The sequence below is a fragment of the Thermobia domestica genome, chromosome 12, assembly GCF_964235325.1.
Source record: "Thermobia domestica chromosome 12, izTheDome1.hap1.1, whole genome shotgun sequence".
Taxonomy (NCBI): domain Eukaryota; kingdom Metazoa; phylum Arthropoda; class Insecta; order Zygentoma; family Lepismatidae; genus Thermobia; species Thermobia domestica.
Window position 1 is genome coordinate 228,608,853 of NC_137465.1, and position 208,995 is coordinate 228,817,847.

The following is a 208,995-nucleotide window of genomic DNA, read 5'->3' on the forward strand; positions in this document are numbered from 1 at the left end:
GGCCTAAAACTCAAATATTTCATTTCATTTCATTTCATTTTTCGAATGTGTGTGTTTTCTCGAAGTTGTCTAGTATCCTACCACTTTCTTCATTCCACTAATTTTCCCATCATCATCCATTCGGGGTGGGCCAAAGTTGCCTAAAGGTCTTAAAAATAAATTCAAATAAGCTCACAAGGCAAGGACAAATAATTTACAAGATAATATATCTCTGCTGTTAGTTGTCTAGGCTTCTCGACCCTGGCTTTTTTTTTTTTTTTTTTTTTTTTTACATTCTGAAACTGAAATTTGTTTCACCAGTTTCAATACATGAATATACAGTAAATTGCTCATAGGTACGTTGAAGATGAAGACAGTAATGTCAAATAATGTTTACACGATAAGCAAAGTTCGATGTAAAGGTGTCACCATCCCCGACACTATCGTGTACTATCAGCCCACTTGCTTTATAGTGTCTGTATATATATATATATATATATATATATATATATATATATATATAGAGAGAGAGAGAGAGAGAGAGAGAGAGAGAGAGAGAGACAGACAGACAGACAGACAGACAGAGAGAGAGACAAAGAGATGGAAAGATATATAGATAAATAGAGAGATAGAGAGATAGATATGTGTGTACACTTTGATTTCATATATTCCAGCCTTTAGGTTTCCATACCAATCCAAAAACTACTTTTCATTTTAGCATGTTTAGATTTGTTGCAATTATTTTTTTTTTTTAAAAAAAGCTCGGAACCAAATAATTTTATTGAGTAATGGAAAGTATTTGATTGAAATTTTATATGTTACTGCACAGTAAGCTCTACTTAAAGTGCCATAGTAATGGGAGCTGAACGACACATCAGACCAAAGAATGCTTGGGGCCAGTCTTCACCTCCATGGTACAAATCTGTTCCCATAACCGCAGGGTGTGTGCCACTATATGGTGGTTGCCCCGTTTGTGTAACAAACTCATGACAGTACACCCAGATTAGCTAGTGGTCTAAAAAAAAGTTGATTTTTGGGTGGCCATTTTGGATTAAAGTTTCTTATATTGTCGTGATCTATTCGCAATCATACAACGTCGAAATGTTGACACATTGGGTACGGGGATTCGAACTTGTAACCGCAGATGATTGTATAATTTATCAATGAGGCATGCTGTGTTAATGCACGAATGATATCTTAAACAATCCATCTTAGTTTTTTCTTGCCATTCATTAGCATATTTACTTGGTCCTGTATAAAACTTTTTCGTAATATATCCACCACCGGTTATTAACCACTTTATTGAAACGATCACAATATTATATTTTAGAACTGGCCTTTGAAATTAATTCTTTATTATATTTGCTTTCCAATTCTTTTAACTTCGTTTATAAACATATTATTTTGGCTTTGTACATACTGTTAGACTTCAGTTTTTTGTTCTCTTTACGCAAAAAGGAGAGCTCTTTCTTTGGTTTATGCCCCTCGCTTTCCACGAAACAAACGAAAAATAACATAAACAAAGAGTTATTTTTTTAATTTCAGTCACAATAGTTATTTCATCTGGCTGCACCCCAATGTCTGATTTGTTTTTTCTTTAAACACCTAACTTCCGTACATTTAATTCTTTCATTATTTACATCAACACGGTTCCGTATAGAAAAGGTAAGTTTAGTGAAGGCACGTCTTGTTTAAACTTTTTCTTGGGTAGAATATTTAGAAGCTCACATTTTAAATTATGTCCATAAGCTTCGGGAATAAAATGATCGGAATAGACGCTGGCGTTTTCAACTTTAAAGATATCTTTCCGACAGCATTTCTTTCGCCAAACTTTCCGCAAAGGAACCGAGGGAAATATATGATAAATAACTTTGGAACCCGTATTATTTCTACTATAATAGCGACAAATACTTAGTGTAGAATTCGACATGCTTATAGGCTAACACGAGCACTACAGTAATTAATGTTTTCTTAATACAGGAAAGCAAGAATCACTCACTTTCCTGCAAAAATCAAAGGAACAAACAAGGGTGAATGACAAGGACCTTGGGCAAAAGCTGTTTCTGCTCCCGCCGTGACGTCACAATTTTACTGCATCTTCGGTTTTCAAAGAAGGGTAGTTATGACGCGACCTTAAAAGAGGAAAGGAACAGTAGGGTCGGCAAACCTTGGAAGCAGAGGGCAATTTCGCACACTGGTCAGATCAAACATTTCCGCGTAACAAAACGAAGGTCCCCCTGTAAAACCTCTTCATTTAAAGTGTTATTGTTAGTATCATAAATTTGCTGAAAGCAAACAATTTGAAGGGTTCGTCGATAATATCTGCTTTTTTTGTCCTGCGCCCGCCTTCCAAACGAAGAGGTGAATTTAACAACATGACTGCTGTATAATAAGCGAGTGATTGGTAAAATGGTAAAAGTGTTTTTTATGTGTATGTGTGTGTGTGTGTGTGTGTGTGTGTGTGTGTGAGAGAGAGAGAGAGAGAGAGAGAGAGAGAGAGAGAGAGAGAGAACGAGAGAGAAGACAAAATATTAGTTGCAAGATGACATACTTCAATTGCCGTTTTCGGTTAATTTCGGTTCATATAGCAAAAAGAATACCGCCACCAGAGAATCCGCCATCTCAACCAGAACTTTCAACTACAGCCTGTAATGAGTGTAGACCTTATCCAGTTTTCAAATTGAATAGATGGGGTGGTAGTTCGGTTTCTTGACCTTGTAAAAATCTTCCCTGTCTTTGATTTTGTTTGTCATCATTCCAGCCAGAAATGAAAAAAAAAGAAAAAAGAAATGAGAATTCCTCAGTTTACAGCAAGGGGAATTGGGGACAAGACATTAAGGATGATATTCCTGGAAGCTCATGTATCACGATTGATTCATTCAATAGACAGAGGACACTTTTCTATGATGGCTTTTCAACATGTTTTCTCACAAAGGGGATTTTCCTTTTGCAATCTATATGACCACTGGCAATTTCAATCTTGGCCATTCCCGCCAGCGTTTGCATTTTCGAGACACGAGACGGGACGAGACATTTCACGAGACGTCCCGTCTCGTCTCGTGTCTCGTCTCGTTTTCGAGACGGGACAAGTAGTCTGTCCCGTCTCGTGTCTCGTCTAAAAGGGTTCCGTCTCGTCTCGTGTCTCGTCTCGTTTACGAGACGAGACGAGACGGGACACGAGAAATGTCTCGTCTCGTGGCAACACTAAACTTAACCTTTAGTAAGACAATAATGGAAAAATATGCTTCAAGAAACCAGCAAATTGTAGGCCTACAATAATACTAAATGTGGATTACACATAATACAGTTCTTAGAAGGACAAATAATGCGTATTAGAATTTAAAAAGAAACTTGTTATTACCAGAATCATAGACCTACTAACGTAACTGAAATATAAGTATAAAGAAGAATTAAATACTGTAATTTACCCGATTAGTCAGGCTCTGCGCAAGAAATAGACTCACAGTTATGATAAACATAAGAACTGGATTTTGAATCAGGGATACACTGGTTGTGCGACCATTCTTTACATTCAATACATTGTAGCCAATCTTCTTTGGGCAAACTATTTGAAAATGATTCTAGACAAGTTAAACAATAACATTCTTCTCCCGCACTTTCAGAATCACTGTCATTGTCATATACGGATTTTGTCCTAGACCTACCTCTTTTGCCTGAAGTGGCTGTGAATTTATATGAACCTTCGTTTTCAGAAAACAACTGTTCGCAAAGACACCTAGCTGATTTTATGTTTGAATGTAAGAATAATGCGCATTCAGTAGTTGCACATATCCGAGTTTCTTCCTGCCGCCTCACAAACAATGCAGCAGTTTTTTTATTTCTCCTTTAAAATTTTAAATTTTACACATAGACCTAAGTCTGATACATAAATTTGCCAAACGCTACCGTACAGGATAAAATAATATTTGTCTGTAATGTTAGTTGAGTTTTTCATTTCTAGAATCAGTGGGTTATTTACGATTTTGTTTCGGGTGCTTTGCTTGTCTCAGTAAGGACGTTGCTAACTTTATTTCTGGAAATATGAAAATTCTGCAATATACCTAGGTACAGTATATAAAACAATAAAAAGTTGGGATAAAATTTTGGTGAATGCTAAGCCCGAAAGCCATCCCCTTAAATATGCCACTGCGTAGAATACAATATTAAACATCTTGCTTTGATTCAAATGAAGTTCCTTCTGAGCATTAACATTTTAGAGAAGTCATTATCACGTGATACATTAATTAAATGCAGTATTGTACTTACTTTAAAGTGTGAGATGCAAGTAACAAAGACTTAACCAAGAAATTTGACAGCTAACTGTAAGAATGTTCTCTCTGTTTCTTTCTCTCCATTTTCTAATATACAGGAAAAAAAAAAACAGCAAGTTAGGAGGAAACTCCCCTCATCCCTCCTGCGAATCCCAGACAAGAAAATATGAAGTACACTTCAAAATATTTATAGTGAAGTTAAATGGGATTAATCCATTAATACACTCTGACTATAATTTTAATCATTTTATGATACGTAAAATGTTGTCGGCCCTACCCTACTTGTGGTATTAGTACGCTTCGCCACTGGATATAGCCTCGCTGCTGAAAGGAACGTCTCAGAATCAACTCATCAACTCAACTCATAAAATACTCTTTACTGCATTGTGGAGAAATACTCTGCCAGCGAAATTAGTATCTAATATTGTTTTCTTTCATATGGAGTTACTTATTTTAGCTGTAAATTACCACTTCCATGACGGACTATTCTTGACCTAGGCCAGTTTCATATTTCATATTTTATATTTTGAAAATTTTCTGATTATTATTGTGTGGGAAATTGAAGAGCAAAATGGGAATTACTGCATCACGAGATGGGATTTTATACTGCTTCAGTTGGCATTACTGAAATCATAGCTGGTTTTGGCGCGATCTTGTGAAAGTAATTTGGTTGTTTTCATGGTTAGTTTTTAAATATTTAGATTGGTACTAGTGGAAGTATGCAGATTGTAAAACTGTTTTAAAGTATAGCATGATTATGGAAGTAAATTAAGGTAAGTGTAATACAGTAAGGCATGGCAAGCGCTTTTTGAGTGACAAGTTCTATTGATGTTTCAACTCAAAACAAAAGACAATCGCGGGAGGCATCTGGTACAAGATACAATTTCGAGATGCTAATGGGGAAGGCAGGGCAGGTATGTGTGTGATAAGAAGCTTAAGTTTGAATTTTTTGAATTCCGAAGAGGAGCAGTTAATGGCAAATTAGTCACCATAGCATGACTTAGCGAAATAGCAAAATCTATATAAGTAAATAATATGAAGTGCTCAGGTCAAAGCTTTACATTGGTTACAGTGTATATTGACGAGCTCTTCTGTATTTCGTGCAGATTAAAAATATAGGGCTCATCGATACAACACTTTACCATCTCGTTTTTTGGTTAGAATAGTATCGTAATTCCTCCTGCATTTTTTGTTGACATCTGCCAACATAATGTATACTCAATGTAAACATGAAAAGTACAGGAATGTTAAACGGCATCTTCTCCATTATTCTAAACTAATAGCTTGGTATTAAGTACGACAAAAGCAGAAATTCATTTCTTTTACCTAAATAAATCATCGGGGCCGTGTTTCGTTAAGAGGGGTCCAAAACTAACTTTGCCTAATATAACGTTATATTTTGTAATCAATGGAGAGAAGTGGAGAAATTGCAATTTTCGTGTGGAAGAAATTACTGGACCCCCTTAACGGAACATTGACCAAACCACCGTCTATCTTGAACAACCGGAATCATGTAAAGTTAATAACTGTATAGGATGGCATTTAGTATCTCCCCCAACTCGTTTCATGGTTCCAGAACCGAGTACCTTGTTTGTGTCTAAATTGTGATAAATGTACAAGTACAAGGGCCCTGAGGGCTTCTAACTCCTTTCGCTAGCTGTCCCTAGCTAAGCTATATTTTGTAAAGTAACACGCTATAAATCATATATGTGCAAGATTAGGGGAGATACTAAATATCAGCCGCCTTGTATTTAGATACGAAATTAAGCAGGACTGTACATACGCACCAACTATGCAATATATATATATATGGCGGAATTTTTTTAAAAAAAGGTAACCGAAAATGGTTATAGTTAAGGAGCCGTACTTCCCATTTAGGGAAGGACGAGAAACGCCATACTTTCAGGAATTATTCAATGAATATCTAGGATGTTAAAAAGTAGGTAATAGACTGAGTTCTTGCCCTTGTACTTAGGGTGTTTAGGTAGTGCAACAGTAAGATGTATCCTCGTGCACGGGAGATGAGAAGTAGCTGTTCTTAACTATTACCGTCTAGTGCAAAGGACGTATTCAGATGGCAAAAGAAGACATTACGTTGTATTGAAGGTGTACCTGATACTGAGTTCTGCAGGGATGTTTTCAAATAATACCGAATCATGACAGTGCCATCATTAAATATGTAGTTTAATGCATATTAAGGGAAAGCAGATTAGGTTTAATTTACAATCTAACGTATATGATTATGATACAAGGTACAAAGAGAATTTAGAAACGCCGTCTGTCATATTATACAAGACGCAGCTAACTTGAAATATAAGGGAAAAAAGCTGCTCAGTTTATTACCAGTATATGTACGCAATCTGAAAAAAAAAAGAAAAAAAAAAAAAACAGTTTGCCAATCACATTAGTGATATGTTACGTAATAGGTAATTGTGTATATAGTGTTATCCAATCTGAGGAATACATTTGTAATCTATAAAACGTAAACGTTTACTGGTAAAATTTTTAGGTTAAAGTTCCGTAGACGGCATACGTCCTTAAATGAATCAGAACATTGAGGTTGTCTCAACTGAACATATCCTTACCTAAGCTACTAAATGGCGTGACAAACATCTTGGCATTTGAAGGCAGCGCTCGCAGTTCCCTTTAAATGCTGCTAGCAAATGAGAGGCCAGCGATATTGCCACGTTTACTTTGTACACATCCACGTCTAACCCCTGCCACCTGATCGCGCTGTAGTTCGTTTGCTTAGCCATAGTCACACCCTTCTTTACTACTCGGCAACGTCGCGTCAGAACTTGCCTTTTATTCGTTTAGCTGAAATGCCAAGATGTTTGTCACAGGCTTTAATACTATTTGTATTGCTACTACGGAACTTCACCCGAAACTAGGAGATGTAACAATGGGCTTAACTCTATAATAATGGTAATAATTAGTTCTTGCTTATTGCTATATGGTAGTGTTTTTAATGTATATGTGGGGTATAAATTGAAGGTTGTATTTCCTAAGAGTACTAGTTTCACTATTGGTAATAGTTTTAATTAGTTATTAACTATCAGTTGGTAATTTTACTATTCTTGACGATGTCTATTGCAACTATGGTGTCTAATGACTAATAAAGTATTCTATTTTATTCTGGCTACCAATGGTACACAGGTTTGCGATATCTGCAGATTTATATGCCATAAAAACTGTTAGTTCTATGTAAATTATTCGCTGTAACTAGGTAAGCTTGTATAAGGGGACATGTTTCTTGACATAGTGGTGAGAAGGAGGGGGAGGAGTGAACGGATGCAGGCGAGTAACACTGATGAGGTGGAGGAGCAGGTAGCCTACTATTCTTACTCACTGTATCCATACAAATCTATACAGTACATTTATGCTTCTAATTTTCACCATGCGTACTATGTGATTCTAGGTAATCACATTCTGAATGATTTTTCTCCGTTGACACATTACGTAAGTTACATATTTGGTGCCTACATGAACAAATTCCTTGTAGTTCCCTCATATTTTTAATCGTCGGGCCTCATTTGGCGGATTTTCTCCGCCCTTGCATTTTTAGTAATTATTGCAACTCAACAAGGTGAGAAAAAATCATTTTTGTTGATTTTTTTAAAAAAATTTAAATCTATTTTTTCATTTAAATCAAATCTTTCTCCTCGTATAATACAAGTCGCGAACTGAAGAAGAAACATTATTAATTATCACTAAATGTTAATTATGCCATTTGAATGAAAGTACTGCGGTTGAATTTTGAATTAATCTCAAATCTAATATATTTCAATCCCAAACAGGGTTTCTTAAGCATTAAGGAAAAAGCACAGCAACGTTTATTAACAAGACTTTTACAAAAGCTACTGATATTTGGCAGGGGCATATTAAAAAAAAAAAAAAAAAAAAACGGAACTTGCTTGCGGCACGAAATACATATAAAATACATAAATTTCGCCTAAAGTTATAAAATTAAAAAAAAGAAAAAAAATTGGAAAGTATATCGGACCTTTCTAAATACGTCCCTATTATATGGAAACAAAGAAACAGACGAGTACACAAAACAATTTTCATCTTAACCCATTATGTCCCCTTAGCAACTTAAGCTGCCACGGCAATTTTTCGTTATAGCGCAGAAATTCATGGATTGACGTTGCAGGTTTTAACCATGAAGTTACTTTGGAGTCTGTTTCGTCATAGCATCGTTGCTTTTTTTTTTCTTTCTTTCTTTCTTTCTTTTTTTTTTTTTTAAATGATATATTGACGTAAGGTTAGCACTGGTTTTAGCTACAATGTGTTTTGAGGAGAAAGACTCAACTGGGTTGATTTCGAAGACTCCAGAAGGAAGAATTGAAGGTCTGTAAAGGAAGGATTAACTTGATTTTAATAGTAATGTTTTCGCAGTGTATTTTCTCCCTCAAAATTGTACCTTTCCAAAATGTTTCCTTTTTTGAATATGTATGTGCCATTTGGCAACTTAAGTTGCCGGCCTAAAAACAAGAAAAAAATAAATATTTTTCAAAAATATTCTAATTTCTATTTTAGAGTACTATTAAGACCAAATAGGCGAAAAGAAACTTTTCAAAATACCACTGGGAAATTCTCGGCACTAATGGGTTAATGGTCATGCTGATTTCCCCGTTGGAATAGGTAACGATTTATAAACCCTATGTTACGAAAAGAAGAAAGCAGGATTGCCCCTCTACCGTTCAGAACGAGATTTTCCCTAATCATCCGCTGCGTGACATTCGTTTTCATACTGTGCTATAAATACATTTGAGTCTCATTCTATTATGATTATTATCTTCTATAATCGAAATAACTAAACAGAAACGAGATTTTACTTATTTTCACATTAAATTAATTTATTTCGGAATTTGATTTAAGTCAACGATTTTTATTTAAAAAATCAAGTGATTTAAATCAATCCACCCTGCAACTCAATGTCAATGAATCACTAGTGTTTCGATCAAAATTGTATATACTCGTACATTTTAACTAAGCTAACATTATATAATCTTCGTTGTATCAGCTAAGAAACGAAGAACTATTGTTTAGGTTTTCTGAGAATATGATGTAAATCCCGCCCTTGCGAGCACCTGACATTTAATTTGCCAAAATTTTACATGAGCATTATTGTGAGTAAAGTACTATGTAAACGAGTCCTATCAAACCAAACTTCGATGTATCACTGAGAACGAGTGACAGCGGAACGGCTCCGCTCGTAGCTTGCAGTTTAAGTTTAGTCATAAGGAATAATTGTTACCCACCTGTGATGTGCCATGGGAATTATAAAAGCAAGGCGCGAAACTTCGGGCCGCCGTTGACATATACATTTGGCCCTGGAAAACAGCGATCAGGCGCCTTGTTCTCGCTACTAGATTCAAACCTGAAATTTTGTACCCTGGTAAATCATCATCATCATCATAGCTATTCAGTCATTATTGACCGATCACTTGGTGCAACTGAGAAGCTTCCATGCTCAACGGTCTTCGGCTAACCTCTTCTTCTTGACGTAATATTTTTGTTTTGATATCGTCAATCAGCTTATAATATAACGAATATAAACGTACACATAACACTAATAACAAAACAATGTAAAGGCACAGCAGCACAATACGGGGGCCAAATAACAAGAATGTAAACAACCGGTAAACAGGTTGTTACAAGCTCTAGTCTTCTACGCTCCCTCTCTCTTTCTCTATCCTGCCACCATGCCCTCTAGCACATCTCTCATAAAACTGTTTCTTCTCAGCTAATGTCCTAATCAGTTTCTCATCCTCTTTTCCCAATTGCATCTAAAATTATTCTTTTCTTTCCTATTATTTCTAACATCATCATTTGTTTTCCGCTCGACACAGTTATTCTCTCTATTCTCCACACCCATATTTCAAAATTTGTAGTCTTTTTTTCAGTATTTTTCGCGTTATAGCCATGTATCTGTCCCGTGCAGTACAATACTTCTCACGCGTTTTAAGTTTTCGTTGTTGTGCTTTAAAGTAAAGTTTGAAAACTGTTTTAAAAGGAGTTTCGTTAATACATATACTTAAATTATTATCAGTCAGGTGTTGGACTTTCTCAACCAGAATTGTACTTTTCGAGAGTGGATAGTCACCAATAAGTTCCGATTTTATACGGAAATCAGAAGTTGACAGGCCCCCCCCTTCTGATTCATATGCTTCCTGTTTTTTTGTAAGTTTTTGGTTACTTTAAAGAGCCTCTAGCTCTCGAGATCTTTGCCCACTTAAACCAAAGACGAAATATTCCACTGAATAAATGAATGAATATGCAGGCGTGTGTTAAAGATCAAAGTTAGTTGTTGATTTATTTGTTGTTTCGTTTTTTATTTCATTCGAAATAAAATAAACTAGGCAAAAATAGTTCAAGAACAACCAATGAACGCAGTTCAAAATAAATGAAGCAATTTAACGAATGTGGTTTAAAAAAAATGTGATTTCAGTATTGTCTACATTAAGAAATGAAATACATTTCAAAAGTAATGCAAGATAAACGAATAAAGCGACTGATGAACAAACCTCTGGAACAATTAGATTAAAACTTTTCTTACTTAAAGAACTAAGTGTCAAATCAAAAATTTCAGATAGTCTGCAAGATACGATAGATGTGGACCACGGCAAGATGTAACCGATAAAATGCTTGGTAACCAATTTCGTTATTGTGCTGCCAAAATGTCTTGAGCCGTGGCAAAAATGCGAACTAACGCTCACACCCTTACACACCCACGCGTTGAGCCAATAAGGGTTCAGCTGTTGCTAAGCGAGATAAAGCGAGTGGAATTCCTTCAGCCGATAGCAGCGCTTGCAACGGAAGACTAGGGATCAAGTCAGTGAGGTATATCTATAACTGCAGTGCGCATACGACACATCTGGATTGTCAGAATTCACGCCGAGTACAGACATCTTTCACGCCATATATCACAAATTGAAAAAAATGTTTAAGGCAAATGATTGGTAGTGTTTATTGCAGGTCTGTTCTGAAGTGTAACATTATAGAGTTACCGATTGAAGAAGCTTTAGTAAAATTAGTTTTCACTGATTACGGTGCCATCTGTCACAAATCGGAAAAAAATCGAATGAATTTTACTTATTTTTTCTAGGAGAATCTGAATCTGCAATAGAAAATGGGGATCCAGATTTAAGTTTTCAAAGTTGCTTCCACTCAGTTTCCACCTTTAGCCATTCCATGTCAAATCAACATAGGGTTTCGGATCGCTCTGCGTAGATAGGAGTGATATTTTATATTCTAATTGCTACCACCAGTGTGAGGAACAAGCGGAAAGCTCAAGTTGATTTGTGAAACGGTTTCGAAATTACGGACCCTCAGTTCTCAGATTTTACAAACATTTGTTTGATTGTCATTTGCAACTGGCCTAAAGGACCTAGGACATTTGATAAGATGTTATTTTAAAGCTTATGAAAAAAGCTTTCAAATGATGTGTAACAATACAGATTTTTTTTTCGAAATTTTGAATTTGATTTTCTCCAAAAGCGTTATTTTAAAAATTTTCAAAACAATGTTCGGACTGTTATAAATGTATCCACAGAATTTTATTTTGGGATCAGCATGGAATCATTTGTTGTAAGAGTTTCCACTTTTAATTGTAGAGTTGGAAATCGCGTTAATTTAGGTTAATTAATAATAATAAAAAAAAGCACGAAAGAAATAAGAATGTATTAAGATCAAATTAAAAACATGCCATTGTGTCAGAAATGTTTGTTCATATTTGAAAGTTCAAGACTTCTTTGGATACTATTTACATTTTATTTTGAAGTAAACTTGAAAGACGCTTTCGGTTATCACTAAATCTTTGTCAAGCAAGGTGTATAATCGACCTGTAAGGGTCACAGGATTCTCCTTACACAGTACATCTACTGGACGAATCCAGAGAATATCTAGCTTCCCAAGATATGTGCGGGATGGGGCAGCTGAGTAGAGAAACATCACTTTCACTTCATTCTTCCCCAATACACATCAGCCACGATTTGTTATAGATTGCACTTATGTATCCATTTATGTTTGCCACTTGTCGAATTTGCTGTGTCTGTTCCAATGAACTTTGGCAATACGAAAATACCGTGACATAAAGTTTGGAAGTATCTGAAGCTCCGGGAATAAACGTGTGAAATATCCATGCCCCAGGAATCGTTTGTGCTTGCTCACTCAGTGAACTCTTCTTGACTGACAAATGAAAAATGCACTCCAGTAAAGTTTGCCGCTGCCCAGTCAAAAACTGCCGGAGTGAAGAATTGGACGCTGCAGACTTGCTAGGGCTTGCAGACCTCTTGACTCACTATCAACCCCCATTACAAGGCCCCTTTTCGTGACTTGTTGCAGCTAAATTCCTCTCCGCCTGTAAGCCGAAATCAACTTTATGTAAATTTAAAAAAGTATTTTTTGTTCTTGCACTAAACATTAGATCCATCAGAATAGTAATATATCTTTTTCGGACTAAAGTAGTTTCTCAAGAACACAATAAGTTTCTGCTGGAAGCAGTACGCAGCCATAGTGTTGTGTTCGAGACATTCCAAGTTACAACATAACTGATATGCTCTATTTTTGTTTGTCGTAGGGGCCGCGGTGGCTCAGTGGTAGAGCGTTCACCTCTGGTGCTTGGGGTCCTGGGTTCGATCCCGGCCCCCGCCAAGTGAGTTTTGTGGTGGCAAACACCGTGTGCGTGGGTTTTCTCGGGGTTCTCCCGTTTCCTCCCACTTTCTTCATTCCACCATTTTATTCATTACTCATCACCGTCTCCTTTAGCCTAACCGGCATAACCGTGGGACGTAAAACTCAAAAGATTTTATTTCATTTTTTTTTGTTTGTCCTATGTAGTACACTACAAACAATGACAACGCTAGCTTTAATTTCCTGGGAAGACAAAGAAAATATTTAGGGGGCAGTTATTTTTTTGTATACCGAGGTTAGTTTAATATTAATTGACGTACATTACACTAACACATGTATGAAGGGCAGACGTAGTTACCAGGGGGTTCTCACCCCATTGGTCCCTCTGGCGTAGTCGCTGACTGTACTGGATGAACAGTGGTTTGCTCACTGTCCGGTAATAGCTTTGAACCTCATTCTGTGGCACAATATTATTTCCATCCATTTCTCAAGAACCTAAATTGAAGCGATTTTCAATTCCACATTTGGAAGCGGAAACTCTCGTAACACGTGATCCCATGCCAATCCTAAAATAAGACATCGGGAATGCCTTCATAATAGTTCAAATACTTTTTTGCAAAATTTAAAAAAAATGTGGCTTTTGGAGAAAATCAGATTCAAAATTTTCAATGTTTCGAAAAAAAATTGTATTGTTATATACTATCTGAGAGCTCTTTTCATAAACTTTTTAAAGTGACACTTTAACCAACTTCCTTAGGCCATATATATATATATATATATATATATATATATATAAGGGATGGCCAATTCCGGAATTTTTACTTTCCGGAATCCGGAAAGTAAAATCGGAAAATTCCGGATTTCGGAAAAATTCCGGAATTCGGAAAAATTCCGGAATTCGGAAAAATTCCGGATTTCGGAAAAATTCCGGAATTCGGGAAAATTATTTTTTCTTTTTGTAATCCTGAGAATTTTGTTCAAATGCAAACGAACAAATTTCCTTTTTGTAATCCTAAGAATGTATGATGCAAGTTAAGCTGAAACTTACATCCTAAAGTATACACTACTCAATCTTCCCATGGTTAATGAGATGTAGTCCAAAAGTACGATGTACTCCTAATATTTAATTTTTGTTTTACTGTGATATTGTCCAGAGGTAAGACATATATCACACTGAGATAAACAACTTGACATAATGAAGATGTTATCATACGTAGTTTTCCAGAAAATCGTGAGAAACGGTTTTTTATGAAGTTAAAATATGCGTCGCTTGTTGCCAGTGTGATGCAATTGATAACTTTTATGCTGGAATAGTCTTATTATTATTATTATTATTATTATTATTATTATTATTATTATTATTATTATTATTATTATTATTATTATTAATCGTTTATGTACTGTAAAAGAAAAATATGAACCGTTAAGTAGTAGATTTTATCTGTTGTTTTTTGATATCTTCTAACAGTAATAACAAATTGCTTGTAAATACGCAATGATTATCAAGGACAATGGCATATTAATGTAAGGACTACTCTGCAGACTAGCAATAAACAATAAACAATAACAGATAAACAATAGTCCCCCCCCCAAAAAAAAAGTAACTAACTTGGGCACGTCAGAATGTTCGCGAGAATATAGGGACGCATTGAGACTAGCAAAAATCGTGGTGTTATTATTACTCAAAGGGCCGTACGATGGAGGCTTTAACGTTAATGTTAATGGCACCAATGAGTACTTACTTGCTCTAACGGTTAACCTCATTTTTGAGATGATTCTTAGAAGTGAGCGTGTTGGCATGCAGTTGGAGTACTAACGATTTGCGTCACTATCGAACACTAACGTAGCACTAGCGACGTTTAAAGTCGAAATTGGAGTCTGACATAAGTGGCTTGTCAACTTCACGGACATTATATTTTCATTGAATGCGAGAATTTTGCGCCCTACCACAAAAATAGGAAAAAATGCGCTCGCAATATATTTGCACTGGGATGTTTGCGCCCTACCCCAAAAAGAGGGGAAAATGCGCCGGCTATATATTTGCACTGGGATGTTAGCGCCCTGCAATTCAACTTATTATTGTATTGTGTAAAGTAACTTCCACTCGCACTTGAACTAGGCTTGCCTCTCATCGTCTCAGTGAGTTACTCCATCCGTTATAATATTCCGAACAAATGAAAAAAATACAATTTTATTTCACTAAAGGGCAATCCATACAAATACATTTTTTCATTATACTACAAAATTTACAATAAACGTATAAATGACTGATATATAATTATTTATTAATATAATCAAAGAGTATAATTTAATCTACAAAAGGCTGTTTGGCTCTACCCAGATATCTCTGTTCACAATCCTTGCGAGTTGTTTGGCTTTTCAGGACACAAAATATAGAAAAGAAAATGTAAAGTGAATGTAAAATCAGTTCACTAATATTATCAAGAAAACTATGTACAGTGTGTTTACTTGCTGGAATTACACTTCAAACACACAATTGCGTTCAGTCGTTCTTTCAGGAAAAATGTTCCGGGAGGCACATTTAGTATTCCGGAGGGGGGTCACTGTTGGTACTATTCTATTTATTATTATATTATAGACGTATTATTTTGGTCTCCTCCGAGGGGGCACTCTGAGAGCTCTGGGGAGGCCAGTGTTCCCCCAAAATCATCTCTGGAAGAAGCAGTGATTGCGTTGATCCGTTGTGTTCTTTTGGCTTATATTGAAGTTTATTCTCCCCTTATATAGCCACAATGAAAATAAATCACAAATGGCATGGTTGTGGGGGGAGGATTGTTTATGCTGTAATGTCAGCCCCTCCGAGGAAATGCGTAAGCTCCAATAGTTTCTTTTATTTCGCAGGGCTCAAACTTCCCGATGGAGGTACATTCACGCGCAATTTTCCCTGTTCTTGAGGTAGGGCGCAAATTTCCCAGACGCAAAATTCTCGACACCGTTCGAATGACCTCGGAAGACGATATCTTTTTCAATACTTTTTTTATATTCTTTTACTCGAGATTTCTTCATAGCTTCTTATTAAAATACTTACTAATATATCCTCATTTTATTGTCCTAACCAATCAATATGGGTATGTTGTCAGTAAAATATGTAGATTGATCGAGCCTCTGGTGTGTAACCACAGTGTTTCATATCATGCCCCCATTAGAAATCTTGGCTAAACGAACCAATATATGTTGCCAATAAAATAGTTTAGAATGATTGAGCCCCTGGTAAATAACCACAGTATTTCGTGACAGATCCCCCCCCCCTTCCTATTACCATATTCTAGCTACGTGCCTGACTCAGCTAATTCTCTACATTCTTTACCAAGCACACATTTTCTAAAGCGGAAAATGCTCTCTAAATACCTAAGCTCATTATTTTCAGCAGATACACAAACTGGGTAACATTCTATCTACATGAATGTTATATATGTCGATTACTGGAAACCGCTTCTCGCTATCTATTACCATATTTACTATATAATGATTAACGTTAAAACCGGAAATGGTTGATTTGTACCGCTTCCGGTTTGAATATTACATTCATCAGGGAACTCGATTCTTAACTATTGACTCTGTACATCATGGCCAAAATTGATTGGTAATCCATCAGATAGTTCTTGAGACTGTTTGTTTCACTGACGGACAGAATGAATATATGGCTATAGAGTTTTGATAAACTAAATTCGTTAATGAGTGATGATGGAACAAATATAAGAAAGGGAACCAAGAGTACCACCGGGAAAATTTTCGAACACAAAATTAGCCATCGAAAACCCACATGTCCTGGGTTAGAATGCCATAGATGAAAACTCTACCACTGAGTCATCAATCACCCGCTTATTAGTTTTGTTAACTATTATATTAATATAAATTAATGAATGACTGCTTATGTTAATTATTGAACAATTACATTGTATACTTCGTAAAGTCAAAAATTATAAATTTGTATTTACTGTACATACAGTGAGCGCAGAAAGTGTTCGTACACCTATGCTATTGAAACGAGAATGCCTGCGAAAAAGAAACAGAAAATTTAAGAAGTGTAATAACACACACAATATGAATAATGAAAACTAAGCTTTATGAATATATCAATAAAGAACCACAAAGACAAGTTTAATGGTCAGAAAGTAAATAAATTCCGTAGAAAATGTATAGAGTAGACGCAAAAAGTGATCGTACACCTGACGTACGAATACGAAACAAAGATACCACAACTGGGGTTCACTAGTATTCACCTGAGTATACACCTCTGTATAGCATGACGAGTAACAGAATTAGTTTGGTTGTGAATAGGAGTGAAAAAACTGCACGGTAGGTTGTCGAAATGGGAAGCAACCGAACAGAAACAAATGAGGAGACAAGAAAAGTAATTATTAAAGTGCATAAGAAGGGTAAGTCTTTGAGAAAGATAGCAAACCTCAGGGGCAGATCCAGAGGGGGGCGATCGGGGCCATCGCCCCCCCCCCCCACAAGAGGAAACCTTCTTATTTTATATATAAATAAACCCATCCATAACAAGTTTGGAGCTCTTAAAAGTAGCAGTATTACTGCCGACCGCCCCTTCCCCAGAAGTCCGTCCTGGATCCGCCCCTGTGTAGAGTAGCCACAACCGAGTATTTTCCGCTGTATGTTTGGAGTCGTTGTCTTGCTGAACAATAAATTGTTTTCAAGAACCATCTTCTGGCACTAGTATGGAGATATTCCTTTAATATGTTAATATACACTTTGTGGATCATCACTCCATCGATAAGGTGGAGACGACCCACTCCTGAGGCACTCATACAACCCCAGACGAGCACGGACCCTCCTCCGTGTCTTACTTTAGGGACGAGATTTTGAGTATTCATCTCTGTATTCACCTTGCGCCATACCATACGCCTCCCATTGGACTCGATAAAATTAATTTATTTTCGTCCGAAAATATGACCCTATTCCAGAAAGAAGCCTGATCCTTTATCTTTATACTCTTTTTCAAACTTTAGTCTCTTTATACGATTTGTCTTGTTCACCCAGAACATTTTCCTGGCTATCCGACCATGATACCCTGCAAATATTCCGCACTGTACTGGCTGATACTTTAACACCGCGTGTTTCCAGATCCGTTGCCAATTGCACAGCACTACTTTTTGGAACCTTTTTTCTTTCCCTCATAATGTAACGTTTAACTTGTTCACTCAACACTCTTGGTCTTTCAGTTCTTTTTATTATTATTATTATTATTATTATTATTATTTTTTTTTATGGTTTCGCACAGTGATAGAAACATTATACATCGCAATTATTGTTTGTACTGTTGAACAAGCCCTGTCTGCAAGGTTTGCCAGGGGCGGATCCAGGACGGACTTCTGGGGGGGGCGGTCGGCGGTAATACTGCTACTTTTAAGAGCTCCAAACTTGTTATGGATGGGTTTATTTATATATAAAATAAGAAAGTTTCCTCTTGTGGGGGGGCCGATCGCCCCGATCGCCCCCCTCTTTATCCGCCCTTGACTCTATAATACCTTGAAACAGCTTCGCACACCTCCCCAATCCCCAGACATGAACCCCATAGAACATCTATGATCTGTTCTGAAGACAAGAATCAGAAGGCACAGCTTGTCTACTAAAGAAGGCCTAAGAAAAGCTATTCAAGAAGAATGGGACATAATCAGTCCCGAAGCTACAGAACTACGAACTACTACAGGTGAAATCAATGCCACGAACACTACAGACAATCATTAACGCACAGGATAATCCCACAGAATATTAAATAACATAATATACTTTATAAGCATTAATTCAAGCATAAGTGTACGGTGACTTTTTGCGTTTACAAATAAGGAATTCTCTCTTTTCTTCTGAACAAAACAGTGATTGTGTTTGTTTGGCCTTTCTCTTGTATATAGAAATAAAATGTATGAATGTGTAGTCTTAATTCTGTTTATATATATATTTTCCACCTCCTGTTCTCATGCTAGCTGTTTTCAGTATAAAGTATGCACGGTGTACACGAACACTTTCTGCGCTCACTGTAGGTATGTTGACAATAAGCGAATGTTATTAGAATATTTGTTGAGATTTATTTTCCTTCACTGCCTTTCGTCTGTAGTTTGCAGTGCTTTGGAGCAGCTGCAGGTGGGAACGCGATAATGTTTGAGACATACCGGCGACTTTTTTGTGTGTGAAAATAAGACCTTTCTCATAAAGTAGTAAATAACTGCAGTAGCAATTGCCTACGTAAATGATAAAGACATATCCAACTACAAGAAATTAATACAGTATATATAGCCTATTCATTATTGTGTTTCTCTTTTAACAGCTACTAGCTAAGGATGGCCAATTCCAGAATTTTTACTTTCCGGAATCCGGAAAGTAAAATCGGAAAAATTCCGATTTTTTCTAAATTCCGGATTTTTTCCGAATGTCGGAATTTTTCCGAAATCCGGAATTTTTCCGAATTCCGGAATTTTTCCGAAATCCGGATTTTTCTGAATTCCGGAATTTTTCCGAATTCCGGATTTTTTCCGAATTCCGTTCAGTAAATTTTCCGATTCCGGAAAACAAAATTTCCGGAATCCGGATTCCGGAAAAATTTGGCCATCCCTAATATATATATATATATATATATATATATATATATATATATATATATATATATATATATATATATATGGGTGATTCCACGAAAAAGGGAAATTTTCACTTGGAAAATTTTTGTTCCGTTGATGGTCGCCTATTTCAATAAAAATATCACATGCACTTACTACTACTAAGTACATGTTAATTAGGTGTTCAGCAGAGCTGAATCGTTATTGGTGTAGTAAATAAAAAATAATAAACTTTTCAGCACCCACGGAGTTGAGACCATAGGTCACGGAGTTGAGATTAGTTAACACGGAGTTGAAAATTGCTGTGGAGTTGAGAAACGTGATACATCTGGGTGATAAGTTTTGGTTTATAAGTGATTAAGCTTATAATTTACATAAAAATTGAAATAATTTTCCAATAGTTTTTGTAAGTTAGAATTATTCTCCTTATGTTGAATAAAATTCTAACAAACTAGATGACACGTAATTTGTTATACAAAAATACTCCAGAAAATACTGCAAGCATATGAAAATATATCTAATGAAGGTTCCAAAATTGAGTATATATATATATATATATATATATATATATATATATATATATATATATATGAATATGTAACGTAAATAAGAAAAAAAGAAATACACGTACACTTATCGAATATTGAAAAATTATTGCGCTTTCAATATGTTGACTATCATATGGAGAGGACAAACTTTTTACATAAGCTTACGAAACAGACGAAGTAGTCACTAAACCTGTCTATTGTCTACTTCATTTGTTTTCTGAGCTTATGTAAACCGTTTGTCTTCTCTGTGTGATCAAGTCCACACGTCGAAAGTGCAATACTTTTTCAACATTTGGTAAGTGTATTTGTACCGTATGTTTGGTATATATACAAGGTGTTTCAAAACAATACACACATCGTTTGGGAGCTGATTTCTGACACCAAGATAAGACGAAAAGTATAGACAACTGGGTGCACAAATGCTTCCTTTCGGAGTTATAGGCTGCCGAAAACATGAAAAAAATGAACTTTAAAGGTCCATAGCTCCAAAACTATGAGATCTGCCGTAGTCGGGTCACGACTTCACTCAAGAACTAATATGTGCACTATCCAAAAATATGTTTCAGAATCCTGAGGTACTCACGAAGCAATTTTTATAGAGGGAGTTTGGTTACGGGCGTATAATCTGAAGTACTCACCAACTACTTTTATAAAAGTTGTTGTGGAAGTACCGCAAGATTCTGAAACATGGATATTTGGATAGCGCACATACTAATTCCTAAGTGAAGTCTGACCCGACTACGTTAGGTCCCATAGTTTTATGCAATGGACCTTCACCTTAAAAGTTAATTTTTTTTCATGTTTTCGGCAGCCTATAACTGCGAAAGGAAGCATTTGTGCACCCAGATTGGTCTATACTTTTTATCTTATCTTGGTGTTAGGAATCACCTTCCAAACGTTGTCGGTATTGTTTGAAACGCCCTGTATAATGCACACTAAATGACAGTGTAAGGCACTCATCATTTCTGTTTTCTTTGGATAATTCGATGTTCTTTGTTAAGTAGCCCTCATTTTCCACTCCAATGAAGGAAATGTCTTGAGGAAACAGGGAAGGGCTGTTCTAGTCTACACAGAATGACAACTGCCAACGCTTTTTAAACGTCAGGTTTAGTAGGCCAGGAGAAATTCCTCCCGATCCGCGTCATAAAATTGACTGTCCGCATATTGCCCTCAGACTCTTCGACAATCTCTGAAAAGAAAACAATTAGTTGATCATAAGATTCAGACGTCAATAGGTTAAAAACAGATACCATCCATCTTGACTTGACTGAAGTTTTACCTCCGGCTACCTGACAGCCCCAAATCTGAACTTCTGCGAAACACTCCTTAAAAGGGCTAGGACCCTCCAGCCGGTCTTTGAGTGTGAATGACACGTGGTCAGCGTGTCGGCTCCTACGACCGTTGCGATGGTCTGCGCGATCAGGTTTCAGTACATCTCTACTCAAATGATTTTTTTAATTGCCTTACTGTGCGAAGTAAACACCATTAATTTTTGAGCTTCCACCGGGAAACAAACCCAGAACCACGCACGAAAGGCGAGCATACCAGTCACTAGACCATAAACGAGCTTTATTTCTATCAATATATTGAAAGAACAAATATTTGGAAGAGCATGAGCATAACAAACACTACAGGATTATCAACTCCGTGACTTGTCTCAACACCGTGGATTCCTTAGTTTTCAGATGGACATGGAGTTGAGAACCATGGAGTTGAGAACCATGGAGTTGAGAAAATCGAATATAATTTATTTTTACCGGCCCACTTTTTAACCAGTACATGCGAGTAATTGTGTACGAATTTTCTACGTTAAGGCGTAGGTTTCTCAAGGGAAAGAAGGTATATACCATACAAATACATTCAGTAATAAATACCATGGTGTTGAGAATCAATTAATATACGCACCTGCTTTCCACACACAAAAATATTTTTCCTATAGCTTTTAACACATGCACACAACTTTTTCTGTTCTTCAGTCAAACATGTCTGCCTTGTCTTCTTGTGGGTGTTGCCAATGTGGACGACCATGCTATCTGTTGAGAGCAATGATAATTTTTTCTATTGCCATGGAGTTGAGACGAAATAGAGGTGACAGAAACGAAGCATAGTCAGGCTTTCCAAAATAATCGTTATAAAGATTTACTTTCCACAAAACCGAAACATTGAAGTGTTCTCTTCCATTTAATTACCATTAAATGATGTTTGATTTGCGACTTCAGTTGTAATTTATTGATTAAAATCAGTCAACTGTAGTCTGTGACAGCCCACGGTGTTGAGAAATTGGGTAATAATTAATTTTTTACGTATGTTTCGTGTTATATTTGCAAACTGTTATACATGGCATACCTACTTTGTGACGGTTACTACCAAACAAAATAAAAATGAGGTGATTCTTTCTATTGTGCTGCCAAAATGTCTTGAGCCGTGGCAAAAATGTGAACTAAAGCTCACACCCTCACACACCCACGCGTTGAGCCAATAAGGGTTCAGCTGTTGCTAAGCGAGAGAAAGCGAGTGGAATTCCTTCAGCCGATAGCAGCGCTTGCATCGGAAGACTAGGGATCAAGTCAATGTGGCATTAGAATAGTAGTAGTTTGAAGAAATGCCCGTGACAGAAAATTTCCCTTTTTCGTGGAATCACCCATATATATATATATATATATATATATATATATATATATATATATATATTAGGGATGGCCAATTCCGGAATTTTTACTTTCCGGAATCCGGAAAGTAAAATCGGAAAATTCCGGAATTCGGAAAAAATCCGGATTTCGGAAAAAATCCGGAATTCGGAAAAAATCCGGAAAAATTCTGGATTTCGGAAAAAATCCGGAATTCAGAAAAAATCCGGAATTCGGAAAAAATCCGGAATTCGGAAAAATTCCGGATTTCGGAAACCTCCGGAATTCGGAAAAATTATTTTTTTCTTTTTGTAATCCTAAGAATTTTGTTCAAATGCAAACGAACAAATTTCCTTTTTGTAATCCTAAGAATGTATGATGCAAGTTAAGCTGAAACTTACATCCTAAAGTATACACTACTCAATCTTCCCATGGTTAATGAGATGTAGTCCAAAAGTACGATGTACTCCTAATATTTAATTTTTGTTTTACTGTGATATTGTCCAGAGGTAAGACATATATCACACTGAGATAAACAACTTGACATAATGAAGATGTTATCATACGTAGTTTTCCAGAAAATCGTGAGAAACGATTTTTTATGAAGTTAAAATATGCGTCGCTTGTTGCTAGTGTGATGCAATTGATAACTTTTATGCTGGAATAGTCTTATTATTATTATTATTAATAATAATAGTAATAATAATAATAATAATAATAATAATAATAATCGTTTATGTACTGTAAAAGAAAAATATGAACCGTTAAGTAGTAGATTTTGTCTGTTGTTTTTTGATATTTTCTAACAGTAATAACAAATTGCTTGTAAATACGCAATGATTATCAAGGACAATGGCATGTTAATGTAAGGACTACTCTGCAGACTAGCAATAAACAATAAACAATAACAGATAAACAATAGTCCCCCCCCAAAAAAAGTAACTAACTTGGGCACGTCAGAATGTTCGCGAGAATATAGGGACGCATTGAGACTAGCAAAAAACGTGGTGTTATTATTACTCAAAGGGCCGTACGATGGAGGCATTAACGTTAATGTTAATGGCACCAATGAGCACTTACTTGCTCTAACGGTTAACCTCATTTTTGAGATGATTCTTAGAAGTGGGCGTGTTGGCATGCAGTTGGAGTACTAACGATTTGCGTCACTATCGAACACTAACGTAGCACTAGCGACGTTTAAAGTCGAAATTGGAGTCTGGCATAAGTGGCTTGTCAACTTCACGGACATTATATTTTCCTTGAATGCGAGAATTTTGCGCCCGGGAAATTTGCGCCCTACCACAAAAATAGGAAAAAATGCGCTCGCAATATATTTGCACTGGGATGTTTGTGCCCTACCCCAAAAAGAGGGGAAAATGCGCCGGCTATATATTTGCACTGAGATGTTAGCGCCCTACAATTCAACTTATTTTTGTATTGTGTAAAGTAACTTCCACTCACACTTGAACTAGGCTTGCCTGTCATCGTCTCAGTGAGTTACTCCATCCGTTATAATATTCCGAACAAATGAAAAAAAAATACAATTTTAGTTCACTAAAGGGCAATCCATACAAATACAATTTTTCATTATACTACAAAATTTACAGTAAAAGTATAAATGACTGATATATAATTATTTATTAAGATAATCAAAGAGTATAATTTAATCTACAAAAGACTGTTTGGCTCTACCCAGATATCTCTGTTCACAATCCTTGCGAGTTGTTTGGCTTTTCAGGACACAAAATATAGAAAAGAAAATGTAAAGTGAATGTAAAATCAGTTCAGTAATATTATCAAGAAAACTATGTACAGTGTGTTTACTTGCTGGAATTACACTTCAAACTCACAATTGCGTTCAGTCGTTCTTTCAGGAAAAATGTTCCGGGGGGCACATTTAGTATTCCGGAGGGGGGTCACTGCTGGTACTATTCTATTTATTATTATATTATAGACGTATTATTTTGGCCTCCTCCGAGGGGGCACTCTGAGAGCTCTGGGGAGGCCAGTGTTCCCCCAAAATCATCTCTGGAAGAAGCAGTGATTGCGTTGATCCGTTATGTTCTTTTGGCTTATATTGAAGTTTATTCTCCCCTTATATAGCCACACTGAAAATAAATCACAAATGGCATGGTTGTGGGGGGAGGATTGTTTATGCTGTAATGTCAGCCCCTCCGAGCAAATGCGTAAGCTCCAATAGGTTCTTTTATTTCGCAGGGCTCAAACTTCCCGGTGGAGGTACATTGCAGGCGCAATTTTCCCTGTTCTTGAGGTAGGGCGCAAATTTCCCAGACGCAAAATTCTCGACACCGTTCGAATGACCTCGGAAGACGATATCTTTTTCAATACTTTTTTTATATTCTTTTACTCGAGATTTCTTCATAGCTTCTTATTAAAATACTTACTAATATATCCTCATTTTATTGTCCTAACCAATCAATATGGGTATGTTGTCAGTAAAATATGTAGATTGATCGAGCCTCTGGTGTGTAACCACAGTGTTTCATATCATGCCCCCATTAGAAATCTTGGCTAAACGAACCAATATATGTTGCCAATAAAATAGTTTAGAATGATTGAGCCCCTGGTAAATAACCACAGTATTTCGTGACAGATCCCCCCCCCCCCCCTTCCTATTACCATATTCTAGCTACGTGCCTGACTCAGCTAATTCTCTACATTCTTTACCAAGCACACATTTTCTAAAGCGGAAAATGCTCTCTAAATACCTAAGCTCATTATTTTCAGCAGATGCACAAACTAGGTAACATTCTATCTACATGAATGTTATATATGTCGATTACTGGAATCCGCTTCTCGCTATCTATTACCATATTTACTATATAATGATTAACGTTAAAACCGGAAATGGTTGATTTGTACCGCTTCCGGTTTGAATATTACATTCATCAGGGAACTTGATTCTTAACTATTGACTCTGTACATCATGGCCAAAATTGATTGGTAATCCATCAGATAGTTCTTGAGACTGTTTGTTTCACTGACGGACAGAATGAATATATGGCTATAGAGTTTTGATAAACTGAATTCGTTAATGAGTGATGATGGAACAAATATAAGAAAGGGAACCAAGAGTACCACCGGGAAAATTTTCGAACACAAAATTAGCCATCGAAAACCCACATGTCCTCGGTTAGAATACCATAGATGAAAACTCTACCACTGAGTCATCAATCACCCGCTTATTAGTTTTGTTAATTATTATATTAATATAAATTAATGAATGCCTGCTTATAAGGGATCTGCGACAGTTGCGATCCCTCAGCTCACATACGTTAGCTACACCAACGTCAAGCCACACCACACAGAAGGCAGGGGCAACAGCCCGAAACTTCGAACACAACACAACCGTCAAGAACAAGCCAACCTGCTTATGTTAATTATTGAACAATTACATTGTATACTTCGTAAAGTCAAAAATTATAAATTTGTATTTACTGTACATACAGTGAGCGCAGAAAGTGTTCGTATACCTATGCTATTGAAACGAGAATGCCTGCGAAAAAGAAACAGAAAATTTAAGAAGTGTAATAACACACACAATATGAATAATGAAAACTAAGCTTTATGGATATATCAATAAAGAACCACAAAAACAAGTTTAATGGTCAGAAAGTAAATAAATTTCGTAGAAAATGTATAGAGTAGACGCAAAAAGTGATCGTACACCTGACGTACGAATACGAAACAAAGATACCACAACTGGGGTTCACTAGTATTCACCTGAGTATACACCTCTGTATAGCATGACGAGTAACAGAATGAGTTTAGTTGTGAATAGGAGTGAAAAAACTGCACGGTAGTCTGTCGAAATGGGAAGCAACCGAACAGAAATAAATGAGGAGACAAGAAAAGTAATTATTAAAGTGCATAAGAAGGGTAAGTCTTTGAGAAAGATAGCAAACCTCAGGGGCAGATCCAGAGGGGGGCGATCGGGGCCATCGCCCCCCCCCACAAGAGGAAACTTTCTTATTTTATATATAAATAAACCCATCCATAACAAGTTTGGAGCTCTTAAAAGTAGCAGTATTACTGCCGACCGCCCCTTCCCCAGAAGTCCGTCCTGGATCCGCCCCTGTATAGAGTAGCCACAATCGAGTATTTTCCGCTGTATGTTTGGAGTCGTTGTCTTGCTGAACAATAAATTGTTTTCAAGAACCATCTTCTGCGCACTAGTATGGAGATATTCCTTTAATATGTTAATATACACTTTGTGGATCATCACTCCATCGATAAGGTGGAGACGACCCACTCCTGAGGCACTCATACACCCTCCTCCGTGTCTTACTTTAGGGACGAGATTTTGAGGATTCATCTCTGTATTCACCTTGCGCTATACCATACGCCTCCCATTGGACTCGATAAAATTAAATTTACTTTCGTCCGAAAATATGACCCTATTCCAGAAAGAAGCCTGATCCTTTATCTTTATACTCTTTTTCAAACTTTAGTCTCTTTATATGATTTGTCTTGTTCACCCAGAACATTTTCCTGGCTATCCGACCATGATACCCTGCAAATATTCCGCACTGTACTGGCTGATACTTTAATACCGCGTGTTTCCAGATCCGTTGCCAATTGCACAGCACTACTTTTTGGAACCTTTTTTCTTTCCCTAATAATGTAACGTTTAACTTGTTCACTCAACACCCTTGGTCTTCCAGTTCTTTTTATTATTATTATTATTATTTTATTATTTTTTTTATGGTTTCGCACAGTGATAGAAACATTATACATCGCAATTATTGTTTGTACTGTTGAACGAGGCCTGTCTGCAAGGTTTGCCAGGGGCGGATCCAGGACGGACTTCTGGGGGGGGGGCCGGTCGGCGGTAATACTGCTACTTTTAAGAGCTCCAAACTTGTTATGGATGGGTTTATTTATATATAAAATAAGAAAGTTTCCTCTTGTGGGGGGGGGGCGATCGCCCCCCTCTTTATCCGCCCTTGACTCTATAATACCTTGAAACAGCTTCGCACACCTCCCCAATCCCCAGACATGAACCCCATAGAACATCTATGATCTGTTCTGGAGACAAGAATCAGAAGGCACAGCTTGTCTACTAAAGAAGGCCTAAGAAAAGCTATTCAAGAAGAATGGGACATAATCAGTCCCGAAGCTACAGAACTACGAACTACTACAGGTGAAATCAATGCCACGAACACTACAGACAATCATTAACGCACAGGGTAATCCCACAAAATATTAAATAACGTAATATACTTTATAAGCATTAATTCAAGCATAAGTGTACGGTGACTTTTTGCGTTTACAAAAAAGGAATTCTCTCTTTCCTTCTGAACAAAACAGTGATTGTGTTTGTTTGGCCTTTCTCTTGTATATAGAAATAAAATGTATGAATGTGTAGTCTTAATTCTGTTTATATATATATTTTCCACCTCCTGTTCTCATGCTAGCTGTTTTCAGTATAAAGTATGCACGGTGTACACGAACACTTTCTGCGCTCACTGTAGGTATGTTGACAATAAGCGAATGTTATTAGAATATTTGTTGAGATTTATTTTCCTTCACTGCCTTTCGTCTGTAGTTTGCAGTGCTTTGGAGCAGCTGCAGGTGGGAACGCGATAATGTTTGAGACATACCGGCGACTTTTTTGTGTGTGAAAATAAGACCTTTCTCATAAAGTAGTAAATAACTGCAGTAGCAATTATTTACGTAAGTGATAAAGACATATCCAACTACAAAAAATTAATACAGTATATATAGCCTATTCATTATTGTGTTTCTCTTTTAACAGCTACTAGCTAAGGATGGCCAATTCCAGAATTTTTACTTTCCGGAATCCGGAAAGAAAAATCGGAAAAATTCCGGATCTCGGAAAAATTCCGATTTTTTCTAAATTCCGGATTTTTTCCGAATGTCGGAATTTTTCCGAAATCCGGAATTTTTCCGAATTCCGGATTTTTTCTGAATTCCGGATTTTTCCGAAATCCGGAATTTTCCCGAAATCCGGAATTTTTCCGAATTCCGGATTTTTTTGAATTCCGGAATTTTTCTGAATTCCGGATTTTTTCCGAAATCCGGAATTTTTCTGAATTCCGGATTTTTTCCGAAATCCGGAATTTTTCTGAATTCCGAAATTTTTCCGAAATCCGGAATTTTTCTTAATTCCGGAATTTTTCCGAATTCCGGAATTTTTCCGAAATCCGGAATTTTTCCGAATTTCGGAAAGTAAATTTTCCGATTCCGGAAAACAAAATTTCCGGAATCCGGATTCCGGAAAATTTTGGCCATCCCTAATATATATATATATATATATATATATATATATATATATTGTCTATTTGTTGAGATATTTTGCCGTCTCAAGTTAAAAGACTCACCCTGTTTATATATTCCTTTGTAAGACCACAACCGAATATTCTTAGATTGTTAATATTTCTTCTAATTTTCCTGAATAATAAAAACAAAACACCATATTATGTATTAAGGTTAGTTACCAACAGTATAACACTCAACCTAATCTGCCAAATGTAGCTCTTCCTCTTTTTATTCTGGCACACACCTTAGGATATCCTTACATCACTTCTACTTCTGCTAATGATTGAGCCAAGTAAGTTCGTCACTTCCACTGTGAACCTAAGTGCAAGATTCCGAAAGTCACATTTTCGGTTCCAAACAATACATCTGTTAGGCGAAGGAGGCATAGGTCATATGTCCTTCACTATATTTTTATGTAAATACATTTCCTTATCTCCCTGAGCTTTGATCCATTTGATCAAGTTCCTCCTTCCGGTAATTTAAAGAAAGATCTCAATTTTTATGTTCATTAAGATACAAATCAATCCAAAACATGACCATTATAAATTCCGTATGTAGCTCACGTCTTTGGAACCAACTGAAAACAAATACTGGGAGAAATGCATCGTACTTGACCCATCCATTCACTTCCCTTTATTTTTACTTCGCACCACTTGTGATTCTGGAAGAAACACTAAAGAAATAGTCTATTGATGTGAACCGACATCTTAATATTCACTAGCATATTTTAAATTCTGTTGTGAGATTCGTCTGAATTATCCCCTAAACAACTTAGTCTGCCTTCCCAGCTGATTTAGTGGCTAGCACGTACGTCTTTGCACAAAGTCCGGGTTCGGTGGAAAAGCTTTAAAATTTGGCATTACGGTGATTAGGATCACTTTATATTATGTCCATGTTTCGTAAAGCTCCGGGGCTGAAACGGAACACTAAACTACACAACGAAAAATCTGTAACTGGTTCTCTACCTTTGCCTTGTGTTCATCGCAGTTCTTCTACGGATCTACTTGAATTGGTTCGGTTAACTGTAAAGCTATCTCTGGTTTGATTATAGTCGAGGCTTGTGTATTGACTGAGATGATTGAATCAGCAGTATGAATTTATTTAAATAAATAAGCTGCTAACGAAGATGAGGGTTCTCATCGAAGATTTCGACATTATTAAATACCTAGACGCATTCCTGAGCTTAATTTACTTGAACAAACTTCTGTACCCTGTATACTGAAGTAGAGATGAAATACTTTCTTTAAACTATATTATTAGTATTATAGAAAAGATATTCTACACTTAGTGTTGACACTGAATTATGCTATAAAATGATATATATATTGTGTCAGTTACAGGTATCCTCTCTCTATATGCGATTAATCAGTTCTGAGAAATAATGCTAATATGGATAAGATAGTGGTTAGAGCCATCTTTATTTCCTGATATTTCTAAGCATGTAATGATACTTTTATTTATCTTGCAGTACAAATATCAGAAGTTAGTTGTATATAGAAACATTAAAGTTACGCAGAAACATTAAAGTAGGCTCAGTGTAACATTTTCAGACGCAGTGTCAGGCGAAGTTGAATCATGTTCTTACTCTTGTAAAGGCTCTGGAACGTCAGGCTAATTTTCTGCTTTTATAGTGAAATTACTCTACACCTTCAGTTAGACAAAAGAAGTGTCATGTTTCTGTGCCAGTACCAGGGCTTCCAGCTCAGTCACGTGTAATAAAAGGAAATCAATAACAAATCAGTATAATTCACTGTGTCGTCATTTATTTAGATGGTTGTTTATTATTATCATTATTATTTCAGGTCTTAAGTTGGATTCCACCATTGAAACGAAAACTAGAAGCTGATGTTATAAAAGATGATTCAATTGCTCCACCACCAAATAAAATACGACTATTGAAAAGCCACTCCTGCAAAGGCTTGGGAGCTGCATCGCCAGAAGAGAGTTGTGAAATAGTAAGTGAGAACACTTCTGTTTCATCTGATAAAAGTGCTAATAAAGTGAAGACTGAAGAGATTTTTGGGACTTGTAAAAGTTCTAGGAAACGATATTATGAATCAGACAACAGTGAGTGTTTTCGTAGCAAGGTTCCAAAATTAGACAGTAATATTACTAGTGTTGCTGATATTAAAATAAGTGAAGAGACTCCGTCAGCAGAATTTAATTGCTACCAGTTCTGGAGAGATCCAATTCCGGAAATAAAAATCGAGGAACTTACCGAGGTTGTATCGGATGAATTTAATTCGTATCAGTACTGGAGGGACCCAATTCCAGATATAAGTGACTTAGATTTGGCAGGAGAGAGTTTAATGTTAATTGATAATTGAGGTGAGAATTTGAATGTAATGACAATTTGTTTTTAGATTGGATGTGCATGCATTAATTAGTACAATGTGTATTTATTACTATAGTTTAGTTCGTTACAAAAAATTTTAGAATGTTGCCTATCTTAATATTATTGTAAAATGAAATATAACACTTAATTTAGTATTCTATGATTATAGCACTTGTTGTAAGGGAGGGTAAGCCGTGCACACCAAAGGTGAGCGCTCTACTACTGATTTATCGCCCTTCCTTCCCAACGTGAAAGTGAAAACTAGAATTTTAAATTTAGTGTTTCCTTTTTAACTGTTTCATTGGCAACATTACTTGAAGCGTGGTGCAATAAATTCAGTTATTACTAGTTGTTAATGTGCGATTACAGGGTGTTTCAAAAAGAATTACTGATTTTTAAAGTCTATATGTATTGATAAAAACGTTCTACAAAAATGGAATAAACTGCAAAATACTTATTGAATCTTTTAAGTTTTAGCTATGCTATTACAAATGCTCTATGTGTCTACCAGCAACAGCGCGAACAACATTTAGATGATAGCTAAATTCGTCATAAGCTTTAAACAATGTATCTGCATTTACAGCAGTCATGGCGGCTGTTATCCTGTTCTTCACGTCATAAACTGCAACACACAAAACGAATTATGTTGAGCGGACACTCTCTTACTTCTGACTGCAAACTGAGAAGACGCATTGACTGACATCTAACGACGATTTTCTGAAACTAGCCACGCCCATTAAAAGAACACTCATTTCTTTGCTGGCACGTCCCATTTTCCGTAATTATTACCGTCCAAAATCAGGTCATTCTTTTTGAAACACGGTGTATTTTGAGTTTTGAAATTTGCAATCATCTTGTTTGAACAGTCAACTAAACGGTAACTCTTTGACCTTATTTTTGAGAGGCCCCAAGCACTACATGGCTAAAAGTGAATCGAGAGGAAGATTAAGATTTCATTTTATTTTAATAATTCGGAAGTTCTCAACCTCGATCATAATCTCAGTTAATAGTTATAGAAAAGAACTGGAAAATGTATTTGCGATTTAACTATTTTAGTTTGAGTAACTTAAAATAAATATATATGCCTCTGTTGTACAGGAGATGGTCTTGGAAAGGGTTCATACTCGAGCTGCAGTTTTCTTTTTCAAATTTCCTGATTATCCGCTTTAAAACGCACAAAGTAAATGTGAGCTATATCAAAATAACCCAAAAGTAAAAGAAAGTGGAGGTCGGATGGGACACAGTTATGGTTTTGAGTTTAGACAAACATCACCGAAATAAAAAATTGTTATATATATATGTATATATGGAGGAGAGAGAGAGAGAGACAGAGGCTGACTTACCAGACAGACAAATGTCAATCTGTTGTGGAAAAAATGAAAAACATGAAACTGCTGGCATGTGCAATACATCATTAACTAACTAACTAACTGTATGGCCTATGGAACCCGCAGGTTCAATTCCGCGTTCACAAAAGCTCTCCACTGACTTCTATCCTTAGCTAATTGCATCCAGTTTCTACTTTGTATTCCTATCTCTGCGAGATCCATCTTAATATTGTCCTCCCATCTGCGCCTAGGTCTTCCTAATGTTCGTTTTCCGATGGGTCTTCCATTCAAGACTTTGAAAGAGTTCCTACTTTCATCATTTAAAAACTAATTTCATATAGAATCCAGATCAAAACAGATTAATTAGATACAATTTGTATTTCACTGTCAAATAATGCTAATTAAATAATAGATTATTTAAGTGATTAAAACAGACAAATTGTATATTGAGTTATAAACTGATATACAGAGAGAAATTGACAGCAAGATTTCGACCAAAAGAATGAGTTATTTCAGGTTGAAATTAAGGTTGCAAAACTGTCAGTCTGGAACAAGAACTACACTAATATTTTCTATTTAAGTACTGTCATTGTAGAAATTGTATTCTAGTCAAAATGAAGGTCTTGGAATGCTTGATAGCTAAACAATGTTACAACATCCTGGAGCTTTTATTCCAGCGAAGAGATTAATTGGAAGTGCTATATGTGTTCCGAACTGTCAACCCGGAACACCTGAAAAAGTGCCCTTTAGCGGTGTGCATCCTCACGAGTCACTACCATCGTATGAAATAATGACACCAAATATGTCAGAGTACGATTTGGGAGCAATCTTCAGATCATGCTCACTAATAGACAGGTTTACTTTCATTTTTCACAACTAGGTAAATCTATTTAGTATGAGACTGGGATTCAAGATATGAGGTAAATACTTTTGTGTTAAAATAATATCTCCAAATTGAGAACCACAAGTTCAGTAAACATTCTTTTTTACATTCACACAATAAAGAACGTTATTAAATAATTGGTGCTTACTTTTGTTATTGGAAGCACAGGTACAAATGTTCTTGCCCACAATTATCAGTAATTATTAGTCATGTTACATGATTAGTACTGTCCAATGAGATGTAATAATTAAGTAAAATTCCTTGTGAATAGTGCGGTTTCATACGAAAGATGTTAGTTGCGGTTTACCTGCACTCGGAGATTGATTACTACCTTGTACAAACAAGACTACGAATCCCTTATGTGATCGTCTCTCTTCTTCAACTGTAAGCAGTGCAATAGTGATAAAATACAGTGAAGTTGTATCGAATGTCGGGGACAATTAAATGCATACATAAATTGTACATTATACAGGAATAATAGTCCTTGTTTTGAAGGAGTTAGGCATATAATTTTTTCAGTAGCTATCATTGCTTCCATTGAATTCTTGCAATTATCTATTTTTTTTTTTTTTCAAAGGGATATTAATTGTGCAATAGCCCGAAGAATGGAAACGAGTTCTAACTATATAAAGTAATAGTGTTAGCTGCAGTAAAGTATCTTCTGAAATTTTCACTATATGTTAATGTTCCTTATTCTTGATGTAAAGTTTTCCAAAGACTATAATTAAGTTTAAAAACTATGGAATGTTGTAGAAGAGATCTCTGATGACAATATATGTAGCGACTATCTATGTTTACTGCATTAGTAAATAGATTTTATGTAAATTTGAAGTTAAAAGAACATGTGCATTTTCGGTTATTTTAACAGCAAAATGTACGATTGAATAGTAATCTGTTCTTAAGTATACGTTCCTTTGGTAGTACAGATTGTAGAACTTTGAAAACTTTTATATACCTAGTTATATCATAAATACTGTCACAAAGTTTGGAATGACACAGTGCTGCCATCTGTGTACAAAGCGGAAGATGCATGTAGTGTGTTTGACTGTTCATGACATACGTTGATATTGTACTGAGTTCTGATGGAGTGGGGTGATTACGAAAATCGTTGAGCAGTAATTGCACTACACAAGGTCGGAAAGACAGCAGGGGAGATTTCCAACCTCCTAAAACCCCTACAAATCAGCAAGAGATTCGTGCATCGCGCCATACAGCGATACCGGAACCGAGACTGGAACAGCAGCTGACCGCGCAAGGAGTGGCAGACCACGAACGGTACGAACCCCGCAGGTCCAGAAAGCAGTCGCAGCAAGAATTCGAAGAAATCCTGTTCGAACACAAAGTGTGATGGCTGCTGAGATTAACATCAGCAGCAATTCCATGTCTCGTGTGCTCAGGAGTGACCTACATTTACGAGCGTATAAAAGGCGGACTTGGTCACTTTCTGACCCAAAATTAATGTCGCAGAGGGTCCTTAAATCAAAGAGACTGTTGCGGCGGTACGCCAACAATCTGCACAGAAAGATTCTGTTCACTGACGAAAAGGTGTTCTCAATTGAGCAGGCCTACAACATCCAAAATGACCGTGTGTATGCCACGTCATCTACTGCAGCTGCTGAGGCAGCTCCAAGGGTTCAGAGGGCACATCATCCTGCCTCAGTGATGGTTTGGTGGGGAATGAGCTACTCAGGCACAACCCAGCTGCATTTTTGCGAACAAGGTGTTAAAACATCTACCAAGGTGTACCACGACACAGTGCTAACACCTATAGTGAAACCACTGTCTGCTACCATGTTCCCTGGAGAAAGGTGGACCTTCCAGCAGGATTCCGCTCCAGGTCAAAAGCGAAAACAACTAAGGAGTGGCTGGCACAGAACGTCCCCGACTCATTTCTACCGCAGATTGGCCTTCTAGCAGTCCGGACCTTAACCCGTTGGACTACAAACTTTGGGCAGACCTTTAGGCAAAGGTCTGCCATAAACGGCATCCATCTGTTGACAGTCTGAAACAATCCTTGACCCGAGCATTGAACAATTTTCCCATGGACGTGGTGCGTAATGCCATTGACCAGTGGCCGGATAGACTTCGTGCCTGCATCAAGGCCAAGGGGGGACATTTCGAAAAATGATTCGTGCATCAGGTGTACAACATATCAATGTAAAACATGACCAAAATAAATTGCCTTAGGTGTTATTCACATTCAAACTTGTAACAGTATTTATGATATAACTAGGTATATATAATTCATTTCAGTAAAGCTTGATCTATGTATTAACCAAAGGAAGGCAAAGGGTCAAAGGTGCAAGTGTTTGTCTAAAATGTTTAATGTAGATTAAATATTATTTCAGAACTGTTTGAATTGTATTGCCCCCCATTTTTTTTCTAAATAGTGATAGTATATCGGGTTCTTCGATATTAAAGACTTTTTATGATAAGATTTTACTCTTCTTTCTTCAGTGCTGTGTATGTAAATTAAAATGGCACATACAACTCGCAAGGTGATGCTTACTCCAAAGGAGATTTTTAAACAATCTCAGCACAACAGTACTTCACATAATGGACTACTGAAGAAACTTGACGAATATTATAAGGAGGTAAGTAGTAAGCTATTGATCATTATGTATGTGAAATAACATAGTTTTAACTCTTCAATATATTCCAAGACCATATGTAATGGGGTGCGTTGGGTCAGATCTAACATCATTTCAGATGGTAAAATCGTTTAAGACAAGGGACATATATTTCATATCATATATATATATATATATATATATATATATATATATATATATTCGCACTTTTGCATATTTCTATTTTTGGAATCAATATAATTTCAGTACCTCATACAAACCTGCTATCGTCATCTGAGCAGACATCATGATTTGAGTAGTAAATCGAGTGGAATAATTACATGTTACATTTTTAATACCTTCATCACATCACAGTTAAATTTGAAAACTTAACACAAAAAACATGACCACAGACGTTACAGAGCGGCTTTAAAACAAAAATCAAATATCTCATTAATGCAGGAAGAATATAGAAAATTACGAAACCGTTGTAATCAAGAAGTTCGTAAGGCGAAAATCGAATTTGCTAGAAGTCTCCTGAGCCATACGACCCAACCACGAGAGCTATGGCAAAAACTGAAATTCCTTGGTATTGGTGTCAAAGCCAAAATCGATAAACTTCCAGAATTTCATGTAGACACCATAAATGAGCAGCTATGTTATACACCAGATAAAATCAATACTTTGAAGAATATTAAAAAAACGAGCCCTGTAAAAAATATATTTAACCTTCACCTCGTCACTGCTCCGGAAGTTATGAAGGCAATAAACAAAATCAAATCACCTGCTTCAGGAGCTGACGACTTGCCAATCATTCTTATTAAAAAAATATTACCGTTCATTGTAGATGTCATTGTGCATATTTTTAATAGTTCCATCATAACCGGAGAATTTCCATCAATTTGGAAACTCTCTTACGTTCGCCCATTGCCTAAAACCAAAAATCCAACAAAAGCGGAAGATCTTCGCCCTATTAGTATACTCCCTGCACTCTCCAAAGCAATAGAGCATATAATACATGACCAATTAACTAAGTTCCTCGAAAAAAATAACATCTTAAATCCGTTTCAGTCAGGTTTCAGATCTCAGCATAGCACTTGCACTGCTCTAGTAAATATTCACTGATGATATTCGTGCCGCTATGGATGGACGCCAGGTTACACTGTTATCCCTACTAGATTTTTCTAAAGCTTTCCAAACTATAGACCATGACATACTGATTGCCAAACTGTCTTCCTTCTACAACTTTTCCCAGTCAACTTTATCTTGGTTTAGCTCCTATTTATCAAATAGAAAACAAAAAGTTGTCACTAATAACATATGTTCCAATACGAAACTTGTTCCATGTGGAGTCTCGCAGGGCAGCGTCCTAGGACCTCTTCTGTTTTCCTTATACATCAACGATTTACCTGAGCACATCACCCATTGTAAATATCACTTATATGCAGATGATATACAATGCTATTTAACCACTAATCCCCTAAATTTAACCACTGCGATTGACCACTTAAACAGTGACATTGAAAGTATCTGCACATGGGCATGTAAAAATGGACTGCAAGTAAACCCAACCAAATCAAAATATATCATGCTTGGTTCTCGTAAACTACTCTCCACAATCAATATTACAAGCCTACCGAATGTTCTTGTAAACAATGTAGCCATTCCTGTAAGCGATAGCGTCAATAGCCTCGGACTCCAGATCGATAAATTCCTAAATTGGACAGACCATATTAATAGAGTATGCAAGAAAGCTTACGGCTCCCTCCATTCTCTTCAGCGTTTAAAAAACCTTCTTCCGGAATCCATTAAAGCGTCCCTGGTTCAGTCATTAGTAATCTCTCATTTAGATTATTGTGATGCAGCATATGTTGATTTAATCGAAGATTTGGCAAAACGTTTGCAGCGCATTCAGAATGCCTGCGTTCGATTCATATTTAATAAAAAGCGCTTCGACCACATCTCCCATTGTTATCAGAAACTAGGATGGTGCAATCTAAATACCCGCCGCCGCTTTCATTCTCTAACACTTTTATATAAAATAATTAATAGTAAGAAACCTACTTATCTATCCTCTAAATTTAAATTTCTCGGCGATACTCACCCACTAAATACCCGTTCTAAAGGAAATACAACACTCGCCGTTCAAACGCACAAATCTAATTTCTTTTCCAAATCTTTCACACTATTTGTCACCAAAGCTTGGAATGACACCCCTGAAAGCATCAGAAATTCTGGTTCAGTGTTGACTTTTAAACGACGGCTTAAAGAATATCTTTCTAATGTAGGTCTTCAGTAAGAAAGAAAAAAAAAATGTTACACACAAAACTATCCCTGGCGTTACCATGCAGTCGTTTTTTTTCTCCTCTCCCTTTCTATTTCTTCTCATTTTCTTTTCTATTCCCTTCTGATACATGTGTATGAATGTATACATTATAGACAATCACTTAAGTAGGTGCATCATTTTATCTTTAGATAGTGAATCATAGGAATATATTTTATGTTATATATAATTAAGATTGACGTATTTGTTTCTCCTTGTATAGTTTAACATGTCTTTAGCATGTCTCTTGTTTGTTTTAGTGTTTATTTTATATGTAATAAGTTTCATTTTCATTTTTCATGTTTTATTTTCTGTATTATGTATGTCGGTAACTCTTCAACGTGCCTAACTGTATGTCATTTTTATTCTCGTCGTAAAAAAAAAAAAAAGACTGTAAAGAAAAATGTAAATGGTTGAGTGGAAGAAAAGGTTATGCCTTAACTCCGCCATTTTAAATAAGAGATAAATAAATAAATAAAAAAAGAAAGAAAAAATCTCAAGGACTCACTAGAAAAAACACACTGGTTAATTGACCAAGAGAAAGTTTTCAAAATATCCGCTCAATAATGGGATGCAGAACATTGTTTAAGACAACAATAATATACTTTGAGATACTATATATATGACAATAAAATGCCTGTATATGAAGATTAAGTTATTGTTTTATATTATACTAGCTGAACCGGCGCTCTACACAGCGCATCATTCACATAAGTGCATGAATCTCCTTGTCATTCCTCACAACATCTGTACATGTCCCTTTACAGACACAAATGAAAGGCGTCTTGATAAAAATGGGCAAGAGGTACCATAAAGGGAAGATTTTTAATTTTTTTTAAATACAGTTCACTGGGTAAAACACCCCAGATTCATCTTAGAGTGGAGAAATGATTATCCTTCATTTTTTATTTTTCTTTGGCCATATAACAAACGCCTGAGAGATATACAACCCATATATACAAGTGTGGTGTTGGAATATATAACTCTTAGGATATGCTGCTTTTTTTAAAAAAAATCAACACTTCTAGTGTACCGCTAAAACATGTAATAAAGAAATAACGGTCATGTTTTTTTTTTAATATTCAATTAGAATTGAACAATCTATATAAAATTTGCAATCGATCAGTGAAAACGGCATCTTTCTGTAGCCTATAGTTCTCGAGAACTCACTGTCGCAAGGATTGACCACAAACATATAAACCTAGCATTTTAATATATAGATAGCAAGTATACAGTTCCGAAATATCACCATAACTAAGGATGAGAACTGGACTTGAAATGTACGTATGCTAAGCCTGTTCATGGTTACGATGAAACTGATAATATATATATATATATATTTTTAGCAGTTTCCTTATTTGCCCTTAGCTGTTATTATTAGTTTATTCTTTTCCAACGCATTGCTCTTCTCTGATATGTATGGACTCAGATCTTCAGATTGTTTTTAGGATTATGAATTATATTTCTGGGTATAACCAGCATCTATAGCCTTTTAAGACCGTCCTTGAGGAAGGCATTTACATATTTTCTATTGATAGTTCTCACCAGGGTTGGCTGGTTTAAACCACCTGGTTTCTTTTTTTTTTTAAAAAAATCCACATATCAGACCATCTCCATTAGTTTTATCTCATTTTCACCTTTCAATCAAGGCGTCCCATGTTCAATTTTTGGTCGAATCATAACACTTCTTTCAAATGTAAACCAAATGTCGGTTCGGATGTCACTTTAAGCAAAAATCTTGATAACCTCGGTATTACATAAGGATGTTTAGCCTAACCATACCAAACGAAACTAATGAGTATATATCTGCTTACCTCAATGCCTGTTGTTTTATAAAGAAGCCAAGGTTGCTTAAATATATTGGTAGAAGTTGGCAAAATTTATCGACTGCCTATATAGCTTCCAACATTAGCTTTGATTGTACTTTCAGTTTTAATTTAAGTGAATGATATCTACACACTAAATTTGTAATTTAATACCTCAGTTTTAGCGTACTGATTATGATACGTTGAGCTTGAAATTTTACATGCCAAGCAATAACGGGATGTTCCCGTTATTGCTTTGTATTTAAAATAATAATAGGATTTTCCTAATGGCTAAGGCGGGAGTTTCCCGATTAATATACAAGTCTTTATAATGGTATCAGTTGCGCAACTGTTTGTTTTTGCCCTTCTGAAATGACTGTTGACAATTATATTAACAAGTACGTAAAGATCAGTACAACGTATTTTTATCAGGAGTGCTTCGTGAGTGAGTCGGCAGACTCATCGCATTTGTGGCCAATTAGTTCCGGTTTCGAGTCCAAATGGAAGACAATTTCTCTCGGATGTAAGCCGAGAGGTGGTTTGGATTCTGCTTTAAGCTCATGTGATCCCTTCCAACATAACCCCGTTGTTGCATAATAACATCAAGGCGAAACAAACTTATTTCTGTCCATACGTAATATAGATATATAGAGCAAATTATTTAAACTAAACTAAACTAAAAAAAAAAAAAGGTTTAAACCCAAAAAATCGGGTTTAAACAAAAAACATTTTTTAAAAAAATGGTTTTTGTCAACCCTGGTTCTCACCGGGAATCGATTCCGAGACCTCTTATCTTAATGGAGCTTGTGTCCTGCCTACATATCTTACAACTAAAAAGTAGTCTGGTCAGCCGTGTACCTTTGTGAACTGTAGGGCCATGAAAAGGTTCTGTGCGAGTATATGTACTTAACAGTCTTGTTTTCTTTATAGTAAAATAATTTGCTAGAAAATAATAACCCACGACTCTCCAATATTTAAAATAATGTTAATTTACTATAATGCTTGTTGGCAAATATACGAGAGTTAGTACATAGATAATGCACACTGCGGAGTGGGTGAAGAAATCGAAGTAAACATTTCGTCAGTTGAAGCTGAGGTCTTGAGGTAGTAGGATGTATGCATGTGCGCTCTCTAGTAAACACAGTGTGACTGTGACAAGTGTTGGGAGTAGAAGCGACAGGTGGTCTCTATTGAAGATCAAAGGTCGTACATAAAGATTGAAACTTTACGTGGCAAACACCCCACAGAAATTCACAATGCCTTACGTGAAGTTCGTGGTGGGACAACAATGGACCGTTGTACAGTTTCTTATTGGGCTGTTCGTTTCCGTAGTGGTCGTGCGAGCATAAAGGATGATGCAAGACCAGGAAGGCCGAAATCATCAACCGAGGATTGAAGTGTGCAGTTTATGATAGATGCACTTGAACAAGATCGTCCTATGACATGTGAAGAACTTTTTGACATTACAGGGATTCCATTTGCGTCAGTATACCGAATTCTGACAAGTGATTTGCAGAAGAGGAAAAATTCTGCCCGATGAGTCCCCCACTTCTTGACTGCTGAACAGAAGCAGACACATCTGGACAAGGCAACGGTGCTGGAACAAAGATTCAGCGTTGAAGGTTAAGTCTTTCTGCGTCGTATTATTGCTATTGCTGAAACGTGGATCAGAGACTTTGAGGCTGAGTTGAATTCACAATCAACGAGTGGAGGGCTCCATCTCCTGCAAGACCAAAAAAGTCGCCGATTTCAGTTAAGATCTTTGCTTACGATAACCAAGGCATTATCATAACGGACAGAGTCCCATGTGGACAATAGCGTATTATTGTGAGTTCCTGCTGAAACTGCGCAGAAAAGTACACAAACCCGACCACAGTTGCTCAGGGCGGGTCCACTGATTCTCCACAATAACCTCGCCCACATACCACTAATGCTGTGCATAAAATGCTTCGCAATTACGGTTGGGAAGTGGTACTTCATGCTCCCTTCAATTCGGAAAGGAGTCCACCAGACTACAGCCTGTTTCCAAAGTTGAAACTTTGTATAGGACATCGATTTCCATGTCTGGAAAAGCTTTCTGCATCCGTTACCCGAACCATTCGACAGTTCCACAAAGATGATGTCTTTGATGGAATACAGAAGCTACCCGGACGTTGGGATGCCGTCATTGCGAAACAGGGAGATTATATTGAAGGTCTATAAAGAGATCCTCTGCAAACAATAAACGTGTAAGTCACAAAACATTAGTGTGCATTATTTATGAAACTATTATTATTATTATTATTATTGACAGTATTAAATTTTTATTACCTTGTATTTGTGTGAATTTTAAATGGTCCCTATATATTTTAACCGTCTATTTTCCTGAGGCTATCTTCAAAGTTACATCTATTTATAGGTAAGTGTTAAACTAGATCTTGTTTAATTCCATCTTCTTATTATTGTGTTCCACGATTTATACTTTAATTTATGAGAGAAACTCTGAATGTATAATCATTATTCCTTGAATATGCTGGGCAATCGTATTCCAAAGATTCATTGAAGATTCTTGCAAATACAAGGTAACAAAGATTTAATTTATTTCATAATACAATTTGCGTAAAATGAAATCGTTACATTTGACTATATTAATATGGGGAAACAGGCCATTTCAATAATATGAGTAGATGAGATGTTTTGCTTATTGCTTTATTTGGATTAATTTTACTAGGATAGCTCCTGTAAACAATAAAGCTTGATACGTCTAGTTCATTTATATTTTCAGGTTGGCGAGAGGCGTTTCTTTGATGAATTTGTCTTCTGCCTGAAATGTGTGATGATCATAGCAGAAAGAGTGCCACCTGTGGAAAGGACCCTTGAATTTGCTGCTAAATTTTGTATTCTTTTGGAGAATAACGTTCGAGCAGAAGTAAATGACAATGAAGATATAGAAATGCATCCATTTGTGAAAAGATTGTTCGATTTCCTTTTTAAGGTACGTAACGAAAGGAGGTTCGGTATTTGAAGTTGATTCTAGTTATAAAGTAGAAAATTAGCGAGCGATATTCCATTCATTGAATAATTGTAAGTATCAGCATTTTTACGACATTGACTAAATTCTCACTAGCTTTTGAACTTTGTAAAATCATGGAATTTATTCTTCAAGAAGGAAAAAAAAAATTGGAAAACTTGATAAATCATTTAGCTCATTAGGATTCCTACTGGTCAGGGAAGTCAGGGGGAAAAGACTGGAAATTAGGGAAAGTCAGGGAAATTTTATAAAATATATTTTCCTAACATTAATTGTACACCAATATCAGCTTAGCCAACCATCAATGACCACAGTATGGAACGTTGCTCAGATTTTTATGGATGGTAAGTGGAATGTACGTATGAGCAACTGATTATTATTTGTCTCTATAGAATAAATGTTCTTATATATAAATGTTCACCTTTATTTATTCCTTATTTATGTCAACGTCATCCGACATCTGTCATGGAAATCAGGGAATTTCCTGCCAAAGGTCAGGGAGAAGTCAGGGAAATAAATTTCTCCAGATCAGTAGGAACCCTGAAACTATAGGTGATACAACTTGCATTGACAATGATGTTTTTCCATGAAAGAGGTTTAAACTGTTATAGTATTTTGGAAGAATTTCTGTATTTCTATAGTTACCATTGACATTATCCAAAAGATCTTCATAACCTTCCGAAGCACAGTGGGCTTCTTCGACAAGTAACAGAAATAAATAAAATTTCTGTTATCTTCCGAAGGCGTCTCTAACCTCCGAAACATGAAGTTATTTTGGATAATATGAATGGTAAATTCAAAAGTTCTTCAATCCATTGTGATCAATTTTCAGCACATTATGATGTATGAAGGTAACCAAGAAAGTTATGTCGCTTTTGGTGGAGGTCTCTTCCATTTTCCCTCACACCGTGAGTTCAATGCAAAGGAGATAAGGCGAAGGTCAGTTGTTGGTGTGGGTATATTCAACATACTATTTAGTTGTGGCAGTTCAGTTACACTGTGAACTTGCGTAAGGACAGAGTAAACATGGGAGCTCCACAGAGCTTCATAAGAGCGTGTACGCTGTACGAGTTCAAACAGGTCAAACGCCGCTGCAGCGGGGCAGAAGATACTCCAGGCCTTTGGTGAGGATGTCGTGACTACGTGGACAGTGCAGCAGTAGTTTAACAAGTTTAAGGACGTTGACGAAACACTCGAAGACGCATCACGTGCCGAAAGACGCAACACATGTACAAAATAAAGATCTTCAGATAGCAATTGAGGCGAACGGTTTCCAGATATGTGAGGAACTGGAACTACAATCCAGTGCGAGTGGAGATTTCTTCGGCAGCACCTCCATCAACTTGACAAGCACTACAAGTTGGGTCAGTCCCACATAATTTGACTCTGGGCCAGAAGGCAACGCGAGCAGACACCTGTGTTTCTTTGCTATCTCGTCTCAGGAATGAGCCCTTTCTGGACAGGGTGTTAACATTTGATGAGAAATGGGTCCCGTACGAAGCTCTACGGCGCCGTCATCATTGATTATCATCCCATGAACCGGTTGCAAAACAGCCGAAACCAGCACTGCACCACAATAAGGTCCTTCTGTGTGTTTGGTGGACTGCTCGCGGCATCGTGCATTGGAAACTGTTACCGGCTGGTCAGAGCATCAATGCAACTGTGTACAGCCAGCAGTTGAGCCATCTTCAAGAAAAACTTAAAACTCTGGAGCGAGCATTTCTGAATCGAAAATGGGTCCTCCTGTTACAGAACAACGTTAAGCTCCACGTAGCTAGGATGATCCAGCACACCATTCTACACCTTGGATGGGAAACACTATTGCATCCGCCATACTCCCCGTCCATTGCACCGTCCGATTATCACCTGCTCCATTCCTTGGACAATCACCGTAGAGGACTCCTGTTCAAATGCCTAGTAGAGGGGAAAAATGCAGTGATACCTTTTCCGCTTCATGGCCCATGAAGTTCTATCGTGATGGAATTCATGGATTTCCAGAACGTTGGCAGAAGGTCGTCGATGCTGATGGGGACTACTTTTTGTATCTTCCAGGTATGTTTTAGGTGACATATCGATGTTGGAGAATGTTGGGTGAAAAAGCGACATAACTTTCTTGGTTACCGTATAATTTCGGATATTTTCTTGTTTTCGGTCAAACTAGTTCAATACGAACTTGAAGTAAAGCCTTGCAAAGAAACCGAATGTTCCTTATAAACAAATTGAAAATAGGAATTGAATGGTTAAGGGCTATAGCTGCATGTAGGTGATGGGTAAAGCGAATGTCTAATGGAAAATCATAAAGGAAATCATAATAAATAAAGTTATTAATGACACATAAGAATATTAGTTGAAATGAGTGTTTCGATATTAATGTTCTGTATATTATTAATGTGATTTTATGTTGTAGTTGAGCACAGCGAAAGACCAGACAGTTCGATTCCGTTCGTGCCAATTAATAAGCAAGATTTTGAACGGTTTGGGTGAAAATGCAGCCATTGATGATGACTTATATGGATCCATTACGAGTGCCATGTTGGAAAGATTGCAGGTAAATCAAGTAACGAACAATTTTACTTTGTTTTTAAAGTTTACTTTGAGATCAATATGTCTTAGCTTTGTTGCTGAAAAACTTCTTCAATCATATAAATATTACCTAGTCTGCAAAAAGGATCGGAAAAACTTCCCCTTCAATGCAGCTCCAAATATGTGATTGCTATCATTATGTTGTTAGTTTATATAACAAGAGTAGAAGCACTATTAATTAAAACTACAATTTTGTTACTGTTCGGATGTAGAATTACTTTGATTAAGAATCCGTAATTAGGAACAACAATTTTAAGACCATTAATTGTGGTAGTGATAATTCTGTTGTTGTTGGTTTTCAGTGTAATTGATATGACTAACCTTACAGTAAGAAGAATGTGCTAAACAGTAACGATGATTTCATTTCAGTGTGGTAGCTTTCCATTTTATAGATTAATTAACTGATTTTATTATATGAGAAAAGAGTGAGAAATCGACCTATTTTCATTTCATCATATTGTCTAAATATGTATGGCCGCTGTGCTCAGTGGTAGAGCATTCACCTCCGGTGTGTGGGGTGTGGTTCGATCCCAGCTCACTCCAAGTCAGCTTTATGGTGGACAAACACTGTGTATGTGGGTTTTCTTGGGGTTTTCCCGTTTCCTCCCACTTTCTTCATTCCACCATTTCATTCATTTCTCATCATCACCGACTCCTTTAGCCTAACAGTGGGACGTAAAACTCAAAGGTTTCATTTCATTTATTTTGCCTAAAAATGTGAATTCAATTCAAATTTAAAAAGTGCTCGAAAGTTGTGGTAGAGTCCATGTAGTTTGCAAGTATAAGCTCCGTTTCCACGAGTGAACGGTAAGTAGCAGTTCAGAAAAGTAAACTGGGTAGTAAAATAGTTAATATGTGTTAAGAATAACTTGTTCTCTTATATTAGGATCAGGCAGTAAGATTGTGTTCATAGTACATCCGTCCATCCTCCCGTTACTCCTCACGATAACTCTTGAACGGATGCGAATGCTTTAATTTTGTTTCTTGCAATAGATAGCTATTATGATTATCTCGGCTCAGTTCGTTAATGGTGTCAAACCGTTAAGATAATAACGGGTCGTACGACTTTAACGGCTACTGTCTGTAACCCATATAATATACATGTAAGTGATTTTTTGAGTTTCTTTTTTGGGGGGAGGCAATAGTTACAGCATTTATCTCGGACTAATTCGTTAATTTCTCAACGAATGAAGGGATAGCTGACGACTTTTATTGTGGCTATCTATAGCCCATATCCTATACATATAAACGATTTTTTTTTAAAATTCTGTTTCTTGATATAACAGGGTTTCTATCGGTCACGAAAGTCACGAAAAAGTCACGAAATCAGAAAATGGTCATGAAAGTCACGAAATTTAGCTTTTGGGACACGAATTTTTTAACTGTTCAAATGTAAATATAGGTTGAAAAATTTTGTTCTATAAAAAGTCAAAGTTCACCACCAAGAATGTCTATGGTCGACTTTAGACGCTACCAAAGTACGTTTCTATCGCATGGATGAAAATTCGGCCTAATTCGCAGCCAAATTTGCTCTTGAAAATATTAGGAAATTTTATGATTTGATAAAGAAAAGGTCACGAAAAAGTCACGAAAATTCGTTTTGGGATTTTAGTAGACACCCTGTATAAGTAGCTAGAACGATTACCTCGGCCCAGTTCGTTTTAACAGGGTGTCTAGCAGTCGGGAAAATCGGGAAAGTCGGGAATTTGTCTTAAATTTAAAAAATGGTCGGGAATTCGGGGGTTTGTCTGGAATTTGCGAAAAAAAGTCGGGAAAAATGGAATTAAATTCCACATGTTGGAAATGATGCTGACGCTTGTCGGAGCGACTCCGATAAACCTCACGTTCCTAAATGCATCGCGATGTAGTACGTTTACATCGTATTTTTCCACTTCCATTTTGCCATATTCGTTGGGTAGAAAATGCGAAGGTAGCAAAGCGAAGCCAAGAAATATTACCGCATGTGAGAAAGTATGTTGAAACGGTTAAGGGAACAGACAAAGAACCCAACTGTAACAGTTTCAGAATAGTAGCTAGAAATTTGAACGACAAGTTGCTCTATGCAAAATTAGCGTTTTTTTCAATCTCTTGCTGAGGACTGTGAGCCTTTCCTGGCTGAATATCAGTCAGACACTCATATGACTCCATTTTTGCGTGGTAGTCTTACTCAGTTATTGAAAGTATTGATGTCTCGCTTTGTTAAAAAAGAAATAATGGTCGCTTCGTTAAAAAAGAAATAATGGACAGGAAGAGTATCAATGCTATTGATGTTATGGAGAAAAGTGAAAACTTATATATTAATTTAATTCGTATCAAGGAAATTGACCTTGGATATGCAACTAGGTCAGCACTGAGGAGATGTACAGAAGTTAGTGAAAAGGAAATGTTGTGTTTCCGAAAGCAAGTACGTGAATGCTATCAACATTTAGTGTCCAAGCTGCAGGAAAGGTCCCCGCTAAAATATTCCCTTACAAAAGCGCTGACGTTTCTTAATCCCTTAACCGTTGGTCATTCACAGGAAGAAGCTGTTAAACAAATGAGAGCAACGTTCGAAATTTTAGTGCAGAGTAATTGTCTTAGCGTCTGATGCAGAAAAGGCAGACAGAGAATACAATGCTCTAGTAGATCAGACACATGTGCGGGAGATATTGGAGTCGTACGAAAGAAATGAACATAGACTTGATGACTTCTGGATGAGTGTGTTACCACCAAATGATGTATATCTGTGCAAAATAGTAAAGATATGCCTAGCTCTTTCCCACGGTAATGCAGCATTAGAAAGGGGTTTTTCGGTAAACAGGGAAATAGTAGTTGAAAATTTGTCAGAGGATTCTTTAGTGGCGCAGCTTGTAGTGTATGATGCTGTCAATGAGGCTGGCGGCATACAAGCCCTTCCTGTCCCAAAGCAGATGATTCTATCAATGAGAAACGCATACGCGAGATTCAAGGAAGCCGAAGAACACCGCAGAAAAGTGATGTCAGAAAAAGATCGCAGGGCCACTGAAAAAAGAAGAGCAGAACAGAGACGAAAGGAGCTTGAAGCAAAGAAACAGAAAGTTGTAAATCAGTTGTCAGAACAGGTTGCTACCATAAAGGAGAAGATCAAAAAATTGCGTGATTAGATTGTTTCATTGTATATATGAAGAAGGAGACATTCTATGATCAGGTAAGAACTTGTACATTTTTTCATTACATTCAACTTTTCCTAATTTTACGAAAACATTTTTTTTTTTTAGAATGAGTCGGGAAAAATTTGGAAATGGTCGGGAAAAGTCTGGAAAAAGTCGGGAAATTGCTGAGAGAAATTTGCTAGACACCATGTTTTAATGAAGTCAATCAGGGACTTGAAGTATGGCTATCTATAGGTCATGTCGTTTAAAATGTAATACCTGGTAGGTCCGATTTTTGCAATTTCGAGATTTTAGCATAAACCTGATGGAAAAAATTTAAGTCACGTCCTAGTAAATACTCGTACGTTACAAGACATGGATAATTGAGAAACAGTTGATTATAGTGTTGGCTTGCATGTTGATTGTTGGAAACTTCAGGTGATACCTTGTATGTCAGTGAGTTGAATCAATATATTATAGCCATTTGTGTTGTGATGAGAGCAGCGGTTAAAAAAAAAAAAAAAAAATTAATTAAAAAAAAAAAATAAAAAGGTCTGGAAATATTAATATTGTAAGTAGACATAATGTTTTTTGTCCTGAAGAATTAATAGATTGGGCATACGAGGTTTCACATCTTAAACGACGATATCTCATACATGCAAGCAAAGTTTTTTATTCCGTTTATTGCAATATATATTTAGTGGACCTCCCTCGTGGCAAAGAGGTTAACTAACGCGTGGGAGACGCGGGTTCGATTCCCAGCAGTAGCTCATATGGTTTGGATTCCACGTAAAGCTGTAAGTCCACGTCTCATATAGCCTTGCTGCTGAAAGGTATGCTAAACTCAAAATCAGATCAATATTTAGAAGTTATCTGTGCCTGGTTAGTCCGTTAACATCTTAGTGGGCAACGGCGAAAATCCATGGCTATCCATAGCCCATATCTCATGCATATAAGCGAATTTTTTAATTCTATTTTTTGTAGTAGATATCTAGAGCGAGTATATCGGTCGAGTTCATTAATCGAGGCAATCTATTAATATCTTAATACGGTGAATTTAGCAGTGGAAATATTTCGCCATTATCCTGGATGCTTACTACTAGAATTACCAGAATTTATCTTATTTATAATTCGAAAAATGTAAACACGAATCTTCTATTTATGACTTTTTTTTTTCGTATTGAATGAACTCTGTTTACGACTTCTGTGTTGATTTTCACACACTAATGCAATTTTCTAACAAACATAATTAGGTTTCAATGTCACTTTTTCTTCTTTCTTCAGTTGGAGGTAATTTACTAGTTTGGTAATTATTTTGATAAATGTACAATGTGAGTGAGTTTATACATAATTTTGGTATTTGCAGGATAAGGCTGCCATAGTGAGAATCCAGGCCGTCCACGCACTTCAAAGATTGCAAGAGCCGCAGAACAAGAAGTGTCCCGTAATTAAAGGTTTGGAATTTTTTATTGTGTCGAAAGCAATTTTGATTGTTTACAGTACTTTTTATTTATTTATTTTATTATTATTATTATTATTATTATTATTATTATACTATTCAGTGTTCATTTCTGTGTCTCTCTCCCCACAAAATATATTCGATTTTATTGAAAGTTGGCGGCGCCCTCTGCTAACCCTAAGAAATAAGCTTATTGTTTGAAGTTGACATATATCATCTGAAAGGAGTACAATCATCTCCATATTGCAAGTTTGAATATATACTAATTACGTGATACGAGCAATTTCACGGTATAACTTCTGAAAGATTATTCGATTTCAATACAAGTGATATATATTTTCTTTAGGGCTATCCGCTCCTCATTGCGTAGGTTAAAATCGGTCAAGGACTGATAAATTCACCTCTAATTAAAAGGTACTTCATGTACGTAGTATGATTAGGAATTACTTTTACATGGTACGGGAATACCAGGTACCTGGAAAAGTCAGGGAATTAGTTAGTAATAGTACAAAAAATCAGTAACGTTTATTATTTTTACTTTGCTTTTGACCATGCAAAGCGTTGTAAGTATACTTTTCTTTTGCGACTAAATACCCTATCATGAAGGACTCAAATAACTTAAGCAGGGTGTCTATCGGCCACGAATGTCACGAAAAAATCAAGAAATCAGAAAACGGTCATGAAAGTCACGAAATTTAGCTTTTGGGTCACGATTTTTTTAAACTGTACAAGTGTAAGTACAGATTGGAAAATTTTGTTCTATAAAACGTTAAAATTCACCACCAAAAATGTCTATGGTCGGGTTTAGACGCTACGAAATCGCAAGCAAAGCACGTTTCTATCGCATGGATGAAAATTCGGCTTAATTTGCAACCAAATCCGTTCTTCAATATGTTAGAAAATTTTATGATTTGGTAAAGAAAAGGTTACGAAAAAGTCACGAAATTCCATTTTGGAAGTTTAGTAGACACCCTGTTAAGGCGACCAACTGAACTTGGTTGTACAAGTCTGACTTTTTGTGGACTTAATGAGAATGTTAATGCTAATTCCCTGTCCTATGAATATTCTCCCACTCTAATGGATTGTATGAGTGAAGGAGGAGGAAGATTGGATAGATAGAGGGAGAGCTGATATGAGAGAAGTTTAGAAAGTTTTTTTTTTCCCTCAGATACAACTTTCGGCTAACAAAGATTTCCTAATCGTCGAAGCTTAAGGGGGCAGACTACTGAATATTTTTCAAAAGCTAACAATTTTTCTTTTGCCTGCTTTCGTAAATGAAGAGAGATAATGAAATGTTACTTACCTCAGTAAAAGATAATGTTATTCTACACCCGAAAATACGAATCGGAAGAATTTTCAGTCTTGCCATCCATAGAAATTAAAGGGTGACCAGAATTTGAATTACTCAAAAATCTAGATTAAGGCAGCGACTAAAAAAATGAACTCAACGGTAATTGATGACTTATCATGTTATCTGTGTTCCTTGTTACCTACTTTTTAAATAATATTTGTATTTATTTTGTAATAACTTATTTATTTTGTAAAAACTTATGTAAGTTATTACAAAATAAATAAAAATATTACTTAAAAATAATAGTTAACAAGGAACACAGATAGCATGATAAGTCATCATTTACCGTTGATTTCAGAGCTCTCCGTGGCTAAGCGGTTAGCGTACGCGCCTTTGTCGTGGAAGACCCGGGTTCGATTCCCGGCGGGAGCTCATGTGGTTCGGATTCCACGTTAATCAGTAGGTCCACGTCTCATATAGCCTCGCTGCTGAAAGAGACGCTAAACTAAAATCAACTCAACCGTTGATTTCATTATTCAAGTATTAGCAACTAGGCAAGTTTCATCAAACAATTCTATTGCGCCTATAAATTTCAATGAATTTCATTAGTGTATGATGTCGGAGCTCACTTTTATGCTTCCAATAGCGACTGGAAAACTTCAAAGGAAAAGTGTGTGTGTGTGTGGCACTATAAACTATACTTTAATAAAGGTAACCAAGAAAGCTCTGTCGCTGCTTCTAGAAGTCTGTGTTCAATTGGATCTCACACCGTGAGTTGAATACGAATGGAGAAAAAGCGGTCAGTTGTTGGTGTGGGTATATACACATACTACCTGGTTGTGACAGTTCAGTTACACCGTGAACGTGCGTAAGGACAGAACTGGAGTCAAGTGCCGCTGCAGCGGGGCGGAAGATATGCCAGGCCTTTGGTGAGGATGTTGTGACTACACGGACAGTGCAGCGGTGGTTTAACAAGTTTAAGGACTGTGACGGAACACTCGGAAGACGCATCACGTGCCAAAGGACCCAACACATGTACAAAATAAAGATCTTCAGACATGTGAGGAACTGGGACTATAATTCAGTGTGAGTGGAGAAACCATTCGACAGCACTTCCATCAACTTGGAAAGCACTACAATTTGGGTCGATGTGTCCCACATGATTTGAGTCCTGGCCAGAGGGCAACGTGAGCAGACACCTATGTTTCTTTGCTGTCTCGTCTGAGGAAGGAGCCATATCTGGACAGGGTGTTGACATGTGATGAGAAGTGGGTCCCGTACGAAGTTCTACGGCGCCGTTATCATCGGTTAGAATCCCATGAACTGGTTCCGAAACTAGCACTGCACCAGAAGAAGGTCCTCCTGTGTGTTTGGTGGACTACTCGCAGCCTCATGCATCGGGAACTGCTACGAGCTGTCAGAGCATTAATGCAACTGTGTACTGTTAGCGGTTGAACCGTGTTTAAGAAAAACTCAAACCTCTGGAGCCAGCACTTCTGTATCGCAAAGGGGTCCTCCTGTTGCAGGACAATGCGAAGCCCACGTGGCTAGGATGACCTGGCACACCATTCTGCGCATTGGATAGGAAACTCTATTTTATCCGCCATATTTCCTGGATATTAGACCGAACGATTATCACTTGTTCCATTCCTTGGACAGTCACCTTAGAGGACTCCAGTTCAACTGCCTAGTAGAGGTGCAAAATGCACTTGATACCTTCTTCGCTTCACGGCCCACCAAGTTCTACCGCGATGGAATTCATGATCTTCCAGAACGTTGGCAGAAGGTCGTCGATGCTGATGGGACTATTCGAGGTACGTTTTAGGTGACATATCGATGTTAGAGAGTGGTGGATAAAAAAGCGACAGAACTTTTTTGATTACCTTTAAAGCAGTCCCCTTGCTATCATGTGAAAGAATTAATTATTCAGTTGACGGTTATTTGTGGAATTTCACTTGTCCTTTATTTGGAGCTATGATGAAGTTCTTTATCACTCAAATTTACTTATTGCGACTGTTGTATGCACTGCAATCCACTAATAGACATTTTAAATATATATATACGACTTTTGATGGGTGAATACTTAAACTGAAATAATTATTTTTGTGACTTTGTCCTTAAACTGTTTGAAAAGGAGAAAACTTAGGGATATCTATAGCTTTAATTAATCAGTAGGTATAAATATAGAAGTGTTGACAGTGTACAAATGATATTACTGCAAAACTGTTGAATACGAAGTCTGTTTTCTTGTTTGTTCGTGTAGTTTATTGTAAAGTGAGTTGCAACCGTAGATTATCGAGTTTGCGTAATATAAGCCTTTGTTTTATATTAAGGTAATATGTCTTTGATGAACTTGTGGATTACAATTTTATTTATTTTTTCAGCATTTCTGTTTCATATGTCTCGTGATCCTCATTATGGTGTGCGGCAAGCAATATTGTCATGTATTGGAGGGTCAAATATAACATTGGATTATATTTTGGGTCGGATTAGAGATGTGAAGGATGTGGTGCGACGACAGGCCTACCTTTACCTAGCAAACCGTGTAAACATACGCTCTCTAAGCATTACACAAAGGGAACAACTTCTGCAGGAAGGTCTCAATGATCGTTCAGGTAAAGTTTCGTAAGTTGTTAAGGGAAAAAGAAGGTAACATTACTGCAGTATCTCTTGTTAAAATTTAAAATGTTTGTAATTGATTTAAAAAGTTAAAAAATAAGAAAATGGAAAAAAAAGTGTTACTGTTCATATATGCATGAATTAATCCTCGTCATATACTGTATCTCTGCATGACACATTGTAATAGAGAAATCGGAATTTGTTAGAAAATGGCCAAGTTGAATCATATAAGTTCATGTCTAAATATTCACAATAACTATATATGGAAATCATTTACAAATTTTCTTATGCCGTTTCCCACCGCTAGACCAAACAGTCATAGATTAAAATAAAAGAATACAAAAGGGTTAGCACTTAACTTGCATCGAGATAGAAGACTATTTTTTCTTGTAATATGAGGAGACACGATGGCTCAGTGGTAGAGTGCTTACCTCTGGTGCTTTGGTCCCTGGTTCGGTCCCCGGCCAAGTAAGTTTGTGATGGACAATATCGTGTCCGTAGGTTTTCTCGGGGACTTCCGTTTCCTCCCTTTTCAATCCACCAATTCTTCCATCATCATTCACTCGTTGTAATCATTTGTCTCCCGTAGCCTAAAGTGCATAGTCGTGTGATAGACGGAAAGATTTTTTCTTGTAATATTTCGATCCTCTCTGAGGCCTTCTTGAATAACTTGTCTCGTATTGTTATTTTTTCCTTCAATTATTCATCCACGTAGAGGACAGTTTTAAAATAGCAGAGCACAAAATCAGCTGAAAATCGTATAAATTTTGTAGCATTGCTTGTAGAACCTCACACATTCTCACTTAGTAACATATGTTCTTGAAAAATAGCCAGAATACATATATTGTTACATAATGCCTTCCTCCAGATATGTATATCCTGTTCGTCTTATTCTTTCACGCTGTCATCTTTCAAACCTTATTTTACGTGTGCCAAGCGATACCTGAATATCTGGCATTCACTTCACTTTATGCTTTTTGTGTTACTGTGTATAGTCTCCCCGCCTCGTAAAAGTTAATGTCTGATATCTATTTTCAAACTCCCATCATCTACTCCTGAATCGCTTGTAGACTCCGTACTTGAATTCTCGTTGCAATAATTTGCTTTAGTAATATGTCTTCATTTTCTATATCTCCGAAGTATATTTCATCATATCAGACTCTTCGCTTCATATTTTGGAATTCTGCAAGGATTTCATCCTTAGAAAGGAAAGACATAATGTAAATAACGGTCAACAAGAATACTGTAGTCTCTGTGAATATAAGGCGAGAATTATTGTAGTGGGCTCTGTAATGAACACCACCTGCTTGCATGGTACTTCAGTTTATTCATTATGTATCCTATACCTATGATTAACAATATGGTCAGTAAAATCGTGGAAAACATGTTTAAGGTAAGACATTGGCTACTTTCCCTTATGAATTAATAATAATAATAATAATAATAATAATAATAATAATAATAATAATAATAATAATAATAATAATAATAATAATAATAAACTTCTATAAGTTATTGATGTTAACAGGTCGCAAGTCGAAAGTTCCAACTGCTGAAAGTACAATGCTTCAAATAAATACCAGAGTAGAATCTGCGGTCCTACTATGTAGTGGGCCCCTTTTTTAACGGTCTTGGTGTTAAAGACGTAATGCAAACTCAAACACAATATTACATCATCAGAATTTGAGAAGTGTATTTTACAAATTTCACTTTATTATGCTTCGGCATCATTATGCAAATTTCGTTAATTTCTTTTTGTGTGTTCGCAAAGTAATGTTACCAATTTCTGTTTTTTATATATCAGTGTTTTCTTGTATTATAGAAAGAGTCCAGGCTGTAGTCAAGAACAAACTGATACCTTGGTGGCTTGAACAGTTAAATGGAAACATAGTGGATCTACTACATGCGTTAGATGTAGAAAATTCAACCGAAATTTGTGACCGGTTACTTCAAGAATTGTTCAAGTGAGTATATGATTAAAATAGAAATAATAATAATAATAAAAATAAAAATTGATTATGCATGGTTGAAGAAATACTGACTTTAAAAGTATAAAATATGGAACTTTCATCGTCCTGTTAATTAGTCTGAACTGATATTAAGTTATTAACTTTAATAGTTTCCATTATTGTTCTAAGCATTTTGGACAGGTTGTGTGTCATTATTCTAAATATGTAGTTGAGCAATATTACAAGGGAGTTTTGGATTATAATTCAGTATCTGTACCGTGCTGGCCGACATTGTAATAAGTAGGATGTTGCAGTCGTCCATTCCGGTATATTTTGTCTTTCACATTTCTTCGTGCATAGCAAACTATACCGATCCACGTTTAGAATAGAAAACAATTCAAATCAAAGGATTTAATGTAGTCCTCAACGTCTTGTTACAATTGGGCGTTACTTTAACAACCATACACGGTGCGGACGCATCCTATCAACATCAATTTATTGTAGAACTTGCTCTCTTATGTAGACATACGAGGCGCATAAAAAACGGAAGTGGGGGGAGGGTAGTAATACTGATGAAGTTGAGCATGTGCAGGATGCAACAGAGATAAAAATCGTTCGAGTCGAGCTGCCTACATGCGAGCAGCAGTAAGGTGAAATGACAGCCGTAATACAATATCCTGCCAAATGTGAAGTTAGATCTGTCATACGATTTCTGAACACCAAAGGAGAGAATGCAGCTATCAATCCATCGGAAATGGTGTGCTATTTATAGACTGACAGTAATGAGTGAAGGCAAGGTCAGGCAATGGTGAAGAGTGTTTCGGGGAGGGCATTCAGATGTTCATGACGATGAGCGTAGCAAAAGGCTTAGTTTAGACGATGTAGTGGAACGCACTAACAAGAAAGTGCGATCCAATCGCCGGTTTACAATAATTGAACTCGCGAAAGAGTTTCCAGAAGTGTTTGCGAAAACAATGCATCGAATTGTGACTGACAAGTTGGGTTATCACAAACTGCGTGCGAATTGGGTGCCACAAATGTTGACAGACGTTCATAAAGAGCAAAGAAGGAGTTCTGCATGTGTTTTTTTGGCCCGCTGGAGGGAGGATGTGAATGACCTCTTGTCTCATAAAGACGGGGGAAGAAATCTGACTGTCGGACGTCATTGGGAAATCGGAGCAGCAGTTAGTGCAATGCCGTCATTGTGATTCAAACAAACACCACCGGTTTACAAAATAATGCCAACCGTGTTTCAGAACCGGAAGGGTTTAGTCTTGTGGAATTCTTGGAACCAAGGCGAACAATTACAGCAATTAGGTATTGCCAAACACTGAATAATCTGTAACAGGCCATCCAGAATCAATGGAGAGGAATGCTACGCTATGGAATTATGATTCATAACAACGCATGCCCACACATAGCTACTCGTATTGTTGAGACAATTCAGAGATTTCGATGTGAACCATTTAATCATCCCCCGTACAGCCCCGGCCTTGCTCCCAGCGATTTGTTTCTTTCTCTTCAGTTCTGGACTGGCTGCACTCTCAGGCGGCAAATTTTTAAATGGATGGTATACAGAAGCTTGTGCCACGCTGCAGGTATGTCTGTAGGTTCATGTGACTACACTGAAAAATAGCCAAGATATGTACTTGTTTATCAATCACAATAAATTTCTTTCTTTCCTTTCAGCAGCAAAGCTGTGTGGCTTAACGTGGAATCCGAACCACATGAGCTCCCATACCACTCTCTATAGACGATCAGTTAGTAGGGAAAGGACTGGAGTTTAAGTTAGTTAAATGGCCCCAAAATAGAAATAACAGTTTACTATTTATCTAGTGATTTAATCGTCCTTATGACTTAAAGACTGGATGAACACAACATAGCACTGACTCTTATGACAAAAGTATAATATGCCTATAACTTCGCCTAGCTAACCGGAGATGTTTTACATCCACACACTTGGGAGTCCCACTCACTAATAATTGTCCGCCAGCCGAGCAACTGTATATTGTACAGGGTGAGTACAAAGCCGCTTTCCTCAAAATGTGAAGAAATAAAATAAAAGAAGCTAAGTGACTTCACGACCTTTATTGTACTTACATCAAACTGTCTCTCAGTATGTTCATTGCGCAAGTACCTCTCTTTAGCACTGATTTACCTCGTGTGTGGAATAAAGCACTAGCGATGGTTCACAACACAAAACTGCTATGGAACAAACATATATCTTTTCCAAATTACAAATTAGGCTGAAACAACTGTTACAAGTTGTCTGCTTTTTCAACATACATCTTCGTTCTATCCCGCCCGATATACCACAGACTGTCACCTAACACAGCACTTATACAGGGTGTCTACTGGTCATGAAAGTCATGAAAAAGTCATATATTTTGCTTAGTGGTCATGAAAGCCATGAAAAAGTCCTTTATTTACCCAACTGGTCATGAAAATCTGAAATCTCAGAGTATATTTTTATACTTCATACTTTTATACCTCATACTGCATGTACTGAAACAGTTGTATCAGGTCAGTAATTGTGAGAATTTCCCCCACCAGTTAGTGCTGGCTAACTGGTACTTTACTGTCTTCCTAGCTGCTCCCCATTTCATCTTCTAGTCTCTGTAATATAGTAACAACTTTTTACTGTCCAACTTTCTGATCTGCTATTTCTTTACTTCTAAGAAATGTAAATTGTGTATTTTTGGGCCTTTAGACTTATGCAAATAATATTATTCGTTTGAGTTTGCAGATTTTAAATTTGATGATCTATTTTTTTAAAACTAATTTCTTTTATAATTTGTATTGATTTGGACAGTTCTCTGAGTGCTTAATTTCAGACAAATTTCTGCTAGATGGATAATTATACTCAGAATTAAAACTTCAAATACAGTATAGAGTGATCCACTGGTAAGAGCAGGCCCGTATTTAGGTAAGTGTTATTCTGTGCTCGAGCACAAGGCGGTAGAATTTTAGATTCTTTCTTTTAAGATTCACAATAAGTGATATTTAAGACTAGCAACCCGCATAGTTCCGATGCACCACTGATGGTAGGGGTTTATTATTACTAATGGTAAATTTTTATCGCCATGGTCATGAAAATTTGAACAAAAAGGTCATGGAAAGTCATGAAAAAGTCATGAATTTACTTTCTGGTATTCCAGTAGACACCCTGTTATAAAGGCCAGGTGCTGTATACACATTTTCATTGTTACCACCATACATATCTTACGTAATAAAAATCACTGGTGTTTCGTGATATTGTAATTTATTCATCTGCAACAAGTTCTTATAGTCACCATAAATTCTGGTATGAATTATATTTTTCTTCTGATGAACTACATATACACACATTGAAGAAATTCAGTTATTGAAAGACCTAGAATAAAAACCTTAAAGGATATTGATGTATTTAGTGTTTCGTTTAAGATATACCTTCAAATATAGATAGATATTGATATATAGATATAGATAGATAATGTACAGGATGGGTACAAATTCATTTTCCTCAAAATGTGAAGAAACAAAAGAAGCTAAGTGACTTTACAACCTTTATTGTACTTACATCAAACTGTCTCTCAGTATGTTCAGTACGCAAGTACATCTCTTCAGCACTGATTTACAAATATGACACAACGCATGGTTCTCAGGATTAATGGTCATTCGATTATCTGTATCGACTGATCTAAATCCTATGGTTGCTCGGAAACACCTCGTCTTTGACAATAGCCTACATACAGAAGTCGCATGGTGTGAGGTCACGTGATCAGGTGGCTAATCTGTCGCACGACGACCAATATATTCATCGAAATGTTGATCGAAGAAATCGATTACAACAACAAAATGAGGTGGTGCTTCATCGGGTTGCCAAATGAACTGAATGTTTTCGTAATGAGGGTTATTTTCAAGTTCCGGAATAACAACTTCTGTAATCTGAAGATATTGTCTCTGGTAACAATTCTTTTAAAAAAGAATGGGCCTATGACATCACTATTCCAAATACCATCCCTAACAGTGACACCATAGACTTTTAGCTATTCTGTAACATATTTTGGGAGAATTGGGGTAGCACTCCAATAAACACAATTGTGTTTGTTTACTCGACCGTACATCTTGAATGAGGACTTGTTTGTCCACAAAATTCGTTTCCAGAAGTTTCTGTCAGCTACGTTCCGATTGAGAAAACTCAAAACTCAACATGCCCGTCCGGATCACATTCGTGCAGCGCGTGTTAAAGCTTTGGCCGGTAATGTTTCATCTTCAAATCCTTTAAGATGTTCCTTAAAAGGCACCTGTCATTTCACGTGCACACCTTCTAGTAGACTTCTTCGGGCTAGATACACAACTCTGAGGAACAGGTTCAGTGTTTCCTTCATTTCGTACACTTCGGGGTCGTCCGCTTTGCGGTATATCATACACAGATCTATAGCTTCGAATCGTTGGTTCAGATTTCTCATGGCTTGACGTGATGGTGGTTGCACACCTGGAAATCTTCTCTTGAAGTCTGCTGTCACCACATTTCTGTTTTTGTTGTGTTTCCACTAAGCTTGTATTACGAAAACACGTTGTTTCTTTGTTAATTTGCGATTCATCTCATCATCTCTACTACTCGACACAACTTCACTCAGTAAACAAAACACATACGAAAACATGGTTACCAGTACCAGCCATACTAAAAGACACCGTAGTGCCAATTCTAGTAAAATAATAATAATAATAATAATAATAATAATAATAATAATAATAATAATAATAATTAATAATAAATAAATAAATAAAAAATCCATAATAACTCATTTCTCTTCTTTCCTTACTTGTTTTGGGGAAAGTGACTTCTTGCGCATCCTGTATCTTGAGTGTTGATACGTAATCTTTGCTTACCGTTACTAGAAGAGTTTTTATTATTACTGTTATATAGTAGCATCGTGTTATCTTAGTTTTTTTTTTTTAATTTAATTATTTCCAATGTAGTTACAGCGTGACCAACTTGTCTTCATAATCTTATATATAAAAGAGAACGTACAAATCCTTTGTTAGCTCATCACGCTAATACGGCTGAACCAATTTCTTTCATTTTTGGGGGGTTATTAAGATTTGGACCCTAGATGGTTTTTATCATATCACTTTAATTTTCAATTACCAGTGTCTTGAGATAATTGACCATTCAAGTGTCCATAACGTACAAATCCTTTGTTAGCTCATCATAGCTAAATCTAACCGTATTTATATGCAACCCACATGACCGTGTCACTCGGCGGGTTAACATAAATGACAGGCGATATAATGTTAACATTTACTGCAATCTTCTATGGTTTTTATCATATCACTTGAAAGCGAAAAAGTAAAAATTATCTAAGTAACAAAGTTTATTGCGTTCCGGGGTGACCCCAGCGAAGCGGGGTGAACGCTGCTAGTATATAATAAATCTACCTACTACTGACGAAAGGTAGTCATGAATTCTATCCAAAATATATATAGTTCATAGCAGAATTTATGGAGCTTAGAGGAGAAATATGTTGCAGATAACATAAACAAATATTCCTTACGAGCTTTGAGCTATTACAAATGTTTCCATTATTTTGATAACCATCTGTACATATTAATATGCTGTTCATTAAGTTCTCATTTCATTGTAGGGGAAAAGAATACGAGGAATTGGTGGAGAAATTTAACTTCTGTAATTCAGACAAATTGATTCCAGCAGAGAAGTTGACACCAGAGAGTGCTTTGTATTGGCGATGTCTAGCACTGTTTCTGCGCAAAGAGGGAGGAGATGCCGAAGAAGTTTTGGAGAAGTTCCTTCCAGATCTTTCACCTTTCTGTGCCTATATTAGAGAGTATGACATCTTTCTCTTAATAGTTTTCGTTTATGGTTCAAGAAAAGCAAATTAACTAGTATGATTAAGAAATCTAGCAAGGTTTACGTCATAAAACATTAAACGGAATTCACCATTATCTAGTAATTGAGAATGGTTGCGCTCTAATTTTACAATACAAAATTGTTTAATTTGAAACTATTTTACCGTGGAGTTGCTTTTCCTTTTCCTATTTGGAGGAATTGTTGCTGCCTATATACAACAACAGAACCTGGGAGTTTCAAAGTACTTTGGATGATTTACAATTGCCCAAATTTCTTCCAGTGTTTTTAGTTTGTGTTGTAATGAATTGAAACTTGTGGAAGATGGTAATTTAAGTATTAGTACATATTGATGGTATGTGGAACTAACAGTATTATTGAATTACTACCTACATTGTCTCGAAGCTACGCCTGTGTATCAGTGGCTCAGTGGTAGTGCGTTCACCTCTGGTGCATAGGGTCCCTGGTTTGATTCCAGCTCGCAACAAATAGACTTTGTGGTGGACAAACACCGTGTCTGTGGGTTTTTCTGGGGATTTTCCCGTTTCCTCTCACTTTATTCATTCTACCAATTCATTAGTTCTCATTATCACCGTCTCCTTTAGCCTAGCCAGCATGGGACGTAAAACTAAAAGATTTTATTTCATCTATACCTGTGTATTAGTATACAAGCTCAGTGATTGTACTAAAAATTATATCCATCAGTAAAAGTCGATACCTTCGGTGAATTCACAATAAACGTGAAAAACTAAGCACTTTCTAGTTAAAGGTTAAACAAATAATTCTTATGTTTTCACAACTTTGGTGTGGACTTTAAATATTTGATAGAGAAAGGACGAAACAAGATGTAGAAATCTTGTAACCACTTGCTACAGGAAGTTGTAAGCCCAAAGAATTTCGCAGAAAATTTAACTAGTGAAATACAGGCGACGAAAATTGTTTCTGATAATAATAGAAAACACACCACTGAGGTAAAATAGTTTCAATTTATACGAGTATAAGTTGTATAAACAACGAAATCACTGACGTTTAAACAAAGTTGAATTAATTTATTTATAGTGAGATTTTCAGAAATTAACACATAGTGGCATCTGACATCTTAAAGAATACATATTTTGCAGCCGTGATAATTTGTGCATGCTAGTATTTATACATTAATGAGAATTGTTCTACAATGCTAGGCGTAGAAAACTAGGAACATTTATCAAATTACTATGTAAGAAAGTAATTGAAATATTTCTGTTTGTATAATGAATTAATTACCAAAGTAGTGAAATTTATACTTATAACAACACATTAAAAAAAGGAGTACTCTAAGCCACTTCGCCAAACGTATCAGATTCAGAGAGGAAGAAGGAAAAAGGATAAAGTGGAGAAGAGAAAAAGCTAAAAAGCATCCACAGGTGGCTACGATGTTGGAATACAGGACCACGTAATGGTGTTATCAGGTTGTAAGTAGCTGAAGTTAAATGGAGGAAGGTAGTATTAATGTGACTGATGGGTCGATAACGACGGGGTGGAATGAATAATAAATTAAGAGAAAAAGAAACATAGATTAAAAGGATTGAGGAATAAAAATATGTAAATAAATGAAGGAATTAACAGAAAATAATAAATAATTTTAAAAGCAATAAAAAGGAGAGAGAATGCAGAATCACATGTAATTCAAATAATTAAATATGGAAATTAGCAAAGATAAATAAATGAATAAAAGCATTTAGACAACACTCAGGCAGATTTTTTTTTTGTACATTGTTAAGAGCAAGTAGGTGGTTCGCAGGTTGGACGGTAATGTGACACACATCTCTTTCTCGGGGGAGTTCGATCCCAGCTCGCGCCAAGTGAGCTTTGTGGTGGACAAACAACGTGTGCGTGGGTTCTCTCGGGGTTCACCCGTTTTTCCCCATTTCCTTCATTTCACCATTTCATTCATTTCTCATTATCACCGTCTTCTTTAGCGTAGCCAGCATTGACCATTGGACATAAACTTAAAAATTTCATTTAATTTGTTTTTGGGGGACATAGAAAAAAATATGCGGAAATAATTTTGAGGATATTTATGTGAAAGGTATATTGGGACGGATCAGTAAGCGTATTTGAACATTGTTGATGCGAATCGAAAATTAGAATTTCACCAATATAGGAGGCTGGATAGTGCGATTCTTCGGCGGCGGGAGTTTTCAAGAATCAACTCTCCAAATGGGAGTGTGGAGATTGGGAGATGTTAGGTATACTAGTTTAGGTCGGGTTCAGCAAGAGTCTACAGTTTCAGATGAGATGATCAGCTTGAGATCAGTAAAATTCATCAGTTTCTGGGTTGAATGGAGGCTGACAGGTATTCTGTTTTTGATCGGATTTTTTTGTACGATTGAATTACTTGCTGTTAATGTTGTGGAGGAGTATCCTTGCTTGGAAAGTGCTGACGAAAGAACCTTCTAGTAGTTGGTGGAGAAAGATACGGGTTTCCCAATACCTTAAGATCAAGGGCACTCACATGGCCTCTTCATAGATGAAATTTTCGTATATGGATTCGAACCGACTAACACTGGGAGTACTAATAAGTTAAGCAATTTCATTACTTCCATTCTCACCCTAAGTGTAAGGTATCAAAAAATCACATTTTTGTTGCAAACAATATGACTGCTAGATTAAAAAAAAAGAAAGAAAAGAAAAATGTAGACAGGTATAATTTACTTTTTCATGTAAGTAGTATCCTTATCTATTTTCTCTCGTTAGTTTTCACCTTTCGGAGATTTAAACAGAAGGCGGTTCTTTCATTATAATATTTGTAAGTCAACGCAAAACATAACCATTGTAAGTTCCATGTGTAGCCTACGTCTTTGGAACGTAGCGGAAACAAATTATGTCCTAAGAACATAAGTATTGGCAGAAATACATCACGCTTGAACCGTCTATTCCTACAGTATAAATGTGGAGCCTTACCTTCCCTAATCATTTAGTCACCTTCCTTGAAGTGAATGTCACATTTGAAAATAGACACGTCAGAGACACTCAAGACAGTGTGCACGTGACTGATACTTTGTATAAAGTATGTTCCAATAGTTGTGATTCTCCCAACCTCATTTACACCCCCTTCCCCCCAAATGCAACTGCTATTCAGCTTCCTTTATTGGCCAAACTTTTCTTTCAATTCAGATTAACAAACGTTTTCAACATTCAAATTTTACTTTTACCTGTCCATTACATCTTTCGCGTAAGTTTCATCAAAATCTCCTCTCTCTTCCCCCTTCCTCCTCAGACTCCTCTATGTCCTTCAGAAACAGATATGCATTCACAGTACAATCTTGTCTGCGAAGAGCCTCCTTGGTCTTAACCGTCTATAACCTACACTCATTCAGTTTCCTATAAACTTCTTTATATATTTTTTCTCTTTTAAATATTAGAATCACTCTTCATTTACACTGTTTCCAACTTATATATGTTTATTATCTATTTTTTAATATCTTTTATAAAATTATATATTTTTCAACTTCTTTTTCAATAAAATACATAGTTTTCGCTTTATTTATTATTCCATTTCATTCTTACAGACCCTCTGATCCTTTTAATTTACTTTCCGACTGATAACACTACCTCTTTTCTCGTGATGTTGTATTTCAAAATCCCTCCCACCTGAACACTTCGCAGCTACTTCCCTGTTCTTGAATTTTTTTCACTTCTTCCTCTCTTTATACGCGTATGTTAAAGTTTTTAATGGAAGGTCTTACAGTAATTCATATGCTTGAACGATATTATTATGTTTATTTGGTTTTTGTTACATCGTTTCACTTTCTTCCAGATTGTACTTAAAAAATCGAACTCCTGGTGAACAGTTAGATCCATTGTTAGAATTGCGGCAGGAATTTATTGTGAAACAACTTCTAGAAATAACAAGTGTTTATGATTTGGCAGATGAAGTTGGAAGGTAAGATATAAGTAGTTTAACTTTTTACAGAAGTAATTAAATCAGAAACATTTCAGTTCTAAATCGGAATATAATTTTACTCAGTATAAGATAAAATATCTTGTTAATCGCACGTTGATTTCTTGCTCAGTAATTTCAAAGTTGTTTTAAATGTTCTTTGAACCATGTCTCTAGCATATCAACGTTTCAATGGTGGAACAGGATATGGGTTACAAAGATATTTAAAGTTGGTTTTACTTATTGTCTTTATTGTCTAGTACTTATAAAACTTCAAACGGTTGAGAAATAAAATTGAGACAAAGGTGAGATAGAAAAATGTCAGAGGACGCATCGAATGGAACGTTCTGCTTAGTCCAAAGGACCATGTGTTGTGGAGTTCTGGAAGGTCACCCAAATATTTTAAATGGCAAAATTAGTGTTAATAAAAATATTTCTTTTCCTGATAAGTTTCCCTTCAGATTAGAGTCTAGCCTATACACACTATTCGATGGTTTTTGGACAAATAGAAAAGTACTGTCCTAACTTTATAATTTACAGTAATTTCCATTGTATCCTATGGAAGTCAACAGTTGAACGGGTGCTCTGGAGTTTCTTGGACAAGTCTCCTATTGATGTGATGCGGACTTCCTTCAGCAGCTCTCTCGGTGCATTGCTATCCAGCTGCACATTCCATCCATCTGGGAGAAAAGATCTCAAAAACTACCTGATGGAGCAACATCAAATTTTGAACAGGATACAGAGGGTCAAAACTTAGGAATCAACTTCGTTGATGGTGCTACTCAAACCGGAAGTATTCGAAATCAAGGACTTTCGGTTCTTACGTTGATCTCTATAAAGCAAATATGTAGTAGATAGCGAGAAGTAGTTTCCTATAATCGATTAAGTGTTTCAAGAATGCAGTTCTTCTCCATCGTTTAACTATCTACTGAAACCAGAAGTGAACGAAATTGATTATTCCTGTTTCAATTTTCATCTACACTGAAACTTGTAAGAAAAAAAAGCCACTTCCGGTTTTAATATTAATTGAGATAATATCACGCCATAGAAACCAAACTCCTTCGTGTGGTACATGACAATGCTATTTATTTATTAAATTGGTTACACGAAATATAATGGGCGTTGACTCAAATTTCGTTGCTGTTTTCTCTGTGTATAAATCTACATTAGAAATATCCTCGGCACATTCTAAGCACCACTTTGTTTTTTGTTTGTTATGGAATTAGGTTTACCAAAACCACTTCTTTTAATATTTACCATGTCCGTGTGTCCGTCCGACCGGGAGACAAGTAAAATCTCAAGAGCTACTTGATGAATCACCACCAAATTTGATTAGGACGTGAAAGGTCAATATTTAGGAATCGAGTTGGTTGATGGAAGCTATTTTCATACCTTAGATGATAGAAATCAACCATTTCCGGTTTTTATGTTGATCACTATAGAGCAAAAAACGGTAATAGATACCGACATGCGGCTTTCTGTAATCGATTAAACTTCCCAGGAATAAATTTCATTTCCATCCTTATCTATACCAAAGCCGGAAGTGATAGATAGTTAAAACTGGGACCTAGAGTATTGATGTACATAGAGCAAAATCGATGAGAGATAGTAAAAAGCTGTTTTCTGCAAACAACCAAACGCCCCAAAAATGTATTCCATCTTCACTCTTGTCCCCCTACTAAAGACGGAAGTGGTAGAAATTTACTGGTTTCAATATTAATTGATAAAGTATCACCCCATACAAACCAAATACCTTCATGTTATATAGACGTGACACTGCCGCTTGCTTTTACATACATTATTTCACATTTGTCTGAGAGAGAAAAAACTGATTTTATAATTGAAACGCCGACTCGTGTATTTTTCTTAGAAAAAAAGGGTTCATCTTTTTTTTTTTTTTTTTTTTAAAAAAAAACATCTTTATTTTCTATTTACAACTTACAGCAAGATATATCTCATCTGATACGTAATTGAAAAGATAGTGAAGAAAAAAAAAGAATACTTTTGTAGGGAAAAATTATTCGTGCGAGGTACCGTTTACGAAATGGCCACTATTTAACAGCGAATTGTTGCACAGCTGCTATGGAAGAACTCCACATAATTGAGGTGGAAGTAATGGAATAATAAAGGAGAAAGAGTAACAAAATGCAGACTATCAATTTCATTGAGAATGATGGACTTCCAAGGGGAACAACGTGGGGGACAATCACGCATAGGCGTTGTGTAAAGGTAAGTGCAGTAGCCATCGCACTAAAGCGTAAAAGGGTCCCTTAAGTTCAGGGGTGCCCACAGACAGGTTTTAGGGCGTAGGTTATTATTTGTATTCAGTTTCTCCCGTCCAAACCATTCGGGCAACGAGTCACCACTTAGAACACATCTGCTGCGTACAGCCCAGCATCCTGGGTTTTAGGTATTATCCTTGCACTAAATCAGTAAAACTGCCAGGCCTCAGCAGAACAACAGACGACGGTGCGACAATGTCACACAAAGAAAATGTGGGCTGCAGAAAGATTGGCTAACCTCTAAATAAAAATTACTGCCTCCAGAAAGATGTCTACTCTAAATAAAAATTACAGTTTACAGAGAGATTTTCTTCTCCGCAAATAAAACACGATTCAGAACAATTCAACATTTCATAGTCGTGAAAATATGACAATAAACTTCAGAGGCACGAAAGGGAAGAGTAAGCGATACGTACAGTCACCAATATGAGTCGCCAGTGCTACAGCGCATGCAGCCAAGTCGAGACCCTAGTAGACAGCTGTTTGGTAGCGGGATGCCTGCTGAGCCTAAATAAAATATAAAGTAACCTGAAATTCTTTTTGAGTAAATATATATATGGGAATTTCTTGATTTGTTCTTATTCAGTTATACAATCCTATAAGCTCAATATGTATATATTTCTCCATAAGTAAAAGCCCTTTAAGCAAATAAAGTTTAGAAAAATTGAAATATAAAAACCTTTTGCTTTTATGCGTTTGAAAATTTTTTGTTATAATTTTACTACACCATTACTGAAATGCTTGCAGAAAGTTCTTGGATTTTTGTAAGTCGTCGCTAGAAACTTAAAAAACGTTCTGTTTTGGGGCTGCCAGGATTTGTTAATTCACTTCGAGGGGATCCTCACCATGTGATGAGGTCTTTAGGAGTCAAACCAACACGCTAATGCCAAGATTCAGGAGACTACAACCGTTTTACGGCGTAGTGGTGAGTTAAATTGTGACAAGCATAGTAGACGCTTATTCTAATCTATCGACACTATCCTCGTCAGTTCCATACAAACCTTTGAGGAAGTCAACATCTACAAAATGTTGCAAATGGAAAACACTGCTTCCATCTATTTTATTGTAATAATAAAATACCTGGATAATACACACAAAATATTAACAACTTCCATACAAACTCGACAGGTAACGCATTGCCCCATGGTTTAGCACGCGGACACGATCGCGAACGACCGTTTATGAGACGAACAGTTCACTTTTCCAGCACTTCATCAGAGTTCTGTGATTATTTGTGAGTAAACTAAAGTGTTAGTTAAAGTATCCAGAGTTCATTAACTTACCGATGGACGCCGATTAGGACAAGGATTGTCATGATTGCTTGCAAAGTCTTTGGTGTTGCAGAACGTCGTGTGATGCGTGACTTACTCTTGTCCTTGCTTACTGCACAATAGTCTTCAAGTCCGCCAGTAATCTTGTCTTCCTACACTCTTTCCTGATAAGACGTGGGCGTGACAACAACACATTGACTAGGTTTCACAGTTTTACTAATTACTTGTTTTTCTTAAAAAGTAATTTCACATGAGTAATTGTTAATAACTTAAACTTGACAACAGAGTTTAAACAGGTGAAGTACTGGGTACGAGGATTGAGTTGCTAAGGCACATCATTTTTAAAATTTTACTGTGTCACGTCTTGCTTTTATTTACCAGTACACTTACATCTCAACACACGCTTTTCAGAGAGGTTACAACTACTTCTCTTTTCCTTCTTTGTTTGACTTTGTTACCAGATGGCAGGATTACAGAAACAAAACTACTAAAAAGCTATGCATACAAAGATATCATAGAAATTCAGTAAGGATTACAGAATTTTCACCTCAGTAAACGAAATAAATCTTTGCTTAAAATCAGAGTAGTTACAAGGTTGTGTCCCTGAGATTTTGGAAGGGACAAATTTTCGTTGAAAATGATATACGATCAAACTTCCATAATGATGCTTTTAAGAATGCTAAATTGAATAAAATTTAGTCTAAGCAAGTTATCTTGGTTTGGTTGAATGGAATTTGGTGGTATTGAGCCCACGCACGTGGGCCAATGAGCACCTCTCCATACGTGTACTATTGTAGTATACTATGGGTGAGACAAAAATAGTTGTATCATGACGGACTATACAGATGTTTGCATTAACCATTTACTTGATGCACTAGATCGTGTATGTACAAACTGGATACATGGCTTTCATGCGTTGTCCAAAACGTTCAAGTGTTGTCTGCGAGCGGCAATACAATGTGCGAATCTGCTGCTATATGTTCGAACCCTGTGCCAATACTTCGAGAAAGATGTTGTATATCTGCTATAGTTGTTGACATAAATATGTACATAATAGGCGTAATCTGTTCCCAGAAGAGAACCATACAGAGATCTAGGGATCAATTCATCATGTGGAAACATTTGTGTTCTGTAGTTCTCTGCAAATGCTTACATATTGAGCAGAACACACAAATGGTCGTCTTAAATGGTGCCCACTCGAGTATCTTGTTTGTTTATGAGGTAAGTTGTTTGTTTTTCCATGATCTTTTCGATGATTTCAGATTACATGTCATGCTATTTAAAATTTTCGAGTGATCACGTGACTTTTAATACAGGCCACTGTAGGGAAGGTAGAACGCTCTATTCAATGTTTCCTCTAATATTTTTCTCATAAATTATTACAAAAGGTAAAATGGTGATGAGAGGCTTGATCACGTGTTGAGTGACTTCATTTGTTGTAAATGATAAAAGGAGAACAAAGAAAATTGGATTCACTTAAGAAATCTATGTATAACTTTCAGCAAAAAGCGTTTGTAAACTCAGGTAGAATAATATTTTAGGACGCACGTATGTGTAACTTAATTAATGTAAAAACGTTGGGAGGTGATTCTTGTCACTGAGATTAAAAAAAAAGTACATATAGCGTATTGGCAAAGTTAACGAGGGCCGAATGCGTGCAAATAGTAAAGTCGAAGCGGTAGATATCGACGGGCAGAGAGACACAAACATACGTTCGTCGAGACATCACAGGAAATGTTCAAAATATCTGCCATGGACAGCAGTTCATCCATGACGACACCGGTTCATGGATTGGCGAAGCCGTTCAAAGATATCTGTATCATGGCGAATAGTTGCAAGGCGTTATGGATACGCTATTCCAAGTTGACATCTTGATAGGAGTAGCATACACCATACTTGTCATGTGTCCCCACAGATAAAAATCAAGTTAAGTCAGGTCCTGAGACCGGATAGGTCAATGCACTGGACCGCCACGCCCGATCCAACGTCTTGAGAAGTTGTTCAACCACCGGCGAACATTCACATTGATGTGCGCGGGAGCCCCATAATGGATGTACCACATTGTGTGGGGATCACTAGGGGAACATTATCTAGTAATTCGGGTAGTGTATTTTGCAGGAAAGTCAAACATTGTACTCCCTTTAATGTATGGGCCGATCAGTTAATGGACAATACCATACCATACATTTGAATTCAGATTGGTGTTGATGATGAGCGACAACCATACCATGTTGATGTGCATCTGCCCACGTGTGTGTGTTATGTATGTTGACGATACCATATCTTCCAAACGTGCCTCGTCAGTGAACAGTACTGATGTTTGAAACAACATAATGGTAATGATCTGTTAAATGAACCACTGGCAGAATGCTTCACGTAGTTGGAAATCCGCTTCTGTCAGTCCTTATACCATTTGCAATTGGTATGGGTATAAAGCCTTTTCATGTAACGCATGCCACACAGTCATGTGATTAACATGCATATCACGGCTAAGTTCCCCCGTACTCATACCTGGTTTATTGTCTACAGCTTCTAACATACGTTCATCCATAACAGATGTTCGTACACGATGGGGTCGACCAGCATCCACATAGGCAGCCCCTGTTTCACACATGCGCCGATAAATTGCTGTAAACATCCTGTATGATGGTTGGCATCTGTTAGGAAAATGCTCCTGATAGAGTCGTTCTGCGTCACGACCGTAAATGAATAGCATGTCGGTCTCTTCGCGGTTTGAATAATGCACCATATTTTAGTCGAGCGCTGCCACTTGTCCTATTCAACAGTCGCAGCACAATGATCCCAGTCCTGTACTGTAGCGTCTTGAACACAAGCGTCACCTGTGTGTGAACCGAGCAACTACGTATTGAATATCAGCGCCACCTCTAGACTTTCTAGACGACCATATCTAAGCTTATTGCTCTACCAATAAGATCAATATGCTATATGTTCATAGAACTTCTTTAATTTACTTCGGTTATCAAGAATCACCTCGCGAGATTTGTTCCATTAATTAAGTTACATCCTATATAGCCTATACAATGGTAATTTTTGTTTTAATGATGTAGGCGTTCCCTAAGCACATTGATTCAAGATATCCTGCATTCTGAAGTTGTTACGTTGGGTGCTATACCAGTGTTGGTAGAGAGATTAATACCAGTTATTCCCAATGTGGATGCTAGGCTTCAAATGTTAGCGGAGCTTATTTCTGAAATAAGGGAGCCATTGAGCCATATGGAAGTAGACGAGTCAAATGACATATCACCAGAAGCTGCTCGAAAGAGAGAAATCAATGTAAGTGACAGTACTGTTATAATTATTCAAAACATCGTTCATAAATTTTAGTTTGTTACATATTTCCACTTCTTTAGCTGCATGTAGGGACAGAAAATTCTTTAGAAAAACATACTGCTAAGTTCGTAAAGTTCTCACTTTTTTCTAATACATACGGAGAAGCAAAGAATATTCACGCTGATTTACTAACACCAATGCTTTATCTTTATTAGTTTCGAAATCATGGAAGAGGATTACTAATCTCATCATTAAACAAGTGGGGCGTGTGGCCAGTAGATATGAAAATTTTTGGAAAGATACACCCAAGGGATGTTCGTAAAGTCTTGTTTCGTAATGAAACGAGGTGGAAACAACAAACATAAGTTCGTCTGATATTTAGTGCATTGAGCATTCAAAATCCGACCAGCTGAATCATTTTAATCCTGACGGCGTCAAAAATTGATTTTTTAGAAGGTTGGTGTGGAGATTTAAATCCCCTCTACCTATTAAATTATATGAGCGGAGAGAGTAGGTTACGCCGTGATATGGTTACTTTAATTCAGCGTAGGATCTGAGGTACTGGAAGATGACAGGCAAAAACCCAGTCATGTCACTATACAACGGAGTTGCATCGCAGTGAATCAGAATGAAATATGAGACGTACTTCTTTTTTATCGCGCACACCTAGAAAGTCACAGTCTCCAAAGTACTGTAAAAATTATAATTAAATAGTACATATATACAAAAATGCTTGACCTGATAGTAGTAATTTGACGTTCGTTAATTCTCATATACATAAATTTCATTGCAAAATAAGAAGAGAGGGTCTCGGTGGTTCAGTCATTGAGCGCTCGCTTCAGGTGAATGGGTCCCTGGTTCGATCCCAGTTCGCACTAAGTATTTATTGTGCTGGACAAATACCATGTGCGTGGGAATGTCAGGACTCCCTCGTTTCATTCCACTTTTTTTGAGCCCTCCCATAGCTATGTGGATAGCATACGCGCTTTTGGGCTGGGAGATCGAATTTATGTGGTTCGGATCCCACGTTAAGTTGTAGGTTCACGTCTCATATAGCGTCGCTGCTGAACAGGACGCTAAACTCAAATCCACTTTCTTCATTCCACTATTTTCTTCATTGTTATCATCATCGTCTTCATCTCCGTTAGCATAAACTCGTTAAAAAAATATGTATTATCTGATTGTATAGTAGGGCACTAATAAACATTAGATTTATCCTACTCTTCCTAAATAATGCACTATTCTTTCATTAGGACAAAATACAAAAGTCCGAGTTCAATTTTGTTAGTGAAAAATGCCCTAATGTTGCACGAAAACTGGAAACAGACACATGATTTTTTTGAAGTAGATAAGACGGTAACAAGTATGTATTACTAACAAATCGTGAATACCACAGTTGTTGCTTCAGTTGCTCTTTATTCAAGCACATTACAGAGTTTTTCTTAACCGTGGCTGCTCTTACGTTGTTGTTTAATTTTAAGTAAAGTTTAAGGCAGTAATTTTTGACTGTCAACACACAGTTATAATTGTAAGCGGAGAACTAAACGATTTTATCCTCTGCTTCTGCTGATATCATGGAGAGCGGGAAAGAGCAGGTAGTTACCACAGATACGCCTAAGTCGTCGTCTAGATGTATCCGTTTTCTGTAACCTACATAATTCTTATGCAAGTGCAAAACAAAAGCTCTCGTTGTAACAAATATGCACATGGAACCAGTCTACATCATAAACACGAAATTACTGCTGCACTCAAATACTTTTCTAAAGAAGTAATAAAATAAGTGCTTCTATTATATCAGCCTGCTAAAACATTCTTTTTTCTTTTCATCCACCGCATGAGCAACGTGGCTGAATTTGAAATTGAAACAAAAGTGGTTTATTTCTTGCTTTTAGTGCTCACTTTTTGCTCTCAAAACACCCCATTTACATCACTTAAGTGGTAAAATGTCCGGCTGAAACAATCTATTATTTTATATGTCCTACAGCAACACTACATAGGGAATATAAAGGACGAGAGTGGTAATTGATAAATAAAATAAAGCTATTTTATGACAAAAGAACTCAAGTCATGTTTTATTTTGTTTAGGATATCTTATGTTTATGTTATGAAAATCACATCTGTGAGATAACTACCGTCCTTTGTGATACACTGACGAAGTCGAGGAACGAAACTGTCCATTACTTTCACCAACGTTGCTGGTGGAATTACCCTGACCTCTTCCCTGATGAGACGCTTCAGATCCTTTAAGTTGGGGACACGTAATGCAAATACGGCTCTTGAGGTGCCCCCGCAGAAAGAAATCCCAAGCACTCAGATCGGGGGATCTGGCTGGCCATGGTATGTCCCCAAAACATGAGATGATTGCGCCCGCGAATACTGTACGTAACGTTGCCATCATGTCTCGAGCAGTATACGGAGTTGCTTCATCTTGTTGGAAATAAGCTGATGACAAATCAACGCCCTGTCTCTGTAATTCCGGAAGGAAGTCGTCAATAGGCCTCTGTAACGTTCCGAAGTGACTGTGACTGCGTTTACGTAATGATCTTAAGAAGAGTAGGGTTTAATAATCCTAGAAACCGAAACATCGCACCAAACCGTGACCTTTGCACTATGGAGTGATTTTTCGTGGAGTTCCTGTGGATTCACATTACTCCGGTGTCGCATATTTTTTTGTTTATTGACAAGGTCTGTCAGTTCAGATGTGTGCCTCATCCGACATAATCAGGTTGGAAAGAATCTCCCTATTCTCGCCCAAAAGGTCGATGAACTCTGTATTGAATTGTTTTCGGGAAACATTGCGCTCGGATAAGTACAACTAGGCAACAAAGCATAACACGCAAACATGAAGTTGCTAAAAAGTAAAAACATAAGTAGAGGAACAAAAATGAGAATATATAAAACGTTAATAAGACTTGTAGTAACATATGGTTCGGAAACATGGTCACTGACAAAAGAAAGTGAGAAAGATCTTAGAACCTTCGAAAAAAGAATAGTAAGGAAAATTTACGGACCAATTAAAGAACAAGAAATCTGGAAAATCAGAACTAACGAAGAGATAAACGACATAATAAAGAATCAGGATATAGTTCGAAAGATACAAAGGGCTATAAATTTATCTCTTGATTACCCCCTCCGCAAATAATGAGATAAAAATGAATCTACAAAAAATACATACCACCTAATTTTAATTGGGCTGTTCGAATTAGCTCCTGGTACCACCCAATGTTCAAAGACACTCCGATAGTCAGGCAGTTCTTTGGAGCTATGAAGAAAAGACTAAAACAATGCATTTTCAAGAAGCTGGAAGTCCGTATTCGATTTGCTTTTACACGATGGTAAAATTTCATATGTTCAAGAATGAACATTTTCGATAATGAGAGTGGAGTCGAGCACCAGCTTTCACTGGTACTCTAAGAGCACTACGCAATGATGAAAGTTCCGATGGAACAAGGCATTCAGAAAATGTAAGGAAAAATAAATCCTAATCCCCTTTAGTACGCCCCCTAATACTGAGGAAAAGTAAAACCGCATAATTCTCAGTGTGTTATTGATGGAACATGTCAAAACCCTGTCAGCTAAATCAACTTAATTCCGACGGCGTCAGAAATTAAATTTTTGACGTGGGTGTTCTAGCTAACCGTCCCACTAGAACTTGTAGGAAGCTGTGAGTACTACCGAATAACGAAATTCTCATTCCGATGGGTTTGTCTCCTATGTTTTAAGACTTCTTTTCTTGGGCAAATGTCAACCGTCCTATTTACCAGCCAACGACGGAAACAGCAATAGGTCTCAACGCAGTACAGACTGAGTTTTGTGTACATAAATTATGTTTGTAATCTGTGTGATTGAACATTTGTCAGGTATGCATGTCATGGGTTCGAGGAAGGTACAGCAAATAGCGGTTAAGTTCTTTGTTAAAGCCAGTAATACGTCGGTAGAAACACTCGATATGGTAAATGGGATCATGGTGGCTCAGTGGTAGGGGTCCCTGGTGTATGGGGTGCTTACCTCTGGTGCATAGAGTACCTGGCTCGATCCCGGCTAAATAAGTTTGTGGTGGACAACATCGGTCTCGTGGTTTTTCTCGGGTACTCCCGCTTCCTCTCACATTTTCATTCCACCAAATCTTCCATCACTTGCTTTAAGCATCGTCTCCCTTAGCCGAACTAGCATAATCGTGGACGTTAAACTGATAATTTCATTTCATTTCATTACGGTAAATGTGGCTCATAGGGATCAAGCATTTTCGTTCTCGAATGGTTTCGGATAGTATGGATGATTTCGTAATGAGTGAGACGACATTCAAGACAATTCCAGGAGCGGCCTGCCAATTGAGTGTCAAAAATAGAAAGACCATCGATGCAGTTCGACAAGTGTTGCTTCATAATAGCCATCTTGCACTTAAAGTGATAACGAATGAAGTAAATGTTAGCAAGGAAGATCATTGTGCAAGATTTTCAAAAACGGAAGATTTGTTCGCGGTTCGTCCTACACAGTCTGACTCAAAGAGCAGGAAGACCAAACGGTTGCGGCTTGTCAAGATTTGATCGCCAGATTTCTCCTCCAAAAAAATTATAACTGGTGATGAAACTTGGTGCTAAAAGTATGACCCTGCCACTAAGCGTCAATTGGTTGTATAGGCTGGAGAAAATTCTTCATGGGTGAAGAAAGTTCGACTTGAGAAGTCTCTTGTGAAGACAAGGTTTTTTTTTTTTGGGGGGGGGGGAGGTTGTTATCTACAAGGAATCCACACCAGAAGATCAAACCGTGAGTCTGTAATATTACAAAGGCGAAATAGAAAGGTTTCTTCAAAGGACTCAAGTGTGTCAAACCCGACATGGCTGAATCCAACGTCGGGTTTGTTCTCCATGACAGTACCTTCCTTCGTAACGTGATTACAGTGAAGCAGTTTTTTAAATAAATAAAATAAAAATAAAACTATTCGAAACAACCCTCTTAGCCCGACTTAGCAGTTGCAGACTATTTTGTTCTCGCAAAATTAAAGTGCAAATTGATTAGTTGTATTTACGACTCAGTTCTCCCAAAAGGGATTTCTACCAAGATATTCAGAGACTGTAAGATTGTGAAAACAAGTGTGTGAGCATAGGAGTGATGTATATTGAAGTGTAAACAATAAAATTAATCATTTCGTTCCTGTGTGTGTGTTTTTTTCATGCCAGTCCTGAAACGTAGTAGACGTATTGTATTATACTCATTTGGTAGACCCCATGTAATGAGGCAAATTTTTTTTTAAAAATAAGATCGCTTAATTTTTACTGGAGTATCGATTAGGCATCTCAGAAACAAAATAAAAGGTAATTTTCGTCTAGACTGAGTTCTAATATAGTTAATAGCATTAAACAATATCTTAAAAACTTATCTCCATTCACAGCTATTTCTAAGTACTGTGTCGCTTTATAGTCAAAATGGTATTCTCTGCTTTCCCGTTAAGTAAAATCGAAAAGGAAGTACATATAAGAAGTAATTTGCACTTGCATTTTCATTTTTCGAGTTTTTCTTAAAACTGTGTACAAGTTAGTTTTGCTTTTATGAGAAGCTGGTTGAGACTTACGTGGGAAATACTAGTGCGATGGGCTGAAACATGTAGTATTAAAAATTTATTCTTACACTCAATTATTGTGTAGTAGTTTAACTAGTTTTCCAGAGACATGAATAATAAACAGAATGACAGGTGAATTTCGGATATGTCGCTTTCCTAGTTAGTATTTTATTTGTGCTACTAGTAATTTACCTTTTTTTTTTTTTTTCGTTTTGTGACGTAGTTTCGTGGAATGTAGTGGTTGATTTGTTTGTGGTAGTTGTCGCCAATATTCAAATTGAATGTTTATGTTGGTTTGTTTTAATGAATTGCTTGCAGTGCGCAAAGCTTCGTGTTGAAATCAATACGTTGAGAGAGGATATGGATATGGCGGTGCAGATCAAAGATTTTCTTCAAGCGCAGAGTCTTAAAGAAAAGATCAAGCAACTTGAGGAAGAAATGGCCAAATTATCAACTGAACCTACGAAACCCGTTCAGGAAGAAGTAAGAGAAAGTAATATTAGTTTCTTTATGTAGTTACTTCATGATGTTCTTGGTGGTTATCCCATTGTGAGCTCTACTATTGCCTTAACTTGTTTCTAACATTCTTACAGTTCGGCTTGCGTAAAATGTGATTTGCAGAAGGAAGCTAAGAGAATTTGTCATGTTTATAACCCGGCTGTTATTCCCCGTTTTATCATTCTTGGAAGGAAACTCACTTGTGGAGTTTTGTTAACAGCATGAGACATGTAATCCAAGAATAAATCTGTGACAGTCAAGTAAACAAAATAGGAGCAAAAAAAAAACTTCGTAATTCAGATGTAACGTAAGAGGACTTTCGTTGATTCGTGGCCAAGATGACCTGACGACGTTACAAAAGAACAAGTTTAAAACATTAAATATTTTTGCCATAAATCCTTCGCGTAGTTTTAGATATGTAATATATTTGCTGTGTGTCTTTAGGTTGTCTTGTGCAGCCATCTAAAAGAATAATAATTGTGCTAAATTTCTGTAATATAAGGTATGTGTGATTAATACATGTAAGATTTACTTTACTATCATCTCACGTTATTACGTTATTTCATTTCTCTCCTTGCAACACACTCAGAATGTGCACGGCTATTTAATAAAATTTCAGACTTCCCTCCATAGCAAATGAGTTACTCGAATCAAGTGACTTACGGAAGGAACGATATATATATACAATAGAATGGGGAAATTGGCCAGTTGCATATTTTATTTTGGTGAAAATTGCATAGAGAAGAACAACGCGTGCTAATTTAAATTTATTCCAAGAACAAAGTAGTAGTAGTAGTGTATTAATTGTCGACTTTAAAATGTCAACGCAAACAATTGTTATAATTAGAAAGTATATTTCTATGCTAATATGCTCATAACTCTGTTTACACTCCATGTATATGAAAGCTTATGTTAACACAACATATTTATGAAAATTGCCAAATCTTGTTTGTATCATTGGAGGAGAGTGAATGGATTAATCAGCAAAATCAGATAGAAATGGAAACATTAAATATACAGACATATAAAGCATTATAAGACGAGCAGGAAATTGAATTATGTATATTCTCTCAGCCATGCAAAATATTAATAATTAGTCTGATCCATTCATATTTCCTAGAATAATTCGTTTCACAGAATACTATATTTCCAAATTGTTAATCTAGTGGTTCTCAACCTTTCTGAACCTAGCACCCCCTTGGGTAAATGCGATTATCTTGAGCATACTTCGTCATCTTAATCCAATCCGCTCATCCACAAGCCTGAACGTAAGACTAGGGCGAAGCAGTCTAAGAAATAGAAAAGGTCTTCAATTCTTAAAATCAACCTAAAGACTCTACATTATTATTATTATTAAAACTACTGTTAGTTTGTGAAATACATGACTTTCGTCTAATATTAAGAAAAAGGTATAACAGGTCATGAAATCTCAGACAGCCCCTAAATAGTCTACTGCATCTACCTCTCCCCCCAGTCTCTCCTTTGGAAGCGAGAACACCCCTTGGGGACTTTAACGCCCATGTTGAGAACTACTGCATTAACTTTACTCCTTCTTAACTCTCAATACTAACAATACATATTATCTTTGTCGCAGTAATTAAAATAATTTAATCCGTTACTCATTTTAAACAGGATCATTCATAAATATTGCTTAGAAATTATGTTGAATAATTATCAGCTGAGATGTTTTGATAACTCTGCTTACTATGCGTCTGCTGTTATTACATCAAACATATTTGGTTGATACATATAAACTAAGATAGGAAAAGTAAAAGGTGTATATATAAATTTGCAGAAAAAGAAGTCAAAGGATTGTCAATGAATGCCAACACTCAAATCGTAAGGGTTGGACTACTTTCGGTTTAGTGCTGCATTCTATAGTACTGTATTTCGCAGTCATTCCACTAATTAATTCTACAGATAATAGAGAGTAAATTCGACGTTAAAATACAAAATCTTCTAGTTTGATCTGATTACAAATTATTTTAAGAAGCGAAAATTTCGTTGCTAGAAATATTTATTTTTCCACAGAATTGTTATGAGATCGGTACCAACAATCGTCAAAAGTTTTGTCAGAAAAAAAAAAAAAAAAAAAAAATACGCGATGAATATTGGAGGTGTAATCCATATCTATTCACGGGCGGGGTTGACCTTGTTTACCTCAAGTGTTATTAAATTTAACAGGTGTTAAAAGTCAGGACAAAGTAAAAGGAAAAAAAAAATTCCAGGCTCGATATACAGGAAGCCAAAGATGGCGCCATTTCTCACGTGCGATTTTCGGTGAAATATTAAAATGCTCCATCTCTGGAATGATTTAAGATTTTTTTGTTTTATTTAAAAAGATAATTAGGCTCAGATTATATCTTCTGTTTGGAAATGTGTCCGAAGTTCTCATGCTGTAGTCTTTTTTTTTTTTTTGTATCAATATTTTTTTTTTTTTCAAAAATGCCAATCCCAAAAATTATGATTATTTTACTGTTGTCAGTATTGTTACATGAAAGCCTGTACTTTAATCTACTTTTCTACATAGTGTCCACAAATATTAAGGCGCTTATAGTATCGTATAACAAGATTTTGAATGCCATCCTCATAGAAGGCTGCAGCCTGATTTGACAGCCACTGTAACACGGGTGTTTTGACTTCATCATCGTGGTCATGGTGTTGAACACCAAGATGCATGTTACTGGGTGCTAGATTGGGACTGTACGGAGGGTGATCAAGTTGTTCCCAGCCAAATGATGCGAGATTTTGATTTGCTGCGTGTGGACGGACATTGTCATGAAGTAAAACGATTCCGTTACTCAGCATTTCACGCCTTTTGTTTTAGATTGCATGGCATAGTTTTTCAAAAGTCTCACAATACTTGAAGAATTTATTGTCACCACAAATCCACAAGCAACACCCCCTTCCTGACCAAAAACACAGTATACATGATTTTCCGGGGTGAAATTGTTTGCTTGAACTTTTTTGGGTGATGTTGAATGCCGCCATTCCATTGTTGCTTCGATTCCGGATAACGTAAGCCACCCATGTTTCGTTGCCTGTGACAGTTTTGCTTATAAAATCACCACTTCGTCACTGTACCACTCAAGAGATGTCAACGCACTGGCTAAACGTTTACTTGTGTGCACCTCAATCAACATTTTCGGTATCCACTGTGAGGACAGCTTTCGATAATTTAAGCGTTGAGTCATAATTTCATATAGAACATTTCTTGAAACTTGAAGAAATTTGATTTGATAACGACGAAATCTTAAAGCGTCTGTTCTCTTTCAGTTTTTCGTCAACGTTCTGCACCAAATCTTCAGTGATAACAAGGGCACCCACCTCGTTCCTTATCATGAACGTTCATGCGGTCATCTTTAAAAGCTCTAATCCATTCCTGGACCATTCCATCGCTCATAATGCTTTCTTCATACACTTCACTAACGTGGTGATGAATTTCAGCTGCTTTCAGCTTTTAGCACTAAGAAAATGAATCCCGTCGCGTATTTCACAGTCGGCGGAAGCGTTTTAATTACTTACACACAAATGTAAACGCGGTTGAATGTTTCTGTAATGGTGTCTATGGCTTACCAATAGATGTACGTACACAGTGCACATGCGCGGAGTGCTGCCGCAACACTGCGGCGAAGAAAACTTCTACTTCTGAGTTTAATAGATTTTATAAACAGTGTTAATGGCTAATGTCTGTATTGCTTTTTTTTCCCTCAAACACCAATTCCAAAAAATCTTAGAATTTTACAGGAGTTTTATCTGTAAGGGTATTACATATCCAGAAAAGGAGAACATGCCACTTTGGTTTCGAAATTTTTTGTGATGGTTTTGTAGGAAATCTACTCTCGGACCAATATCTTCAATGTGATAGAATAAAACTGGTAAATTAAACAAAGTTGGGAATGATGGAATGTTTTTATTCTTCTGGACTTTCTTTACAATAGAATCTTCCAAATCATAAAGGATCTTCCCGGAACAATGTGAAGCCTTTCATATAATTCCAGAATGTAACAGAACCTTCTAGAACATTCTGAAACTATCCAGATAATTCTTTGCGATTGGTTAGTACCTAGGTATGTTAAATGAAGGACACATGAATTTACAGTTCAGTTGTCAACAGGCAAACAAAGAGAACAGTTCACCAAATTTGTGGTCCAACAGTATCTGTAAGCTTTTATGAAGATCCTACTGATTCCTTGAGTTATAGGGTGTTTTGTGGAAAGGACCGACTTTGAAATATCTGACTGGGGCCACAGGAGAGTGAAACGTACTGACTATTTGCATATCCATAAAGAGAGGTTTATAAGATAAGGAAAAAAAAAAGAAAGAAAAACAACCTTCAGATTGGCTATATGAGTGCTCTTTTCAAAACTTTCAAAGTCAAGATCTTTCTGTGCTTTAAAATACTTTGACAGAATATCAATAATCACACTAACTAAACAAGAAGTCTCGTATGATGATTTTGTATCTGCAGAAGATGGATTATATTCCCTGTATCAGTCAGCTGTAGATGTTGGTGTTAGTCCTGTTAAAAAACCATGCTCAGTAAAGTCAAGTTGTAACCTGTATGCATCAAGAAAGCCAGCAAAATTACTACGGCGAGGGTGAGTACACTAAATAAGAGGAGACCGAACTCGTCGAACTGGAAATTCCACCTGCAAAAGAAAATTAATCAAAAAAAGTTTGTGGAACTTGCCGAGAATTTATTTCAAACATCATTTCAGCTGTTGAATCACGTGAATGCTACATTGAAAAGATGCAAGTTTTAACAGTGTCCTTTTCAGAGGCATACATTTTGCACCACTTTTCATCTGCAACAAAATACATGGTGAACAGAACAAGAAATGTGAGGTCTGCAAAAGGAGTGTTTGGAAAATTGGATCCTATTATAGCCATCCTGTGAATAAATCACATGTTCATATGCACATTTATTTTATTTTTTTTATTTTATTTATTTATTTATTTATTTATTTTTGAAGGTAAATGGAACTATTCTCGCCAGAACACCAATAAAAAAAAGATACTATCACTAGAACAGTTTCACTATAACAGGAGAAAAAGCCGTGAAAGGGAAAAGATACGTTACACGCAATATTAAAGAAACTTTCGCCATATATAAGAAGGAACATTCAGTTTTCCACACGGAAAGATCAGAATTTCATGCACAACGACCTAAGTGGTGGTTCCACATCCACTTAGAGATAACTGTTATGTGTCCACTAGATAGATTGTGCCAATTTTGAACTTTGTGTGGTACTTTGAAGAGCTTACTTGAAGATTTGACATATGATACCTTGCTTATACGTGTGAAGTCATTAGCAGTCTGGGATATATAACGGAAGACCTGTTTATTTCAGGAATGTGGTGACTGCTCTGGAAAGGGAGAACTCGCCTTACAGACACTTAGGAGATGATTCTTCTGAGATTACATATGCAAAGTGGGAGGAGAATAAACTCATTAAGAAAACTGTTACCATTGACACTTTTATTGATGAACTTGGATAATGGACAGTGAAAGCACTAACACACCAACATTGAAGAAATAGGAACAACAATACATTGAAGAAGTGAAGGGACATGTAGAGGTTGAACAATGTGTTATTGATTCACTGTGATTTTGCTAAGAACTGATCTGTGATTCTGGCACAAGAAGTACAAGTATATTACTGGAGTAATGACAAAATTTCAATTTTTATAGGAGTTAAATATTTTCAAAACAGTATCACAGCTGTTGCAGTTATAAGTGATAACAGAGGACATGACTCAGCTCATGCATTGTAAGCAATACGCAAAATTCTTCAACAGCTGCAATTACAGGCAGAAAATATCATTATCGTGTCCCTAGCCACTTGTAAAGTCGTTACCAGCTGTTTGAATTGACGAAATCACTTGTGCCAATACAGAGGGTATACAGTGCTGTTGGTCGTAGGAAGGGGCCTTCGTAATAGTGTAGGGGCTTGCTAAAGCACCATAATCTTTCCACTGCGGCTCAGAATACCGAAGAATTTACAAGAGTGTTGAAGTCATACACATCAGCGTTTATCCTGTTGCCCAAAGAGGAAATTGAAAACTTCCGCCAGCAGAAAACAGAAGAATGAATGGTCCAACCACCCTCTACGAAAGGAATTCAGAAGTCACATATCTGGACTTACAGTGATAGGCGAACTTTTAATGAACAAGAAATAAGAAATTTCATTTGTGCAACCAAGATATCAGAAGCGACAGAAGAATATTCAGATTCACAATTTACAAAGCGTGATGTTTGTAGCCTGTGTTTATGACTGTGACTGGTTGCTTGCAGAAATTATAGACAAAATAGCAACACAATCACCAGTACTCACTTCCAATTAGCGATGTTTTAAAGATTGTGGCTGTTCGCTCCAATTCCTATTGGTTCAAGAAGGTATCACTCTATATCAAAGAAAGACTGATGTAATTTGACACATTCCTGGTTCATTAAATTGTCGATTTGTTGTAAGCAGGGTGCGTGGAAGTGTTACGCTTTGAAACCTGTAACCCTCCCCAAGCACTTAACGTTCTCTATTTTTGTCAGTCATAATAAAACAGCAATCACTAAAATCCAACGGATACTTCACTCGAATTAATTCCTTCTATTATTCATTCGAATTAATTGTTAGTCAAATGGTTAATTTTTATGGTAGCAAAAATGTTTTTATGTTAGGTAATAAATATGTTGTCCCATGGTTGGTTGATTATATCATCGATTTCACATTTTGTTTTGTTTTGTAATGAGCCTTTATGTAAATTCCTAAATCTTTAAAATTTCAAATCTGGGCAAGAACTTTACAATTTTTGATTCCTGTGAAGAAAGAATGAAACGCAGGCAATAAAATTATACAGTAAATGGGGAAGTTACAAAAAACTGACAACTAATAGACACACACACATTATATACATAGCTTTCGAAAGAGTTTGCTATAAAAGATATATTTTCAAAGTAATTGTTGTGACGTTTAAATGTGAATCTCCCCATTAAGTTTTTTGAAGCAAATAAGATTGAAACAAATTAACTAATATTACATGATGTGTCACATTGTTAATTTCTTGAAAGATTTTCGTTTACCTCTTCTCAGATAGTTTCTTGTCATCGAACATTTTTAGCACTACCGAAGGTTTTGTTTAGTCCACTATATGAGGTACCATTGTTTGTTACCTTTACACTCAATCGCAGAAAACATTCGTGAATGTTGAAAGCTTCTGATGATTTAAAACTTAACATCAGAGAAGTGCGAAATGAAGTACGAAGAAATTAAACATATTCCGCACGCGCCAATTGCATGTAGTGAACCCTTACCTATTGGTAATTTATTGATTTTTAAAAAAATTAATAACAAAGCTTGTCTAATTGCTTATGTATCTCCTTCGAATGTGAGGGTATGAGTAGAAAGTTCCAGTTGCTGTGTAAAATTTAATTTTAGTGCTTTAATAGCTACTCCTACAGTCTTACTTTATTCTTTGCTTTCGACACATCTGCAAAAAATACATGCAGTATTCGGAGTCAGTTCGTCCAGTGGGTGTTACTATATTACCATAAACATACTTTGTTTTCGTAAATTCATATTTAGGCAAAATAAGTTTATTTGCCATAAACATACTTTGTTCTTGTAAATTCATATTTAGGCAAAATAAGTTTAATTATTTATGTATGTATGTTTCATATAAGCAACTGAAACAAGGTTTGAAAATTTAACTATTCTGCTTCAATACTTTTCAAAAGAATAAATGCTTTCTAATCCAAAGTAGTTTTTCGTAATTTATTATTTGAAATGCTTTTTAACTCTACTGATTATTATATAGCTAATAAAGCAGGTCTAATTACAATAATATTTTTAGGTAATTGGTTTGTTAAGAGTGTTTTCTATAATTGCGTTATGACAGAATTTTGGTTGTGAAAGTAAGATTTTTAACAAATCATGATACAGTTCCGTTTTTTGATTATAAAAATCCCATAAATGAGTAAAATATACTGCCATAAAGTATTTTGGCTTTTGTCCATTGCTAGTTCACTAATTGACTGTGGCCACTACTTGTTATTTGAACCTATCAAAACTTGTAGAAAGGTTATTGTTTTCAGTGAATTTTTCCGGAATTATTTTATTTGAATTTCTTAGCTTGTTGTGTTATTAAAAGAATGATTGTAACTTTAAAGGTGAGAGAAGAACGTTGTGATCGTGTAACCCTCACAAAATGTTTGACTATTGTGTGTGAAATGGTGCAATCACCTGAAGTTACATCTTTGACTCCTACCCTGCGAAGTCTTTTGGATAATTTTGTTCTTCCTTGTGTGGAGGTAAGTCTTAACTTAATTATATTATTCATATATTTATCACTTAATCGGGGAGATTTTGTTGGAAATTTATTATTATTATTATTATTATTATTATTATTATTATTATTATTATTATTATTATTATTATTATTATTAATTACAAAAATGTCAATTGTATATTCTGACCATTTTGAAATGCACGTGTAAACAGTTGCCAATTTTTAAAAGTTGCTAATACAAATTAATCGCTGGAGTATTTATTACGCTTTAATTCAAACCTTTTTCAATTCTTAATAAGAGTGCAGTTAATTTGCCTATGAAGATTTAATCGCACTTTAATAGATGGTCTTGAAATTTTGCTTTGTTGTCAATGAATGTCGGTATAATGTTAAAGCTGATTATTTTCCATTGGAACAAATTAGGATTTGTTACTGACCTAAGATGTTCCACCTCACCACCACTGATCTGCTGGACTTCATGGCCACTAGTATGGATCGTTGCGCGACACCGCAGCTTTCACTGCAGAGTACTTTGTTGCAACTGTACGAAGGGTAGGCTTTATTGTCCCACTCCTGCGTACAGACTGTCCAGAGACTATTTATCGTGCGAACCTAACGTGATGAAAAGCACCGCTTGAGAAGTCCAAAATCACAGTAATCCATGCCACTAACAACTGGAGTAACGGGGGTATCTCCGAACGGAATAGCATGAATACCAGTTGTAGGTGCCATGCGTTTGTAGAATTCCAGCCATCTTTTGGCCATGTGCCTTGAAGTTCCTAATGCAGTTCCACATAATAGGTATCGTCGGCATATAATGATGTTATTTCGTCTGTAAACTGGGGATAGGACTTGTTCAGCAGCATTACTTTTGATATTCTTTTCAACCTTACGAATGTTGAGCTTCCCTCCGTAACAAAAACCAGTAACAACAATAAAATCTTTCGAGAAACTTTCTTTTGATTAACGCATAGTTACATCGATCTTTTTCATGAATATCTTTGCAGGTGATGGCTAGACTTTTCCACAGTTACTTAGTATACTTTATTGGTTGTCACAACAAATCTCCAGTTGTCACCAGTTAGGTAGCACCCGTACGGCCTTTTGCCCTCGGTCTTTCGAACTACATACAATATGTCGTGCTGGTAATGAATGCATGCCAGTTTGTAGCCGTAATTTGTGATGTATTGCCAATTCACTGTTGATTGTGACATATGTAATAGTTTGGTCATAACTCGCTGTGGTAATGGATTCTCACAGGTCATCACATCCTGGATCATCTTTACCAGTCTTGTGAGTTTAATTGCTGCTTTCTTTGGATACGATTTCGCTGCTGATGTGGGGAGTAGAGGAGGTTGCTATGCATAACATTTAATCATAACACCATCAATACGCTGTCCTACCACAAAGTCATTGTTCCGACACTGTTCTACTACGTATGTGCGAAATGCTGAAGTTCGCATGGGAAAGAGTCATGATGTTTCGTTTCCAAAAGCTAATTTTTCAACCGCATTTTGCCACTATTATATCTTCACTTTGTTACACGATGGCTGAGAGACTGATAAACGTGTGCGTAAAGTTGTGTTGCTTTGCAAAACCCAGTTTGACTGATGTCTTTGTCTACAAGTTGTTCCGATGGAAAAATGATCATCCACTGTTAGGCGTTGTGGTGAATGGCTTTTCCTAGAAGAGTACTTTCTTAGTGACTGCTCCCTACACATAGCTTTTTCCTAAACAGTACCTGCGTAGTAACTACCATTTGCTTAAGCACTTGTTTAAATGTGATTATCTGTAAAATTATTTACTTATGTAATAGGATGCATATTATTAATTAAGAAATTCAAATTATGCTAACTGGTGCACCCAAATGTTGACGGAAAACTGGCATTACGTTTCAGTGACTCCTTGTCATCTTCATGTGTGTATTCTTTTTTAAAAAAATACGCTTCTTGTAGAACTACATGTCCTGATTAATTCCCTCCACTGTAGAAACAAAAGTTCCTTAAATTCCTTAAGGAAGTAGTGAAAACAGTATTCCAATATCGCACCCTTCTACTTCCTAAACTGCGATACAACGTCAGGGTTGATTTTAGAAACACACATCTGTCTGTAGTTCAGAACAAAACAGCAGCATGTGAAAATAAATTTGAAATGTGTTTTACAGGCGTATATTCCATCACTTCACATAGTGTGGAAATCGGTTTACAAGGTTAAATCATTTCCACTAATGCAAATTAAAACACGAAATTACATTTCAGTTGCAAGTCAGTGAAACTGGAATATGCTAGTATTTCAAATTAATTATGAGAAGAAATTGAATCATAGTTCAGTAAGTATTTGGTTAAATCAACACAGGTCAGGGTGTCGATCGGTCACGAAAGTCATGAAAAAGTCACGAAATCAGAAAACGGTCATGAAAGTCAAGAAAAAGTCACGAAATTTAGCTTTTGGGTCACGAATTATTTTTTATCTGTGCAAATATAAGTATAGACTGAAAAATTTTGTTCTATAAAACGTCAAAATTCACCACAAAAAATGTCTCTCGTCGGCTTTAGATGCTACCAAATCGCAAAGAAACTACTCTTCTATCGCATGCATGAAAATTCGGCCCAATTCCCACTCAAATTCACTCTTGAGAATGTTGCTAAATGTTATAATTTGGGGAGGAAAAGGTCACGAAATTTCATTTTGGAATTTTAGTAGAAACCCTGCAGTTTGATAAACATTGGTGAAAAGTAACACCAGTATTTGTAAACACTGTGATGGGTTGTTAACGTGTTTTAAAAAAGCGTTAGAAGGAGCGGTTGTTGATAAGAAATTTTTTAACGGAATTTAAGGAACTCTTAAATTCCCTGTAGTGGAGGAAACTAGTCAGAATGTGTAGTTCAACAAGGAATGTAATTTAAAAAATAAAAAAAAAATACATGAAGATGACAAGGGATCATTGAAACATAGCATCAATTTTCCGTCAACATTCTGGTGCTCCAGTTAGTGTAATTCCAATTTCTAATCATCTACAGCTGTAGTTCCCAATCTTATTTACCTGGTGACCCTTTTCGTAAATCCCGCATATTTCACGTCCTTCCTTCTTGCAACTCATTGGTCGTACGTCTTTATGTTTGCCCTTCGATTTTAGATGTAGCATTGAATTCTCAATTCTCCGCTACTACTTATAGTAATAATAATAATACATTCACTGACAAAGAAAAGCATTCGAAAAGAGTGATCCAGTGTCGGCATAAATTCGTACACGTTTATACCATCGACGGATACAAATGATCAAGAGTTGCAATGACTTGTGAAGACTAGAATGGCCACCAGAGTACATTAGTGTTTTCACCACAAGATTATGTTATCAGGCCTAATAGAGTATATAAGTGGCGTGGGCAATGTCAGACGGTTATTGAGTACTTGAAAGACCACGGTGAATGCCGCGTGCTCATATGTAACAGCGTTATCAACTCTTAACCAAAGTGTCTACTAGTCTGGAAAACATGGAAAACCTGGAAAAGTCAGGGAATTTTATAATTTCTGTAGAAATCAGGAAATTTTCTGTATATTCTGGAAATTTTTTGGTAAAGTTACGTTTATTTCATAATGAAATTTTCATTGCTTTTACATTCTAGTGAAATGGAATGTTTGTTTGGAAAACAACTTTTCGCTACAGAGAAGCCATCATACAATGAAGGACTTGTGAAAGGAGCTCTTGGTTTCTGATCTCCACGTTAAAAAATGACCCTAATGTCTAGGGGTGTAGCTAGGCTACCAATAAAGTCCTAAATAACACATGTTCTGATCTTGTTGATTTTAATTTAGCGATAATTGAGAGCCTATGTATAGTTAACTCTAATTTATAATATAATGCGTACCTACATTATTGTGTGGGGAAACATCACGTATGACCAGGTTTCCTCTGGTAATGATTCAGAAGACTCTGATGGCATAACGGTACGACGGGAACATCCTCTTACCTCAAACGAGACAGTATCTTGGTACCATCTTCCAACAAGACAGCGCTGGTCCACACACAGCAATTGCGTCTATGAAGAACGCGGATGATTTTAAGGTATTTCATTGGACAGCAAAATCCCCCGATCTGTCCTCTAAAGAACATGTTTGGGACCAGCTTGGATGTCAAATCCGTCCCAGTGCCAATACTCTAGATATCGAAGACTACCTACTACAGTCGTGTTCAACTTGTCTCACAACATTTGTATAACACCCTTTTCAACCGAATCTGTGATGCATCCAAGCCAAAAGTAGTGCTGAAATAAAATCACATAATCACGTAGTAATACAGTCTGGTGGATCTTCTAGCGGTCACAGATCATTCCAACTCTAATTATTTACATACCCACCGATAATATTGATGTATACGAAATTACGTGGACATTGGAATGTTCCTTCCATATTCTTAAATTACAATTTTGTTAGTGTAATAATAATAATAAATTCTCGTCAATTTATATTTCCAGCAAAACTTCTGCGTACCTGTAGTGCAGCATTATTCTTACCAATTTTGTTTTTAATGAAAATATAGGGCCAGTGGTAGAGTTCTTTACCTCTGGTGCGTATGGTCCTTGGTTCGATCCTAACTCGTGCCAAGTGAGCTTTATGGTAGACAAACACCGTTTGCATGGGTTTACTCGGGGTTCTTCTATTTCCTCCCACTTTCGTCATTCCACCTTTCCATTTCTCATCACCATCTCCATTAGCATAGCCGACATAATCGTGGGACGTAAAACTTAAAGATTTCATTTCATTTTTAAAATGAAAATTCAGTTCTTACAACTCAAGTGTTATTTTGTGTTTGTACGGTATTTAATAATTTAACGCCTCTTTGTTACAACTTCCGTAATACAGCATTTGTCAAATACCATAACAAATTATATAGTTAAGTATACATTCGTGGCGGCTTGAAAATAAGTTATAAATTGATTAAATGTCGCTGTTAAATATTTTTAATAGTTCCAGCAGTACCGACAACCCTTCTGACAAGTCAGTGCTTTTGTTAACCAAACGCTTAAATATGAAGTGTTACGAATAATGTAAAAGGAGAGGAATATTTAGTAGTCAAATACCGTATTTGCGTGAATATAGGCCGCACTTTTTTGTTCTTAAATTTTGGCTTGAAAAATCATGGTGCGGTATATAATCGAGATTTTCCCCTCAGATAATAAATCATCAATTTCAAAATGACATGTACAATTATGTTCTGGGTTGAAATTAATACAATTGTAAATTACAACCGTTACTTTTGTAAACCATCGAAGACTTAAGAAGAAAATAGAAAAACTTACCTTGTTCGCAAAAATTGCCACCTTCATTGGGTACCGGTAACACTTTACATTGGCACAAAAATCACTTGTACACTTAATACTTTTATTGACTGGAATACCTATCTTCGTTATAGAATATATGTAATATATATTGTATATTTACATAGAGTACCTGTTCTTGAAAAAAGAAAAGCAACTTTGTTTAGTAAAATTGCGTCATTTTTGTTTGTACCCACTCAAATCAAGCACAATCACTTTCGCATCTCAGCATCTGATTCTTCACTCGTTAGACGATCCAGAATGCTGTTCAGAGTCACTATCACAAAAAAAGGTCATCTTCAGTACCATCAAAATATTTTTTTTTTCTTTCTTCACTTTTTATGACTAGTTCTTTCGTTATCGACCGCCAAGCAGCCAAAATCCAACGGGACACTTCTGACTCAGATGCACGTTGCTAATTGCCTCCTGGCGTCGAAGTTGATTCGTTGAATAGAGTTGCCTTACACTAGCTTTGAATGGATGACTGATACACACATCCAAAGCTGCAACACACAACTTTCCCGTAAATTTAGTAGTGCGGCATATATTGAAGATTTACTTTTTTCTATAATCTCGTGTCAAAAGTTTAGGTGCGGCCTATATTCGCGCAAATACGGTATGTAGCGTCTGTAGCTTGCTAAACCTACATTACATTACATCATTACATCACTACAAGTGATGTGTTATTCATAATTGCATGGTTTATTTGTATCGGTAGCTTCCCCCCCTCCCGATAGGTATTAATGCCCTCAAGTTTGAGAAGCACTGACGTACAATTATAGGCTATTAGTTTTGCGTAAATAAGTAAGAGTTAAGTTGTTTGAATAAATGAGATTGCAAATTCTCATTATTATTTAGTACTCTTTCATATGGTAATAAAAGAAAATGTATATCTTGAGAGCCCTAAACACAATTTTAAAGTTTATTTATTTTTAAAATATTTTGTAGGTGAACGATCCTGCAGTGAAGAATTTAGCTTTGTGTGCTTTAGGATTGCTGTGTACTCTGAACGTAGGACTTGCAAAGGAAAACATACTGGTATTCTTTTATCAGGTTAGTTTGCTTATTGTAAATATTTAGAAAAGTTAACATAAAAATCACATGTTTATAAATGGGATGAAATAAACACAAACTGATTTGTCCCGTTTTCAGGCTGCGTTTGTTGTCTCGAAAATATGATTCAGTGATTCGAAGTATAGGAACAAATAATGGCAGAAAAAAAGTGTCATATTTTTAAGCACTTCAGATTGAGTATTGCGAGATAATTACAAGTTATGCAAAATAGGCACGAACCTTTAATTTATCTTTTCTTTGTAGTGTTATTGCCTGGTGTTTTTTGATTGTGTAGTTGGAATGAGTACTAAATTGCAAATTTATGAAACAAGTAATATATAAGCCAAGATGTGGAATCAAGTAAACAAAGAAATAAATGATACATAATAATTCGGAAGTACCTTTTTTAACGTTTAACAAGATATGATCAACGTCGGGAAAATGAGAATGTACTTCCTCTGCAATTCTATGTAATGCGTGTGTCAGATAGGTGACATGTAGCTCACTTGGGAATAAAAGTTTAAGGACTTTCCTTTAACTTCTCACGTAGGAAGTTCCGTTTGTAACAAAAAGAAGTGGTTTAGGCATTCTGGCCACAAAAAAGTCAACGATTTTTTTTTAAAGTTATGTAGTTAACTGTACCATGTACTTTTTCCAGAACTTTTGATGCAGTCCAATATGTTTGTGTTTCTTCTCCTCCTTCCAAAGTTGCAGTTACAACATTAGCAGTGGAACGGCCTAGAATATCACATGTTTCATCAGTTGAAATACATATATTTTTGTCACGGATATTATCAATAGTTCTATTTTACGCGCTATCAAAATAAGTCTTTCTCAAAGACGGAGCATTTGGGAACACTTGCATTTTTTTGTTTTGTGATTTCCCGAGGTAACATTTTCTAACTTCCATAAAGAAAGGTTCACGTTAATTAGAGCTTCACATAGATCATTCACAGAATTGTTAGTGCGCGAAGTAGGATTCGTAAATGTTCCAAGAAGATTCTGAACCTTTTCACCAATTGATTTTGAGTGTCCTTGCAGATTTGTGTTTTGCAGTTCGGTAAGACAAAATAACGTTTCTCAGCGGAAACCATTGTTTCACATAATTTGCAAAACAATACTGAATCATCTGTTGAAAACATATTACACCTAAACTCACAATTTTTCCCTTTCCTAAAAAGGCCTGATTTTGGCACCTTGAAGCACTGAAATGCACACTAACGGTAGCTGTGTGCCGACAACTCTCAATAATTACCCATACCTGGTTATTTCTTGAAATAAACATCTTCGTTTGTGTTTATCAGTCAAAATTTCAAGAACTGAAGACGCACTACCATGCCCCCTCCACTTGTCACATTCCAACAGCAATAGACTGCAATTGTTATCAGACACTGCAATCGTTTGGCCAGATCTTTAATTTGCTGTCATTAATGCGTGAATAAGGAACAGTGGAAAAGAAAACGAAAAATAACAACAAACTGTTTCTAAAATATGAAATTGTACTTCTTCTGAAGATATGAAGATTGTAATATGTGGTATTTTTGCATTAGTTCCGAACTAAACTTTTATGTCCCATGATGATTTTTTCTGATTAAATAAACAAGTATTCACATTGAATAATGTTCTTAGCTTTCAATCACTTTTTCATATCTTTTCCTTTTATAGTGAGTGATTTTCAAAATAAATTTTGTTACATTTGTGAACTCTGTTTAATTTGTTTTCATTTAGTGCAGCAATTAAATCCTCTTTGAAGCACTTAGAGGGAGGAAGATGTGTGTGTGTGTATGTGTTTTTTTTTAATTATTATTATTTATAAATATTTATTTTCTATTTTTAGCTTGCCCAAAATTCCCATGAGAATATTCAGGTGACAGTTCTTAGAGCTATATTTGATTTATTGCTTGTCCACGGATTGACACCCTTTCAAAATGAAGAAGCAGCAGAGAACAAAACAGGTAAGAATATGTGTCATAACGGTAAAATACATATAATTTTAGCTGCTTCCGTCATTGTTTATTTGTTAAAAATGTTTGGGTGAAGAACGATCAGTGAGATTACGTTCCTAGTATGAAATGAAAAGCTGTTTCACTAGAGATTTTTCTTCACATTGAGAAGACGTTACATGAATATTTCTGATGTTGGTTCTTTTATGTATCCGGAACAATTATAAATGTTTGCTCCCTATTCCCAGGTTATCAAATTTCCGTTTTAAATTTTCTTTTAATGTTTTCTGATAATTCTTGCAGTGTATCATGTGCTATTATCAACATTATATTTTTTTGAAACTAGTGAATATTGGTTAGAAACATCGGTATATTTTTGTTATGACGAATTTCTTTTCGCAACTTATTAAGAGGTATTTTTTTTCTAATAAATAATGGATTTTTAGCTTTGTCTCTCAAATATTGTGTAATGTAGGGAGATTAACTTTTGTTCTCAGTATCTTCTATTTACCCTCATACTTAGGTGGACAAACACCGTGTGCGTGGGTTTTCTCAGGGTTCTCCCGTTTCCTTCCCCTTAATTCATTCCATTCATTTCTCATCATCACGGTCTCCTTTAACCTAGCTGGCATAACCGTGGGACGTAAAGCTGTAAGATTTCATTTTTTACCCTCATAGTAGATTATTTGGACCTAAAACAGCCGACTTCGTCGTTTCATGCATTACTTTAGTCTGGAAATAGATAAAATGTTAACTGATATGACTGCTAATAAATCATGCATATTTAAAAGAAAAAAAAAACCTACAATATGTAAGAACTTATGTACTGGACTTGATGATGTGTGGTCAGCTATGTAGACTTCTATAAATTTCACTGTTTTTTTGAGACAGAAGTTCGTTACCTTTTAATTTAGGTAGCTTCTCAGTTTTACTCAACAAGAAATGCACGGTGAAATTCCTCGTGGTTATATGGATAGCTTAGGCACCTTTTGACGTGGGAGACCCGGGTTCGATTTCCGGCGGGAGCTCGTGTGGTTCGAATCCCACATTAAGCCGTAGTTCTACGTCTCATGTAGCCTCGGTACTGAAAGGGACAATAAATTAGAATCAAATGGACGAGAAAGCAAAGGCATAACTTTGTAATATTAACATTGAGAAGCTACTGTATCCATCCCAGGATATATTCTCTGGACAGATTGGTTAAATCCCATCTGGTTAAATTGGTAGAAAGTAAAGAAAAGAAAAATAATTTTTCGTTTCCACAATATAACTATGTAATTAAGAAAAGCGTGATTCGTTCTTTTTTGAGTTTAACGTCCTAGGTGATGCACCAAGGCAAAAGGAGGTGATGATTAGATTGATGATAGTGGTGGAATGAAGAAAGTGGAAGGAAACGAGAGAACCGCGAGAAATCACACGCACCAGAGGTGAGCGCCATACTACCATTGAGCTACCATGATCTCCATGAATTTTGTCGCTATTGCATGATCAGTTTTACCAGTCATATATTTGAAATCATAATTTATTTTTAGTGAAAGACTTAATATTACCTTATGAAATTTGATGTTACATCACAATAGGAAGTTATCAATATCGTAATTCATTTTAGGTAGTAGAACAACTTTGAAAAAGCTTATTGATATAAAGCTTTTCGGTTATCTTACAGTGATGAGTAGAAAACGTTATTCTACAAAAATTAAACAGGGTCGTTTACATTAACGGCGATAACATTAAATATTTTATCATATGTGTGATTTTTTAAAATATTATTTAGTTTTTTCGGCATCGAAGTTATATGAGATGTATGGTATTGGATCTAAGCCACTATATTGTACCGGATAACGAACCAGAGTACCACACTAAGCGTAACTGCTGATTGATCAGAGCAGCCAATTGAGACAGAAGGAGACAGAGAAGAATGTGGAGAGTGAACCCCGAGTGCATTGACCGTATGTCACAATTAATGTGGAAAAGGCCTTTCTCTAGCTTGTTCACGGGTAAACAATGCAGCACGAGGCTTCTCGGCTTGGCTGCCCCCTTCTGGTCAATATACGGCCAGACTTGGTGTAAATGCTAACTTTGAACCATGATTTTTTAGTACTATTTACTAAACTTTATACTTCCAGATAAACCATCATCTGAGAATGATGATGTTTGGCCCTATGACAATTCACCTAATAGAAGTAATAACACTAAAGTACGCTCCGACTCTAATAATACAAAGAAGGATACAAGTCTGATCGCAATATTGACAGCTTTGCTAGATAACCCGGTAAGTTAATATTTTTAAGCACATTGATATAGGGAATATACTGTATACTAGGGTGGATCGAAAAAACTTCTTTTTTTTTTTTTTTCGAAATTTGAAAATGGGTAGTGCGCAAAAGTTGATTAAGACTTTGCACAAAAAAAAAAAAAAAAAAATCACCCCTTACCCTGCCGCATTTTCTTGAAAATTTAAGATGTTGGTAAAACGGCAACCCGCTTAACTCTACAGTAACATTGTCTGTGACGGCTTCTGGTAGTCTGTAATAGAAGGCAAGAAATGTTCAGAGCATAAACTTAGTCTCATTGGCAATAGGAAATGTTTTTAGAATACCCTAAATGTATAAATAGTGAGTTAGTAAAGACGTATTCCTAAAGACATGATGCCTATTGCGTTTGAAGAAACAAGCAAATGGTCATCTGCCAAGTAGAATATAAAATTAGTCTTGCTCGCAAGAAGAAAACAAGAGAAGCTAAATTGAAAATAAGTGCAACGGATCTTCACGAGTCTGGCCCTTCAGGAATCCTGACACGAGTAAGGGAAGCTCTATCATCTTCTGAAGATTCGTCTCGTGAAAGGGTCGAAACTGACAGTACATGTTCTTCATATTTTGAGCCCTTATCTTCAAATAAAGGTCAACACCAGACACGAATATCTCTCCCTTGCACCGCTTCCGCTGCTTATTGAACTGGAACTTCAACACATGAAGTAGATTAATCGCGTCATCTGTTTTAAAAGACATTGGATACGGAACTGGAGACAGCGGCGTCCTTATTACAGACAAATGCAAAATTATTAGAGAAAAAAGGAAATTATGCAAATCTTTGCAAGAAGAAGACAATCTTAAAGGACGAAAGATTAAGAGTATATATTTTGACGGACGAAAGGACAAGACATTGTGTCAGGAGATGGGAGGTAAAAAATATGTAACCATTTTGGAGGAACCGGGATCACGTTATTTAGGACACATTACCCCTAAGTCAAATGAAGTAAGTGAAATAGCCAAACCACTAATGAAGTTTTTAGAAAACAGTGAAGTTGGTTTGTCTCAATTGGTGGCTGTTGGGTGCCACGGGACAGCAGTAAATATTGGAGTAATGAATGGTGTTGTAGTGTCTCAAAAAAGAAAACAAATAAAGAAGTTCAGCACTGTTTGCCTGCTGTATACAAACGAATTAACGTTAAAACATCTGATGAATATCCTGGATGGTATAACAACAGGGCCAAACACCTCGGGACTCATGGGACACTTCAACGAGAGAAAAACTGTGAAGTTTCACCCAATTACAGTAGTATGGGTAAAGGAGATGCAGATCTCAGATGAGTACTCAGAAGTTTCTATTCGAAATCTACCATGCTGTGTCATCAGGAATATGTCCCTCAGATCTAGACAGTAAGAAACCAAATCCCGTAGTGCAGTCACGGTGGCTAACACTTGCTTGCAGAATACTACGACTTTACGTCAGCACCCTCAACCCAAGCAGCAATCTTAAACTTCTTGCAGAATATGTCATTCGTGTCTACCCGCTGGTATGGTTTGGAATTCGTCAACAGTCCTCATGCACAAAAGGAGCCATATATCTATGGAATATCATCTGCTCCTCAAAGTTTTTACCCATGAATACAAGAAAGATAGTCCACACTGACATTCAAACAAATGGATTCTCTGTGCATCTCGAAAATTTGCTTCTAGCGATGATTTCTGACCTCAGCAGTGAAATAAGGGTTTAGCTTGGAAACGTATCAAGGAAACTCTGCAAAAAACCCGAAAAAGATTCGTAGATGTGTTGTTCCCTTGTAAAATTTGAAGCGGATGATCGCCTGGTTTGTGACCGATTGTAACAGATCCTCCTATTACCAGGACGTTATCATATGCAGAAATTACAACTAAAAGCTGTCTTGATAAACAGAGACACATATAGTTACGTGGGTAGGTGGGTGGAGCACGCAGTGTAGCCACGGCCTCGTCGTGAGCTCTGGGTTGTTTTGCGTTTGTCCCGATCGCAAAACAAGCAGAGAGCTGCACATTTAGGGTATTCTAAAAACATTTCCTAATACCAATGAGACTAAGTTTGTGCTCTGAACATTTCTTGCCTCCTATTATAGACTGCCAGAAGCCGTCATAGACGATGTTACTGTAGAGTTAAGCAGGTTGCCGTTTTACCAAAATTTTAAATTTTCAAGGCGGATGCGGCAGGGTAAGGGGTGATCCCAAAAATCCCAAATTTTTTGTACAAAGTTTCTGCTATGGGTAGTCATTAGATTAATTTTAAGGAAATTGTTTCAATAGTCTAAGGAAATAGCAAGTTTTAATACGTATATAATAGCTTTGAAATGTCCAGTTGGGCGCCATATTTAAAAGCATATTGAAAAATTACAATTATATGGACATTATACACCTAGTTTTCTGAATTTTTTTACCTTCGAACTTCTTTCTATCTGATAAAACTTTTAGCGAAAATGATTATAGTGCACTTGGTTTAATATATATATGATTGCTCCGTAGGGAAATTTTGCAATAAGGCTTTAATTTTCAAAATTTGTCTGAACAATGTCCATTACGTTCTATGTGCTTTTGCATTCTTGAAAATCAGTTTGCGAACTAAACGCTTCCTCGTTATCTTAATGTTAATCATCGTATGTCCTTAGAAAGTGTTCGTCGGAGAAACACGTCTCTTGTTTCCAGTTCTTCAAATAGAGAACAGCGTAGGTCACATGGAGCAAAATCTGGATTGTAGGGAGGGTGCACCATCACCCAGAGCCCACTATTTGGTAGATAATAGTTGTAGACTTCGCAACGGTATAGAAGCTTTGTCTAGGTGAGAAATCGTATGTCATACTGGGTATACCATGTCTTCGCTGTGACTGTCGTTAGTATTTCCAGCACTCCCGCACGCATCATTCTCTTATTCCCAGTTCGTGACTTTCGCACAAACACGGGCGTATGTTTTCATCTTCAAACATTCTTACTTTGTTTGTTTTGGGTTTCAATGTGCACATCGTTAATTGTTTGATTTCGTATGTGTTTATCCTTTGGCAGCAAAACTATAGAAACCAGACCTACAGTTTTCACCGAAGCGCTATCTGAACATTTATAGTGCATTCAATTTTCTCCCATCGAGACCTTATGCACCAAGTGCACGCGCTCTATCAACTAGATTAGAGAGACGAGCGTGAAACATTTCTTGTCATCCGTTTGCCGGTTAGAATACGAAGTACCAAAAAGAAAACATACTTCTCTAGCTTGAACGCTCACCTTTAGTACGAGGGATTCCTGGCTCAGTTCCAGACCAAGTAAGGGTGTGTTGGGCAGCATCGTATCCATGGATATATTTTTTTTTTGGGGGGGGGGGCGTCTCCCGTTTTCCATATTCTTATTCTATCAAGTATTTCATAATTCACATTTATTAATCATCCATCTCACTTAGCGTACAGGGCGTACTCATGGGACATGAACCAACCAACCAAATAAAAAAGCTTTCGGAAGTACATGTGCGAATGTCATGAATTTTACAGCTGTTTTGAACCACTTGACACAAACACTAAATTGAATGTTGTAGGGTTTTGTTTTACAGATTACGAATCTACCATTCACATACACGAATTTAATGTGTGTAATGTAAAGGTGAAGTAGAACAAAAACATTGACCTCAACAAAATGCGGGCTTGATATGATTATATTGACTAACAATATCTATTATGTGTAAAGAATTTATCATTTTCGTGTGCGTGAAAGGGATTTCGCAAGATTTTCACTTAAAAAAAATATTCAAAGGAAAAGTAGAGAAAATTTATTTTCCTGTTGGCTAACGGTTTCTCTCTCTCTCTCAAAGAGGTTAAATGTACAGTTTTAGGTGCGAGAAACAAATTCACGTCTCGATGAACTTGAAAATATCCATTTAAAGGCGAATTGGGAAAATTAATATTTTTTCTAATAATTTCCACGAAATGGGAAGAGTTACTTGTTTTCGTCTCTGAAAAGGTGATTTAAGTATGTTTCAATTTTAATAGATGTTATTTAGGGGTGACTCTAGGAAAAAACATTTCGAAAAACTATAAAGAGTTCCATCATATGGCATGTACGAGGGTTATTCAATAATTATTGTCCCTGACATCTGTCACTTTTCCACACAAGGCCCCTCACTGTAATGCACTTCTCCCACTTATGTTCTAGAGCACGAATACCAGTTTCAAAAAAAATCTTGATGGCCGTCGACAGTCTGCATAACATGCTCATCGTTTTGTTCCTCACAGGTGCTGCTTAAGCTTGGGGAACAAGTAAAAGTCACTTGGGGCAAGATCTGGAGAGTAGAGAGGGTACTCAAATATTTCAAACCGGCAGCAGTACTTTCCTGTGTAGCATCCCTCTGCGTTTCTCCTTGATTGCCTCCCTAACTTTTGGAATCAATTATGAATAATAGTAACCTGTAATGGTCTTTTTTTCTCTAGAGATAATCAATGAACAGTACGTCCTTACTATTCCAGAAAGTGTGGCCATAAGCTTGCCAGCTGTTTGCATTGTCTTGAATTTCTTGGATGATAGAGAATCGTGTTGCCGTCACTGCATACTTCGTTGCTTGGATTCTGGATCGTAATGGTGTACTCAGGTTCCGTCTGCGGTCACACCCTTGCAGGAAAACTACCTGGGTGTTCCTTAAGCCAAATTTGTCTTTGATCAATGGACTCGTTCACGCTTTTGACCAATGGTTAACATTCGTTCTACCCATCAGGCTGATACTTTATGCACCTCCAAGTGTTGGTGTAAAATTGTGTCTATTGAACCGAATGACAAACTAGTAATCTCAGCTTACCTCCGCATAGTAAGTCATCTGTCAGCCACTATCAGATCGTGAACCGTATTAATGTTTTCTGGTGTGCACACTGTCACTGGCGGTCCTGCACCTGATGCATGTTCACAGCTCTCTTCGTCGCACCGGAAGTCATGTTACCAGTTCTTGATGATTTGGTATGTAGAGATGCCACCACGCTAGTACATTCACCATGTCTTCACGAATCTCCTTGGGTGCTAATCCCTTCCTCTGAAGGTACTTAATGGCGGTTCTTTGTTCAAATTTTTCTATTTCTTCAATTGTCACGCACCTTGACTTGAACAACAAAGCAAAACATTAACATTATGCACAAGTTACCTGCACGCTAGTGACGTTTATTACGGTAATTCCGGCAGGTAACGACACCTATTAGTTGACTATTTATTATTAGGAATAACATGACACACCGAGACGTTTGTCATTTATAATTGCGATACTGCTCTTGTTCTTTTCTTTCTTCCTTTCTCCGAATATATGAGTATGTCAGTGTTTACTCTAATCTCTGAAAGAAAGTCTAATGTATCTGTTTTCGTTATTACAGTCGAGTAACGTTAGAAACACAGCTGTAGAAGGTCTGTGTAAATTGTTAATGGCGTCTCATATTTCGTCGTCAATTCTTGTCTCCCGCTTGATCCTGATGTGGTTCAATCCAACTACAGGTAAGAAGACAGTTTCAATATTTTGTTTATCGATATGTACAAATTATAATTTCGAAAGAATAACATTCTTGTATGTATGATTTATAATATTGGATATAATAGTACCCATTATCTCTTCCTAATAATGAATACAGAGTACACTATAGGGTTGAAAATGATAAATATTAATGGCTTACTTAAATTGCGTCTATACAATTAGCAATGCCAGCACTTATTATCAGGGCCCGGATCTTGTTGAAAAGTCAACTTTTTACTGTTACGCATAGGACAAGACAAGTTGAAATATAAACGCTGTTCATCAACTCTAGGTTCTAAAAATATGTCTTTTTAGGGTCAACATTTGGTCACCTTTTGACGTTTTGAAGTTTCAGGTCATTTTTTAATATTTTAAGGTAACTTTTAGATCACTTACGGTCTTTTTATTCTTTTTCTTCTGCATAAAGAAATCTTAAACTGAAGACTTTTACGGATTTGAAAAACACGAAGTTAAATGATCTCTTTTCCTGCTTCCTGACTTTTGGGGTGGAAAAACTGCTTTCCTAACAAGCTAATGAACACTAAACTGTAGCTGGTTGACGAGGGTTGGGGGTTGGTAGGTGGTCAAATAGATGTTTTCGGGTTGTTGACCACAAAGGATATGATCAGGCGAATAACTAAAAATAAATTAGAAGGCGTTCAAAGATTTTAAACTTCTTTTTATCTATTATTCTCGTGTATACAGTCTACACTTGCGAACTTTTATTCTTTAAGTGTACTTCCTAGTTTCAACTCGGGAGTGAATTGACACTTTCAGTACGTACAATACCGTACAATGGACTGAATTGAACCAGGGCCTAAAATTCAACGAAATCACAGCTCCACACTGGTAAAAATTTTATATAGTATAGAAAAACTAGTTTAGTCAGCATTTGTTTTGACACATAATCAGTGTTCTGTCCAGTACATGATGTTTACCTGCGACCAAAATATTATTATTATTATTATTATTATTATTATTATTATTATTATTATTATTATTATGTAGGAAAATTTTGGCATCCAGAGCAAACAAAATTAAAGGCACATTAGGATACATATTTAATCGTATTGTATTAAACCATAAAATACAGGAAACAAACCGGTAAAAAAATAGTCACACTGAAGAAAAAAGTGACTTTTTCTTACATAAGAATTTCACTGTCATTTTTTTCGTGAGCATCACGCTGTCTCAATCTGTTTTCTGCTTAAGCAAATACACCGTTATACCAGGGCTGTTCCTTTGACTTCCTACCAACTCTGGGTAAAATAAACTAGACGTAGCTGACGTTTGGCTCTACCAGATATAAGTATTTCACTATAAACATTGTAAATTCCGCATAATTCTATCATTGATATGGGATTGGGAACTGACAAATACTGTTCAACCTTATGAACTTATTGTGATTTACCAATTACCATATTATGGTCACCGTATTAAAGAGGTAAAACTGATTCAAAAGTTAAGCCCTGCCAATGCTGTCAAAACCCTCGCACAGCTCCCGTGACGTGCACATAGTCAAAAAGTAGCTTATTTCTTGCTTTTTTAAAGGGGGAAATGTGATTTTCTGTTTGACGACTTAGGAATCGGTTTTCACATTTGACAGGTATTACACTGTTTGCACAGTCAAAAATTCAGATTTTTAACTGTTATCATATAGATTTTAGTAATTTTTCACTTATGTGTTTTTGCACTCACATCGACATATCTTGTTTTCAGCCTGTAAAAGCACAGTAGTTGGCATTTCTTGAAGTAAAACCATTAAAAGCATGTAACAATATATATATTATAGGTTTATAAAAGCGATACAGGGGACTAGTCTACAGCATTCTATTTACTCCCTATTATCACTGCAGCATACACAAAACGATGGAAAGTAATGACGAAGAAACAGATGTTACGTTTCTTATATTAGTAGGCGTACCTATTTTCAGGGATCCCTCCACGTGGAGCGTCGTTTTCCGCAATTAACATCGCCGGGACGCCGCCCCGCACCTTACCCGCACTTAAAATTGCCGCGTTAAGACGTGAAAAAAATAAAAATACTCCGAGTTGGTGAAGTACTTCTCCACTGACAAGACCATGCACTCTTTTCCCCAACATGCCCAACTTGGCTCAAATTTACTGCGTTATAGGCTACTGCCTACTGTATCTGTTCATACTGTTGACTGTGAGCGCAATTTCTCAAAACCGGGTAATATTTAGTCAGTAGTGTGTGCCCACACTAAGAAATTCCTGAAGGGATCCCTGTATAATTTTACTGAGGCTTTGAACTCCAGTGTTCCATATAAAAATAAATAGACCTAATGTCCAACGCACAGGAACATGAAAATTGAATACCCTATGCTGCCTGTAGGCACAAAGTACCGTTAAATCAATTAGATGAGAACCATGTGTCAGGTGGCGTGTCTGCAGGTATAAAGACGAACTAAAGGAACATTGGCTTACCTTTTGTTTCTTTATTTCCTTCCTCTGTTCCATTTTCGTTATTGTTTCTAAAGTAATGAAATTACTTTACCAAAGACAACAATGCATCGTCACTAAACAGCGAACACTGATCTATCGACGCCAGTCGAAATACATTAACATACAAAATGACCACATTGGATACAAAAGACAAACTCTCACACGAAAACAACCCACAAAGAAGAACACGAAAAACACAAACATAATAAAATCACAGACAACAAAGAAGAACTCACACAAATAAAACAGCTCACACATGTTACAGAAGAACACAACAATAAAACCATACCACAAAGAATAACTAGAATATAAAAACAAAACAAAATAAACACCACACAACAAAAAACACAAAAATTAAATCAAAACACAGGTCAGCAAACAAGGAACATATATATATATATATATATATATATATATATATATATATATATATATATATATATATATATAACAATTAAAAAACGATAATAATAATAAAAAACATAATATAAAAAAATAATTAAATAAATAAAAAAAATACATATTAAAAAAATCCAAAGCTCTTAATTTCAAAGAAAAACATCAAAACATAAAAACAACCTCCATCCTTCCTCGATAGGCAAAACATTCCAGTAGCTAAATAACACCACACAAAACTCACCACTGACGAGACAAACGGGTCAGGACACCTGGCTCCCGTTCTGCGGGCTGTCGTTTCTATGGGACATGCTGGCTCACTGCACAAACTTTTCATTCAAACAAATAATGTACCTACACTGGACAAAGCAGCCTACGGCTGGACGTCCTTTCATCTCCACAGTGAGATGATAAACAGACTCTTTTGCTTGCTTGCTGCTATAGACAAAAGAATTAACCCGGACTGGCTAGGGAGATATTTTCCCCATGAAACTTATACGAACGGATAATCTTTCCTGGGTTATGACTGGTTGTTGAGAGTATACGGTGCTTCGGCTAATTTTTTGGCAGTTATTGATGTGTGTTATCTCTGGTAGTACATATTTCTATAACGGATTCAGAAGATCGTGTTATTTTTATCTACAAAACAACACATTTCATTATATCGGAAAAGTGTAATGTCCTATTGAAACAACAGATAAACGTGCAGTTAGTTGCATATTTTAAAACTATGTGAATGCAACCGAAAACGTTTGAAAACTAAATATAGTTAAAAAAAAAGTCATTTACCTCAAAATTGGCAATGGTTTTCCCTGCCATCTAGGAGACACCTATACGTATTAACTCTGGCTTAATGTCATATACTGGCAGTTATATGAAATTGAGTAACCCATTGCATAATGGATGTATTGAATCAGTAAGACTTAGTTTGACACACTAAACGCGTTTAAATGCATAATCCGAGAAAAGTAAGGTTTCACATTAATACCACTCCACACTTTAAGAACTATAGTTCCACACTCCTTTCCTACAGTTCCACAAAGTGTGGAGTATTCCACTCAATTTTAGGCCCTGAATTGAACACAACATTTGATCAATGGGCTGCAACTAACTGAAACAAAACTTTTGAAAATGACTGAGAAATGATAGTTAAAATCCAATAGATATTCAAAAAAAAAAAAAAAAAAAAAATCTATGTTTAACGAAGTAAACGTTTTAAAATACGCAAGTTTTAAGGTCAATTTTTGTGAATTTAGGGTCATTTTACAGAAATTTTAGTGTCATTTTATAGGTCACTTTTTAGAAAAGTTTAGGTCAACAAGATCCGGGCCCTGCTTATTACTGTGAGCAATATTTTACTTTCTTCTTCCATATCTTTCATACAGAATTCGTCTGAACTGGAAACTGGAAATGAAGTTCCTGTTTTCATGCACGAATCGAGTTTTCGAAAAGCGCCATCCCTAGTTGAATTTACATGGTAAACTAATGAAATTTGAATAGTCAGGTTTAAGAAGGGACTAATTCTAACAACCAAAATGTAAAGAAATTGAAAAACACTGTATAAGTGGTAGAGATTTCATTCAATAACCACCAAGTTTGTACTGGGTCTTGCGAACTATGCAATATACCACTCGTGTGTAGAGCGAGGCTTGGAGACAGTGTAGAGTACGAAAAGTCATTTTGCCACTTTATGGTCTTTACTTCCTTCTTAAATCTGACGATTCAATTTATTTATCATGAATTGAAAATCTTTGCGTTTATGTTTTAAACTAGTTAGACTTGGAAATTTTCGTTATTATAATAGTATATTGAGAGTGTAGTAGTAATTAAGTATTTAAAGCCGTGAAAAAGTACAAAAAGGTGGATACTATTAAACAATATTCTAAATAATTGTTTTTAAAGATTTAAATGTACTTCGCTAAATTTGGTTTACGTACGAAATGTTGTTGACAAATACTGACTATATAATTTCGATATAATTTTGTCGTATGTGATTTGCAAGTTTATTCCTATGGAAGTTAATCAAAAGTATTTTAATAATTTTGCATTAAAACAACGAGTTTCTTGGTATGTTAGATACCTGAATTTTGGGATAAATCTAAGTTCACTTACATATATAAAATTATTATTCTTTGCAATGTAAGATTGTGATGTACTAATGTAATAACACTTTACATTACAGAAGACGATCCGTTTCTTCGGCAGATACTAGGTTTATTCTTCCCAATATTCGCTTCTTGTAGTGCGTCTGGTCAAGAGCTCCTGGAGCAGGCATTTTTGCCAACACTAAGGACTTTGTTCCAAGCTCCATATACAAGTCCACTAATGGAAGTTGACCCTGCATATGTAGCTCGATTTCTTCTGGAGATAACTCGTCCTGGTGTTCAATCAGATGCCCTGAATCAGGTAGGTGAGATAGATCCATCTTAAAATTATTGACTTCTAAGGTACGCTTACATATTAGTAAAGGATTTTACTCATAATTTTTCAGTTAATTGGAAAGTGAATTATTTTACAGTACATTTCCTTAATACTTTGACAATTATACATAACACATGAGCTAAAATAATCGTTTTCAGGTATTATTAGGATTGCAGTGATTCAATGGCAGTCGTCATATTGATGAGCAACTTATATTCTAAGTCCGTAGCCTTTGTGTTGGACAGGGATGTATGCGTAGATTTTGCCGTTTTATTATCAATGGGGCCGTGCACAGCAGAAGCAAGCGAAGGATTTTAAGGGTGGGAGTTGAGATGAATTCACCCCATGTTCTTGAGTGATTTTAACTTCCAGCTAATATGAATGATTCTGAAGCTTCACGTATAAAATTTGCCATTCTCAAAAGCTATGTATAATATATACAGGGTGACATAGGGAGAGTGAACTTATTTTTAAATGAACATTATATAAATATACACTTAACTTTACTCCTTTAGTTTGAATAGATGTGGGAAGGAATGCTGTTTGTGTTACGTAGAAAAAAATCTGGAAGATAATGACTTATTCGTAATGCAGTTCTAAAGTCAAGGAATAAAGCTATCCCATACCCGTTCCAATATCTCCTATGTGATCTGGTGCACCTCTCTACGAATAGCTGTTTTCAGTTGATCTAGTGAACTGGAGTTATTGACGAACTCGAAGAAACAAACTGAGGGCGGGTCACCGAAGCGACCAAGGCACATCTTCGAACTTTGAAATCAAATAACCCAAGAAATAATTCCCGTGAGATTTCAAGGAATGACTGACAATGTAGACTGTAGCACCATCTTGTTGGACCACACATTTTATTCCAAGTTTCCAAGTATAATAGTTCTAGCAGAAGAAATATATTTATCATGTGCATGTAACGCTCGGAGGGCTCTGTAATGTAACATTTGGATATCACACACCACACTGTCATATGGGGTGAATGCAAAGGTTATTTATGCAGTTAGTCTTGGATTTACCGGTCTCCAGTACAAACCGGTTTAGGTGAAAATGCGCCCCTAACTTATATAGCGCCTCGTTATGTGAACTCATAAAGATCGTTTAGATTCATCGTGAAGAACTTTCGTCTGTATAACCAAATCTATCCGCTGCCCATATTATGTTGCGAGTAATTGATGCACACAGTCTTATATGGATGGAACTTAAGGTGGATTTTTAAAATTCATCTAACCGATTCCCGCCCCAAACGCAATGTTAATGAGTGGCGTCGAACTAAACGTCGAGGAATATGGAGAAGTTCTGCGCTTACTCGCTCAGATTCCCTGGTATTCTCACCATACGTTCAGCACCTGGTGGTGTTTTTAGAGTTGCTTGTGGCTCGAAGCTATTTAACCCATAGTTTTGCGTATCGGAACTGCTCCATGCTGCCCTATGTTGAAGTGCCAGCGGAGCTGCAACCACTGAGTCGCCATTTCCAACATAGGCATCGTACGTGAGCACGTGGTGTTCCACCGACCACTACTCCATGGTAACTGAAATATATGGCATTAGTTCACACACATTTTACAATAAAAATAATCAAGTTTGGTATTAACTGTGTAATGTTCATTCAAACGGAACACTCCATGTCATCTTGTGTAAAGTTTGGTAAGAATGTTACTTCATCCTCTTATTCTAGGCTGTTTTCAATCATATGCTATAGGAGTAATTGGTAATCTTAAAGAGAACAAAGACGTTAAGTAATTTTAAGTTCTAGAGGAAAGTAGTTTTGTTATCAAGCTGTATATATGTACAAGCTACTAAAAGCTGTGTATATGTACAAGCTATTAAGTTATGTTTGATTCTCTTACCTTTGGCAGATTTCAACCTTAAGCAGTAGAATTGAAAGAATACGGTATACACATCAAGTTACATCAAAATCGTGTAATTTCTGTATAATTGTCGTGGAACACACACCATGGTAGAAAACTCGTTTTACTTAGTTACCTTGTAATAAATTTGGGCTTGTCATTTTTCCCTAGTCTAAATTACACAATCGCAGAATTAAAAGCTATGATTGCAGTTCTAGGTATTGCTTCTCGCTGCAAGATCTGCTGTAATCCATGTTGTAATAAGGCAATTATTAATTTGTCAAGAGTATGCAGTACGGTATGTCATATAACGTTTATTCGTACTAAAATATATTTAGTACTAGCAGCGTTCACCCCGCTTCGCTGCGGTCACCCCGGAACGCAATAAACTTTGTTACTTAGATAATTTTTACCATAGTAGATTGCAGTAAATGTTAACATTATATCGCCTGTCATTTATGTTAACCCGCCGAGTGACACGGTCATGCGGGTTGCATATAAATACGTTTATTTTTACCTATGATGAACTAACAAAGGATTTGTACGTTATGGACACTTGAATGGTCAATTATCTCAAGACACTGGTAATTGAAAATTAAAGTGATATGATAAAAACCATCTAGGGTCCAAATCCTAATAACCCCCCAAAAATGAAATAAATTGGTTCAGCCGTATTAGCGTGATGAGGTAACAAAGGATTTGTGCGTTCTCTTTTATATATATAGATTTAAATGTATGTTAGCTTCACAAAGACTTTGTGATTTTGTACTTTACTGTGTCCTAGTGGTGCTTGATTTAAATGTCCTAGTGGTAATGAAAATGAAATGAGTTGTAAGTTTCTGTCTACAATATTGCTATATTTTAAACGAAGTTATATTTTCTAGGGAACTCATGTTCACAACAACATAGCAATTGCGTTGTGCAACGAAGTTCTTTCTGATCCAGATGATTTTCACATAAAAGAGCTCGTAAAGATCCTAACGTATGTTGAATTAAATCCTGAGGACCAAAGTGAACTGAGGACTTTGCTGACTTTGACGAAGAAAATGTTACAGGTACCAGATTTTTTTTTTTAAAGCATAACATATTTTAATTCTAGTATTGTTTCATTTGTTTGTCAAAGCCCTTCAAGAATAGTCAAAAAATTGAATAATTGTACATTGAAAATAATTTAAATTTTTATGACACTTATTTATTGCGACAAATACAAGAGAGACAGTAGTATAAAATAGGAACACATCCCTTCAGTCGTATAATTTGAAGTTTACATTGATGAAACTACAATGTTATTTTTTGCCTCATTGTGGACATCATCGTTGAACGGAGAAAGTCAAGAATAAACCAAATGAAAAAAGAAAAAATATATGTACGCTCTGTACAAATTAAACATCGTAAACGTCTTTCAAACAGCATAACGTTAATTTCTTAAAAAACGTGTCTTATTCGATGAAGGGGATCATCGGTCTTGAGTGATACAAATCTTAGTTGAATGGGTTTCGTTGGTAACGCAAACAAACACAACTCAGGATCAACAAAATAAAACCCCTTTTATCAAAACATTTTAGGAACAATAAACATGAAATTCATGTGCTTGTGATTTCTCTACGGTACATTTTTAATCGTGTTGTTGCGTTACTTTTGTATTTTATGTTACCAATGTTATTCGCAGTGGGGCAAATGAAATGTCATAGCTTCAATAAAAGAGACTTTAAACTGCGGGAATAATAACATATTTAATTATAGTTATGATATTGTATGAATTGTTTTTCTTGACAATTAAAGTTATTTTGAGATAAGATTATTTTATGTAAAATAGTATTACTGTCTTATTGATTTCCTTACAAGTGTCATCTTTTCCATATCAGTTCAAGAAATGTTAATTTTAAGTCAAAACTAATCTCAGTATATAACCTATTTTTGATAACATTCAAGAAATCAATGGCGAGAGATCTAAGTTAAAAGCTATGTTATTAATGCTAAAATGGTCACATTACAAAAGTGCGTAACTCGATTTTTAGAACTTTTCACTATTTAAGTTTTTATATCTCTCTTCGATATGATATATTGCAAACGGCGTTATTTTACATCAGAATTTGGAATAACAGAATAATATTTTGAGTTATACCCATTTGTGATGTGACTGAGAAAATAGTCATTCTCATATTTCTGTGAAATCGTATGATTGTTAAATATACTTGATTGACATGACATGTTTATGTGTTCAACATTAAGATCATCAAACCTTTTAATGTTTTGATTTTATATAATTTTTATTTTTTCATTTGAAGGAGGTGAAGGAAAATGCTTGCTTATCATACATCAGGAAGTTCCATGCAAGTGTACTTCAGCATTTGGGTGAAGCTGCAACGCCAGGTCCAAGACAATCGTTAGCTACTACTACCACCGCAGCATCAGTAGAAAACACTTACAAGAGCTTTAATACAACAATGGGTAGCCGGCGAAGGCAACTCTTTAGTAATTCTCAATCTTCCCTTGTGGAGTCTGATACAGAGGTAAATTAGGTTTTTTGTTATTTCCATCATTAGGAACTCACTGTTACAAATCGGAAAGTTTCCGTTTTCTACGATTTGTGGGAAATACCTTTCATCCTGTTGTATATTATCAGTAGTGGTCCATTGACTGCAGTTTAAGAGGGACTTGTCCTGGGACTCATCAGTGAAGAGTACGCACCTATTGTTTTTGGTGGGTTTTCTCACGGTGGGGAAGAAATCATGTAAAGCGGTCCTGGCAGTATTGTGGCGAATGGAATGCCTCTAGGGGTCGCGTTGCATAAAATGGCACCTCGTGTGGTCATCGATACAAAGTTGGTCGGGAGACAGGAGTCCCAGAGGCCGTTGCGAGGTCTTGAGCTAATACAGATACAGGACTGGTTGGATGTCGTCTAGCATTTAATACCAGATAGTGGTCCTCCTGCTGGATTATGGTACGTAGGAAACCTGTCTATCATTACCTTCGAATGTCTTTGCCCTCCTGGAATCATATCCAGTCACAGAATTACACTATGAGCTACATTCAGCTTGACACCCACAGCTCGTTGACTTTGCCCCATTTCTAGTCTTCCGATGATATGGCCACACGTAATGTTGTCCACGTGTCTTTTTTGTGCCGCTCTGTATTCTTCCTATGCATTTGATGCATTTTGAAATATATGATTGCCCTCCTCACGTTTTGAAATAAAGAGATCAACGAGCTGCTGATTGGAAAATAATAATAATAAAGTTGTGAAATGTGTAAACTTTTGATAATTCGTGAAATGCGTAATGGCGTTCGTTCCATAATAAGAAAAATGTAAGAGGTCATTACATCTCAAACGCTCCTAAGTAGTCCATCGCTCCTTTATGTTTCAGGTCCCCTTTAGAAACGAAAACGCCCACATTGAGAAGCACTGCTTTAGAGTAATGATTGACCAATTTAAAATGCACTTCGGGCCAAGAGAGATTAAGAACCATACTTGGGAGGCATTTTCCACTGAGGCGATGATTCGCTGGTAGTTTTGGGTTATATCTCAAACCATACTGAGTACTGTCATCTTAGTGTTGTAATGAAGAGCTTCATAATGATCTACTTGAGTATCTATTTCAGTATTCATTTCACCTTTGTGAAGTGGCCTGTTCAACATCAATGTTTAGGTTTACATTTTATTTATTTATTTATTTATTCATTCATTCATTCATTCATTCATTCATTCATTCATTCATTCATTCATTCATTCATTCATTCATTCATTCATTCATTCATTCATTCATTCATTCATTCATTCATTCATTCATTCATTCATTCATTCATTCATTCATTCATTCATGCATGCATGCATGCAATCAATCAATCAATCAATCAATCAATCAATCAATCAATCAATCAATCAATCAATCAATCAATCAATCAATCAATCAATCAATCAATCAATCAAAAGCCATGCATGAGCTTTCACACTCACCCATATTACTCCATTCAGCTAACTGAGGTGTACCATTGATATTTGATTGGTAGTTGCATATAATTAATAGACACTTATAATTGCTCAGTTACTCAGCAAGTAAAAATGTGAAGAGTTCATAGCTCTTTGTTTCATAATAAAGTCTTTGTTAGAGTAATACAGAAACTTAATTGTAAAATTTATTCTAGTATTCTTTTAATTTAATTAGAGAAAATAGACGAGGGAAAATTGCCAGTTGTATAATTCTATGTGATATAATGTTTTGGTTTTGTTTCAGAATCCTTCCACTCTAAGTGCCGTATTCGCCACATTACAAGACAATGATAAAGAAATAACTCTCGTTCCAACACCTCAACCTAGGATTTCTAGTTCACCGCACATTACGCAACAAAGGTAGTTTCATTGTTATTATTATAAAATGTTAAATATTAAAGATGCATATGTGTCTTTCTGTGTCAATGTTACAACAATAGAGTTAGCGTTGAACCTTGTAAGAATCAATCGTGTGTATTCTGTAGATTGTGTTGAAATCCAGATACTTCCTATATTACGTGGCATGAATAAACTAGAGGTTTCTGTATTTTGTGCCATGTTTCTCAGTTTACATTAACGGGTCGCGAGTTATTGCTTAAAGAATCATTTGAAGAGCTATTCTTGTGGATATAAAGGAAGATTAATTGTTTCAGTTTTACTTACATTACAGTGTATTGATTTTATTAGTATTTAAGTTAATTTTGCTCTAGTTTTCTTGCTGCTGGTTGAGAAATTTAACTTACGTAATATGCAAATTGCTTGTCTATTATGTTAAAGAATATTATATCGCCAGCACTATAGCTTTTTTGTTTTATTTTGTTTGTTCTCATCCAACTTCAATCCCTGGATGGTATTTTCGTCTCCAGCATTCTCTGTATGTCCTTTTTAAAGGTATTGTGAGTGTAAAGAACTGATTTTGTTTTTCATTAAGCTGTTGTTCTTGCGACTTGGTTTCAGCGTGGTGCTGACAAGATATTAATGTCATTTCATTATTTGTAAAGTTTTAGTGTTTGAACTACCTACAATTACATTTTTCCTATACCTTCTTAGTTTTAATCAATCAAAGAAGTAATAGTGAAAAGAATGTCGGGATTTCCATGGATTTGCCCGTTTCGTCTCCCCATTTTAAATTTATTTTGAATTGTCTTCCGGAACTAGTTCAATTTACTGATACTTGTGGTTTCAATATTGATTTTCTTAGAGCAAAAGCTGTAATCAAATAGCAAGAAGAAATTTTTGCAATCGATTCAGCGTTCCAGGAACTTGTTATATGGTCTGCGATTGTTGTCCTCTTCTGCGTAGTTCATTGATGTCAGTAATATTTTGTTCTATTTTATTTTGTTGCTTTACAGGATTCTGGCATTAAAGAAAGCACATAACATTGTCCACACACCGAAGTTACTTTTGGAAAAAGTTGTTGTATCAGAGACTACAGAGTAAGTGCTTTTTCGTACTACTATATAGTTGACACAGTACCACACACGCTTATTGTAAAATTTCAATTTTCCACCTCATGATGCCATGTTCACATGTTCAGTCCGCAGTAAAAATCCTGCAACATAATCATGTAAGTTTATTGTGAAACGACGAAGTCTTTTGCTCCAAAAATAAGTGTGCAGGGGAGGACGTCGAGGTTTCTCCTGGCGTGATTCGTGCCACTTAGACGTTATGTAAATTCCCTGCGCTGTTAGGCGTAGTTTCACAATAAACTTACATGCTCATGTTGCAGGTTTTTTGCTGAAGACTGTACAATAGTTGTCGAATTTCACATTCCAAGGTTATTGGTTTACTTATTATTTACTGGTTTAAAGTGATGTTTGAATGCACAATCACCCTAAATATATTGCCCACTTTTCCTTCAGAAGGTTTGTGTTCTCATCCAGACGAAACATGAAGTTATTATTTTGTAAAGGTTACAAAATATTAAAGTATTGACCGAGAATTGAACCCCTTAGTTTTTTATTTAATTAAAATTCTAGATTAGTTCCAAGGAGTATGTGCGTCATAGAAATATGTTTGTCAATAAACAATAGATACAATCTACTCTTTTAAAAGATTTTCTACATGTATAGTAGTAAGTAAACTATCTCTTTTTAACAGGATAAAAACTATCAATTTATTATTGGCAACGAACGATGTACTTTTTAGCTCCATAAAAAAATCCTTTTTCTCGAAAACTACACATAAGAATTTGCCCGCAGCACGTCATTTCTACCTCGATGTCATCTATCGATCGATATATATAACGAAAGAAATATAAGTATATATATATAAAAACTAGGACTCACCGCAGACCAAAATATTTCTTTAGCGAATCGGAATCCCAGTTTCCACCATCAGCTTAAAACCGTTTGAAGTGAATTTAAAACATGGAAAAGAAATATAGGTAAAAAAAGGAATAAAGCATATGAAGCACACAACTTCTAGTCAAATAAAGGTCCACACATGTTATTGGCTATCAACTGTTCACTGTTTTTGTGTTTCCTTCCAACCAGCGGAAATATGTTTGAGAGTATACACCTTTTTTTATCACGTATTTCCGCCGGTTGGAAGGAAACACAAAAACAGTGATCAGTGAATGGGTAATAACATGTGTTTGACTAGAAGTTGTGTGCTTCTTATTCTATATTTCTTTTTAACCTTCTTTACCCGTCCATATTTCTTTTCCTTGTTTTAAATTCACTTCGAGCTGTTCTAAGCTGATGATAGAAACTGGGATTTCCAAAAGCGCTACTTCCACGAATACTTTGGTCTGCAGTGAGTACTAACTTTTTACATACCTTTCTTTCTAAATATAATCACCGCTCGCAATACACAGTGATGTATCAACTGTACCCAATATTATATAAAGGTAACTAAGAGAGTTCTGTCGCATTTTTTGGAAGTCTGTGTTTCATTGGCCCTCACACCGTGAGTTGAATGCGAATGGAGATAAGGCAAAGGTTAGTTGTTGGTGTGGGTATATCCAACTGCCTGGTTGTGGCAATTCAGTTACACCGTCAACTTGGTTAAGGACAGAGTGAACATGGGATCTCCACAGAGCGTCGTAAGAGACTGTATACTGCACAAGTACAAACAGGGGTCAAACGACGCTGCAGCGGGGGAAGATATGTCAGGCCTTTTGTGAGGGTGTCGTGACTACGCGAACAGTGCAACTGTGATTTAACAAGTTTAAGGACGGTGACGAAACACTCGAAGACATGCCACGTGGTGGAAGACCAACACATGTACCAAGTGCAGATCTTCAGGCAGCAATTGAGGCGAACAGTGGCCAGACATGTAAGAAACTCTGACTACAATTCAGTGTGAGTGGGGAAACCATTCGGTAGCACTTCCATCAACTTGGGAAGCACTACAAGTTGGACCGATGGGTCCCACGTGATTTGACTCCGGGTCAGAAGGCAGCACGAACAGGCACCTGTGTTTCTTTGCTTTCTCCTCTGAGGCAGGAGCTATTTCTGGACAGGATGTTGACATGTGATGAGAAGTGGGTTCTGTACGAAGCTCCACGGCGCCGTCATCATTGGTTAGCGTCCAGCTACCAGCTGGTCAGAGCACCAATGCAACTGTGTACTGTCAGCTGTTTAGCCGTGTTCAAGAAAAACTCAACTCTAGAGCCAGAACTTCTGAATCGCAAAGGAGGTCCTTCTGTTACAGGACAACGCTAAGCCCGACGTGGCCAAGATGACCCGGAACACCATTCTGCGCCTTGGATGGGGAAACACTATTGCATCCAGCATACTTCGCAGCCATTGCACCGTCCGATTATCACCTGTTTCATTTCTTGGACAATCACTTTAGAGGACGCCAGTTCAAATCTCTAGTAGAGGTGCAAAATGCACTTGATACTTTCTTCACTTCACAGCCCACCAAGTTCTACCGTGATGGAACCCATGGCCTTTCACAACGTTGGCAGAAGGTGACATATCGATGTCCTAAGGCTATAAATGAAAAAGCTAAAGAACTTTCTTGATTACCTTTATAGTTAAATAGAATTAAAAGTTTTATCGTTAATTATAATTTTGGGTCATATATTTTTAACCATACTTTGTACTGTCGTTTTGCTAGTGTCATAATGAAAGGTTTAATGAGTTTATACTTAAATATTACTTTCATCTTAATAGATGGCGTGCTTATCGTACAGTATAAATCTTTCACTTGCAAAAAAAATTCATTTTTCGCTGTATTCTCGAAAACTACGCATGAGGATGTACACTCACCCGTAGAATTTTGTTCAACTCAATCAAATGTGTAGATTGGAGTATGTCTCATCTTTGAACTTGTCTTTTCGTTAAACGCGGGTAATTGGCAGAATTTTTTTTTATGAGAGATAAGAGACAAAATGTAATAAAGAGAATGTAAGTATAAAAGTTGAATATTAAGGAAATTTTAATGTTATTGATTTAACGTGCTAAATAATAATGTTGGGCTTGAATAAGAGACTTTTGAAGTTTTTATTTTAACATCTCATAATTATACTCTGAGGTTAAGGGAGACACTGATGGTGATAGTAAGCGAAATGGTGGAATGAAGAAAGTTGTGGAAATGGGAGACCGCCGAGACAACCCATGTCATCTACCACAAAGCCCACTTAACGGGAGCTATGATCGAATCAGGCGTCCTACAACTAAGTCACCGCAGTCCTACACGGAATTTTAAAATATTCAGAAAAAGCAATATATAATGGTACTTACATTCATTTATGTCGGTTATAGTAGGCTTTGACGGCTGATTTACATTAATACTTGCATCATCATAGATTAAGTACAAGTTTTTGAAGTCAAAGAATAGATGACTGAACTTTTTGTTAATGAAATGTTGCTATATGTTTTCTTTATTTCCGGTGTGGAAATTTAACATCTTTGTTTGGTAAAATAAAATAAGTTTTGGGTTTGTCTCAATAATTTAAATTAGGTTTTAGAAGAATCCTACCTTAATATATTCAATTTAGACAGGTTTGTATTTGTGTTAACCTTAAAATATTTATATGAATTTTTAAATATTTACAAATTATAATAATTTTTCGGCTTTATTTTTGGTATATTACAATATTCCGTTAAATAACATTTGTTCAGTACTGAATATATATAAAATTTTACGTGTTTGAGACTATACATTTATTAACGTCTATAACTTTATAGATCAGAGAGTGAGAATAATGAAGAAGAAGAAGAAGAAACAGAGGAGGAATCGGATTCTTCAGATATGATCATCGAGGATTCTCAGGATGAACAGCCTACTTTAACCACAACTATCCTCCGAAGAAATAGAGTATCTTTCGCCGACGTACTAAGTTCTAAACCGCAGCAGTAAGTGTATTTTATTTATTTTTTAAGTTAACGATCAGAGGTCTTGCGTTAGAAAGTGGCGTCTGATTTATATCTTTCAAAGACAACTTCTTTACGCCTATAACTCGTTCGGTTACTATTATCTTTAATCGAATTAAAAGTTTGAATTTGTCTTTATCATAAAGCTTAGAATCTATTTACAATGTTTACATTGTAGATTAGTAATTCGGATAGCAGACCAATAGTGCTGACCGAGAATATGCAGTATACAGGGTTAAGAGGTAATTGCATAAAGTGACGAATGTAAAAGTCAGAGTGAAAAAACTGTAACAATTCACTCATTTGAATATTTCAGAATGTTCTGGTATGAGAACAGTTTGTTGTTCCCATACCAGAATCCAATTGCCAGACCTATATAGCGAGTGCGATAATTCTGGATGTTTCCGCTGACCTGCAAGTCTACGGGCACGCACTGATATTACCTTTTCATTCACCTCTACTGCAATCTTTCCCAATAGACTGAAATAGTGTGACGTCACATCCTTTTAGTTGCCATGGCGATCGCCATTTTATTTTCTAAACAACGAGTAGCTCAAATACCTAAAGGGTCTAAATGCAAAACGAAAATAGTGATGTAATATTTCTGAATTGCAAACATTATACTGAATAAAATATTTATGTTTCTTTTTAAATATTCTAATCAATGAAACTAAAAAACAGAGATATAGAAAAAGAAAGAGAAAACAAATGTACTTATCTTGTTCAAATCAGATATTAACCTTAAATAATTCTGGAAAATTTTTGATTCATTAATGTAAGTTTCATAACATTGCATACGTGGACACGATTAATGTTTAACACTTGTTAAGAATATATGCTGAACCATTTATAATTGGATGCTTTCTTATTATACTGTTCCTATTAAAAAAAAAAAAAAAAAAAAAAAAGTTGTTAGAGAATATAAGAAAAGATCTAACTTACGATCCGCTAATAGTCCGGATTGAAAATTTCCAAAGTTTTTATTATTTTTTTTATTTTTAATATTGTAGGCACTAATATTGTGCACTTCCATTATGAAGACTGGATAGAAGAAAAGTAAATGTCCCAATAGAATGACCATTGTTCTAAAAGATTTTTCCCTTTCAAAAATCGTATATTTTTACAGTTTTCCTTGTGCCGACAGTTTGTCAATTTGCACGTTAGGGAATTTATATTGTGTATAATTGCTTCTTAAGGTGAATTACATGATAATAACTTTTACATTAGTTATTTGATTTCTACCTTATCACTTTGAGATGTGGCGCTCTTCGAAATAAGTTCCTTAGTTATTAATCATTCTTTATGAATTTTCTTGATTTTATTCGTAGTTTCCTAAACACATTTCCATATTCTAAATCTATACCCTTTCCCACCAACTTTATTAGTCGTTAAAATATTTTATAATTGTAAATACATTTACAGCTGTTGTCCTTGTTTGTACTAGACTTTAAAATACACCAATCGCTTCACGCGTTTGTATAGAAAAAAACATGGCGGTCACCATAGTAACGGAGAGGAAATGACGGCATCACTTTTTCAGTCTATTCCTCAGATGATGTCTTCGGCGATAAACACATGTAAGAGATAATCGTGAGAGGTGCACCGAGACAGACGAGGTGTAATAAACACACAGGAGATCGTTCTGTTGAGGACGCGTGTGGTGTATAAACACAGCATCTGGATGGAAGTGATTATAAACCTCATTTACGGTTTTAACAGAAGTAAGTCATTCAATACCCCAATCTTAGGCTTTTTCTTTTCCCGCTGGGGAAAGACTTATAGCCGTTCCTAAATGTTGAATTCAATCGTGAAGTGTTCGTGCTCCACGGTGGCTTCTGAGTGCACTGGTGGTCACCGTACTATCAATTTGCCCTTGCACCAATATATACAGTATACAGGGGGGTCAAAATAAGTGTTATTGTAGAAGCCAATATCTCGCGAACTATACATCAAATAAGAAAAATGTTAAGAGTCAATGTACAGGGTGACCCAAAAGTAGGTATACATACCTGCATTGATCAAGTATAATAATCTTGTTCAGTGGTTTATTTGCTTCGACTGTTCCAAGCTTAAGATGTAAGTAAAAACATATTAAGAACAAATAATAAAACTAAGTCTACCTGAAGGATAACAATAAGAAATGATATAAAATTCAATGTGCTGATCAGTACGGTACTGTATACCTACTTTTGGGCCACCCTGTACAATACAGACGGGCCTAAAAATTGGTCAAACACGAGATCCTAATTTTATACTAAGCTGTTTCGTATTTCACGATCAAAAGAAGGTATAACTCGCCCTATGTTTCCATTTTAAAATTTCACGTACACCCCTCCCTCCAAAATGGGGGGCGGCGGAACCTCGTGTTTTAACCCATGTTTTAGGCCGTCTGTATTGTACATTGACTTTTAACACTTTTCTAATTTGATGCATAGTTCGCGGGATATTGACGTGTAACACTCAATTTGAACACTGTGCTTTGTATCTGAATGGGGAACCATTTTCGGCAGCCATTTTGAAACAGGCTTGTCCAAAATGGAAACAAATTTTATACTAAGCTGTTAGGCTTTCCACGGTCTATCAAACAAGGTATCTACTCAACCTATATTCCCATTTGAAATTTTCAAGTTGGTCTCGGGGCTCTATGATGGGGGCCCTGGGGACACCGCAACAATACCATTCCAGTTGCCTATGGATTTTTCCTTTTTCATTTTCTGTTTCACCGTTTTCTACTCGGCCGCTTCTGATTTATAAGCACTGGAAATTTTATCTGATACAGGACCATTTTGGGGGGCTATCTTGAAATCGGTGTCCCATGTCAAAAATTGTTCAATTTTCCAAGCTCTTTCGAACGAGGTATCACTCGACCTATGTTCCCATTTGAAAATTTCACACACACACCCTCTCCTCAAAATGGGGGGCGGGGAGAACCTCATGTTAGACTCATTTTTTACGCCCCTCTGTATTGTACATTGATTCTTAATATTTTTCTTATTTGGCATCTAGTTTGCGAGATATTGGCTTGTAACACTTATTTTGACTCACCTTGTATATAAAGGCTTGCTTATTCAAGTGAGTACGACAAGAAAGAAAAATGCATTATTTCTTAAATATACAGTGTATACTCATACTTTCATATAAGAATTCATGAAATACTGTATTTAATTTGCTTGCTTACTGTTAATAGGTGTTTCTAGTTTTTCATAAAAATCTCTGTGTACCTGTAACACAAAAGGGTGAAATCATGACATGGTTTATGTCTGAATGGAGTTTAATGTTCATTTCCAGCTTTGATGTATGAGACGTGGAATAGAGCTTTAGTTAGTATCCTAACTCATGTACTCTTGATGAAGGACCGAATCCAAATCTCGCATCACGCAAGAACTAACCGTTTATATACAAGGAAACTCGTATACCATAGCATTGACATTAAGAATAATGAATAAAAGAAGTTGAAAAGGTAAATGAAAGAATGTCTCGTGTTATATCTTCCACCTCCATTTCATAAAGCTTTTTATTAGTATTATTTTTATATATTGTATTTTATTTTACTTTTTTTCTTGTTATTTAGATCTGAAAGTAGAAATTCGTCAGTAGCCACTAAGGAATCAGGGAAAGATGATCAAGAAATAGTTAAACCGAGGTAAGAAAATGATTTTTAATCATGTCCTTATTATTCACACTGGGAATGCAAACACAATGAAAGTTCTCACTTTATCCTCTGTATAGGAGTTATTTTATTTTATTGTATTTTCAGTGTTATTCTTTAAGTTATTTTCAAACTTTGCCAGCTGGTAACTTTATGAGCTTGGCTTGTTATTTCTAATTGCGAACAGAAAAAATCATATGAGAATGGATTTAGTGAGTGACTACGTGCTGCTAGTTCCTTTATCTTCATATAATAATGCAATATTGTTAAGAACCTTAACAGCCTACTGGAGCGACCTATAGATCGTGAGACCTGTCACTTTGAGTTCAAATCAGGGTTACTGCAAGGGTTGATCTTTGACTGTGTATTTCTTTATAATCACACATTTCTCATTGCCTCCTTTAGCCTAAAGGGCGGAATTATGGAACGTTAAACTCAGAAAAAAATGTACCCAATAATCAGTGAATTATCATACCTATCAAAGCCATTCGTACCACAAATCAGGAAGAGCTTGTGTTTTGAAACCGTGTAGTCAAGAAAATTGTAAAGCTAACTAAAGCTCTTGTAACTTCAAAAATAGTAAGTTTATTAACACAAATTTTTGTGTGTACTTACAAGGCTCAGATTTTTTTTTTTTTCTTTCTGATTGTTAAGGCTATTCTCTGGTTCTGGTTCTGGTGTTTTTTTTATTCCTGCAATATCACCAAACCAATTGTCTATCATTCACCCAAAGAACTGTTGCAATCTTCTGTGAATTGCGTGGTGACGATGCTTCGTCCGGGATATTCGAAACCACATAATTTATCTTGTGCTTCAGATCGTCCATAGTAGCTCGTTTCTGTGCATACATCTTGGTATTTACAAATTTCCACAGCCAGTAATCACAGTGGTAAGTTTGGTGATTTTACAGGCCAAAGTATGGGTTCTCTTAGGCCAGTCCATCGTTTGTTAACTGTCGAACCTCAATGTAAAAATGTAGCGGAACCCAATCTTGGTGCGCGAGGACCCATCCTCTCAAGTTTTGGCACAAGGAATGTCTATAGCATACTCAGGTAAATAGAGTCTTCCCTGAAGGAAAATAGATCAGTGATGTGATCCATTGAAACCTGCACCATACATTGACTTTGGAACTATCCCGCTTATGCACCTCAAACTCATGGAGGTTTTCAAGCCTCGGAATTCAGCAGTTTTGATTATTCATTTTTCCCAAAACATGAAACGTGGCCTTATCTGAGAACAGAATCCGGTAAAGTCATCTTCACCTTGTAAACGGGTAGGCATTGATTCACAAAATTTATTTTCATATTAGCCTCTGTCTAATGCCAGGTAGTGTATAAATTTTAAATTGCAGGGTCGAACCTTCACCTTCTTACGAATGATTTTGTGTAACATTGACCTTGGCATTTCCTGTTCCTAGGATATTCGCTTAATCGATTTCATTGTGCTCTGTTCGACACACTCCTGCATTTTTGTAAATCATATCTTTTTTCGTTCCTCACCTTCCACTATGTTGCATTTCTGACATTCTTGTAGCCTTGAGCTTTTCATACTATCTCTTGATACTTATCTCTGCTTGGGTTGTTTCCTACACGTTGTTTGGAACTTCCTATGCGCCGAAACGCAAGATTTTAACTCCACAAACTACAGCACACATCGTGCCTTTTCCTATATTGACGCAATCTTGAGTCAGATGATCACTAATGCAAATATCGTTGAGTAATATAACAGAACAAAACGTCCTACGCCCCAAAATTTGTATTCATAAACATAACATTTACTACGCTTTTTCAGTTTGTTTCGCGCAAGACTTCATGTATTCCTTGTATAAAATTATAATGAAATATTTAATATTAAATTAAAATTAACCAGAAGGTATGCAACTAATTCTTAAAAGTCGGAACATAAAAAATTCCAGTAATTCGCAATCTGGATTGCCAAAGTGGTGCACTTCGAACCCCGTCTTATCTGTTTGTGTAGAAAACCTTAGAAAAAGCTAGTTGGGAATGGCATAAACTTAAGAAAGAGTAGATTATCTTTTTATTAGATTTTCTTTTAGATACTCTACCGAAAAAAGAAATTGCTTTCCCTTCGTGCTTAAATAAAGATGTAAGCATTCCACTTACCTTTGATCTATCAGCTGAAGTATTGAAATTCTCCAGGCTTAGAATATTTAAAATTTTAGCTTTCTTGTGCCTCCAGTGTCTGTTCGCAAGCACCTCTTTTTAACTATGAATTTAACGCGATCTGATACATCACGTCTCTTAAGATGCACTTAGTATAGCAGTCAATATGTTATTTCTCTGATGACACACACACACACAAAAAGAAAGAAAAAAATGATACCGCAACCTTAACCATCTAAACGTAGACAAGAAGAGTCTTGGATGACAACTTCTATTCAAGGATTCGATTTTGTTTTTAATGGAACGACATGAACACTCGCGGTGCTGCCAGATTGAATTAATTTTCTTACTATGTTATCGCTTTATGCATAACATCAGTTTGTGATTTTTATTGTCGTTACTTTCAGTTTGCTTGAGTACACTGCTGATGAGTCCCGAGCTTTCACGAAGCAGTCAAAAATGTTTGTTCCTTTCTTTCCTTTTCTTGTGCATTTAGTGACAGGTATTAGAACAGTTATGCTGAGATAGCAAAATAATTTGCTACTTATTGACTCCCTCCCTGAAACAGCGAACAAAGATAAAATGGAAGATTTTCAGATAAATTCTTCCAAAATATAGGTAAACGATATACTGAACGGATTTTTTTTTTTTTTTTTTTTTTCGGAGAGGGGAAAAAAATGATCGCAAAACGAACAAGGGAAGTATCTTCAGTTTTGAGCATACACCGAACTACTACTTAAATTTCAAGTGAGTGTATGCCACATACTCTTATATACTCCTCCTTATACCACTAGTTACAATGTTAATTTTGCTGTCGCTGATCTACCGGCTAACGTGCGTCCCTTGATGCACAAAGTCCTTAGGTTTGATTTCTGGTGGGAAAACTTCAAAAGCACTACATTTGCTTGAAATCTTACTTTGAAGTCTTGTTTTGGGTAGATTCGTTGTTGACAAGAAATTACTTAGTCAACCAATATTCATTTGTAACATTTTTGCATTGCTACGACGTGCTGTATTTTTATATTGTGGCGTTGATTCTCTTTCATCACTGAAATTTGTTTTCTGACATACAGTATATTTTTTGTTAAATACTTTTTTCTCTGACTTCTATCTTTTTTTCCTGAATTTTTATCCAGTGTGGTCAGAACGTTATTTGTTCTTTTCGTATTATAGGTCGACACAAAAACCTGGAAAAACACAGCCAGAGCCTGCGACCCCTAGAATATCAACGAGAACAAGTAAGGCTGTTGTGACATCTGCACGACAAAGAAGAACACAAAGGTTAGTGCATTTGTATCATTAACGTTTAATTATTATTTAAATGATTTCTTCTTTATGTTTGTTTAAATCTTATATGAATCCTTTAACATAATTGCTCTGTCCACAGCGAAGAAGATACAGAGTAAAAACTCCACGACAGGTTAAAGCTAATATCTGAATGAAAATGTTCATTAAGATTAAAGAGTGGTATCTTCGTTGTTCTGAAAAAATCATAAAATAAGTTTCAGTTAATCACTTGTATTTCTTTAAGATATACTTGCCATATCGTCCAATATACAGCTGGTTTTCAAAATATTATAAGCACTTGAAGAAAGCGCGACTTAACAGATTAATATGGCGTTGGGCAAAATCTTGCCCTCAGAACAGCTCTGGTGCTACTTGGAGTAGAGTCAGAGAAATCGTGAATGGTAATAAGTGGAATACTATACCGTTCCGCGTGCAGTGCATCACTCATTTTTATGGGAAAGGCGGTCTGCCGTGTTCGTGTTTTCTAAACGGATAACAAATGTTCAGATCCGAGAGTGAGCGGGCCAAGGTGTTCAACTTCATCTTGGTGTTGCTCAAACCATGCCGCAGCACCTCAAGCTGTGTAAATATGGCTTCATTGACCGAAAGCAACATCTAGACCGTAGAATTGCTGCGCCTAAGATTGATTCAGAATCACGGACAATGACGCAACCGGTAGACATCAGCACAAGACCCATTGAAAGCCAGGATATCGCGCCCACAGCATCATAGAACCGGCACTACGTTTCAAGGTTTTTCGAAGACACTGCAAGTCATACGCTTCTTTGGGCCTCCGCCACACGTGAACGTGGGCCCTGGTTTGAAATATGGTGAATGATGACTAGAGACACGATTTTGTGGTAAATAAGAATTCGTAATTTCGTTATAAAAATATGGGTAAAGCGGGATAAAATCAGTGAATAAAAATTCAGTGTAACACCACTATTTTCCTTGGCAATTACAATAGTTATCTTTTATTTCACCTTAATTTCCACCCATCAATCATCATGACATGAGTTCATTCATAACTATATTAAACAGTACTTGAGTTTTAAAAAAATTACTCTAAGCATCCCCATTGAATAAAAGTATCATTTAAAGAAAGAAAGAAAAAAAAGCGCACACGGAGAACATTAATAGAAAAATATAACTTAACTGTTCACAGTTTACTTATGCATATAATACGTAAGCATTGTTTTATTGTTTTCTGGTGTTAAATTTGGTATTTTGTCGGTAACACAAAACAACAACTTCTTTATGTGATTTTTGCTTTCTCATCAATTTATCCTTTCTCATCAAAGCATCATTTGACAATCAGGTGAAATTTCTAATGAGTGCTCTTACTGGTTTGATAGAGGATTATTAAGACATAGGTCAGATGCAAATGGTTGAAATCCATAAGATAAACAATAGTAATTGGAGAAAGTTTTATGTTTTGTGTGAGAATGGAATTTTCTTGTATGAAGCTCAAAACAAGAAAATACAACTGTCAAACATAAAGTTGGTAATAATAGTTGAAATATAAATAAATAAAAGTGGTAAAAATGGCTTTCACAAAGAGTGATGTATTGAGAAGAAGGTTATTAGTCATCTTTAGTATTAATGTGTTGTAAAATTGTTGCATGGATATGATGAAAATGAGAAGATTAACGGAAGGAAAAAAGTTAAGACGTGTTCTTTCTATATTACATATTAATTCAGTTGGAGAGAAAATAAGTTGTATGCTGCTTCTGTCATCAAATTTAAGACTTTGTAGATGTTAATTGGACATATGTGTGTATCCAGGATTCATTCAATGAATTGTGTAAAAGTGAACGAGAATTCCATTGATCTTGTATTTAATGTACTCTTCATATTGTTTGTAGTTAAGTTTGACATCTAGAATATTCTTGATAGTGTGAGAAATGACGTGGCTAGTAGCGGAATGTCACGGAATTTAAATTTAATATTGTTTGCGTAGTCTTAAGTAATTTAATGCATTTCTCTTACGTGCGAATGTTGTAGAGAGATAATAAGAGTGGAGAAGGGGAGATTAAATTTCTTCTGCTTTCACCAGATGTTTGTTTCATATGTTTTGACTAGTGGGAAATGATAATCATATAACATACATACATCTTTTATGTTTTGGGTGAACTTTAATGGCCAACATGGTATCATGATGATCGCAGATATTTCAAGAAATAATTCCTTCATCACACTGTATAAAAACATCTTATATAATTTATTGAAAATAAAATTATGTCGGTTTCAGAGCATCAGCTTCCCAGGGAGAAGAAATTTCATCTTCAGGTAGTACAGTTGCAACGACTTCAGATTCTCAAGATGTCTTTGAATCCCCTGTACCATCTTCTACAAAACCTGCATCCAGTGGGCGACGATCTTCACAGAGGTTGAAAACGTAGGTCTTTTTTTTTCTTAAAGCAGCAGTATTTTTTTTTACTGATGATCTTTATTTCTTTTCTAATCCATGTATGCTTTTGCAAAATATTGGTGCCAACCGATAACAACTGCTACTGCGATTGCGAAGTCGAAAGTGTTTAAGTTAAAACAACTTGTGGTAAGAGCACTGTGAATTTTTAGAGAGAGAGAGATAGGTGATACAAAATAGATGTTGCGATAAGCAGTAGTTAATAATGTCAATATTACTATTTAGTATCGATTTTGTTAAATACGGTTGTTAAAATAACAAAAGGTAGTTTATCTACATAGATTATGGTTGAGTATTAGAAGTGGTCTGTGAGCCAGTTTTATCTATATGGTACTTTGGTATGAAGTGTGATCAGTTTAGTAAATGGAGATGGTAATATGAGATCCTTAGTGAATAAATTAATGTAAATTTTTCTCTGAATAAAATAAAAATTGTGAGCTGAGTTTTCTGATTGTGTGAATACGCTAGTAGATAATCCGATGCAATATGTTATATTTATATACTAGAAGCCATATACGAACTTCTCATGTATCTGCTGATTCAAACATAAATAGATTCCATCTTTAAGATGTTCTTTAATTTCAAGCCTTTACCATGGTTGCTCTGTATTAACTTTAGCCGTAATATTAATTGATAGAGCTACTTTTTGATTTCTGGATCGTGTACAACAGTAGATAAGATAGTATCATACAGTTGTTTGTAACTTCTTATTGTTCGCACTAGGACCATAATACTAGCTGGTCATTGTTTAAAATACTTTTAGTTTAACGTCCCGCGATTATGACTATTAGGCTGAGAGAGAGAGAGAATGATGATTAAATGTTCTAGTTTGTCCTCACTTTTTTTCCTTTGTCTCCAATCTCTTTATTTCCATTGTATGTGTTGTTTTTTGGTATTTCAATAAGAATTACTCTTTAAATCCAGAAGAGAATCTCATTAATTTGTTGCGTAACTCGGAGGCCCTTGGCTTCTTTCTCGCAGGAAACTTATGCTGCTTCTACTCCATTCACTCACTATATTCTCTGGACCACTAAAACGCAGATAAGTTTCATCGTCAATAATCTATCGGTGAGAGATTGTGGGCTTTAGTGGTCAACCAGGTTTACCCAGGAATTCGCAGACTGTTGACAGATGAGGGTGTGATTTTTGTCGTTTATTAGGTATTACTTGCAGTACTTTAAAGGTATAGGACTAATTCTCCTACACAAAGTTTCGTGAGCCTAGTTCAAACCCGAGATGTTACAAGCAGTAGTGTAACGCTTCTTGACCAATCCTTGTACAACTAGAAATAATCAATTTTCCGATTATACCCTTCCAGTCCCTGCAGTATCAACATTTTGAATTCAATAATCACAATTCTTATTTCAGCATCCTATAAGGAGTTAATGACGCACATGTTGATGTTTTGTCTATTATCTGAAAGCTTTTTCGAAATATCAGGAGAAAGATAAAAAATAATAAGGTTTAAGTAAAGTATAATTCATGTAACGGACCATTTTGACACATGGTCCTTACAGTAAATCTATGCTGTAATAGAAATCCAGTACGTCAACTTCTACATTATCTGCATATCTGAAAGGTTGAAATAGTTTGTTTATTTGATCGATTTCGTCGTTGTTTCAAAGATTATTTATATCTAGATGTTCACTTTATTAGGAAATATGCAGATTCGAAATAACGAACTATATAATAAAAATCCAATTTTGTAATTAAATATATTTCAAAATATATAACAAAATAATTATAAATTTTACCATTGTAACCCTTTTGAAATCCAATCTACAATTTTGTTATTTTAATGAAAGCCGAACTCTTAATGAAAAATTTATGTAAAGAAGAAAACGAAAAAATTGTAGTTACAAAATTTTTACTGACATGGAGTTTAAAAATATCATGAAAATTAGTTTCAAAAGTTTTAATTACGTTTTAGTTACCACAAAACGTGTATGTCGTTCTAAATACAGGGATTATACTAGTTGTTTTGTATCCCATATTTAATATTATATATAAATATATAAGTTTAACCACATATCTCTGGGTTTTTTCGATTAAAATAGTGAATGGTAGATATGTTGGTTCGTGAAGCTGATAGGAATACTATGTTCGAGTAAGTAGTTGAGATCCCTGACCAAATTTCCTAACACATAATGATGTCCCAGTCTTCTTTCGTGCTATAGGTGAAATTTAGTTATCAATTATGTTGTTGGTGATAGTCAGCATAAATATACACAGATGGTCGTTGTTATATCTAGATTTCATCTTCTTAGTTACTTCTATTTCATTAGGATGACCTGTATGAATAAGTACCGTATATTTTGATAGCTACTAACTACGTTTAATCGTCAGGTGTATGAAAGAATGTCACGGTGAATGTATAAAATGGAGGCAATGCTGCAATATGTTGATGCTGGTGCTGAAGAGCCCGCATACAGGGTTTGTATGATAAGTAATGAGACCAGGTCTGGAAACATTGTTTTATTGATCTGATCTGTACAGGGACTTAAAAGCTTTCGAAGTACTCTCCTCTTGCGTCGATGCACTTCTGCAATCGATGTTTCCACGCTGCAAACGCCCCCTGGAAGTCAGCAGCCGGCATGTCCTTTAGAAATGTGGTCACGGCTGCTTGGATGGCTGTGACGTCTGCAAAACGGGTTCCTTTCAAGCGTGGCTTCAGCTTCGGGAAGAGGAAGAAGTCGGCCGGGCTCACATCTGGGCTGTAGGGTGGTTGTGGAAGGACTTCCACCCCAATCCGGGTCAAAAAGGAGGTCACTAAGAAGGCGGTGTGGGCAGGGGCATTGTCGTGATGCAACTTCCACCGGCTAGCGATCGCCGGTCTTTTCCGCTTGACGCTCCTGTGCAGTCTCTCAAGGACTTGTTTGTAGAAGGCGGCGTTGACGGCTTGTCCTTGGGGTACAAACTCCTTGTGGACCACCCCCACATTGTCAAAAAAAACAATCAACATTGTTTTCACCTTTGACTTCGACATTCTGGCCTTCTTGGGGCGCGGGGACGCAGGAGTGTGCCACTCCGCGCTTTGACGTTTCGTTTCAGGGTCGTACTGGAACACCCACGACTCGTCACCTGTTATGACGTCATCTTCAAAGTTAGGGTCACTGTTCATGAGGTTCAACAGTTCCTGACAACAATCAACACGTCGTTGCTTTTGTTCGTCAGTCAACACTCGCGGCACCAGTTTCGCACAGATTTTTCTCATTCCCAATTGTTCCGTCACAATCTTGTGCACTGTTGTGTGGTTCATATCGAGTTCATCAGCAATCAATCTCAACGATAATCAACGGTCTGAGTTCAGGAGATCCCTCACTTTTGCCACAGTTTCGTCCGTAGTCACTGTTGTCGGGCGTCCAGCCCTCTCCAGATCCTCAACGCTTTCCCGGCCGTTCCGGAACGCACTGTGCCAACGAAACACCTGGGCTTTGGATAGGGCTTCCTCTTTGTAGGCCTCCGTGATGAGAGAAAGCGTCTGAGTAGCCGTTTTCCCCAGGCGAACGCAAAATTTGATCGCATAACGCTGTTCGATGGAACCCTCCATGTTTGTTGATTTTCCGCCGTGACAAGAATGTTCACAAGGGCTTTGTCCAAGGCTTGTCCGCGCTCCACTAAGGCTCGGAGCCAACTGACGCGCGGTGCGTTGCTTTGCTCGGACCCCCCCCTACATCCTCCATCACCGACAAACCCGCTCCAGCGACACGCGCGCCGCGGCGCGGCGAGTCTCATTACTTATCATACAGACCTTGTATGTGTAGTTCCATTGTATTGTTCTCTTCAAGTATTCACGTATGTGGCCCATAGTTAAGAAGCCTGATCGAAAACAGGTAGCATATAATACAGTATCTCTTATTTACTCATCCTTATATTAAATTATCTCCTCCATTTTGTGTTGATCATCTCATGGCTGACATTCCAATTAAACGTATGGATTTTACACACTACAAAGTACACAATACTTCTACAGAACAACGGACCACGACCAGGGAACTTGGCGGCGTATTTAGTGTTACCCGGGCCAAAACAAAATATTCTATTTGGAACCGGCTCGTGTTGGCTTGGTGATGTCCAGAGGCATGATCCAACACACACACACTCACTCACTCACTCACACTCACACACACACACACACACACACACACACACACACACACTCACTCTCTCTCTCTCTCTCTCTCTCTCTCTCTCTCTCTCTCTCTCTCTCTCTCGTGTGCTTTACAATCTACTGTCTGCATGTGTGAGCTTTCCGCTTATGTAGTGGATAGCGCGCGCCCCTTTGGTGTCGTGATCCTGGTTTCGATTCTTTGTGGGAGAGTTTTGAAATTTGGATTCCTTACGGTAGTTTTAGATTCCACCTTAAACTTTAGGTCCATGTGTCATGCATGCTCGGTAATGAATAGGGCGCTAAACGTCAATAAACAAACAAGATCACTTAGCGTGTGTAATTATGTTTTCACAGTTTTCTGGTAGGTCTTTCTGTCTCCACTTCGACAAGATTCCTTTCGAACACAATCCTGAAAAACCGGCACGCAGTTCCTATAATTTAATTTGATTGGTTGAATCGGAGTTTAGCGCTGCTTTTAGGGGCTATATGAGACGTGGACGTACTGTTTAGTGTGAAATTTGAATCACAGTAATACAATCAAGGAGTTGAACCCGGGACCTCGTGTACGAGAAGTGCGAGTCACCAGGCCGCATTGTAAAAATTCCTAATTTTAAAAACAAATGAAATGAAATCTTTCAGTTTAACATCCCACTCTTATTCTCTGTAGGATAAGGGAGACAGATGATTGTGAAAATAACTAGTGGATTGATAATGTGGGAGGAAACATGAGTATCCAAAAAACCCACGGACACGATATTGTCTACCTCAAACTTACTTGGCCAGGGAATGAACCATGAACCCCACGTACCAGAGGTAAGCGCTGTACCTCCGTGCTCCTGTTCCTAATTGGGGTAGCGCAGTTTATCATAACCATGTACAATTTCATATATGAAAGTATCACGATCTAAAAATTAATGTCATTGCCATGGACACTCTCATGAACTTTCGTACTCACCAGTTTAATCATGCGTCACACGAAACAACAAATACATACAACACTCATAATCAGCTTAATTTCCACTCATCAATCATCATGACATGAGTTCATTCATGACTATATTAAACAGTATTTGAGTTTTAAAAAAAATAACACTAAGCATCCCTATTGAATAAAAGTATCATTTAAAGGAAGAAAAAAAAAACACGCACACGGAGAACATTAATAGAAAAATATAACTTAACTGTTCACAGTTTACTTATGGATATAACACGTAAGCATTCTTTTATTGTTTTCTGGTGTTAAATTTGGTATTTTGTCGCTAACACAAAACAACAACTTCTTTATATGATTTTTGCTTTATATATATTGTGCTTCACAGACGAATCGCGTCGCTTCCAGGCTAGTCTAATACTACAAAATTTACACATAACTATTTTTTGACGTGCATCAGAAACGTAGTAACCATCATCTTTAAGGTTGGTGTAAAGGGAAAACTTTTGCCAATAGATGTCACTACAGTCTTCGTATCTTTCTCATGTTTTTTTTATCGTTGACGAAAATTCACGATTTCTCTTACAAATTTCAACCTAGAGATTTAAAATTTTTAGGGAATGAACTTCAATAACGTATCAAAGGCAACAATCCGTGCCGATTTTTTATTTAGAATTTTATTCATTGTTGAAACAGTTATATTGTTAAAGGTTTGGGTATCCATTTCAACAATCAAGCCGTTTCAACAATAAAGAAAATTCTAAATAAAAAATCGGCACGGATTGTTGACTTCAATACGTTATGAAGTTCCTTCTCTAAAAATTTGGAGTCTAGGTTGAAATTTGTAAGAGAAATCGTGAATTTACGTCAGCGGTAAAAAATATATGAGAGATACGAAGACTGTAGTGACATCTATCGTTAAAACTTGTCCCTTTTAACCAACCTTAAATTCTTGTGCTCTATCGAAACATGTTTTGATTTTCGGCATTTTACCGATTGCTTTGTCGTTCAGAAGTATACGAGGCAAATCTTGGATCACACTCGTTGCAGCCAAGATAACAGACAGACTGAGGAAGGGCTGGCGTCCGACATCTGACAGTCCCATATTCCATTGTGGTAGACAAATGACTAACTAATAGAGTTTACTCACTGTCAAGTATGCAGAAGGGAGAAATAATGGTAATGAATCAATCGTAAAAGCGGGAAAAAAAAAAAAAAAAAAAAAAACTTTCGCGTAAATTTCGTGGAATATCGAAACTTGTTGCAAATTTCGCTAATTGGACAGAACTTCGCGTTTTATGGCGAGTTTTATATGGTCTAACAAATAGTGAAAAATATATATTTTAGGTACACATTTTCATACAAAACTGATACCTTTCGCGTTTTCTCGTTCACCAAAAAATGGTGTGTCTAATGATGATCCATCTGACCATATCACACGATTTCTGTCCATTGGTCCACGTTATATGTTCGCGGCACCATTGGCGTCATGCTAAAGCGTTATGATCACTTTTCAGTGGTTTCTTCCATATAACCCGGCCTTCAGGGTGTCTACTAAAATTCCAAAATGAAATTTCGTGACTTTTTCGTGACCTTTCCTTTACCAAATCATAAAATTTCCTAACATTTTCAAGAGCGAATTTGCGTACGATTTAGGCCGAATTTTCATCCATGTGATAGAAACGTACTTTGCTTGCGATTTGGTAGCGTCTAAAGCCGACCATAGACATTTTTGGTGGTGAATTTTGACGTTTTATAGAACAAAATTTTCCAATCTGTACTTATATTTGTACAGTTTAAAAATATCATGACCCAAAAGCTAAATTTCGGAACTTTTTCGTGACTTTCATGACCGTTTTCTGATTTCGTGACTTTTTCCTGACATTCGTGACCGATAGACATCCTCGGATTTGATTCCCGGCTGGAGCTCATGTTCGGATTCCACGTTAATCAGTAGGTCCACGTCTCATATAGCCTCGCTGCTGAAAAGGGCGCTAAACTAAAATCAACTCAACTCCAGGATAGACACCCTGTATATGCATGTTGTGTAACTCGTGGCGGACCATCATTGTCAAGGCTCTGAGAGCTGACGCTTGAGTTCCTCCATTACTTCTACCGCAGTCTCAGGACGGTTCTGAATGACAATCCGTTTTAATGCTCGACAAGAGGGTTTTCTTCCGACGATTGTTCTTCTTTGCTGATGTGGTTTAGCCGTGAGTTTTGGAGGTCATCATCAGGCTGTACACTGTCCGTCAGATCACATTCAAACATCAAATTGGAAACTAATGAAGAATGTCATTACCCATACATTTCAAGTTAGAATTTCAAATTGATTCCAGTTTTACTCAAAACTTCCGTTAGTTAGATGAATCGAATATGAAAATGACCGTAACTGACTAATACAGTTTTTCAGAGACGTCATCAACCCTGTGTTTATGATTAAAATAAAATTCTTGTCAAAATATATATATTGCCAACCTGGGTTGCTCTTGATAAAATTTAGTAAAACTTGAATATGTAGAGCACTCTGAGCTCCCCAGATTGATCTAATTTGCATGAAGCAAATCTATATCTACTTGCATTTATATGAGAGGTAAGTTTGGGGATACTCCACCACTGGTTGCATTGATTGAGGGCCAACCAGAGCCCTATTAAAATGATAACAACAATGTCTACTTAAACATGTGTATTTTAAGAGAATTAGTAATCCTTTATGTGTAAAGTGTTGTTTGTGTAATGAAGACTTAAGAAAGTGTAATTTAATGTGTAACTCATGTATAACGAATTGGGTTAGCACAGAATTTGGTTGTGACACATACCTGTTGTTGATGATTAGCGGAACCAAGCACTGAATGATCGTATACTAGTAACAGCAGTCGGTTGTATTTCAACGTTGAACTTCTTAGACTGTTCTCTTAGTGTTTGAAGTTAATAATGTTTTAACTTGACGAATTGTAGAACTTTAAATGCTACTTCTCTAATATCGATCCTCTGACATCGATCCTCTGTTAGTGATACTCTGATAATCATGTCATTGAATAAAATAAAAGGTTTTTATACAACTCAAACTGCTGACGATCCAGTAATACGGTTTCAGCACTCGGGCCGATTTTCGTCCACGTGCGTCCCAGATCTAAAAAGATCTTATTCAACCAAATTCTCATAACCTCAATTCAATCATGATGACACGAAACAATGTCACTTTCTTGATGTCCTCATTGTCCGAAGAAAAGTGTGGATGTTAACAAATTTATTACATAACATTACAAGCTCTTGTTGATAGACTAGAATTCATACAATTTGAAGTATACACATACTGTATTCTTTGCACATATCTCTTTAGAGATAAACAAGAGTAAATTAGGTCTCCTGAAACTCAAGACCATACTACACTTAAACTAAACAAATTAAACCAATAATTAATAATTATCTATGGTCTTGACACCCCCGCCGACAAGACTCCAGCTTGCCGTCGCAAGTGGACGCCAAGAGCTATATATGAAACATCAAATCTTTAAGACAGGGTTGGCAAAAACCATGGTTTTTATTAAAAAAAACCAAATAAACCGGTTTTTTTGGTTTAAACCAGGTTTTTTTGGTTTAAACCAGGTTTTTATGGTTTAAATAATTTGCTCTATATATTCATATCATATATGGACAGAAATAAGTTTGTTTCGCCTTGATGTTATTATGCGACAACCGAGTTATGCTGGAAGGGGTCACATAAGCTTAAAGCGGAATAAAAACCGCTTCTCGAGTTACATCCGAGAGAAATTGTCCTCCATTTGAACTCGGAACCAGGACTAATTGGCCACAAATGAGATACGTCTGCCGACTCACTCACGAAGGAATCCTGATAAAAAAAAACGTTGTACTGATCTCTGTCAAGAGTCATTTCAGAAGGACAAAAAGAAACAGTTACACAACTGAAACCATTACACAGAATTACACATTAACAATTTCAAAGTACTACGAAGTACAGAAGAACTAATTTAGTTCAAGTTAGTTAATAACGACTTTTATTGGTCCAAATTAAAGAAATACACCGACTTAATCTGCATATCAATAAGAAAAGTGAATAAAGATACGAATTATTTGAGTCCACTTTGGCTCAGACTCATTTATACATAAATAGATACCAAAGATACTTATTTCACTAAATGCCTCTCGTGAGGTCTGTATGACCCCCCCCCCCCCCCACACACACACACACAAAGTACGGCATTTTCGATGTATTTTATCAAAAGTAAACATTGAAACGAAACAATATTTAGAATTTTTCTTCGATTGCAATTACCTAACAATAATAACTACAAAAAAAAATCACAAAATAAACGTTTATAAACTTATTAAAAAAAAAAAGTTTCTTTTGTAGTATAATCTTTTTGAGTAATGAATGGGGAATTTAGGTCTGAATATAATACGAATAATATACGGGAGTGAAACGTGATAACGCACAAATGTGTGTTCGTCAAGATTTTACAAACACTTACACTTTTACGAACATTTTTTGTTTTTTGGTTTAAACCAGTTGGTTTTTTTGAAAAAACCAGCTGGTTTAAACCTTGGTTTAAACCATGGTTTAAACCACCTTGGTTTAAACCAGCCAACCCTGCTTTAAGATATATGTAAAACAGTATTAATAAATATAAAATTGAAAATAATTTACTAAAATACAATATTGCGTAAGATAAAACCCATAACCTCAAAATTAAGTCAAAATTTATCAAAAGTGTATAAATATTGAGATTTTACTGTATAAAATTTACAATGAAAATCAAATCATTACTTGATTTCTAAAAAAAAAATACTATTGTTACTATATTTACATAAATTTTGCAGTACTGCTAAGTATCTGCGTAAAAAGGTTGGAAACCAATAACCAATACATAACATTTAGTATATATATAGCATATAATATTTTGAAAAATAAACAGTTTATTAAATGCATTGAAACATCTTTTCCATCCATGGCTCTCTCATTTGATTTAAAACCAAGTCTTTTAAAGAATAAGCTTGAGCCATCTGTTGATTTTTTCTCGTATTATGTTCGTTGAACAATAACTCTCACATATCACACTTGTTGCTGTTAATTCTTCCTCTTAAAAGAAAGAAAGAAATGCAGTTTATGCAAGAGAGACAAAGATATGTATATATCTCAGTTACTCTTCTCCTTGCTGATAAAAGGGAAAAGAAGTGCAATGAAGAACAAGAGATCCGACAAAGTCTCTGATAACATAGGTGTGGTTTTGCACTTTGTACCGATGTGGTCTGACTGAGTTACTGCTGACTAAGGGATCTCATGCTATAACTCCACCAGAGTAGAAAGCTCATTTATTTTTTCACTACGTTTAGACACCAATGAACACAGTGGGAAATAAAATTTCACTTTTCCCTCTTCTTCTATTTTTAACGCAACTAGGTACACTACACAGAAACAAAATATAGTACATATTATTCTTCACTATAATGAATGTAATAAGCTATACAGGGTGGCTGAAAACACTAGTTTATTTTCGCTCATTGTCCCCCTGTAATAACATTAACTCTCATCATATTTAGCAACACTAGTTCACATCCGGTCACTCTGGATGATGAAATACTTCGGAAGCGTCACTTCAACATGGGGCTTCTTCCGTTATAGACTCCATGCTACTCGAAAGTCTGATTTTTAGCGTTTTTTGTAGAATAACTGGACTATATTAATCGTATATTGCACGGGATTATCGCACTTCCGTGTTGTAACTGGAGAAGTTCCCTTTGAATTACGTTATTGTAAAATTTTACATATTTCGGGGTGTTTCTCGAAACACACTTCTCCACTAAGTCCAGTTCGGGCGTGGAAATCAGCTCGGGGACGGTGTTCTGGCTCGACTTCTTTGCTTGTGCTGTGCTCATAGTGCTTTCATCGTGTGTCACTTCTGTGCTTTTTGTAAAATTTGTGTTTTCAGAGTTAAGTGTATACAGGAAATGAAGAGTGTCTAATTTTGCTTGAGTAAGAGGGGAGGGGGGTGGTGGAAACGAATTTGAAATATTGTTCTGTTCGTTCAAGATGGCTGTATTGTGCATTAGTGACTCGTCATTGTGCATAGTTATGTGCGTGTCTGAATGTTCCCCCTTATTTGTGTTCATGAATGAGATAGATCCCTTTTCAGTGTCGCAGTGTTCAGTGTTACTGTTAAAAAGATTCTTGAAAGAAATAATGTCATCATCATTCTTGTGTGTTGTAGAGCTTATGCTATTTCGCTCTTTGCTTTGTGGTGAGTCCACTATAAAAATATGTGGGATAGACGTCTCACAGGAAATTACCTTCTCCGCTTTTCTAGTTGCTTTCTTAAAAAAAAATATTCCTATCGCTACTAACATAATGCCTAGGAGGGAGGTTATAGCGATTGCTGCCAAGAAAATAATTACTAATTTTTCCATTTTTCTTTTCTGTAATAAAGACAAAATATGTTTTCGTCAGGCTTGTTATATCCCTAAATATATATATTGCTAAATTCTAAATACTTAATACTTTTAAAACTAATATATTTATTGACATATTCATGTACTTAAATCTGGCTTTTATTAGCTACTGAATCTCGCGTCTCACGAGATCATGCATTGAGCTAATTTACATGTAGGTTCTGTTTCGATATTATATACTGAATCAACCTCAAAATTGATTTATTAGAATAATATCTATTTTGATTTCAGACTTTAACGTAGTTACTTTTGATAGGCTAATACCTCATCTATTGTCTACGTAATATTTTCTTCTTTTTTTTTTTCATTCATATTTCATATTTATTCTTCATATTACACATAATAGTCAATACTTATCATTAAATACTAATATAATATAACGGTAAAATAAATAGTAATTGCCATTATTAGTACAAATAAGATACCTTAAACATCTAATACATATATATATAAATTCTTGTTTCTATCACCTATAAGATTACATTCATAAATATCAGGCCTATACTAATAAATAATAAATCATCAATTGATTGATAGGTGATACTAATTATCAATAATTATTGATTGATTGATTGATTGATTAGGTATTTATTGATTACTTATTGATTTATTGATTACTTATTGGTGTTTTTTTTTTTTTTTTTTTTTTTTTTACAATCCATTACCAAATAACACATTCTTACTTTAATACTCTAATACTTATTTTAGCTTGACGAAAAACATATTTGTACTCTATTCATTGCTTATTAATATATAACTTAACCTATATCTACTTCTTTTCCTTTCCCGTTTTCCGCGGTTCGCGATTTCTTTCAGTTTTATATAGCCGTTCGGTAACGTACCATGCATGTTTTCTTGTTTGCCATTTTTTATTTTATAATTGTTAATTTAATGTTTGTTTTCCTTATTTATTACATTTGCAGAACACTTCTATATTTCCAAATTTTCAACTTTTATTTATTTATTTTATTTTTTTCTCAAAATTTCATAATTAAAATATTTCAATTTAAACTGAATTTCCCACTTAGTGCTAAAACATTATGTAGATTCAATACAAGCAAAATACACTTGTACTCATTAGTAAAAATAGATTTTGCCTATGCAGTTTAAGTTCAATTTCAAATAACCTTAGCACTCTATTAAAATGTTGTTCAAGCTTTATTTATACTTATCATTAATTATTTGAGATCTATGTTCAAAATTTTGGACACATGTTTCCCTTTTTACGGTTTATCATGCTTTATTTCATATTTTGAAATGAGTTTAGATACTTTAACGTAAATAAAAATTGATAATATAATAATAATAGATAATACTCCTAAAAGTCCAATAATTGCATACATCATATAGTCATTTTTTAGTTGAAGATTTGGAACTACAGAATTTAATTTTAATTTTAACAATTTTTCAGCCAAGACATCTAGTTCTTGCGTATTAGCTGTAACATTTAAGTGTTCGTCTGAGCAGTTCCCTACTAAATTTATCATTTCGTTTGAGACTTGTAAAATTTTCTTCGTCGGAATTACAATGTCTCCAAAAATGAGATTATCAAATTTTTCATATGAAATGAAATATGATCTATTACTTCCAAATTGAATTTTTTCTGAATGTACTTCTTGTTGCTCGCCTAATTTTGTCATATAGCCTGGTTCTAACGCTGAATATAACACTCCAGCATGAGTGTAAGAATATGATATGTTTGACTGATATTTCTCTGATTTTAATTGACAGTGTTCTACCGAATTTTTGAATATTAAATTATTCAAACATTTGGACTCCGTATTTAAATTTACATTGTTACAGAAATACAAAAAACTTTTAAAAGTACATTCATCTTTTTCTAGGCTATAGAATTTTCCTCCAGTAAAATATACCATTTCCGGTAATTTATAATAATATCGTCGATTGTCAATGAGAAATCCCATTGATATTACCTCATACATTTTCGATATGCTAGTTTCATAGACAACTGGTGTGCGTAATAATAAATCAACATTATTTTCATTATAATAAAATTTTAACAAATGAACACTCGATATTCTATAAAATAATCCAATGTCTTGAGAATATATGTCTGTGTGTTTTAATACATCATGAGAATTTATGAAATCCAAAACTTCTTGATTACTCAAAATATGATATGTTAATTCGTTAGATAAAATATTTTTCAAAATTTCGGAAACACGTTGTTTCGCCATATGCAAAAATAAATTTGTTAAAATTTTCCGATGAGCTTGGTGCATATAACAGTAAAGTTCTTGTAATTTTGACCGAAAATCATCCAATATGTGCTAGACCTTAACAATTACACCATGAACTATACTAATTTGACCATTCACAGATTGTTTTAATCTTCTGACCTCATTTGTTAATACATTTTCGTGTTCGGTTAATTTATTTATTGACGCTGACATTTGTTGTCCATGCACTAAGTTGTAAGCTGATAGTCCAATGGAAGAAAATCCTAGAATCCATGAGAAAATAGATCTCCTTGTCCTATTGTTATTCATGCATTGTGCTATACCATCCTTGTATAAAAATGCACATGGGATGGAATTTAAAATATTTGTGCGAAATTCTAATTCTTGTTTTCGAAATTCTTCGGAAATATCTGGCACTTCCGAACAAACTTCATGAATTGGAACTGATTCATGAAAGTTTAGGTGTAATTTAACGGTGGTATATACCTCATTTACCGTATGTACTGCGAACGAATCTTCGGAAACTGCAATTCCTAATTTCTCCAAAGTGTATTGCTGATGTTCTGCTGCTGTTACAACTGCGATGCCGACTAATATTAATATTCCAAACATGATGTGACGGATTTTTTTTTCTTCCACAATCTGTAATTTATGGAAAATTTACCTCTTATTTATTTATTTATTTATTATTTTGCCGTGTTTATAATTATTTCAGACATTTACAATTAGTTTCAATATTAAATATTATTTTACTTTACTTATTTTTTTCTCTTTATTTTCCTTATAAGCATATGACACTGTAAGAGACGAGACCATTTCCTGTCCGTCAATGCGTTAGCCTTTGGTTCTTTGGGATATTATGTGAACACTAAGTTCACTACCCAACTAGGTCGAGCTGACTCGACCTAGGTCAGTGCTCATACTTATAAGCAAAATAAAGTTCATGTTTTATTTTTTTTTTCAGTCACCTAGCGTTTCTTCTTCTAATTCCTCCTCAATATATGGCTTTAATCTACGAATTTCGACAGAATCATATTTCACCTGTCCTTTATTATTATAATATTTCACCTTATAGGAATTATTATTTAACTTTTCAATTATTTCCGCTCTAATATTATATTTTTCTGCGAAACATGCTGGTGTCCCTGGTGTTGGCATCTGACGCACTAGAACCTTTTGGCCAATTTCAAAAGTTGGTTGGTCAAATTTCTTTTCCATATATTTCTTTTGAGATTTGAACCGTTTTTGCAAGTTCTTATATGCTAAATTTCTAGCTTCTTTTAATGCGGCAATACGTAACTCGTTATCTTCGTGTTCACATGGAATGTCTAAAGAATTTTCAAGAGGGGTTCTAGCCTCTTTACCGAATAACAAATAATATGGACTATATTTCATTCCGTCATGTATTTGTGTATTTAAAGTAAATACAATACTCGGTAATACAACGTCCCATGAATTCAGTTTCTTATCACAGTAGTGTCTCATTACTGTTTGTAGAGTTAAGTTCATTCTTTCCGCTTGACCGATTTTATAATGGGCTCCTGTGTTAGCAAAGTTTAGATGAATTCCAAACCGCTCGGCCATTTCTTCCATTAGTTTCCCCCGATGTGAGGACAACCGATCTAGCAGAATCTGCTTTGGGATGCCATACTTTAATATTAGTTCTTCATATATAGTTTGACATATCGTTTCTGCAGACACATTTGGAATGGATTTCGCTATCAAATATCTAGTAGCTTGGTCTACTATAACTAAGATATATTTATGCCTATGAGTGCTTGATATCGGAAATGGTCCAGCCTCATCTGTCACTACACTATCCCACGGTTGGTACTGTGGGTATGTCTGTGGATGTAACGGAATACGTCCAGTCTTCCTCTTGTTCACTTGACAACTTATACAAGATGCGCACTTATCGTGAAAGAATTTCTTCATATTAGGAAAATAAATTTTCCTAACTGCTCGTGCATAACACTTGCTATAGGAGAAATGTCCTCCTCCGTATTGTTCTACATGTAATTGTCTAAATACGTATTCACGCAACGAAAATGGAATACACAGTAGATATTTCTTTGCATTCGCAAACCTATGTATCCTATACAGTCTTCCTTCTCGTATTTCATATATTCGAGCTTGTTTTTCGAGTTCCGGTGTACATTCATCTGGATGTTCTATTGCATTAATCAACGGTCCGAATATTTTGTCTTTTCTCTGTAATTCGGCTACATCTATATTCTCTTCAAACGTTAGAAATGTATCGAGTGTATCTAAATCGAAATCATTTTTATCGGGAGTTATTGTTGTGTTTCTGCTCAATACGTCAGATGGATTTTTACTTCCTTCACAATGAACCGGGATGTACCTGTATTCTTCGAGTTCTAAGGACCAACGTAAAAGTTTTGGTGATAGTTTAGGACATGTTTTTAAATACGTAAGGGCACGACAATCCGTGTACAATTCAAATTCATTCGCATATAAATAAAAATTGAATGCTTTGCATGCTGCTAAGATACTAAGTAATTCCTGTTCCACAATATGTCTTGATTGTTCATTTGGTCTTAATAGCCTACTATAGTATCCTAATGGTGTCCAGTCACCATTTTCTTGTTGCTGTAGCAACACTGCACCTACGGATTTTGAACATGCATCCGTGCATAACCGTAAAGGTCTTCCCTGGACATATGGACATAACAATGGAGCAGATAATAGAGCAGCTTTTAATTCCTCAAATGCTTTTTGGTGGTTTTCATTCCACACGAACTTTTGTCCCTTTTTCAAAATTTTCTGTAAGTCTGATGTTAGATTCGCATAATCCCTACAAAATCTTCTTACATAATTTGTCAGTCCTAGGAATGATTTTAATTCCTTTGGTGATTTTGGTGGTTTAAACACCTTAATTGCCTTCATTATTTTCTCACTTATCTCGTATCCACTCTCGCTTACTAGATGGCCTAACGCTAAAACCTTTTCCTTCATAAACTGACATTTCTCTACTGACAGTTTCATTCCAAATTTTCTTAATCTTTTGAAGACATTCTCTAAAACTTCTAACATTTTCTCCTGCTCATTAGTAAATAGGAAAATATCATCCATATAATAGGATACAGACTCAACCGATATGTTCGCCAACGCCATAGCCATTATTCTAGAGTATACCGCCGGTGCGCTCAAGTAACCTTGAATTAGTCTAGTGAAGCTATAACTTCCTAGACCCGGAATATTGAATCCAGTGCAATCACGTGATTCTTCTGTGATTGGCACTTGAAAATAAGCAGATTTTATATCCAACACAGAGTACCATTTATGACCTCCCATACATGATAAAATCGAATGTATAGGCGGTAAAGACACCGTGAAAAATTCTGCGTGTTTATTTAATTGTCTCGCATCTAATACACTTCTGAGACTCCCGTCTGGCTTCTTAATGAATAGCATAGGGCTGTTATAAGGGCTTGCAGCCTCTTCTATAATATCCTGTTTTAGAAGAACATTTATGTGCTCTCTAACTTTGTCTTTTAAAGCTACTGGTACTGGATATTGTGCGCGCCTAAACGGAACTTTTGTCTTTAACTCTATGTGATGGCTGTAGTTTTTAATTTTCCCTATACTCTCTTTTCTCCAGGCAAATACATCTGAATATGCTCGACATAAAGTTTCCAATTTTTGTCTTATCCTATCTTCCGTTTTTTCACCTATGTTTAACTTTGTTTTATCAAACTCTTTTCTAGATTGTATTACTTCGTCAATCTCTTGCTGTGTCAAACCCTGATCTATCAACTCCTGATCTTCAACATAATCTTCTGCTTTTCCGATCTCTGTATTACGAGTTAACCATACCCGTTTCTGAGTAGGATTTACTATTTCCAACAACGTTTGATTTGGTGCTAATAGTGCCCTAGGAATAAAAATATTTTTCCTCTGTTCCGTTTCTCTATTAGGTTCCAATAAATATTCTTGATTTGTCCATGAATTTACCAATTTTAATGGAACAATTACTCTACTTCTGGGAGCTAAAAATGTTTTCTTTGCTACAACAAATTTCGGAACCATGCATACCCTTAGAATATGCGATATTCTTTCAGAAACATTTAGTGGATTATTATTATTATTCCTATTTTTGTTTGGAGGTCGACCAAATCTTTGCAAAATAATCTGTCTCTTGCCGTAATGAATTTGACAATTGTGCGGGTGTAAAAAGTCATTACCAATTAAAATTTGATTAGGGAAATCCTTAATAACTCTAAATCTATGGTGAAAATTGCTACCATTTATTGTAAATTGAACAATTGCTACTTTATCAATTGTCAATGAATTTTGCTTGATGCCTCTAATTTGGGTTTTCTCCGGAATGACTATTGCGTTTGTCGGTAATAATTTATCACTTATTATTGACAATTGTGATCCCGTATCAATTGTTGATCTTATTCTTCGGTTTGCTATATAAACTGGTAAAAATACCATTTCATTGTCACAATCTATTGAGGCTACTATTTCTCTAATCTTCCTAACTCTATTACCTGTAAATGTGCCTCGTTCATTTACAGTTTGTTTCAGTTTAAAGACTGAGTAGTTGGATTATAATATGTCACTCCATTTAGTTGTTGTGGAACCATTGTTGGTACCGCAGACTGAGACTGTGGAGGTTGTTGAGATACCATTGGTATCTGTTGATAATATTGCGGCGGAAAATTATGCTGAAATTGCGGATTATATTGATAATTATTCGGGAAATTATTTTGAAAACCTCTTCCGCGCCAATTTCTCCTGAAATTTCTTTGTCCTCTTCCGTTACCAGATCTGTAATTGTTTCCGCGACCTCTATTATTTCCATTATTATATTTGCCATTATACGACTGATTATTGTCATAGTTTCTATTGTTTCCCCGAAATTTCTGATTTCTAAAATTTCTTCCTCTAAATCCTTTTCCTCGATCTGACTTATGTTCTCTATTTTGGCCTTGATCCTGACTACCGTTTGACTCCTGACCTTGATCCTTATTATGATTGAACTGTGATGCATTCGTTAATGCTACTTGTAAATCCTCAATTTTCTTTTCTAATTTTGAAATTTGCGCAACACTAACTGGCTCTTTCTTAATTTCTTTGTCTTCTTTCTTTCTGATTAATAGCTTATCTATTTCTATGTCACTATCATCACTTTCTACTTGTTCTTTCATTTTCTTTAATAAATCTTTCACCGTTACTTTCCTATCTTTATTATCTCTCTTCTGTCTCCTTTCTATTTTACACTTATTTTTCTCTACTTTTTGTAATTCTTCTAAGAATTCTTCTAATGATACAAAAGTTTTTGTTCCTACTTTTTCCATAAAATATGGCAAAAGTCCTGCTGCTATTAATCCTATTTTCTTTGTATCGTTCATTTTCTCGTCTATTCTATCTGCTAATGTAAGAATATCATACGCGAAATTTATCACAGGTTCATCTTCTCTCTGTAACCTGTCTCTAATCCTGTCTTCTAAATCTAGGTTAAAATTAGAATTTGTAAATTCTTCTATCAAATCCTTTTGTAGATCTTTATAGGAAATGTCAGCTACATTTTTTCTTTTCAAAAATAGCTTTACGCATTGTCTACCTACACCTTTGAAAACTGTGGTTAGGAGTGTTTTCCTTTTGTCTTCATCGTACCCTGCTATTTCGCAAGCGTCATCGAACTCATCAAAGAACGCAACTATGTCTTGATCCTTTATTAAGTCAAACTTTGGTAATCTACTCATATCCGTAAATATTGCTACTCTTCTATCTGATGTCGCCATATCTTTATTTTCTAATCCTATTTTAGGTTCTTTCTGTTCCTTATTTATTTTTACTTGTTTTTCTTCTTTTATATCTGGATTTATTTCTTCAAATTCACGTGGGAAATCAAACGTTTTTACCGATACAGGACTACCTGGAAAATTTGAAACTGGACCCGGTCTAAGGCCTATATTTAAAAACACTCCTTAAGGCTACCTTAACTCAAGGATTCCTTGAGAAGCCTCCCTTGACTGAAATCGGTATTTATAATCCTTCCTTGATGTCAAGGAACCCTTGAGTTCAAGGAAGCCTTAAGGAAAATCTCTCCTTGACTCAAGGTAGCTATCAACCAACCTTGAGACTTCCTTGAGTGCTTTATTACATAAACAGAATACTCGTTCGTATTTCTAGCATGGAATTATACGATTTTGTTGAATTTGTAAGGTATGTGGAAGAAGCAAACTTTCGAGGACCAAGAAGATATATAAGGGACATGGAAAATCCACTGGAAATGTATAGCGATAATGAATTCTTCGAGAGGTACAGGTAAGTCAACTATGGATATACATTTTAACTTTATGTTAAGTGTAACATAGTGATAAAATAACAGAGTATTCATTGCGTACACAAGGTACGAGAATTTTCAATTAATCCCAAAACTTTTCTGGGTTTTTAAAAGTTATTTTCAACATGGGTCGTAGTATTTATTTTCTTTGGTCTTTCTTTTTACTAATTTTCACATACTTTGAACCGGAACACATTAATGTATGCCTTTATTTTGTATTCAAAGTTGACATGTTCCATACCATGTGTGTGATGATGTTTATGGACGATGTATTGATCTTGTGAACGCAATATTAGGATAGCATAGTTTAACTTTAATCTGTAATTTTTCACAGGAGATATATGCAACCATTTTCCTAGCTTTATATGCTCAACTATATATCCTATGTTACCATAGGATACGTTATGGTAGGTTAGTTTAGATTGAGATAGTAAGTTAGGCTAGGTTAATTTAGGTTACGAGAAAATTTTACAATTTCGCTAAACGTTAGTAAGTTAGGTTAGGCTACCGTACGTTTGATTACATTAGGGTAGGATATGGTACGTTAGGTTAGCTTAGGTTACGTTATGCCAGGTCAGGTACTTGCATTATATTTTAAAATAATATAAAAATAGCATTTGCTTCCTTCATTTGAACCAATTTCTTCAATAAATCTGACATTTTTACTAAATTTTGGCCCCCCCCACAACGACACTATCCCGTTTTAAATAAAACGTGCATGCAATGCTAGTTAATGTTTCAGATTTTATTGGCTGTAAGAAATGTTTTACGTGCCTTGACTAATATGCCAGCCTACTGGCACGTTACTATCATTAGGTTAGTTGTATTTCATTAGTTGTTGCCTTTAGCTAAAACCTGAAACTTCTCGCACAGTTAGACCACTTTGGGTTTGCTTCCTATCCTTGTGCCTCACATCCTCCCCACTTCCTTTGGATGTGATGTACCATTGTCCTACTCGCCGTTTTTCATGAAATGTTCAACTGCGGTACAGGGGCTGTCATAGAATACACCCGTGTAAAAGTCATTTCCGTAAGATGACACCTACACATGTGTATCCTACGAAAATTCCTGTAATTAAATGTGCTGAAAATTGTTCCTAATTTTAATTAATTAAATATAATTCTCATTGCCAAAAACTCACATATGACAATATAAATAACATTTAAATAAGATGTCTGCATGTTGAATTTCATATGGGCGAAAAATGCAAGGGTACTTGACAGCCGGTTCCACTTCCATATCTCATATGTAACACTTGGTGATTCCTGTAACATGACCCCTGCACAGGCGTCGGATTCCATTTTGAAATCTATATATATAAAATTGAAAATCACTATGTTTGTGACTCTAATCTCCTTAACCGTCCGACCGACCTCGATCAAATTTGTAACATGGATGAATTTCAAGGCTGGGCTTGTTTTAGGCTATTCACTTTGATGGTAGAACTAAGAGGCGAGGAGGGGGTGTAAACAATAAATAAAACTTAATAGCCCCTGAACCACTCGACCGATCTTGATCAAATTTTCAACATACATGAGTTTAGGAGCAGAGATTGCTTTAGGCTATTCAGTTTGACGATGCAACGTAGGGGAGGGGGAGAGAAATTTCAAAACGATCAAAAATGACCGACATTAGTGTTGAATTCATAGTTTTCGGTGTCGATGAGAGAAACAGTGACACTTCCGATGCTGTTTTAATCCAAGTTCAGCCCTGATAGTTGGGGAAGGGGAGGGTACAACGTAGGGGAGGGGGATAAACATTTAAAAACGATCGAAAATGACTAATATTAGTGTCGAATCCATAGTTTTAGGAGTAGCTAAGATTAACAATGACAATTCTGATGCCGTGTGCCTCAGCACGGAGGAGGTGGAGCTATATATACCGTAGGGGAGGGAGATAGAAATTTAAAAATGATAAAAAAAATGACCGATATTAGTGTTGAATCCATAGTTTTCGGGGTCGATGAGACAAACAGTGACACTTCTGATGGTGTTTCAATCTAAGTTCAGTCTTGATAATTGGGGAGGGTACAACGGAGCGGAGGGTGATAAATATTTAAAAATTATCGAAAATGACTAATATTAGTGTCGAATCTATAGTGTTACGAGTAGCTGAGATTAACAGTGACAATTCTGATGCCATCTGCCGCAGCAGTGAGGAGGGGGAGGAGAGCTATATAATAATAATAATAATAATAATAATAATAATAATAATAATAATTGAAAATGACCAATATTAGTTTCTAATCCATAGTTTTCGGGATCATTCAGATGAATTGTGACATTTCCGATCCGGTTTAAATCAAAAATCAGCAACACCACTTGGGAGAAGGAGAGAAAGAGAGATAAAAATGATCAAAAATGGCCACTATCAGTATCGAATTTATAGTTTTCTGGATCGCTTAGGTGAACAGTGATACTTTCGATCCCGTTTAAATTCAAATTTAACCCCTCAACTTGGAGGAGGAAGAGCTATTTAAAAATGATCGAAAATGACCGATATTAGGGCTGAATACAAATTTTTGGGGGGTTACGGAGATGAACGGTGACACTTCCGATGGCATGGTCCGCAACATAGGGCAGGGATAAATATATATTCTGGTGCTATTTAAATCGATGCCATTAAAAACGAAAATAGGATATTTCATGGGTACCAAACACATGAGATACGGAGTCGTGCAGTTAAATTTTCATTTCAACCCAGCGAAGCGGGTAATATATGCTAGTATTAAATAAAATTACACTAACCTAACTACTAACACAGCTCCGCACCTAGCCTCCTCCCTCAATACTGGCCTATCTATCCACCCTTCAGTAACCCACTATCTATCTCCTATCCCTAAACGCCCATGGATACGTGCATGTGATTTTAAAGTATTAATTGAAAATTTCATTAGTCCTGTAGGTTAAGTTCTTTATATTTGGTGACATTCTTGTTGATCATAGGTTTATTACGCAAAAAAAGTACTGTTTTTGTTGTTCTAAAATTATTCGATTTACGTTTCAGGTTCTCAAAAATCATATTTTTGAGAGAAATTTTTCCATTGGTGGCGGCCGATTTGGAGAATATTACTTTGCGAGGGCATCCATTACCAGCACTTCTGAAAGTACTCGCAGTTTTAAGATTTTATGCGAATGGGAACTACCAGGTAGGCTTTTTCTTACAGTAACGTTTGAGTTTAAAACAGGGGCAGGAGGGGGCAATTTCCCCCCCCCCCCCAAGAGTTTGCGGAACACATATACTTTAATCAATTGTATACTAATATACCAGTACAAAACATGAAAGTCTTATGTCGGGGGTGCTCTTGCCCCCCCAAGCGAAGTCTACCCCCTAAATTATATAGTTTTGAGTACAGGATTTTCTTTGCTTAAGAGGCAGGCCCGTATCCACGGGGAGTTAGCCCCCCCCTAAAATTTTCACGATAAGCTTGCAAATGAACTATAATATGTTGATGAACTATAGTACGATTGGATCGGCCCAACTAAATTTTTGGGATGGCTATGAGCCTGCCCAGGGACAGTAACGTACGCAGGAATTTATTTCGGGAGGGGTCCAAACTTAATATGAGGGTATTCTATATTAAAATTCCTAAAAATACCCCTAAAATTAGGCTAAATTTACATAAAAGTCGAAATTTCGGGGGGTCCGGACCCCCAGGACCCATCCCCTACGTACGTCCCTGCCCAGGGACGTAAAATACTAAAGTACAATTCTCCATATCCTACATAGAAAGAGCCACAAGAGCTTGAAACTAATTTGCTGAAATCTTATGTGGGGTAAAATATACAGGTAGAGCTTCTGGAAAGTTCGTTTTTAGAACATACTGTACAATTCTTGTCTTTTTGGGATAAATTATTAAAATATCATTGGAGCAGCGGGATCATAAATATAGCATAGTGGATGTAAGCGAAATCATAACAGTATTTGTAGGAGCTTAATTTTCATTTTCTTACTTTTTAAAATTATTTTAAAGATAATAAAGGAAAACTACAATTTTGCCTTGTTAAATATAATCGAAGTGAAGTTTCTTCAAAATTAACTTAAAAAGTAGCTAAACTTACGCTGCTTTTTATTTACCTACTTCTTACAAACAAGTAAGGAGTACAGTGCCGACAATTATTTAGAACTTGCTTAAACTTAGCAAATCAGACACATGATAAAAATTTTAGCTTTGAACTAGTGATCCTGTGGTTAACAGTGGCGAAGCGTACTATGAGGCTCTGAGGCTGGGCCTACCCTGTTTTCTACCATATATTTTCTTTATATTTGGTTTCTTATGAAATAAAGTCATTATTTCAAGATTTCGGTTTCTTCGGTAACAAAATAGTAGGTTGGAAACACTGGGAGTCCCGTCTGAGCCTCAGCAGCTAGCTAGACAGGTTTACGGGTTATGCTGCTCAGGGAGCGAAACTATTTTCGCTTGGGTTTGGACGCATTGTTGGGAAGATTTGAAGGCTCGTCACTGGGAGTTTAGTTTTAATCGTTGAAGGCATCTTTCAATGCTAATATATTATAAAATGATTTCCATAACACAGAGTAAGAAGTTTGTTTGTGTGTAGAATCATGCATTTCTATTAGTGATGGGCCTGGTCCATAATACCATATAGAATATAATTCTGATACATTAAACATATGTATAAATTTACAAACGCTATCGTACACGATAAAATATTTGTGTGTAATTTTGGTTGAGTTTTCCATTTCATAGAATCAGAGGAGTATTTACGATTTTGTTTCGGGGGACTTTGCTTGTTTCGGGAGGGAATTTGCTAACATTATTCCTGAAAATGTGAAAATTCTGTAATATATATAAAACAATAAAAAGTTGCGATAAAATTTCGGTGAATGCTTAAGCCCGGAAGCCACCCCCTTAAATATGTCACCCTATAGAATACAATATTAAATATCTTGCACTAGTTCAAATAAAGTTCCTTTTGAGCATTAACATTTATCCAAGAAATTTGACAGTTAACTGTAAGAATGTATCTTCTTTTTCTCTCCCTCCATTTTCAAATATATAGAAAATGAAAACAGCAATTGAAGAGGAAATTCTCTCATTCCCCCTGCAAATCCCAAACAGAAGAAAGTATGAAGTGCACTTCAAAATATTTGTTGTGGAGCTAAATGGGAATATTCCATTAATACATATTAAGAGTTTTTCTATTTAATAATAATAATAATAATAATAATAATAATAATAATAATAATAATAATAATAGTCTATTTTCTGTCTACTTTTGCTTATATATTCATTTTTTCTTGTTAAATACCAAAAGAAAACTACTATGTATACATACACATAAATTTAATTCTAAACAGGGGCCGCGGTGGCTCAGTGGTAGAGCGTTCACCTCTGGTGCTTGGGGTCCCGGGTTCGATCCCAGCCCCCGCCAAGTGAACTTTGTGGTGGACAAACACCGCGTGCGTGGGTTTTCTCGGGGTTCTCCCGTTTCCTCCCACTTTCTTCATTCCACCATTTCATTCATTACTCATCATCGCCGTCTCCTTTAGCCTACCGGGATAACCGTGGGACGTAAAACTCAAAGATTTCAAAGATTTTCAATTCTAAACAGTGTCAGAAATACAGCCAGAAAAGTTCTTTAAAATAAGTATATTGGTAGTTTCTTTTGTTTAACTCAATAAAAAATAGTATTCTGACTATCGTTTTAACATTTTAATATACATTAAATGTTATTTGTCTTAGTAGTTTGTCGGGCCTGCCCTACTTGTGTGATTACGCTTCGCCACTGGTGGTTAATTATAGATGTACTTAAGTCCCTATTTTTAAAAAAAGAATCAAGGAGAAGAGAAACATTTGCGATAATCATAGATAACGTTGTTTCATCGAGAAAGTTATAATAATTTACAGTTTTGCAATCTGAATAAATTTAGGAGTCAATAAATTAGCATAAAATATCGCTGAAAATTATTATATATCTTTCTGTGGTTGTTTTTCAGATAGACGTTGGAGATAGTCACTTCATGAGCCAACCAACAATTTGCCGCTTGGTAAGAAAAGTATCGTTACTTTTTGCTCGTCATCTAGCCCGTGTGATTAACTTTCCCACTCCTGATGGACTGAGAAGAGTTAAAGTGCAATTTCACGAAGTGGCTGGTTTTCCTGGTGTTGTAGGATGCATTGATTGTACCCACATTCCAATAAGGAATCCTCACAGGGAAAACGGTGAAATATTTAGAAATAGGAAAGGCACCTTTAGTATTAATGTGCAAGTGGTGAGTGGCCCAAATGGCGAAATCTTTGATATTGTTGCTCGGTGGCCTGGTTCGACCCATGATTCAAGAATTTTTGACAATAGCAGCGTCAAGATGAAATTTGAAAGACAAGCGATACGAGGTTTGCTGTTAGGAGATAGTGGATATGCCCAAACACATTATCTTTTTACGCCAGTGATAAACCCTGAGGGACTAGCTGAAGAAAGATACAATAACTCCCACACAGCAACAAGATGTACTGTCGAAAGGTTGTTTGGTGTTTGGAAAAGGAGATTTTCATGTTTAAGGCGACAACTAGCAAATAATATAGTTACGACAACCCACATAATATCAGCATGTGCTGTTCTTCACAACATTGCCATCAAGTGTAAAGAGCAAGTACCTCATGAGATCGAACAACTTGACCCACTTGAATTTGATGATGTTGAACCTGTAGTCCCATATAACGGCGGTGATCGCAGAAGGGGCTTTATTATTAAAAGAGCATTTATTGCCCAGCATTTCAGCTAGGTCTACTGTATGAACAGTTATCGAAACCGATAGTTTCCCCACCTTAAACCTACTTTACAATTGTAAGTCGTACAACATTCCTAAACTACTTCTGTCCAAGCACAATAAATACTGACAGAGTTCAAGAAACCTAAATATGGGTGCGTAAATGAATCTCGACCCGTTTCAAACATTTCCTATTAGAGGTTTATTTCAGGTGAGATAGCTATCGCTTTGGATGACTAAACATTTCAAGTCCCATAAGATGTAAATAAAAGGTGGTAATCATTAAAAGTTAAACAAATTTGTATTAATCAAAATATTGTAAACTGATTTTATTTATTTTTTTTACTTGTATTAAAACATAGTTTGACTTGATAATGGACCTAGGTATTACAAATGAAAAGAATATCAATGTAATTACAATGAAACACATGGCAATTCACTTATACTAAAATTATTTAGCTGGATATTAAACTTTGGTAGAACAAACTCTCTCGTTCTTGTATGTGTAAATTACTTCAAATTTATAAAACAATAATAAATTGAATCACTTATATAAGATCTCAGTGTTTTCTGACCATGTCTTTTGTTGGTTCATTCACCAGTCTTTAATATTTAAATAGTATCCTAGGTAGTTTGCGACGGCGAAAGTGCGTACACGATCGACATTTACCGCAAGTGAGCCACTAGGTGTTGGCTACGATTACGGCATGAGGGTAGTGCAATTCCTCACATATCTGGCAACTGTTCGGCTCAATTGCTGTCTGAAGTTCTAAATTTTGTACATGTCCTGGTCTTCCGGAACGTGGTGTGTCTTCAAGTGTCTCGTCACTGTACTTAAACTTGTTAACCACCACTGCACTGTCCGCTCAGTCACGACACCCTCACCAAAGACCTGGAATATCTTCCGCCACACTGCTGCGGCGTTTGACCCCAGTTTGAACTCGTACAGCATACACGCCCTATGACGCTCTGTGGTGGTTCCATGTTTACTCTGTCCTTACGCAAGTTCACGCTGTAACTGAACTGCCACAACCAGGTAGTATGTTGGATATATAAACACCAAGAACTGACTTTTGCCTTATCTCAATTCGCATTCAACTCACAACTCACGGTGTGAGGGCCAATTATCGCAGACCTCCACAAAAAGCGACAGAACTTTCTTGGTTACTTTTATACATAAGACTGATTTCCTTTGAAATTGCACATAAATTTATTTAAGATTTTCTGACAAAAATGTTTATTTATTATTCATGACTAAAAAGACATTATTTTATTAACAGAGCGAATGAAATCCAAACTGAAAATCTGAATAAAAACATTGTTTTCACCAAATTTTCCATCTGGTAAAAAAAAAAAAGTTTTCTTAAAACAGTAATTACAGCATATAAGTAATATAATGTACTTACAATTTAGTTTAGTACCATTGTTTTATGGTAGAATTTATAGTACCTTGTCAAAACGTTTGTCTTCAAACTGTCAAAAACAAATCGCCGTAAATTGTATAATCTGCTGTCACAAAATTATACCATACTATTTTCGGATCGCTATAAGGAAGAAATACTATACTATTTTTTGATCGGTATGGTAAAATACTATTTTTCCATACTGTTTTACCCTAAATTATTAATTATATGTAAACTTTGTTATTTTTAAATGACTGAAGCGAGGTAATCTCACGATGATGTTTTAACATCTGGTCATTAGGGGGCGAGGAAATCATTTGGGGGGCCTGACCCCGACGGGGCCCCCATGGCTACACCCCTGGTGAAGACATACTAATTTCCTTACTTAAATGTTATAATATTTCATATATTCATATTAAATACTATAGTATCTGGTATTATATTTGGTCTAGGAATTAATTCGTGCGGTTTTACAAAAGATGGCGTAACTAGCTTATTGTCCCATAGTTTCGTTGATTCAAACATGCGTTGAAAACTACTGTCATTGAGCATCTTGTTTAGTATATGTCAGTTGCTTGAAGCGGAAACAACAACATTTTTTCTTCAACTGAAAATGGCGCATTTTGTGCCTGATAAAGTGTTTTTGCGGGGAGTTATTCTTCATTGCTTTAACATGAAGAAAAGTGCTACCGCAAGTCATCATATTTTAGTGGAAGTGTTTGGTGACCATGCTCTAGCTGAGCGAACGTGTCAGAAGTGGTTTGCACGGTTTAAAGGTGGTGATTTCAGCTTGGAAGACCAAAAGCAATTTGGACAGCCAAAAGAATTTGAAGATGAAGAATTGAGAGCATTGCTTGATCAGGATTCATGTCAAACGCAGGACGAACTTGCAGAAGCATTTGCAGTTGAGCAAACAACAGTTTCCAAACGTCTCAAAGCCATAGGAATGATTCAAAGGATGTCTTATTGGGTTTCACATGAATTGAAAAGAAAGACGTTGAAAGAAGAAAAACCGTTTGCGAATTGCTGCTTCAAAGACAGAAAAGGAAGGGATTTTTGCATCGAATTGTAACTGGTGATGAGAAGTGGATTCATTACGAGAATCCTAAACGAAAAAAGGCCTGGGTGAAGCAAGGTGAACCAGGTCCTTCACAACCGAAACGAGATATTCATTGTGCAAAGGTTATGCTGTATATATGGTGAGATTTGAAACGTGTGGTGTACTATGAACTTCTGAAACTTGGTGAAACTATTAATGGACACCGCTATCGACTACAATTAATGCGTTTGAAGCAAGCTCTGGCCTGAAAACGACCAGAATGGAATAACAGGCATAATAAACTTATTTATCAAGATGATAACGCTCGACCACATGTCGCAAAACCGGTCAAAACCTATTTGGAAAATGTCGGATGGAAAGTGTTACTCCACCCGCCATATTCACCAGACACTGCTCCGTCTGATTACTACTTGATCGATTGCATGAATAACGATTTGATTGGACAGCGGTTTACTTCTTCAGAAAATATCGAAAAATGGATCTTTGATTAGATTGCGTCAAAAGATGAGGAATTCTTTCGACACGGAATCCGTAAATTGCCTGAAAGATGGGAGAAAGTAGTGGCTAGCGATGGACAATATTTTTGTTAACGTATTCATTGACTTTGTTTTTGAAATAAAGTTTCAATTTTTATTAAAAACCGCACGAATTAATTCCTAGACCAAATAGATTATTTACTGTAATTAGTAAGCATACGCGCGTAAATAACTGTTGTTTTACTTGATGTATTATGTACCCTCGTGTATCAAAATATTGTGTATTCGCGACTGAGTTTGTGTGTCGGTCTTTTGTCCCCCCCTGGAATCGGTATTTTACCCCCTTGAAAAAGTCCTGCGGACGTCCATGCCTGGAAGCCGGATTGAACAATCTGTTAAATTTTCCTTGTAACTGCGAATCATGGCTAATCGTGGTTGACCATAAATCTTCATCCTCTGTATATCAGGGAGTTCGCATTAATGGTTCAAAACATTCAATCTATCACTACTAAATTTTATTTAGCCTGCCCATAGCGTCAAGGGATAACATGGAAAATTAGAATCAGAGCTATTGGACCTTATTATGTTCTCTAGTCTCTGTTGTCTTACTATGTTTATTAGCTTGACTAGCAGATCTACTAAAAACATATGCCCTTTTACTCCTGTCCATTTCAAGACTGTTTTTCGGATCACTACGTGACTCTCAAGTAGAGGCAAGAGAACATGTGGATCAAATAATTGTTCATTTAAAAAAAAAAAAAAGCGAAAGAGTTTATTTATTGAATAGATTACAATTTTAGTATCCCTTGAAGATTTTTTCAGATATTTTGTTACTCCTGAGAACGGGCAATCATTCTTGCGACTCTTAAATGTTCATTTAACCCTTAACATATCAAGCCTAACTCGTCAACGTTGTTTACCAAGCTGGGGTCTTCTGGGGACCCCAAGTATTTTAATTTCTCAACATAGTATTGCAACTCAAATTATTATTTTTTGGATGTCTAAAAGCATACCTAAGTTAAATGAGCATTGTTAACATATGTTTACTTGAGCAATATTCAGTTTCTCGTACAATTTTATACTTTTGTGTTCGTAAATCTGAAATACAAGTTTAACAATGGAGCTTTTACATTTTCAAGTGTGATTGTATTTTTTGTATTTTTTTTAACGAACGCATCGTTGATCTAATTATGTAATAGATAGTATATCCCAAACGGATGCAGGACACATAAAAATCGAGAATAAATTGATTCTTATAGTGCAGCAGTATCACCAAATATCACCCTCTGGGGTCCCTAGAGGACCCCGCTTGGTATGTTAAGGGTTATACCCGATCGTTTCTTTTAATCGATATGCGAATTATAACCAGGGGTAAAAGTGTGGGCGAACGTGGGAGAACGCCATCCCCGACCTCGGAAAAATATGTACGGCGTCCCCCAGGTCCTAAAAAATTAAAATGGGCAAGGAAAGGCGGGGGGATGGCGTGACGTCATGCCGCTTGTTACCGTCCCCCTACCTTTTCAGATCCACTTTTACCCTTGATTACCCTTGCATACAGAATTAACATCAGACGTTACGAAACGGTGAAATAGCTTTTATCTTTCTTTCTTACTTATCTTTAAAATAATAGGCCTACAACTTTTTATATCCAATGAAAGGCTCTCCAATTATCTGAAGTATAATGCATTTAATACATTAAATAGAAATGTAGTACAAGGGCTCGGTTTTTCTTTTGGGTAACATAATGAACAGTTGTAGCCCAGTTCTCTGAAACTGACTAAACAGTACGACTACGATTCTTTAAATAAATAAATTAAAAAAAAAAAAACGAAATATAATCAGAAGTGAGCAACAATTAAAAGCACATCTCAATATGTGGATTGACATCTTACACAAAAATATTAAATTTAACAGGAAAACAGCTACAACCACTGACAAATACTCAGAGCGCGCGCTATACTTGATGGCCATATAGGCAGGAAGGTTACCAGTGAAGGATTACATGCACGTGCAGAAGCAGAAATATTGCGGGAAACAGACGAAGCATTTTCTCCTGTACCAATCACTGAATACTCGTGCGCGGAGTGATACAAATTGAGTTACGCGGTTTGTTTTTGAAGGATGCAAAGGTATGTGAAAAAGCGAATAGTTTTAGACGGAAGCATTTATCGTAGCAGATGAGCTGCCAAAAATCTCGTATAATATTCTATTGCATCAAAAGTATATGGTGCTTTTACACGGTAGCATTTTGAATAGCATCTTGTCGTGATGTAGCAAACAAATCAGTAGAGAAGAATGCAATTGTGGCTCCGAAACTAAAAACAGAGATTTCAGTCGCTATTTCTTCTAAAGTCCTTTGTCGCATATGCTTGTTATGATACAAAGGACATTTATCTTTGTACATAGAAACAAGGATGCTCCCCATATTTTTCAATTAGCATAATAATAGCATCCCTACTTCAATTCATTTTTCTTTACTACAATTCAATTTCCCACACAAAACAAAGAGCATAGGATATTTGGCACAAAATCTTTCCCTTCTTTTAAACACACCATGGAGCTGCAATCGGACCAGAAATGCTGGGGAAAATGCTACAAAATAGAGCAGGTTCTATCGACAAGAAATGCCATGGGAAATGCTATAGCATTTACTACTTTATACTGTAGGATGTCGATGATACGATTTTTGCTACGATAAATGCTTCCGTCTAAAATTAGCTTAAGTCAGTAGATATGAACAAACAAAAACTCGTATATGAGACTATCAGCAACGAAATAATAAATTAAATTTCACTGTCCTCCACTAAGGTTGGCTTCGGTTAAGGTACGAAATTTTGCAGTTTAACCGTCGTTTAGTTGTTTCTGCAGAATTTGTAGTTCTAAATCCCATTTCTTGCGCTTAAACGCCATCTCTTCTATATAATATTCAGTATTTCTTTTCATCTCCTCTTCTTTGGCCTCTAACGTTTTTTTTGCCACTGCGACTTTATATTTCAATTCTTGCACCATTAATGTATGGATTTCTTGTTCATTGTCTATAAGTCCCTTTATTCTTTTTATCCTTTCATCGGCCTCTTGGCGAACTATTTTGAACTTTGATGACTTTCTTTTATTACCTCCAGAGTACGCCCGCATCACATCTTGGTTAGTAGTGTTATCTAACCGTCCTTCACAACCTGTAATACGAAAGAAGAAATGATATGTATTAAAGTTTTAGTTTACCTTAAGACTGAAATATGCTGTAACATAAACGTCATATGCAGTGTAATTTTCCCGGATTCTTTATTAGGAGTGCACTTGTGTTAAGCTTTTTTTAGACCGCTTTGTGAGAGGTTCAACGTTTATTGGTTTTCTTCTGGGAACGGGTACTTGATGTATTTGGTTTCTGTTAGTGTTCAATGTCAGTTTATCCCCCCGGAAAGAAACACTGCACAGAGGATGATATTAAAATGGACCCCGGGAGAGACCAACTCCTTTGCAATAGTGCAGCATGTAACTCGTCAAGAGTCTCTCTCTCTCTCTCAGACCTCAAACACACACACAACTAAGTTACTCTATGGTCTATGGAACCCGGAGGTTCAATGCCGCGTTCACAAAAGCTCACTACTGACTTCTGTCCTTAGCCAATTGGATACAGCTTTTACTTTGTATTCCTATTTCTGCGAGATCCATCTTAATATTGTTCTCCTATCTGGTCTTCTAATGGATCTTTTACTCAAATGCTTGCAGTCTATGTTTTTCCCTCAGAGTAAGCGACCATATATATTCTAAAGCATTGTTTCGAACCACGGTCGCCTATCCCGATAAGTAAACAGAGCCCGTGACCCTCCAACTTTGCACATATAATTTGGCCTGTATTCGCCAATATCAAAGGCGACAAATTTCTAGGAGCAGTATATTAGAAAAGCCGAGATTGAAGTATATGATATGCAAAAAAAGGTATGTCCTCGAGAGAAAAATTTAAGGGAGATGTATACTGAAAACAATGTTGGTAGTCCTATAAATTGCGACTGAGTTTTATCATCACGACACTACTGTCGCTAAAAGGAGCTGAGATAATTGTTTATTGGCTACCAGCGTAATCCTTGCATTTGATTCTGTACGCCCCGACCTGTTGCTGCTGTTAACATAAACGGATTTGTGTTATGTGATAACTTGTGGTGGCCGGAAGTAATGCGGCGAGGGAGCACAACGTTTTTTGGAGCCTAGGGTCGTCACGGGCCTGCATATGCTACATAGAAAGAACTTGAGAAAAACTTATAATTAATTTGCTGAGATCTTGCGTGGAGCTTTCTGAACATGACTATACAATATTTGCTTTTCATGTGAAATATTTTTTAAAAAAATCTTCGGTATAGCTGGATCATAAATGAACCATAATGCATGCACGCTAAATAATTTTTTTATCACTGTGTAAACCGGTGATTCCTTTCTGGTTTCGCTCTCTGAACCCATAAGCTGTACTGACTAAACCATTATCCAAGTACTTTTGTGTTCAGACGGTTTTCAAATTTTGAAAGCGGGAAGGAAATCAGAATAACCGATACTTTCGTACATGTTTTTCGTTCTTTTCCTATATTTAGAGAAAGAAAAGAGGAAGAAAATATATACCCCTATACAAAGCCGACGTACAGTTTAACAGAATCAATTTACGTATATATTCTTCAGGGTTAAGGACAAGAGCTACAATTATCTTACAAGAAACATATCAGAAAGTTTCCAAACTGTCTCATTATATTTATATGAAGAAATATTTATGTTCATAAATAAGTAGTGTACGCATTGTATACAATCAAACTTACTGGATGAAACGCTAATTTTTTAGTAAGAGTCTGCACCAGGGACCCGAATCCTGGGAGGATGATTGGAGATGTCCTAATTGTTGGAGCTTAGGGACAATATTCCCCAGTAATCTGATTTGAAAAGTACTTTTGGGGGGAGTAATCTGATTTGTGACCGACTACCCAAAGGAAAATGAGATGAAATTGATGCTTCTTGGCTTGTTCCATTTCTTAAAAAAAGAATCGTATTCTTTAGTATTTCAAACTGGACTTCGTGCTTTGGTGCGTTTACTAATCACATCAATATGTATTAATTCCACTCCCGCTACTGGGTCGCAAATTGTGATAAGTGGCAGAGGAGGATACGTTTCTCCGCACATTCTGGAAATTTGACACACACATTATAAACCTCATGTAGATATCCTAATATTTTTCGAGAACTTGTACTTATCATTGTCCAGTGCTTTCCCTTTCCCCTTCAGAACCAAAAATAGATTTCAGATTGTGTTCACGACACTAATTTGTAATGTTGATATATACCACTACTTCATCTTCATTGCCTGATAGATAATATTCAAGAGGCGCACCTCAGAAATCAGATTCATCTACCGTAACATGATTCTGATCTCCCACTCTCCTCAGTATAAACCTCAAATGTGCTTCTTTCCAATGTTGAAAATAGCTCTGTTCCCCTGATCCTCCACGATATGGTTTTTCAACTTCATCAATATATTGGCCTTATAAAAAAAAAATAAAGAAAAACGAACGCTCTTATCCGTCTCCCCCAATGTTGAAAACAGATTTGCGCCAAGAACAGAATAAAAACTGCAAATGAATACCGTACCTGTCAACTGTGAATGATTTCCACTTATGTGTGTTGGATCAGTAGATGAAGGTGATAAGAGACTACCATGCTCGGAAGTTGATGGAAACGTGTTCACATCCATAACATCCTTGGGAAAATCAGTTCTTTCCTTGTCAGGTGTTGCATTAGTCTCCAGAGTACCATCCTCAGACAGAATCAAACTCCCAATGCCAACCTGTGGGGTAAAACCAAATAATGTATTTGCCTTGAAATTTTGTGCTTTTATAAGTGCAAAGAGATTTGTAAATAAACATTTGCAGTATATTATTTTACTATATTCCCCTTTTCAGTTAAAAGGTAAAAGAGAAAAATACAAACCACATACGATGTATCATCTAGATTTTAAAAATTACTACCGTAATGATACAATAATGAGTAATAAATCTTGCAATACTTGCCGAACCCGAACAGCAGCCGCATGATATATCGTATTCGACCGTAAGTACAAAGTGAAACTGGACCAAATCTTCAGTCACTTTTCAGTGGCACTGACTGTGAATGTTGAACTATGTTTTATACGTGAATTATTACTGTATTATTTCGAACTTAGACATAACGCTGCGGCAGCAACCCAAAATACTTGTCATGCGAGAGAGAGGATACGATGAACCACAGAAATGTTCCAGAAATGTCGTGCAGGTTTTAAAAATGTCGTAGACCAGCCAAGATTCGGCTGCCACAGGATAACATATTCTGAGGTCACAATCCATCTACCAGATCACGATGATTATCGAACAGACTCGTCTTGTCCTAGTACACTGTAGTGTGTCGCCTTCACGAGCATGGGAACACCATGAAGAGTTGCCGCATTGTGCAAGATGAGTTGACAACAGTTCAGGCTCAGAAGAGAGTGGTTGCCATCAACTGTTGTAAATCCACACATTGTGTGTTATTGTCACTCGTGACAAAAGATGGATGTTTGCCCGAAATCTGAATGTACAAAAACAACGTTGGCGGTTGAGCAACGGCCAACTTCCAACACCGGTCGTCAAACAGGGCCGTTTCGAACAGAAGGTCATGTTTGTGTGCGTGCTGAAACTACAATTTGCTTTTAACGGAAGTACCATCAATACTACTGTATTCTGAACTGTTGGACGGATGTATTTTGCAGTACGGCAAAAATTATCCTATATTGGTGAACCGAATACGCATTCTTTTGCAATAAGATAATGCAAAACCATACTCGGATCGAAAAACGCAACAAAAAATGAGAATTTTGATGCCATCGAAGTGATGTCACATCCAGCATATAGTACTGACCTTGCCCCTTGGAATTATAACCTGTTTCGATTCTGGTCCATTTCCTGTAACCACGATATTTCAACAACCAACAGGTGATGGAAGTAACAGTGATTGAGTTCTTTGCCTCTAAGGGCAAGATGTCTTATTGACGTGAAATCGAGGAACTGGTATGAATGTGGCTGCAGACAGTCCAATAAAACAGGCTATAGTTTAAATATTAACTTTCTTCCGTTGTATATAAGTACAGATATGATGTGTAACAGTATATTGCAAGACCTATGACTTGTTCTTGTATTAGTTTCGTAAACACACTAAAAACCTAAGTAGTCAATAACATATTTTAAAACCTAATTTGAGTAAAATTCTCGCTCTCGAGGCAAAGAGGCGTATCTCATTTTCTTAACCTTTCCAGGACACAAGTTTAAACTTTTTCTTATTCTTTATTCTATCGTCTTTTTAAAAGTTTAATTTGATTTCCTTCGTTTCAAATATATAACTTGCGATATCAAATTAAATTTTAACCGAACACGATAGAATAAATTATGATAAAATCATTAAGCTTGTCTCCTGGAAAAGTTGGAAAAATTAGATACTACCCTTTGTCTGTAAAGGAACGAATTGTTTGTTTTATGTATAGAAATAAATAATTCACATCACACTATATTATGTATTAAATTTATAATGAAAAATATGTATTCACAGCAAGAGGAATATTGTTACAACATAAGAACATTTACGAACCTGTGACAGGGCTACAGTATCGCTATCAATTGCACCCATAATTTCAGAGGAACCCACAGAAATTACTGAGTCACATGGATCTTCTTTCGGGAAGTGTGGGGGAGGACCTCCACCTGTTCCCAAAGTTTCTCTACGTAGAATTGCCAGTTGTCTCCTTCTCTCGGATTTGAGATTGTCCCATAACTTTCTCAGTTGCTTTGATGTTCTCTGAAAAATAAGAGCACTAGCAATAACTATGCAATCTTCCTTACAGTTAAGAAACACACATAGGCCTACATAAATATGGTGTAGGGATAATGTACGATGTACAAGGAAAATAAAAGTATGGGAATGAAAGGAAGGAAGAAGTGATGGTAAAGCGGACGGCAAGAATTCTTCGTGGACCTTGCAATATTGAAGGTAAACATCTTAAAATTAGATTTAAGAAATGTTTGATTTTACTTTACAATAAATTTTCTGCTATAACCTGTCACTAGTTTTATTTCACTGGTATTACTGCTGTTCGAAGTATAGTAGAAACCACTCTCGTCCGCCCTCCGGTTGATTCGTCTGCGCTTGAGCCGAACTTGTCCCGACTTATCTGTGACTCACGAATCTATTGTTACGGCATTGTTATTTACTTATTGTTACCTCTTGTCTGCTTTAGTGCTCCGTCATCTCTTGTATGGTTTGCTTCGTTGTGCGTGTTTTCTGTACTATACTCCGCGGTTTTTAGTGCTGTTTGTTTTTATTGTAGAGAACAATACAGCCATTTTTGAGTTCAGAGATTGTTTATTTTACTGTAAATCCGCATTCTTCCGTATTTTCTAATAATTCGACCTTTTCTGCGTTCCGACCATACCCCAAACGCCAAAGCTGACGGATTAGAGGGGTTCTACTGTATATATTTTAACACAGTAATTTCGGATAGGTTTGGTTACGCCAAGCAATTTCTGTTTGAAATGAAATGAAATCTCCGAGTCTTACGTCCCACGGATATGCCGTTTAGGCTTAAGACGGTGATGATGCGACATAAATGAAATGGTGAAATGAAGAAAGTGGGAGGAAACGGGAGAACCCAGAGCAAATCCACGCACACGGTGTTAGTGAAAACTTTTGAATAAGTTAGATAAAAAAATTCTCTCATTAGAACTGATTTATAAAAAATACAGCATATTCTTATTCAAACAATTCAGATCGTAATGGACCTTATGTGTGTTTTGTGCTAAGGTCTTGATACTTACTAAGAACAAAATATGTGTCGTAATTTTGAAGAAAAAAGAAGTGAGTATCTTTAAGTTTTACATCCAACGTTAAGCCGGCTAGGCTAAAGGAGATGGTGATGATTAGAAATGGATGAAATGGTGGAATGAAGAAAGTGGGATAAAACGGGAGAACCCAAAAAAACCCACGCACACGGTGTTTCTCCACCACAAAGTTCACTTTGCGCGAGCTGGGATCGAACCAAGGACCCGATGCACCAGGAGCCACCACGGCCCTGAGATATTTTGAAGTTGGTATGTTGAGTTTACATATGAGAAGAAACTCACTGCATTTCTGCTTTTCAGGAAACTGGACTTCCTGATTTTTTACAAGCTTTTAAACTGGCAATAAAGGGCTCTCGTTAGGTGAGGTTGGGTTGTTTCAATTGTTTCTTCCTATAACCCATACTAAAATTTTGCAGACTCACTCTACTACTAGCGAAAATTACGAAACATTTGATTTGCTCTCACGAGAGGTTCTTCACGCAGCTGAGAAAACTGTATAAACATGGTTCTGTATGCGAGTGTCGCACGGATGTGGAGCACCTTACTGGCATAATCAAGGAAAGAATTCTGAAATGAACATGTGTCTCTGAATGCTACAGTGTTATGATTGTTTGAATTATCCGTCTTTTTAAACTCATTAGTGTAAACAGGACACAATGTTGACATTTAATCGTGTGTTAATTGTTGCATTAAGTAGTATCAATGTTGAGAAAGAAACAAGCAGAACCTAACCCACTTTCACTCACTATACATTACTCTGTAATTTTACGCGTAAGAAAGGTTGATTAACATCGCTGTTCGTCGCCTTGAATGGATACTTACATTTGATTTTAACGTTATTAAGTGCCCTCCTCTTGAAACAATTCTGCTAGATTTATTTTAAAATTTATCCACAGGTAATGTAAAACGTGATAGCCCTAAAGTAGTTATATGCATATGCGTCCAGTTTTACAGCACGCTATCAAAATAAAAATAAAAACTAATATACTTAATTTATTTGGCTTTAAATTATTCCCTAAGACATCCTGCATATTTTTCCTTTGCTGATACCCCAACAATCACAAACAGTTTGATAATATGTGTGTAAACTAATGTGCCATAAAAATATGATTAATGCGAGAAATAGGCGTCAGGCTGTTTTTTTTTTTTCGGTTTCTCGATTCCCTAATACACTCTACATACTTATTTTCGTGCTGTATGCCGTTATAATTTCTCACAGATTGATTATGAGTGCTAACTGATGTGCAGTTAGCCGCCTTCGTAATAGTTGCATTGTATTTTGTGTTTACAAATATCTTAATCTTTTTTTTAACAGTGTTTCAAGATGTATGGTATAAAGGAAATTACCCTTGTGGCAAATAATGTCCTGCAAAAATTACTGTGAGTACTCAACGACTTTCTACTAGTAATGGTTTCACACTAGTAACAATACTCTTATAACCATAAAATACAGCTTCCCCACGATATGCAGAAATACTCCGCCCGTAGAAATTAGTATCTAATACAATCCAATTTCATATGTACTCACTCATTTTAACCGTAAAATACAATTTTTATGACGACATACTGTAAAACTGCACACGAGCATTGCAGATAATACTGAATACTTTGCACAACAAACATTTCCGTATATTATAGCTTTCAACATTGAGTACGAGAGAAATTTCAATATGTGTTTGTCTAGTACGCCACTGCTCTAAATAATTACCGTTAAAACATGAATTGTGTGAGGAATTATCATATAAGTATCAGTAAACTAACCAAAAATAAATATTTAGTACTCACCTTGCGATGATCTGGAATGGCATTATATTCCTTTTCAATATCATCCCAAGCATTGCTCTTCTGTAGTAGTGTCGATCCATCTGTCCTTTTATTTTCAATTATGTGCTTGTATTTAAGCACAAGCTCTTTTAAATATGCTTTTTCCGCATTAGTATATACGATTCGTTTATTAATTTCTGTCATTGTGTTCTGCTAGTAAAATCTTACTTTGAATGAGAATTTTGCTCTTCTTTTATTTTATAAATGCTTATTGGCTGTTGCCTATGACCTCATCATTTCTATGACGTTTTTACTTGAGTCTACCTTGAAATCAACCTTCGATAAGGAACAGTCGAGGAAGGTTCATAAATATGAATTTTTTTCAAGTAGTCCTTGAACTTCAAGGAACACTTATCCGAGGAAGCCTTAAAGTCAAGTCAAGGAACAGTTCAAGGAGTGTTTATAAATATGGGCCTAAAACTTGGTGTTCCTATTGTCTGATCTAATACACAGTCCTCGTTTAACTTCTTGCGTCCCCGCGGTGGTGTTAATAAACGTACTAACTTATCGACTCCTACGTCTACACCTTCTAATGCTTTCTGTGCTCTAGTTATAATTCGTCTTTCCGTCATTAAACTATACTTATTCTAAAATATGTATACACACATTATATAATTCTAAACCCTTCGTATAAGCTTGTACACAAACACCTTTTGTATTAATCATGTAATAAGGCAAATATACTTTTATAACACAACCATTTCTTAATAATTCATAAGGAATTCTTATGTTTACTTCTAACTTATTAACTACACACATAATTATTGTTACCAAATGGAAAAATTAGTCATTATTATTATTATTATTTAACTTCATCACTGTTTTACACATTTCGCGAGGGTGGGCGGGAGGGTTTTAGCAACTATCAAGCAAGAATGCGGGATGTAAACAACCATGCCTTGGTGGTTATATAATCTTATGATAAACTAGTTTCGCCGGGAATCGAACCCTAAGCATACTCCACCATGCTCTAAATTACTACTGGAATCGTTACAATAGTCAAACTGACCTCACAGCATCTCCACTATGCCAACCTGGGTTGCTCTTGATAAAATTTAGTAAAACTTGAATATGTAGAGCACTCTGAGCTCCCCAGATTGATCTAATTTGCATGAAGCAAATCTATATCTACTTGCATTTATATGAGAGGTAAGTTTGGGGATACTCCACCACTGGTTGCATTGATTGAGGGCCAACCAGAGCCCTATTAAAATGATAACAACAATGTCTACTTAAACATGTGTATTTTAAGAGAATTAGTAATCATTTATGTGTAAAGTGTTGTTTGTGTAATGAAGACTTAAGAAAGTGTAATTTAATGTGTAACTCATGTATAACGAATTGGGTTAGCACAGAATTCGGTTGTGACACATACCTGTTGTTGATGATTAGCGGAACCAAGCACTGAATGATCGTATACTAGTAACAGCAGTCGGTTGTATTTCAACGTTGAACTTCTTAGACTGTTCTCTTAGTGTTTGAAGTTAATAATGTTTTAACTTGACGAATTGTAGAACTTTAAATGCTACTTCTCTAATATCGATCCTCTGTTAGTGATACTCTGATAATCATGTCATTGAATAAAATAAAAGGTTTTTATACAACTCAAACTGCTGACGATCCAGTAATACGGTTTCAGCACTCGGGCCGATTTTCGTCCACGTGCGTCCCAGATCTAAAAAGATCTTATTCAACCAAATTCTCATAACCTCAATTCAATCATGATGACACGAAACAATGTCACTTTCTTGATGTCCTCATTGTCCGAAGAAAAGTGTGGATGTTAACAAATTTATTACATAACATTACAAGCTCTTGTTGATAGACTAGAATTCATACAATTTGAAGTATACACATACTGTATTCTTTGCACATATCTCTTTAGAGATAAACAAGAGTAAATTAGGTCTCCTGAAACTCAAGACCATACTACACTTAAACTAAACAAATTAAACCAATAATTAATAATTATCTATGGTCTTGACAATATTTGCACAACAGTATTATCTGAAGGACAATTTTTCGAAATCAGTCGTATTGTTCTGCAGTTCAGAGCTTTCTTGTTAGTTCTACTGTAGCATGTATAATTGTGTTTTGAAATGTTGGTGTGGAACAGAAAAGATGATGATGAAAGTTGCTTCTGTGTGTAAAGAGTCTTAAAATACATTTTCAGAGGAACAGATTCCCAGAGTGAAAACATCCCATCATCGACTTCATCGAATGTTACAGTTGTATCTCAATCTAATACCTGTGACATCTTAGAATCACCAGTGCTATCGTCTACAATAGAAACTGCGTCCGTTGGACGACGATCATCGCAGAGATTAAGGAAGTAAGTGTTTGTTTAACACGAAGTAAGGTATGGGTAAATGATGATGATAAATTGAATGCAAGAACTTAATTAAAATCCCAAAAACTAATAGAATAATTGATCCATTCTCATTAAAGCATCATTTGACAATCAGGTGAAATTTCTAATGAGCGATGTTACTGGTTTGATAGAGGATTATTAAGACATAGGTCAGATGCAAATGGTTGAAATCCATAAGATAAACAATAGTAATTGGAGAAAGTTTTATGTTTTGTGTGAGAATGGAATTTTCTTGTATGAAGCTCAAAGCAAGAAAATACAACTGTCAAACCTAAAGTTGGTAATAATAGTTGAAATATAAATAAATAAAAGTGGTAAAAATGGCTTTCACAAAGAGTGATGTATTGAGAAGAAGGTTATTAGTCATCTTTAGTATTAATGTGTTGTAAAACTGTTGCATGGATATGATGAAAATGAGAAGATTAACGGAAGGAAAAAAGTTAAGACGTGTTCTTTCTATATTACATATTCATTCAGTGGGAGAGAAAATAAGTTGTATGCTGCTTCTGTCATCAAATTTAAGACTTTGTAGATGTAAATTGGACATATATGAGTATCCAGGATTCATTCAGTGAATTGGTTAAACTGAACGAGAATTCCATTGATCTTGTATTTAATGTACTCTTCATATTGTTTGTAGTTAAGTATTACATCTAGAATATTTTTGATGGTGTGAGAAATGACGTGACTAGTAGCGGCATGTCACGAAATTTAAATTTAATATTGTTTGCATAATCGTAATTAATTAATGATTTCTCTTACGTGCGAATGTTGTAGAGAGATAATAAGAGTGGAGAAGGGGAGATTAAATTTCTTCTGCTTTCACCAGATGTTTGTTTCATATGTTTTGACTAGTGGGAAATGATAATCATATAACATACATACATCTTTTATGTTTTGGGTGAACTTTAATGGCCAACATGGTATCATGATGATCGCAGATATTTCAAGAAATAATTCCTTCATCACACTGTATAAAAACATCTTATATAATTTATTGAAAATAAAATTATGTCGGTTTCAGAGCATCAGCTTCCCAGGGAGAAGAAATTTCATCTTCAGGTAGTACAGTTGCAACGACTTCAGATTCTCAAGATGTCTTTGAATCCCCTGTACCATCTTCTACAAAACCTGCATCCAGTGGGCGACGATCTTCACAGAGGTTGAAGACGTAGGTCTTTTTTTTTTTTCTTTCTTTCTTTCTTAAAGCAGTGGTACTTTTTTAACTGATGACATTAATTTCTTCTCTAATCTATGTATGCTTTTGCAAAATATTGGTGCCAAACAATAACAGCTGCTACTGCGATTGCGAAGTCGAAAGTGCTTAAGTTAAAATATAACTTGTGGTAAGAGCACTGTGAATTTTCAGAGAGAGAGATGGGTGATACAAAATAGATGTTGCAATAAGCAGTGGTTAATGATGTCAATATTACCATTTAGTATCGTTTTTGTTAAATACGGTTGTTAAAATAATAAAATGTAGTTTATCTACATAGAGTATGGTTGAGTATTAGAAGTGGTCTGTGGGCCAATTTTATCTATATGGTACTTTCGTATGAAGTGTGATCAGTTTAGTAAATGGAGATAGTAATATGGAATCCTTAGTGGATAAATTAATGTAAATTTCTCTCTGAATAAAATAAAAATCGTGAGCTGTGTGTTCTGATTTTGTGAATAAGCTAGTAGATAATCTGATACAATGTGTTATATTTACAGTTCGCGCGGAAAGTATTGACGCGAAACAAGTGAAAGCTAGAACCACAAATAAAACGACGCCGTACACAACACAAAATAAAATTTAGTCAGTATTTTGCTAACCTTCTTTCCTCTTACATGCTTTCAGTTATTCTGGAAGACTCAAGGCGGTATTTCGGCGGGTAACAAGTGGTAAATTGTCCCAAACCTCCCTGATGGCAGTTTCTAGCAGAGACAATGTAGAGATGTCCATACGCTGTAAACGTCTCTTTATTATATACCATAGCTTTTCTATGGGGTTTAAGTCTGGACTTTGCCCTCGGAAATCTTCAAAAAACGTGTCACAAGCATCTTTAAGCCAAGATACCACACTTTTGGCTGTATGACAAGGAGCTTCATCTTGGATAAAAATGACTCTTCACTTTTTGCAAATGACGATTCCAATATATCGTTTAATAGCTCGAAATAGACAAACTGATTCATAGTCTGGTTTCTAGGGTGCATTAACTAACTCTCCTACACCACCATAACTAAAGGAACAACAAACCGTGATACTGGATGGTTTTTACAGATGGACAAATGCACTAAAGAAAGGTGTGATCAGCACTATGAGGACAGTACATTCGTTGGCAATCAGTTCGACTAACAAAAAACGTGGCTTCATCAATCCACAATACTTTATTTTTTTTCAGACATTAACAGTCCAGGTACCATATTTATAGAAAGCCAGTCTTTTCTTACGATGATTCTCTGCAAGAAGGGGTTTTCGGCGAGCTCTATAACTTCGTCGCCCTAAGTCGTCATGAATTTTCTACTGCATTGTTCGAAGGGACACACTCCCAAGCAATGCAGAATTGTTTTCATTTAATTCACTACCTGTTAAAGAAGGTTGCTTCTTCTGCTCCTTTTCATGATCTTTAGCGTTCTTTGAGACAGTTTCCTAGGTCTATAAAACTTTGGTCTTGGGCGGTACATTTTGACCTTCTTAGTCCTTCAAGCGTGTTTCACAGAACGTTATACTGTTCTCAGCTTCAAACGCGTTTACCTAGAGATATCTTTGGATTTTTTACCAGCATTAAACAGGGCAATCACCACCTCACTTTCATCAGACATCAACATGTAGTAAGGCATCTTATCACAAAGAAATGAGATCACAATACACACATTGCAGCAACAAAATTACACTAAACACCAAGAGCACATGCACACGTCAAGTAACCCCATCGACCCACCAGAGCAAATTGAAAGTTGTTACTACACAGAAAGAAACGCTACAGGTGGGTCTTTCCTGCCAGCGAGCGACAATACTTTACGCGCGAACTGTATATACTAGAAGCCATATAGGAACTCCTCATGTATCTGCTAATTCAAATATAAATACATTCCATCTTTAAGATGTTCTTCAATTTCAAGCCTTACCATAGTTGGTCTGTATTAACTTTAGCCGTAATATTAATTGATAGAGCTACTTTTTGATTTCTGGATCATGTACAAGAGTAGACCAGATAGTATCGTACAGTTGCTTGTAACGTCTTATTGTTCGCACTAGGGCCATAATACTAGCTGGTCAGTGTTTAAAATACTTCCAGTTTAACGTCCCACACCTATGACCATTAGGCTGAGAGAGAGAGAGAGATGATTAAGTGAATGACGGAATTAAATTGTGGGAGAGAACGAGAATACCCCGAGAAAACCCACGGACACAGTGTTGTCCACCACAAATGTACTTTGCCGGGCTCAATGTTTAAGATTTAGTCATTTAGCACGATGTCTACGTCGCCCAATGTAAGTCACCGTTTACTGCGCCATATTTCCCACCAGTGAATGCATGTCAATAAAATGTAGGGAATGGTTTAAACATTATTTCTTCACATAGACGGGAGTTTATAAGTTCTCTACCATGCAGACAAGCTTTCAGATGAAGATTGCAGCTAAAGAGAGTTTGGCATGTATGTCAATTTCATGCTTACAGGTATTGTGTACTTTGGAACGTGTGATGTCTAATTACTGTGTTCCATTTTGGCCTCACTTCCCCCCCCCCCCCCCCCCGTGTCCCTTTCCGTAACTAACTCCCGTCTTACTGAAGAAGTACTTCACTACTCCGTTTAACGTGGTTCAGAACTAACATGAGACTCATTTCACTCAAACGAGTCTACCTGCCTACTCATGCTTCGAGCTTTTATTGCCAGAGAGAGAGAGAGAGAGAGAGAGAGACACACACACACACACACACACACACACACACACACACACACACACACACACACACACACACACACACACACACACACACACACACACACACACACACACACACACACACACACACACACACACACACACAGGGGAAAAAAAAAAAACCTGCTCTGCCCAACGCATTCAGTCGGGCAAAAATAGCTGCAACTTCCAAATCTCGGTGAAACTCGTCTCATTCAAATGGGCTCCTCTAATCCCTACGTTACAATACCGGGGAAACAAGAACAAACTCACGTTAAAAAAGATACCTCTGTTAGGCATATCTTACTTAAACGGGCTTAGTAGAAGAGTCCTAAGACTCGTACCGAGCCATTTTATACCTTCGCAAAGCAAGAGAAATTCATCTGCTTGGGGGGAAGAAAATGTCACTGCTCTCTGCTCGAACTGTGGCAAAATTAGAGGACTGAAGAAATCAGACAAAAGCATGCAAAGAGTTATACAGAAACGTAATACAGCATCATATTTAAAAAGCTGTTTGCAACTTGGTAACGTGTATTCGTTACAAACATGACTCTACATTCTACCTGGACGCTCCATACCTACTTTTCTGTTCTGTTTCATTCTTTTTGTATACTTTCCATTGATATCTACTTTACCGACGAAGTAGCTCAAGTGGTAGAGCGTTGGTTTCGCATTCGGGAGGTCGTGTGTTCAATTCCCGCTGCCGACCATTCTGACGGGTTTTTCAGTCCTACCAGGCAAATGCCGGGATGGTACCTACTAAACAGGCTCTGGCCGATACCTTCTTAAATGCTTTACATTGTTGTTGTTGTTGTTGTTACATATTCAGTATAAAACGGCCTCTGAGCTGTATCTGGTAATTATTAAATAAATAAATAAATATCTGACGATGGGTTTGTAGGATACGTCGTTTCGTGTGAGTGTGTAATTAGTTGTTATATACATAAACCTTAGAAGATATTAAGATACAAAATTTTAAGATTTTTATACGATTCTCAGCATGCCATCAAGTTTACGCCGCAAAACTATTAGATATTCCACTGTTACAGTATTCCTAAGTATAATGCATAGTATTTTGGAGGTTCTTGATAATCTAATCTGTGAAGTGCTGTGCGCCTAACATAAGCAAAACTGCGAAGAACTTCTGATTTCGCTCGCTTTCAGTGAACACAAAGGCAGTCCAAGAGATATCGCCATTCTTCCCTTTATAGTCAAGTGTTTATTTTTGATTGTTATAAAATACATCTTTATTGAACTTGAAAATAGTGGCAAAGGCCATCAAAAGTGAAAAAATAGTTAGTTCATGATTGACTTACAGACATTTGTCTTAACAATTGGTAATACATATTTTGAAAACCGATCTTTTTTTTTTTTTTTTTTCTCAGACCTGGTGATTCACATAACAAAGGAAAATCTCTAAGTAGCAGAACCTCTACATCTGATTCACAAGGAAGTTCTGTATCAACATCCAGTCGACAGACGAGGTCTTCCTCCAGTGGACAACAAGAAACTGACTCCAGACAACAAACACGGAGTTCCCGACGACAAGCACAAAGGTAAACTACTGAAAAATGTGTGCATAAGGCTTCAAGTATAAATTGAATTAGTAAGTAAGCTACAGTTTACATCAATGGGTAGGGCAATTTTCCTAGCTGAAATATTCAGGGCTCCCAGCTGTCCTATTTTCCTATTACTTTATCTTGTTCTTTATTTCCAATATTTTTCAGTGATTGAATTATTAAAAATAGAGGCCAAGGGCTAAATGTATCTCAGCATTTATTTTTGCTGAGGGACTAATCACTAGTCCTCACTATTATTTTTTTAAAATTTGTTTTTTTCCCATCCTTTCATGTCCATTCTTTTTTTCTTTCTTTGTTTCCTATGTGCTTAGTCTTCCCCAATGAAGCTTAGCTGAGGAACCGTTCCATGCTCTAGTTTCTTGGGTAAACTTTTTCTTTCAACAGTGTGTTCACCTCCGGTGCTTGAGGTCCCTGGTTCGATCCCAGCTCGCGCCATGTGGACTTTGTGGTGGATAAACACCGTGCTCGTGTGTTTTCTCGGGGTTCTCCCGTTTCCTTCCACTTTCTTCATTCCACCATTTTCACTCATCTCTCATCATCACCGTCTCCTTTAGCCTAACCGGCATAACCGTGGGACGTAAAATTTAAAGATTTCATTTCATTTTTTCTTTCAGCAGTGTGTGCAGCCGTATTGGCTAGGCATGGAGGTGTGTTGATATTCACCAACATATTACAACGCCTTCCAATATTGCTGTACATAATATGCAGGGTTCCCACACGCGTCCTGGAAAACCTGGAAATTATGTATAAACTGGAAATGATTTGAAATTTATGTTGTATAACAGTTGTTAGAAGTGTATATATAATTTGCAGAGCTATGATGAATGAAATGCTGTTACATTAGTTATTTTAGAAGGAAATATGTTGTTCAAATAATTCAATGTTTAATTAGATTCAAATATAACATTACAGAAAAATGAGTTATCAGTCTTTTTTTTTTCATTAGAAACATATGAAGTAATGAAAAATAATGTCAAAATAAAGTTCATCTGTAAATAAAAGAACTAGAAGGATAGTAGGAAGGTAGAGAAATAGTTAATATTTTGCGTGTATTCAAAATTATGTATAAATAACGACATGTAAAATGTGTTAAATGCCATGCTAATCCTATAAATAAGAGTTAACTATTTCTTTTTCTTCTGAGGTAATGCGAATATGTTTTAAATTCTAACAATATTAAATCTGCAGGTTTTTTTTTTTTTTTTTTTTTTTTTTTTTTTTTTTTTTTTTTTTTTTTACCATTTTCAATACCTTTTTCAAATTGTATTTGCACAAAAATCATAAAAACAAAAGAAAAAGTAACGTGAAAAGTGTAATTTAGAATGTATGGAGAGTTGAAATAATACTTCCAGTTGCATTACTAATTTGGGTTTATGCATTGTAGTCAAAATGGTTGGTACCCCGGAAAATCTGCAGTGAATACTGGAAAAGTCTTGGAAGGTTGGTGGGTGAAGGGTGGCCTTTTCTTACAATACATTTATATTTTTATCTATGCTTCAGAGCGTAATAGTTTATTGTAGAAACCAAACTGTCCTATTTTATAAACCAAACTGTCTTATATTTTTTCAATGTCCTTCTGGGAGGCCTGAATATTTCAGAGCTGAACATCATGAAACACTGAAATAATAACTGTATGTTCGATTCCTTTCTTGTGCAATATTGGTATTCTTAGCATCCAGAATGTATATTCTCTATTACATAATATAGTATTAGGAGTGTTTTCAATATCCACGATCTATTCTTTTTTTTTTTATTCCAGTGTGTTCCAACTTTGTCTTCAATAGAGTAGTCCTCGAAGTACAGATGCATAAAAGCATTATTTTATGTTTTCTTAAAAATCCTTGTTTTCATGCCTCTTAACGTATTTTGTTTTCCTTCAACAGATTCTACAGTGACAGCTCTCTTGATTGATTTTCAATGCAACTTCCTTGTTTACCTGAATCTTGTTCACAAGTTACGCAACCCAATCGACATAAGAACTCTTTGAGTTGTCTAGCTTCAATCTTATCAGTACTTCACATTTAATTTCTTGAGTTCCGTAATTTCAATTTGTTTGCAAGGAAAAAAAAAATGTTGAGAGTGATAGACATAAAAGTACTCAAGCAAATTCGTTAAAAACACGATTACAACGCTTTGCTAGTCGAAGCACTTACGAGCTCTCTAATATCAAATTTGAAAATGTTAATGTGAACTGTTTGCAAAATTAAACAAAGAAATATCCTTTTTTAGTTGTAGGTCTGGCACTGTAGTAAAATTTACTTTACTAACAGAACTTTTTCCGTTACTGTTATAAGCTGAGTTCTTCGTTTCAACATTACGTATGCTTGTGCTTTCTGTGAAGTTCTGGGTTTGGTCCTCGATGTCGGAACAAAACTTCGGATAAAAGACCAAACAATGATACTGATTCTACTTTAATTATATGTGTTGTCTGGTTTAACTTTAGTTACTGATAAGGGACGTTCATCTTCGATAATCACATGACCTCTGGCCAGGAATCGAACCCAGGTATTCCACGCCAAAGATGCGTACTCGAATCGTTTAGCCACAAGGAAGTCTCACTTTTGAATTTGTAAGCTTCAGTATCTAAGGATATACAACACTGCTAAAAAGCTACGTATGTTGCTTGGAAGCTTGTAATAAAGTGCATATTACTCAACAACTAACAACACCGCCTGGTACACAATTCCATCACTTTCTGCCACGTCGTAATCTATTTTTTAAGTAATTTCTTTACGGTATTTCTAGACTAAATATTCTAGAGGTTCTTGTTTCTCTTCTTAATGAACAAGGCGTTATTATTTTGAAATCAATATAAATAAAATAATGCTTGGTATTTATAATACGAAAAGTTTTTTTTTTTTCTTAAACAACTACGGTTAGCTAGACGTTTTATTATTTTACTAGCTGAACCTGCGCTCTCTACACAGCGCATCATTCTCATATGAGCATAAATCGCCTTATCATTCCTTACAACATCTGTACATGTCTCTTTACAGACACAAGTTAAAGACGTATTGATTTAAAAATAGCCAAGGGGTATCATAAAGGGGAGATTTTTCGTTTCTGAATATCTCGCACCGTTTGCGAGATTTGAGCCTACTTCCGGTTGGAGTTTCTAATTCATGTATGACCAGTGTTTTCTTTCTTCTTGCATCCAGTATGTAATAAGCAAATACATTACATACAAAATTAATATAATGTCAGTTATATATGGTGTTCATTGGGCAAAACACTCCCAAGAAAGGTTCATCTTAGATTGGAGAAATGGTTATCCTTCCTTTTCCATTATTATTTGGCTATGAAACAAATGCCGGAGACATATACAACCCCTATATACAACTGTGTGGTGTTGGAATGTATAATGATTAGGATGTGATGTTTTGTTTTTTTAATTTCAACACTTCCAATGTACCCGTAAAAATGTAATAAAGAAATAGTGCCCATGTTTTGTAAATATTCAATTAGAACTGGACAATCTACATGAAATTTGCAATCGATCAGTGAAAACGTCATCTTTCTAGAGCCTCTAGTTTCTGAGATCTCATTGTCGAAAGGATAGGCCGCAAACTTATATGCGTATTTTAAAAGAGCTCCAAAGATGGCAGCACAATTCATTTGCATTTATTTCGGAGAAGGCTTACTAAAGGCAAAGGCGTTTGAACAATAATTTAAAAGGATAAACTTTGTGAAAAATATTTCTTTAAGTAATTTATTTAAAGTACACTCTTTTAAAAATATTTGTCTTTGTTATAAACGTGAAATCACAAATAACCGTAAATCAAAGGTTTGAATGCTAAGGTTATAGGTTAGAGCTCGGTCTCTCTTAAATGTTACTGTAGCATTTTAATAGATAGATTATTTTTTTTAAGGGAAAAAGTAAAGAAAAACGAAATGTTTGCAGATTTGTAGCACATATTATTTAAGCGAAATTTACTTCATGCTTAAACATTTACAAGGTAAGAGTTTATGACAAAATTTCTTTCTACTGTATATAAATATATATATACACACAGATTGTTAATGAACTATACCGACAAACTTTTAAGAGGTGTTTCGTCACATCAAAATAAGAGAAAAAGTTTATATGGACCTATGGCCAAAACTGCATAGTTTCAGAGTTAGGGCTGTCCAAAATCGCGAAAAAGCCAAATTTCAGGAGACCCTATTTTGAATTCGAGAGACTGTGGATGGTGGTCCTTATCAGCGTAAAGGAAGTCACGCATACGAAAAAGCATATTTCATTAATGTTCAATGGGTGTACAGATTATTCCCTGCAGGGTGAAATTCCCAGACATGCCATCAGCTCTGACTTTATGATTGGTCCAAAGTAGGCAAACGATAAGCCTTGGTATCAGTGAACACGGAATCCTTTGGCGCGATGTCGGAAGTGTTAAGGATCGTCATCAGCACGGTCTCTCGTACTCGGGAAAACGCATGCTGCAATGTTTTTTTTCACGCTTATAAGTGAAGAAACCGTGAAATATACCATGAGGAAATACATATCATCACACGTTATCCCGAACACAAATATACATGGAGCTACCTGTTCCTAACACTTCAGCCTTCCCTTCGAAGCATTGGATGTCCATTATTGTCAAGGTTTACCTCCTGCCTACTTTGGACCCTTCTCGAAATCAGGGTATATCTGAAAAGTGTTGAAAACATATCTGAGAGTTACACCCTGTAGGGAATACCCTCTACACACACTGACAATTGATGAAATATGCATTTTGGATTGTGTATGCGTGGCTTCCTTTACGCTGATAAGAACCACCATCCACAGTTTCTGGAATTCGAAATAGGATCTATTGAAATTTAGCTTTTTCACGTTTTTGGACAGCCCTAGCTCTGAAACTGCAGTTTTTGCTATAGGTCCATATGAACTTTTTCTCTTATTTTGATGTGAGGAATCACCTCTTAAAAGTTTGTCGGTATAGTTCATTTATATATACTCTGTATATGTATATATAAAACATTGAGAGTTGAAATTTTATGGTCTATTGTAGTGTTATTGATAATTTTATGTGTGATTGAATTGCAGGAAACAAAACACTGGAGAAGATACAGACGATGACTTTGTAATGGGAACTCCACAGGGTGCAGTAGTCAGACGTCAAGTATTATCAACAGCAAAGAAATCTCGGACAACACGTTTGAAACGAAGTTCCCGACGTTCTCAATAAAATATTTTAATTTTGTATTCGTATTTTATAAAATATTTTTTAAAATAGTGTAATTAGTAACTCTTTGCTTGTTGTGATTGCAGTAGTAAATTGTTTTATGGTACAAATTACATTGTAACATGTTTTTTATTATAATTCATAGTAGAAACATTTTAACAAGTATATTTTCCACTTCATAGAACGTGTGACAGTTCATCATACTATATATATATTCATTTTTGTAATAAGACAACCAAATATACTCCATGGACTTTTTCGTACAGATTTAATTTGTTTTTACTTAGATATATCCCATATTTTCAATGTTTTGTAAAATAAATTTAAAGTGTTTTCCAATAAAATATTTTCAGTTATACCAGTACTAAGAATTTGGCATTTTTACGTTTTTTGTTTGAATTTTGACGTACCCACGATTTAACGGACCTCGATTCAATTAAGTTCGGATTTAGCAAACACAATTTAACAAATGCATCAATAACAAATGGAAGTAAGAAAGAGATCTTAGAAAAGGAATTGAAGCTTTTTCCAGTCTTCTGATACGAACTTGTAAAGATTTTTTTAAAAACTAATGTTGTATGTACGGCCAGCAACAAAAGTACTTGAACCTTTGACTTCTATAACGTCATTAGGTCGGGTCCAGTGCTTTTGGTGGTATTACAAACGCCTGAACAAATGCATCTCAACTTACACATAACTTTCCAAGCAGTTGGTAAGCCTCTGGAGTACTGAAACAGGCTTCTGCTGTGCAGTTGATGAACGAAAAAGCTTTATCCACTTTAGTATTAATCTGTTTAGAACCTGTCGCCCAATGAGTGCCATATATTAGACATTCGTTGTGTGTATAATGTATTGTTTCACTACATACTGCATAAGAGAAGAATTTTTTTTAAAAAAAAGCACTGATCATAGAGGAGATATAAAATGGTTGAAATTGAAAATATCAAATCTGAAACAATTGAAAAAAATAAGTTTGTAAGTCTTGTCTCTATTCATGGCCCTGTTCCAATTCTCTTATTCCAACATCTCTTTCCTCCTTTACAGAAAATGATGTTACTTATCACATTTTAAGTATGGATTGAAGATGAAGCATGCTCAAAAGTTGAGACCAACCGGAAATTGAATCTGGATTTTCTGATTGAAAATCTAATTTATTAATCCCTTACCTATGTGAACCAGTTCCTTGAGTTTATACAAAAGCTGTTAGCTAGTTAAAATCCTTTCATATAAGTCTAGACAAGCCACTAAGGCCTATAGAGAGATCATTAGCTGAGGAAATTTTCATCATCAACTTCTATTTTTTAGTGATTTTTTATTGCGATGCAACTCTTATCATTTTAAGATTAAACCTGTTTTACATCAGCTATTGTGACATTAAAGCAAATGTGCCTTGTGCAAGAAATATGTTTATACATTGCAAGAGTCATAATTTCCAATTATGCGCCGCAAACTCAGTCGTATGTGACTGTAAACAAAACCTAGTGTGGAACAACATTCCTTTACACTAATACAAATTTGAAGTAGCGTACGAAATAGTCGAGCGGTTTGAGTGAATAATTTGTAATCATGTAGCTTTTCTTTCTTTCTTTCTAATCTACCCGGAGACTTGAGAACATTTCTTTAAATAACCCTTTGTCAACATTCCTTTTCAAATTCGATTAGGAAACAATATTTTAAGAATTGTAAATGTAAAATACCCTAGCTGGAAACAAGATATTAGGTATTGTCTCTATTCTATTATCCTCCTCTCGTGCACAAGGAACCAGAGTAAGGTTCTCAGTAAGCTTATGTTGCTCGGATTCTACAATGACTTATGGGTCCACTCTCAAAGACACGCTGCGGAAAGGGACGCTAAACTAATTAATCAACTGTGTTTCTTGCTGTTCATTTTAAACTGGCAAAATAATAATCTTTGTAGAAATGAAGAAATATTTACGTTATTCTTATTATAATTATCGAAAGGAACATTAAATTCATATTAATTAATCAATCGAATTAAAACAGTAACAAAGTTAGATTTGGTAATATCAGGTTGTCTAGAAAGTACTGAGCATTTAGAGATCAAAATTGAGAAAATAATTATTGTCATCTAAAAAAATGAAATCTTTAAGTTTTACGTCCCACGTTTATGCCGGTTAGGCTAAAGGAGACGGTGATAATGAGAGGTGAGTGAAAATGGTGGAATGAAGAAAGTGGGAGGAAACGGGAGGACCCCGAGAACCCACGAGCACGGTGTTTGTCCACCACAAAGACCACACGGCGCGAGTTGGGATCGAACGAGGGATTCCAAGCACCGGAGGTGAACGCTCTACCACTGAGCCACCGCGCTCCCTGCCATCTAAAAATAACATTATGAAACCACATATGTAACATTTCATTCGACGATCCTCTGTCATTGTTCTGACAAAATCATAATCCCGTAAGTTAACTTCAGTTGTTTCTGGTAAAAATAAATCAAATAAAATTTAAAAAACCGTGTTTTTACTGGCTTCTAATCAAACTAACGTAATACCATTCAGAGAATTCCGCAGAAATCAAAATAAATTACAGTTTATCGGTGCCAGATCCGAGGTATACGGTGGATACATTAAAATCTAGCAAAGTTCTCGCAAGTTTTGAGTGGTCGTTAAATATATTTGCGGTCTGGCGTTGTCAGCTTGGTATACACACACTTTCTGTTGACCAGTTCCAGCCGTTTCTTTTGAATTACTAGGAGTTGTCCAGAAATACCATCTGTCAAGTTTACGTTTCACGGTTATATCGTGTAAGTTAAAGAAAAAGATGATAAGAATGAATGAAAATACTAAAATGAAAAAAAAAATGACAGGAAACGGGAGTACCCTGAGAAATCTTACGCACATGGTATTTGTCCATCACAGAGCACACTTAGCCCGAGTCAAGATTGAAACAAGGACCACGCGCTCGAGGTGATCGTTTTAATGTTGAGTCACTGTTGTTCTAAAACAGAATGTACGTATTTATTACTAGTTGATTTTGAGATGTACACTCATGTCCAAAATGATTGTTGCATACCTATAACTGTCTTCTTGTAATAATATAATTTGATAATGAGTTTGCAGGGTACTTTGAATACCGATACTATGTGTATAATCGGGAAATGTATATTTGTGGTAAATTTCATAGGAAAAGAATTATAAATACGAAAATTAGAATGAGTAAAATAACATGTTGCTAAATGGACAAGAAAGGCTTATTTTCGTTTTATTGTTCTTATTTACTGCTCTTTCGACATGAAATTTGCCACATACATGTTATTTACCAATTATACACATACTAACATTATAAGAAGTACCGGGCGAATTCGTTATCAAATTATATTCCTACAACAACATATTTATAGATATGCGACAATTTTGGACATGAGTGTACATTATCCAGTTTGCACTTGTATTCAGGTTCCAAAAGCTTTGTTGGTGTCAAGAAGCAAAATTAGTTATCCAGTTCGAAAAGGCGCTGGAATCGTGTAGAGATCTCTTAGTGTTCTTATCCAAGGACGTAAACATCTGCTTTCTCAGTTCCTAATCGTGTGAGAATCTAGCATTTGTAATACATCACTGCGAATTTCTTTTCTTCTTTCCTCTTCGACGTGGCTCAAGATCGATGTCCAGCTCTTCGTAAAGATTCTCCGCATACTTGAATCCATTATCTACAAGGTTCTCTTTGTTCTTCGTATGAAAGGTTCTAATGCACGAATACTTGCCGAACTATCTTGAACACTTAAAGCCTTTTGTTTACAAATACAGTTGTTTGTCATATTACATAGAATTTCTCCAATTCCCGAGTTCGAGTCCGAGATAGTATAAATATGCAAACGACTGCATTGCAGCAAGCAATAAGGCGGCATTGGATCATGATGGAACGTTTTCTATTGCGTTTGTTGAAAGCTGTTTATAAAGTTAATTTCATCCTGTCTTGCACTCCAGCAAGTAAGAGCAGTAAGAGCAGCTCATCTGTGGATTGACAAAAAAAAAAAAAAAAAAAAAACCCTAATGTTCCAAAAATTTGGTAGAATCAACCACGATAGAGACAGCGTGTACATCATCAAATTCTGGGAATTGTTCATGCTTGATACGAACTGTGCTTTATGTTTTACCTCTTTGATGCATTATTGGACTCCAATATGTACCCACCATCACAGCAGCATAGTCGTATGCTTGTGCTCTATAGTCCTGAATATCCAATCCATCTTTCTTATCTTGTCCGCAATCAATGTCATCAGATAATCTGCACTCTTCCATTAGATTTCAATAAAATTGACGACGAAAGATTTTAGACTTCCACATTTGCGCCAGACCGCAAAACGACTAATTTGGTCCTTATGGGAGACGTCAGCGTACTACAAAAATGATGGAAAAATATTTCGCTTCCTTAACTTGCTTAATATTCTTGCTCCGCATTTTTCCCAGAACATGCTGATAAATTCATTCTGAATGTCCGGTGATAAGTAGAAAACTGTCACATTCTTCTCCATGTTGATCTCTGTAAGGTGGTAATGCGTAACTAGATCGTATTTTCTCAACACACTCATCAGCTCAATCCCTGCTTCTGTCGCTGACAGTCTCTTCAACACTTAACCCTATGTTCTCAAAATGCTAAGTTCTGTTTAGCCATTAACCTTATTACGTAGTTCATTCGTCTAAAAATACCCCTTCGCTATTTCTCTTCTGTTGATAACCTTTTGTGCTTCATCATTGGTTGTCTTTTTTCGGTTGATTCGGATTTCTGAAGTTTTTCGCTGCACTGAGCTGATTCGCTGCCGTCTTTCGATTTAATTTCCACTACTTGTCGAACCAAACGCTTAATCTGATCTGGTTGCTTGTCTGCAGCAAAAGCAGAACAGAGATTCTGATAAAAAAAAAAAAAGGTTAAACCATCCATGAGCACAGAATGTTCTCTCCGTTTGATAGAGTACGGTTAAACAAACCGCGAGTCAATTTTCCTATCTCCCTTTGTTTGATTCTTCTCAACGAACAACATCGGCGCAACGGCAATTTATATGTTGAAACTACACTAGAGCCTTAACGAACAAGTAGCATCCTGATGTTATAGGTAATAACGGTTGGCCATTCATCCACATACTTTAAGGCAACGATAGGTGTTTGACCAGGCTCATCTTATACTTCATCTGAGGGTGAACGGTTATCTTGAGATTTGGGTTCTTTGGTGACTAATTTCTTCTGAGGGATCAATATGTCGCTTTGACAATTCAGACTCTCTTTCTTGACTAGTACGCGTTTCGTCTTCTAAATTCTCAACACCGATTCAACTTCTACTACTACGATCTTGGCTTTGACTAGCTCCAGTTTCTTAAGGAAAGCACTTTTGGTAATGTGCTCTGCTTCTACTTTTCTTGTTTTTCCTTCTGTTTCTTATGGTAATATCATAGAATTATAGTGTAATTGATAACGTAAGTAAAGGCACTTGTGTATTAGAGGGAGAGTAAAAGCGTGTCTTAACCTTCATTCAATGGAAAACTACCTTTACTTACGTTATTCAATTACAATTAAACTTTAGTTTTTAGTGTTACCACGAATTTAATAACACCGAATTCACATTTAACACCAAACTAAATTCAATTATAATCACCAGCTGGATTGGGTTTTAAGTTTGCTAATGAGACTTACGTGCAAAGAAGTAACAGGATATAACACGAATTACCGACGAACCTATCATCTTTGACTTTGTTAAATCATAGAATTTTGAACCACTGGAAAAGAACAAAATTGGGTATAGACGTCAATTTTAAAATTTTGTTAATGTTCAAAATTTCATTGTCTAAAAGTCGATTCACCACTTCTACCACCCCTTCTAGATTGCCTCACGGGGTGGTCCGCCACCATTCGCTACGTCACTGGGTCAGTGACTAGATGATCTTGTTGATCTTCAATTCCAAACGTGTGTATACTTTTTGTTATCTTTTTCTCCTAATTTTTGTACCTTCTGGTACGTCAGATCATATCTGCCGCGCCGTTAAGTACCATTACTTCTTCACATCTGTTCCATTTACTTCTCTCTGGTTTTGTCAGTCTACTCAATTCATTATTCAGCCTCCTGTATTCTTTGATGTCAGTGGTTTTCGCCCTTCTGCATTCCTCCATCTTCTTAAGCATAACTTCAGTTACCCATAGTTTTCTTGGTGCTCTTTCCGCTCGATGTCCGCTCCTTGTAGTGTCTTCACATCTCGTACACTATTCCTGAAACGTTGCTTGACAAGAATGTAATCGATTTCATAGCATTTCTTACGTCCTGAACCACGTGTAAAGCTTGTTTTCTTCTTTTCTTAGACCACGCATTCGTCAGCATCACATGATGTTGCCGCATTCAGAAAGTCATCAGCATCTGACCCCGTGCGTTTGTTCTGTCTAGTCCAAATGGTCCCACCGCCTGACTAGTAGCTTCTTCTCTCACTACGCTGTTGAATTATTCCATTACTAAGGTGCTGACTGACCGTACTTCTACCCTCTTGATGCAATATATCACTAATCTCGTCGTAAATTACTTCTATTTCATTGTCCTCATGAAGCCTCCTCGTGGCTATGTGGATAGCGTAAGCGCTTTTGGCGCGGAAGACCCGGTTCGATTCTCGGCGGTTGCTCACGTGGTTCGGATCCCACGTTAAGCAGTAAACCTACGTCTCATATAGACTCCCTGCTGTAAGGGAAGCTAAACGAAAATCAAATTCAAAACGAAATTCATTGTCATCATGGCCGGTTGTTAGCTTATATACTTGTATTATCACAATATCTCCAGATTTAGGACTTAGTTTTTTAAACATCAAGAGGTCATTGCAGTTTCCCACTTTGGTTACGTATTTTGATATTTCGTTCCCCATTGCTATCGCAGCACCATTTTATGTCTTAACTCCATTTGAATAGAATATTGTGGAATTCCCACTATTTTGCTTTTTCCTGACCCACTATGTTTACACTTCACTCAAACCCACTATATTCACTTTACATTTATCCATTTCCATGTTTAAATTTTCAAATTTACCCAAACATGTAAGATTCGTGTGTTTCACGTTCATATACTCATCGGTGCTATTCAGCCGGTTCGCACCGTTTCGGGCGAACCGGTTGTTAAAATATTTTGAGTTCGCAGAACCGTTTGTTATACTCAGACATAAACACACACATACACACTCTCATGAAATACCAAGAATTAGAAGTGGATCATATGAGTGAAATAGTGTTTTTTTTAAATATTTTAAACACCAATATTTATATTTCAAACAATATTATCAACTATGGCCGATCCATTGCTAGATTAAGGTCTTCCCAATACTTTTTGAGAACAATCTATCTTGGAGAATTCGTTTCCAAGATGTGCTACATAATCACGTTACACCACCTTGTATTGGGATACTAAGTAAGTCGCTACTAGTCACTTGTGGTTTCTATCCGTCTACTATCTCTCTCATCTGTCTATCTATCTACATATATATATATATATATATATATATATATATATATGTAGATAGATAGACAGATGATATATATATATATATATATATATATATATATATATATATATATATATATATATATAGAGAGAGAGAGAGAGAGAGAGAGAGAGAGAGAGAGGGTTGATTAATTCGTGTGTCAATTTCATTTGTTAACTGTGCAAAAGTGGTATGATGTAAAGCCGTGCAATTTGGTGTAATTTTAGACGAAGGACGTAAGTTTTGTTTCGCCATAGAAGCTGTCACTTGTACTAAAGATTGAAGAGATATAGAGTCACGACCAAATATGCGTCAATCAAGTGTTTAGGTCAGAGGTCACGGTCATATCAAGGTCACAGGTCATCTTGAGAACCCATTTGAATACACTGAAAACAACGCAATGTCCGTACCTCATCATGTCAAATGGGTTCTCAAGAGGGAGAGAGAGAGAGAAAACCGGTTGTTAAAAATTAGAATAGCACGACTGCATATACTGAAGTGAAAGTTACTTTATTTTCCTGCAATTATTCTTCCTAGAGTAGTAGTCCCTCCCCCCACGAGATCCGTAAAAGGAGGATTTACCTGTAGAATATTTCATCTCAGGAAGAATCATCTTTGTGTATATACTTCTTCGTCTTTCTTGAAGAAAATATAATATGGGAGTATTCCCATTTCCTTCCCACATTTTCCTATTATAACGGTATTTTCGTTATATATTATTCTCGCAAGTCCAATATTTTATAACACAATTTGAGATTTAATTAATTCATTTATTAAATATTCCACCTCCAAACACACGTAAATTAGATTAATAATTTAGATATTACACTTGTTTCTTTATATATATTCAATTTCATTAATTGAACCAAGGATGTTATAAATAGAGGATCTGCCCATACGTATCTTCATCCTATTAAATCGATTAAACTAAAAATCAACCCAGCATCGGCACGTCTGATTGGCTACTCTCGTTTCTCGTCTGATTGGCTACCTTCGTTTCTGCCATTCTTGTTGGCTTAAAATGTTGCGATCCTATTGGGCGGAGTGGGCAGAGTAGGGGTGGCGAAATTGTGACGTATGTCTTCAAGATTTTGTTGTAAGGTCAGATCCTCTATTTTATAAGATCCTTGAATTATACCCTGGCGAACGATGATTTCTGGCAGCTCAGCTCGTGAGGACGATTGAGGAGTGCAGTGTTGCCATGTGCTTCTCGCGCAAAGGGAGAATCGTCTGCTTCCTCGTGGAGGAAGAGAGGGGGTGAGTGAAAGTTTGGCAATGTGCGGTGGTTACCATGGAGACGCGACAGGTTTAGAGCCTAAGATTGGTTTACCTGCTGTCTTCTGCTCGCTCGCCGTGGCCTTGTGCAAAGCTGTCAGAAATCATCGTTCACCGGCCAGGATATAAACTCTATACTTATACAGAATATATTTGTTCATCTTACATGAACTACATGAATTAAATGGCGCTTATGTACGGGCACTAGTAGCCAACGGGCATTACTTATCGTTACACTATCATTGACCATCTTGTGATTCATTCACCTTTTAAGACGTTTCCCATACTAGGGACAAGAAGGTGTCCTGACTTCTATCTGTTCATCCTCCCTACGACGAGGCCGTTGGTACCTGGTATCAGGGGCGGATCCAGGACCGACTTCTGGGGGGGGCGGTGGGTTGTCATACTGCTACTTTTAAGGGCTCCAAACTTTGGGACGGGTTTTATTTATATATATAAAATAAGAAAGTTTCCTCTTCTGGGGGGGGGGCGATCGCCCCCCCTGGATCCGCCCCTGCCTGGTATAGACTGACTTCATATCCCCGGAGTCAGTTGGCCCCGACATACGTTGGTTGCCTAAGACGTTGCCCGCTTTCTTCCGCGAGGAGATGAAGGAGATTTTCCATTTGTTTAGAATCATACTTGAAGGCATTCCTCAAACTACTATATATTAGATTTAAAATATATAGCTCTTTATCTAAATATAATAGGCTATCAGTTGCGTATTTAAGGGGGGTTTCCGAGCTTTTCCCCACGAAATATCTTGCAGAATTTTCAAATTTCCAGGAACAAAGTTAGGAAAGGCCTTTCGAAACAAAATCGTAAATACGCACTGTAAACGTGTTTACTATTTTTTTTCGATTGTGGTGTGTTGTTTTGTTTCAATTGAAAATGAATGGAAAGTGATTTTATAAACTCTTTTTTTAATTTGTTTATCTACTTTGTTTGATTTTGTGGATTGCGACACGGATAGACCCAAGGATTTCAACTTTAGACTAGGACTCATAACTTTGTAGCAATAGTCACGAGTAGAAAATAATTACGGGGAAAAACACGACGGGTGAAATATAAACGTTTTTTTCTTTTTTGAGCGTCTATTATCAATCATGGTTGAATATCTATAAAAAATCAACTTTACCTTATTGTGCATAGAAATTATAGATTCGACAACATTGATTTCCATAATTGCTTACTCGCGAACATAACATTTTCTTCTACATTATTGTAAACGTGATTGGAGCTCCTCCGTGGATAAGCGATTAGCGTACGCGCCTTTGGCGTGGGAGATCCGGATTTGATCCCCGGCGGGAGCTCATGTGTTTCGGATTCCACGTTAAAACTGTAGGTCCACGTCTCATATAGCTTCGCTGCTGAACGGGACTCTAAACTGAAAATCAAATCAAATTGTAAATGTGATTGTTTGTAAGTGTTGGTCAGTGACAGAATTAAAGGCGATTATGGAACGAAATGAAATCTTTGAGTATAACGATCCTAGTGTTATGCAGGTTGGAATGGTGCAATGAAGATTTGGAGGAAACGGGAGTACCCCGATAAAACCCACAGACACCATGTTCTCCACTACAAATTTACTTGGCCGGGAATCGAACCAGGGACCCCGACCCCACGCAACAGAAGTAAGCGCTCTACTACTGAGGCACCGTGCCCTGATGGAGGCGGTTATAAGCACATGTATTTATTCAAAATAGGTCTGTACCTACATTGGAGCATATATTGGTGGCCTTAAAATGTTGGTGTTTGACGGTTTTTGTGAATTATAAGTCACAAAAACAATAAACGCTAAGTTGTTTTTTAAAAAATCCCCTCTTGGATTCAGAAATGTACGGTTCAAATAAAGAATAATCCGTCAAATTTTTTAAAAAAGCTATTTCCTGTCACTTTTCTTGCATTAAATGATTCCATAATACATTCTGGAATGTCATTATCCTGGTACATGCCCAAACAATTCCATACAAATTAATAATACAGCACCGTGGGGTAAGATGACAAAGAAAAATTCATTATTCATGTATTCATAAGTAGAAAAATACAAAACTTACAAGTATGATTCAATAAAGTGTCTGTTTTAATTCCTTGAAGATATTAATATTCTCAAAGAAAATGGAAGTCAGATACATCACATTATTCAATAAAGTACTGAAATAGTCAACATGCCCCATGGTGGGGCAAGATAGCTAACACTGTTGGGCAAGTTGACGTAAGAGTAATGTCACAATATAAACTTGAGAAAATACCACAATCAGTTTTAAAATTTTTACATAATAGTGGAAAATAACACTCATCGCACAAAAAATTTGTCTTCCTCATAATCACTGCATAAGTCGTGTCACCAGCCTTTATATCTGAAACACTATATCCAGTCTTCATGACGTGGTGAAACATAAGGTTCTTTGTAGCCAACACATTCCCAATTTTATATTTCCCTCCATTTCACAATATTTGTATCGAATGTGTTATGAAACACAGTAGCCCTCTTCACAATCACTTCACACACATTCAGCACAAACAATTAGTCAATAAATTATTTTTCCTGTCTCAGTGATGCATTTCCACATGTCTGTAACAACAATCCTGAAAAAAGGAATGAAAATAACATATATCAATGTAGCCAACATAAATATATAAACATCCATACTGACTAACAAGAATAATGACCTCTATTGAGTAATGTTCGGAAACGTAATACCTGTCTAAATAACTCCAACGAAAGGTGGATAATTGTGTAAATTCAAATGAATACATTAAGAAACAAATTAAGTTGAATATAAAATTCCTTTGATGCTGCAGGTAAATAACTCCAGGCAAATAGTTATCGATCTGAACCCAGATATTCACACGGTCAATATCTTGCAATGTTTGGTTTATGTTGAATTTTGAGTCAGATCCCATTGAGTGCTCAAAATGAAACTTTGTTCTGTTTTAGTACACATATGAGACTACAATCTGAACAATTTTGAACAGATTCACAGGGGCATTTCTGTGCGTAATTCAAATTTTAATTTGAATTTTTGAAGTGTTATCTTTTATACAGGTTTTTTTTCAGTATAGTACAACTTGTAGAGCAATCTTTAAGCTTTCCAATGGTGTTTGTTCTATGTCTCAACTGCATACATTAACCATTTTATGACAATTTTTAATAATCACTGTAACAGAAAAACTGCTCTTTTTGGCAATTTTTGAACACCTTGTATGAGGACACTTTCAGGAGGAGAGAGGTAATATTTGGGATTTTTTCATCTCCCACTGTAATAAAGCCGTGCACCAATTTTTTTACAAAAACAGTGGCGGAGCCAGAGGAGGGCCAAGGGGGGCCAGGTTCCCTTGTTCATTTTCTTGGCCCCCTAGTACCCCCCCACAGAGTGATACTGATATAGGTCAACAAACGGAGTCTCCACAAGTCGCCTAGTTGATAGTCGCCACAAGTGAAACTACTACCGAAACAACAGTTACCAACTGCAGAATACCGTATGTTGTAGTAGTCTGCGTTCCGGGTAAAAAGCTTCAGGCAGCTCTTTTGTTTGTAGTACAACAAGATCTAATTCATCGAAATTTGTATCGTACATGCATTGACCTCACCATCTGAACGTTCATTTAACCTCTGTCCCTTATCTGGTTATCTTCTTTGTTTTCAAGAAAGAATCAGAAAACAAGCAAAATGAGTCAGCATTCTCATTCACTTGAATGTTGAAAGTCATATAGATGCTTGCTTACAAATAGCATACACTACATTAAAACATGACATTTGCGTTGAACGAAAGAAGTCTGCGCACGCTACTTATAATTCGTACACTAAGTAATTTATTTCTATTGATTATGGCGACAGAACAAATGCATAGCATCCATTAAACAATTTGGTATTATTATTATTATTTTCAAAGAATCTTAATATCGAGCCGTCTTGTTTAATATACAGTGCAAGAAGAGAACAAAAGTTTTTATCAGGTCCTGTTTCTGCAATAATCATTCTCCCAGTTGTTCGTATCCAGATCGCTTGAGAAAAATAAGATACTGAATTCTACCTACACCTATTACTTGCTACCGATATGATACTCCCTCTCGACTACCTTCTGGACCTGTCTCTAGTATGTCTTTTTTCCTAATGCTCTTAGCCGTTGGCAACTCTGTAGAAACATTCTGCTATGACTTAACTAGTGATACTACCGAATTCCAAGGAAAAGGATATTACTAACTAAAGCCTGGGGAAATGTAGTAAAAATCAGTGATTTTTAAAAATAAATCAGAACTATTTTGTTTTAAATGATTTTAGCTGTACCCTAATCCCAAAAATACTACTACTAGAGAAATTCCGAAGCTTATCAATGCCAGTGCTACAATCTCCTGATTACTAACCATCAGGTAAGATACCGAGATGATACAACTTGGTCGCGGCAGTAATGCTATTTTGTGTAAAAGTGATAATCATAATCATAATTTATTGCATCCGTTCATCGTCATACAACGAAATTGGACATGTCATTTATATATATACCAGTATACATAAACATACATACTATTACTACATATAGATTCTTATGGTTTCACTAATTTACTTACTATACATTTAATTTTACGTATACGAATTATTTTCTACATATTCTTCAACCGAGTAAAAGCAATGTTCTATCAAGTACCTTTTAAGTTTGGATCTAAAGCTATTGACAGAGACCTGATTTTTTATACATGATGGAAGTAGATTGTATAATAGAGTACCTTTGTGCGTAACTGATTTATTGTATATATTTGTCCTATGTGCATGCAAGTGAATGTCGTCTTTACCTCTTGTATTATAACTGTGAATGTCTTTGTTAACAATAAATTCACTACTATGTTTTTTCAAATACATTAATATTTCGAACAAATACATTGAGGGAAGAGTCATTATTCCAAGTTCCTTAAAAATATTTCTGCAAGAAAAGTTCCATTTTACTCCTGCAAGTATTCTTACTACTTTCTTCTGTAGCCTAAAGATAGCAATACTTTTAGGTGCATTTCCCCAGAACAACAAGCCATATTTTATTGTAGAATGAAAATTTGAGTAATATATACACTTAACTGTTTTAACATTAATCTTATCTCTTACACATCTAATTGCATAGCATAGTTTGCTTAGCTTACTTCTTACATGTTCTATATGTGGTTCCCATTTGAAATTATTAGATATTTTAACTCCGAGAAAGGTAGCAGTTTCTACATAATTAACTGTTTTATTATTTATTTTTACTATTGCATTGGCTTGATTACTTTTACCATTGTTAAAATTTAAGGCACATGTTTTATTTACATTAACGATTAGGTCATTTTTATTTATCCAACTTGAAAGTTGGTTCATTGCCGTTTGGCAGTTTGAAGCTAATTCGCTTTCATCTTTCCCACTAACTATTATGTTTGTATCATCTGCATATAAAGTCACACATGAACTATTAATACTTTCGGAAAGATCATTTATATAAAGAAGAAAGAGAAGTGGTCCTAGAATTGATCCTTGTGGTACTCCACGATTAATAATTTCTTCACTTGACACACATTTTTAAATTTTATTTTTAACTATTCCTGTGATTTCAGTTACTTGTTTCCGATCTTTAAGGTATGATTCAAACCATTTATTAGCTAAGCCTCTAATACCATAGCAACTAAGTTTTTCTAGCAATATATGATGATTTACTAAATCGAAGGCTTTTGGTAGATCTAAAAATATTCCTATAGATAATTTTTTGTCATCCAGTAACTTTCTGCAGTTTTCTAGAAACTGAAAAATTGCTGTCTCAGTAGATTTACCTTTCAAGAAACCATGTTGTGTGTTGGACATAATAGAATATTTATTAATGAAATCCATAACCCGATTGAACATTATTTTTTTCAGAATTTTACCTATAATGGGTAGCAATGATATCGGTCTATAGTTTTCTATTTCATTGAGTTTACCTTTTTGTGCAAAGGTTTAACTTTAGCAATCTTTAGTTTATCAGGAAAGGTTCCTGTGGCGATTGAAATATTTGAGAGATAACATAATGGTTTAACTAAATATTTGTAACAACTTTTTACTAAATTGTTAGATAATTCGTCCAACCCAGCTGAATTCGAATTTTTCATTTGTTTTATTATGATGATTATTTCACCCTCTGTTACCGGTTTCAAGAATATAGACTTATCACATTTTTTTAATTTTAAGTTCCGATAAGTTAGTTTTACTAGTTCCTTTGTTTTTAATAAGAGTTTGCCCTATATTTGTGAAATATTTATTAAAAGACGTTGCTGTCCTTTGGATTTGTCATGTTCACGCCCTCATAAATTATGCTATTTATATGGGTACTACGTGTTTGAATGTTCAGCTCTTCTTTAATTATTTTCCACATTGCCTTTGTTTTATTGTGTAACTGAAGAATTTTCCTACTGTTATAATTTTGTTTCGCTATCTTCAACAATTTCTTATAACTAGTTTTGTGTTGTCTGTAAATTAATTCATTCATCCCGGTAGGGTAACGCTTCCTAGTTTTATTTAGTTGTATGTTTACCATGTTTGCTTTTAAGATTTCAGGTGTAATCCATTTTATTTTTTTCTTCATTTTACTAAAATTATTTTTTATTGGAAATGCAACTTCAAAACTATGTTTTACAGTATCATATATTTTCTCATATACGTCATTCACGTCGGTTAGTTCATAAATATCACCCCATGTCTCCAAGCTAAGCAAATAAACAAAATAACTAATATTATTTGAACTAAAACATCTCGTTATTATAGGTTTTTTCATTGGGTTTCTCTATAGTTGCAGGTGTTTGTTTTAAAATGTTTACTTTTACAATTTGTGCTTCATGATCTGAAAAACCTGTATTTATAACTTCTGAATCATAATTCATGATTAATGGATTTACTAAAATCTGGTCAATGTTAGATGTTGAGTTTTTTGTTATTCTTGTAGGTAATTTAATTGTGGGATTTAAGTTGTATGTTTTAAGTAAAGATTCGAAGCTTTCATTGAGTTTTTCACTTAGAAGATTTACATTCAAATCACCTACAATAATTGGAAAGTATTTTTTAACATGAAAATACGCCAAAATTTTATCCATCTTATTGATAAATATTTCAATGTTACTGTCGGGCTCCTATACACACAAATAATACATATTTTTTGCAAAGGTATCTCTATTACAACATTCAACCTGTTTTTCTTCATTAAGTTTTTCAAACATAATACACTTTTTTACTTTCATTTCATTCTTAACAAAAATACATGATCCACCTCTTGATAAATTAGTTCTATAATATCTTGCTGCACAGGTAAAGTTTGGAATTGCAATATAGTCAATCTCATCATCATTATGCCAATGTTCTGTTATACATATAATATCAACATCTCTGTGCAAATCATGTAACTGTACTGTTAATTGGAGTTGTTTATCTGTATTAAAACCTTGTGTATTTTGATGGAAGAGTGTAAGTGGGTTATTTTGATTAGTAGGATTTTTATTATCGTATTTCTTTCCCGTGTTCCCGTGGATAGTTAGTCCCGTGACCAGGTTGTTTCATCCCGTTTTCTAATGTTTAGTAATCAGAGAGATATGAGGAGTTTGTGGGACTGGTCCACAGATATTCCATATAGTGAATTCAGTCAGTGAATACCTAATTTTATCGCAGATAGTAGTATTGGCTGCACTTCAGGACACTTTTTGGCCCCTGGGTCCCTGCCTCAGGACCCATGGTCCCTGGCTGGGGTCAATGACCTAGGGGTACCTAGGACCACCCCCTCTAAATTTTGACAGGGGTACCATGGCCCGCCCCCTTAATTTTTTGGCAGGGGTACATAGGACCACCCCCCTTAAATTTTTGAAATTGCCAAATCTAAAAATTTGGTATGGTAACCTAGGACCATAGTATGTACCTCTATCAGTATTGGGTGTCTATATCGTTCCCTTTCATGGGTAAAAAATTGCCAAAAAGTCAAATTTTGGGGGTTTTTGACCTAATTTATCCCCTTTGATGAGGTGTTATTACCCTATATGGTTATATGGGCGTATACAGGGGTCCATTCTCTTTCATAAGACATGGGTATATTAATGCACCCCTTGAAAAATTTGGGAGGGGTACCTTGGCCCACCCCTTAAATTTTGGAAATTGACCAATTTAAACATTGGGTATTATAGTACAGGACCCTAATATGTATTATGATAAATTTGGGTGGTCCACCTCGTTCCTTTCTAGGGGTACAAAATTGCCAAAATATAAACGTAAGCAATACGTAGTACCACGTGTTTGGTTTTTGGTCGATTTTATCCCCTTTGATGAGGTGTTATTATCCTATATAGTTATATGGTCATGTATAGGGGTCCATTACCTTTCATAAGATATGGGTATATTTGTGCACCCCAGGAGGGGTACTTGGGCCCACCCCTTAAATTTTGGAAATTGCTCATTTTATATATTTTGTATTATAGTATTGGACCCTAACATGTATTATAATAAATTTGGGTGGTCCACCTCGTTCCCTTCTAGGGGTACAAAATTGTCAAAATATAGTACAACCACGTGTTTGTTCTTTTGGCCCAATTTATCCTCTTGGATGAGGTCCTATTACCTTATATGGTTATATGGTTATGTATAGGGGTCTATTCCCTATCATAAGACATAGGTACATTTGTGCACTCCTTTAAAAATTTGGGAGGGGTACTTTGGCCCACCCCTTAAATTTTAGAAATTGCTCATTTTATATATGTGGTATTATAGTACTGGACCCTAACATGTATTATGATAAATTTGGATGGTCCACCTCGTTCCCTTTTAGGGGTACAAAATTGCCAAAATATAAACGTAAGCAATACGTTGTACCACGTGTTTGGTTTTGACCTAAGTTATCCCCTTGGATGAGGTCCTATTACCTTATACGGTTATATGGTTATGTATAGGGGTCTATTCCCTATCATAAGACATAGGTACATATGTGCACCCCGGGAGGGGTACCTTGGCCCACCCCTTAAATTTTAGAAATTGCTCATTTTATATATTTGGTATTATAGTACTGGACCCTAACATCTATTATGATAAATTTGGGTGGTCCACCTCGTTCCCTTTTAGGGGTACAAAATTGTCAAAATATAGTACAACCACGTGTTTGTTTTGGCTCAATTTATCCCCTTGGATGAGGTCCTATTACCTTATATGATTATATGGTTATGTATATTGGTCCATTCCCTATTATAAGACATGGGTATATTGATGCACCCTTTAAAAATTTGGGAGGGGTACCTTGGCCCACCTCTTTATTTTGGAAATTGCCCAATTTAAACATTTGGTATAATAGTATAAGACCCTAATATATATATATATATTACTATAAATTTGGGTGGTCCATCTCGTTTCCTTTCATGGGTACGAAATTGCCAAATTTTAGTACAACCACGTGTTTCGGTTTTCACCTAATTTATTCACTTGGATGAGGTCCTATTACCTAATATGATTATATGGTCATGTATAGGGGTCCATTTTCTATCATAAGACATAGGTACATTGATGCACCCCGGGAGGGGTACCATAGCCAATCCCTTAAATTTTGGAAATTTTTCAATTTAAGCATTCGCTATCATAGTACATGACCTCAATATGTATCATGATAAATTTGGGTGGTCCACCTTGTTCCCTTTCATGAGTAAAAAAAATGCCAAAATATAAACATAAGCAATATGTTGTATCACGTGTTTGGTTTTTGGCCCAATTTATCCCGTTTATATATTTGGTATTATAGTACTGGACCCTAAAATCTATTATGATAAATTTGGGTGGTCCACCTCGTTCCCTTTTAGGGGTACAAAATTGTCAAAATATAGTACAACCACGTGTTTGTTTTGGCTCAATTTATCCCCTTGGATGAGGTCCTATTACCTTATATGATTATATGGTCATGTATATAGGTTCATTCCCTATCATAAGACATGAGTACATTGATGCACCCTTTAAAAATTTGGGAGGGGTATCTTGACTCATCCACTCAGTTTTAGAAATTGTTTAATATAAGCATTTGGTATCTTCGTACAGGTCTTCAATATGTACCACTATAAATTTGGATGGTCCACATCGTTCCCTTTCATGGGTAAAGAACTACCAAAAATCAAATTTCGGAGGTTATTGACTCCTATTTAGCACGTTATATGGTTTATTACCTCTATATGTTTTTGTTCTCTTTTAAATTTGGGAATTATAACATAATTTGGTAAACGTTTTCTAGGACCCATTGTAGATGTTGGTGTTCCTCTTATGGCCAAATATTCAAAATTTAAAGGTTATTGACCGGCTTTATTATTGAATAACTACAGGATTTATTACTTTTTCATAAGACACAGGTGTATTTGTGTACCAATCTTAAATTTTGGGAGGGGTACATTTCTTATTGTCATATCAATAATTGGTAATTGGATAGTATTTCATTCATTGGGTAAATCATTATGATCACGTGATCAGTTATTGACCTATGATGGGATTAGGAGACCAGGACATTGGTACATTTAAACTTTGTAGGATAATTTGAGAATGCGTCATTGGTATTGATTATTACAGCCAAATATAAACGTAAGCAATACGATGTACCACGTGATTGACCTTGATGAGGTAGTGTACAGGGATACATAGCTAACCTTATTGAATCTTATGACTCATAGTCTTAAGGGAATACATGCTACAACACTGGCAAAGTTATTGTTGATGTAATTTGATTGGTTGGTCACTATCTTTCGTGCAATCTGATTGGCTGATCACTATCTTTCGTGCAATCTGATTGGTTGCTGATTTTCAAATCTTTGCTGCATTCAGTTTTAAGTTTTGTTTAACATTTAAAAAGTTTGAAACTTTGGTTTGACATTTTTTCGTTTGATATTTTTAGTTAAAATTTTTGTTTCAGAATTTTGTTTGAAATTTATGTTTCAAAATTTTTTGTTTGAAAATTTTTTTGTTTGAAAATTTTTAATTTTTTTGTTGCAAAATTTTGTTTAAAATTTTCGTTTGAAATTTTTCGTTTCCAAAATTTTTTTTGTTTCGAATTTTGTTTTTTCAAAATTTTGTTTGAAAATTTTTTTCGTTTTAAAATTTTGTTTGAATTTTTCGTTTCCAAATTTTTTCGTTTCAAAAATTTTGTTTCAAAGTTTGGTTAGACATTTTTAAAAGTTTGTGCACTCATTAGTAAAGAACCGGAACTGTTTAGAACTAAAACCTCTGGCAACATTGTGGTGCAATAGTACACGTCAGAATTTGATGCAACGTCATCAGTTTTGCATCATCGTTCGAGTTAGTATTCATGATAACGTCATCATGGCTACTTGTCTGCAGTTTCTAAACACACGTGATGTGATGAAATCATTTACCAAGATTACTGATTTGCAACAGAATGTACCTTATAGAATCTTAGCTAGCCAAATGATCCCTACAAAGTTTGGATTAAGAATCGTAGTGAAGCTTGAAAATGATAAGAATATAATTTTACCAGCAAGATATTTTCCCATGGAAGCATCGAAACAAAAAGAACTGGTGCGTTTCTTAAATACTGGATCTGTATCTTTATGTTACAAAGGATTCTTGGGTCGAAGTCATCAATTTGAATTTAGTACACAGCCAGAATCGTCAGCAATTGTGATGAAATCATGAATTCAAACGTCAGCACATTTCTTTGACGTCTGACATAGTTGTATGAATGTGATTGGTCAGCATGACGTCAGCAACTGTGATGAAACCATGAATTCAAATGTCAGCACATTCCTTTCCAATGACGTCAGCCGTAGTTCTATAAATCAACCAATACCGTGAAATCATTTGAGCAAGTGCTTTTCAGGTGGAAAGATGTGTACTTCTAACGATAAAGAGTTCATCTTCGCAAGCTATTATCCAATAAATATATTTCAAACAAAACATGTGATGATTGGTATCAGTGCTAGAACATTTGAACCTGTGATTCGATTGGGCAGAGCAGAACAATTTGGTGTACAACTGACCTGTGAAGAATGGCAAATATTATGTTCACGAATCGACCAAATGAACGATTATTTTCATGATGAGCTAAATGTGACCATAGTCAAATCATTAGGCTCAAATCATGAAGTGGTGCTGCGTACAGTCCTCGAAGAGAAGATGGTGCTGTTACGTAAAAAGAGTACATTCCATGTCCCTCGCAACATGGTGTATCTAACGCAAACGGAATGGAACAAATTCATCAGCGTATTTCAGTGTGTTAAACATGCAGTGGAAGTGTGCAACAAAACAAGTATATTCCTGAAAAAGTACTATTTTGAAAAATGTGTTATGCATATTGTACAACATGTATCTAGATATTGTGATGGTTGTCAACATCGTTCGTGGGTGCATACCTGTATTGATAAACAGTTTATTTGTGATCAAATGGACATTGAGTTTCCACCAATTGATATTGCAATAGACCTTAAAAGACTTCAATTGGAATTAAAATTATATGCTAAAGACAAACTAGTGCAAGAAGTTCAAAATACATTGTATCGACAATATCCAGAACCACTATCTGGTATGGATGTATGTGGAGTGTAATAAAATGATCCATTTCAATGAATTGTGTTTTTTCATTTCAAGTACAACCCCATATTCTGATGTGTACTATTGCACCACAATGTTGCCAGAGGTTTTAGTTCTAAACAGTTCCGGTTCTTTACTAATGAGTGCACAAACTTTTAAAAATGTCTAACCAAACTTTGAAACAAAATTTTTGAAACGAAAAAATTTGGAAACGAAAAATTCAAACAAAATTTTAAAACGAAAAAAATTTTCAAACAAAATTTTGAAAAAACAAAATTCGAAACAAAAAAATTTGGAAACGAAAAATTTCAAACGAAAATTTTAAACAAAATTTTGCAACAAAAAAATTAAAAATTTTCAAACAAAAAAATTTTCAAACAAAAAATTTTGAAACATAAATTTCAAACAAAATTCTGAAACAAAAATTTTAACTAAAAATATCAAACGAAAAAATGTCAAACCAAAGTTTCAAACTTTTTAAATGTTAAACAAAACTTAAAACTGAATGCAGCAAAGATTTGAAAATCAGCAACCAATCAGATTGCACGAAAGATAGTGATCAGCCAATCAGATTGCACGAAAGATAGTGACCAACCAATCAAATTACATCAACAATAACTTTGCCAGTGTTGTAGCATGTATTCCCTTAAGACTATGAGTCATAAGATTCAATAAGGTTAGCTATGTATCCCTGTACACTACCTCATCAAGGTCAATCACGTGGTACATCGTATTGCTTACGTTTATATTTGGCTGTAATAATCAATACCAATGACGCATTCTCAAATTATCCTACAAAGTTTAAATGTACCAATGTCCTGGTCTCCTAATCCCATCATAGGTCAATAACTGATCACGTGATCATAATGATTTACCCAATGAATGAAATACTATCCAATTACCAATTATTGATATGACAATAAGAAATGTACCCCTCCCAAAATTTAAGATTGGTACACAAATACACCTGTGTCTTATGAAAAAGTAATAAATCCTGTAGTTATTCAATAATAAAGCCGGTCAATAACCTTTAAATTTTGAATATTTGGCCATAAGAGGAACACCAACATCTACAATGGGTCCTAGAAAACGTTTACCAAATTATGTTATAATTCCCAAATTTAAAAGAGAACAAAAACATATAGAGGTAATAAACCATATAACGTGCTAAATAGGAGTCAATAACCTCCGAAATTTGATTTTTGGTAGTTCTTTACCCATGAAAGGGAACGATGTGGACCATCCAAATTTATAGTGGTACATATTGAAGACCTGTACGAAGATACCAAATGCTTATATTAAACAATTTCTAAAACTGAGTGGATGAGTCAAGATACCCCTCCCAAATTTTTAAAGGGTGCATCAATGTACTCATGTCTTATGATAGGGAATGAACCTATATACATGACCATATGACCATATACGGTAATAAGACCGCATCAAACGGGATAAATTGGGCCAAAAACCAAACACGTGATACAACATATTGCTTATGTTTATATTTTGGCATTTTTTTTACTCATGAAAGGGAACAAGGTGGACCACCCAAATTTATCATGATACATATTGAGGTCATGTACTATGATAGCGAATGCTTAAATTGAAAAATTTCCAAAATTTAAGGGATTGGCTATGGTACCCCTCCCGGGGTGCATCAATGTACCTATGTCTTATGATAGAAAATGGACCCCTATACATGACCATATAATCATATTAGGTAATAGGACCTCATCCAAGTGAATAAATTAGGTGAAAACCGAAACACGTGGTTGTACTAAAATTTGGCAATTTCGTACCCATGAAAGGAAACGAGATGGACCACCCAAATTTATAGTAATATATATATATATATTAGGGTCTTATACTATTATACCAAATGTTTAAATTGGGCAATTTCCAAAATAAAGAGGTGGGCCAAGGTACCCCTCCCAAATTTTTAAAGGGTGCATCAATATACCCATGTCTTATAATAGGGAATGGACCAATATACATAACCATATAATCATATAAGGTAATAGGACCTCATCCAAGGGGATAAATTGAGCCAAAACAAACACGTGGTTGTACTATATTTTGACAATTTTGTACCCCTAAAAGGGAACGAGGTGGACCACCCAAATTTATCATAATAGATGTTAGGGTCCAGTACTATAATACCAAATATATAAAATGAGCAATTTCTAAAATTTAAGGGGTGGGCCAAGGTACCCCTCCCGGGGTGCACATATGTACCTATGTCTTATGATAGGGAATAGACCCCTATACATAACCATATAACCATATAAGGTAATAGGACCTCATCCAAGGGGATAACTTAGGTCAAAACCAAACACGTGGTACAACGTATTGCTTACGTTTATATTTTGGCAATTTTGTACCCCTAAAAGGGAACGAGGTGGACCATCCAAATTTATCATAATACATGTTAGGGTCCAGTACTATAATACCACATATATAAAATGAGCAATTTCTAAAATTTAAGGGGTGGGCCAAAGTACCCCTCCCAAATTTTTAAAGGAGTGCACAAATGTACCTATGTCTTATGATAGGGAATAGACCCCTATACATAACCATATAACCATATAAGGTAATAGGACCTCATCCAAGAGGATAAATTGGGCCAAAAGAACAAACACGTGGTTGTACTATATTTTGACAATTTTGTACCCCTAGAAGGGAACGAGATGGACCACCCAAATTTATTATAATACATGTTAGGGTCCAATACTATAATACAAAATATATAAAATGAGCAATTTCCAAAATTTAAGGGGTGGGCCAAAGTACCCCTCCTGGGGTGCACAAATATACCCATATCTTATGAAAGGTAATGGACCCCTATACATGACCATATAACTATATAGGATAATAACACCTCATCAAAGGGGATAAAATCGACCAAAAACCAAACACGTGGTACTACGTATTGCTTACGTTTATATTTTGGCAATTTTGTACCCCTAGAAGGGAACGAGGTGGACCACCCAAATTTATCATAATACATATTAGGGTCCTGTACTATAATACCCAATGTTTAAATTGGTCAATTTCCAAAATTTAAGGGGTGGGCCAAGGTACCCCTCCCAAATTTTTCAAGGGGTGCATTAATATACCCATGTCTTATGAAAGAGAATGGACCCCTGTATACGCCCATATAACCATATAGGGTAATAACACCTCATCAAAGGGGATAAATTAGGTCAAAAACCCCCAAAATTTGACTTTTTGGCAATTTTTTACCCATGAAAGGGAACGACATAGACACCCAATACTGATAGAGGTACATACTATGGTCCTAGGTTACCATACCAAATTTTTAGATTTGGCAATTTCAAAAATTTAAGGGGGGTGGTCCTATGTACCCCTGCCAAAAAATTAAGGGGGTGGGCCATGGTGCCCCTGCCAAAATTTAGAGGGGGTGGTCCTAGGTACCCCTAGGTCATTGACCCCAGCCAGGGACCATGGGTCCTGAGGCAGGGACCCAGGGGCCAAAAAGTGTCCTGAAGTGCAGCCAATACTACTCAGATTTATATTTGTTCTTTGTCAAAATATGAATTTCTAAGAAAATTAAGCATTTAACATTTCTGAGAAAATTACATTGTAAGAATTATGCAGAACAGTAAATCAGGGGTGACGAATTTTTAACAGGATATTCTAACTAATGGCCCTCCTTCCAGTTTAATCTGAAAACTAACAATATTAATTTAGTATCGACTACAGGATAATAGCGTTAAGTTGCTTCAACTACATTTGGATTCATTTTAAGGCTTTGAAACATTCGAAGCTCAGAGGATAGAAATGAGGGAAATGATTCGATAGGGCAATAAAAATTTCTCTACTGACGCCGAGGAAGAATTTTGGTAAACTCCTCAATCGAAATATTTACCCAAGAGGGATCATCACATCCTCTTCTGAATATTAAGTTGATGTTCTACCGCTGAGATTTGACCATTCGGTAGGACTGTGAGTGTTTATGTATTTGAATTCACATCAAATTCTAAAAGCTAGTGAAGGTAAACAAACGAAAGAAAGAAAAATGCCACCTATGCTTCTTTTGGTGTAAGGAGTCCCAATTGAAATGTCTGTTCTAACACCCTTTGATATTAGGAAAAGAAAAACACATTTCCTCTTTTTGCTTCATAGAGTGTTTACTTTATAACTTTCATGAAGTAAAGGGAAATTCATTACTTAGTTTTAGATGCGGTATTATTATGCGGCATTAAACCAAATCCGAAACATATGATATTTATTTACTCCCATCATTCCATGAGGCAAATTAGTGTGACCTGCACAGGTGGGAATTTTTCGGGCTGATAAAATTTGAGATGACTGCTGCCATACTATAACATTGAGATTCGCCTTATCTCAAGTAGATGCAGACATGTCAAAAAGTTTGATTCTTGTAGACTAACTAGTTCAAAAGCTGTCGAAGATGAAGTCTGGAGAATACTCTCGTATGACTCTCAACGAACAACATTCGAACAAATTTATCAAGAATATTTGGAAACATGCAAGAAAATGGTCTTGAAATTCCAGAGCCGGAAACAGATAAGCTATAGGGATTCCTCGTGAAAACGAATTAGACATTTGCCTTCAAAATATCACAAATTCGATTTGGATGAATCTCTTCCTTCACTGCAGGTAGAAAACGAATTTTCTAAAAATAATGTACTAAGAGGCATTTTTTTGCCCACTATTGATAAGGCAATCAGTGAGACGGAAAAACGCTTTGGATCACGTAGCAAAATCATTAGATCAATCACCGCTCCACATCCAAAAAAATTGAGAACTTCCTAAATTACAACATTGTCGAGCCTATGGATCAGCATCATGGAACTGATCTGGAAATATTCAAATGTGAACACAAAATCCCCCCCCAAAACAATTAAGTTGTATGAAGACGAGAGGAACCCAAAGTTGATTTCTTGATGAATTTAGATCGTTAGATTTTGATGAAGTTGTTGATAAGTTTGGTGCTGCCCATAAGAATAGAAAAATTCTCTTTTAAGTAGAGGCATGAACCTATAAGTTATTTTCTTTACCTCGTAAATGTGTATTTCTCTG

At 36.0% G+C, this 208,995-nt stretch overlaps 1 protein-coding gene across 1 annotated transcript; it reads left to right on the forward strand.

The window, feature by feature from the left end:
* Window positions 1-31,150: 31,150 nt before the first annotated feature.
* LOC145667088 (condensin complex subunit 3-like) lies at window positions 31,151-183,030 on the forward strand. The gene is made up of 29 exons (XM_081734805.1): window positions 31,151-31,289; window positions 35,965-36,101; window positions 42,970-43,179; window positions 45,623-45,763; window positions 50,275-50,362; window positions 54,043-54,273; window positions 56,100-56,241; window positions 61,857-62,057; window positions 65,877-66,002; window positions 72,621-72,846; window positions 78,722-78,886; window positions 87,069-87,209; window positions 93,454-93,558; window positions 95,396-95,513; window positions 97,628-97,773; window positions 103,138-103,255; window positions 108,316-108,539; window positions 111,295-111,465; window positions 112,699-112,923; window positions 114,646-114,761; window positions 115,754-115,837; window positions 119,543-119,710; window positions 123,300-123,371; window positions 126,674-126,781; window positions 129,039-129,185; window positions 171,787-171,945; window positions 173,009-173,155; window positions 177,282-177,452; window positions 182,518-183,030. Exons 2-29 carry the CDS (start codon window positions 35,985-35,987, stop codon window positions 182,657-182,659), a joined length of 4,209 nt encoding a protein of 1,402 aa, XP_081590931.1. The 5' UTR covers window positions 31,151-31,289; window positions 35,965-35,984; the 3' UTR covers window positions 182,660-183,030.
* The last annotated feature ends 25,965 nt before the right edge of the window (window positions 183,031-208,995 follow it).

Bases quoted from the DNA above. Each gene is read 5' to 3' on its own strand.
- LOC145667088 (XM_081734805.1), top strand. From the start codon at position 35,985: ATGGCACATACAACTCGCAAGGTGATGCTTACTCCAAAGGAGATTTTT. The intron at 115,838-119,542 runs GTAAGTGCTTTT...ATAACTTTATAG, and splicing joins GTTGTATCAGAGACTACAGA to ATCAGAGAGTGAGAATAATG. The intron at 177,453-182,517 runs GTAAACTACTGA...ATTGAATTGCAG, and splicing joins TCCCGACGACAAGCACAAAG to GAAACAAAACACTGGAGAAG.